This window comes from Stegostoma tigrinum, chromosome 13 (genome assembly GCF_030684315.1).
Source record: "Stegostoma tigrinum isolate sSteTig4 chromosome 13, sSteTig4.hap1, whole genome shotgun sequence".
Taxonomy (NCBI): domain Eukaryota; kingdom Metazoa; phylum Chordata; class Chondrichthyes; order Orectolobiformes; family Stegostomatidae; genus Stegostoma; species Stegostoma tigrinum.
In genome coordinates, this window is record NC_081366.1 from 36,808,803 (window position 1) to 37,071,917 (window position 263,115).

Here is a 263,115-nt window from a genome sequence, read left to right on the forward strand (position 1 = left end):
AAAACTGAATTTGCAAAAGCTTAAGTAAGTTATTTAGGAAAATGCAGATTAGCAAGCACCTTTGAGCAATGGAAGGCAATCAGAATAAATAAACTGGTGTTGGCTCGTCCGAACATAACCAAAAGTTATAACATGGCAATGGATGCTAGTGACTTGTGGGTAGGTGTACTCACTGCAGGCTAGAGAGTCTGGAATAGAAAAGCCAGTGAGGTATTTTCTTCAGAAATTAAATCAATAACAAAGTAAGTATTCAGCAGTCGAAAAGGAAACTTTGAGATTTCTAATGACTTTTTGATAGTCGGAAGTCTACACTTAGCAGGTGAAACATTAATCTGTATTGACTATAATCTGCTAGTGTTCACTGAGATTTTAAAAACCTAAAATGAGAGTTTGTTCAGATGGAATTGATTGAATCAACCATTCAAAGTAAAGGTATTCATATTATTGATAATGACAATGGATGGCAGACCCACTGTTTGGAATGTATAAATGATGGAATAAGTTACAGATTTAATAGAAAGATGACAAAAGATTGTATAAGACTTGTATAAGGAATGAATGGGATGAATGAATGTAAATCTCACTTCTTGTTGTCTATGTATCAAACACCTTATGATGAAACACATGTTTGAAATACCATTTCATCTCTCTTAAGGGTGGAGACATGTAAGGGCCCTTTTTGTTTGAATTTGTTTTGTGGATTAAAATTGGGAAAGGTACAGCTTTGAACCAAGGAAACTGTGGGAGAGAGTGTTGCAGTTTTAAGACACAGTTATTGGAGCTGTTTGAGAATTGATTCTACAATAAAGCAGTGGGAGAGGATGCTAGATATATTAACACATTGAGTAGGAGTTCAGGGCAGTTTTGTCCAGACACTATCTTTTGATTGCTTTTTCAATTGACCAGTTAGTTGGTGTGGATTCAGGAATACTCAACATAGTAACAACTTCCAGATTGGTTCCTGAGCAAATGGCTGTAGCTTTGTATGTGGACAATAGAGAAACATACAGACAGCAAAGAGAAAGGATATTAATCTCTCTCTCTCTCCCCTGCTTGTGTGGCGAAGTAACAGAAAATCTCCTGGTAGCTGTTTTCACAAATCATTTCCTGTAAACTGCTAGCTTTGCAAACCCTCTTGAAGGAACAAAAAAGGGCATAAGCCACCCTCAGAGAAACTGGAAAGGGGTAAATTCTCAGCCAGTGAATGAAAGACCACATTAGTACATAAATAACCTCATTTCATCAGCAAAGAACTAAGAGGAAATGAAGGATCTGAAAGAAAACAACTCAATGATGTGTGTAATTTGAACTGGTGCCAAGAGCTGTGCTGTTTTGAATCTTTTCTTCCCTTCCCCAACAATAATACTTGTGCCTTGTCTCTTAAATGTGTCGGAATTTTAATAAGGGATACAGCTTAGGTTGTAGAATTATAGGCTAGCCACGCATTTCTCTTTCTTGCCACTGGTCAAAAAAATTGATGCCAACAATTTGCTGCTTTCTTGTGAATAGAAAAGACCTGACATGCATATTCCTTTCACTTGAATTGGGCAATTCGATAAAATTGGGTCATTTGTTGGGTTCACCAGATTTTCATATTTATTTCGACTCTAGGAATAGTGGGGCATGGTTTGTAGTGCAGTACCTCCCTGGGAGCATCAGGTCATAAAACTGTAGCCCTCATCCCAGGAAGTCAAGTGAACCCACTCAACTGCTTCTAATGCAACTATGTCTTCTCTTAACTAAAACCAAAACTCAAACAAAATGCAGAACTCTGTTTCCTATGGGCTGTTTCCTGGGATGCACACTGAGACAAACATCAACTGCACCTCGAAGAAGACCATCAACTCAGTGAAAGATGTTCTTTGATCTGCTTGAAACTTAATAATTTTCCAGTGACCGGACATTGCAGACCGGCACATTCCAAAGACCAGGACTGCAAAGTACATGGGGAAAGACTGCTACATAAGGTTTTCTACCAAAGTACAACAAGGTTCTGTTTCATTTTCAGACCCTCTCGTTGCCTCAAAATTAATGTAAATGGCCTCCCGCATGAGTAGAAAATGCCTCTGTTTTGCAACTTCAGGGAGTTTCTGAGGAATGTCAAATTCCAAAATATTGCTTGTTTTCTGCACAGAACTGTTTTAGGACCTTTGTATGTACTAGATAACATTGTAATGAATAAAGTATATTTTTGCAATAAGAGAAACAAAACTGTACTAAGCCAAGCTCAAGATGCTCTTTTGATCGACAGCATAATTGATCAATGAGCGAAATGAGTGCCATTGTCCCTTGTTTCTATTGGATACATTTCAACAGATTTCATCAAAGTTCTGTGCTGCTGTCTCTGAAGTACAGTCAGTGAAAAAAATCAAGAGAGGCTAAGTTTGACATAGTAACCACTGTGACAGAGTTTAGAGAGGAAGAAGGCAATTGTAAAACTTCTGGTGGATCGTACACATTGCTGCCATTGTGCTTAAGAGGTGAATGTTTAAGATGGTGAATGGGTTGCCAATCAATTTGGCCACTTTGTTCTTGATGGGATTATGCTTTTTGAGTGTTGACATCCACCAAGTGGAAAATATTCCATCACACGCTTGATTTGTGACTTGTAGATAGTTGGAAGCCTCAGAGTCAGGAGTAATTTACTTTCTGGGGAAATCCCACTCTCTAACTTTGGTTTTACCTTCAATAATTGTAGATGTTATTTAATCAACTTGTTCAGACAAGACTAATCTCTAGAGCGAGTGGGATTTGAACCTAGGCCTTCTGGCCTGGAGGCAGGGGCACTATTATTGCACCACAAGATCCTAACAGTATTGATATAGTTGGCCCAGGTCAGTTTCTAGTCATTGCTGACTGTCTCTGGACTTTGCTGGTGGAAGATTTAAAAATGGTCACATCATTTAAGGTTGAGGTAGTCATTAGATGCTCTCTTGCTGGAGCTGATTATTAACTAGTATTTGCATGACACATATGTTACTTGCCATTTATTAGATCAATGCTATCTTTGTCTGACATCCTGAGAGCGTAGACTAATTCACTGATCAATGAAAATACATACCCATGTTGAGAAGAATGTTTTATATAGATTCAGGTGATAAAATACTTGCACATTTCTTTCCAGCAGGTATAATGGGCAGACTATAATAGGGAAGTGCTTGAAAATATGCCAAGCAATTTCCCTCTGTGACTCATTATAGGGGTTAGAGCACTAATCCTTCTTCTATCGCCAGGTCACTGAACCTTTTTCTTTGCAATTGTATCCTGGTGGTTAGAAATGATCCATGAATAGCTATTGCCCCAATTTTTCAATGTTGCTGTTGCCGCTGTTTTCAGTGTCTTTCTTCACAGCCTTAGTTTACCTAAAAGGCACGCCATCTTAATGTCTGTTAGATTAATGATTCTTTCTCTTCCTCCCACCTATTGTTTCCATTATCCCATCAGATGCCTCTTTTCAGGGACTCAGGATATTTGTGCCAGAGGACTCTAAAATATTTCCTACAAATTTTGTTCAAATTAGCTAATTCTGAAAGTTTTAACAAGACGCTCTTCATTTTCACAAATCATCCCTAAGATCTGCCCCAACCACCCGACCATTGCAATCCCAGCAGGTGAGTGCAAAGCTTGAAATTTCAGGACCATGGCTTGTGTTTGTTGCTATGGCAGCAAAACATTTCTGAAAATAAGTTATCCACATAGGATGGGATAACCATCCTTTAGTGAACGCTGCCAACCTGCTTGTTAAATGGTATTTTTATAGACCTTTGGAAACAAGAATGAAGTGAATAATAGAGAAGATGAAATTAAGTTTTTCAAACTGTGTCATGGTTATAACTGTTTGCATCATTTATTAGAAGAATTTAAAACATTCACAACAATGGGTACAAAAATTAGAAATTGACAACCAAACTGTTAGAACACAGTATAAATTACACATAATATATAAATCCTATGCACAGATAAATTAGCCAGAATATTATCAACAATATTTCCATTAATAATCTCATACAGTAGTATAAAAATTCAATTTTCAAATACCACAGCATTAATTTCAATTTTTTTTAACCAAATAAAGCGTACAACTAAAAAAAACCTTTAGAAGGAATCATGCTCTCTAGGCTTTTTACAAGAAGCGTTTGACCACAAAACAGATTTTCAAGAGTAAAATGTCAGAATGTGATTATATACCAGAGCAAAATGGAGAACTGTACACATTTTAAGCCTCAAAATACCTGTGAAGCAACACATCCAAGTACAGCCAGCAGCTTTGCCACCATTCAGGAACAGGTAGATATCTGCTCTAGAGTTATGTGTGATCACGGTTATCCTTGTTGGATTAAAGTAATTGAAGTGCAATTTATAACAACAAAAATTTGTCATTACTTAGGGCTCCATGTACTAAGTGAGGAACTAAGGGTCTTTGGGGCAATTGACTTGCTACCTCCACAGGTGAGGAATCCCTCCAGGTTAAACTCCAGATGATCACTGAAAAACTCACAGTGAGCATCTTGACAATAATGAACCTTGATACTGAAATCTCTTGAAGGCAGAAGCTGCCAGCCCCTGAATTGTCAGCAGCTTCTGGCTTTTAGAGATTGTCCTGGAGGTCTAAACTTCAGGCAATCAAACAATATGAAGGCAAGTGCTTTTCTATTGGATTCAAACACTTAGGGTATCAGAGGCAAAGGCAAGGGCATTCATCAGCCATCCTTTTGTCCTTACCTTTCCTTTGCCTCTAATTTGGGCAAAAAGAAAAGTTTCTTTAAACCAGCAGGCTCATTGCCCCGTTTATCCAGTTGGAAGCCAGCTACTTTATCTGTCTTTGATAAGGTAGGTAATGAAGCAGGTGGTGAATTGAGGCCCTTAAGTAGCTGTTAATTGACTAATTGAAATCTTAAATTGACTACTCGCCCATAAAATTTCTCACTAAGGACATAATGGCTGAGTTGGCAGAAGGTGGCAAGGATCTCTCAGGGGTTAATTATTTGATCTTCCTGCCTTGCCACCTCCAGTGCAGGGATAATCATTATCAAATATTTGCAAAACACGTGCTTGTAAATGGATGCAGGTCACAGGTGCCCAACATGATATGTATATATGACAACAGGTATATGATACTAGTTTCAGAGGCAGTAGGAACTGCAGATGCTGGAGAATCTGAGATGACAAGGTGTAGAGCTGGATGAACTGCCTTTCTGAAGAAGGGTCTAGGCCCGAAACGTCAGCCTTCCTGCGGCTCTGGTGCTGCTTGGCCTGCTGTGTTCATCCAGCTCTACACCTTGTTATCTCAGGTAAATGATATTAGTTTGGTTAATATGTAACACCATTTACAATATTATGTACTACAAAAATATCTCGTACTTAAGTAATAAGTAAATGCCATTATATATGTCTGTCACAACTACATGCATCTTCAATGGCTCTAAATTCCCAAATTTCAAATAACTGTGGGATCGTATACAGCTTTCATATAGACTTAGCTCTTCCTCATTTTCTTTACCACCACGACCACTCAGATTGAAGTCAACAAATTTTTTTACTATAAATTAAAATTAGTATAAGTAATTGAAATCATATTTACATAATAAAATTACCCAATTCAGAAGGAAATATCATGTATCTGCCAGATGTAAACCTCATGTAATAATATTTACAGGGATTTAACAGACAACTGTTAAATAACTTCACAGATAATATAACAACAACCTGTTAAGTATCCACCCGCTTTTATTACATTTGATCAGGTTTAAATTTGTTGTCTTAATTTGTGATTTAATATGAATGAGGCATACTGACAATTAGCATTTTATAGTTCAAAATCTTTTCCATATCACAAAATGCACATTATGTTTTGCTATATTGTTTAAATAATATTATTGATGAATTGTATCATCTAAGCTTGCTAAGTAAGCAAGTGAAAATGTCACAGTAATTCAAACTATAATGAGACATTTTAAATGCATGCAGATGATGAGATCAGGTACCCACTGAGTAAAATATTACAACACAAAATATGTGCTCTAGGAAATTACTAAATAATGTACACAACTGAATGTCAGTCTAGTAGGACCTTCCTGCAAATGGAAGTATTTCTTTCAGTTGAGATAAACAGCAGTTACTTTTACACAATGAATCCTGAATCCTGGCTTCTTGAGTTCAGTTCACATGTCCAAACCTATTTCAGGCAGAATTCAAAACGTGAACTATCTAGTCCCAGGATATGTTAAAAAATGGAAGTACTTACTTTGAAATCTTTTCATGTCTTGCAATCTAATTCATCTAAGTCAGTATCAGGACATGTACCGACTGAAAAGTATTTCAGTTTCTGAAATTTAGCATTATCCAGCTTCCTATTGATAAGCTCTGTATAATTTAAAAACTGCTTGTTTAGAGAGAGTTTCAAGCAGGGAATATTTTTTCTCTTCATACTTGTACGACTCTGACTGATGAATCCTGCTCATCAAAGTTCAGGAAAACCTAGGTCTCTGCTAGTTTCTGAAGTCAATAGTGCAAGCTGTGGTACTAGTAGATTTGTATTCTGAATGTACTCCAACATACTCAGGTCTTTCCCAAGAGTGTTGATCTGAAACAAAGGACAAACAAGAAATAAAACTGATATTCCATCAGATTTATGGAAGTATTTTATATCTTTTGAATTACTTAACACATTAAAACCATCTTGCAGAGAGATGTAGTATTTGAATATTTAATAGGTGAATGTACTAAAACAATATCTAAATTTAACAGATAAATCCGCTCATTCAGATCTTGGTAGACACAGAAATTTAGTAAGTTGCAACTTAATATTGTGAAATCTTGAAAATGCAACTCGCAAATTATCAAAGATCTCATCTACTGAATAGGACCCTTCAATTACATTCTTCACATAAATGACTTAGAATAAATCTGATTGTGAAATACTTGACAACATTTTTGATATAAACAATGACTTGCAGTATACAAAAAAATCCATTTTCATTCTATTGATATTGTGCCATAACATTTGTAGGAAACATACAGCCTAATGTTCATGAAAGGTTTTTAAATATGAAAACACCTTAAAATTGGATTTTACCTTAAAGTTTTCCATCTGTCTTTTTCAAGTTGGTTTTCTGGACTTTCACTTTCATATGACGCCAAATACAAACCTTAGTGTAGGGAAAGAATGCAAATTCTGTTAATGTATAGTATCAATGTTGCATTGATTAGTCTTATTTGTTATTCCTTTCAAGCACAAAATCTAACTCATGAATAGAGAACAATGAAAAATATGATTTTAGGAGTAGTTTAATTAAAATTAATTGGTATGTAAAAGTTTGCATATTGAATTCTAAAAGCAGGAACAGTTGTGAGAAAACATATTTAAAAATAATTTTTAACCACTATACAGCAAATCTAGGTCAACTGTAGTACTACAAAGAAACAAAGATGGTACAATATGTAAAATTGAAATTTAACTCCTATCGTTAAAGCAGACTTCAAAACATGGATGTGGTTACACAGTCCTTTCACTTATAAGTTCAAATCAAGTCCAGACGAATAGAAATTCTCATCTTCGTCAATTTCAAAGTCCTTTGCATAACAGGCTTAGATTCACAGTATATAATACACTAACAAGGGAGTGAAATGCAATTGGGGTTAGGCAGAAATGTGAAGTTGAGAGCACAGTCAGATCAGTCATGATATTTTTGAATGATGAAACTGTCTGAAGAAGTCAAAGGTCTACTCCTGCTCCTAATTTGATAAGAGAAAAAAAAAGGGATGTGGGCATTGCTAGCAAGGCCAATATTTGTCAACAATCAATAGTTTCCTTGAACTGAGGGCAGTTAATAGTCAATCACATTGTTGTGGGTTTGGAGTCAAGTGCAAGCCAGACCAGGTAAGGCCACAAGACCTTCTTCCGTAATGGATATGAGTGAACCAGAAGGGTTTACATAACAATCAATGATAATTCCATAGCCACAATCACTGAAGGCCCATTGAAACCAGTTTGCAATTTCAGGTTTATTCATTTATCTAAAATTCCATCAAATGGTGGATTAGAACCCATATCCCTAGAGCATTAGCCTGGGTCTCTAGATTACTAGTCCAGGGACATTAATAATACATCAACATCTCTCCCTTGCTTGTTCATAAAACAACATTTCACAACAAAACACAAATTTGAAGGATGAATTTTCTTTTTAGTGGCCAAATGTAAGGGAATAACATCTGACCATCATTCTGTGTTTCCCCTAAACCGAATCTATTTATGTGGGATCCAATAAAGATGCAAACAGATTCCTGATAAGACACCCATGGCCAAGAAGAAGCCTATTCCTGAAAGACTCTAACATCATTTTAGTGCTGCAGACATGCCAAGCACTTCAGCAGCGCATGTTTGAGCCAAAAGAGAGGAAGATAAGGATGTTACAAAGTCCTCAAGACACTCCATTTGGAGCTCCTCTCTGTGCGTCAGTTCTCTTTCTTTCTTTCTCCTTCCTTTTCTTTTCTCGTTCTTCTCTCTACCTCTGTAGTAATTCTATTAACCCCCCACCCCTTTTCACCACTTACCTAAGAAGTCAGGAATGAGCTGGGTTGCAGCCAGGAACCACGTGGCGGGACCTGAAGGTGCAAGTTGTGTCTTGCAGCGATAGCGGATCGGGTGTGGACCAGTGTGGCAGCCTGGAGTGGGATGCCTGTGCAGGAATGGTGAGGGCTGGGAATCCAGGAGCGGGACACTAGTAGAGGCATGGTGAGGGCTGGAAAGCCCAGAGCGGGACTGCAGCAGTAGAAAGGAAAGTTGGGCTCTCCTGAGTTATCCTTTTACATCTTATTCTAAGTTAATGTGCCTGGCACTATGTATGTATGGTGAAGTTACACACATTTCAGTGTATTTTTATATTAAATACATCCGACAATAAATGATTCCATTCATTAGGGATACTATGGGGATCCTACTCTTACCCAGAGACCACCTCAGTTTTTATGTTTTGCTGTTATGAATCAGTGTGATGCTAGGTCACCGCAGCACAATGATATCATAGCATGCAACTCCAGATTTCAACTTCCTGAGAAGTGGTAAGTGGTAGATAAGGAAGGGAAATTATCTATGCAGAAGTTAAAGGAGAAAGGTCAGATTTGGTTGGACGAGATTGTGTAATACTAACCATAACGCTTTTCCTGCTATACTCACCTACATCCTGCAAAATTGGGATGCAAAAGCAGAAGAATATTCAAGTCCAAACATCATTCAAAATTTGACTATCAACATTGGCTCTCTTTAGGCGAGTACTGTACCACCATTTTGAAATTCTAATTCAGTCACGTAACATAAATATGACTTTCCAAATGATTAATGAACCAAAAACTTACCATCTTCAGAGAAGACAGGGGCTGTATGAAGATAATGAATGATATTTTGATCATCTTCAAAAGGACACGTAACCTGTTTCCACATCATAAATTCTCCTACTTGTTTGGCCAATTCTAAAAATTTCTAGTTAGATAAGAAAAAGTTATTCTTCATGGCAAAATGTAAAATCTTACTTGCAATTTCTTACAATTTAAGTATTAACTAATTGTAGTAACAGTATTAGATAGTAAAATATGTCACCACCTGATTATTTGAAATTAGCTTAATTTACATTCTTTAATGTACACTAATATTTTACTTATTTTGGATATGAAAAAATAGAATTTGTAAACTTTTAAAAAACAGTCTTGTAGATGAATTAAAGTTCATTAAAACCTTTTTTGCTGCAGTATCATCTTATGATGAATTCTAATGAACTAAATGTTAGAATAAAGGTATTTAACATGTTCAACATTCTTTCTCTCATATTTCTTTGCCCAAACAAAAACTGGGGTCAAGAGCTTTAACAAATGAATTGCTCATAGATATTTGTGAGTATTACTCAGAGCTTACTGCTATAAATGCTTCAGAGTTCTCCTAGAACAAAGAACAAAGAAAATTACAGCACTGGAACTGGTCCTTCGGCCCTCTAAGCCTGTGCCGAACCAGATCTTCTAACTAAACCTGTTGCCTATTTTCCAAGGATCAGTATCCCTTTGCTCCCTGCCCATTCATGTATCTATCTAGATACATCTTAAATTTTGCTATCGTGCCTGCCTCTACTACCTCCGCTGGCAACGCGTTCCAGGCACCCACCACTCTCTGCATAAAGAACTTTCCACGCATGTCTCCCTTAAACATTTCCCTCTCCACTTGAAATTGTGACCCCTAGTAATTGAGACCCCCCACCCCCGACTCTGGGAAAAATCTTCTTGCTATCCACCTTGTCTATACCTCTCATGATTTTGTAGACCTCACTCAGGTTCCCCCTCAACCACCATCTTTCTAATGTAAATAATCCTAATCTACTCAACCTCACTTTGTAGCTAGCACCCTCCATACCAGGAAACATCCCGGTGAACCTCCTCTGCACCCTCTCCTGAGCATCCACATCCTTTTGGTAATGTGGCAACCAGAACGGTACGCAGTATTCCAAATGTGGTTGAACCAAAATCCTATATAATGGTAACGTGACCTGTCAACTCTTGTACTCAATGCCCCGTCCGATGAAGGAAAGCATGCCATGTGCCTTTTTGACCACCCTATCGACCTGCGTTGCCACCTTCAGGGTACAATGGACCTGAACACCCAGATCTCTTTGTGCATCAATTTTCCTGGCTGATTTCTATTGCCCCATAAGTTCTCCATCTCCTAATCAATAGTCAGTACATTCTCACATGAAGCAAATACACCTCCCATTCGGTGGTTATACATTGTGTTGAAGCTTCAATGTGTAAACATGTGCCTGGCAAACTAAGTGCACATAATGGAAAGAGCTGTGGGGTGTGCGGAGTAAAGTGTTACCTTTGCTCAAATAATAGCTACTGAACATAAGTTCAAGGAGCAAAAACAGAAATTGCTGGAAAAGCTCAACTGATCTGGTAGCATCGGCGAAGAGAAATCCGAGTTAACTTTTCGGGTCCGTTGACTCTTCCTCATTTAATTACAATGAATGATGGGGATATGGAATGCAGTGCTTTCAGGAATTTGAAAATTATTTAAATGATTAAAACATACAGGACTATGCCAGGGGATTGGGAATAGCTGAGCAAGTGTTAGAGAGAGCCAACACTGATATGACAGAGCTAAATAGTTCCTTCGTCAGGTAGGAACACATTATGGATGAATGATTTTGACATAAGCCCCTTCCCTCTGTTTCAAATGATCTTATTTTAACACACCTTGTGCAACTTGGAAATGCACAGCTGGAAGCAAGAGTCATGACATAAAACCTCCTGGAATACATCAGATTTGGCAACCTGCACTAACAATGCTGCATAGTGAACACTGAGAAAACCTCAGAGTTTGTACCTGATGAAATGAGATGCTTCTGTATAACTGTACGTTAATCTTTGTAAAAGTAAGCATCAAGTGAGAATCAGTCTTCAAAAGATTCCAATTATATTTTGATGCTTCATTGTTTACTTGACATTAGTTAGAACTATACAAGATCTGGTGACATTTGTCATACCTACCTCAAAATTCACATGACCATTAGGAAGACGATTTGCACATCCCTCATTTAGGAAGTAAATGTCTTTGATCAGCAGGCTGAAGAAAGGGATAACAATCTACAAGAGAACAAGATTTTTTTTCAATCCTAGTTTTTCATTTATGTTTCATTTCATAAGTAGGAAATCGAACTATTATTTGCTGTTAACTTCACTACTGTAACAAATGCGGAGAGTGTCGGCTCAGTTGACAAGAGACTAGTGTGCGGATCAGCTTAACACCAACAGCATATGAGTTTGATCCCATTTCTGGCTGAATTCGGCATGGGATCTGCCTCCTCAACCCACCCATAGGAAAAAAATTCATGACACTTTGCTGAGGTTCGGTGAATATTTGACAAGGACCCGCTTGTGGTTAGAGAACTCAGGAAGAAAAAGAATTGTAATAAGCATAGAAGTTCCAAGAGAACTAACATCTGAAGGATTCACTGCGTAATCCCAAAATTATGTGAAGCCAAGTCCCACCACAAATTATTACACCAGCTTGCAGAGACAGGATCAAAGTTCACATTATTCATACCACTTGCACTAAATAGACTAATCTAATAAAAAAGATCAAAGAGACACTAGGCAGCCTTCAGGATCCAACACTGAGTTCAACAATTTCAGACCAGAAATTCTACCTTCTATTTGTTTGCTTCCTCCCCTTATTCCCTCTCTGAGTTTCTCCAGCACTTTCTGTTTGTATATGCAACTAATCTACATTTGAGTAAATCAAATTATTTTAGATTTTGAATTTTACCTTTGTATTGAAAATTTTGCAATAAATTGTTAACACCCAGTCTATAAAGTGACAAAAGAATGAGTTAAAAAAACAGAAAGTGCTGGACAATTGCTGTAGGTCTAGCAGCATCTGTGGAGGGAGAAACATAGTCAATGACTAGAGGCTAATAAGACTCCTCTTTGGAATTGAAGGGGTTGGGGAATTATGATTTTATGCTGTTGACAAGGGGGGAGAAGGCCCAAGTAGAACAGATGGTGAGGGCACCCAGAGCAAAGGGCAAAGTGGTAAAGGGGGTAGAAATGAAGAAGGAGGTGTTGATGACATAAGAATGAAATTATTCCAAACAGCTCCTCAAACTTGTTTGGCTATTCAATGAGATGCTGAACTGTGCAATAACTCAATAGACCTATCTTTTCCCTAATCCCGTAATACCTATGGTTAACAAAAATCTATCAATCTCAATTTCAAAATTTACAACTGAGCCAGCCATAATTGCATTTGCAAGGAGAGTTCCAAACTCTGACTTTCTTTGAAGTGTTTTCCAATTTCACTCCTGAATAGTGCAACTCTAAGTTTAAAGGCTCTGTTTATGGACTCTCCAGTGTTACTGTCTACACTCTTTTCTTTACATTTTTCTATTTATTATGTTCTTTTGAGGCATGCACATCATTCTTTTTCTACAGAAATGATTGCGGTCTGTTCCCTTCTTATTCTGAATAGCAGTTAGTGAGCCATCGGCAGCAAGATTAGAAAAGAAAATAATAAACACTAAAACCACTAAGACTCTCAAATGTACTTGGCAATTATACTCCAGTGATGCAATGGTTAAATGTTAAAATGATTGTCCAGCAGGTGAAGGTACACTCCTGTTAAAATGTATTAACTGTCCCATTCTACTGCATTGGTAATCTTACTTTTTCTCGGTTACTGTGTGCAGTCAGTGACCGATGAGCTGCCCCACGGAGAGCTGTTCTGTAGTTGTAGAAGTTACCTGTAGGATCCATTTGATGCTGTAGATGAATTCAAAAAGGCTGTTATATTGAATTGCTGAACAAACATACATGCTGATTTTACATTAATGCAATTTTTCTGTCAGTATGATACTAACCTCAAGAATGTAAAATTTTGCTGTTTTAACCTTCCCCCATGTCTTCTTTAACCTAGAAACAGGGCTCATGTTCATACCAGCTGTTGAGAGAAAACAAAGTTGATCACTTTATTAATTCATGTAACTTATTTCCCCAGGGATACAAAAACATAACAGCGACACCTTACTTTCTAGAAAAAAGATTCTTGATGCGAATTGAGCAGGTTAAAGATTTTTTAAAAAGTAGTGACCAAAAATCCTGAGGTACTGGCTTTTGACTTTATAATTACATAGATTAAACTAAACTAATTATATCTATTGAGATGTTTGAATATGCTGATGTATCACCGAATAAAAGATTTCATGTCATCAGACTGAAGCACTCTTATGCACTCAGGGAAAAGAGCAACAGGGCGCACGGTGGCTCAGTGGTTAGCACGGCTGCCTCACTGGTTAGCACGGCTGCCTCACAGCGCCAGGGATTTGGGTTCAACTCCACCCTCAGGCGACTGTCTGTGTGGAGTTTGCACATTCTCCCTGTGTCTACGTGGGTTTCCTCCCACAGTCCAGAGATGTGCGGGCTAGGTGGATTGGCCATGCTAAATTTCCCATAGTGTTCAAGGATGTGCACCTTAGGTGGTTATAAGGGAATGGTTCTGGGTGGGATGCTCTAAGGGTCAGTGTGGACTTGTTGGAACAAACAGCCTGTTTCCACACTGTAGGGATTCTATGATAAATGTCTTAAATCACAAAACTAAGTATAAAGGAATAAAATATTCAACTGTATGTCTGTATTCATCTTGAATTATATCTTTCTTTTTAAAAAGGAGCTAAGTCATACTTACATATAATTGCCATCAAGGAATTGAAGTTACCAATATTAAAGCATTCTCGAGCAACATCAATAAAAAATTCTATCACTAGTGCTCTGTGTTTCTTCTTCGCAGGCTGCAATTAAACAAACATCAAACTAATTTCCAATTATAAAAAAGTGCAAAACCATACAGTAAATTGTGGAATTACTTTTTAAAAATTTGAACTGAGTATTATCAAACAACAAACGTGCAATACAGTATAAAAAGACACGTACCATACATATTTCAGTAGCTACTAAATAGCAGAGTCTGTTGAACCATTTGACATAGGCTTCAAGATTGTTTGTTTTCTTTTGGTCACTGAGGCAAGACTTTAGATAAAGAAGGAAAAATTTAAGCATTTATCATGAAATGATGCAGGGGTAATTATAAACTGATTGTCATCTGTAGTGAAGAAACAACAATTGCCATTCACTAAGCAGGCAGTTACACAAAGGTGTGATAGCCTACAGTGTAGGTTTGAAGCGATCAGGCATTTGATCCAATATGCTACTTCCGTGGAGATCTGCAGAATCTCTAAATAGGGCAGAGATCAGTCAGACTTTTCAACCAATCTGATAGAAAAACCAACTTTGAGACAAGTGGAGCTGATTGTCTGAAGAGCTGTGCTAGGATTGAAGGTGATGGATCCACAATTTCAATCACTGGCGTACCATTTGTAGACATAGTCACACCTTGGGACAAATTTTGAACAGCCTGTTTGGAGAGAGGGATTACTACCTCACATGTTTAACTTCACGTGCATACTCTGGAAATTGCTGCTAGTTCAGCGGAAGGGTCACCGGACCTGAAACGTTAACTCTGATTTCTCTCCACAGATGCTGCCAGGTCAGCTGACCTTTTCCAGCAACTTCGGTTTTTGGCTCTGGAAGTAGCTGTCTGCTTTAATCCAGAATAATGGTGAGCTCTGTTAGCCTCACAGTTGTTCTGAATGCAAAGCCTAGGCCAATGTCTTCTGAATAATGCACCATGAGAAATGATATACTGCTACACCAATCAATGAAAAATTTACATTTTTGACAATTAAATGCAATACTAAAACCGCTCACATGTCGAAGTCTTGCAGATTTTTGTGATCAATCCAATGCTGGTATAGCACATACAATAACAACAAGCTATATTTATCCAAGATATATGAATAAATTTTTCTCCTGATTCCTCAGCTAGTAGCTGTAAGATATGATCAAGTAGATCAATTTTAGAATGGCAATACATGAGCTGATCAAAACATTAAGTTGTCACCTTCAATTCTAATCAGCTTTCTGTCTTGTATGGTGCACAGCACATAAAATTTTTAATAAATAGTGCAGACATCAATGCCATACGTGTTTTGATTAATTTCTTTTTCTGGGACGTTTCAGTATGAAATAGAGCACTGCTGTATATTCGAGCAGCTCAAAAATAATTTAAGTTTTGGATGCTAATTTTGGTTGTCTATTGGGCACCTATTTACGATTATCCAACAGACAAGCAAACACCGATGATACTGTCAAAACAAAAATCTGAATTTGACTTTGAAAAGCAGAGATCCAAATCTGACTTGCAATCAAATTTGGATTCAACTATCTTTACTTAAGACTATCAATGTATTCAATGCTAATGTGTATCACGGCACCAGGGACCTGGGTTCAATTTCATTCTCAGCTGACTGTCTGTCTGGAGTTTGCACATTCTTCCTGTGTCTGCGTGGGTTTCCTCCCACAGTCCAAAGATGTGCAGGCTAGGTGAATTGGCCATGATAACTTGCCTGTAGTGTTCAGGGATGTGTAGATTAGGTGTGTTAGCCATGGGAAATGTAGGGTTACAGGGAAAAGGACAGGGGCGTGGGTCTGTGTGGGATGATCTTTGGACGGTCAGTGTGGCCTTGTTAGGCCGAAGGACCTGTTTCCACACTGTTGGGATTCTATCACTCCGACTTCCCAAATAGACCACTAGGTGGTATAATGCTAATACTTGCTTTCTAGTTTCTTTTTAAGTTTTTGTGCTGAAAAATTCTGGATATATTTTACAGGATAATATCATGAACAAGAAATACTGCTGTGACTGACCGTGCACATAAATCATATAGAATGAAATAACTGCTTGTCTTGTGAACTGAATAACATGAATACAATATTGAGAGAGAAAGTGCTTTGCGCACAAAATATCTGTGAAGTTGTACCTTTGGGTTTTCCAAAGAATCCTTGTGTACAAATGCTTGTACAAATTCTTCAGGGCCAATAAAACTCAACCGTTCCTAAGGACAAATAACAGGCATGAATATACTTAAAATTAAAAATGAACAAAACTACTTTATATTGTGTTTAAAAAATTATATGCATTTTTGCTATATTTTATCAATAATGCAACAAGTTCATTTGTATACGTATTTGTTCACATAATTCAGAAATCTACATTTGCACTAAAATTCATTCTGCTATATTTTTACTACGTTAGTCAATGTTTTATTCATATCTATGCTATATTATGTTTATTTATTTATGTGAAGGCAAATCCCATTAAAGTAGAGGCTTGTGACACAAATATCTTGTTGAAAGTGAGCAAATTATTGTTCTGGTCAGCACTCAAAGAGATTAATTGTCTGCTTTTGATTATTCTTGATAATAAATACTTATTGTAACAGCTAATAAATTTAAAATGGTTCTGGAAAAATACATTTCAGTGAGATTGCCCTGAATATTATAATAGTCAAAAGACTTGATCTAAGTACATAATTTCCCAAAATAAGTAAAAAACACAAAATAGATTTCTCACACTTGTCCATGTGATCAAAGAAGTAATTAGTATTATTTAATAGCTAGTAAACCTTGATAATATTTCACCTCCTTTAAACAATGACCATTTCTGTGTGTGTTGCTGGGACGTGCTGAAAATATAATAATTTCTATTAGTGTTGGAGGCTGAGGGGTGACCTTACAAACCTTTGTAAAATCATGAGGGACATGGATGGGGTGATTAGCCAAGGTCCTTTCCCCAGGGTTGGGGAGTCCAAAACTAGAGGGCATAGGTTGAAGGTGATAGCGGAAATATATAAAAGGAATCTGAGGGGCAACATTTTCATGCAGAGGGTGGTGCAAGTATAAATGAGCTGCCAGAGGAAGTGGTGGAGGCTGGTATAATTACAATATTTAAAAGGCATCTGGATGGGTACATGAATAGGAAGGGTTTAGAGGGATATGGGCCAAATGCTGGCAAATAGAACTAGATTAATTTAGGATATCTGGTCAGCATGGTGAGTTGGGCCGAAGGGTCTGTTTCTGCACTGTATAGCTCTGTGACTCTACGACTCTACTTTTGTGCTCATTATTCAGAACAACTTTGGGTTTGGGATTCTTTACTAGTATCACAACATCTGAGACAAGAATATTTGTAAATAAGTGTTAATTGGATATCAGCCAATAACTGTTAAGAGAGTCAATAGGCTCTGAAATTGAAATTGCAATCACCAGTTAAAAAATTAAAGGAGCAGGTTGTTGACTTGCTCGCCAAGCTGGCTTATTTTCATTCAGATGTTTCGCCACCATCCCGGGTAACGTCATCAGTGAGGCCTCCGATGAAGTGATGTTGTTCTGTTCCACTTGGGATTTATACTGTCTGATCCATTATGGTGAGTTGGGTCATTTCCAGTTTCGTTTTGCATGGGTTTGAAAATGGGGTCCAATTCTATATGTTTGTTGATTACATTATGGGTTGAGAATCATGCCTGGTTGAGAACTGTAACTGGTAACCATAATAGACCAAGCTAAACTTAGAAACACAAGGGATTCCTAGAGGCATGGTTCTCAACCCATAATGCAATCAACAAACATATAGAATTGGGCCCCCATACAAACCCATACAGAACAAAACCGGAAATGACACTACCCACCATAACAGACCACGCAGTATAAATTCCAAGCGGAGTTTAACATCATCGCTTCATCGGAGGCCTCACTGATGATATTATCTAACGAAATGTCTGAATAAAAACAAGCCAGCTCCGCAAGCAAGTCAACAACCTCACCCAAAACCCGAGCTACAAATCTTTGCTAAAACCTTAAAAAATTAGTGGGGCACCTAAAACCTGAGCTGGTGGGTAATGCACAGATCATCCATCATACGCTGGATTGGTGTTTCAATAGATGTCATTACTAAATTAAATGAGCGTCCTACGCTAATTGTGGGGCTCTTGCTTAAGCTCAACATTTCCAAATCATATTGAAGTACTTCCGCATCCTGGTCACAGTTCACTCTCCCACCCAGCATTCTGTCATCTACAAACTCAGAGATGTTGCATTTAGTTCCCCTGTCTCAATCATTTCTATGCATTGTCAATAGCTGGTGTCCAAGCACCAATCTCTAATGCCCAACTACATATTGGCTGCCACTCAGAAAAAGAGCCATTTATGCTGACTGTTTATTTCCTGTCTGCCAACTGGTTCTCAATTCATGTCAGTACACCACCTTAATCCCACGTGCTTTGATTTTACATGCTCATCCTGTTTGTGGAAGCTCATTAAAAGCCATCTAAAAATCCAAGTAAACACATCCCCTCGTTCTCCAGATGAACTCTACGAGTTACGTATTGTGATGGTATGAGGCCCCAGCTGGCTAAGATAAACTAGGAATCTTGCTTAAAAGGTATGACAGTGGGTAGTCAATGGCAAACATTTAAAGAGTGAATGGGATGAACTACAGTAATTGTTCATTCCTGTCTGGCATAAAAATAAAATGGGAAAAGCAGCCTGACCATGGCTAACAAAGGAAATTAGGGACAGTATTTGATCCAAGGAAGGGGCATACAAATTACGTACAAAGCACAGCATATTTCAGCAATTAGGATTTCAGCAAAGGAGTTCAAAGGGATTGATTAAGAGAGGGAAAGTAATGTATTGCAGGGGGCATACAAATTACTTTTAAAATTTCCTAGAGATATTTGAAGAGAAAAAGACTAGTGATAACAAGTGTGGGCCTCTTAAGAACAAAAGCAAGGCAAATTATGAAGGGGAACAAAGAAATAAGCAGACCAATTAAGTACATATTTCACTGTGTCTTCACAAAAGAGGACATGAATAACATACCAAAAATGATGTGGAACACAGGGCCTAGTTACAGGAAGGAACTGAAAGAAATCTGTATTAGGAAGAAAATTGTGTTGGGGAAATTGATGGGATTAGAATCCAATTGATCCCCAGGGTCCAATAATCCATTTTCTAAAATACTTAAGGAAGTTCCCGGAGAAATAATAGATGCATTGGTGGTCATCTTTCTAGATTTTATAGACAATGCAACAGTTTATATGGGACCGAGGGTAACTATAGCACCCCACTATTTAACAAAAACAGTAGAGGGAAGGCAGGGAATTATAGACTGGTTAGCCAGAGATCAGTAATGAGGAATTTGCCACAGTCCCTTATAAAAGATTTATTAACTGAGCACTTGGAAAACTGTAACAGGATCGGACAGAATCAGCATGGATTTCTGAAAGGGAAATCATGCTTAACAAATTTGTTGGAATTTTTTGAGGCAGCAACTATCAGATTTGATGAGGGGGGAGCCTGGGGATGTGGAAAAGTTGAAGGAGGAAGTTCAATTTCAGGCCATGGGTCCCAGGCAACTGAAGGAATGGCCCCCAACACTGGGGTGGTTGAAATACAAGATGCTCAAGAGCACAGAATTGGAGGAGTGCTGCTAACTTGGAGGGTTGGTGCTGGAGGACATTACAGGGAGAGGGTGGCTGTAGACCATGGCAGTATTTTTAAACAAGATAACAACTTTAAAATTTGGGGATTATTTCTCCGGGGGTCAGTGTGGGTGAGTGAACACAAAGTTGATCGATGAACAGGATTTCATGGTAGCCAGAATGTAGGCAGCAGAGCTTCAGAATGACCTGAGGTTTATGGTGGGTACAACATGGGAGGTTGACCAGGTATACACTGGGAAGGTCAAGTACAGTAGTAACAAAGGTCAGTTGAGGCAGATGCAGGTCAGGGTCAGTTGATTTTATTGATGTAGAAACAGGCAATCTTATAAAAGCCTGAAAATGTGGTTGAAAGAGGTTCTTGACACAGACTCCCAACAGTTCAGTTCAGCCTCTGACATTTGCTTGGGAGAGGGATGCAAAGTTTGTGGCCAATGGTTTCCAGCTTCCCAATATATAATTTCAGGAAACTTTGTCTGATCCTGTACTGGATGTCAGCGAAGCAGTTGGACAATTTAGAGACAGTGGAATGACTAAGCAAAGTGGTGATAAGGTAGACCCGGGTACCATCTGCACACAGGTGGAAACTGAAGTACTTTCAGATGATGTTGTCAATGTGCAGCCTGTAATTGGGAAAAAAAAAAAGAGGGAGTCATAGATAGGTCCTTGAGGCACAGTGTTTTGGTTGGAATTGAAAAAGAACTGGTGGTGATTCTCTGCATATAATTAAATGGATAAGAGTGGAATCAGTTAAGTCAGTCCAATTTAGTTCAACAACAGTTGAGGAGGGTGGTATCATTAAGCTTGTTAATGGTTGTATAGAGAAAGAAAAAGGGGAAATAGTTATTCACAGAGAATATCATTCGTGACTTCGATTAATGTCATTTCATGATAGTGGTCGGATGGAAATCTGATTGGAGGGATTCAGACATGGAGTTCCTGGGAAGATGGGAATGAATTTGGAAGTGATGCTCAGGAAGGCCGTGACTCAATTCCTACCTGCTACTCAAGGACCTTCACCCAGGAACGATGAACAATATAGCAGTGGAACAGGGCCTTTTGCCCTCCAAGCCTGTTTTAATACATTTTACCCTTCCATTCTAAAACTATCTTCACATACAGGATCTGTATCCCTTTATTCCCTTCCTATTCACGCACTTATCCAGGTTCTTCCTGAATGCTGCTATCCTGTCTGCTTCACCCACCTCCTCTGGTAGCACGTTCCAGGCACTCACCATCCTTTGTGTGGAAAACCTGCCTCGCACATTTCTTTTAAACATTTGAACCTGTGTCCCCCAGTAATTGACCCCTCAACCCTGGGAAAAGCTTCATACTTTCCACTCTATCCATGCCATTTACAATCTTATAAACTTCTATCAGGTCACCCCTCAACCTCCTGCATTCCAATGAAAACAAATCCAGTCTATCCAACCTTTCTTCCTAGCTAAAATACCCCATACCAGGCACCATCCCTGCAAATCTTTTCTGTACCCTCTCCAACACATCCACATCCTTCTGGTAGTGACCAGAACTGTAAGCAATATTCCAACTGTGGCTTAACTAAAGTTCTATCAAGCTGCAGCATGACTTGCCTATCCTTATACTCAAGCCCCTTCCAACAAAGGCAAGCATGCCATAGGCCCTTTTTGACTACTTTATCTACTTGTGCTGCCACCTCCAGTGAGTAAAGGAATTGTGGGTAGATTTCGTCACCTCTTGCTCCTTATACTGTGCTGTGCTACTTATGAGCAAATAGTGCATATGTTTAGAAAACACAGGTTTTGTCGCCTAGCTAGAGAGCTAGTGAAAACTCTACATTGCTTCTTTTGGGGATGCTGCTTTGCATTACGTGTGAATCTAACACTTTACTCAGGAGTGGGCCTTCCCCCGGATCCAGGACACAGAAGTGGATGTCCTGCTTGAATGTTCATAGACAAACAAGGCTGGGTAGCTCCTCAACCCTTGACAGTGCAACTGGGATTGTAGTGGTTGCTGTTGGTAATGCATCTACCCAGGATCACTGACGGACCCAGGCCATAGGTGCGTGATGGCAGAGAGAAGGCTACGGATCAAGGGAGCAGAAGGCTGACAATAAGGACAGTGTGCTGGCTCTCAGCACCAACTCCTTACAGCAACTCCTGGAAGTCTGGGAGATACCCAACAGGGCTTTTTGCATGGGAGACTCATGCCCACTCTGGGTTTGATGGAGATCTGAAAGGAATTAAGTTCCATTGAAAGTGTGGTTGATGGCCTATCCACACCCTTTCCTGCCCAAATTTAGTCAGGGCAGAGGCAGGAAGGTGGCAGGGCCCCCACCAGGATCCTACTGCTTAACTAAATGCCCCCTGTCAAAGTCACAACCTGTTGTATGAAAACTCTGAGATGTGGGAAAGTGCGGATCTGAAGAGAGGGGTACTGAATGTCTGTGTAGAAGGCAAGGAGATAGAGTGTAAAACAGTGCAAACAATTGTATGTGTGAGGGAAAGTTGAAGTGGAAATGTTGGATGTAATGGAACTAGTGGTGCAAGTATTAGCTGATATAGGACACTTACCTGGACAACATGTTGAACATCAGACAGTATCTTTCAGAATTACTGGAAGATACTGGGAACTAAGGCTCATGTATTCAGTTCTTCAGCCATCTTTTCTTGCCGTCTTCAGAGATTTTATCTGAAGGGTTTTGCACTGGGGGAATCGTTAAAATTTCCCTCCTTCTGTCGACTGTCTGCACATAAAGCAGCACCCAGAGAATACTGGGTATCACTTTCTGCAGCTGGTGTAGACAGGTCAGCCAGGTTGCAATGGTTTCTGCAGCCAAAGTGCGTGTCCCATTTAAGAGGTGGAAGCAGCCTTTAAGTAGCATCAATAGCAGTCTCTTACTCCAAATAAACAGTTAATAAGCAACATGTGTATCACTGTCTCCAGGCGTGATTTACTGTACCATAATTTCATGATGTTCCTAAGACCACATCAACACGCATATTCAGTCACTTCCCATCACCAGCTTATAGCCTCGGTCAAATTTTGATGCAAAAATCATACTTCTGTATTTACTGTATTTCCCCTTCATGGCTTTTCCTTTATTGTGGTCATTCAACTGCCTTATCAAAAATTTGGATTTATTGCATTACAACAGCCCAAGTATAAAATATATTAATCAAAATAAAATTGAATAAAGATTACATGCAAAATTCTTCTGTAAAATTTCAAACTAATATGTTAGGACAATTCGAGATAGCCAATAATTATGAAATCCAAATGATGTATCACTGAACTAATGTAAAGAGTTAAGTGGGGTGTATTTAGAAGCTGTAATGCAAGTTAAAATCCCAGATCAATTGTGCAGTCCATTGTTAATGGTGAAAATTGCCTTCGATTGCCATGTGAGCAATGAAGATCAAAATCAGGAACTGAGGAAAACACAAAAACTACACCTAACCTCATACTGGATATTTCACTTTAACTTGCAAGTTGTTGATAACTAACCTGTAGAATAGTCCGAGTAATTTTCATAATAAAATTGTTCATTGCAGTTGCCTTTGACAAATCTGAACCCTGTCTTCTTGCATTTATTATGTTGCTGGGCTCCAGTCCCAAAGAAATTGCTGATGAGTTTGAAAGAGCTCATGCGAGTTTAGGTGCAGAAGACATCTTTGATTGTGATGATATCTTGAGGATTTGGTCAGTATAAAACAGAAGCTTCAGGATGCAAACCTGAGGCTAGTGTTTTCCTAACAATCTCTGCAGTATGTACATCATTTTCATTTGATCTGTAAATACTTGCAGGAGTGCAATAAACTTTACCTTGTTTATGCAACAAGATACTTCCAGTTAGACCGGAAAGATGGCTATCTTCATCCATGCCAAATCACTTTGGACTTGAATAACTCATACACACAATACTTATTGTCCTTCTATGCCTCTTCCCTGCTCTATGAGCAATTAAAACAAAGAGGCTAAGAGATCAAGACAACAAAATGTGAGGCTGGATGAACACAGCAGGCCAAGCAGCATCTCAGGAGCACAAAAGCTGACGTTTCGGGCCTAGACCCTTCATCAGAGAGGGGGATGGGGTGAGGGTTCTGGAATAAATAGGGAGAGAGGGGGAGGTGGACCGAAGATGGAGAGAAAAGAAGATAGGTGGAGAGAGTATAGGTGGGGAGGTAGGGAGGGGATAGGTCAGTCCAGGGAAGACAGACAGGTCAAGGAGGTGGGATGAGGTTAGTAGGTAGATGGGGGTGCGGCTTGGGGTGGGAGGAAGGGATGGGTGAGAGGAAGAACAGGTTAGGGAGGCAGAGACAGGTTGGACTGGTTTTGGGATGCAGTGGGTGGAGGGGAAGAGCTGGGCTGGTTGTGTGGTGCAGTGGGGGGAGGGGACGAACTGGGCTGGTTTAGGGATGCAGTTGGGGAAGGGGAGATTTTGAAACTGGTGAAGTCCACATTGATACCATTAGGCTGCAGGGTTCCCAGGCGGGATATGAGTTGCTGTTCCTGCAACCTTCGGGTGGCATCATTGTGGCACTGCAGGAGGCCCATGATGGACATGTCATCTAAAGAATGGGAGGGGGAGTGGAAATGGTTTGCGACTGGGAGGTGCAGTAGTTTGTTGCGAACTGAGCGGAGGTGTTCTGCAAAGCGGTCTCCAAGCCTCCGCTTGGTTTCCCCAATGTAGAGGAGGCCACACCAGGTACAGTGGATGCAGTATACCACATTGGCAGATGTGCAGGTGAACCTCTGCTTAATGTGGAATGTCATCTTGGGGCCTGGGATAGGGGTGAGGGGGGAGGTGTGGGGGCAAGTGTAGCATTTCCTGCGGTTGCAGGGGAAGGTGCCGGGTGTGGTGGGGTTGTAGGGCAGTGTGGAGCGAACAAGGGAGTCACGGAGAGAGTGGTCTCTCCGGAAAGCCGACAGGGGTGGGGATGGAAAAATGTCTTGGGTGGTGGGGTCGGATTGTAGATGGCGGAAGTGTCGGAGGATGATGCGTTGTATCTGGAGGTTGGTGGGGTGGTGTGTGAGAACGAGGGGGATCCTCTTTGGGCGGTTGTGGCGGGGGCGGGGTGTGAGGGACGTGTTGCGCGAAATACGGGAGACGCGGTTGAGGGCGTTCTCGATCACTGTGGGGGGAAAGTTGCGGTCCTTGAAGAACTTGGACATCTGGGATGTGCGGGAGTGGAATGTCTTGTCGTGGGAGCAGATGCGGCGGAGGCGGAGGAATTGGGAATAGGGGATGGAATTTTTGCAGGAGGGTGGGTGGGAGGAGGTGTATTCTAGGTAGCTGTGGGAGTTGGTGGGCTTGAAATGGACATCAGTTACAAGCTGGTTGCCTGAGATGGAGACTGAGAGGTCCAGGAAGGTGAGGGATGTGCTGGAGAAGAGATCAGTTCATGTATAGTGGAGGTTGCACTATCCTGGCCTTCAGGACACTATAAACGTAATAAATGGCAAAGACAGACAATGGAATTGAACACTGGTGTTAAAATAATACATTGGATATTACATCTTATCCTAAAGTATCACTTTCCTTTGCCACCTTATAAGAGTCAACTTGTATTTTCAGAATTGATACTGGATTAAACAAAATCTCCTCAGGAATTAAACTCATGCCAGTATAGCCAGACTGGTGGCAGAATCATAACTTCACCCTTTTGATAGCAGATGTATTTTATCTTATTCTATAGTTTCTTCAATGCCATTTACTGTGCTTGTGCCAGATCTCGTTGAAATTCCTTATACCAAGAGATATGTACTGGATGCACTCAAAAACTAAGTTAAACGTTGGCGATAATAAAACCTGGTACAAATTAGTCATCCAACTTACCAATTCTATGTGAGTTAGCTGTTGTGCCAGGGTATATGGATCATTGCAAATACTCAGTATATCTCTTTGAATGGACGGAGGTTTGGCTTTGATGATAACCAGTTTATCGGACACACTAGCATTGAGCTTGACTGTGTTTTCTTCACCTTGATTTAGAGTCGCCAGTTTTTGGTTCAATGTTTGCAAAAGCTGATTCATTGTCTTCCAATAGCTCTGGGGGAGAATAAAAAGAATCTGGCAGGTCACCACAGAGGAACTCAGAAAATGATTACACATCCTTTATCTGTACTTACAGTACATAAGACAAGTCCACAGGTGTTATACAGATGCAAAATACAGGGAACTGTGGATTCCGAAAACCTGAAATGAAAATAAAATTGCTGGGAATGCGCAGGTCTGGCAGCATCTTTGGAAAGAGAAAACTTTTCAGGTTGATGACCTTTTCTGATGGAAGATTGATGTGCTAGATGCAATTTAATGGCCTCTCTTGAAGCATATTTCGAGACTAGACGGGCATTAATTAGTTGGGGTGACGGGGTAATTGAGGCTTACTGCCATCAGGATTGTTAGGGATTGGAATGCCTGGGATCAAACTTCCCAACCTGCCATCAATTGAAGCCCATCAATGGGCAACCACGAAGGTCCTCACTCCATTGCTGCTGGTATTAACTCGGTGGTGGAGGGCCTCTCCACATCTGGCATGTCTGACATGTAGGAGTGTGTGTCCTGATAGTTGTCTCTCAGGGATGTTCCTCATTCAAAGGCACAAAATGCCTTAATGAGGGATGTGACTCTTGGAGCAGGGTGGGGCCTGCTGAGAACCAGCATCATGCCCTTTCTGCTGGTGTCCCCTACCCTCTCTCTCCTAACCAGTACACCTCCCACCATTATTTACCTAAGGTCTGGGTCTGGTCAACTCATCAATCCTGGGTCTCTAGTAGCTGTTGTTTGTGAACTCTTGGTGTGGCCATTCAAGAGAATTGCAAACCTCTGCTTGGCCAACAGTTCTCAATTGACCAGGTGTCCAAGATTCTGGAGGTCCTTGATCCAGGAGAAGTCTGCCATTGGTTACATGAGTATCTGGATGGCATATAATACCATCTGGCCTTACTGGAATAGATACTGTGGTTTCTCTCACTGGCTTTATAGCCAGCAGGCAAGACACTAACACCTCCATAAAGTCAAATTCATTTACTCTTGTTTCTTTCTACGGATATATTCAATGCTATGCTTGTTCCATTTCCAAAATAAATTGAACATGCACTTAATTGCTCAATCTCTCCGTGAGACTGTAATTGAAAGTAGGAAAGCTAACTGATTTCCCACTTCTTAAAACTGGAAAAGTTTGAAATATAACTTTATATCATATTTGCATTGAAGTACCCTATAAACCTTTTACAGACTTTAGATTATGTAAATATTTGCGTATATAAATGCATTCTGTAGATGTTGTATATGGGTCAGAAATGTTAATACTAGATTGAGTGCAGTATGTATAACGGTGTCATGGAGAATTTGTTAAAGTGCAGAAAGAGCTTTTTGGGGACAGACCTGAGACTAGAGTGCTCCTAACAGTCATGGTGGTAATGCGGCTCATATTCTGTAATATATAAATGGTTGCAGTAATGTACTAAACTTCGTGTTGTTTATTCAACATGATACTTAAAGTTAAATGAGAAACGTAACCTCATCCAGACAAGAACATTTTGGCTTGAAGGAACAACCCACACAACATGGTGACAGCTGTGGAGCCTTGCCATAAATTAGTGAGCAGTGGCGACTAGCACTATTTCTAAAGCATGTCAACTAAGATAAATTAGAATGGAGACCCTTACAAAAAACTTAGGGGAGGAAAAGCATGCTGGTGAGCCAGGAGACCTCAAGAGCAACTGCTGATTGTTGACAATAGTGAAGCCCACAAACCTCCTGACAACACTCAACTCAGAAGAATATGTACGAGAATGACACAAGAAGTATTCCAGACCTGACAGAAAATGCACAACAGCAGAAGAAATCCTTCAAGTAGCTCCAAGGGGAGCAGGTGAGCCAGCCAGACATTGATAATTACAGAAGCTAAAATCAAAAACCTTATGTAGAAAGGGGAAACTTTGGGAGAAACTCAGGGTGAAAGGGCAGAAATTGTTTTAAAAGGCTTTTGTACTTATTAGGAGGAATGCTAACTTCATCTCTAGTAGTCTGCAAGACCCATGTTTCAGGTGTGAAAATAAGAAAACAATAAGTTAGCTGGATCTGGTAGACTGAAGACTGATTTAGACCATAATTATATTGCTGCTTTCAAATCAATGTAAAGGCATCATCCAACTTAAGAGAACAGTTTTGAAGAGGGATCCCAATTTGAATCTGGAATGTACTGAAACTAACAATACATGCCAAATGAAGGATATACGTCACCTTGATTTAGGACAGTGGAGTATAATTCCAGTGCGGTGTGCAAACAATTTTGGAAGGCTGGAATTCCTGTGTATGTTATTAACTTAATGCAGAGACTTTTTAATATTATCTTATAACATTAAAAATGTATTGGCAAAAAACAGTGCTTTCTGTATTTAAATTAGTCTGCATACTCAATGTACTTTCTTAGTGGACAGAATGAAAATTACAACTTGCAGTAAAAATACACACGATATCATCTGTGATTTGCACTGTGTAACACCCTATCGCAAACTCAAAGTACAGTATTAAAAATTCAATCTCGTCTTGACCGCTGCTTCATATTAAATAGGTGACTCCAGGATTGATATTCAGCACTGATAGAAAGGAAAATATTGATTTATGAATTCAATGCATATGGCAGCCGAATCGTAAACATCTAGCTTTGAAATATAACACAGCTGATCTATAGCACATTGCCAGGTAAGGGAGTAACGTTAGATTGGTTTGAACGTTCCATTAGTTTGAGCTACTTATTGCTTTTATTCTCTATCTTCATTAATCTTTAAATTAATATCTAATTATTTTCACATTGGAAATGCTTGATCTTGGTGCAATCATGATAACAGTTGCAGGAGAATGATTGAGTATTCTTTATATCTGGGACAATTATTTACAGTAATGTTGTTCTAATAACCATTAGTCAAATAATTTATGAAAATAAATAAAGTAATTAAGATGCGTTTATCCTTCATACATAATTAAAATATTGTCTGACGATCATTTTCCGTTTATATTATTATTTTATAGATATTGACAGTATTATTGCTAAGAGGAAAAGTTCAAAAATGATTTTAGTAATTTGTTGGAGATTTTCAATTATGTTTATAATGGACTTTATATCAAAGGGTTTTCTACATAATTAAAAGTTAAACAAAAACTAATAGGAGGTTAAACCAATGAACATCAAAATATAGGTATCACCGAATTTAGTACATACATAACAAGTATACATGCTGAAACTTTAATCTTGAGATTTCATTATTCATGAAACTCACCTCATCACAGGGCGCTATCCTGTGGATCATGTCCTTTAGATGTGCAATCATTCTGTCATCCCGAAAATCAGATGGGAAACTTTCTGTCCATTCTGCCATCAACTGCATTATCTTAGGTCCAAATTTTTTAATTCGTGCCTAAAGACCAGTAAAAATGATATAATTATAACCGAGATAAAACTGCTGCAACCACAGAGCTCAAACATCTAAATGTTTTTATTGCTAATGTAAGGCCCAGGATGACATGTTATAACAATGGCTAGACCAACATTACTTTGCTGTAAAGTGCTTTGAGATGGCCAGTAGTTATGAAAAGTACTTATCTGAGGAAACTTTTTTTTCCCCCCAGAGAGGGATGGAAATATGGAGCGTGCTGCCTGAGAAAATGGGAGAGGCAAGTACTCTTGTAATATTTAAGAAGCATCTGGATGAGTATTTAAAATGCCAGGACATAGTAAGCTATGGACCAATTGCAGATAAGTGGGATTAGTGCAGTTTGGTGTTTGTCAGTCAGCATAGATATGGTCGGCTGAAGGACTTGTTTCTATATTGAATGACTCTTTAATCCGTACGTGAGTCTTTCCTTTTTTTCTTTTGTCCTGTTACCTCCACTACTTAAATAAGCTTAGAATGTCAGCCTCACTTAAGTTTCTCCAAGGGGTTCCCAACAGCATTTCCACTTAGAATCATAGAATCATACAACACTGAAACAGACCCTTCAGTCTAATTCATCTGTGCCGACCAGACACCCCAGTCTAATCTCATCCCATTTGCCAGTATTTGGCCCATATTCCTCTAAACCCTTCCTATTCATTTACCCATCCAGGTGCCTTTTAAATGTTGTTACTGTATCCACTTCTACCACTTTTTGCGGCAGTTCATTCCACATACACATCATTCTCTGCTCGAAAAAGTTACCCCTCAGGTCCTTTTGAAATCTTTCCCGCCTCACCTTAAATCTATGTTCCCTAGTGTTGGACTCCCCCACCCTAGGAAAAGACCTTGACTATTCACCGTACCCATGCCCCTCATGATTTTATAAAGCTCTATAACTCAATCTCCAGAGATAAAAGCCCCGGCCTATTTAGCCTCAGCTTATAACTCAAACCCCCCAGTCCCAGCAGCATCCTTGTACGTCTTTTCTGCACCCTCTCATATTTAACGTCATATTTTCTATTGAACAGTGACCAGAATTGTATGCAATTTTCTAAAAGTGGCCTCATCGAAGTCCTATACAGACGCAACATGACATCGCAAACTCCTACACTCAATGTACTGACCAAGGACAGCAAGCAAGCCAAATACCTTCTTCACTATGCTGTCTACCTGCTGCTCCACTTTCAAGGAATTATCCACCTGCATCCCTAGGTCTCTTTGTTCAACAACACTCCCCAGGGCCCTACCATTAACTGTAAGAGTCCTGTTTTGGATTGCCCTATCGAAATGCCACATCTCAATGTATCCAAATTAAATTCCATCTGCCACTCCTTTGCCCATTGGTCCATCTGATCAAGTTCCTGTTGTTCTCGAGATAATTATCTTCACTGTCCATTACACAGCCTGAACTTTTGAAGTGAGAACCAGAGGGACAACCGAAGCAGATTGTACGGCTAGATGGTTTGGAGGAATTAGAAATATTTTTAGCTTCTAATAAAGTGATATACCAATGCAGAACAGCAAATCTATTTTACTTAATTTGATTTCCATTTCTCCTTTGAGAACTCTAATCATTTCTGGCTTAAAAATGAATACATAGTTGAACTACTATTTCAAAGAATATGAATGTTGGAAGAGATTCAAAGCGATGATTCCAAAGAATTGTACTTGAAGGGAATCTGTCACAATTATATTTGAGTATCTCTGAAAAGATACATTTTGTGAATTTAATTATATTCAGTATCTGCAACAGAAATTATCATGTTCTGAGAGAATGATTTTTGTGTTGGGGCAGGAAATCCAATGCCAATGGCATTTGGGCATTAGATCCTCACATTCTGTCAGTGCCAAATGCCCAATATTATTTCAGTAAGGTCTAGTGTTTAGTGAGGATGGGGGATTAGCTCCGAGTGCCAGAAGACTGATCGCAATCTACTCTTAGGCCAATGTCTGGCTGATGTATGTAAGAGAGACTAGGTGCCTCCATCCCCAGTGAAAATTTTTTTCCGAAGTCACGTTAATAAGACCACGGTTTCTAGGTCATCATTGTGAGGAGAAAACTCTCTGCTGAACAGCCAAAGGCTGTAGCTGTGATATAAATACTAGGTTAGGTCTGAGGGACATAAATAAATAATGGCTGGCCTCGCCTCCTGCACCCAAGTCTGCTGCTGAGAAACTGCTGCCAACCTTAAGCTTTGTCTCAGTCTCAGTGAGAGAAAATTCCACTTGGCCTCAGTAGGCCATTTAATTAGCCTGAAACACTATGGGCTGCTGTGGGTGAATTGTAATCAACACTATCTTACTGGGCTGAAAAAGGGCCAGAGGGAAGAACATGCTAGCGAGTCATCATGCTAAATCTCAATGTAAATTTTCGGTCTTTTCCACTTCCAATCCACCTCTGTTTGGAATTGAGTAGTTGGCCCATTTGTTAATTCTCCCATTTACTGGTACTTCTTTTTTTGAATCACATTCCTCTGGTATCAGAGCTGGCTACTTGTTAAGACGGCAAATACTAAGCAATGGAGTATCCTGTCTAAATAATAATGATAGAAAGTATTTTGTGACACAGCGATTTTAATATACTGCTAGTTGAACAAATGCTACAGGATCTCCAGTTACTGCTAATGGAGTATATGGCAGCAACAAAATGGATGGGGATTCACAGTAACATATTTACAGTCAACCTCCAACACTACCTGCCCCATTAAAGTTCAAAATAGCAAGTAAATCTAACCTCACAGACTGTAAGAGCCGATAGCCTCCTGCATTTGGAATTCTGGAATTAAATTTGATTGACGTTGCAAATCTTTAATTAACCTTCTTTATGGCACAAATGTTGGGTGGATACTCTTATCAGCAGGAGTGCCCTCAACAATGGTTTAGAGTGGGCTTCGACCCCACGGTGACTCATTTTTCTTGGTTCATCAATTGTGTACCAAAAATGTTCCTATCACTCATGGAGTGGCATGGTGGCTCTGTGGTTAGCACTGCTGCCTCACAGCTCCAGGGACCCGGGTTCAATTCTACCTTTGGGCGACTGTCCGTGTGGAGTTTGCACATCCTCTGCGTAGCAATCCTCTGGGTGCTCTGATCTCCTTCCACAGTCCAAAGATGTGCAGGTTAGGTGGATTGGCCGTGCTAAATTTCCTGTAGTGTTCAGGGATGTGTCGATTAGGTGGGTTATAGGGGGATGGGTCTGGGTGACATGCCTCAAGAGTTGGTGTGTACTTGCTGGGCCAATGGGCCTGCTTCCAGACTGTAGGGATTCTATGATCACTCCACTCCCTCCCGGTCTCCTATTTTGAAGATGACCTATTGTCATTTCAACATCAGCTGCATCCAATGGCTGTGGCTGCAATATGAATACTTGGTTAAGTGTGGGGTTATTAATGGGACAATGGCTTGTCTCAGTTCCCCCACCCATGTCTGCTGCCAACCAAAAGTCTTGTCCTCAACCTCAGTGAGGGAAACTTAGTTGATTTCTGCTGAGTTGCCTCAGTGAGCCATTTAATTAGCCTGGTAGGTTGATAAGGTAGATTGAAGCATTTCTTCAAGTCTTTGTAATCTCCAAACTCAATTACTCCAATGGTCATTTCTGCCTCCTGAGCACACTATATCAGATCACCATTCTAAGTCACAATATCTAAAATTCCAATGTCCCATCTCCATATTATTCAGTATTCACCAGACCTTCTTATCTCCACTAAACCAACGACATTGGTTGGGGTGTTTTTGGAATATTGTGTTCAGTTCTGGTCTTCCTTCTATGGGAAATATGTTGTTAAACTTGAAAGTGTGCAGTAAACAGGGATATGCTTGCAAATGGGACTAGATTAATTTAGGATATCTGGTCGGCGTGGATGAGTTAGACCAAAAAGTCTGCGTCCATGCTGTCTATCTGTGTGATTCTATAAGTGTTATGTGTGGGTTTGAAACTCAAAGTGTCGATTAGGATATCTACTGTTCTGCTTTAATTGGAAAGGTCTTATTGAATAAACAATGTGAAGTTTATTGCATTACTGCAACTATTTACTGATTACACAAATATGACCTACATTACCACAGAGACTGTTAGGAGCACACCAGTCTTACGGTGGTCACTCCTTTACTCTAACCATGTGGGTGGTGCTTACAGAACTCAATCAAGTGGTAACTCTTTCAGACCCATACACACCAGGAAGAACAATTAGAATCAACCCAAATGCATCTGATTGGAATTTTCATTTGTGTAAAAGTGGCATTGAACATTAACAAATCAGATCAATATTTTTAAGAGGCTGAAGTTGACATTAGATATTAGGGTAAATTTCACAAAACCACAGTGCTAGCAGGTGAAGCTGCATGGATCCACGCATCTGCAAAATTGACCTCACCATTTGTATACCGACAGAGTATTTTGTTTTTGTACTGATGGATGGCATGGTTTAGGCTCATGGAGCTTATATTAGAATTGGGTTGTAATTGATGATACCCTATTGCTTTGAGAAGAATGTCAATGAAGTTTAGTTGCATGGTTATCTGTTGTTGCTGCTCAGTGCCAAATTCTTTGTGTTAGTCAACAGAGGATGCATCACCGCGCTGAGAAACGGATTCTGTCAAATAATTTATGACAGGTTTGGAATGACCCCAGGACATATTAATTCATGTTGTACTCATTTAAGAGTGACAGACATAGCTGTGCAGGATACTTCTATAGCTCAGTTTCGATGAGATGATGAGTAACCACATTTCTGGTTAACTGCATGTCATGCGTGGAAGTCTGCTCTGAGGTCACATTCAGAAGTAAGTGTTTCCAAGGTGTTAGATGTGCCTAAATCAATGTCTGAAGCCAGAGACTGTCAATTTGTGCATGGTCTGTAATCTTTTAGCTCCCTAGCTTCTATATACATGTACTGCAATTTTATTGGCAAAAACCATATCATTTTAATTTCTGTACTTTTGCTTCTGAACTAAATTTGAAAATAGGACTATTTTAAAATGGAAAGATGGTGGAAGAAACTGCCGCACTTCTAAAAACAAGGTTGCTAAAACTCATTGTGTGCTGTGTTTATACTGCTACTTTGTTCAAGTGGTAGGGAAAGATCTTTAACCAGCATAGTCCCTGTATGGATTGAGAGGGTGGGTGTGCAGTGCAGTGAGATTTGGCCAGCAACAAGAAGTTGATTAGATTGTTCAACAGTAACCAGTTGTAGATACTGAGGAGCATCAGCCTTATTTTGGATTGGTTCCTGGATAACTGAAGGATGCAAGTGATTCTTTAACATATAATACCAGTTCCACATAAATGAGAAGGTTGACTAACATTGGTGATTCAATTGTTCCTAGTGCGAATAGTAGTGTGAGAAGCCTTTGGGCTGCAGGAGGAGAAGGTAGTGTGTCTGTCTCACTTTGCAGTAAAAAATAACTGGAGTTAAACCTGAAGGAAGCCAGTTTTATTTTACTCCTGCCAGTTTTTTAAGCTGTTGTCTTTGACCAGCAACTAAAAGACTTCATAGCTGGTTCACTAATTGTCCTGTACTTCCTGCAGAGAAATAAAATGAACCTGGCAAAAAGAGATGGACAAACAGAAGCAAACGGGTCAGCCCTGCGAATCCTGTGGATGGTGTTATTAAACTGCGGTTCCTAGTTTTTTTCCGCTTCACCGATAAAAACCATCTTTTTTTTTCCATTTTCTTGTCCTATCTGTGCATGTGTGTAGGGATTTTAAAAGGGATATAAAGTTTAACTAGTAGAGCCACGTGTTGATAGTTCATAGCTGTTTGCCTGTGACTAGAACTTAGATATCTGTAAAAAACAGTAGACAGGAATCTAGCCAATGGTTTCTGTTCACTTGATTTGAGCACTGGGAGTCGGAAGCTTGGAGAATCTGTGCACTTTCCCAAATGAGTTGTTATATTTTCCACATGTAATCCTTGGTTTATCTTGTTTTTTAAGGTAAGGACATCTCTCCAGGAACTACTTTGTGTATTTTATTAAATCAACCTATTCAGAAGTCTGGAGCAGGTTGGGTTTAAAATGAACCTCTGGCCTAGAAGAAAGGAGGCTACCACTGTGCCACAAGAGCATTACGCTAGGCCCAACCATCTTCAACTGCATTAATATCCTTCCCTCCATCATAAAGGTCACAAGTGGGGATTTTTGCTGATGATTACACAAAGTTCAACATCAACGATTCCTCAGATACTGAGGTTGTCTGCATCTGTAAAGCAGCAACATTTGAACAATGTTCAGATTTGAGCTGATAAGTGACTAATAACATTTATAGTGCCAGACAATGACCATATGCATAAAGAGAGAATCTGTCTTCATGTTTTGACATTTTATTTTATTAGCTTTACTGATTCTCCTATTATCAACATCCTTGTGGTTACCATTGATCAAAATCAGGACCAGAAATATAAATGCTGCAGCTCAAAGAGCAAATCAGAGTTTGGGAATACTGTGGTAGGTGACTCATCTTCAGTTTCCCCAAAGTCTATCTAGCATCCACAAGACAGAAGTCAGCAGTGTATGGAATACTCCCTACCTGGCTGAATTTGTATAGCTCCAACAACCCAAGAAGTTTGACACCAGGCAGGACAACATTTGCTTGATTGACACATTTTGAACATTCACTGTCCCCACTATTAAAACACAGTGACAGGAAGGTGCTTTGCAGTGACTTAATCTGTTAATTATCTTAATTAGGGCTAGTGGACTGTAATTTTAAGTAGTAGCTTCTTGAGTGATACTTTATGAAGTAGTTTCTTGAAAATGCAAAAATACAAGATCGTTTGACATTCTGTTATGACAGCATTTTTGAAACAGGTGACCTCTACCATCTAGAAGGATGCAGAGCAGCAATACATGGGAACACCTTCACCTGCAAGTTCCCTTCTAAGCCACACGCCATCCCTTGTTGGAGCTATATTGGTGTTCCTTTACTATTGCTGAATCAAAATCCTGGAACTTCCTCCCAACAGCATTGTGGGTATACCTACAAGATTCAAGGAGGCAGCTCACAACCAGCTTCTCAAGGACAATTAGGGAGGACAATAAATGGCGGCCTGGACTGCAACACACATGTGCCATGAACAAAGAAAATAATTGAAAATCCTATTATTTTTCTGTGAACAACCTGTAGACTTAGCAATACAAAAGCCCAACAATTATTTATCTTTGGCAACAGCCAACCAATTTAAAGTGCTTACAAATCTGACTCAATTTCTGAAATATTTCAGTCCACAGTGTTACGAGCGCATGTTGATCATGGATAGCCTCACATGCACAATTCTCATAACTGTCCATCCATTAAATTTAAGACAGGAATGTTGCACTTTTGTGATTTCCTAACATGTAGCGTCAGGGTTTCCTTCCACGAGCACACATTTGTAAAACACAACATTTTAACGTACTCCAAATATGGCCATAGATATCTCATTATTTCTTAAAAAGCTTTCATCCAAACACCACCATCTAAATGAACGTTTGAATTTGAAGTGGATTAGATTTACATCAAAATCAGTAAATAGTGCCAATTAACTCTTTTACAAAAGATCTGACAAATATCTGGCAGAGAATGTAATTTAAGGACAGTTGACACTGTTAACTGAACATTTTTGTGCCATGTTATAATTTATTTCTGACATGAAAATAAGTATATTCGGAATGTGTCTGTGTAGGCTTTACTCCTTGGTAACACTTTAAACTCTTAATTAAAAGGTTGAGAGTTCAAATCCTATTCTAGGTCTGTGTGCATAATTTAAATTGATATGTTAATGCAAATACTGATGGGGATCTGCATCATCAAACAAGATGTTCTTCAATTCAGCCTTTAAATTATTTGCGAACACTTATTATTGAAATAGACATTAAAGATCCTAAAACACTAACTGAAGAATAATTTTCCCTCAGGAACATGGCATGCATACCACCTTAAACAGCCACCGCTAAGAAGAATCATTTGTCTCAGTATGGGATCTCACGTACAAGATAGCTAGCTGCTAGATTTGCCTAATAACAGTCGCTGTACTCACTTTAAAATAATTCAGTGTGTGTGAAGTATTTGTAATGTCTTTAAGACACAAGAACATAAACTCAAATCTTTCAAAATGCAGGTCAAAATGTTTATTTGATATTTTAGGCTTTTCCTTGGTTAACTTTGGCAGACAAAGTGAAAGTTACTAAGATCTATCAGAGTACCTGTGATTGTTAACTTTCCTTGGAGGTCAAAATGGGATTGCATAATGTTTAGAAGGAGCAGACATAATGGCCCATAAGTGTTTTTCTCATTCCACAAGTCATTCTTCTTCTTAACAACTTACTGGAGTCAAATGTAAGGTAAGTCTGAGCTAGCGAGCTTCCAGGTCTTGGCGGGGGAGGGAAGGAGGATGAAGTCAGGGGTCAGATTGAACAGGGTCTGAAAAGGTGGCAAACGTAAAAGAGACTTCAGGAGCTTGGGGATGACCTCTGACTGAGACAGGAGCTTGTAAAGGCGGAACTAACTACTCTTCTTGAGTAATATTAGAAGGCATGATTCCAGACCTCAGCCAGCAACTCATGATATAGTGGTGGAGGCAGGAAGCACCCATAGAGTGGCTAATTAAGGGTCTCAACTGACACAAGGACTGGTGGACCGCCTGACACCTCCCTTAAGATTCAAAATTACTGTGGTCGCAGGGGTTGGTGGGTTGATGCCAGGAAAAGCATCAATGACTGTTTATAACACCCTCCCACCTTCAAACCCATCTGCCCGAGAACACAAAGGTCTGCTGCTAAGATATGTGAAATCCAGAATTATAATTGTCATGATCTTTGATGCACTTGGGTGCAGGGATTGATAGGCAGAACAAAAAAAAGAGCATTTAATGACATGCATTGACTGTAGTTACCAACATACAGGAATTGATAACGTATTGTTATTTTTCATAAACGAGATTCTCTGTATTTTTGTTTGGAATTTGCTCTTTTCTGAATGTTCTTTTATGTTGTAATCTGTTCAACTAAACTACCTGTAAATAGATACACAATCTAAATGCCTCAAAATACAGAGATGAACTATTGACACCAAATTGAAGTTCTAAAGCTCTAAGATTTTCTCAACAGGTTGAGATGAATTTTCATGTGGTAAACTGCGTTATTTTTAGATCATTACAATGTTTATGCCTGAAGAAGGTTTGGGGAAGATTTACATAAAAATTTCCTACATCATCATTTGCAAATCTATTAAAGGCGTGATTTGAGTAAATTCACTCCAAGGCAGATGCAATCTGTTAGAGTACATGAAAAGTAGGATGTAGCATTTTAAAAATAGTGTTCCAGCTGAACAGTCTTTGGGCAAACAGTTAAGTACAGAACAGTGCTTGGATAATACATTTGGCTATCAGCTAATTTCAGGTCTTAATTTATCTTAATCTGGCATCCTTATTTTACCCCAACAGGATATCAGTTACTGGAGCAGCTGGCACAAAAAGTTAAACAAAACTGCTAGGTGTATAATCCAAACAAAGATGATGATGTCATGATTTCAGACTCCAACCTGGAAAAGTCCTGGAGGAAAACTGCACCTGGAAACACGGTCTGCTGGATGTCTGCGGCAGTAAATCTGTCAGAAATGACTTGTGTCACTGGAGGCACAATTGACAAATCTTTCATTCTGAGGATTGCAGACCAAAAGTGAAAGAGGTTCAATAACTTTACCAGTACAGGCAACTTAACATAATCTGATGAAGGGTCTAGGCCCGAAACGTCAGCTTTTGTGCTCCTGAGATGCTGCTTGGCCTGCTGTGTTCATCCAGCCTCACATTTTATTATCTTAACATAATGGCTACTGTTTTTGGTTTACCCCAAGCACCAGGGTAGTCTTACTTCAATTAGGAACAGCTGTCTAACTAAACACTGAAACATATTGATTAAAAGGTGGTTATAACTTGGAAACTTGCATTATATTCCAAATGCAGTGAGCATACATGCACAACCCAAAACCCCTTCCTCTAATACACATACAGATGCCCTGACTCATTCTGCCCAAATCCCTCTAATTTGCTTCATCCAATGGTTTCACAATGTTTGGTTCACCAAGTGCCATAATGACAGCTATTTCATCCACTGCAAGGGCTGGTGCATTCAATGACTGTAATGGTTAGCTACAATCTCGAGCTGGACAATACACACCTACTGGCAAACTACAGCACTGACCTATAGTTGGTGGGCTGTGGAATTTATGTTAATTGTCTTCAAAAACACCTCATGTATCACCATGAAATTAGTAGCCATTAAACAGAGGGCCAGTTGCTGACCTGCTCTCTTGAAAGTAACTCATGCTTATACTTTTATTCCCTTCAGTTTGACTGGTGCATATCAGTACAGTCTTTATCAACCACGACAAAATGTGTTATCGGGTTTTCACAAAATCTCAGAAGTGTTAGGGTACAGAGCTGGCTATTTGCACCATTGTATTGCTACTAGCTTTCCAAATGAGCATGACAACTAAATGCCATTCTTCTTTCTTTCTTCCTATACCTCTGCGGGTATTTTTCTATTTAAATAATCATCCAATGCCCTCTCGAATGCCAAATTCAACCTGTCTCCACCATAGTTTCAGGCAGTCCATTCCAGAGCCAAACCACTCATTATATTTCTCTCAATACAGTTTTTCTTTTGTATTTCACTTTAAAACTAAGCCCTTTCGTTGCTGATCCTTTTACCATCAGGAGCCACTTCTCCCTATCTATTCTATCCAGTCCCCTCATGCTTGTGAAAACCTCTATCAGATCTCCTCCTTGCTTTCTTCCCTCCAAGGAGAACAGTCCCAAACTCTCCAATTTATCCTTATAGCTGAAGGCTCTCACCCCTGTAACCATGCTTGTGAATCTCATCTGCATTCTTTCCAATGTACTCAGATCCTTCCAACTGTGTGACACCCAGCACTGTACAAAGAACTCCAGTTGAGATCCAAAAGTGTATTATACAGGTTCCACACCACCTCCTTGCTCTCCTACTCGACACTATTAATAAAGCCAAGGATATTGTATGCTTTACTCACGACTCTCTTCATTTTACTTGTCACCTTCGATGTTAGAGAAGGACAGAAACACCAAAATTCCTTTGCTCCTGCACCCCCTTTAGAATTGTACCCTTTATTTTATATTGCCTGTCCATGTTCTTTCTATCAAAATGCTGCACCTCATACTTCTCTGCATAGCTCTTTATCTGCCACCTATCTATCCACCGGCTTGTGACATCCTTGTTGAGTTCTACACTGACATCCTCATGAGTAATAATAATTCCAAGTTTTGTATCAACAGCAAACTTTGAAATTATACCCTGCACACCAGGATCTGGGTCATGAGGGCATATCAGGAAAGGTAGGCCTCCCTGTTCTGAGGAAGGGTCACCGGACCCAAAATGTTAACTTGGTTTTCTCCTTCACAGATGCTGCCAGACCTGCTGAGCTTTTTCAGCAACTTTGTTTTTTCTCCCAATATCACTCCCTGGGGACTTGCATTACAAACCATCTTGCAGCCTGAAAAATATTCATTGACCATTATTCTGTTTCCTAACTCTTAGCCAATTTTGTATCAACATCTGAGACTTTTTCAGCCCTGATCCAGACTTCTTTTCATAAACAAAGGATTAATAAGTTATTCAACTTTCACTTCGCAAAATTTCTACTTGGAGGTTGTACTGAAGGAAATCTTTTTGCTTCATCTCACCTGTTAGCTTAGCATTCTATTTCTCTCCCTCTCACGTTTGCTTTTAATCTAGTTTCCCTTAAATGCATCTGTGCTATTTACCTGAAGAACTCCATTGGATTGCACATTCCGTATTCTAACAGCTCTGTCGGTGAAGGAGTTTCTCCTTAATTGCTTATTGGATTTATTAACGCCTATCTTTTATTTAGGGATCCTTGTATTAGAGTTTTGTGGGAAGCTATGTGCACAAATCTTCTTCCGTGTTTCTTATTATGACAGTGACAGCACTTCAAAATATGCTTAATTAGTTGGAAAACACATTGTCCTGTGATTGAAAATTTCTTGTGTTTTGTCTCTTTCTTCCTCAGTATTAACTATACCTTCAATTACTTGCCATCTGTAAACTTTGAAACTGAATTGCAGTTCCTGTGCCCAAATTGTTTCCCACTATTTGCATAAACAATGGTCCCAGCACTGATCTCTGTGGGCCATCACTTTTCAGGTTCCATGAATTTTGTAGCAAGTAATACTATTCATTCTGCTACTTGATCCCTAATTCCACATACTCTGACCTCACTATGCTACTACATGGTACCTATCAAAAGAATTTTAAAATATAAGTATCTACATATACCGCAGCAGCTATACTCACTCTCTGTGACTCCTTTAAAGAATTTAGAAAGGTTGACCAAACATTGAACTTCATTTTTGTATTATATGCTGACTATTGTTGTATGTTTGCTGTATGTTTAATTTCTACACGGTTCAAAAAATGTACTTTTGAATAACAATTGTTAGTTTTCCTACCACTGATTGGTCTACAGTTCCCTGGGCTCATTTTTCTTTCATTTTAAAAATTTTTAGATGTCCTCTGGTACTTCTAACGCTATTCACTATTTCAATAAACTCTATCATGTATTGACGCAATTTGTGTAGGTCAGAAGTTTGACCACATATTGAGGGGCCAGAATTACATACAGTGACATATTCTCTTCCTCGAGGCACATTTATGAATCGATTGGTTTACGATCTGGAATTGTAATGGAAAACACCAAACAGATCTAAAGAATTTCATAACTTGAATTGTTAGACCTTAACTCCTGTCCTTTGAGCTAATACATTCCCATACATACAACACCACTGTATAAGATTACTGAGTCCTGGGAAGCCCAGAAGACCTAAAACTGGAATTCTGGGAAAGCAAACAAAGTCTTGCAGAGAAGCTGAGATTTACACATGAATGTGTCCACATGAGTCCATTTAAAACCTGGAATCACAATATGCTAAATCAGACAAAATTAAAAAGCTACAACATTAATTGATGGGTCTAGAAAACTGCACAACTGCTGAGAAATTGTGATGTATTCAAATTACTTAAGAGCATAACATTTAATTAGCAACAATATCCCTAAGTAACTATGTTAATTCACAATGTAGATTTTATAATATTTATTACATTAGCTTAGATCTATCAAATAAAGTAATTGCTTTGTAATAAAACCAAAATACTGTGGATGCTGGAAACCTGAAATGAAAAACGAAAATGTTGGCGAAACTCAGCAGGTCTGGCAGCATCTACCAAAAAGGGTGAGATGAAGTAGGGTCATAACAGAGCCAAAACATTGACTCTGTCTCTGTTTCTCTCCATAGCTGCTGTCAAACCTGCTGAGTTTCTTCTGCAGTGTTTTGTTTTCATTTTTAGCTTTGCAACTCTGGTCAGAAATGAAATGAACTCATTCCAAACAGGAAAAGCTCAGCAGGTCTGGCAGCGTCTGTGAAAAGAAATCAGAGCTAACGTTTTGGTCACTCTTCTTCAGAACTGGTTCCCCAGACCTGCTGAACTTCTGTTTTTGGTTTCGATTTACAGCATTAGGAGGTGCACTGCTTTGAGTATTTTGTAAATCAATTCCCCTGTGTCTTCAGCAAAGAACTGAAATGACTTGGACATGAAGATCAGAGAACTGAAGGATCTGAAAGGAACAAAAGGGATATCTCATTGAATCCTGAGCATTGGTGCTATTGAACTGTGTTTCCAAAGATTTTACCCTGTACCCATAACATCCATTTGTGTTTGTTTATTTGTTTGAATATGTACAAAAGGGGTTTAAGAAGGAGTTAAGAATTTCAGCTAGTGGAGTTATATGTTGATAAAACACATCATTTGCCTGTGGTTAGAATTGAATTATTTGTAATAAATAATGGTTCATATTAAAGAAACCTGGTCAGTATTTTCTGTTAATCTAAGTCCATCATTCAGATACATTGAATACTTTTTGAGTAATTTAATTAAATCTCTAAACTGGAGTATGAGGCTCGAGTATTAGTGTACTTTCCCAAATGGTAGTGACAATTGATATCAAGAGGCAGCCACTTCATCTTTAAGAACTAAATAAAAGTGTTGTAAGAGATTTACTGAATGAACTAAGATGGGCAATATATTATACTGAGTGAACCCCTTTCTTTCCTTAGGCACACTATTTTTTGTCCTCTAATATTAAAAGCTGCAGAAATAAACCTTGACAGTACACTGTTTAGTGGAGAATCGCAGCCTTTGCCATTCTGACTGAAGGGGATATGAAAAATAAATGCTGAAACCCCTTCCTCTATTCCAATTGGATATTATCATCTCATCTCTTTCTTCAATTGCTGCCAGATACACAGCTTCACTAAATTTACTTAGGCAGGTTGCATAATTGAATGAAGTACAGGTCTCTGGAGCTATACTATTGCCAAGGGAGATAATGATGATGGAGAATCATGTCTGCAATAGACTAGAAATTATCCACTGAAGACCCTTAAAGACACAAACTTCCACCTTCACATTCACTCTCACAGGGTAATATGCATCCATTCTTAGTTTTCACCCTTCTTCCCTACAGATTCAATACTTGTATCTGTGACACATGTGGACAAAAAAAGATAAGGAGGAGAAGAAGGAAATCAATAAAAATAATAGAGTTTTTATGAATTATAATGATGGTTAGTTGCAATATGAGCAGATCTAGGCATTGTGATCTGTTGACTTCATTCTGCAATTTATTCACAATACAGCTGAAATTCTGCACCAAGACCTCTTTCCCATTCTAACTACAAATCTCTTAAGTTCCGTAATGCTTAAAAACCAGTCAGTTCTGAGTTTACTCATTGACTGATCATCAACAGCTCTCAGAGAAAGAATCGCACATTTTTGCATCCTCGGATAAGAATTTTCTTCTCATTTTAATCCTAAATGGCTGATCCATTACAATTAGACTATGATTTCGAGCTCTGACCACCACTTCGAGAGGAATAGCCTCTCAGCATCTACTTCGTCAAGTCCTTGTATAGCTTCATACTTAGGAATAGACCGTTCTATTCAATTTCTCAAAATGTCAAACCTCGCATCCTATGAAGCAATCTAATTAATCTTTGGTGCTAACCATCAAGGTAAGTCCATCTTCCCTTATGTATTGCAAAGAGGAGGCAGATGAAAACAGAAGAGTGAGGCCTTGATCATGAAAAAAAGAGGCAAAACATTTTCTGCTTTGAGGACATTAACACACATGGTCTCTGTAAATTGCAGCTATCACAGTGCTTCAAACACTACCTCGAGGTCTTGCCCCATTGCATAAAATATAATGTTACAACAAATTATTGTTAGCAGCAGTTGGTGTCAAATTCAAGTCAATTAGCAACAATGGAAAAATGAATTGGCACTGAGAATCATCTTTGTTATGAGCTATTTATTCCTCTTGGATGGTGCTATTAGCTTACTGTTAAAAGGAAATGCTTTAAGTGTAAGTAAATATAACTCTGACCTTGTCAAGCACTGGCTCGTCTAGACTTTGCTGCTCTATACACATGTGGCATACTTTTGATAACAGCTCATGGGGTTCGATGAATAATCTTGAACTCAGTAGAAATGTAAATATATATGCTTTCTGTAAGGAGAAATACACATTTGTAACAGTTATGACTTAATAGGAGACCAAAAATACATTTTTTGTAGAACAGGCAATTTCTATATTTATGTTATTGAGCAAGCATACAAACTTCTCTTTTATAGAGTACCTTTAACATTGTAAGCATTCAAGACACAAAATAGATAAGCAAAAGATTCACAGAAGTAATGTAAGAGTTTTGGGAGGTGGTTAAAAGTCAGAGTGAATAGATATGCCTGAAAGAAGCTTTTAAAAGCAAAGAGAAAAGTTGCAGAGTATGAAAAGGTGTAGGATGGGAGCTCATGGAATTGAATTGAGACAGATCAAGGTTCTGCCAACCCTGATGGATTGAAAGGAAAGTGGGAACCCAGAGACAGAGACATATTGAAGGTGGCCATGTGGAGACTTGAAAATAAGGATAGTTATTTTGAACGATTTTGGAGAATTATGAATATGTGGAGGTTGAGTACAGCAGATACAACGAGTAAGCAGTATTTATTACAATTCAAGATGAGGGTGATGGTATTCATTTAAATTTTCATTTTGTAAAATGAGAGATATGAGGCTTGGGATATCAAAATTGGAAAAATTAAATCTGGAGATAATAAAAACACCCATAGGGATGTATGTAGAATGGTGCAGAGGTTGAAAGTAGCTGCTGTAAATGTTGAAGCTGATCATGATAATATATAAAAACACAGGCCAATTTAGTTTATTATATGAATAATCTTCATACTTGATATAGTTGTACTGGAGGCAGTTCAGAGGAACATCACAAAATTGATCCTGGAGACTAAGGTTTTGTCTTATTGAGCAGTTTAAGCCCAAAATCCCTAGAATTTAGAAGAATCAGGGGAGATTTAATTGAGGTATGATAGATGCTAAAAGGTATGGACAAGGTAGATGGAGAGATGATGTTTCCTTGTGAGGTAATTTAGAACAAAACATCATTTAGAGTAAGGGTAGCAGATTTAATTCAGAAATGAGGAGAAATTACTTCTTTGAAAGGGTGGTGAATCTGTGGAATTCATTACCCCAGAGTGCTGTGAATGCTGGGACTATTGAGTAAATATAAGAAAGAGGTAGATAGATTTTAAATCAGCATTAAGTTGAAGACTAACATCCCAAAAGTTCAAGAGAGTTGGAGGGCAGAGGTGAGTATGGTGACCATCACCAAGGAGAAGGTGTTAGAAAAACTGAAAGGTCTGAAGGTGGATAAATCACCTGGACCGGATGGATTACACCCTGGAGCTCTGAAGGAGATAGCTGAAGAGATACTGGAGGCGTTAGTGGTGATCTTTCAGGAATCACTGGAGTCAGGGATGGTCCCAGAAGACTGGAAAATCACTAATGTAACCCCCGGTTTAAGAAGGGAGTAAGACAAATGATGGAAGCTTTCAGGCTGATTACCTCGGCTGTTGGTAAGATTTTGGAGTCCATTGTGAAGAATAAAATTTCTGAATACTCAGAAGTGCATGGTAAAGTAGGGCAAAGTCAGCCTGGTTTCATCAAGGGGAGGCCATGTCTGATAAATCTGTTAGAATTCTTTGAGGAAGTAACGGGCAGGTTAGACCAAGAGATGTTATCTACTTGGGCTTCCAGAAAACCTGTGACAAGGTGCTGCAAAGGAGGCTGCTGAGTAAGATAAGGGCCCATGTTGTTACAGGCAAGGTGCTAGCATGGATAGATGAGTGGCGGTCTGGCAAAAAGCAGAGAGCGGGGATGGAGGGGTCTTTCTCAGGATGGCAGCGAGTGATTAGTAGTGTTCCACAAGGTCAGTGTTGGGACCACAACTTTTCACTTTATACATTAATGATCTAATTGAAAGGAAGTGAGGGCATTCTGTCTAAGTTTGCAGATGATACCAAGATAGCTGGAGGGACAGGTAGTATGAAAAGCTTAACATCTGAGGAATGTTTGAGGACTTTGAGTCTATACTCGATGTAGTTTAGAAGGATGAGGCGGTATCTAGTTGAAACTTACAGAATACTGAATGGCCTGGATGGAGTGAGCATTGGGAAGATGTTTCCATGAGCAGGAGAGTCTAGGACCAGAGGGGACAGCCTTGGAGTAAAGGTAAGAATCTTGAGAATGGAGACGAGGAGAAAATTCTGCATTGTGAGGGGGGCGGGGGGGGGGAAGAAGAGAGATGGGGGGGGGGGGGAAGAAGAGAGATGGGGGGGGGGAAGGAAGAGAGATGGGGGGGGGAAGAAGAGAGATGGGGGGGGGGGAAGAAGAGAGATGGGGGGGGGGAAGAAGAGAGATGGGGGGGGGGGGAAGAAGAGAGATGGGGGGGGGGGAAGAAGAGAGATGGGGGGGGGGGGAAGAAGAGAGATGGGGGGGGGGGGGAAGAAGAGAGATGGGGGGGGGGGAAGAAGAGAGATGGGGGGGGGGGAAGAAGAGAGATGGGGGGGGGAAGAAGAGAGATGGGGGGGGAAGAAGAGAGATGGGGGGGGGAAGAAGAGAGATGGGGGGGGGGGAAGAAGAGAGATGGGGGGGGGGGAAGAAGAGAGATGGGGGGGGGGAAGAAGAGAGATGGGGGGGGGAAGAAGAGAGATGGGGGGGGGAAGAAGAGATGGGGGGGGGAAGAAGAGATGGGGGGGGGAAGAAGAGATGGGGGGGGGGGAAGAAGAGATGGGGGGGGGGGAAGAAGAGATGGGGGGGGGGAAGAAGAGAGATGGGGGGGAAGAAGAGAGATGGGGGGGGAAGAAGAGAGATGGGGGGGGAAGAAGAGAGATGGGGGGGGGGAGAGAAGAAGAGAGATGGGGGGGGGAGAGAAGAAGAGAGATGGGGGGGGGAGAGAAGAAGAGAGATGGGGGGGGAAGAAGAAGAGAGATGGGGGGGGAAGAAGAAGAGAGATGGGGGGGGGAAGAAGAAGAGAGATGGGGGGGGGGGAAGAAGAAGAGAGATGGGGGGGGGAAGAAGAAGAGAGATGGGGGGGGGGAAGAAGAAGAGAGATGGGGGGGGAAGAAGAAGAAGAGAGATGGGGGGGGGAAGAAGAGAGATGGGGGGGGAAGAAGAGAGATGGGGGGGGGAAAGAGAGATGGGGGGGGGAAAGAGAGATGGGGGGGGGAAGAGAGATGGGGGGGGGAAGAGAGATGGGGGGGGAAAGAGAGATGGGGGGGGAAAGAGAGATGGGGGGGGAAAGAGAGATGGGGGGGGAAAGAGAGATGGGGGGGGGAAAGAGAGATGGGGGGGGGAAAGAGAGATGGGGGGGGGAAAAGAGAGATGGGGGGGGGAAAAGAGAGATGGGGGGGGGAAAAGAGAGATGGGGGGGGAAAAGAGAGATGGGGGGGGAAAAAGAGAGATGGGGGGGGGAAAAGAGAGATGGGGGGGGGAAAAGAGAGATGGGGGGGGGAAAAGAGAGATGGGGGGGGGAAAAGAGAGATGGGGGGGGGAAAAGAGAGATGGGGGGGGGAAAAAGAGAGATGGGGGGGGAAAAAGAGAGATGGGGGGGGAAAAAGAGAGATGGGGGGGGGGGGAAAGAGAGGAATCTATGGAATTCATTGCCAGAGAAGGTTGTGAAGGCCAGGTCATTGAAGATATTTAAGACAAAAATAGATAGGTTCTTGATTGTCAATAGGATCAAATGTTACACAGAGAGAAAGCATGAGAATGGGGTTGAGAAACTTATCAGCCATGACAGAAAGGTGGAACAGACTTGATGGGCCAAATGGCCTAATTTCTGCTCCTGTGTCTTACGGTTATGGAGAACAGGCAGGAGAGTGAAGTTGAGGTCAAGTTGAATATTATTTAGGTCCTGTTGCACATGGACGTTGTAGTGGTTGGACCAGGTGGATCTTATTGATGATGAGATCCTTGACTGAGATTGTTAACTCAGGCCGATCAGGGAGCCCTGGCTGACAGATACAGACAGAAGTTTCAGAGCCTTCTTACTTCAGGAACTGTTCCCAAACTGGCCGCCACAGCTAGTGTACTGTGCACATGTAAATAAACAGTGTTGTGATGGGATACCATCCTTTGTGCAATTATTTCAGACATGGACTGCTTTAGTATCTAAGGTGAAGACAGTCTGAATTCGAAGTCATACAATTACAAAGTTTTTGTGGGGGGGCAGCGGCTAACACAGTGGGAGCTAAGGAATGAGATTGCTATACATTGTGTACGATGTCTCCTCCTGCAGAAGACTATAATTCCAACAATCATTTGTCTTGGTCTCAGAGCATATATATCATCATCGATATAACATGCAAATTCTGATGCAGGATAAACGAATGAGTCTTAAGATAACAAACATTACAAAAGCATAATGGCATTTACAAGTGTAGATACAATGTTTCAGTGAATTTCCTATAATATTTGAAACATTGCAATAGAGACAATTTAAATACAGTACTGTACTAGCAACAATGCATCACCTTTGTCAAAATAGAAGATTTGTTTGTTTATTAAGCAACAAGAGTGCTGACACTTACTTCAGGATAATAATCAACTGTAGGTATGAGGTGTTGGATCAAAGCCTCTAAAGATGCCGAGATAAGGTTACCATCCTGAAATATCAGGCTTTCATGTTCGTTTTCTTTGGTTGGTTGAAGTTCATGGCTAAAGCCACTGGTATTAAACATACTTGTAGAGGTCAATGTTTGTGGCATGCCTCCCTGTGTAGACAGACAGAAATGTTCGTGAGTCACAAGTGAAAACAGGATTTATTTGCATAACTGCATTCAGAGAAACCCCACAGAGAATGTATAATTTTTCTTTCAGAAAGATTCTTAACACAACTTTTGTCTAATACGAGTAAACATTCCCCAAGCTCAACTTTAAAAACTTTCACATGTTTGTGGGATAGGAGGTGGATGAGGCCTCAACTTTATGTTTTCAGTTAGCGTGTCACTTCTCTGACCCAGTGCCACCTCTGTCAAATTTGGAAGAGAGGGCAGGTTCTGTATATGGACAGCACAACCAAATGTGTCTGGTAACTAATTAAATCCTTGAAGATTTAATAAAGAACACTCTCACAATCCTGACTGTGTTTTCAATCTGATGTGCAAGGTACTATTCTCATCAGGAAACCATGATGGCATCCCAGAAAAAAGGGTGGGTAGACTCTGGAGCTGGAAACTCCAATCTATTTGGAAGGCTATATTATGAAAATCAGCCACACACTCAGAGTCCAATACTGAGAGTCACGGGCAGAATTTTACCCAGGTGTATGAATCCCACTGGCAGACCTGGAGGTTAACAGGATTCCCAAGAAAGAGGTTAGCCAATTCGGGATCGAGCTGTGTTCATCAAACGCCATACGTTGTCAATTCAGGAAGGTTACATGCAGGGCCTGTCCACTTGTATGATGGGGTCATGCCCTTTTGCTGCTCTAATAATGGTGCCTCTGATGTCTGGAGGCACCTTGCTTAGCATTGCTCCATCTCTGCTCATTTATCCACCAATACCTTGAATTTAATTTGTGATCATCATGGGCCTGGTTTTAGCCCTTTCATTGGATGCTGCTGCTGGATTTAAAGAACCTATGTATGCCCTTTCAATTGTATCATCTGGCCGTCACTCTCTGATCTAGGCCTATCAGTATGTACTATTAGTACCTCTCCCTCTATCTCTGTATACTCAGTGTGCAACTTTCTAGCCTCTTTCTCTCCTCCTGAGGAAGGCAGCTAGAAAATGGCTGACCTTCCAAGTTGGAGAGCTACTTCACATCAAGGCCCTCAACCTTCAATGTCCAGGGATGTGATGATGCATGATCCCCGCTTGCCACCTGCTTAATCCCAAAAGCTGCCATTGAATTGAATTCGACAACTTGCAAATATCTATAACTGCTTTCTTAATTGGCTTCCCACCTCGTTCACATGAAATCACTGCTCTGGCACTTTAATGCTGACTGCTTCATTCCTGTGATAATGGGAACTGCAGATGCTGGAGATTCCAAGATAATAAAATGTGAGGCTGGATGAACACAGCAGGCCAAGCAGCATCTCAGGAGCACAAAAGCTGACGTTTCGGGCCTAGACCCTTCATCAGAGAGAGGCTTCATTCCTGTGTCAGTTTCCATCTTCAGGCTCCTACTTGCCACCCCATTACCCCTCTCCACTACTGCTTCAACAGATTCCATTAAATTCCATTGCACAGATTAGGGTGAATTTTAGGTAAAATATAAGTTTTATCCTTCATCTATGGAAAGTATCAGCTGCAGTTGAGCAATCTAATGTGTAAATGATGTAACTCAGCTTTATTATAGTAGACTCCCTTTATTTATAGATCTGGAAAACTACCATTAAACTCTACTACTATCAGATAGAAAAAAGTGGCATATGAAAAGCTGTAGATGGGGGTAGAGAAATTGCATAGAATTTACTGGGTAGAAACAGACAATTTCATTCTACTCAGTTCACCAAATCAGCACAAATGCTTTGGAGAATTCCTGGAGTGCATGCGAGATGGGTTTCTGGAACCATATGTTGAGGAGCCAATTACAGATTGGTCTATTTTGGATGTGATGTTATGTAGCGAGAGGGGCAATTCAATGTCCGATTGAAAATAATGATCATAAAATAATGGAACTTTACATCAAGTTTGAAGGTGGCAGAGTTCATTCTAAAACTTTTGGCTTATGTCTCAGCAAAGAAAACTGTGCGTTTGGAGGGGCGAGCTGGCTAGGGTGGTTTGGGAAAGTACACAAAGATTTTACAGCAGATGGGTAATGGTTAGGATTTAAAACATGGTGCAAGGTCCTCTAAAGCACAAATAGGTCTCACACAGTTAGATGAATCACAGTTAATTTGGCAGAATTCTCCTCGTTGGGTACCACAAGTGTCAGTGATAAGCCTATAACTGTTCATAATCTACATAAATAATTTGGATGTGGAGACCAATCATAATTTGTCCAAATTGGCTGATGATGTCAAACTGGATGAGAACGTAAGTCGTGAGGTGGCTTCAAAAGGACTTGAACAGGCTTAGTTAATGGGCTAGAACATGGCAGGTGGAAATAATGTAAATAAGTACAAAGTTATTCACTTTGATAGAGCATTAGGGCATAATATTTTTTAAATGGAGAGAAGTTGTGAAGTGTAGGTGTCCACAAGGATCTGGTGTCTTTGTTCATGAAGCACTGAAAGCTGGCATGCAGGTGTAACAAGAAACTGGAAAGACATATAGTATGTTGGCATTATTCCAGGAGGATTTAAGTACAGGAGTAAAGGTATATTGCTATTGTTGTGTACAGCCTTGGTGAGACTGCACCTGGATTATTGTGTACAGATTTGGATTCTTTATTTAAGAGAGCATATATTTGCCATTTATTTAGTGCAATGAAGGTACACCAGATTATCCCCTGGGAGGCTGGATTGTTTTGTGAGGAGACATGAAGGAAACAGGCTCGATATTCTCTAGAATTTCAAAGAATGAGATAAGCATACTGAAGCTTAAAAATCTCACAGAGCTGAGAGGAAGCATATGGATAAGCTGGCTCCCCTTGTTGGCAACTCTGGCACCAGGGGCGTCATTTGATGATAAGGGGCAGGCCGTTTAAAACTGTGATGTGCAGGAATTTCTCCACCTTGGAGGGTGGTGAACCTTTAGAACGTTCTCCTCCAGAGAGTTGTAGAAGCTCAATCATTGAGCAGATTGAAGACAGAAATCAATAGGTTTCTGGGGACTAAAGATGTTAAGGGAGATAGAATTAGTGCAGGAAATTGACATTGAGGAGAAGATTGGCCAATACAGGGAAGATTAGATGGGCTGAATGGACAACTCCTGTTCCTACGTTCCCATCTAGTGCCCATCAGCTACTGTTGCTTTTCCCCTCACATGCTATATCCAGCTTCCCCTTAAAGACATCTCTGCAGCATGCCACGTGGTTTGCGAGTTCCCCATTGTCATTACTCCTTTGGGGGAAGTAGTTTCTTCTAAATTCTGTAAAAAGCTAAGTGGTGATGACCTAATATTTAGAGATCCTAGTTTTTATCTCTCGCAAATAATGATAAGAGGTTAGTTTAGTTGTACACAATGAAAACTGGTTGCAACAAACTGTAAGCAGCATTTGGCATGAACAGTGGGACCGTTCAGTGTCAAAGCATCTCTGTTGACCTAATAAATCTTGCACCTTATTTGACATAAAAGGGAGGTCCTGTGAAGAAACAAAGGGAGCACTTCCTTAATTCGGAAACCAGACTAAACTACTAGGGAAATACTTCTAATCTTGCATTATTTAAAAATGAGCTCATGATTATATCAAAAATAAAATTTAGTTTCAGTACTTCAGACAGGTTTTTTTGTCCAAGGCGGCAGCGGGAAAATCTGACAAAACATTGCCCAAAATGTTAGTTTCTCTACATCAGAGATTGATGAAAAAAAAACTGCAGATGCTGTAAATCAGGAACAAAAACAGAAGTTGCTGGAAAAGCTTAGCAGCTGGCAGCATCTATGAAGATAAAATCCGAGTTAACGTTTCTGAGGAAGGGTCACTGGACCCGAAACGTTAACTCTGATTTTTTTTCTTCACAGATGCTGCCAGACCCGCTGAACTTTTCCAGCAACTTCTGTTTTTGTGTCAGAGATGGAATTATGAGGTTAATCAATGTTAAAATGGAATGTATCTCCTTTTGAAATATCTTCTCATCCTAATTTGTTAACTTGCTTGAAGGATCAAGTTATTCCACCTTGCAAAGGTTTATAGGGGCTTCTTGATAAAGTGATTTGCTGACCTGTTAGAAGACAGGCAGGAGTACGTCTCTCACTACTCAAGCTACAGACAGCCATCACTGTAGAGTGTCCCCATTGGCAAGCTGTTGGGCTCGGATATTGTTAGAGTCGACACTGTCATTGGTTTTGTGAGTTGAAGCCACTTTTTCTGGTGGTGCTCACTACCTGCAAAGATAAGATCATTGTTTTGAAAAAAGGAGAATAAAGGCTTGCATTACATTCTAGAAATAGAGGTTACTCATATTCAGTCTGCCATTTCTGTGGTAGCTCTCTGCAACAGCAATTCTGCTAATCCTACTCACTTGCCTTTTCACCATAGCCCTGCATTTTGTTTCATATTCAGAGAATTGTACATTATTTCATACTGAAAACCATGGTTTAATTTGCCCTGTCACACTCTCAGTAAGTACATTCCTGATCCTAACTTCTCCTCACATTAAAAAAAGGCTTTTCTTCAAGTCACATCTGGTTCTTTTGCCAATCATCTTAAATTTGTGACCTCTGGCTCTGGACCCGTACTCCATAAAATCCCATTATGAATTTGAACATCTCCATCAAATCTTCTCTAAATCTTCTCTCTCCATAGAAACCAGTTCCACTTCCGTCAGTTATCCACTGAAATCTCTCATCCCTGCAACCATTCTTGTAAATCTTTACTGCACCGTACTAATTATTTCACATGCTTCCTAAAATGCAGTGTCCAGAACTGGATACAATACTCCAGCTGAAGCCAAGCCAGTCCATAGGTTTGCCATAACGTATTTGCTATTTTACTCCATACCACTTTATGTAAAACCCAAAACCCAAAACTCGTTATTAACTGCTTTCTCAACCTGCCTTACCATTTTCAACCATTTGTTCACACACAATACCCATCCCTCTGCCCTCAGCCTGTGTATCTCTTATTCTGTATTGTTTTCTCTTATTCTTCATACTAAAACACATCACTGCATTTGATTTCACTTGCTAGGTCACGTGCACTATTCCTGCCTGCCTATACCTCTTGAAGGTTCTCCCTATCCTCCTCAGAGTTCACAAGACTTTTCCAACCAAAAACTTTGAAATTTTGCACTGTCTCTCAATGTCTAGATCATTGACAAGCATCAACAAACATAATGGTCCTAATGCTAATCCCTGGAGAACCTCATCATCAGCTTTCATCAATTGTTCTCCACAGCTACAGAAGCAAGATATCATGCATGTTGGAAATCTGAAATAAAAACAGAAAATGATGAAAAAAAAACTCAGGAGGTCCATGGAGAGAGGAAAAAAAACTAAAATGTTTCAGGTTGTGATTTTTCTTCAGAATATCAGTATTTTCCCTTTTTAATATTTTGTTCACCACTACTGTTCATTCCCCATTACTTGGCCCTGTTTGTATCCCTGCTATATTATCTTCTCCTCATTGGACAGCTCCTTGGCACTTAAGATAGTTTGTTTCTTCTCCGATTTGATGGATTGTGAAGTAGCTGGTAATTATGTTCAATGTACAATCTGTGGATTGTCACATGCAGGTAGGTTCTTGAAGTGTTGGACAGAAGAATTGTTTGGAGATTTGTGTGCTCCTTCTAATACCTTTACTTCACCTCTGTACATTCTCAATAAAATCTCTCAATGAGTGTAGCGCATTCCTGAATAAAACTTATCCATTTTGGTTAGTGACTAGCCAGAATTTTCCACTAACCCGAAGGAATGTTTGAACTCTTCAGGAATGCTTCTGAGGACGTTCCTAAAACATTTCTTCTGCCCCCCTGACAGAACTTGGTCAAGCCAGGAGACAGACTACAGCAGTTGCTTCAGGAGCCTAGTATCAGGCATACCAACAACATGGCCCATCCAGTGCATGATGTGGAGGTGCCAGTGTTGGATTGGGGTAGACAAAGTCAGAGATCACTCATGTATCGGGGAATGAGACTGATTCAGAGGAGCAGTGCAAATCATTCTTGGACATGCACAACTCCATCAAGTACCTCACTCTACTGCAAGCCCTTGGACAACATCACAATGCTGCATTTCTCTAGCTTCCATCCCAAATAAATTAAAAGAAGCCATCGCCCCTGGGCAAGCCCTGTACATTCACAGGATCTGCTCAGATAAGGAGGAACGTGACAGACACCTGAAGGTTTTGAAGGATGTCCTTATAAGAACAGGATACGATGCTCAAGTCATTGATCAGCAGTTCCAATGTGCTACAGCAAAAAACCACAATGACCTCCTCAGGAGACAGACAGAGGATACAATCGATAGAGTACCTTTTGTCATCCGGTACTTCCCTGGGGTGGAGAAACTACGCATGTTCTTCACAGCCTTCAACATCTCATTGATGACGATGAGCATCTCGCTAAGATCTTCCCTACACCTTCATTTCTCACTTTCAAACAGCCACCAAACCTTAAAACCGACCATCATTCACAGCAAACTACCCAGCCTTCAGGATAACAATCAAACACAACTCTATAAAACCCTGTCATGGCGGTCCCTGCAAGATATGTCAGATGACATGGACACTACAATCACACGTGGGAACACAACTCACCACATACACGGCAGATACTTATGTGGCTTGCCCAACGTAGTCTCTCTCATACGCTGCAGGTAAGGATGCCCTGAGGAATGGTTATTGGCGAGACCATGCAGACGCTATAACAACAAATGAATGGACACCACGCAACAATCACCAGACAGGCATATTCCCTCTCAGTCGGGGGACACTTCAGCAGTCAAGGGCATTCAGCCTCTGATCTTGGGGTAAGTGCCCTCCAAGGCGGACTTCGAAATACACAACACAGTTTTGCCAAGGAGAGACTGATAACCATGTTCTGTGCCTATGAGGACAGCCTTACCCATGATCTTGGGTTCATGTTGCACTACATGTGATCCCACCACACTTCTGTACCTGTAAAATCTTTCTTACTGTCCTGTTTTGACAGTATCACCTTGGTGAATTGTTATGATCTCTCTACGTTAATTCGTTTGTACAGTTTAGGATTACTTATTACTTTGGTTAGACTGTCAGCATGTGATACTCATAGTTATCATGTTATTCCAGTCATTTAGTTTGTCTCCAGCACCAACTTAATGTTTCGTAATTATCTCTCTGCCTCGTTTAATTAGATTACTGGTCATCCCTTCGCTGACACTTTACTGACTGTCTAATACTCTTGGTCACCTGCAGAGACTTATTGCCTAATAGTTCACTCATACCGAGCTTTTGATCTTTCAGCCCTTGATCTCTCTGCCTATAAACTCTGTGCCTGTGCTCCTCTTTCTCACTGCACCTGTCGAAGGGGCTGCGTTCCGAAAGCTTGTGATTTCAAATAAGCCTGTTGGACTACAACTTGGTGTCATGTGACTTCTGACTTTGTCCATCCGGAGGAGTTGACTTTGAATGACAAGCTGTTGCATTGGGAGAAGAGGGTACTGTTGGCCCATGACTACACAGGCATCACTGGTGGGACTTCTCCAGTGCAGTGAGGTATGTGCTGTACGTTGTAGTTGTCCAAGTCTCTGAATTGTATCGGAGTGTGGAGATCATTGCTGCCTGATAAAGCATGACTTTACCTCGCAAAGAAGGGGAGAGGCTCAACAGACATGATCTTCATTTCTCAGCAAATTAAAAAACAGCACAAGGAACCACACCTAGTGCAAAATATGACCTTTCTCAACTTCATAAAAAGCTATTCTACCGCCGTTCTGTTTATTCTATTGACTTTAATTTTCCGGTCAAATATGTTAGTTAGTACTTAAATGAACCCCTTTGCAAAGCCAGGATCACCACATCAACTGTGTCTGTTGCCTCATCAGAAACCTAAACCTACACAAAAACTGTCCTGGCTCTGCAAAATTAATCAACACTTGCTCCAGCGACTAGTAATTTTATCCTGGATCATCATTTCCAACATTTTAAAAAGTTTCCAGGCCATTGAGATTAAATTGACTGTCCATTGTTGCTGTGGTGATTCTTACATCCTTTTGGAATAAGGGTGTAAAATCCATTGGCACCACTTTGGTTTCAAAGCTAGATTGGAGGATGATAGTCTCCGTAACATGCACCCTTACTCTTGTCAATTTCCTCTTGTGTAATCTGACGTTTCTTTAACTTTAGGTTCAGACAGTCATTCTAATTTTGGCTTTAACAGCTTTTAACTCAATTATATTTCCACTTTCACTACAGGCCGAATTTTACGGGGTCCCCTGGGTCACACTCTCCGGCTAAAAAGTTGGTGAGGAGCTAACTTACCCATACGCCTGTTGCTTGAAACAGCATTATTTGCTTTAAGTGGATCATTCCAGTCGTCTCTTAGAGGGGTGCCCCATGTTAGACAGCTGTCAGCTAATCAGGAGACTGACAGATCTGTGCCCCCATTCTGTGCCCAGGAGCTCAGTTATGTCAGAATCATGGCCATGGTGACTGGGTTGTAGGCATTAGGCTCAAGAGGCCACAGGGATGTGTTGGAGGGGGTATGATCTGGTGGGGGTTACTTACAAACAACACAGGCAACAATAGGATGTCCCCTACTCCTTGCTTGGCAGCAGCTGCACAGATAAAGTTGCTGAACATCCTAAATGGTGCTGGCATCCATCCTTGCTGTGGGTCAAATACCAAATGGTAGGACAAGTCCAATTAATAGCTACTTAAGAACTTTAAAGGCTCAAGTGTGGGGGTGGTTGAATTACACTTCCATCATCTCGTGTAAAATTCGAGTCAGGTAAGGGCAGGCAGGTGTCAGGCAAACAAGTCTGTTGGATTTTATGAGATCCTGCCCCACCTTCCCTTTATACCTATGGCTGGTAGAACACAATTCAATCACATGACTTTGCTAGCACCTTTCTTGGGTGAGACAGATGCCGGGTATTCATTTAGTAACGTTAACTCTTTCCCTCTTCACAGATGCTGCCAAACCTGTTGTGCTCCTCCAGCATTTTCTTTTTTTATACTTCACAGCCTTTGTCTGCCTCATCTTACTTTCTACCTTTTACATCATCCAGGCATTTCTGGAATTATCTATCCCACCCTTTCCCCCTTAGGAAATGAACATGAACTATACGGTGGTATGGGCTGAGGTTGCCGAGGAAGATTGTCGACTGAGTCAGTATGGGTAGAAGTTAGGAACAGCAAGGGAGCAGCCACCTCACTAGGGGTTTTCTACAGACCCCCAAATAGCAGTAGGGAGATCAACGAACTCATTGGCTGGCAGGTTGTTGAAAAGTGCAAGTGTAGCAGGGTTGTTGTTATGGGTGACTTCAACTTTCCCAATGTAGATTGGAACCTCCTTAGTGCAGATGGTTTGGATGGAGCCATTCTTGTCAGGAGGGTTTCCTTACTCAGTATGTGGACAGGCCGACGAGGGGGGAGGCCATTTTGGATTTGGTGCTCGGCAATGAGCCAGGACAGGTGTCAAATCTCGTGGTGGGAGAACGCTTTGGCGACAGTGACCACAGCAGCCTCACATTTACCACAGCCATGGAAAGGGAAAGGAGCAGTTACCAGGGGAAGATACTTAACTGGGGTAAAGGAAACTATGACGCTATCAGACAGGAATTGGGAAGTACAGATTGGGAGCAATTGTTCCACAGAAAGGGCACGGCAGACATGTGGAGGCTGTTTAAGGAGCAGTTGTTGCAAGTGATGCATAAATTTGTACCTCTAAGACAGGTAAGAAGGGGTAGGATTAAGGAGCCTTGGTTGACGGGAACAGAGGTGCTTCTTGTCAAAAAGAAAAAGGCAGCGTACGTAAGGTGGAGGAAGCAAGGAGCTAGCACAGCTTTAGAGGATTACAGGCTTGCTCGGAAGGAGCTCAAAAGTGGACCGAGGAGGGGGCATGGAAAAGGCTTGGCAGGAAGGATTAGGAGAGAACCCGAAGGCATTTTACTCATACGTGAGGAATAAGAGAATGATCAGGGAGAAGGTAGGGCAGATCAGGAATAGCGGAGGGAACTTGTGCGTGGAGTCTGAGCAGATAGGGGAAGCCCTAAATGAGTTTTTTGCTTCGGTTTTCACTAAGGAAAGGGACCTTGCTGTGAATGAGAACTTTGAGGAGCAGGAAAACAGGCTTGAACAGATCAAGATTGAGGAAGTTGATGTGCTGGAAATTTTGGCAAACATTAAGATTGATAAGTCCCCAGGGCCAGGCCAGATTTATCCTAGGTTGCTCTGGGAAGCGAGAAAGGAGGTTGCTAAGCTGCTGGTGAAGATCTTTGCTTCCTCACTCCATGGGAGTCGTACCGGAAGACTGGAGGGAGGCAAATGTTGTTCCTCTTTTCAAGAAAGGGAATAGGGAAATCCCTGGAAATTACAGACCAGTCAGTCTTACGTTTGTGGTCAGCAAGGTTTTGGAAAGAATTCTGAGGGATAAGATTTATGACTATTGGAAAAGCATAGCGTGAGGGGCAGGTCATGCCTTACAAATCTTATTGAGTTCTTTGAGGAAGTCACGAGACAGGTTGACGAGGCTCGAGCAGTGGATGTGGTGTACATGGACTTCAGCAAGGCATTTGAGAAGGTTCCCCATGACAGGCTCATTCATAAAGTCAGGAGATATGGGATACAGGGTGATTTGGCTGTCTGGATTCAGAATTGGTTGGCTGACAGGAGGCAGAGAGTGCTGTGGATGGTAAGTATTCTGCCTGGAGGTCAGTGCTGAGTGGTGTCCCGCAGGGCTCTGTTCTTGGGCCTCTGCTCTTTGCAGTTTTTATAAACGACTTGGATGAGGAGGTTGAGGGGTGGGTTAGTATGTTTACTGATGACACAAAGTTTGGAGGTGCCGTTGATAGTATCGAGGGCTATTGTAGGCTTCAGCAAGACATTGACAGAATGCAGAGCTGGGCTGAGAAATGGCAGATGGAGTTCAACCTGGATAAATGCGAAGTGATGCATTTTGGAAGGTCGAACTTAAATGCTGAATATAGGATTAAAGGCAGGATTCTCGGCAGTGTGGAGGAACAGCGGGATCTTGGTGTTCAAGTGCATAGTTCCCTCAAAGTTGCCACCCAAGTGGATAAGATTGTTAAGAAAGCATATGGTGTTTTGGCTTTCATTAACAGGGGGATCGAGTTTAAGAGCTGTGAGGTTACGCTGCAGCTCTACAAAACCCTGGTGAGGCCACACTTGGAATATTGTGTCCAGTTCTGGTCGCCTTATTATAGGAAAGGTATGGAGGCTTTGGAGAGGGTGCAAAGGAGGCTTACCAGGATGCTGCCTGGACTGGAGGGCTTGTCTTACGAGGGCAGGTTGATTGAGCTCGGACTTTTCTCTCTGGAGAGAAGGAGGAAGAGAGGTGATCTGATCGAGGTGTACAAGGTAATGAGAGGCATGGATAGAGTCGATAGCCAGAGACTTTTCTCCAGGGCAGGATTGACTGCCACGAGGGGTCATAGTTTTAAGGTGTTAGGAGGAAGGTATAGAGGAGACTTCAGAGGGAGGTTCTTCACCCAGAGAGTTGTGAGCGCATGGAATAGTTTGCCAGTGGTAGTTGTGGAAGCGGAGTCATTAGTGACATTTAAGCGACTGCTGGGCATGCACATGGACAGCAGTGAATTGAGGGGAATGTAGGTTAAGCTATTTTATTTTTGGATTAGGATTATTCCACGGCACAACATCGTGGGCCTAAGGGCCTGTACTGTGCTGCACTTTTCTATGTTCTATACCCTTTATAGTTTTGTTTGTTGATCTTTGATTTTAATTTATCCGGGCCAGCTCTGTCATCACTCTTTTGAAGTTGGGGCCCTCCTGCCATAGTTGTTTTTACTCTGTATTGCTCCATGTTGTTTTCAATGGCTGAACTAAACATAATGATACTATCACTGCTCCATACACATTGATGTTTGATCCAGTTGGCTGCCTCTTTGCTGGGAATCAGTAATGCTACCTTTCTCATTGAGTTGGAAACATACTAATCTGGAAATTTCTCCAGAACATACTTCAGTAACTCTTCTCCCTGTCTTTCTTTATGCCATTATTATTCCAGTCCATGTTTTAAATAAAGTGCCCCATTCTAATAACTCAACAACTCTTGCACTTCCCTGTAATCTCTTAGCAAATGAGTTTCTCTACATCTTCCCCACAAGTTCTTGAGTGAATGGCACCTCGATTATTCCATAGCTCAAAGCAAATAAATTCAATCCTTGATACTTCAGGTACATCTCTTCTCTCCAGCTCTGTAATGCATTCCTTAATCAATCCTGCCATTCCTACTCCTTTCTTCACTGATGACTTGTATCCAGGAATATTTGATCTCCTGGGATAGTCTGAACTGCAGATGCTGGAGAATCTGAGATAACAAGGTGTGGAGCTGGATGAACACAGCAGGCCAAGCAGCATCAGAGGAGCAGGAAAGCTGACGTTTTGGGTATGGGCCCTTCTTCAGAAAATCATTTGTTCAGAAATATTTGTTTAAGAAAGGGCAGGACAACAATGTTATACTATCATCATGACATCATATTCCTACAAGACTATCTGGCCCTGCAACTCACCAACCTTATCTATCATATGGTCACATACACACATGGTAAAACTTTAATAAATTTCCTCTTAAAAAAAAACTGATTATTTCTTACTTTAATGTTATTTTTCTTTCCCACTTCTTTGCCCACCTTGGTTTTTATTTTCTCTCCAGTGTTACTTTATGGTTGTCCCCTGTCAAGTTAGTTTAAACTCTCCCTGATAGAAATGGCAAACTACCACACAAAAACATTTGTCCTGGCTATGAAGGTGCAACATGTCTGGCTTGTTCAAGTGTCATCTTCCCCAGAACAGGCTTAAATGTCCCCAGAATCTAAAGGCCTCCTTCCTGCACTAACCAAACAGATGTCTTCTCATCCTCCCACTTCTATGCTCAATTGCATATTACCCTGGGGATCATCCAGCGATTGTTAGCTTTGACATCCAGCTTGGTGGAAATGTCAAGTCTGCTCTCTCTCCACAGATGCAGCCAGGACTGCTAACTTTTCCCAGCAATTTCTGTTTTTGTTTCTGATTCTCAGCATCTGAAGTTCTTTGCTTTGTTTTGTGCTTTTTCTTCTTTCCTAGTTTGTTAAAATCTACCTGGATCTGATACGCTAAACTCCCTCAATCTTTTCCGCATTGTCAATGCTGTTTCTCCAGCCTTGCATTATCTACTGTATTTCCTATTTCCACTCTCTATAGCACTTGGCACTAGGACTATCTGGCGGTTGCTATCTTTGAAGTCCTGTTGGTTAATTTCAAATCCAGCATCCTAAAAGCTGCTGAGATTTGCCAGGATAAACTCCACTTAGTCTCTTCCACATAGATTACTGAACAAGTCTGAACTTCAGCAAATTTGTTGAAACAGATTTTTAAAAATACTTTTAAAAATAGGGTACTAAGTTATAGTTTTGAAAAATGTGCTATCATGCATAACAATATTTCATTTTACATTATTTTAGCAATATATCTGGTCTATTTATCTAAAGAAAGCTGAACTGGAAATTATCAAAGAATGTTATGCTTCCAAAAGGACCCTTACAGAACAAAATACGATTGACAAAATTTATTACAACACTGCATATAATTTCTATCTTAATGTGATATGATGCGCTTTGAAACTAAATCTGGAAAATGCCATCAACAATTAATCCAGGGACCCAGGTAATATTGTGGGGACCTGGGTACAAATCCTGCCATAGCCTTTGGGAAGATCCCACCTTGCTTCCTACTTTATGGTAATAATGCCTTGCATTAGTGATATGATAATATACTCCAAAATGATATACTTCGCACAAATGCAATATTTGTTTAATTTAAAAACTGCACTACACAGTATTCCCCCTTCATATATTCTGCCTGCTCTTATTTAAATTCTAAAGGAAGGTTTACTAAGTGGTTTGATAAGGTATTGTGCCACTGGAGGCAGTGCTTTGTAATATGGTGATTATTTGAGTTGTGGCATTATGCCATTCTTTCTCCTGGCACTTATTTTTACTGTAATTTAAAATGAAAAACTCAACATGCAGATTGAAGGCACACTGCACTGCTATATAAACTGACCTTAGTTGTTAACATATCACGGTCACGTTAGGGTATTCATCATCTTGAATATTATATACCTCAGACATCTATTATATGGCACTAATGTCTCTTTATTGTTGCTGTACTTATAATGGTTAAAATGATGAGCATCAAAAATTTGATCAACATCAGCCATATGAATATTGTGGCTATTACAGGAAGTCAGAAACCTTGCAGTCTTCACAGAATGACTTGCCCCTTGACTCTCCAAATGATGTCCACTATCTACAAGGCAAAAGCCAGGAATGTGATGGAATATTCTCCAAGGGCCCTGATGAGTACAACTCCACTAAAACTCAAGAAGCTCAACACCATCCAGGACAAAGCAGATCATTTGATGGAATTCCATCCAAACTCCTTCAATATTTACTTCCTCCACCATCTGTGCACAGTGGCAGAAACATGCAGATTTGCAGTATGAACTGCTAAGGTTTCTTCAATAGTACCTTCCAAACTCCCAAATCACAACTACCCAGAAGGACAAGAGCTCCTGCAAGATCTCTGCCAATTCACATGTCACCCTGCCTTGGAAATATATCACTGTTCTTTTATGGAAGCTGGGTCAATGTTGTGGCCAGTGTCAACGTCTAGAAGTGTTATGAATTTTTACTGAAGGCTGAAACTTTGAAAGTGCCACCAGTATTAATGCAGAGACTCAGTTAATGTTCTGGGGACCTGGGTTCAAATCCCGCCATAGCAGCTGGCAGAACTTGAATTCAATAAACATCTGGAATTAAAGAGTCTAATGATGACCATTGATTGTTGCTTGTTGGAAAAGCCCATATTGTTCATGAACATCCTTTAGGGAAGGTAAATGATATCCTTGCCTGGGTTGGACTATATGTGACTCCAGGCTCACAGCAATGTGTTTGACTCTTAACTAACCTTTGGGCAGTTAGGGAGGGAGGGCAGGCAAAAAAATGCTGGCCCGGCCAATGATGTCCAAATGACATGAATGAATTTAAAAAATACCATGGATTGCTTGAAAGTTTAAGCTATCAAGTATTTGTTACTCATGGAATATTTATGAAAAACATACTATATCCATCAGCCTGGTCCCAAAATAACAGACGACAGAAGTAATATCACAAATCAAATTAGTTTTGGAGGGTGTCAAGAATCCGTTCCGGCTTGCCCTGCTCAGTCAGTCAGTACCTCACTGTCAACCTGTCATGCTCCTGCCACTAGGAGCCACAGTGAATCTACAGTTTACCAGAACAAAAATCTACAAAGACTTCTCTCAACAAAGAAACAATATGGCCTGTTCAATGAAAGAAGGCAAGAGATACAGTACCTAAACAAGAATTGTTACTAAGCTTTCATTGACTGGAAATGCCACTACTGGTCAAGTGAGCAATGACAGTACTACAAACAGTTGAAGACAGCGTTACTGAGTAAAATGCATGACAAAGAACAAAAAAAAGAGTAGAAAGTGTGTAGAAAGAGTACAGAAGATCCAACAATTCGAGGCTGCCAATAATACATATGGTTTCTTCAGCACAGTCAAAATGATCAAGGCCCAATCCCACAAGAGCCTGCCCCACTCAGGGACAAGCATAGAAAGGAGTTTAACAAGGACAGGGATGCAATCAGCAGCCACTGGAGTGAGCATTTTGAAGAGCTCCTCAATCAAGGCTGCCTTTGACTCAAAACATCATTAACACCATTTCTCAAAACTCAGTCTGGTTCGGTCTTGACATTCCTTTAATCTAGGGCAAAGTTGATAAAGTCATTTGACAGCTGAAAACCAGCAAAGCCTATGAAACACAGCAGAGTTATACTCATTGCTCAGCTGAATAACCTCCTATCCCTCATCTGGAAAGAACAGCACATGCTAAGGAGTCTTGGGGTCACTGTGATTGAGTGTTCAAGCTCAGGGATACCAGTCTGATTGCTGTACCTTTAGTGGAGTCACTCTGCTGTCTTCCACAGGGAAGATCATTTCAGAGATACTCCATTACCTTCTCCTTCCAGTAGGTGGTGGAATTACTGGAATAGGTGTAGTTGAGAGTTGCAGTATAGTTTTCGTCCAAATACTCATCCCCTCAAATGGCACCTGCCTTATTTGTGACAAAATCTGCTGAAGACACATATTTACTCATCAACCTTCTTAATCCCAATCAAATTGGAGCGGAAACCAGATATCCTCAATCCTTAAGGATGTCCTTAGAAGAATAAGAGATCACTTCAGGTATATTTGTGATAATAAATGCCAGTGTAGTGTTAAAAATTAATACAAAATGTGTTGATATAGTACAGTAACTTTGTTAGACAGAAGTTGAATATCCAATATCTTAATCAGACATGAAAAACTGGACAAATTATGTTTGAGAAAGGAATTTTTTTTCTCTCCGACTGTTGAATTAATGATTAGAATGCAAATCTATTTCATTCTAATTTAAAACCAACATTGTCAGAAATCATTGAATCATGAAGTTTAACGAAAACAATCAAGTATAAATGTTGTTCTTTTGTTCAAAGAACTCTGAGGGGATTAATTAACTACAAGCAGCTCCTTCACTGGTCAGTTTGCTTACTTGTTGTGATTGATATTATTGACATGGTACAATATTATATTTAATCAATAATCCAAATCAATACATTAAGGCAGTAGAGGAAAATGAATCCTTTGCATCTCTCCCAACTCTCTCCCCTACCCAATGGTTGCACATGACTGAGTGAATGGAGTGATAGCTTTTCACATTTGTTCCTTGTCTGATGTTTGATTTAAGAACAGAATAATTGAGAAATACTCAGCATGGCATTCAAAGCCTGACAGTCATCAACTTGAAAAGTTAAATTTGATTCTGTCTACTGTGTATTTCAAAACGTTTTTTGCTTTTACTTCAAACTTCCCACATCTGAAGCACTGTCTTTTTTCCAAAGTTTGATTGTTCGGTCACTGTTTCTTACTGTAACATTGCACCAACCCTTAATATATTTGTTCTTTTCTCTCAGTACATGAAATATGCTTGAGGGGATAATGAGTGGAGATAAAGAGTAGGATATGAGCTGTGTGGCCACGGTAAGATTTGTGGCAGAATCAAATAAATTGGCCAAATCAATCTCAACATCAAGAGCTTCACACTATCTTTTATGCTTCGAACAAATGGCATGGTGAGTTTCTCAAAAGGCAGCAACAAGTTGCTGATTAATGCAAATCATTGTTTGTTAAGTGCCTTGTTAATGACACAATTTGCTTCATTAATGTTTATCTTCCTACCTTCCCTATTGCGCAAAACCAGCTGGACAAAAAAACTGGACCTGGAAATCAGAGCAGATACCTGGTGAATTCAGTATGTTGCTTTGTACAAGGGACTTCCATAGTAAACGTCAGAGAGACATAGAACTCTACAGCACAGGAAAAGGCTCTTCAGCTCATCAAGCCTATACTCGTCAAAAACAACGATTTAACTATTCCAATCCCATTTTCCAGCACTGAGCTCCTAGTCTTTTATTACTTGGCAGTGCAAGTGTACATCTAAATAATTCTGCTTAAATGTTGTGGTTATGTGGGTTTTATGTCTCTACCACCCTTGTCGGCTAACAGTTCCAGATTCCCAAAACCTTAAGTGAATACATATTGCCTTGTGTTCTCTCTAAACCTCATATGCCTTACCCCAAATCTAAACCCCCAGGTCATTGATCCCTCCACCAAGGGGAAAGTTCCTTCCTTTCTACCCTGTCTCTGCCCTCGTTATTTTACGGATCTCAAATCATGATCCCCCTCAGTCTCCTCTGCTGCAAGGAAACCAAACCCAGTTTATCCATCTCTCTTCATAACAAAAACTCTCCAAACAACATCTCGGTAAATCTCCTCTGTGCCCTCTCCTTCCTATAATGTGGATTCATGAACTGCACACAATACTCTAGCCATGGCCTAAACAACCTTTTGTACTGTTCCAGCATAACCTCCCTGTCCATAATAAAGGCACATACACCAGGTGCTGCAATAAACCTTACGAGCTTTCAGCATATTGAGTCTGCTCCACCACTCAAAGAGATCATGGCTGATCAGATAATTCTCAGCTCATTTTCCTACCTTTTCCCTAAAACCATTAATTCACTTACTGATTAAAAATGCGTTCATATTAGCTGTGGAAATATTTAACAGTTCAGACTTGGCAGTCCTCTGCAGTAAAGAATTCCATAGATTTGCTACACTAAGAGAAAAAAAATTCTTCCTCATCTCCATCTTAAACGTGTAACCCCTTTTTCTCAGGTTAAGCTCTCTAGTGCTTAACTCTATCAAAAGGAGAAACAACATTTCCATATCTATCCTGTCGAGTCCCCTAAGAATTTTAAAGAACAAACAAAGAACTGTCGATGCTGAAAATCTGAAACAAAACCAGAAATCGCTGGAGAAACAGGTTTAGCAGCTGCTTTGTACAGAAAACACCTAATGTTCCGAGTCCAGAGACACTTATTCAGAAACCAAGCCTTCTCTGCCGGGGATGAGAGGCTCGTTACTTCTCTCTTGCCTTACTGGTTATCACCAACACAAACAAAGGAAGCTGGACATGATTGTCAATAAGTCTTAGTCAAGACTTTGGTCAGGGGTCTTGGCCCAGTAATTCAAGCACAGCTTCCGATACTGGTTTAGGAGCTTGGAAACGGTCAGTTAACCAGCTGGGGCAGTCAGAGTAATGATGCTATCCTTGAAGTGATGGGGGAGGCAAATATCAGGCAGCCCACTACCCGATTTGAGTCTTTCTGCCCTACTGGGGGCTATTTTCTTCCTGAAATGAGAGTGTTGCCGGGTTTAACGGAGATGGAACTGGGTGCCACAACAGGAACTGTGGTGCAGCTGAGGTGGTGTCCTAGGTGAACGAGTAGGCAGCACAGAGGACTTTTAATGTCTGACCGAAGATCTGTAGCTCGGGTTGCGGCTGGAATTGTTGGTTGGTTTGCTGGGTTGACTGGTTTTCATGTAAACGTTTTGTCTCACTTTTAGGTGACATCGTCAGTGCTGTGTAGCCTCTGTTGAAGTGCTGTTGTTCTGTCCCGCTCTGAATTTATATGGCGTGGTCTGTCATGGTGGGCAGTCTTACTTCTGGTTTTGTACTGTAGTGGTATGTAGATGGGGTCTAATTCAATTCCGCTGTTAATTGCGTCGGTGATTGAAAACCAGGCCTCCAGAAATTCTCGTGCTTGTCTTTGTCTCGCTTGTCCTAGTGCTGTAACATTGTCCCAGTTAAACTGATGTCCTTCTATGTCGGAGTGTATTGAAACAAGGAAGAGAGTTGGTTGTGCTGTTTTGCTGTGTTGGCGTTCATGTATCCCGGTGGTGAGTTTCCTGCCCGTCTGTCTTAAGTAGTGTTCCTTGCAGTTGCTGCATGGTATTTTGAATATCACATTCGTCCTGTTTATCGTGGGTGTGGGGTCTTTTGTCTTTGAGAGTAACTGGTGAAGTGTGGATGTTGTCTTTTGTACTATCCTTATACCAAGCAGCTGTAGGAGTCTTGTAGTCAGTTCTGATGTGTTCCTAATAGAGGGTAGGGAGGCCAGTGTATTGGGGCGTAGAGTGTTGTTTGTTTGCCAGGCATCAGTATTCACCAAGGAGAGGGACATGACAGATGTTGAGGTTAGGGATAGATGTTTGCTTACTCTAGGTCAAGTTGACATAAGGAAGGAGGATGTGTTGGGTATCCTAAAAGACATTAAGGTGGACAAGTCCCCAGGTCCAGATGGGATCTATCCCAGGGTACTGAGGGAAGGAGAGAGGAAATAGCAAGGGCTTTAACAGATATCTTTGCAGCATCCTTAGACATGGGCGAGGTCCCGGAGGACTGGAGGCTTGCTAATGTTGTCCCCTTGTTTAAGGAGGGCAGCAAGGATAATCCAGGTAATTATTGACCGGTGAGCCTGACGTCAGGGGTAGGGAAGCTACTGGAGAAGATACTGAGGGATAGGATCTATTCCCATTTGGAAGAAAATGGGCTTATCAGTAATAGGCAACATGGTTTTGTGCAGGGAAGGTCATGCCTTACCAACTTAACAGAATTCTTTGAGGATGTGACAAAGTTGATTGATGAGGGAAAGGCTGTAGATGTCATATACGTGGACTTCAGTAAGTGTTTGATAAGGTTCCCCATGGCAGGCTGATGGAGAAAGTGAAGTCACATGGGGTCCAGGGGGTGCTAGCTGGATGGATAAAAAACTGGCGAGGCAACAGGAGACAGAGTAGTCGTAGAATGGAGTTTCTCAAATTGGAGACCTGTGACCAGTGGTGTTCCACAGGGATCTGTGCTGGGACCACTGTTGTTTGTGATATATGTAAATGATCTGGAGGAAGGTGTAGGTGGTCTGATCAACAAGTTTGCTGATCACACTAAGATTGGTGGAGTAGCTGATAGTGAAGGGGACTATCAGAAATTACAGCAGAATATAGATAGACTGGAGAGTTGGGCAGATAAATGGCAGATGGAGTTCAATCCGGGCAAATGCGAGGTGATGCATTTTGGAAGATCAAATTCAAGGGCGAACTATAGAGTAAATGGAAAAGTCCTGGGGAAAATTGATGAACAGAGAGATCTGGGTGTTCAGGCCCATTGTTCCCTGAAGGTGACAATGCAGGTCAATAGAGTGGTCAAGAAGGCATATGGCATGCTTTCCTTCATTGGACGGGGTATTGAGTACAAGAGTTGGCAGGTCATGTTGCAGTTGTATAGGACTTTGGTTCAGCCACATTTGGAGTACTGTGTACAGTTCTGGTCACCACATTACAAAAAGGATGTGGATACTTTGGAGAGGGTGCAGAGAAGGTTCACCAGGATGTTGCCTGGTATGGAGGGTGCTAGCTATGAAGAGAGGTTGAGTAGATTAGAATTATTTTCATTAGAAAGACGGAGATTGAGGGGGAACCTGATTGAGGTCTACAAAATCATGAGGGGTGTAGACAGGGTGGATAGCAAAAAGCTTTTTCCCCCAGAGTGGGGGTCTCAATTACTAGGGGTCAGGAGTTCAAAGTGAGAGGAGGAAAGTTTAAGGGAGATATGCGTGGAAAGTTCTTTACACAGAAGGTGGTGGGTGCCTGGAACGCGTTGCCAGCAGCGGTGGTCGATGCGGACACGTTAGCGTCTTTTAAGATATATTTGGACAGGTACATGGATGGGCAGGGAGCAAATGGACACAGACCGTTAGAAAATAGATGACAGGTTAGACAGAGGATCTTGATTGGCGCAGGCTTGGAGGGCCGAAGGGCCTGTTCCTGTGCTGTAATTTTCTTTGTTCTTTGTTCATCGGTCAATGAATCTGTTAGGATAATAATTGTTTGCAAAGACTCTGTATAGATGTTCCCCTTTGTTTTTGCGCAGCTCCAGGATGTTGCAGTGAGTTATCGCTCATTTAAACAGAGTCTTAACACAACTCTGTTTGTGGATGCTGGGGTGGTTACTGCTGTAATTCAAGCTTTGGTCTGTGTGTAGTCTTTCTGTATATGCTGGTAAGGGATCCCCCGTTGTTTGTTCATTCCATCATTACATCTAGTAACGGGAGTGGATTGTTGTTCTCTTCTTCCCTGGTGAACATGCTGCTAATAAAAGGTGTGTGTTTCTTCTTACTTTGCTCATTTAATAAACACAAAGACATAGCCCACTTATCCAATGCATAGTTTCGGCTGGATCTGGGGAAGGGCTGTGTGTTCCAATCTTTGCATAACAGCTTCTGCTGTGAGCCCCGAGATGGATGAACCTTGTAGGTATTCCATTAATTTGTTCGTATACCTGGCTGTTGAAGATGAAATGTGTGGGGAGGCACAGGTCTAGTAAATTTGGCATGTTGTCTTTGCTGATGGTTTCACTGGAGGTTTGTGTTAGCGGATTGTCCAGTAATGTGGCCAGTGTCTCCTTTGCTAGTAAAGTTAGAAGAAACACACACCTTATTAACAGTATATTCACCGGGTTCAAGTTCAACAGGGAAGACGAGAACAACAACAAACCCCTGTTACTAAACATAGTGATGGAATGAACGAACAACGTGGAATTCCTCACCACCGTACACAGAAAGACTGCACACACAGATCAAATCCTGGATTACAACATTAACCACCCCAGCATTCACAAACAGAGCTGTGTCAAGACTCCGTTTAAATGAATGGTAACAAACCACAACACCTTGGCACTGCGCAAAAAAAGGGGGACGTCTGTTCAGAGTCTTTGCAAACAATGGTTATCCTAACAGCTTTGTTTGCCGATGTCTGGTGACCAAACAACACTCTATGCCCCAACACACTGGCCACCCTACCCTCTGTTAGAAACACATCAGAACTGACTACAAGACTCCTACGACTTCTTGGAATAAGCATAGCACAAAAGACAACATCCACACTTCGCCAGTTACTCTCAAAGATAAAAGATCCCATACCCGCAATGAGCAGGACAAATGTGATATATTAAATACCATGCAGCAACTGCGAGGAACACTACTTAGGACAGACGGGCAGGAAACTCGCCACCAGGATACATGAACACCAACTCGCAACAAAACGGCACGACAACTCTTCCTCATTTCAATACACTCCGACATAGAAGGACATCAGTTTAACTGGGACAAAGTCACAGCACTAGGACAAGCGAGACAAAGACAAGCACGAGAATTCCCGGAGGCCTGGTTATCAATCACTGATGCAATTAAACAGAGGAACTGAAATAGACCCCATCTACATACCACTACGGTACAAAACCGGAATCAAAGCTGCCCACCATGACAGACCAGACCATATACATTCAGAGCGGGACAGAACAACAGCACTTCAGCGGAGGCTACACAGCACTGACAATGTCACCTAGAAGGGAGTTTGCATAAAAGCCAGTCAGCTCAGCAAACCAACCAATGAATCCAAGCACAGAGGGCAGAGAGGGAAAGTGTTGTGGGGCTTGGGTGGATGATAGCGAGTGAGGGATTATGTTCAAGGCAATAGCGTGAATGGTACAGCAGGGGTCTTGGTTGGAGTTTGGTGCAGTAGTTGAGACAGAGTGAATCTGATATATCAAATGGCAGCACATACCCTGGCAGAGCAAAAACATTGACTTTCTTCATGCAGTGCTGAGCATTCCTTCAGACATCCGAGAGATTGGTTCAACCCAGGTGGAAAACCCAGAGTGAGTCGACATGGCCTGGTGTTGTGGCTTTCACTGCTGGTCCTGGGGGAAGAGGAAGTCCTGCTCAGCACCAGCCTTCCCTCTAATTATTTTTCTGGCTGTGGGGGCCTCTGAGGCCCATGCACATCAGAGGCCTCTGGAATCTAAAGTCAGTGTCATGATCACCATGTTGATCACCAGGCACGAAACATCAGAATAGCTGCACATGTGTGTAGACATGCAGCTTAGAGTTAATGTTACTCTGTACTGTCCCATCCTGGAGGGAAAGTGGGATGCCAACTTCTCCTTGTCCATCATATCTGGGGCAGTAGTTGAAAACTGTACGGGACAGAACCAGACTGATAGGGTGTATCCGGTGCAAATCAGGCTCTCATAGACAGCACTTTGCAAAGGGATATTTGTGATTTCTGGGCTCTCTGTTCACCAGCAAGTTGTAGCAGGAAAAGTATGCATTCAAATGGGGCTGGAATCAGATTTGACACATGCCATAAGTATATAATGGAAATTTAGTAAGACAGGGCAAAAAAGAAAACTCCTTAGGTCTCAGGTGGGGATCTTAAGACCAAAAGATATAGGAGTAGAATTAGGCCGTTCAGCCCATCGAGTCTTCATCACCATTTCTCAAGCCAATTCTGCTGCCTTCTTCCCGTAACCCATGATCCCCTTACTAATCAAGAACCTGTCTTAAATACACTTAATGATTTGGCCTCCAAAGACCCCTGCGGCAATGAATTTCTCTGATTCAACACCCTCCAGCTGAAGAAATTCCTCCTCATCTCAGTTCTAAAGGATGGTCCCTTCACTCTGAGGCTGTGCCCACAGGTCCTGGTCTCTCCTATGAGTGGAAACATCTTCTCCATATCTACTCTACCCAGGCTTCTGAGTATTCTGGATGTAAGTTTGCTTGCTGAGCTGGAAGGTTAGTTTTCAGACATTTCATCTTCACCATTCTAGGTAACATCATCAGTGAGCCTCCGACTCAGCGCTGGTGTTATGTCCTGCTTTTCTATTTATCTGGTTAGGTTTCCTTGGGTTGGTGAGGTCATTTCCTGCGTTGGTGATGTCATTTCCTGTTCTTTTTCTCTGGGGATGGTAGATGGGCTCCAAATCAATGTGTTTGTTGATGGAGCTCCGGTTGGAATGCCATGCTTCTAGAAATTCTCGTGCGTGTCTCTGGTTGGCTTGTCCGAGGATGGATGTGTTGTCCCAATCAAAGTGGTGTCCTTCCTCATCTGTATGTAAGGATATGAGTGATAGTGGGTCATGTCGTTTTGTGGCTAGTTGATGTTCATGTATCCTGGTGGCTAGTTTTCTGCCAGTTTGTCCAATGTAGTGTTTGTCACAGTTCTTGCAAGCTATTTTGTAGATGATGTTCCTTTTGCATGTTGTCTGTATAGGGTCTTTTAAGTTCATTTGCTGCTGTTTTAGTGTGTTGGTGGGTTTGTGGGCTACCCTGATGCCAAGAGGTCCGAGTAGTCTGGCAGTCATTTCCGAAATGTCTTTGATGTAGGGGAGAGTTGTTATGGTTTCTGAGCACGTTTTGTCTGTTTGTTTGGGTTTATTGCTGAGGAATCGGCAGACTGTGTTCATAGGGTACTCATTCTTTTTGAATATGCTGTATAGGTGATTTTCCTCTGCTCTGCGTAGTTCCTCTGTGCTGCAGTGTGGGGTGGCTGGTTGGAATAATGTTCTAATGCAGCTTTGTTTACTGAACTACAGGAGCAACCATCCCAACACCCACAAATGAAGCTGCATTAGAACATTATTCCAACCAGCCACCACACACTGCAGCACAGAGGAACATCACCTATACAGCATATTCAAAAAGAATGAGTACCCTATGAACACAGTCTGCCGATTCCTCAGCAATAAACCCAAACAAACAGACAAAACGTGCTCAGAAACCATAACAACTCTCCCCTACATCAAAGACATTTCGGAAATGACTGCCAGACTACTCGGACCTCTTGGCATCAGGGTAGCCCACAAACCCACCAACACACTAAAACAGCAGCAAATGAACTTAAAAGACCCTATACAGACAACATGCAAAAGGAACATCATCTACAAAATAGCTTGCAAGAACTGTGACAAACACTACATTGGACAAACTGGCAGAAAACTAGCCACCAGGATACATGAACATCAACTAGCCACAAAACGACATGACCCACTATCACTCATATCCTTACATACAGATGAGGAAGGACACCACTTTGATTGGGACAACACATCCATCCTAGGACAAGCCAACCAGAGACACGCACGAGAATTTCTAGAAGCATGGCATTCCAACCGGAGCTCCATCAACAAACACATTGATTTGGAGCCCATCTACCATCCTCTGAGAAAAAGAACAGGAAATGACATCACCAACGCAGGAAATGACCTCACCAACCCAAGGAAACCTAACCAGATAAATAGAAAAGCAGGACATAACACCAGCGCTGAGTCGGAGGCTCACTGTTGATGTTACCTAGAATGGTGACGAAACGTCTGAAAGCTAACCTTCCAGCACAGTGAGCAAACTCACATCCAGAACCTCAACCTGAGCTACAAATCTTCTCAAAACTTGCTAGCACTTCTGAGTATTCTGTAAGTTTCAATCAGATTCCCCATTAGCCTTCTAAAGTCCACTGAGTACAGACCTAGAGTTTTCAACTGTTCCCTTCATCCTTTCAGGGGCAAAAAAAATTAACCTAACTCAGATTCAGCCAATAAAATATAAGATTGAGCCCAGTGTTCTGTACAGCGCTGATATTCCTTTCTTTTGAGTAGGGTTCCTCGTAAATTGAATGAATTGAAAGACTAGTACTGAAAAACTACAATATGCCGAACTTTCAACTTGTCCAATAGATTTGCAACAGCTTCAAATCAGTGGTGCAAATTTGGAAAAATGTGGATGAATGGAAATGGTGGCTTCATGTATTAAAATAGGTTTCAATTGTTAGAATGTCAATCACACTTATTAACAGTGAATCAACAAACAATGATTAAGATCCTTAATTTGTAATCCAAATACTCATGGGACCAATTCTAGACCTCCAGTATTATTACAAGATCACTTATACATGATTCATTGCATGAAACATTACTTTCCTGTCGACTGCTGAATGCCCTTGCAGCACTGTAGTAGGCCACACACCTCGAGGGTAGCTTGACTGCAACTGGTAATCTGATTGTAGTGCATGAGGAGACATCTCTCACTGGCCCAAGGACACTTGCAGTAGGACAAAGTCTTCAGAGTGACCTGCTGGTACTGCCGTAAGAGAGATTATGTTTGTAGCCCACTTTCAACTGGGGAACAAGAGATGAATTCAGGGAATTCCAGTCATGATTTCACTTTCAGCTTCCTCCTAGGACTGAATGGCCTACTTCTTACTGAAAGGACTAAAACTAGATTCTGACCAGAACTGGTATAGTTGAAGTTCCCTTTCTCTATGAAAGTCCACAAATTTCCAGTTTTGACTTATTTTACATACGCAGAGTGATTTTTAAACTGAAAAATTGCACAATGTTCTTTCTTTCCCCTGTGTAGATAACTGACCAATCTGAATTCTCACCCAGCTGGTAAGGCGACTCAATTCAGGATAGAAACCAAACTGTGACTATAATTAATGCTGAGTTGTGGCAGAAAAAGCAACTTGAGAAAAAGATGAGAATGGAACAGAGAATAATCTGAACCATTCAATGTGTTCCTTTTCCAAATGAGAATTCTCAGAAGAAGTTTTTAAGGAGAAGTATTTACCCAAACTTAAATGAGGCAAAGCCATAAAGAAATCTGTAAATGAACAAACTGCCAATTGAGTACTTTCAAGCTGATTGTGGATTAGAAATATATTACGTTTTCATCAAGAAGATTTTTAATGCAATTTGCACATCTATTTTAAAGGTATTTTGGAAAGATATGATAAACTCAAAATCATTTTACAAGTAGCAATACAATTACGTGGTTAATTGTTCATGTCCTCTATCCTTCCAACTGTTTCCCTTCATGCATACCTGCGGAGAAAGTATGACTATTTTTTGTTTAACTAAATTACAATGAACTGCTTAGCACATTCATTGGATTTTAAATGTGGATTCTTTTTCATTTTTTCTTTCTTTTAATATTTTATCTATTCCAGACTTCTAAGGCAGCATCTCTTAAGACGACTGTACATCTTTACTCACTTAGCAGGCATCTTAATGGATTGAAGAGAGTAACTGAGAGCATGCAGCTAGTGGCAGTCCCTACATCAACAGACATGGCTTCAGCTGTTGCAGAGGCATCACAGAATCCTTTATCCAGAGAGTACAAATGGCAAACATTTCATGCTTCAGTTTGTAGAAGTCAACTGCTACTTGTCACCAGAGGTGCTCCTCTCATTTCGAAAGCTTTGGCTCAGTTACGAAGCCAGACAGACAATCAAACCAACATCAGCAAGGGCTGTTTGTGCGTAAGATTTATACAGTACTAATATCATAAATTTCACACAATAAACATTAATTATGTCACTTTTTCATTACATGATTAATATTTGTACAGCTGACCAGTGAGAAAGGCACTGATATAGGATTTAAACATTTTCACTTCTCTCATTACAGTCCCACAAAACTGAACTGTGTTGACACATTATTTCAAGAAGGAAATTTCAAGAAAAACTAGAGGGATCATTACTAATTCTACACTTAATTATCAGAATTTAGTTAGCTTGTAAGGGCTTCATTTAGATATTTTACTCCTAGAGTTAATCATATCCCAGAATATATATAGCTCCAGCACAATTTTCAGAAAAGGAATGCCTGCTACAGTGAAAAAAAATTCCTTCAGATAAGAGGGAGAAAAATTGTCAGAGTTGAAATTATCATCAACCTGCTCTATTCTGAATTAAAATCAAAATCTTAATGAAACTAGGAAATCATTGCACTTGCAAGTTCATATCAGAAAATGACTTGGGTCCAGTCAGCCATTTGAAAATTATAACTCATCCAATTTAACTACTCCTCACTATATACTTTAGATGTAAAACTAATTAGACCATGTGAATTATTTTCTACAGTATTGTTGAAATGATCATTCACATAATAACTCAAATAGTAAAAGATCTGTTGTAACTAACAATATTTGACTGAACCATGGAATTACTCCATTAGCACAACGTTATTGTATAATACTACAGTAATAGGCCAAATGATTAGATGGAATGAAAACAATTTTGTGGATGGAGTTATAATGGCAAAAGATAGCCCAGAGATTTGGAAATAAAATCAGAAGAAAATTGTGCTGAAATTATTCTGCAAATCCCAGTGAATATTATTGAGTGATGACAATGCAACATTGTTCAAATTCAGCTAAGTGTTGATTTAGTTTGACCAATAAAATCAATAGAACATCTCTCCTTGAAATACTCAAAATTTGGAGTGTCTGTATTTTAAGAGGCTGATGCTTGAGTAAATTCAGTAGCAAATTCCAGCAGCCTTTGACCTAAATCTCCATAGTGACCATTGACTGCTTTTCTTTATGTTAGCTTTCATCCTTGTTATCCCTGCACACATTTCTCCCTCAAGGATTTCAATGGTACATGTATTTTGACATTTTATTACGAGTTGATTTTCATTTTAAAAGATATTTATTTGTGTTCAGTGAAAAAGTATTAATGTCCTACAGCTGAACAGGTTCCCTCCTTGGTTTTGGCTCATGGTTGCAAATAATACGCTGTTCTGAATGAACCAAAAATGGGGAAGTTTTGTTTTAGTTCTGTTATTCTATTATACCAGCTTAACGTGATGAACATCTCAAAAATTTTCCATTCATGAGTTAAAGAGAAGATCCGTGTTAGTTGCTAGGAATTTACATTATTGGTCTAATCCTATACTTTTTTTTCAATATGATAAACTAAATCGATTGAAGCCGATTACAAACCAAAGCTCGGAAGGTCATTCACGTGGGCTGTGTAGTACGGACAATGTACAGGTTGAGACCTTCATATTTAAACTTTGTATCGGAAATTTACTGTTCTGACTTGTGCCAAAGGAATAACAGCAAAAAGCGGAACAAACAGTAAAACTCTAATCGTGTCCGCACAAGAAAAGGAAGAGGGCGCAAAAATTCAACAAGGCGGCAGAAAATGAAAAGAACCAAACAGAATTAAGTCACTGCATGAATTGACTGGCAACTTGCAGCAACCCAGTACATCGACATTCCGACTACCAACAATGGCATCCTACAATTCCAGTTCTTGTTGGAGCTCTGTCAAAATTTCTTCCTGTAACAACTTACGTTACTGACAGTCTCCCAATAGCGAGTTGTTACAGTCATAAACATTAAAACTGCTGCTTATCCATTTGCACAATGCTCCCTGTGAACTCTTATTATAGTTATGGCATTGACAAAAGTCAGGTAGTAAAGTCGACTTTAGCCATACCTGTATTAACAAATGCTCCGATTAGGTTTCCGTGAACACACTGATCCTGTTCTCAGTGCAGTTTCGCTCATTAAGGACGCCGACTGTTTAATGCTGAAGATTGTTTTCCAATAGTCTTTAGGTTCACATTCTTCAACTTGCCGTTGTACATTTAGCACTTTCTCATTCTCCCAATCTCTCAGCAATGTCTAAAATGGCTTACTAATACAATGGGAAGTAGAAGCAGCTCAAATTTGCGGAAGAAGGAATGAACAAACACACCTACAGGAGACAGCTGAGTTGTGTGAGCGGCAAGGCAGATCTCTGAAACAGGATACCAGGAAGGGAGGGCTAAGCCCGGAGCTGGTCTCCTTGCCTGTGCACACAGCCTTGAAGCAGAAATATTCACATGCGGGTGCTGGAGGGACAAGCGACCTTTAGGTATCTGACAAAGAGATCACGCCGCTGCATAGTCCAGAGCTTGGAGCTGCTGACTCTATTTTCGAAGGCAGGTGCAATTATTCCACACAACATCAGCTGGTAATCCACACAGACTTTCCTCAATGTCTGCTGTACTACTGAAGCATGCATTCAAATTAGCTCATGCCTTCAGGGCAAAGGTTGCTTCACAATGGCTGTCTCGCACACACATCTCAGTACAATTGCAGAGTGAAAGGCAGGCGAAAACAGATTATGGCACAGCACTACTTTCAATGGCCGGGACAGACTCCCAAATAACAGATCAAATCAGGAGCTGTCCACAAAATGATATCTGATCTCCTGGGCTAACAGCAGTTGTTATGAATAAATCAATATTTCAGTTTCTTTAACACCTTTGTATGCCAGACATTCAGCAAACTGCTATCGTAAAGTGAAAAAAAGTGTGAATTGCGAGAATTATACTGATTAATTTCGTGAAATCCAATGCATTTAATTATACTATTTCCTTGAAAAGCATTTGGGAATTTTACTCAAAGTAGACAAGAATACATCGGAGTGTTCACTCAGAGCAAATGACCTACATAAAGATCTGTAAGTAAATCTCATGTGCCTATTTGATTAAAGTTTAACACTGCCATTTCCTCCCCCGGCACACATCTGCACATGCTCAGATCTCAGCACGAGAAACAAGCAGATGAGTCATTCATTGAACTCTAAACCATTAAACAATTGCTTCAGATGATCAGTACCTTTGCAGGTCCATATAAAAAGAAGCTAGCTTTATGATTATGACAAGTCATAAAACTAATTAAATATTGATTAGTATTTTGCAAATTATATCGATAGAATATTAACTGCACTGGAAATTATAAGTAAACAAAAACACATTTCTCACATTCTAAAAAACGCATTCTCTCACTTTTTCCCGATCAATTTATGTTAATAGGGAAGAAAACTTGAGACTCACAATCCGCACCGACTTCAATCTCAAGCCACTTACAAAAATGAAATCCGAAAACAGCAATTTCCACATACCGACTCCACAGAGGAACTACCAATTTAAATAGTCGTTAGATTAATGTGTTATTGTGGACTGCAGGCATTTTCTTGCAGACCAAGGATAAATTGCATTTTGTGGTACAATATAACCTATATCTGATTGACAGGAGCTTTAATTAGAAATATCAATAACGAAAGGATATATTAAAGAAAACATAGGATTGTAGATACTGGAAAACTGAAACCAAACACAAAGTGTTCGAAAACAGCACATCAGTCAGATTGGTGGGACGAACGGGTAAATCAGAATAGAATACATAAACGAAACTTCAACTTCGCTGATCGCTCCCTAGAAACAATGTACATGTCGAAACTGCTCTCAATAGGAGTTTTATAATTTGCTCCATCGAGATTTTGAATGTTGTCTTTCGAACTGTGCTCAGGTTTCGCTTTCTCTGGCAAAATACAGTTCAGGGGAAATTACCTTTAATTATTCTTGAAGTTTTTTTTAACTATGTGCTATTGGAAACATAAGATTTGGGCAACGAAGATATGCTTAGAAGGGGACATGTACAATCTTTAAATTGTAAATTGAGCATGAAGCTCTCTATGAAAATGATCAATATTAATAGGATTAAGTTAGCAGTTCTCTTCCCAACTGGACACTTGAGATATTTTACAAGAGCAATTCAATAAGTGTTAACTATTGCACAATATGCTCAGTCATCAGCTTTCAATCGTCAGCTATAAGATGCTTGGATCTGTCAAGACCTATAGGTGTTTACTAGTTATAGTTACTATAATTCGATTTATCAAGTGACAAATGAAGTAGTAGCTTTTTTCATAATTGGTTCTAAAATATTGCAAGATTATTTTATATTTAGCACTGCAAAATCAATTTTATAAAGTATAATCCTTGATCTGAAATGTTATGCCATGCTGTAAAAGTTCATTGGCATGCATAACATTAAGTCTAAATGTTTTATACATATCTCGTATTGCTAATGCATGATATTAAGTACCTGACCTTTAATAACATGCTAACTAGCTTGAATAAAATGCCATGCTTCGACGTGTAGTTATGTCATCAGTGTTATTTGTCAAATTATTTACATGACATATTTCATATGTTAAGAATCAATATATTTAAGATGCTAATACTTAATGAATAGCATTAACTGTTATTTGTGTGCAGACTTTAGTGCAGTAATGTCATATTTTAAAATTAATATTTCAAAAGAGTATTACAATATCAATGTAGTGCCACTTTGTATTTTCAGTTCCATTCATTTCTACTGAGTGGAAATTGGAACGATCATGTTGCTTTTTCATTTCTGCCAGCACTTTGAAAAATCACATGTAACTGGTTTTTTTTATGTTTAATGGTATGATTGTTGTACAATTATGACCTGGACTCATGAATCCTACTACAATCATAACCTAGCCCATATTTATTCAAATTTACTGACCTGTTTGACTTCAGTAAGACATTCACAATGCTCCACATGGTCCACTGATTAGCAAGGTTAGATCACATGGAATACAGGGAGAACTAGCCATTGGGTACAGAACTAGCTCAAATGCAGAAGTGAGAGTGTGATGGTGGAGGGCTCCTTTTTGGATTGGAGGCCTGTGACCAGCAGTGTGCCACAAAGATCAGTGCTGGGCCCACTGATTTTCATCATTTGTGTAAATTATCTGGAGGTGAACGTTGGAGGTATGGTTAGTTTGCAGGTGAGAGCAAACATGGACGTGTAGTGGAGAGGGAGGAAGGTTACCTCAGAGTATGATGGGATGTTGATCAGATGGGCCAATGGGACAAGGAGTGGCAGATGGAGTTTAATTCAGATAAATGTGAGGTGCTGCATTTCGGAAAAGCAAATCAGGGCAGGACTTATACACTTAATGGTAAGGTCCAGTAAGTAAGTGTTGCTGAACAAAAAGACCTTGGAGTGCAGGTTCATAGTTCCTTGAAAGTGGAGTCGCAAGTAGATAGGATACTGAAAAAGGCGTTTGGTATGCTTGCCTGCATTGATCAGTGCATTGAGTACAGGAGTTGGGAGGTCACGTTGCAGCTGTAAAGGACATTGGTTAGGCCGCTTTAGGAATGCTAAGTGCAGTTCTGGTCTTCCTGCTATAGGAAAGGTGTTGTGATACTTGAAAGGGCTCAGAAAAAATTGACAAAGATGTTGCCAGGTTTGGAGGGCTTCAGCTACAGGGAGAGGTTGAATAGGCTGGGGCTATTTTCCCTGGCGCATTGGAGGCTGAGGGGTGACCTTATAGAGGCTTATGAAATCATGAAGGGCATGGAGGGGGTAAACAGACAAAGTCTCTTCCACGGGGTGGGGGAGTCAAAAACTAGAGAGCATAGGTTTAAGGTGAGAGGGAAAATATTTAAGAGGGATCTAAGGGGCAACTTTTTCACATGGAGAATCGTGCATGTAATGGAATGAGCTGCAAGAGGAAGTGGTGGAGGCTGGCACAATTACAACATTCAAAAGGCATCTGGACGGGTATATTGAATAGGAAGGGTTTAGAAGGATATGGGCCAAATACAGGCAAATGGGGCTATACTTATTTAGGATATCTGGTCGGCATGGATGAGTTGGACTGAAGAGTTTCTTTCTGTGTTGTACAGCTCCAGGATTCTATGTTTTAAAAAAGCGCTGAAAGGAAAACCTAAGATTTTGCTTGGACACATTTAGCCAGCAAGGAACTGAAAATCTATCCCCTAGATCAGATTAGTACAATTTGACTGTACGACATTTCTCTTTTTAAAGAACTCATCTGAATTCTTTCAATTATCTTTCCACAGAAAATAATCACAACTTAGCTACTAATTAAACTTACCAACAAAGCAACTGTTAGCTGTCCAAAGAGGTGAATGTATCAGCACTTAATGAAAAAAATGGGAGCGAGACATTGCTTAAAGGGGAAAATGGATAAATAACAAAACCATAGGAAACACGGCTAAGGAGTAAGCAGGATTGTGGAATTAATTTTGGGTTCTTAATTGCAAAGTGCTAGTACAGCCGTGATGGGCTTAATATTCCCCTTTTGTCCTATACTGTATTTGATATTGCTTTGTAACCAACTTAATCTCTATTTGCCACCATTTCCAAGGCGCAATAAAAATGTGAATAGATAATGTGTCTGTTAAGAATACATCTCCTATATTTCCAAACAAAATCATTGAACTGTTTCTACATAAATTCATCTTTCATTTTTTGAAGAAAGGGGTTACGGAACAGTTGGTGCTTTGTTGCTTGTTGGCATTTCTCCATAATGTTGGGGCTGAAGCAGACTTACTCTGCACTTCCCAGTCTAGGAGTTCCAATTTTTTAAAATCAACCATTTAGCTGCCAGCAGGAGTGACATATAACCAAACGTTTGCAAAATACTTTGAAACATAAAACATTCAGTTTAATTGAAAACTCAAGAACATAGTAGTAAAACATGAACCAAGTGAGTTAAACATTAAAACACAAGTAAACCTTGACTTATGGTGGGAGATATGTATGGAATACACACCTTATTGATGCAGAATTGATGAAAGCGTTTGACAGGAGCATGAATAGTCAGGAGGCAAAGTTATTCAGGGGTGTGAAAAAGGGATTAAAGGTAGAGCTGCTATGGCCAACAAAATGTGGATCCAAATAACTTTCTGTTATCTTTTCTGACATGCTCCTAAAGTATTTAATATTAGTACTCTTTGTGGTCAGTGTTAACCCCACCAACACACGAGAGACAGGACAGATGAGCTGCTAAAATCAAATGGGTCACATTTTCACTTTCTGTCTTTAATTTTGTAACATTTATTTCAACAAGACCATAAGACCATAAGACACAGGAATGGAAGTAAGGCCATTCGGCCCATCAAGTCCACTCTGCCATTTAAATCATGGCTGATGGGCATTTCAACTCCACTTCCCTGCACTCTCCCCGTAGCCCTTGATTCCTTCTGAGATCAAGAATTTGTCGATCTCTGCCTTGAAGGCATCCAACGTCCCGGCCTCCACTGCACTCCATGGTAATGAATTCCACAAGCCCACCACTCTCTGGCTGAAGAAATGTCATCTCATTTCAGTTTTAAATTTAACCCCTCTAATTTTAAGGCTGTGCCCATGGGTCCTAGTCTCCCCGTCTAACGGAAACAGCTTCCTAGCGTCCATCCCTTCGAAACCATACATTATCTTGTAAGTTTCTATTAGATCTCCCCTCAACCTTCTAAACTCTAATGAGTACAATCCCAGGATCCTTGATAATAAAGTGTGAAGCTGGATGAACACAGCAGGCCAAGCAGCATCTCAGGAGCACAAAAGCTGACGTTTCGGGCCTAGACCCTTCATCAGAGAGGGGGATGGGGTGAGGGTTCTGGAATAAATAGGGAGAGAGGGGGAGGCGGACCGAAGATGGAGAGAAAAGAAGATAGGTGGAGAGGAGAGTATAGGTGGGGAGGTGGGGAGGGGATAGGTCAGTCCAGGGAAGATGGACAGGTCAAGGATGTGGGATGAGGTTAGTAGGTAGGAGATGGAGGTGCAGCTTGGGGTGGGAGGAAGGGATGGGTGAGAGGAAGAACAGGTTAGGGAGACAGAGACAGGCTGGACTGGATGTGGGATGCAGTGTGTGGAGGGGAAGAGCTGGGCTGGTTGTGTGGTGCAGTGGGGGGAGGGGAAGAACTGGGCTGGTTTTGGGATGCGGTGGGGGAAGGGAAGATTTTGAAGCTGGTGAAGTCCACCTTGATACCATTGGGCTGCAGGGTTCCCAAGCGGAATATGAGTTGCTGTTCATGCAACCTTCGGGTGGCATCATTGCGGCACTGCAGGAGGCCCATGATGGACATGTCATCTAAAGAATGGGAGGGGGAGTGGAAATGGTTTGCGACTGGGAGGTGCAGTTGTTTATTGCGAACCGAGCGGAGGTGTTCTACAAAGTGGTCCCCAAGCCTCCGCTTTGTTTCCCCAATGTAGAGGAAGCCACACCGGGTACAATGGATGCAGTATACCACATTGGCAGATGTGCAGGTGAACCTCTGCTTAATATGGAAAGTCATCTTGGGGCCTGGGATAGGGGTGAGGGGGGAGGTGTGGGGGCAAGTGTAGCATTTCCTGCGGTTGCAGGGGAAGGTGCCGGGTGTGGTGGGGTTGGAGGGCAGTGTGGAGCGAACAAGGGAGTCACGGAGAGAGTGGTCTCTCCGGAAAGCAGACAGGGGTGGGGATGGAAAAATGTCATGGGAGGTGGGATCGGATTGTAGATGGCGGAAGTGTCGGAGGATGATGCGTTGTATCCGGAGGTTGGTGGGGCGGTGTGTGAGGGATGTGTTGCGGGAAATGCGGGAGACGCGGTCAAGGGCGTTCTCGACCACTGTGGGGGCAAAGTTGCGGTCCTTGAAGAACTTGGACATCTGGGATGTGCGGGAGTGGAATGCCTCATCTTGGGAGCAGATGCGGCGGAGTCGGAGGAATTGGGAATAGGGGATGGAATTTTTGCAGGAGGGTGGGTGGGAGGAGGTGTATTCTAGTTAGCTGTAGCAGTCGGTGGGCTTGAAATGGACATCAGTTACAAGCTGATTGCCTGAGATGGAGACTGAGAGGTCCAGAAAGATGAGGGATGTGCTGGAGATGGCCCAGGTGAATTGAAGGTCGGGGTGGAAGGTGTTGGTGAAGTGGATGAACTGTTCGAGCTCCTCTGGGGAGCAAGAGGCGGCGCTGATACAGTCATCAATGTAACGGAGGAAGAGGTGGGGTTTGGGGCCTGTGTAGGTGCGGAAGGGGGACTGTTCCACATAACCTACAAAGAGGCAGGCATAGCTGGGGCCCATGCGGGTGCCCACGGCCATCCCCTTTGTCTGTAGGAAGTTGGAGGAATCGAAAGAGAAGTTGTTGAGGGTGAGGACGAGTTCGGCTAGGCGGATGAGGGTGTCGGTGGAGGGGGACTGGTTGGGCCTGCGGGACAGGAAGAAGCGGAGGGCCTTGAGGCCATCTGCATGCGGAATGCAGGTGTACAGGGACTGGACGTCCATGGTGAAAATGAGGTGTTGGGGCCAGGGAATTGGAAGTCCTGGAGGAGGTGGAGGGCGTGGGTGGTGTCACGGACGTAGGATCCTTAGCCGTTCATCATACGTTAAGCCTACCATTCCAGGGATCATCCGTGTGAATCTCCGCTGGACTGGCTCCAGGGCTAGTATGTCCTTCCTGAGGTGTGGGGCCCAAAATTGGACACAGTCCAAGCAACAAGCAACAAAGACACCTGAAATTGTGCAGTATTTTTGCAGGCACGCATGTTGGATCTCATGACATAATTGGGATCTTCCACAATTTAACCTTGATGCAGGAAGGAATACTTCCCTTTCAATTGAAGTCAAGATTGATTATAGAACAAGCAAGAGAACAGACCATACCAGATAAAATGGTCGGTAATTGACAATCCAATGGCTAGAGAGCACATCGCAAATAGTGATCATTACACTAACTATGACATCAGGTGAGAGGAAAGTCACAAAACAATATTATAAATTTTACTAAATCAAATTTCAAAGCAATGAGAAATAAATTGATTAAAGCAAACTGGAACAAGAGAGGTGGTCATGTAATGGTAATGCTGCTGGACTAAATGTCTAGAAGCTCATATTAATGCTCTGAGGACAAGAGTTCAAATCCCACAATTCAAATTTGAATTCATTAAGAAATCAGTCATTAAAAACTCATGTGTTGGTGACCATCAAACTCTTTTTAATTGTTGTAAAAACCCATATCATTCTCTGATGCCCATGTAGGGAAGGAAATCTGCCATATTTATTAGGTTTGGAGCACAGCAGATCCACAGCAATGTAATTGGTTCATAAATACCCTCTGAAATGGCCTAGCAAGCCATTCAGCTCAAGGGCATGAGGGATAAGATACAAATGCTGACATCACCATTAACACCCAAATGCCAAGAATGGCTTTTCACACAGAGGGTGGTGTGTGTATGGAATGAGCTGCAAGAGGAAGTGGTGGAGGCTGGTACAATTAAAAATGAGGTGTGATCCTAAAAATGCTGTAAAACAGGGCTACTTGCATGTCAAACAGCAAAAGCAGTAGTAGAAGTTAAATCTAAGCAAACCCAAATCCAATAGAGATAGCAGGAACTGCCAATGCTGGAGAATCTGAGATAACATGGTGTGAAGCTGGATGAACATAGCAGGCCAAGCAGCATCAGAGGAGCAGGAAGGCTGACGTTTCGGGTCATTACTCCTCTGATGTTGCTTGGCCTGCTGTGTTCATCCTGCTTCACACTGTGTTATCCCAAATCCAATAGACCTGATCTTTGCTCTGCAATCCTGCCCCATCCCAATTGTGAGTGGTCATGGACAAAACAACTAGCAGAGATGGAAGATCCACAAAACTCCTTCAATGATGGAGAAGAACAGCAATAGTGAAGAAGGCGATTGATATATTTGTCTGTATGGATCAGAGCATTTAGTAGAGGAGTTGGGACGTCATGTTGCAGCTCTACAGGACATTGGTTAGGCTACTTTTGAAATACTGACTGCAATTCCGGTCTTCCTGCTGTGGGAAAGGTGTTGTGAAACTTGAAAGAGCTCAGAAAAAATTTACAAGGATGTTGCCAGGTTTGGAGGGCTTGAGCGATAGGGAGAGGTTGAATAGGCTAGGGCTATTTCCCCTGGCTCGTTGGAGGCTTAGGGGTGACCTTATAGAGGTTTATGAAATCATGAAGGGCATGGAGAGGGTAAATAAACAAAGTCTTTTCCCCAAGGTGGAAGAGTCGAAAACTGGACAGCATAGGTTTAAGGTGAGAGAGAAAGGATTTAAGAGGGATCTAAGGGGTAACCTTTTCACACATAGAGTGGTGCATGTAATGGAATGAGGTGCAAGAGGAAGTGTGGAGGCTGGTACGATTACAACAATTAAGAAGTTTCTAGGTGGCTATATGAATAGGAAGGATTTAGAGGGACATGGGCTAAATGCAGGCAAATGGGACTAGATTTATTCAGGACATATGGTCACATTGTCGAACTTATATAAGCTTATGTAGCACTTCAGGCAGACGTGACAAGTGGATGAACAAGCTTACCCTTTTCCTGAGGCTCTCTGCATCAGATATGCCAATTCAACCCACTCACCATGATACCAAGAATCAACTGATGGCACCCAGTACAATAGGTCCTGAGAATATTCAGGCAATTGTATGGATGACTCGTGCTTGAGCTATAATTGTAGTCAAGCTGTTCTAGTACAGTTCCAACAATGCTAACTACTTGGAAATGTGAATATTTAGCTAGGGATATCCTGTGCACAAAATGTATGAGAATTCTAACCTGGTCAATAATCACCTAATCAGTCTACTCTTCATCATCAGCAAAGTGATGGAAGGAATTGTTAACATGCTCTCAAATGGCACTTAGCTAGAACCTGCACATTGATGCTCAGTTTTGGTTCTTCCAGAGACACTCAGCTCTTGTTCTCATTATGGTCTTGTTCAAACATGGACAAAAGAGCTGAACCCCAGAGGTGAGACAAGAATTACTGCCTTGTCATTTACCAGCATTTACCTGAGATAGAGCATCAAGAAGCTGCAGTGAACCCAGAGTCAGTAGGAACCATTGAATAAATTCTCCACTGGTTGGAGTCAAACCCAGTACTAAAGAGGTTGCCTATGGTTGGTGCAGGTCAGTATTCTCAGTTCAAGTGCATATCTCCAAAAGTACCTGAGGGTAGTGTCTTAAACCCAGTCATCTTCTGCTGCTTTATTAATTGCCTTTCCTCTGTGGTGTGGTCGGAGATGGAAAGGTTTTCCATTGTCTACTTCAATTCATCAAAAATTGTACAGCTTGCATCTACTTCCATTTTACCTTTCACAGACATTTTACTAGTACAAATCCAGGCTCTAGTTCAATTGGAGAAATATGCAACTTTGGCACGGAAATTAAGTGCAGTCTGTGAACAATGGCTTTCCAGCCTGTGAACTTAAATCCTACAAAGCAGGTTAACTGCTCATTTATCTAATTGCTAAAGATGGAACCACACTCTACATAAATTGATGCCATAACTTTGGAAGTAATTCATTTGTCAGGAAGCACATTGTGGCAATGTGATGATGTGGTTGATGTTATATGAATTCAGGTTCTTTTTATCTTTTCAAATACTTAAAAACCTACAATGTTTTCCTCCACATTCACTTGTGCTGTGTTCAACAATGACATTTCCCACTGATGTGAGATGAATACTGAACTGGTTCAGCTCCTGCCAGAATGCTTAAACTTACAGACTAATGTTGTTGTTTAGTATTATTGTTGGGATGGAAGTTTGCTTAGTCATTGCAGTTGATGCAGACTCCTTCTTTATCCATGTCTGGTGCAAAAATATGCTTTCCATGAATGTGACATTAGTAAGCCCAAAGTTGGCTGATGAATTTTGGTACAATCTGTTACTTTCTCCACTTTTTGTAAACTTCTGAATGAGATCATCAGTACAAACAAGCTTTCCCACAAGAAATTGATGATCCTGTATGAACCACGTTTTTTGTACTTTAAAATCAAATTGCTAAATGTGTGCAGAAAGGAATTATCGTAATAGCAATGAACTGTAGGGAGAACTCAATAACCTAATGTAACTGAAGTTCACTTACTTTGACATAATGTATTACATAAGTAATAAAATGTGTAGTTTGGTGATTGTAGATAATGAATTGTGCAATAATACATGAATGTAACAGAGGTTTTCTGTGATTAATCTTCCAATCTTTTAAAAATTTTTCGCATTCATACATTTATTACAAGTTTTAAAACTGACAAGAATACTGGCAAAGTAGTTATAAAACTAGCAACTAGTCATTTCCCCCCATTTAATAATGTGCCAATATATAGATATCACACGTTAAGATGGATGGGAACTTTGGAGAGATGCAGAGGAGATATTATGTTGCCAGGGTTGAAACTAATGTGGACTGATTAGATATCTGTGTTTGTCTTTGAATGGGGAACGTTAAGGTTTACAGGAGGTGTTAAAAATTGAGTCATTGACAGAACAAATAAAGAGGAACTGTTTCCACCAGCAGAGGGATCAATTACAGAAAGTTGAGGGGTGACCTCATAGAGGTTTATACAATCACAATGGGCATAGATGCATTAAATAGCAAAAGTCTTTTGGCTAGGGTGGGGGAGTCCAAAATTAGGGGGCATATTTTTAAATTGAGAGGAGGAAGTTTTAAAGGGGAGCTGAGGGGCCGTCTTTTTCACGCAGGGGGTGGTTCACATGTGGAATGAACTGCTAGAGGAAGTGTTGGATGCAGGTACACTTACAACATGTAAAAAACATTTGGACAGATACATGAAATGGAAAGGTTTAGAAGGATATGGGCCAATTGCTGGTAAATGGGACCAATTCAGTTTGGAAAACTTGGTCAGCATGGATGAATTGGACTGAACTGTCTGTTTCCGTGATGTATGATTCTATGACGTTACAGAGGTCAGAGATTTAAGATGATGGTACATTTCTGTGTCCATCTCCTTTTATTGAGCCTAGGGCTGCTTTAACATAACATAGGAGAACAACCCCTGCTAAAACTTTGGTAGGCAGGGCCTAAGTATGTCTGTGCACAGCTTTTCCTGCCTGGGACTGTGTGATTATATTGAAGAGGAAGAGGTGCTGTAAGTACAGCTCCTTTCCGATCAAAACCCTGTCTTCCTTAATTTTGAGTATTAGCTGTCCAAAAGGCTCCAAAAATATAGCACAGTGCTTCTGCAGGCTCTGCCTAAGCAGATTTAGGTCAAAGAAACTTATTGCTTAGCTCTTTAAATAGGACTTTTTGGTGGAGTATGTGTTGGCTTGGGCTGCTCTGCAGCTGATCAACTAGGCTTTATCAGCACAGACATTGATTTGACATGCTCAAGCAATGATTCTCAAACTAACGACAAACCAGCTGAAGCAGAGCAGATTGCACAATGGAGCCCAAATCTGTATCTGATACCTTTAATACTGAGTTAGCACAATATTGCCTTTCATCAAAATAATGTCAAACTCTCTTCTAAGCTGCAGCAGGTGAACTTAGATCTGAGATCAAAATTGACTAATGACAGTGCTTGAAAGAACATGTCAGTTGGCTAGATAGCTAGCATAGTGATTAATAGAATAAATTGGGTTCAATTCCACTCCATCTGAAGCAAAGTCAGGGTCAAAATCCATCCCTATCCATAGTAAATTATCACAGAACCCTGGTTTGGTGAATCACAAGGAACCTGACTTCAGATGAAGAACTCAAGAAGTCTGGCTTAAAGTATAATATTCTGATTATCAAGATTTAGTTCTTGAAAATGGCTCTCAGTTCTTTTGGCTGTGATATTGTCTTTTAGCAATTGTGCTCTTCTTCCATATACATTCTGGGAAGGGAATTATTTTTACCAATATTGCAGATAATCATTTGACAACACAAGTAGTACTTGAGAGTTGCAGCATTTCATGTGCAGATGCTATGCGGCCAAAAATGCAAGACAAAACTATATGAATTGCAACATAGACAATGAGTTTGAATTAGAAAATTTATAGGACTTTGAAGCTTTGTTGTGCCTCCAAATTGAAATTTCCAATAATTTCAAACTGCTTGAAGTGGCTTATAAATTCACAGCTTATTTGGAAGCAGAAATGACCTGAACTGTATCAAATAAATACTGTTGTCTCATAAACTTTTTCTAAGATCTAGCTATGTTGAGCTGTTTCAGGGCATTACATGCTAGGTGCCATCAGTTCTGATAGCTCTAGTACAACAGAGGCACATATGCAATATGGCTGTGTTCAGCAGTCACAAACTATGGCCTATATAAATCAACATCTGCACTGCTGGTTTGCTGGTAGTACTCAGTTTTCAAGCTGGTCTTGGATACTTGAATGTTGCTAAAATCTTTCTTCACCCTAATTTCTGTTTCCTATCTTTGATTCCTTAAGATACACCTGAAGCATAGAGCGGAATTTTCTTGGTTAATCTGGAACATTTAGAAAGGCAGGAGGGGGAATTTAAATAGGTGAGGGCCAATATTTACTTTCCTGATATCGGGTTAAATTTTTTATATTAAACTCTCAGAACCTCTTTATTATTCATTAACATGCCATGAATACATATTAAGTTGATAACCTGCTGGACTAAAATTCATGGGCACAATATTTTTAGGCAAAAAAAGAGAAAAATGTATGTACATTTACCTGACTTTACTAGGAATAGACAATACATGCTGACCCAGCCAATAATACCCACAACCCATGAAGAAAAAAGAGTATATAAATGAGGAGTGTACCTGGTGGAACAAATTTCTTCTAGTGAGTGCACTGTTCCTCAGTAATATAGGTTCTGCATAACCAAGATGACCTGAAAAGAAAAGAGGTTCTGCACACTGGCACATTCCAAGGTCCAGGACTACTTGCTGAGGGATGTACTCAAGCTTGGGATAGCTACTGCCAAGGTGCAGTGGGGAAAACCCACTATCTGAGGTCTACCTGCTTAAGTTTAATTGGGGTCGGTTCAGTTGTTGGATCCTCCTGGTGCCTCAAATGCATGTAAGTATAATCTTGTTCCAGTAGGAGATGCTTTTGGTTTGTTTAGATAGAGTCAAACTACAATGTTTGTTTGTTTCCTTTATTTGCTACTGTGTGGAACTGAACTGTGTAAATATATATTAGGATATTTTTTATGACTAAAGTATATTTTGCAATAAAAATAAACCAGACAGCCAGCTCTTGAAAAGTGTCATAAGTAACTGATTTTGCAAAATACTATTACTGACAACTGTTGGCAGTATATGGGATGCAGAAAGTGCAGTTTTACCCAGCCTGCCTAAGTCAGGGAGCCACACTGGCTGAAGCCAGCAAACATGACCAGGGCAAACATGAGGGCTTTGGAATAAAAGGGACTCAAAACAAAAGTGGCACGCTACAAAGGACTCAACAGAAAAGTTACAGATAATGGCCAAAATGTTAAACTTAATGGGTATGGTTGACAAAGGCGCCAGAGGATCCTGGGGGGGTGAAGGCAGGAACTGTGAGTCAGACAGGAGATTCAGAATGAAGGGGGCAGGATGGATGAGGAAGGGTGGGAGTTGTGTAATGAGAACGTGTATTGAGAATAGGCAGTTAAGTGAATTGAACAAACCTTGTACCATCCCTTAGCAGGAGGAGCATTGGGAGCTGGTCATGGGAAATTGTGACTGGGGCCATCGTCAGACGGAGAGTTTGAAGCATGACCGAAGGGACAGCAGAAGAAAGGACATTACATGCTAGGTGGGCCACCAGTTCTGACAGCTCTGGTATGATGGTTTTGCCCTGATGGAAGGAGCAGTGTAGGCTTAGAGCGTGGATTCAAGGCGAAGGAATCAAAATAAAAATTCACATGCATAATTCTTCATTTTGGTCAAAACAGAGTCCTGTGCTGAGGACCTACCGTAGAAACAGGAAGGACTGAAGTCTGTTTGCTCAAGTTCTGACACAGCTCAAACACCAAAATGTGCTAAAGAAAACAGAAATAAAAAAAAACTGCCAAATCACTGATATCTCAACCAGGTCCCAGAATGCAAAGCACTCTGAGCTGAAGGACAACTCTCACTCGATGACAATAGCAAAGGGTATTTGGTCACTCTGACTGTGTGAAGGCGTGTAAGAGCCTCTGCTGGCCTGGGTATCTGAATGTTAAGGAGATAGGGATGGAGCCATTATACAGTGAAAGTTTGCTTCAGCATTACTGGTAAGAACACTGTGGGTTGGGATTTTGGGGTTCAGAATGAATGATATTTCTTTTTGTCAAAGAGGTAAAAGTAATGAAAGACAGTAAAGCATTCTGTGGTGTGTGTTTGTCTGAGAAAACTCTGAGATGTGCTGATTGAAGCCACCTCTTATCATTGAGCCATTACATGCAACCCTTGATGAAAAAACGCTGCAGAATCACAGAATTGTTACTGTGCAGAAGGAGGCCATTCAGCCGATCATGTCTGCACCCACTCATTAAATGAGCAATATTAACTCATGCCAGTCTCCTGCTTTTCCCCCATATCCTTATACATTATTTTATTCAAATAATCATCTACTGCCCTCTTGAATGCCTCAGATGTATCAGGTGTAATAGAGATAATGGGAACTGCAGATACTGGAGAATCCGAGATAGCAAAGTGTTGAGCTGGATGAACACAGCAGGCCAAGCAGCATCTTACAAGCACAAAAGCTTCATCAGGGTCTCGGCCCAAAACGTCAGCCAATGTATCAGATGTGTATGTGACCTGATAGTGCCTGAGCTGCAGAATGTTATTGCTCCGTTTATATTTTAAGCATGAATACTGGCAGATGTGTGGGAGCCTATACCAGTGGCGTTCTAAGTATTATTGGTAGCTTGAACTGAGACATATTCAGTGCACATGAAGTCTGTAGTGGAAAACCTACAATGTTATCGAACACATAGTGATGTGATGCATTAAGTAGACAATGACATATCCCCTGATGTTGAATAGCAAATCATTCATTGTCCTGATCCAGCTTCTCTTGAGACACTCGTGTGCTGAGCTCCATAAATATCTCAGACCAAGCTGCTTTTCTCAATTGGATGGTCTCTTGCTACCATGCCTCAGAAACAAGACACTCCTTCTCTCCCCTATGGCCTGCAGGAGAATAGTTTGTGATATATCTTGTGAACACCCACTGAAATGTGGAACCTCTTTATTGTCTGGTGTCTGACATGTCCAGGGATGTATCTGGGCAATCGACAGATTTTGAGTGGTACTTGAGGGTTGCAGAAAATGGAGTGCTGTCCGGGTCTCTTTTATACATGGTGCCCAGAAGTTGGAATCCACGAGGCTCTGATAGACTTCAGAAATTCCTGCCCATAAAATTTGGTATTTGATCCATGCATGTATTTGCAAAGACTTGAGAAGAATGTAAATGTGGGCAATGCTCCCACCCATCCTGGAGTTGAAATTTCTCTTGCTTTTAGGCCTGAAGCTACACCTGGTCTGAAAACATTTGAGATTCAACCCATCAATTAAAAGATATGGGCAAATGTGGAGCCATTCCAACTGAAATGCAATTTCATGTTGCTGCGACAATGGTGAAGTGTGGGAAGTTTGAGTGTCTGAATACATTCATGCAAAAAAAAACATGGGTAGATAAGGTATAAAACATTGCTTCTTTATGTAAAATGCAGTTAAAGAAAATAAAGTGTGGGGCTGGATAAACACAGCAGGCCAAGCAGCATCTTAGGAGCACAAAAGCTGACGTTTTGGGCCAAACCCTTCATCAGAAAAGGAGGATGGGGAGAGGGTTCTGAAAAAAAAATGGAGAGGTGGGGAGGCGGACTGAAGATGGATAGAGGAGAAGATAGGTGGAGAGGAGATACGCCCACAGCCTCCACAGCCAGCTACCCCAGAGAAGACAGCCACACTGAGGCCTGCTGAATCTTCACCATCCCCCCAAGACCTCCCACTGATGGAAGACGAAAGGTCAGTCCTCAGCAACGGGCTCACCTCTGCCCCTCTCCACCCAAACATCAACGAATACCAGTCACGTCTGGACATCAAGCAGTTTTTCTGCTGCCTCCGCCTCCACGCTTACTTCTCTAACCGTGAGCCTAACCCTCCCTCCACTGACCCCTTCGCCCGCCTCCAACACAAGTCCTCCTCCTGGACACCACCCCATGCCTCCTCCTCCCCTCCCTCGACCACTTCATCTCCAGCTGCTGTCGAGACATTAACAGCCTCAGCCTCTCCACCCCTCTCACCCACTCCAACCTCTCCCTCGCAGAATGGCAGCCCTCCATTCCAACCCCAACCTCACCATCAAACCCGCAGACAAGGGTGGCGCAGTGGTAGTATGGCGCACTGACCGTTACATTGCTGAGGCCAGACGTCAACTCTTCAACACCTCGTCCTACGGCCCCCTTGATCATGACCCCACCCCCGAGCACCAAGCCTTCATCTCTCAAGCCATCCATGACCTCATCACCTCAGGTGACCTCCCACCCACAGCCTCCAACCTCATTGTTCCCCAAACCCACACGACCCGCTTCTATCTCCTTCCTAAAATCCACAAACCCACCTGCCCTGGCCGAACTATTGTCTCTGCCTGCTTCTGCTCCACCGAACTCATCTCCAACTATCTGGACTCCATTTTCTCCCCCGTGGTCCAGGAACTCCCTACCTACGTTCGCGACACTACCCATGGGTGTCCCGAAAGCCCAACTATCACAATGGTTCAAGACGGTAGCTCACCACTGAATTCCCCAGGGAAATTAGGAAAGGGCAGTAAATGCTGGCCTAATCCATGACTCCCACATCTCATGGACAAATTTAAAAAGAAAAAAAATTGTTATAGCTGGTGTCAGGCCACAAATAGGAAATAGGGTGCCTCTGTGAGCAAAAGGTTTGTTATTCTATTTGATAGTATTTTTCAGTGTGTTGTCAGTCTGCCTGACTTGAGAAGAACAGTCTGCTGCTGTTTTTTTCTACTGAGGGGTAAAGAACAAAAGCCATCTGGCCCCTGCACACATTGCCTGGGTGAAGCAGCATTTCATTTCCAGAAGCTGTGTGGCTGCAGATACGTGACAAAAATTGACTACAACGAGATAAAAAGGCCCCTTCTGCCAGCAATTAAATGCAGTGTGAAATGTAATATGCATTGACAAAACTTACAGGGAGGTTTAGTGCAATGTGTGAATGTTGGCTTTTTGCAGTGTGTGCAACTGACAAATAAATATTGTGGATGCTCTAATTCACAATGTTAAAACTTCCGCACGTTGATAAAATCAGATTTTCATGCTTTTTCTCTATATAAAACAATGGTTTATTTAATTCAGGTTTTGGCATAAATTCTGAATTAAAATAGGAAAGGAAAAGCCTTTACGTCATATTTCACGAGTTTACCTGCAAGCTTCCATCACCTTTATTCTTGGGCTCTCTAGCCATTGCAATGCCGTTGCCTTGACAATTGGTCCCTGGGGCTGAATTTGGTGGCCAGCCTGAAGTCAAGAACACAAACAAGGATGTGGGAGGGGTTTAACTGGTAGGAGTGTAAAATACTCCTGGGCAGCCTGTCAATTTCATGCACTCATCTCAATCTCAGTAGTAATAAGCAGCCTGGGAACAAAGGTTTTGTTCTTTTCTTTCAATTTGAACTAGTTATTTAGCTTAATTTGAACTTGTTGAAGGCAAGGTTGGGAATATTTAAAGGGGTGTTTTAGGAGCTGTCAGTTTCAGAACAGCTGAGGAGGGGACATGGACAGGGAAGAGCCAATCAGGACATCACCCTGTCTCCCCAAAAGGGAAAGGCAAAGAGGACTGAACACTTAATATGTGTGCTGCACAAATGGCAGGGAGAGTGGACATTCAGTTCCTGGTCTTTGACGTCACAGCAGCAGTAGAGCAGGAGTGATTCTCTCACAAATAATTGGATGAACATTTGCCCAGAAGGAAAGTTCTAACTGGAAATTGGGGCTTTAATATCAGGTTTAGGGCTCTGTGGCTCTAAGGAGCATCATCCTTCACAAGAAGGGCAGAGGCCCTCTGCCAGTGGCTGTCAAGCTCACAATGGCCTTGAAATTCTTCACTTTGACCTTCCAAGGATTGTCTACAGGCATTAGTAAAATTTCAAATTTCAACACAGTATGGAACTGGAGGAATACACCAGGCCAGGCAGCATCACAGAAACAGGGAAGTTGGTATTTCTGGTCTGGGCCCTTCTTCAGAAAAGTGTCCCTCCAGTTCCACACTGTTGTCTCTGACTCCAGCAGCTGCAGTTCTTTATATCCCTGTATATCACTGAGTCTTGTAGTGCTTTCTTTACCATCATCAATTGTATTGATCACCACATTTTATAAAAGATATAGAGTGTTTCAGAAATGTTGCAGAGAAGATTTGGAAATATGATGCCAGTTCTGGATGTGAGTTTGCTTGCTGAGCTGGAAGGTTAGTTTTCAGACGTTTCGTCACCATTCTAGGTAACATTATCAGTGAGCCTCCGACGAAGCGCTGGTGTTATGTCCCGCTTTCTATTTATCTGGTTAGGTTTCCTTGGGTTGGTGATGTCATTTCCTGTTCTTTTTCTCACGGGATGATAGATTTGCTCCAATAGATGATGCCAGTAATATGTGGGAAAGGATTGACAGGCTGGAGTTATTTCGTAAAAGAGATGTAAGTTAATAGAGATCATTAAAATGATGAAAGGTTTAGTAGAATGGATAGAGGGCAGACGTTTCCACTCGTGGTGAAGAGCATAACTACTGGCCATTAATGTGAATGGTCACCAAGAAATCATACAGGAAATTCAGAAGAAACCCCTTCACCCAAAGAGTGCTAAGAATGTGGAACTCATTACCATGGGAAGTAGTTGAAGCAAGTATTACAGCTGCATTTAAGCGGAGACTAAATAAGCAATTGAGGGAAATAAAATAAAAGGTTACAATGATAGATTTAAATAAAGAAATATAGGAAGAGGGGCAAGTGGTGCAGTCAGCACTAGCAAGTTGGGTTAAAGGGCCTGGTCCTGTGTTGTAATTCTAAGCTATGTAATCATAAGGCCATAAGACACAGGAGCAGAAGTAGACCATTCAGGCCATTCAGTCTATTCTTCCATTCAATGAAGTCATGCCTGATCTGATAACCTTCAGCTCTATTTTCCTGCCATTTCCCCATAATTCTCTTGCTAATTAAAAATATGCCCATCCCAATCTTGAATATACTTAATGAACCTTCATCAACAACTCTCTGCAGTAAGGACTTCCACAGATTCACGACTCTCAGAGAGAAGAAATTCCTCCTTGTCTTAAATGTATAGCCACTTATTTTGAGATTATGGCCTTTGGTCATAGATTCTCCCACAAAGGATAACAATGCTTCCACATTTACTCAATCCAGCCCGGTAATAACCAATAAGGTCATCTCTCATTCTTTTAAATTCCAGTCCAGGCCCATTATACTCAACTTCTCCTCAAATGACAGACTCTCTGTACCTGATATCAGCCTAGAGAATCCTCTTTAGGCTGTCTTCAATGTTAGTATCTCCTTTCCTTAGATTAGGGGCCCATGGCTGTTCGTAGTATTCCAGTTGTGCTCTGATAAGTCCTTTATCTAGGTTTACTGAAACCTCGCTATTGTTGTGCTCCATTGCCTTTGAAATTAACTGAACGTTTCATTTTCCTTCCTTATTAGTTACTAAACTTGGATGGTACACAAAAACAGAAATTGCCAGAAAAGCTCAGCAGGTCTGGCAGCTCCTGTGGAGAGAAATAAGTGTTAACATTTTGGGTCCAGTGACCCTTCCTCAGAACTGGATGGTAGTTTTGGATGGTAGTATTTTTGTGATTTCATGGACAAGCACTCTCAAATCCCTCTGTTCTGTAGATTTAGAATGGATTTTTATGTCCTTGTCCATGAATCACAAAATGCTAGCAGGCAAATTCTGCAGATAATCCAATGTATGTTTTCATCTATATGAGCATCAAGGTACCCAGTGGCCCATCAGTGAGATCTATCCACTCTATCTATTCCCCTCCCTCAGCTTTCAACTTGTCTGCAAACATGGCAAGAGCCTCTACCATGCCCTTGTTTTCCTGACAGATACCACAGCTCCTTCATCGTCGGTCAACCCAGTGTGTCTCAGATCTTCATTCCAATGCCAAAAGTGTGTGGCTAGATACTATGGGATGGGAAATCTCTTACAGCGCTTTATGGCTACTCTGTGCCGGCCTTCACTGGACTGGACTGCACAGGAAACTCATCTCTGTATCAAACAAGGGCCATCCCTGTGAAAATTTAATTTTAATCAGTTTCCCATCAAAGACAGTTGTCTGCCCAAAAAAAAAGTTCCCGTTTACCACCCCCATGCTAAAAGTTTAGCCTGTGTGTCTACTGTTGATTCCACCACATCATTTAAAGTCTTTCTCTCATACAATTTACAGTGGGCCAATTCTCATCTTTGTTCAGTCATGAGAGACCATCGAAGTTAGGTATCTTTGAGTTGCGGCTAGTTTTATCATACTTTACTGAATCTGGCAGAAACACATTAAGAAAGCCTCAGTATTTTAAGCAAAAACTATCTACTGCACCTGAATTATTATGGAGGACAAAGGCAATACAGTCTCCTTTCTCCACACCCAATTATCTCATTTAACTCCACTCCAGCTTTGCCCAACTTCAAATACCAAGAATGGAGAGTCCATGAATTTATTTCTGTCTAAGATCTAGGTTACTAGCACAGCTTCCTCTATTGATATCTTCTCTTCAAGTTTCCTTGTTTCACAACTTTTTCATCTCTTTCACAAGGTGCTTTTCCTGGATTTTTTTTCATCATCACATCCAAAGTCCCGATCGCTCAATTACCTATCTGGCCTCTATGCTAAAGGGTTGTCTAGTGGCCATTCTGGCTGCACGTTCTTCTTGAATTCATGGGCCCTACTTGGACACCAAGAAAGTTTGGGTGCATTGAGGTTGGCATTGTGTTGATGATGTATCATGTAGTTCAAGCAAAAATTCAAAAGAAGTTTTACATCAACTCCCCCAAACGTCGAAAATGTTGATATTTGTTGACTTTGACCCATTCTAATTCCAATTGTGTTACCCATGCATTGTTCACAAAAACCTAGATCTTTTGCATGGCTGGTTCAGATGGGGAGGAAAGATGGGTTCAGGAGATCTTTGCAGTAGGATTCAGCAGATCAATCTCAGAAACAATGAAAATAATCAACGGGTTATTGAGCAACATTTCAAATAAGCATGCGGGAAATCCGTTCCAAATGAATTCCCTGGAATAAATGGTGCAATGCCACTCTTCCATCACAATTACATGTTGTGTTGCCTGGATCAATAACCCTACATTCTAAATCTGTACTCCTGGACACTTCTTGTATACTAGCCTCTGTCTTGTGACAGGATTCACATTGATGTGTCATTACGAAGTTCCTTGATCAAAAGGTAACTAATTGATTGATCTGTTGCAAACAAAGCAGATCTGACTGGAAAAGCTGACTTTCAGAGTTTGATTCAGCAATCTGTCAAAATCTGGAGATTTTGCAAAAGGACTTCTGAACTAGATAATTAATAGGCAAGCCAACTCTTTCAATATTGTATTATCCATTTACACTGGTTCCCGTATTCCCGTGACAAGAATACAAATATTGAAATGTGTACTTTTTATGCTTCAAGAATAGCCTTGGAAATTAATCATAAACTTTATTTTGCACACCAACAGAAATTCTATGAATTAACTGAACTTTGCAATTCTGAGGGAGTCAACAGGTGGGAGTAGAGCATTCAACTAATCCCATCCACTGACATCATAGAGAGGAAATCAGGTGGAGATTAGAAGTGGTACTGATATGCTACTGTTCATTCTGCACCTCCATCCAGGATAAATTTTATACCCTTATAGATGAAAAAACAGAGAGAGAGTATCAGAGGAACAGGATATATTTCATTTACTGAAAATGCAACAGCAATAATTTGTTTGTTGAGACAGATTTGATTTGTGCTTTACATTTTAAAAGTAAATGTGCACCAAGGTTGTGCCTCAAAAAAAATACGAATGTGAGAATTTTCTCACCCCCTTGTCTATAAGTAAAAAATGCCCAAGTGTACTGTTCCTGTTTAGAGAGAGGTGGATTTATTGTCCTTGGTTGTCCTATGGGAAAGTTGTCAGAGGGGGCAGGTTATTGAAATATAGTCTCAATATTCTCAGGCCTACAGCTGCATGTAGGCCAGAGCCTACTGGATGTTGGTGGAGATGAGACCTAAATGTCTTGGAAAGGGATTAATACTGTTGAAAAATCACTGAACTTTGAACTCTTTTGCTTGCCTTCCATAACCTATTGGACTCTCCAATGGCCAGGTTGTTTGTTAGTTCCCAGCCCGACATTTCCTTTGGCAACTTGACAGGTTAATGAAGTGAGACCTCATGAATGGCTCATTCTGCCATACCCTCACAGTATAGTCATATCTCAAGGCAAGGCTCAGAAATTCTAAACCAATCAAAAACAGGGCCAGAGCTTGGTGAAATGAATTTCTGCTCCTTTCATGATCTTGTGGCTGAAGAAATTGATGTTCCCAAGATCAATTGCTAGATAATGTATCATACAATTTATTGCCTGTTATATATAACCGTGAGCTTGTGGCACAACGATAGTGTAACTGACTCCTGATCAGAAAGTTGCATGTTCAAATCATACCAGGCTCACGGTGCTTGGTGCTAGTGTAATGCTTATAAATTAAGGGGTGGCATGGTTGCACAGTGGTGAGCAATACTGCCTCACAGTGCCAAGGGCCTGGGTTCAATTTCACCTTTGGGCAACTGTCTGTTTGGAGTTCACACATTCTTCCCACGTCTGTGTGGTTTTCTCCCACAGTCCAAAGATGTGCCACCTAGGTGGATTAGCCATGCTAAATTGCCTGTCGTGCTCAGGGATGTATAGAGTAGGGAAAGAGTAGGGGGATGGGTCTGGTTGGGATGATCTGAGGATCAGTGTGGACTTGTCAGGCCACAGGGCCTGTTTCCCAACCAGAGGGACTATATATATTGACCAGTGCAGTGACACAACAAAGTTTATTTTGGAAATGATGCAGAATCTGTATCAAAATGTCAAATTGAGATTTGTAGGGATTGTTAACAAGGTATGAACATGTAGAAAAATAGGTAAAAACCAATTTACAAGTTATTTTAATGAATCAACATCGACTGCAAAGTAAATGTCTAATTAATAACATATATAAACTGTTTATCGGCTTACTGCGTAAGCTGTCGTGTTTCTCCATAATTCCAAAAATAATTGGCTAACTATAATATTGTTTGGAATCCTCGTCACAAACATTTACTTATGATTCACAAAGAACAGTGGCAACCTTTGTGGAAAATATTCTCAAGAGTGCCATTTTCAGTGGAACTCAATTGGTCCATGTATGGCACACCATAAAACTTTCTCAGTGTATCCTTCAATGATCTCAACTTGTGTATGGTCCTGTCAAGTGATTTTGTCCTGTATTTTCCTTCTACAATTACATGAATGATTCATGCTGTTTAACCTCTGTTAACTGATAAAGAAGTCAGTTAGATTCTCTTTTCAGTTAGCAACCTGATCGAAAGGTTTGTCAGTGAGTGAGTTTGGAACACTGGGATACTGGAGGAGCACATATGTTCAATTAGTTGTGTGTCTGATACCTAACCCCTCGATTGGAGGATGCTGAGGACTGAGTTTTAAAAAGGGATGTGCAATAATTTGGGAGCTTGTGGTGGAACGTTGGGGGCTAAGAGAAAGCGCCTGCTGTCATGGCAACAGGGAATGCTGTAAAGGAACCTATGTTCTCCCCAAGGTGGATTTCACTACATTACACGTGGAGAAACCTAGCTGATGATAGCTAACTCTGCAAAGCGGGCTAAATCTTCAGCTTTCAGTGTCGTTGACACATTTATAACGCCCCCTGTGAGTGGGCTGATTAAAGGACCCCTGCCCCTCCTCCCACCCCACCAACCCAAATGATAGCCAGAAATCAGCAGGATCTCAGCACATGATTTTGAGAATTTGAAACCCATCCCCTGAAACAATTACACTCAGTCCATTCCTGTCTCTATGTTAAAATTCCTCTACTGTCTATTTCCAGTCTTTGTAGGGCCTTGTGATCTGTTGCCTCTTCTTCAACATGTGTGTTTGTCTGTAAATCTGGTTTCAATGCCTCAAACATGGGAGATAGTCACGAAGGTAAAGAATTGGACAAAAATACCGGGGCAATTAAAGAAGAGCAATAATGTAGATTAAAGAAAGGATAAAATTCCTTCAAATAAACCAAGGAATTATAAGACTACACAAGCTGAAAGGAGAGCAATTACTTATACAATTAAAAGCTATCATTTTATAGTTTCTTTTTAATCTGGAGAGAATTTATGAAAATATTTTTTAAAATATTAAATATGAAGTGAAAAAATTTAACCTAGAGCCTCCACTCTTTTTTCAAGTCAGGTTTAGTGCCAAAAAGCACGTTGAGATTGGAATGGAATGCGTATCGTTTGGGTCTCTGTCTTTGGATCAGCCATTGCATGTTTTCATGGAGGTGGGTGCACTTGAACTGGATTTCAACCCCTGATCTTTTGTAATTTTGAAAGGTGAAGACACAAAATAATTCACTTTTCCGTTATTCCTATCTTTCCTCCAACCAGGTTCAAAGTCAGGGGTAACTCCCAGGAGATTACAAATGAAAACAGAAATTGCTGCAAAACTTAAACCTGTGGGGAGAAAGCAGAGTTAATGTTTTGGTGACTGATCCAGTTCGGATGAAGACCTTAAGTCTGCTTTCTTCCCAAGTTGAGTTTCACCTGCAATTTCTGTCTCAGTTTCATTATTCCAGGATCTTTCTCTTCTTTTTAATCCATCCCTTTGACTCTTCCTTGACACCTGGTCAGGTATAAAATTTCATGGTGTCTCTCGCTCTCTCTCCTGAAAGCCAAAAGTCACACGACACCAGGTTATAGTCCGACTTTGCCCACCCAAGTCCAACACTGGCACTTCCACATCCAGAGAGCCACTGCATTTAATTCTACAGTCATTTGTTTGGCTTTAGCAGTCCTCTTTTAAAACACAAATAGATGATCCAGAGCTTTGATCTATGCTGTTGATACACGCTAATGAAAGGAAAATGGAAAAATGTTTATGTGAAAGGTATAATGAATGCTTGGATGAGGTACTGTATAACTTGGGTGAGGTCTACTGCAACATGTGATAAATAGGCTAGCTGATAACATCATGGCAAGTCACTTTATGTGACACCCTATGTGTGGAAAGACTCGCACCATTACAGTCATGTAGGGATCTCTTCTTGTTCTCAACAGAAACCCCTGCTGTCTACATAATGCTTTTAGTTCAATAAACATTCTGGTTAACAAGATTGTGCAATGCCCAACTCTTAGCATAGTTACAACATTGCAATGGGCTGAGTGGAAACTGATCTTAGTGTCAAATGTGATGCTAATCTGCAAAGAGGCTTCATCACAGATTGCTGCCAGGATGAGAGATGGCTTCAGCAGGCAAGTAATGAAAGCTGGTGCAAGGACTAAAATAATGGCTTCAGACTACCCGTACTTAAGACGATAAAACTTTTATTTATCTAGCACTGACTGTCAGATAAGCAGACTGGTAATTAACAAAGGTGGATAATTGAGAGAGAGGGAGTTGATTTACAGTTGGGTGTCATGTAAATGTTTAAATTATCTTTATGTTATTTAAAGATGTCACTGAACGTCAGCACATGTGGAGATGTTCCATATGGATAACCTTTCTTTGGGGTGAGGGGGATTACTTGCTGTAAGTATGAATGAGCAGCAAGAGAAACTATTCCAAGTGATGTTCTAGTTATTTTTAGAACAGAAAACATGGGACAGGTGGGAATACTGTCACACACAGCATTCACAAGGCACTTGCGGTGCAGTGGTAGTCTCCCTATCTTTGAGCCAGGAGGCTCAGGTTCAAGCCCCAGCTGCTCCAGAGGTGTGCCATAACATCCCTAGATTGATTGATTAGAAAGTACATCAAGGGTGTTGGACAGGGCTCATTGGTACATTACTATTGTATATACTTTTAAACTTGGAGGCTTGAGTTCAAGTACCACCAGCTTCAAAGCTGGACCATAACATCCTAAAACAGGGTGATTAAAAATACCTTAAGAGGCACTGGATGAGGGCAGTAAGGTCAATTGTATCAAACGCTGTGCAAGGAGGAGAGAAAACTGTGAATGAATTTGAGAAGCAACAACACGTGCAAGAAATTTTGAGAGGGAAGAGAGGTAAGATGTGGGACAGTAAGTTGCATGATCAGTGAGGTCATGGACTATTCTTTGTTTGAGAAGGTCTGCGATAAAAGCAGATTGAAAAGGAAAGGTGACAACACCTGAAGAGAGAGAGAAACATTTACAATAACAGCTAACAAGGGTACCAGGAATGAAAATTGGTTGACAATAGGATTGAAGGAGCATGAGGTAGGTCTCAGAAACAAAATGACCTCTGAGTGGGCATGAGGAGAGATGGAGAGAAAGTAGGGAAAGATGAAAGGCGGGCTATGGCAGGAGTAGCATTAAAGCAAGTTCAGTCACGTAGACTGTTGAAGGAGAGGCATGCCACTGAGCTCATCAGATGGTCTTGATATATGTGACAAAAAGCTCATGAGTTCCTTATTCTTATTGTTGGAAGATGACAGTGGAGCAAACAAGAGAGAGAGGCTTTAAGACAATGAGTCGCTATGGAGAAACAAGCTGGGGATTTCTTTGTGTTCCAAGATAATTCTGGAATATTTTGAAAAATGTGAGTTGGGCCCGATAATGTTTTAAACAGTTTGGATAGATCTGGCAGTGGGTGACTAAACCTGTTGTCCACCATTTCCTTGCAGCTCTGTAACCTATAGGCGTGGGTGGCCAGAAGTGAGGCCAGTAGAGAAGGAAAGGCCAATGGTGAGAGAGAATGATGAGCTTATTGTTGGCCAGGGCAACAAAGATAAAGATGAGGGTGCAGTGTGAAAATCAGGAGCTGCAGAAACATTATAGCCAATTGATGGCCTTTGGTTATATAGTTGTGAATTTCAAAATCCATTTGTAAATGAATTGGGGGATAATTTCTTTTCCAGCAGGGATACAGTGAGGATATGTTGGGAGCATGGAAGGGAGCTGTGGTGGTGAGTGATAAACAAAGCAATCAGAAATGGTCTTACATTAGACAGTCAGTTAGTTCAATGGGTTGGGTGGCTGGTTTATGATATAAAGTGATACCAACAATGTAGGTTCAATTCCTATATGGGCTGATGTTATAATGAAGGTCACACCTTCTCAATTCCACCCCTTTCCTGAGGCACAGTGACCCTCAGGTGAAACTCACCATCCGTCATCTCTCTTCAGGGGAAGAAAAGCCCTATGGTCCTCTGGGATTGTGGTGATTTCACTTTAATTGGTTATTAATACAATGGAAAAAACAAAGCTGTTTGAAATAGCAAAATTCGAGAAGGTGACCATGAAATGAATTGGAGAATTTACAAGAATGAGAGATTTCAGGAGGATAAAAAGGCATTTAGCTCAGACAAGAGAGAAAATGATGAGCTGATATGGTAGTTGAGATTACTGAGGATGAGAAGTCATTCAAGGCAACAGTTGAAGGAGGAGAAGGAATTAATAAGGTGAGATGTTCAAGAGGTGGTGAAATATCAGAGGAGTTGGAGGTCAGGTCGAGGAGTCACCTAGTGATAAGCACTGCATCACAATGATAAGGGAAAAAATGTCATCATCCTTCAGCCTTTGCTAAAGCCATCAAATTGATGCAATCAGCCATAAAAAATGTTAATACATGGCTGGGCCCTTCATCAGAAGTGAATGGACATACTGTGGAGAGATGTGTAGAGGGCCAGTGAAAGTTAATCAGTGGCAGCTCCAAAAGGTATATATTGGGAGTGGCAAGTTGTGCAGGAAGAAGATTGAGATGACTAGCCCACAGTGGGAGTATGGGTCAAGAAGGCCAACAACAGGGTGGGATAGGGTAGTTGGAGCTGCTGGTCATAATAAAGCAGCTGAATCTTTCAACGAGCCTAGTGAAAGACACTGACAGATGCTCAAAGGGAAGATGTAGGCTAGCCGCATGGTCAGGAGAGGTGGCAAGAGAGCAAGAGAGTGAAGCAGCATTGGAGGGGTAGGAAAGGGAATTGGAAGGTCAGAGTGCCAGAGAGAGAAGAATTGAAAAGAGACATGACAAGAGAGGTGTAGGGTCTAGGAAGATTAAGGAGAAACATGTTTTAAAAAAAGCAAAGCTGAAAATAGCAATGGGACCAAGGCCAAAGCGGATGCCAAAACATACACGTGAATGGACTCAGTCAGAGCTCAGGTTATATGGATCTGGTTATTTAAATTCTAGGTGTTTAAAAGTGTGTAGGGTGATAAACAGGAAATGAATAGCAAGTAAAAGAAAGAGTTTTAGTTAAAGCTGGAGGTTCTTTGTCGGTGTAAAAACGAGAACATTTGCTTTACAAACATCTAGCCAGCAACCCTGGTGGCAATAATTAGCTTCTGTTTCTGCCTGACCAAGGTCATCTCTTGATGAACTTACAGTAAAAGCGGACAGTTACCATGAAGAATCTGATTCAGTGACACCATTGATTCTGGCAGAACGGATTTTCTGATGAAGCTTCATGACACTATTAATTGCAAAGGGAAAACAGCTTATTAATTCTATCCACTGGAAATACAACATGTAGTACACAGACTCTTTTAGTTTCTGTCAGTTGTTGTAATTACTGAGCGATGAAAGAGCACTTTGTTCTGCAAAATGCACTTCAATGCTCAAGGCCATAGTTCAATAGGGAAGCTCTTGCTGCATGAGAGATTTACAGAAGTTGTGTGGTAAATGCGTGGGAGAGCACAATTCATATCCGGTAAGGACTCCATTTTATCTTTATGAGAATTGTTGCCTGTTTTTGTGTGATGAATCATGGGATAATTCTCTTCATGCTGCTGCTCAATTATCTTTTATCGAGTAATAAGGTCCTATCTTATCCTGTTGCCTATTTGAAGCATTTACTCAACATGTACAACTGCCTCGAAGAAGGAAAACTGCTCCGTAGTAATCTTTTTTTTGGGTCAATATCCCTCAACAGTAACAAAGCTAATGCACAACCAAAAGTTCAGTCTCAGCCAGTGTTTCAGGTTCACAAGATGATGTGTTGATACCCATACTCTGAAATTATGATACCATGTTGTGATATCCTTTGATTTCTTCAATGCCCAGAAGTTTTTAAAATAGATTAATGCCCTTCAATTACATTTACAACATTCAAAACCAATATCTGAATGAGGCTGAGATGAAGAAGGGTCACTGGAATCAAATCATTAACGCTACTTACTCTTTACAGATGCTGCAGCGCTCCAGCAATTTCTGTTCTTGTCTCAATGAGGCTGAATTTTGGTGTAGATTCAGGCAGTTTAAGAATATCTTTGCTATTTTCACATTTTTAAAAAATGTCCTCTTGGGATGTGGGCATCACTGGCAGGGCCAGTGTTTATTGCCTATCCTGAATTATCCAAAAGCATATGGAAGTGAACTGCCTTCTGGAACTGCTGTACTCATTTAGGGAAGGGAGCCCCAGGACTATGATCCAGCAACTTTGAAGGAATGGTGATACATTTCTAAGTCAGGTTGTTGTATAACTTGGAGAAGAACTTGCAGATTCCCATTTGGGATCTGGGGTAACTTGGCAATTTAGATCCAAAATTGGCTTAATGGAAGGAGACAGAGGGTGACAGTAGAAGGTTGTTTGAGTGGCTGGAGCACAGTGTGCAGTTGCATACCACAGGGATTGGTGCTGGGTCCTGCATTATTTGGGAAATAAATGCATAAGTGATGTAGATGAGAATTTGGGGGTGCTGATAAGTAAGTAATGATGACATGAAGATTTATGAGAATGTTCAAAGTGAGAAAAATGTCTTCATTTACAGAAGTTTATAAATGGGTCGGTCAGATGGGCAGATCAGTGGCAAATGGAATTTAACCCTGATAAGTACGAGGTGATGCACTTTTGGAAGACGTAACATGAGAAGGGATGGCAGGACACTAGAAAGCTTAGAGAAACAGAGGATCTTAGAGTGTTTGGCCACAAAACTATGATGGTGGCAGGACAGGTTAATAGGATAGTTAAGAAGGAACACAGGACACAGAAGTTATGTTGGAGCTGTGCAGAAGTTTGTTTCAGCCACACACCACAGGGTAGTGTTTGAAGTTCTGGTCATCATGTTATAGGAAGGATATGGTTGGGGTGCAGCTGAGATTCAGCAGGATGCTGGCTGGGATGGACAACTTCGGCTATGGATAGGAACTGAATAAGCTTGGATTGTATTCTCTGGAGCAAAGAATTGTTTCAAAAAGGGGTGACATAATAGAAGTATATAAAATTATGGACAAGAGGAACAAAAACTTGCTGTTCTCCTTAGTTGAAGAGTCAATGGCAAGGGGATACTATTAGGATGAAAAACAGTGATTTAGAGGAGATTTGAGGAAAAGTATTTTCACCCAGAGGTTGGTGGGAGTCTGGAATGCCCTGCTTGGGAGGGTTGTTTCAGTGGGTTACCACACAACATTTGAAGACATTTGGATAAGCATGTGAAATGTCAAAACCTTCAAGGCTATAGGCCTAGTGCTGTAAAGTGAGACTAGCGTAGGTCAGTGTAGCTTTGATGATATAGATGTGATGGGCTGAAGGGCCTCTTCAGTACTGTATGTTTCTATGATTCAGTTGCTTTTGACTTTCTAGGTAGACCTCGAGCTTGGTGGGATCTGTCAGAGATTTGATGAATTTTTGCAGTGCATCTTTTTAGATTATACATACTGCTGCCACTGTTGATTGGTGGTGGATTGGTTCCAGTCAAGTGGGTTGCTTTATCCTGGATGTTGTCAAGCTTCTTGAATGTTGTTGGAGCTGCACCCATCCAGATGGAGAGTAATCCATCACATTTCTGTCTTGTATCTTGTAGATGGTGGACACACATTGAGGTGACACTTTTTTCAGGTAATAAAACGCACATTGACCTTTTAAACATGCATCTCTTACATTAAATCAGAAAATTGAAATAGATCATAGGACAGTACTGATATTAGCAAACATAACCTTGGTGTTATTTTGTTCTCAGCAATTTTCATTATATTCTATTACTTCAAGACTTAGTTCTATGACAAACAAAACAATCTGAATTCTCATGGAATAAAAACTGAAAGAACTGCGGATGCTGTAAATCAGGAAAGAAAACAGAAGTTGCTGGAAAAGCACAGCAGGTCTGGCAGCATCTGTGAAGAAAATATCTGGGTTAACGTTCTGGGTCTGATAATCCTTCCTCAGAACTGACTATTTCATTCACAGATGCTGCCAGACTTGCTGAGCTTTTCCAGCAACTTCTGTTTTTGTTCCTGAATTCTCAAGAATCAGTTTTGTTGAAATAAATAAGAGGAGTAACAAAAGCAGGAGTACTTATGGTAAACCACTGGTACTGTCCTAAAATTTATTTTCATTTAGCAACGGAGACTTATATCTAATGGGTCATTATTTTATTTTGTTGAATGAACAGCAGATGAACCACCTTTACCCAGCATCATTAATCAATTGCTTAAGGCATACCTGAAAAAGGCCTCCTAATTAATTAACTCCCACTTAAGTCATCAATTAAATTAAGAGTTATGCAATAAAAATGTCTGGAGCAAAAGAACAAAAAAAGCTGGAGGATGGGACTTTTCTAGCACTGTCTCTTGCCAGCAGTAGCTAAGATGGAATATCCGCAGCAGTTCATATATTTACTTGTTCACATATAATGTTGAACAATTGAAAGTGCAGAATTAAACTGAAAAAGCCCATACATTTCCCTGCAAGTGTCTATGTAATTCTTCCTTGAAATTTATTATTGAAATAGCTTCCACGACATTTTTGTGCAGACCATTCTATAACAGAAAAGCTCCCCAGATAAAAGATATTCTCATATCAATTCTGGTTCCTTTGCCAGTTACATTATCGTTGCGTCCTCTGGTTACTGACTTGGAAATAATTTCTTTTCCTTTTTCATAATTTTGAATGCCTACATGAAATCCTTTAATCTTAACTACTTTAGGTGGGACAGTTTCTGGTTTCTGCACATCACTGGAGTTCCACGTCTCCAGTACCATTCTAGTAAATCTTTTCTGCACACTTGCTAAGGCCTTCACAGTCTTCCTAAAGCATGGTGACCAGAATTAGACATGGTACTCCAACCAGAGCATAGCCAGTGATTTATAGAAGTTTAGCATAAATACTTTATCTTTGTACTCTTTGCCTCTATAAATCCAATAATCCCATTTGCTCTTTTCACAGCTTTCTTAGATTATTATGCCTTCTTTTTAAAAAATGGCATGTACGATCTGTTTGTCTGCCCTACATTGATTTCAAAATTGTACAATTACAACAGCGTATAGTTTTATGCAGGGTAAAGCTTAGTCCCAGAAATTCTGATTATCTTTGAAATAGACTTGACCAATGGTAATTCTCATTTTGACTGGTTTTGTCAGCAATTTTTAAGTTCAGATTTCCTATTCTGGCCTGTCACAAAATGTGTCCATTGGAGGAAACTGGAATGCACCACTCAGAGCAGGAGCAATGTAGCAAACTCTATTTAATAGCAATTGCTGCTGTATTTCAGAAGTTAGTTTATTTAAAGGTCCTGAAATAAACTTGAGAATGACTGAGGAAAGGTAAGTGTGCATGTAGAATGACAGGTGGCTAAGTATATGGAGAGGGTACTGGGTGTAAGGTGAGGAGTGTGCTAGGTAACCAAATGAGTGTTTAGGGTAGGTCGTGGGGGGTTGATAGAGGGCAGGGTGTCTTAGCTGTGAAAGCTAAGAAAGCGATGATGTTGGGTTGGAACTGTCAGGCAGGACTCAGGAGTGTTAGAGAGAGGGTTCTCTCACTTTCGAGGTTGGGGTTGTGGGGTGTGTGGCGTGAGTGGGAGTGGGTCAAGCCACAGAGGAATGTCAGATTAGGTTAGCATGAGAGGGATCGGATCAGTCCAGATGTGGCTCCTGGTTCCAGCAGGGTGAGGTGGGACCCAGGTAGGAGGGTTGGAGGAGGTGGGGTGGGGAGGACAGGTTGAAGATTGTCAGTGATTGGATGGTGTGTATTTGAGGAGTTAGTGGTGAGTCATGGGTTCAGTTTAATAGTCATTCTGGAGTTAGAACAGTTTTCAATCCTTGAACATTTCCTCGGTAATATTATATTTAAGTAAGTTTGAACCACCAGAATCTCTGAATTTAAGGGGCTTTCTTGGAGAATTCTGGACACAGTGACATTGTCTATTAGAATTTTTAATTTCAATTTCTGCATAATCCCAATACACATCTCCGGTCTACAATGCAGAATCAACTATCAGGCCATTAGAATTTTTGAGCTATTATTATAAGTCATAAAAAGTAACATTCCAATTACAGGGCTGGTAGATCAACATGCTAACAATGCAAAAATAGCAGTACTTTATATACAGGATAATATAACATTCAAGTTAGTTTAAATACTTGTATCATTGGTGGCTACAAGCAAAGGGCCAGAAGACTGGAGGTTGGCTGATGTGGTGTTACTATTTAAGAAAGGTGGTAAGGAAAAGCCAGGGAACTATAGACCAGTGAGCCTGACCCCAGTGGTGGGAAAGTTCCTGGAGGGAATCCTGAGAGACAGGATTTGCATGTTTTGGAAAGGCAAGGACTGATTTGGGATAATCAACATGGCTTTGTGCATGGGAAATTGCGTTTGGCTAGCTTGATTGAGTTTTTTGAAGAAGTAACAAAACAGATTGATGAAGGCAGAGTGGTGGACGTGATCTATATGGGCTTCAGTGAGGCATTCAACAAGGTTCCTTCAAGGTATAGTGGTTAGCAAGGTTTGATTACATGGAATACAGGAAGAACTAGCCATTTGGATACAGAACTGGCTTGAAGGTAGAAGACAGTAGATAGTGGTGGAGGACTGATTTTCAGATTGGTGGCCTGTGATCAGCAGTGTCGCACATGGCTGAGTCCACTGCTTTTTGTCATTTATATAAATGATTCGGATGTGAATATAGGAGATATGGTTAGTAAGTTTGCAGATGAGACCAAAACTGGAGGTGTAGTGGACTGCAAAGAAGGTTATTTCAGAGTACAACAGGATTTTGATCAGATGGGCCAATTGGCCAAGCCGTGGCAGATGTAAATTAATTTAAATAAATGTGAGGTGCTGCATTTTGTAAAGGCAAATCAGGGTGGGACTTAATGGTGAGGTCCTGGGGAGTATTGCTGACCAGAGACCTTGGAGTGCAGGTTCATAGTTCCTTGAAAGTGGAATCACAGGTTGTGAAAAAGGCCATTGGTACACTTGCCTTTATTGATCCGTATAATGAGTACAGGAGTTAGGAAGTCATGTTGCACTGTACAGGGCATTGGTTAGCCACTACTGGAATACTGCATGCAGTTGTGGTTTCCCTGCTATAGGGAAATTGAAAGGGTTCAGAAAAGATTTGCATGGATATTGCCAGGGTTGGAGGGTTTGAGTTATAGGGAGAGGCTGAATGGACTGGAATTATTTTTCCTGGGGCTTTGGAGGCTGAGGGGTGACCTTATAGTCATTTATAATATCATCGGGGCATGGATAGGGTAAATAGACCAAAGTCATTCCCCTGGGGTTGGGGAGTCCAGAAATAGAGGGCATAGGTTTAAGGTGAGAGGTGACAGATTTAAGATGGACCTAAGGGGAAACGTTTTCATGCAGAGGATAGTGCACGTATAGAATGAGCTGCCAGAGGAAGTGGTGGAGGCTGGTACAATGGAGAGGCACCTGGATGGATATATGAATAGGAAGGGTTTGGATGGAAATGGGCCAAATACTAGCAAATAGGACTAGGTTTATTTTGGATATCTGTTGGCATTGGCAAGTTGGACCGAAGGGTCTGTTTCCATGCTGTATATCTGTATCACTACATAAAGTAAATATAATAGAATTAAGAAATTAGTATAAGTTGTTTGTAGATTTAATATATGATACAAAAATTTGCACTAAAACCAAAGTGACTTATTGAAAATTACATACAAAGGACCAAATTGAAGCGATGAGCCACCCCCCTTAAAGAGGTGTCATTCAGATCTGTACCAACAGCTGAAAAGGAAACAGTTCTGGATTTGGGCAACATTTACACTGTGATCTAAGTTTTCTGAGTTCACTTAGTAGCAGGAAGCTCACATCAAGCCTCCAGTTGTAGTGTAAGTACTTCCTTACTTATTCCACTTTCCTTCACAGAATATGTTTCAACAACCCAGGCAAGGTATCAATGGCTATGTTAGATACTTTTAATTTCAGTTGTTTGAAGCTCTGGAATTCTTCAATTTATTTTTAAACAGGAACGGATGAAGGCCATTTAGACCCTTGGCCCTGTTTCCCCATTCATGAAAATCATGGCTGATCTGTGACCTTATCTCCTTACAGGTTTGTGTCCCAATCCCTCATATCTTTGTCTAATAAAAATCTATCAATCTTACATTTAAAATCAATGATAGATACACCATGAATTGATATCTGTGGGAGAAAATTGCAAACATCTAACATTTTTTGCCATAAGGCTTTCTTAATTAAACTGCTGAAAAGCTTGTCTCAAGTTTTTAGACTGTACCTGCTAGTACTAGATTCCCAACCAGTGGAAATTATTTTTATTTCTCTATTCTATCTGTTCCCCTTAATATCCTAAAAACTTTGATTAAATCACCCCTAATGCCACTAAATCTAACCCTAGTTTGTGTAATCTCTCTTCGTAATTTAATCTGTGTAGGCAGATATTAATCTAAGCCACATTTACTGAAAATACAATGAATATTTCCTGCGTTGTGCACCCAGAACTCCATATAATGTTCCAGGTGTGATCTAAATCAGCTAGGTTTAATTGAAACATGATACCTATCTTTTGTAACCTATTTCTCCATCTATAAGCCAGCATTCCTTTTGCTGTTTTGATTACTTTTCAATATCTTTTCATGATGTTTAATTAAATATCTGAATACTGAAGTATCTTTGGACTATCACATTTTCTTGGATGTTTGCTATTTAGAAAATACTCTACCTTTACTTTAATGTTTAAAGCTCCCCATGAAGTGACTTGAAATTGAAAAAGAATATATTTTCAATAAATGATAAAATCATAAGGAGATCCGACTATATCCTTCTGTGGTTCAGGGCTAATTTGTGTCTGAGAACACTCCTGCGCTGTGCCCTAGTGGTCTGGGCACCAGTGCAGAATATTAACACTTAGGTGAGATCACTGTACAAGTTTCAAGGAGAATGCATCCCAAGAAAAATGCCAGACTTTGGGATTTCATCATTATTTTATAGTATGCATATATGGCTAAGTTTATTCAGAATCATCTTGGAGAAAATCCTTTGTGCAATTTTGTAAAACAACTATTTTGTGAAATAATACATAAAAATGTATTATACAACTCTCATTCACTCATTCTATTTTTCATTTTAATATTTTGTTTATTAAACCACTGACCTGAAGATCCTCAGAATTTGCCAACACATTACAATTTAAATCACATCAATTGTATGCTATAGATTGGGAGATTTTTTACCATTATTATCGAAAAAGTTGCTATCAAAGATGTTATCAAAGGTTTTTATACAGACTGATGTGACGTATCAAGTGCTGTTGCATGATCCACTGATGTCAGTTAGCTTAGCTCCATGGGAGAGCTAAGTATCTAGGTATTCCCAGTCAGTACCCAGCTTCTCCAGAACCAGAGATAGCAGGCATTTCTGAAGAAGGGTCTAGGCCTGAAACGTCAGCCGTCCTGCTCCTCTGATGCTGCTTGGCCTACTGTGTTCGTCTAGCTCTACACTTTGTTTTCTCAGATTCTCCAGCATCTGCAGTTCCTGCTATCCCTACTTCTGAAGAAGGGTCTAGGCCCAAAACGTCAACCTTCCTGCTCCTCTTATGCTGCTTGGCCTGCAGTATTCATCCAGCTCCACACCTTGTTATCTCCAGCACCAAGATCTTCTGCATTGCCCCTTTATGGTGACACACATCAGCTAGGTCTCCAGTCGCCCTTGACTAAACTGTTGGGGATTTTGGATTCAATACACATGCCAACCAGTATGTGGAAACATTCCGTCACCCATCAACCATGTACCAGTAATGGGTCAAATAGTACCCAGGCCTTTGTGGGTCTACTTTGGTGAGCCAAAGGCACAGGAGTGGAGTCCTATAGGCAGTATAATAGGTTTTACCAAACCCCTTCCTTCAACTCCTCCATCTGAGTGGGCTCCAGGGCCAAAGGCCTGCACCCTTCCTCTGTATTCATGTTAAAATCTTGGTAGTGATTTGCAGAGCTGGACAAATCCTGCTCGGGCTACACCGCCAAACAAAAAGACCACCAATACTTAGCAATTGCAGTTGTCCTGTCTGTGCTCTGGAACAAGAAATAAACAAAACAAATCTTAGCAGTAATTATAATCAAGATACCGGAGAGGCTTTCAATACACATGGAATATGCACCTCCAAATGCTGATGATTTTGTAGCATCATCAATGTTATGGTATTGCTTTAACAATAAAACACTTTGTTATTCTTCAGTGCCATTTTGTTAGAATCCATTTTCAATTTTGGAACAAAAGTAAAACTGCTGGCATCACATTGAGTTGAGCTTCAATGTTGCTGAGAGTTCTACAACAAATCAACTTCCTGGAAATCAGGTCCAAAGCTCAACGTTGGGCTTGTGCTATGCCCCACTGTTTACGAGACAGTCCACCTATCTAAAATTGAACCATTCACAAGTTTGATGCAACATCTAACAAAATTATTTAAGACTAGTATCTATCAAGAGACCAACATTTAGAAACAATTTCAAATTATGCCATTTCTGCATTGAAGAAATATGTAGTTGTTGGCTTAAACATTTTAAGTGGGAGACATATTCCTACATGATTTCGGTCATAATGAGTAGGATTGTGAAAGAATATCACAAACAGTTTGCCTGATAACTGTACTTTGACAGCTAAAACATAAAACCAAAGAACTGTGGTTGCTGGAAATCAGCGTCAACACTGCTTTCTCTCCACAGATGCTGCCAGACCTGCTAAGTTTTTCCAGCATTTTCTGTTTTTGTTACTTCTAAAGCTGTTAGTTTTGATCTAGCCTTGACTAATAATTGAATGGCAAGATTTACACCAGTTGGACCTTTTAAGTTATTTAAAGTCAGGCTATTGGGCTTGGACAGGTACGACTTGATTTGAGACAAATAAAAACTGCTGATGCAGGAAACCAAGGTCATCAAAGAGGAACTGCAGCTCCCCCTACCTGATGCTGCCTGGCCTGGTGTGTTCTTCGCCTCCTGCTTGTCGTCCTTGGTCGGGCTTGAGCCTGGACCTTCTGTCCTAGAAGTCAGGAAACTACCCCTACGCTGCAAGAGCCCTCAAATTGCACATTTTACACTGACACAGATGAGTCCAAATGTAATACGATCTGTTTGGGAGTTGCGCACTTTTACTTTGCTTCAAGAGGACAAAATTTAGCTTTTTGGGTTGTAGCCAATTTAATATTGGCACACACAATGAGAAATCACCTAACTCCAGTAAACACATGCCCTCAAATAAATGGCAGTAAGTAACAAGCCGTGGAAACAACTTTATGGGTACTGCACATTCAAATGGACATACCATGCTAACAAAAAGGACTCGGAAGGAACATTGGTTACATGCAATGCAGATAGCATCATTAAATTTTGCTTTCATATGAGCGATTGTAAAATTATAACAGGATCTACTATTCGGTGTTTAGCTGAACATTTGCCATGCTAAAGCTTTTTGTTACTTTTCTGCTATTTTATTAATTTCATCAAGAATTGTAAGCAATATGTTTTGACAAGGATGTCCTGATCTTAGTCTTCATAGCGTTGACTGTTTTAATGTTACTTTTGGAGCTGTCCTCAAAACCACTCAAGTGACAGATGCATTTGGCACAGTACAAGAGAACTGCATCAGCAAAGCCTTGAATAATGCTTCATTATTCATCTTTAGAGACATACCAACTGCTGCTCTGCATTTTAAATTCACTTTGGTTTAAATAAACTGGCTAAAATACTATAGCAGTGAGAAAAATTAAATAAAGCAGCCTTTATCCTATTATTGAAGAATATTCCTGAGGCAAACTTGTATTTAATCACAACTTTTGAGCACATTTGGATTTTTGAGCCCCTAAATAAATTTCAGAAGTAGCTCACTTTAATACATTTAGCAAAACTGGTAGGAAATCTGAGCAACATTGATACAGGAGTAGGTCATTTAGCTCCAGTCAGCCTATTTCACCATTCATTCAATGAAATCATGACCGATTTCTGACCTAACTCCATATGCCCACACTTCCTCCTTATCCCCTAATACTTTTGCTTAAGAAAAAGAACGATCTCAGATTAACAATTGTTCTCACATTAATTGTTGTTTGTGAAAGTGAGTTAAACACTTCTGCTCGCCCTTATGTGTTTCCTGATTTCACTCTGGCAAATGATGATAGCTGTAGATAGATTAGTTTGTTCTCTCTCTCGCTGATGTTTGAAATAAATCTGAATGAGGTACTTTCATAGCAGATGTTTACAGTGATACTGAAATACATTGGCAATGTGCCATCAGCCCATATGTTTTTATGGAGACTGAACAATCTAACAAGGAATGACCCAGCCACAATGTCATTACTTCTTTATACAGTGCAACTGGTTTTTCATCTGCTTTCCATGAATATTCAGGGAACATTCAAGTAACAGATGGCATTTTGGGAAATTTAATGTCCTCTGAAATCACTCACACAGGCAGACATCTCAACTGAAGGATGACAAGTCATCACAATGAAATATTTTTCTCTATGCCATTAAATTCTGCCCAGGACTCAAATCCACAACCTTCTAACCCCAAGGTTACTGTTCTATCAACTGATCTGGTAAGCTGGAAAGCACTCTATCCTTTTAGAAGTTAATCTTCTTTCATCAGAATGAAATAAAACACTGTAGGATCATTCCTTAGGTCAAGGTTACATAAGCACTTTTAAATATTTTTTCTATATTTATATGCTAGCTTTTCATAACTTGTCTACATTGGCCCTAAAATTCCTCTATTCCTCCGCAGCTTCCAGATTTATGTGATTAATTCATTAAATGGATAAGCCCACATTTCCCACACATTTTCAGGATTTCAGTAAGGTTTCATGGAGAGTTTCTCTCTACAAGCTCTCCTGTGCTATTACCCCGAACTCACCTTATAACTGTCACTATGGTGATGTCCTCTTCCACTGATTCCACCACTCACCATTCTCATTGCCATTGTTGTGGATAATCTGAGTTATTACCAGCTTTAAAAATCTAATGTGCACCTAGTGAAAATACCAGCATACCAGGTACGGCTGCATATGGTCTTAGAGACCGTGGCTGACAAAATATAATCGGTGCCACGACTTGCCCACTGCAGTCCTGGAGATGGGTGATTCAGCGGAGGTCTGTCCTCTACCCTTAGGACAGCCAGAGGAGGTAATGACAACAGACCATGCCACCCTGGTCTGAGGTTGCAGTCCAGGTCAGTCTCAGCTGTCGTATGAACTGCCCACCAGGGTAGGAAGATGATCAATAAATTGAAACATGGCACCATTTTCTTGTTGCTACCTCACACTCACTCTATCACTGCCACCTCATTAACCTCCCACCAAGGCCCATGCTTTACCATTCTCACTATTGCATGCAACATCCACCCTCACTCACTCTCACCACCCCAAACCTCCCATGCTACTAACTCTGCATGGCCGCTGTACTGCTTACTCAAGGACAAGAAAGAAATGCCCCAGGCTGCTGGCATTCGGGAAACTATTGGAGACCAGGAACCTAATCATCCTCAGGCAGGAAAGGACTCCATCATGTTAGCCATCAAGAACTTCATACACAAGCACAGGCAGATACAAGAACACCAAACAGACATATTTGATGGTGATTCCCATCATAGATTTGTTTTATTATTGTCACATATACCTAGGTACAGTAAAAAGTTACATTTTACATGCAGCGCAGGCAGATCATACCATAAAATATCATATCATCAAATATCATTGCATGGTAGTTGCAGGACTACAAATATTCTCAAGGAACCCTGCTATGTCAGGTATGGAATTGTTTGTTTGCCCCCGTGGTCAGATCGACAGATAAATGGAGACCCAAATTCAGCACCTCAGAGTCTGCCGGAGGTGCAAACACGCCTACTGTCCATCGTCCCAACCACTGGTCCTCAGCATCAACAGGAAGGCAACAGGAGCATGAAGTTAGGGTTATTTCAGTGTTCTTATCCTGAAAGTTTGAATGTGACTATCGTTTGCACAAATTACATTTAAATCAACTTCTATTGTTGCATAGAATGAGATAAAATTCAATGAAAGCCAAAACTACAGAACATGTCCTAACCCCTTTTCTGAGTACAGAACTTTATTCAGGTCTTGCAAAATAATATTCTGCTACAACAACATGAAGTATCACAGAACATGTGACAATGAAGTTAGAAAGACTCTATTTATAGAACTGTACAGTTGAAGAGAAAGTAAACTGTATTCCCGTGCTAATCACAGGGACAATGCAACAGTGCTGCTGTAGTATTTGCTGACTGAGTGGAAATTTTGTCTCATTGCTGGATGAACATTTTCCCTCAGGTGCAATACTGTTGGTGCATATAATGGTTTTATCACCATGGCACCATCTTTCTCAAATGTATCTGTATGTTGGATGCAACTAGAGTACAAACAAAGTTCATTTATTCCAGTAGGGTAAAATTGTTAATCAAATATTGGATTTGAATAATGTTCATAATTTAGTGCAACCAGCACAAAACATCAATGATGACTATGCTAAAGGACTGAACCAGTTTTGAGTAATTATTTAAATAAAAGAACGTGCAGGAGTGTGCAGCTGGCAGAAATCTTCCTACATGATCTGAAAGCAAATCTTAAAGGACGGTTCAGTAAACTGCTTAAACATCTCACAATCATTGGGTGGAATCTGGAGAGGTCTGAGTGATATGGGCGAGGGCAAGATTTGTGGCAGAATGGCTAGGGGGTAGGGAAGAGAGTTCAATGATGGTTTCAAGTGTGGGGGTGGACAGTGTACGATGCCATCTGGCCTGGGCACCTTGTATACTGGGGTTGGTTGGGAAAGGTAGGCAGGTGAAGACTCATGGAGACAGGTTGGGTGTGGACCTGAGGATATGGGAAGCCTCTGGGGTTCATGGAAAGGTTTACTGGAAGGGGTTCTGGATATTTGGGACACCAGTGACACCTAGAGGCGGAGGCAGGGAGCCTCTGGTCGAAGGGCACCCACTGTCGACTTTCTTCATGCTGGAAGTCAAATGTGTGAAATAGAAATTAAAATAGCAGCAATGATGTCCAGAATGGGCAGGGCAAGTCATACAGTCATACAGTCATACAGCACGGAATCAGAACCCTCGGTCCAACTTGTCTGCTCGAACCAGACATCCCAAATCTCACTTAGTCCCATTTGCCATCTTTTGGCCCATATCCCTCTAAAACGTTCCTATTTATTTTCCCACCCAAATACCTTTTAAATGTTGTAATTGTATCAGCCTCCACCACCTCCTTTGGCAGCTCATTCCATACACGCACTAACCTCTGTGTGAAAAATATACCCCCAGGTCCTTTTTAAATCTCCCCCCTCACCTTAAATCTAGTTTTGGTCTCCCCCACCCAAGGAAAAAGACTTTGGCTATTACCCTACGCATGGCCCTCATGATTTTATAAACATCTATAAGGTCACCTTCAGCCTCTGAGGCTCCAGGAAATAAAGCCCCAGCCTATTCAGCCTCTCCCTATAACTCCACTCCTGGCAACATCCTTGTAAATCTTTTCTGCATCCTCTCAAGTTTAACAACATTCTTCTGATAGAAGGGCTTCCTGAATTGTATGCAGTATACATAAATGGCCTCGCCAATGTCCTGCACAGCCACAACAAGACATCCCAACTCCCGTACTCAATGTTCTGACCAATGAAGACAAGTGTGCCAAATGCCTTCTTCACCTCCCTGTCTACCTGCAACTCCACTTTCAGGGAACTATGCACCTACACCCCTAAGCCTCTGTTTTTAGCATCACTCCCCAGGGCCTTTCCATTAAGTATATAAGTCCTGCCCTGATTTGCCTTACCAAAATACAATACCTCACATTTAGCTAAATTAAACTCCATCTGCCACTCCTCGGTCCATTGGCCCATCTTATCAATGTCCTGTGATTATCTGTGATAATCTTCTTCACTGTCCACTACACCATTTGAACTTTCGGTGTCATCTGCAAGCTTACTAACCATACCTCGTTGTATTCACATCCAAATCTTTTACATAAATGATGAAAAGCAGTGGACCCAGCACTGATCCTTCGACCATTGCTGGCCACAGACCTCCAGTCCAAAAAGCAATCCTCTACCTCCACCTACCGTCTCCTATCTTCAAGCCAACTTTGTATCCAATTGGCTAGTTCCCCCTGGATCCCATGTGATCTAACCTTACTAACCAATCTACCATGTGGAACCTTGTCAAATGCTTTGCTGAAGTCCACATAGACCATGTCGACCATTCTGCTTTCATCAGCCGTCTTTGTCAACTCTTCAAAAAAACTCAATCAAGTTATGAGACGTGATTTCCCATGCAAAAAGCCATGTTGTGCCTAATCAATCCTTGTCTTTCTAAATGCATGTAAATACTGTCTCTCAGAATCCCCTCCAACAACTTACCCACCACTGACATAAGTCTCACCAGTCTATAGTTCCCTGGATTTTCCTTACAGTCTTTCTTAACTTTAGCCAATCTCCAGGCTTCTGCCCCCTCGCCTGTGGCTGTTGACGATACTAATATCTCAGTGAAGGGCCCCAGCAATCACTTCCCTAGCTTCCCACAATGTTCCAGGAAATACCTGATCAGGCCTTGAGAATTGTCTATCTTTATACATTTTAAGATCTCTAGCACCTCTCTTTTCTGTAATATGAACTCCTTCCAAGACATCACTATTTATTTCTCCAACTATCCTGGCTTTTTTGTACCTGATCTTCTCCACAGTAAATATTGACGCAAAATATTAGTTTAGTATCTCACCTATCTCCTGTAGTCCCATGTTGATTTTTAAGGGGCCCTATTCTCTCCCTAGTTACTCTTTTGCTCTTAATGTACCTGTAGAATCTCTTTGGATTCTCCTTAACTCTATTGCCAAAGCTATCTCATGTCCCCTTTGTGCCCTCCTGATTTCCCTCTTAACTATACTCCCTGTCCTTACACTCTGCAAGAGATTCACTCAATCCTAGCTCTCTATACGTCTTTCTTTTCCTTGACCATAGCCTTGATTTCTCTCAGCATTCAACATTTCCTACACCTACCAACTCTGCCCCTCACACTAACAAGCATATACTGTCTCTGAGCTCTCATTATCTCATTTATAAAGGCCTCCCATTTCCCAACCATCCCTTAACCTGCGAATAAGCTCCTTCAATCAATTTTTGAAAGTTCCTAACTAATACCGTCAAAATCAGCCTTAGTCCAATTTAGAACTTTAAGGCATTGATCAGTTTTATCCTTTTCCATAGCTATTTTAAAACTAATAGAATTATGATCTCTTGTCCCAAAGTATTCTTCCACTAACACCTTAAGCACTTCCCCTGCCTTATTTCCCAACAGAAGATCATGTATTGCACGTTCTCCAGTAGGTATGTCCACATCTAGAAAAAAAAGGTTTTCTTATACTCACTTAACAAATTTCTACCCATCCAAGCCCTTAACATTATGACAGTCCCAGTCTATATTTGGAAAGTTAAAATCCCCAACTAGTATAACCCTATTTTTCTTACAGATATCCGAGATCTCCTTACATATTTGCTTTTCAATTTCTTGCTGACTATTGAGGGACCTATAATACAATCCCAAATGACTTGAAATGTGTGGAAGCCGGCTGGAGGATACACTAACATTAGGGAAGTAACATTACATACAGACCCATACAACATACAGGGCTCAGGCCTACAGAGCCCCTAATTCCTGGCCATCCTAATGCATCAATTCCCTGTTTACTGCACATCTTCCTTCCAAAGACACGGCTCACCATTTTGCTCACACCATCACTTTTCAATACACAGGCCAGAGAGAGAGTAGGATAATTGAAGGGCAAGGGACAAAGATGTCAGCAAGACCCTCTGTATGTTCCTCTTGCTTCCACATACTGCAGCTGGCTCCCAACATTGACAGCGACCCGTGGTACACGCTGGGTGGACATGAAGTTAAGCATCATGCTGGCACTGTGTGTATTTCCTCCTCTGGTTGGTTGGCCCCTGGCACTGCCCTGTCTCATTGCGAGGAAAGAGTACCGAAAGCACATGCCAACTTACCCACCCCCCCCCCCCCCCACCCCGACCCCCCCTTTGTCACCATGTGTTCGGTCCTGAGGACCAGTGACTGGGGTGGTCGAGGGTTGACATGTGTGTCTCTCCAGCAGATGTTGAGGGTGATTGGCCCACGGCAACCAACAACCTGTCTATGGAAGTAGCAAGATAGTCACATGACTCGCTGCTCTGCTGCAGTCTCTGGGCAATGATGGCCAATGCTTCCCACATCTCTGTCTGCTGTCCCTGCTCCTCCCTGTGTATATGGTTAAAATGTCTGATTGGTGACACCACAGGCTCTTATCCTTTCCGGGGCTGAGCTGGTGCCTGGTCCCTGGCAGTCCTCAGAGTGCCAGTGGCTGGGAAGGGGGTGGGGTGTTCTCCCTCAGCCAGCTGTGGAGACATGTAGTGAGGTGCTCATCAGAGTGTCCTCCTAAACTTTCTAATGATAACATTCCCATTGAGGTGTTAGTCTCTAAGCTGGTGCAGGGATGCAGGAGGTATACTTGTCAATGAGAACTCCGAGGCCTCCGCATTCTCATCGTTAGAGATCGAGGAGGTGGCTTCTGACAGAGTTAGCCATTGTGCTATGGCGGGCATGTTGGCGGTATCTACAAGTGAAAAGAGAGCTGTCACAGCGAGTGGTTAGAAGTGCTGTATAAGGAATGACACTGATAACAGGGTTACTGTTAGAGTTGCAATGAAATGAAGAGTAGTACTTGCTCAGTTGGCAGGGCCTGAATTTTTTGGTTTCCTCACAGGATGGCACTTTTCTTGCAAGCGTTACGAGGTGTGGGTACGGAATGTCAGGCACCCCTTCACCTGTCTGGGCCCTTTCCATCCTGTTATGGGCTGATTTCTCCTGGACTGACAGAAGGGGAGAAATTGAGGGTTTTTACAGTGGATGGTACAGTTGTTAGTGCTGGTGCAGGAGAGGATAAGGTTGTGAGGTGTCTGGGGCACGTGAGTAGGCAGTGCAGAGACCATGTGGTTTAGTATTGTGGGCAGTTGGAGATGGTGACAGCGAGTGAGAGAAGATCTTGCAGGCAAGGCCTTTTTGCGGGAGGGTCAGAGCATCAGCTTTGGTGGGAGCTGGGTGCTGGGAGATAGAGTGAGTGTGAGGTGGCCAACACATGCATGTGGCATCTACCCTAGTGGGCTTGAAAAGGTCATTGACCTTTTTATGGCACTGCTGGCTATTCGTCTGCAATGTGGATAAGGCATTGGCCTGGGTGGTGACCTCGGACTAGGCTTCCAGGGTCTGGTGGCACGGCCTCATCTGTCTCCCTCTGGTAAAAGTATCCCTCTCCTCTGCACTATCTCTCAACCAGAACCTCTAGGAGAATCACAGTGCCATCTTCCACCTTCTCCAACATTTCAAACTCCATCTGTGACTGAACAATACAGCTTTGGATTGTCAATGCTCAACCAGCCTTTTAAATTTGGTACGAGTGTGAGGGGTAGTAGTCTTGTGATGGATATTCAGCAGGTTGGAGTTCCGAGAACGACATGTGGAAGATGGACCACAATCAAATGTGGGAGACTCCAAAGGATTAGTGTGGATAGTTAATGAGGCCCAGTTTGGTAATTTACATTGAGATATCTCACTAAGCCTTGTGGTGAGAATCACTCCAAAAAACTTGATGTTATACATACTCGGGCAAAACAAAAATAAAGTGCAGCCCGCTGTCTTTCTAAAATCATTGCTTACGCCATTTGTTATCTAAAACCATTCAGCTGATATTGAATTGATGTTTTCATTTTCAAACAGAGTTAACCAATATAGGACAATACAGTCAGTGAGGACACTGTAAGATCTTTATGCAGTCCCTCGACTGTATTTTTGATAAGTAACTTCAAAAGGAAGCAAATTAATTGCCAGATTTGATCTGAAGTGCTGATGGCATACTCCCATGCTGAAGTGAAAGGCAGCAACATACCTCTGATTATGAAATTGTGTTACAGTGTAGCTGCAAAGGCACTAAAAAATGATCCACTTCAACCTCTCTCGTTCAAATTTGATTGGCGAATCTGCATGGCAGCGTGAAATTGTACAGCTCTTACTAGAGACATAAAAATCAAACTACATTACAAAAGCAAGTAGTTTTGAGCTCTCAGATGGCTGACTTTGCTGTAACTCGGAATGCTCCAAATAACTTAACCGCGACTAAAGTCAATCAGTTCTCTGGAGGCAATTTTGCTGAAATGCAATGACAAAATGCTCTATGATTTTATTGCTTTCTCACCAAGCAGAACAAATAAGAATCAAGTTATCATTAATGTTGCTCTAACAGTCTCAAAATGGGCTTGGTATATATACTGCTACATTAGCGTGGATGCTCCATCTGCTGCCATTTTGTGAAGGAGCCTACTGCTGAGTAATATATGTAGCTGCTTGTTTCACAGCTTAGACACTTATAATATGCAATACCAGTCTCCACATTGCTTTTTGTGACAGTTCTGATGAGTTTTACTTTTGGAAGACCCGCGCAAACTTCAAAAAAATTTTTAAAGCATTTTTCAGTGGTTAGAAGAAGCAAATGCACTCCCTTGTGGCCCACACAATTTATCTAGGATGCTGCTGAGCTAATTTTTAGAGTTTATTTTCAGATCACAGGGCAAGGTTTCTGCCACCTTCATACTCCTATCTTCTTTATCCTCAAAATAAGTTGTTCACGACTAGTTCAGTCCAAAGGCACAGCTGTGGTTGGATGTTTTGTGCTTTGCACAAGGTATTAGTGTTAGTTGAATAACTTTCAACACAAACCATCCTGGTAGGGTTTAACTAGTTGAGTTGGCCTGAGTGTGATATTGGGTTCAAAAGCAACCTACTGCTGGGGCTGAAAGTCTGAAATAAAAAGTTTACACAAAAGGAGTGGTCCAAGCGAAAAAGCCAAAGATGGTAATGCCTGAGAGCTCAAGTATGGCTGTGAGTAAATGTGAGGTTTTGCACTTTGGAAAAAAGAATACAGGCATGGACTATTTTTTAAATGGTGAGAAAATTCATAAAGCAGAAGTACAAAGGGATCTGGGAGTGTTGGTCCAGGATTCTCCAAAGGTTAACTTGCAGGTAGAGTCCGTGATTAAGAAAGCGAATGTAATGTTGTCGTTTATCTCAAAAGGGTTGGACTATAAAAGCAGTGATGTGCTTCTGAGGCTTTATAAAGCTCTAGTTAGGTCCCATTTAGAATACTGTGTCCAATTTTGGGCCCCACACCTCAGGAAGGACACACTAGCCCTGGAGCGTGTCCAGCGGAGATTCACACGGATGATTCCTGGAATGGTAGGTTTAATGTATGATGAACGGCTAAGGATCCCGGGATTGTACTCATTAGAGTTCAGAAGGTTGAGAGGAGATCTAATAGAAACTTACAAGATAATGTATGGTTTAGAAGGGGTGGACGCTAGGAAGTTGTTTCCGTTAGGCGGGGTGACTAGGACCCGTGGGCACAGCCTTAGAATTAGAGGGGGTAAATTTAAAATGGAAATGAGGAGACATTTCTTCAGCCAGAGTGTGGTGGGCTTGTGGAATTCATTGCCATGGAGTGCAGTGGAGGCCGGGACATTGGATACCTTCAAGGCAGAGATCGACAAATTCTTGATCTCAGAAGGAATCAAGTGCTATGGGGAGAGTGCAGGGAAGTGGCGTTGAAATGCCCATCAGCCGTGATTTAAATGGCGGAGTGGACTTGATGGGCTGAATGGCCTTACTTCCACTCCTATGTCTTATGGTCTTATGGCGGCAACAATTAGGTGAGAAGATTTTCTGATTTTTAAAAACTATTTTCTTCCTCTCTTTACTGGTACTGAACTGAGACATGGTCCAATAAACCCACAGTTCAACCAGTTAAACTCAGTTATATAACTGCAAAAAATTGTTGAGTAATATTTTTAAACTTGAAACCTAGTTCAATACAATGACCTGTGGACCCCCAGTCCAAGTCTCATAAGACAATAAGATGTAGAAATAGAAGTAGGCCATTCAGCCCATCAAGTCTGCTCCACCATTCAATGAGATCATGGCTGATCTGATAGTCCTTCACTCCACTTTCTTGCCTTTTCCCTATAATCCTTGATTCTTTAATGAATTAAAAATTTGTCTCAGTCTTCAATATATTTAAAGGCCCAGCCTCTGTGGTAAAGAATTCCACACATTTACCACGCTTTGTGAGAAGAAATTCTTCCTCGTCTTTGCCTTATTCTGAAGTTATTAGCTCTGATACTAGACTGAAAATGAAGGTTGTTTCAAGGTAAACAACATTTCTGCATCTATCCCCTCAATTTCCCTAAGAATCTTGTATATTTCAATAAAGTCTCCTATCATTCTTCGAAATTCTAATGAAGACAGGCTCAATCTACTCAACCTCTTCTAATAAGACAGTCTCTCTATACCTAGTGCCAACCTAATGAACCTTCTCTGGACTGCCTCCAATGTCAGTAATCCATTTTTAGATAAGGAGCCCAAACTGGCCATAGTATTCCAGCTGTGGTCTGATTACTGCCTTACTTTCATACTCCACTCCCTTTGACCAACATTCCATTTGCCTTCCCTTTTACCTGTTGAACTTGGAGCTTCTGAATTTTTTGTGATTTTTGTGTGAGGGCTCCCAAATCCTCCCACTCTAGCTTTCTGCAGTTTCTCCATTTAAATACTAATAAGTTTACATATTCTTCCAGCCACAGAGGATGACCTCACATATTTCTATATTATATTCCATCTAGCAAGTTTTTATCCATTTGCCTAACCTACATATTTCCATCAGAAGACTCCTGGTGTCATCCTAATCATTTGTTTTCCCACTTTTTTTGTCATTCACAATCTTAGCTAAAGTACATTAACTTTTCTCATCCAAGTCATTAATGTATATTGTTAATAAATTAGCTCCAGCGTTATCCCTGTGGCGCTTCATTTGTTTTAATTTGCCGTCCTGAAAATGCCCCCCTTTATTCCAACTCTCTTCCTTCTATTGCTAGCCAGCCCTCTAGCCATGCTAATACACTACTTTCAAATATTGGTGTCTTATCTTGTTTTGTAGCCTAATGTGTGCTACTTTATCAAAAGCTTTTTAAAAATCCACATAGGTCACATCCACTGCTTTCCCTTTATCTAATCTGCTTGTTACATCCTCAAAGAATTCTAGTAAGTTTGTCAGGCATGATTTCCCCTTCATGAAGCTGATTGCTTAAACATACTATGTATTTCTAAACACTCTGCTATTATGTCCTTTATAATAGTCTAACATTTTCCCAATAACAGTAATTAAGCTAACTGGCCTATAGTTATATTTTGTGTCTCCCTTACATTTTAAATAAAGGTATAATGTTGTCATTTTCCAATCCTTTAGGACTCTTCCAGAATCTAAAATTCCTGAAAGATTACTACCAATGCATCCACTATGTCTCCCTTTAATATCCTTGAAGGCATCCCATTTGGTTCAGCTGTTAGCCCCATTAATTCCCCAAGCACTCTTCTCTAGTGATCGTTATTGTAATTATTTCTTCCCCTCTTTTTGACCTTTGATTATTTAGTACTTTTGGGATGCACTAATGTCTTTCACAGTGAAGACTGGTACAAACAATTTTTTTTCTACTCCTTTGACATTTCTAGATACCCTACTGTTACTTTCCTAGCTTCATTCTCTAACAATCCTATGTTCACCATGGCATCTCTCTTCTTTTCTATATGTTTGAAGAATCACTTGCTGTCCATATTGAATCGTACTGTGGAAGATTATTAAAAAAAATGTCTGGTACACTAATTTCCTTTAAGGAAGGAGCCTGGAGAGATTTGAGCTTCTGAATCCAGGCAAGGGACCTTTGACAGGAGGTCTCATAAAGTATACAGTAGCAAATATCATAGAAAATGTGATCCAAACTCAAATTTGCAAGCATAGGGCAACTTGACATAGGTTTGACCTGGTGAAAGGGTGTTGGTATTTCACTTCAGGGAATTCTTCTTCATAAAGTGTGATCAGAACTTGGAATGAACTTCCAGAGAAATCCTGAAGGAAAAAACTTTGAAGAGTAGCAGCAGAATACCTTGATGTAACTATTCAGCACGGCACTGTGCTTTTGGATAGATAAACTAACACAGTCAGATTTGATCCCACACAAACACCATAATTTGCAAATGGTTGGTATTGCAAGGAAAGGTATTCCTCAGCTCTGAAACCCATCAGAATTTATATCCAAATCACTTATCTGACAAAAACTTAGTAGTTCCAGGCCCATGCCAAAACGTTGTCTCTACAAAGATACAATTACAGATATATGCACACTCCCAGCTCAGGAATTTGGGGCCTTTTATTATTAATGTCACAACAAGAAGCAACCTCCTACATGGCTGATTGCAACCAATAGATCAGCAATTTTTAATTGTTAGTTAGCATGTAGCTTTTACAACCACACCATGAAATTCCCGCTAACAAAGCATTTCTGGTACTCCGCTAGCTATGTGTAGGTTGTAAAGATCACTTCACCTGACAAAAGGAGCAGTGCTGACAAAGCTTGTGATTTCAAATAAACTCTGTTGGACTGTGACCTGGTGTCATGTGACTCCTCACTTTGTCCATCCCAATTCAACACCGGCATCTCCGCATCATGTAAAGATTAAAGCATTCTATTTTCTGTTTTGATTGTGGACTGATACGGGAAAAGGCCAGTTGTAAAATGCAGGATTGAGGAAGGAATTACTGAAATTCGTTGTGTGTGGTGCTTACACTGTTGCTGTGTTCAGGTAATGGGGGAAAGTGTTTGTGGATGGCCTGGCAACAGGGAGTCTTTGCAGAGTGAGATACAGCTTGCAACAAATTGCTGATTTGTTTGGGCACTTGTGACCAGTCCAGGATACCAAAGGTCATCAACTTCACAACAAGTCTCAAATTGGTTCCTGGATACTTGAACAGCTTGCAGATGTGAACAAAACAGTGCAAACCCTTTGGAGTGCGGGAAGGGCTGGTAGTGTGTCTCTCTATCTGAAGAAATGTTAGAAGAAAGGCTGTTATTCTCTTCCACGAATTGCTGTGAACTGTTACCTTTAACCTGTAATGAAATGTACCAATTCCCAAGTGCCTCTTGCAAAGAAGTGAAAAAATCTGGAGAAAAGAGGTTGAAGAACAGAAAATCCTGACAAGCCAAAAGGATCAACTCAGCAAACACTGTGTGCTATTGAAGTGTGTTTTCCAGTTTATTTTCCTTCCACATATTACACCTATAACAAATAGTCTGCAGGATATCAAGAAGGCAGCTCACCACTAACTTCTCAAGGGCAAATGCAATAGACAATAATTCTGATCTTACCAGAGAAGCCCATATCCACTCACTGAATAAAAATAACTTTGTTGTTCCTTACAGTTTCCTTTGATGATCGCCTTTTAAACAGACCCTTTAATAAACTCAGACACCAATACCTCAGCCATAATGCACTTGACTCAAACTACAAAGTATAAACAGAAAAAAACCTAACCTCTTATGAATCAACTAGACAAAATTAATTAGCTCCAAAAATTGAGGTTAATATTGAGATAAATTTAAAAATAATTACAATCCATCAAGTTTGAATCACCAGATTCTTGGCTTTAATTATTATTTATAAGAAAAGATTCAGTATGTGTTTTGAATATGATAGGATTTCTGAATACCCACATTGCAAATAAAAACTTCTATAAATTTTGAGAGTGTGTTATGACTCCATTACTAACTAAAATCTGTAATTTCCTAATTCCCCAATTCGTGTCAGGCTGATATATGAATATACTTCCACTTCAGAGAGTTTTGTGTTTTGGAGTAAACGGATAAACTACGCTGGGATAATTAAGATACAGATGTACTGTTATCATATCATTCATTGTTGTGGTTCAAATATTTATGTACTCCAAACTGTGCATAAATTAAATCACTAAGTCCTACTAATAATGAACAGGCACCAAGGGAACAATATTGATCCTGACTTTGCAGTTGGAATAGCACTGACTTAATGTGCACGCTGTTATTAATGTGTAAATAGTCCAGCGAATTAAAGAACAAAGCTCTTGAGTTGAAGGGTGCAGGAAAGGGCCAATGAACAGTGGATCCCAAGGGATGCAATCCTCCAATCAAATTGTGCAAAGTTTCAAAAGGTTGATGACTACTAAAATAGAGGAAAATACACTTCCATGTCACATATATTACTAGCTTCTTCTCATTTTAGGTGCAGAAATGGAAACTGGATGCAGGAACATTTAACAATGGCTAAAATATCACTCAAGTGTTCCTGCTGAATAGACATCTAGCCACAGATAATAAAGTGTGAGGCTGGATGAACAGAGCAGGCCAAGCAGCATCTCAGGAGCACAAAAGCTGACGTTTCGGGCCTAGACCCTTCATCAGAGAGGGGGATGGGGTGAGGGTTCTGGAATAAATAGGGAGAGAGGGGGAGGTGGACTGAAGATGGAGAGAAAAGAAGATAGGTGGAGAGGAGAGTATAGGTGGGGAGGTAGGGAGGGGATAGGTCAGTCCAGGGAAGACGGACAGGTCAGGAAGGTGGGATGAGGTTAGTAGGTAGGTAGTTAGTAGGTTGCAGGAACAGCAACTCATATTCCGCCTAACCCTGCAGCCCAATGGTATCAATGTGGACTTTACCAGCTTCAAAATCTCCCCTTCCCCACCACATCCCAAAACCAGCCCAATTCGTCCCCTCCCCCCACTGCGTCCCAAAACCAGCCCAGCCTGTCTCTGCCTCCCTAGCCTGTTCTTCCTCTCACCCATCCCTTCCTCCCACCCCAAGCCGCACCTCCATCTCCTACCTACTAACCTCATCCCACCTCCTTGACCTGTCCGTCTTCCCTGGACTGACCTATCCCCTCCCTACCTCCCCACCTATACTCTCTTCTCCACTTATCTTCTTTTCTCTCCATCTTCGGTCCGCCTCCCCCTCTCTCCCTATTTATTCCAGAACCCTCACCCCATCCCCCTCTCTGATGAAAGGTCTAGGCCCGAAACGTCAGCTTTTGTGCTCCTGAGATGCTGCTTGGCCTGCTGTGTTCATCCAGCTTCACACTTTATTATCTTGGATTCTCCAGCATCTGCAGTTCCCATTATCACTGAGACATCTAGCCACATGTGTGTTAATAACCGCAAGGATCAAAATTAATACAATAAATGACAATTTTTACGTTCTAAAGCCTCTGACATATTGCAGAAGTGACAGATCAGATACATTTTAATGAATAAGGTCAACATCTGTTTTTCAGAGTCTGCAGGCATTGAGACAAAATATAGCCCCTAAAATAATTACCTAGGATAAGGAGAGTTCTTAAATCAATTAAACATTTGACTGGCAAGTAATAACTCAATAAATTTGGATGAAATCACACAGATTCTGAAGGATATTATTTTAGTCATTGCAAATTTATGTTTTAGTTTGTGTGCTGTGTCTACGGGTTCAAATTAAATTGTTAATTTTCAGATGGTAACACAATTTGCATTTTAAAGAAATTAATCATAGACTTCTGATTCTTCAATTTTGTTCCATAAATAACTAAAGTTCAATGGTTGTTATATTGTTAATTGAATTATCTGGTATTAAAATTGTCAGTGTCCTTTCAAGTACAACTCACAATCTCAGTAACTGAACAGTATTGCTTTTATGTTAGTCCAGACTTTTAATACAATTCCCTATTTTTTCCATAGTGAATGTAGAATACGAATGCCATGCCACAACATACAATTGAGAGCATAGACTGTATTAACCTCATTCAGTCCGAATGTGGCATTAGATTTCATAAAAGTTCTCTTTCATGTTATAGCAGTGTCAGAAAACTGAATAAGACACATGCAGAGAACAGACAGTCCATCATGTACAACATGAGGCAACATGGTTTTCATTACAACTGTAGCACCTGTTGGCAGTGTAAGGATGATCTGTATGACCTGTAGCCAACAAAAATTGAAAACACAATTAAACAACCTGAAAAACTTCTCAGTGCATTGTGTCAAATAATACAGATATTTTGGAATTGCTCTATCTCTTCTTGGGTTCCAGCTAAAGGCCATGAATGGCAATCAATGTCTTTGGAAAGTGTTAATGAGATGACTATGTACATTGTCCTAGTACTTGCTAATTTTTATTTGTTTTCTTACAGCCACAAAGGCTAACCTGTACACTTTTTTTTGCATAAGAGATATGTAAGGAACTCAAAGTTCTACTGTTAAACAGGTATTACAGGTAATTTTACTAAAGCACTATTACTTTTACAAAATTAAAAACAACAGTTTTGATTGATGGATTCTGTTGGCATTTATCGTTTATTCCTAGTTGTCCTTCTCTTATAGCTGAGTAGTTTACCGGGCCTCATCAAGAGTAGTTAAGCATGGACTATTTTGACATGTAACTGGAGGCACACATAGGACAGACAACCTTCCTCTCCTTAAGGATATTAATTAGATTTTATCAAGAGAGTGTCGTGGATGCCTTTACTGCTGTCAGTGAATGTGATTTACTTGTTTTAAGTGGTTGCTGTTGTAATTTGGCAGAATTAACAAAATTAAACATCATTTAGTTTTTCATTAATTGAACTCAAGCCATTGCTGAGCTATATTTGCATTTTACAGTTTTAAAAACTGCCAGCACAAGGACAAATAAAATTAAATTTACTATGTTTCAAAAAATGCATAGCTTACTTACTTAATTACTCCGAAAAGATCAAAACCTTGAAGGAATTATTCCAAAATGTTTTGCAGTTACTTTGCCACGTGACAACAGAAACACTAATGGGGAGGTAAAGCTACACTGTTGGCTCAATGACTTTCCAATTAGCCCACAGAGATGGCCCATCAGCACCTGAAATGCCTGTCTTTGTGGCACGACTGAAAGTGGAGCTGTTTGAACTGGTATTGAACTTTGGGATTCTTGACATGTTGCTGTTTGATCTCCAGAGGGAGCGCAGGACTTCAGGCTGAGTTGACAACCTGTGATGAATTCTCAATCTCTGTCTCCAAGTTGCTGGATGGAAAGAGGCTGACATTTAGCCTGCAACAAAGGAAAACAACTGATCCAGGCTCACTGAGAAAATTATTACTAGTCGTTGACCTCCAGGAAGCTATAACTCACGTGAACTGATTTTTCAATACTCTGGATTTATCAAAACTCCTAACTTGCAACCTTTCACTTCTGCTCTCATCATTAATTCCCTGTGTGGTGATAACAGTGAAAATAAAAATCCTCCATCCCCCTCTCTGATGAAGGGTCTAGGCCCGAAACGTCAGCTTTAGTGCTCCTGAGATGCTGCTTGGCCTGCTGTGTTCATCCAGCTTCACACTTTGTTATCTTGGATTCTCCAGCATCTGCAGTTCTCATTATCTCTGAAAATAAAAATCCTCCCTCTTTTTAACATTTTGTGAATGGACCCTGCCTCTGACTTCAGCTAATAGAATTTTGCTACGGGTTTATTTCAAATATTGAAACCTGAAAAACAGATCTTGGTCTGTCTCAGTAAGGGACAGCTGTATAAAGGGAAAGGAGTTAATCAAATAGTACTTCTCTGACTTGAACTCAAGAAGAGAACAGCAATCATATTTAAATTCATTCTGTACCCTCAACATCTGGGACACACTGTGAGGGTAGGCAGGAACGCAATTGGATCAGCCATATTATTCAAAGGGCCAAATGGCCTACACCTGTTACTTTTTCTTCTGTTCTTATGTTTAGCTCGTTTTGAAGGTTCAATTTCCACCATGTTGGCTGGTGGTGTCAGATTTGGATCATGCTTTGAAAATGGTCTTCATGTTTTCATTTCAACTGCACTTAAAGTATAATAAAATCAATTCAGGAAGAGGAGGAAGATCATCTACAAATTGAATTCTTTCAATCTTCTGCATATAAATATACAAAATCTCTTACAAGGTACTTGATAATAGTAGTCACATTCTAATAATACATTGTATATTCCATATTTATCACTGAAACGACAAGCTACTGTAAAATGTGATGCATATGTTGGTAAATGATGTTTTCATGAAGCAGGAAATTATATGTATCTGTTTCTTATAATAAGATTGCATCAGCATTTCTATAATACCTATCTGCAGCATACGCATCATTTACAGATAGCTGGTAGAGCCATTGTTATTGTAATAAACAAGGTGAATATGTTTTGGCCTGAGCTAACTTGGTGAATTATTTCAAACTGCTCTAAGTTTACTTAAAAAAACATTATTTCACAAATTATATCATTAAAAACAATGTTCAATAAATAGGAAAACTGTAATGTATAAATCATAGCTTGAATCACATTTATTGAGATCCCCAATCTCATAAGTAAACTAATTAAGATGAAGCAACAGGATGTAAAATCCCTTCAGCATAATCTAAAATAACTAAATAGTTAATCAATAGCCAGGTTCAAAACTTGCTAAGAACAACAATATATTCACAAACTTGTGAGTGAGAAAGTAGCAGAATAATTCAATAGATATATGTACAAATAGGAAAATGATTCCAAAGGGATTGTGGATGCAAAATATTTAGGATAACACATTATGTATCTTAGAATAGTGAAAAAGGTTATTGAGCAAGCAGTTATGAACATAAACATGACTTTTTTTAAAAATTCTTATACCCTTAAACTTTGTAAAGGGATTGGAAGAAACTTCAAGTAATGTGGTTAATTGCTGCCACAAACTAAAGTGAAAGCAAGTTACAGCAGAGGTAGAGCTTCCACAACCACGGCAAGCTAACTATTAAACTATGTATAATTGCATATCTCTAAACATACACCTTCATATTAAAAAATAAAATTGCATGCATTTCCACTTGCAGTTACAAGTTACTCAAGTTATCCAACGTGTATGGCCAAAGAGAATGATCATTCATTAACAAGACTGTGTAATAATTATCGTCTGGTTCATCTTCATCAGTCTTTGCAATTGCATTTCACACTTTAATCTGGATGGTAAACTCGGATCTGCCTGGCATGATCTTGTGTCATGGCCTGCACTGCTGGTCCCGGGGAAGTGAATAGGCCACGCATGCACCAGCCTGTTCAGCAGGAGCCCCAGGACTATGCCAGTTTACCCCTTACCTGTCAAACCTGGGGCAAATAACAGGAACCATGTAGGATAGTCATGGACTGACGGTACTCGTACAAGGGGCTTTTAAAGCTGGTGTGGCTGGAAGGGGTGCCAGTGAATTTTGTGATATCTGCTGAATGTTGTGACATTCTTCGAATGGTTTGTGATAAAATAGGGCAGAAATCAGATGTGAGAAATACCACAGAAATGTAATTATTGAGGTGGGTTTAGTAAGATTGAGAGAAAAAATTCACTAGGCCTCACAGTGCCACACCCTCCAAAAAAACTCAATTCAATTTAACATTGACTAAAAAAAATATAATTCAGTCCATTTGCTGCGTTTCCTGCTTCTCTTTATGCATAGATGCAGCATAAAGTGATATTAAACATTGAAAAACTTACAAAATTGTGAGTCCTTATAGATTGTGTCTGGTGTGCATAAATGATCATGGGATATGTGGAAACTTACATATAAGGTATGGAAAAGGGTCTAGAGACAGAGAAAAAAAAAGGACTATCTAAAGTGAGTCACTGAGATAGAGATGAAACTTCAGCATAAGCAAGAACATCTAAACTGCCTCTTCTAATGATAAAATGTCAGTTTCTGTAAAGTGGTAACTGAACCTCAGCACATTCATAGTCTGCCAGATGAGATATTTGCAAGCTGATATTCTTATTGCTATAAGAATATTTTCATCATTTGTTCAATTCACAACTAATAAATGTAAAATGCCCAGTAGTAGCTCCTTGTTTGCATTGCATATGGAATCATAGAATCCCTACGGTGTGGAAGCAGGCCATTCGGCCTGTCGTGTCCACACCAACCATCTGAAGAACAAGCCACTCAGACCCACTGCCCTATCGTGTATCTCCCCTGGCTAATCCACCAAGATACTATGGGGCAATTTAGCATGGCCAATCCACCTAGCCTGCGCATCTTTGGACTGTGGGAGGAAACCGGAGCACCCGGCAGAAATCCATGCAGACATGGGGAGAATGTGCAAACTCCACACAGACAGTCGTCCGAGGGTGGAATCAAACCCGGGTACCTGGACCTGTGAGCCATAGTGCCACCATATTTCTGCCTAGTAATAAGAATTATTAAAAGGATCAATTTTCCGAGACTACTTAAGCAAGCCGCAACTTACTGTAAAGCCACTACTTCACTGCCTGGACACTTACATAAGCTTCACATTCATGTCAACATTTGAATGGGATTACCATTAAAATAAATTAAAGTAGTGACACCTACATTGAGGTGGCTGTTTCTAAGCAGCTCCATTTACACAGATTTTATCTTTCTGCTATATTTAAGTTTCTTTCATTTATGTGGAAGTATCTTCTCTTTCTTATGCACAGACCTAAATCACATCTCTTTCTCATTACTTTGTCACATGCTAGCACATATCGAATTGTGCACATATGAGCTTTTCCTGTGAATATGGAAAAGCTCCCATCAAGATCAAGGAAAATGTCTTTGCTACTAGAAGATGTGTAATAAACTTCATAACAACATTCTACAGCATTTCTGATTCCTTGCAAAATTGTAAGGAAGTCTATTTTTCATTTTAACAGGGATTAAAAAACAAGCAACTACTGTGGTACTGACAAGGTCAAACAAACAGTTAGTGCTGGTGTTACGTAGTTATGGTTTGACAAGTTACTGATTGTCACCTCTTACTGATGGGACAGAACAGGAAGGAAGCCAGACAGATGGTAGGAAGGTCTGCAACTAAGGATGCTGACTTTTTAATCACTCAAATTTAAAAACAAGTTCTAAGGAGCTTTTTTGACAGTGAATATCTTGACCAAATCTTTTTGTAAAACCACTCTTCTAAGAATTTGTTTACATTAAGGAAATTTTATAAAATGCCAAATTCAATAAAGGCACACACTTCACGAAAAGTGATTTGGAAAATTTTGTTTTGGATATGGTAGAGTTCAGCATCATTATCAGCAGAAGAACATTGTACAAAAATGTAGGCTAATACACTCGAATTTTATACTGTTGAGCCTTGGCATTCTAATCACTGTTAAAGTGAATGTACCAATTTTATGATAAGGTATCATAAGAAAAGAAAATTCTCTATCCTGTTGAGTAAGAAAAGAAAGTCCTTTATTCTATGGAGTCAATTGTTTTCAGAGAATGTAACATTTTGTGCACCATGAAAATTATTGAATTCCCTCAGGAGACAGCCAATTAAAAGCAAATTGTCTATACTATGATTTTTCTGTCCAGCCTTAACAAAGCAATGGAGAAAAATTCATACTTCTGAAAGCATACTGATTAAGTAATGTAAACAACAGTTCTATCTTGTGAAGAATATAAAGAGCACATGGTCAGCCAGGTAAGTTACTACCCCTCTCCTTCTTTATATGAACTAGGAACTAGAGAAGGCTACTCACTTCAAGCCTGCTCTGCCATTCAACAAGACCATGAGTGATCTGATTTTAACCTCAACTTTACATTTCTGCATTTCCTCAATAATCTTTTATCTCCTTGGCAATCAAGAATCTATCAACCTCAGCCTCAAAAACATTTCAAGATTCTGCATTGACTGGCTTTTGAGAAAGGGAATTCCAAGACCTCACAACACTCTGTGACAAAAAATGTTTTGACATCTCCATTTTAAATGCGTGACCCCCTAGTTTTAAACCATGACCCCCAGCTCTAGATCTCCCACAAGAGGAAACATGCTCTTAACATCCACCCAGTCAAGTTGCCTCAGGATTTCAAATGTTTCAATTAAATCACTCTTCTAAACTCCCAGGATACAAGCCTCGTCTGTCTCACCTTTCCTCATAAGGCAATCCGTTCATTCCAGGTACTTGCACAAAATCTGCTACATTGTCAGCATTTTCCATTTCTAAGAAAAACCTGGAATATTAACCCTTTTTCTCTCTGCACAGATGCTGCCTGACCCATTGAGTGTTTTCACCATGTTCTGTTTTTATTTCAGATTTGCAGCTCCTGTAGCACTTTGTTTCAGTACTGACCATCCTGATCAATTCTTATCTTTATCACTTCGTGAAACTTCCCTCTCCCTCTGCAGTTGAGAATAATGACAAGCATGATGACTGAAAAGGACAAGGATTCAAAAATCAGATTCTTGATGTAGAATTAAGCTGCCACAGTTAAGTCCTCTTCCCTTAGATCAGGAGATCCATTTCACACCACCAAGTGGAAGGAAGCCTATGTCCATCTATGTGCATCTCATTAATTATACTCTTTACTGAAATTAACTTCCCTTTCCCAATTAACCCCAGTCCATTTCAAATACTCCACATGTCAGCAACTGCAGGAAGCATGTGGGTAAGTGTTGAGTTTTGATCCTCTACCCTCAGTCTCAATGAGTACATAGATACTGCTGGCACATTTCTTTTAATGAACTGACACAAATATGTGGCTTAGCACTTTATGTTCACTAAGCCTTGATGACTCCGTAGACAACCTCTCCATCCAACTGGGCACCAGCCATGCATTAGGGTCAGACTCTCAGGTGGCACTTTAGGGGCAAACTCAGGAGCAGCTCTCTCTTTAGTGCAGAATGAAAGTCTGTAGGAGATAGTGAAGACTAAGTGTGAGGGTAGGGGGAATGGTGGCGCATAGTGCAGTGCTGTGTCAACGTCAGAGGCAATGCATGTGACTGCAGTGAATGTGACAGGCACACTGCATGTGCATGAGGAGCATGGTGTGTGTTAACAGGTAAAAGGGGAGGCATGTTTCATGGATGGGCTCCACTCAGAGTGTACCACAGTCAGCACAGTGGCCAAGCCATTTACTGTGAGTAGGATGGAGTTATTCTTCAATAATCAATTGTTTTGACTCAACTAAGCCAGTCACTTAAGTTATCCAATTAAGTCAAAAGTCACATGACCCCAGGTGATCATCCAATAGGCTTATTTGAAATCACAAGCTTTCGTCACAAGTGACGATGGCACTTTAATTGATGAAGGAACAATTCTCTGAAAGTTTGTGATTTCAAATGAACGTGTTGGACTATAACCTGGTGTCATGTGATTTCTGGCCTTGTCCACTCCAGTCTAACACCGGCACCTCCACATCATGATTACACAATTAAGGTTAAAGTCAACCTCAAAGTGGTGTGAACATAACCAGTCAGATGGTTGGTCCAACACAGATTCAGGAAGTCACGTTGTTGCTGCCCAAGGTTTGGGCAACAGTCAGCCCTGGGAGTCGTGCAAAAGCTGTTGGCATCTTCCTATATGCTCAGTAGGGCTGTGTTACCAATTCAGTCCTGGGCTTGGGCTCTCTTTCAAGCTCTGTCTGGGGTGGGGGTAGTATCATTGGATCAGTCCCTGACATTATTGAGGCTTCCGGCAGCTCAAGTTTGGAGATAAATCTGATTGTATTCACTAGCCGAGGAAATGGTCACAGACACAAGGAGCAACTGTAGATGGTAGGCTGGGAATTGGTGAATTGTGTTAGGGGACTGCGCGGTCTTGTAGGAATTTAAGACAAGACATGGTCCGTCTGGTCCCGATATGGGAGAGTACAGGGCTGACAAGGGCAACACCGCATTGATAGTCAGGGCCTTTGGGGTAAATCAGAGACTGTAAATGTCATAGAAAAGGGCAAAACAGAAAGGAGAGCATGAAGGATCATTGGGTACACAGGGATTACAACACAACAGAGAACATAAAGAATGATGGATAATTCATGGTTCACATGTGGAGCTTGCAAGTCATTGCCAAGAACACAAAGAGAAAATCTCACTATACTAATTCAAAAATCAACTATGAAATAAGGTTTCAATAACCAACAATCAAAATTGAAGAAGGAAGTAACTGTATTATTTAAACAGGGCAGAGTCAGGGCTAGAATCTGAAGCCTCCTGAAAGGCTGCTTCTGTAGTCAGGACTGGGAGATGGGGAATTGTTTGGGGGTGTGGGTGCAAAGTGGTCTTCCTGGCAGTTACTTCATGCCAAGGTCACATAGACACTTTCACCAGCAATTGTACATGAAGATGACTGATGTCCACAGAAAGGCTATTATAAGGCTATTACAATTAATGGGTCCAAATTCCTCTGAGTTGTCCTCTCAACGCACACAGCAATGAAGAATCGATCGGAGCACATCCTGTTGGGGCTTCGACCAATGTGACACTATCCTCTGCAGGGGTATAACCTGGAGCTTCACAGAAAATTAACTGTGTTGCTTTTCTGCCCTGATTGCATAGGTCTGATGGGATGACTCCCTGGAATCTTCTCCCAAGAACAGGATGTCTCTTTTGTCAGAGACCTAGTCCAGCAGTGTCTGCAGAACAGTTTCAGTAAACCATGCGGCTGTCAGAAGAAAAGGTGTCAAAACAGAGGGATGCACCAGTGGCAAAAACCCTCTGGGTTGCTTACCAGGTATGCAGTCACATGCCGTTGAAAGCATTTTGCAGCCAAAACATTGTGTGTTTTCAAGAAGTTAGATATATTTCTTGGGGCTAAAGGAATCAGAGGTTATGGGAAGAAAGTGTGAACAGGATACTGCGTTGGATGCTCAGCTATAATCACATTAGTAGGCAGAGCAGGGGTAAATGATGTACTCTTGCTCCTATCTTCTTTGTTTCATTTTTTTTTATTGACCTTTGAATAACTAACTCAACATCACACTTTTCAGCTTAGATAATAACCTGAAAAACATGTAATTGTGTGAAATAATTCAGCCCAGGCAACAGCAGATATGATGACAGCCAATACGTTCCACGCCATGCTTTAACTTCAAAATGGAAAGTTCTGCCCTTTAATTTTGTCATTAACTCCATGATTAACTAGGTCATCATGTTTAAAAAAGTGAATTGAGAACAATGACTACTTTTCCAGTGAATTTGTTCCATAGTTCCAAGGCTTTTTCAACTTAGCAGCATCCAGTTACGCATGAGGCAAACAAAGCACATGCTTTTGTTTACTTTCGTAACTGGTTTTCCCTGAAGCAGGTCATTAGGTTGTTATCTGAAGCAGTCAGTTGTAGGGTGCTACTTTGCTTCAGTCATGGCTGATCAGGAGAAACTTCCACTCTAACCCTCTGCCCTAAGCATCTTGGATTGTTATCTTATTAATCAATCAATTTGGTCACATCGTGAATGAACCTTCTGGGGTCATCAAGTCTCAGAGTTAAACTTGAACTTGAGCTTCTCGCTCAAAGGAAGGATACTACCCACCATACCACAAAGGCTTCCCGCTCTCCATACTTCGAGGAAGCTTTAATTCACTAGTGAACTCTAATTTTCACCTGTAAGTTAGTGAGTTGTCTATACTGACTTTGCATATTTTTGGAATAAAGACCTGCCGCACCTCCTTTTGTTCATTAAAACCATTTCCAAAATTTGATAGAATGAGGCAGTAGCACTCCCAGTCTAATGGTGTTGGCAGATACAAATGTTGGTGCTAACTTCGTTACCCCTTGTACTAGTAAATCAAGTTTTGAAATATGTGTTCTGCTCCAGTTGATTTGCTTTGTTCCAAGGGATTAAATCAAAAGATTGTTGCGGCTTCTCTGCTTACTGGTTCTATTATCCACTGATCTTAATTTTTATTTTCACCTTTGCTTCAGGAATGCATTGCACGGAAAGATCTTATCAGAAAAAAGAAAAATAAAGGCTTTTCAACATTGATTCTTTTTGCAGACACACCTCTCCAGTGAAGTAATATTCCTGTCCTTCCTTTATAATTTCTTATTCAACTGACAAGATCGTAAGCACAAACTTTTCAATAAATTTCTACACATTTACCAGGTATAATTCTGTCCATTTCTGTCTCTCTCAGAACGCACGGGCATGAGTTAATGACTTCACTGAATTCTAATAAAGGACTCAAGGCTTTTTCTAGTTACATTGACTACAGACAGTTCCTGGGTTGTGAATGGGTTCTGTTCTGGAGTCTGTTCTCAAGTCAATTTGTATGGAAGTCAGAACATAATGCAGCACGATGTAAAGGATCTACTCATAAGCACAAAAAGTGTTAGTATGGTGGGTCTTTAAAATTATACCCAAATATGAGCATTCATAAGTGGGACATTCATAAATGGGGGACCCCTGTGTTCTGAGGTTATTAAATAGCACATCTACTGTTATAAGACTGTAAGATGTAAGGGCCATTCAGCTCATCAAGTCTGCTCTCCCATTCAGTGCAATCATGGCTGATCTGATCATTCTCAACTCTAATTTCCTGCCTTTTCCATAAACCTTGATTCCCTTACTGATTTAAAAAAAACCTGCTTATTCCAGCCTTGAATACACTTAACAGGTCACCCTTTCAGCCCTCTGTGGTAAAAAAAATCCATAAAATCATTACCTTGGAAAGAAGAAATTTCCTCTCATCTCTGTTGTATGTGGGTGATCCTTTGCTTTGAGATTATGCTAGGTCCTTCTTCTCCTGGGTCCTACCATAAAGGGAAACAACATCTCTGTTCCTACTCTGTTAAATTTGCTAAGTATGGATAATTTCTTCTGAAATGAATCTGCTTCTGACCTTTCTTTCATAGTTCCCAATAACTCAACTTAGTAAATACATCAGCAAGATCTACCAGGCAGCTTGTCTAATCATTCAGTTAGTCACGTGATTTCTTGGAACCACTGTTTTGAAACACTGCTAAAAGAAATGGGTTTCCAGCTCTTATAAATAAGCAAGTCACCATCACAGAATTAAAAACTGAAGAAAATCTGTACCTGGTCGCTGTGTTGTGTTCAAGCCGAACATTGACTGAATGAATAATTTTTCAATTAGGCATTTTACAGCCTTTTGAACTCAACATTGAGTTCAACAACTTCAGACCACAAACCCTGTCCTCCATTTGGTTTATATATCCACCTAAACATCTCATTTGCATGGCTTTGCCATCACAGACTCACAGAGTTGTTACAGTGCAGAAGAAGGCCATTTCACCAAATAAGCATTACAAATTAGTGCTATTCTCCTGCCCTTTCCCCATAGCCTGGAATATAAATTTTAATTAAATAATCAGCCAATACTGTCTTGGATGCCTCATTGAACTTACCTGTACCACATTTCCTGGCAGTGCATTCCAGGCCAAATCATTTGTTGGGTGAAAAATCTTTTTCTCACATTGCATTTATACTTTTACAAATCTCATTAAATCTCATTATTGAGCCCTTTAAAATGGGAACATTCCTCCTTATCTATTCTGCCTGGATCTTTCATGGTTTTGAAACTTTCAATCAAATCTCCCCTTCGTCTTCTGCTCTCCAGGAAAAACTGTCCCAATTTCTCCAATATTTCTCAATGAAGGAAATGTCTCATCCCTTTCCACATCTCTCCAACGCATTCACATCCCTCCTCAAACTCTACATGGTACTATAGTTGATCTAACTAGTCTTTTACACTAGTTCAGCATAACATCCTTGCATGTGTACTCTTGACCACTACTAATAAGGCCTATGCTCTATTAACTACTTAACCACTTCATCTGACACTTCTAATAACTCATGTTTTCAGCTCTGCTGCTATTAACACATACTCTGGAGCTATCTAATTTTTCTACAATAATTTCTGCTTTCTTTGCCTTTATTCCGTCACACCTTTTCCTCGCCTTCCCTCCTGTGCCACATGGCCCTCTCTAGCCGTTTTTTTACGGCATAAAGCCCACAACATTTCCATTCCCTTTCAATTATGAAGAAGATTCATATTGGATTCCAAATGTTAACTCTGTTTTTCTCTCAGCAGATTCTTCCAGACTGGTTGGGTTTCTGCAAAATTCTGTTTCTTTTATGCTGGGTGGGCTGCAGCAGTTCAAGATGGTGGCTGTTATCAATTCTCAAACACAACTGAGGATAGACAGTGTTAGCCTTGCCAATGATGATTACATCCCAAGAACAAATGATACTTCCTGTACTTTGACAGGAAACTATTTCACTGTTATCAGTACTGATACCAGATTACATCACTGTTCCTGTCTCTGTATTACTTCATGCAACTTTTGGCTCCAGCTGCATTTTGACCATGCATTCATGAAGGAAGAAAGCTTAAATCAGCTGAATCACGGTGTGATCCAAATTTTCTTTACATGTTATGCCAAATAGGTGACATATACTACTGCATATAGAACTTGCTTCAATTAATAAAAATAGACTTCCTTACTAATGCATTTTGGATTGTTCACTCAATTAGGATATGAGTAGAACAGCTATACTGCGAAACTAAATTGTGTAAGATCAGCATTTCATGTACTTGACTAAAGTAATTAATTAAGTGCTTAAAATATTACAGTCCCACCCAACAATTATTCCTGGTCGATTAGCACAGCAAGTAAATTATTATTATACTTATAAGACAAAGTGTTAGAAGATTTCAAAATTTTACTTTAAAATCAATTGTAATATTTTGGTCAAAGTAGCTCTTCCATGGATGAAAGTAAAATTAAATTTAAAATTGAATTTAATAAATATTTTCATTAAAAATAACTCCTGCCAGAATAGGAGACAGTTGATGAAAACTTGAAAGCTATAACAGCAAGATTTTACAGGCAAGGTCTGGGTTGATTTTAACATTGACAACCTTGCTGGGGTCAGCACAATGAAATCTGCTGACAGGGACATTGGAGGTGAATGCACAAAACGTTGTCTGCTTTCTCATGTTTCAGAGTCGCACAGTTGCCAATAGTGGTGCATTTCTGGCAGGTTTTTTTGCTTTTGTCTCAGATTTGGTTGATGCTGTCATGGATAGGACAGCGAGGAGTTATATGCCAGAAGATCTGTGCTGGAACTCTACCAATATGATCTGCTTAAACAAAATTGTCAATCCAATCCCCAACAAAATAGTTGCAATTAATTAAGAACAGGGGTAATGAGAATAAAAATAACTGAGGCTGCACTGTATTGAATTATTCTGCTGCACCCTCGTTTATGTGTGCAGATGTCTGATTAAATTAATGTTGCTTCAGAACTATATACTATCACAGTCCAAAACTTAACAGGCAGAGGAGTCCATTTTAAACTCACCTGCCAGTGACTCTGAAGGTAGGGAGCGTATGTAATGTCGAGCATGAGTGGTCCCCTCTGCCTATCCACTGGACCCACGATGTTCTGAAATATTACGGGGGATGGGGGTATGTTGGGCAGCCTGACGCCTATCCTATTGAAGCCTCTTTGCGGATCATTAGTCAGCTCTGAAGTGCCTCTCATCCCCAATGCCAATTCCCCCATATACGGCAGCACATGTTTCATGAGGGAAGCCTGATAGCTTTAGTGGGTGAGTGTAAGGCTTGTGAACATAGCAAAGCAGCTCTTATGTGTTCCTCTCGTCCATTGGATACTCTTCTCAACTCAAGCCAATGTCCCCTTAACCTTCCCCTGGACTCTTGAGCCTGAACTGTTAAGCACATTGCTCTATCTTTTTGCTGAGAACTTTACCTTACATGTAGTGTGGCTGCCAGCGGTGGCCACCATTCCTAGGTAGTGAAGCTGAGGCTTAAGAGCCTGCAGCCTTCTGGGGGTTGCCTGGCATATTTCAAAAGTGCAACTTCCTTCCAGGAAATAAGCAGAAATCTCACCTTAAAGCAATTAATCCTATTCCTGCATTAACTTGCTGCTGGGCCATCATTAATATCATGGGAGCACTGTTTCCTGACATCTTAACTGCAGGTCACGATTCCCCGTAAAACCCAGTGCTTTCTTTAGAAAAACAAGGTGGAAATTGCTGGAGAAACTCAACACCTGTGGAGAGAGAAATTCAGTTCATGGTTCAGGCTGGTGATCCTTTAAGAAAATAGAAATCTCATTGAAGAGAGGAGCAGAACTTCTTCAAAGTGGGCATATGTGAAAGACATGTCACAGTGAGTTAAACATTAGAAAAAAACCAAAGAACTGTGGATGCTGGAAATGTGAAACAGAACAGAAATTGCTGGAGAAACTCAGCAGGTCTGGAGCATCTGCGGATAAAGCATCACTGGATCTGAAGCATATCTCTCTGCAGATGTTGCCAGATGTGTTGAGTTCCTCTCGCTATTTCTGCTTTTCTTTCAGATTTCCAGAATCTACAATTCTTTGTTTCTTTCCTCATTTTGTCAAAATGTTTTTCTCTGATTGCTAATCATTTTCTCTATATCAGACTACTTATAATGTATTTAGGCCATATTTTCCCAGCATTTGAATATCCATTATTTTCTCTAGCATTCAGCGTAGGAAGTCAAAGCATTATGCAGTATTCTTCACAGTCACTTGAAGTGGGATTCACACAAAGTGGCAATTCTGTGAGTGAAATTCTCTGCGACATTCTATTTACCTGCATGTTGTTCTGTCTGTAGACACCTTTCTGAAGATCAGGTTATTTATTGGCCCATCTGTCAGAGACTAATCAGTTTAACCACAGTGATGGGGAAACTTCTAAAAAAATCAATTTTTCAGATAAAATCTACAGTTATGCACGCAAATCAAATTGTTTCAGAAAAGTCGGTACAGGCTTGTTAAGGGAAATTTATACCTAACCAACATGCTGAAGTTTCTTTGAAATGTTAACAAAGAGGGTTGATGAGGGAAGAATGTTGATGTGGTTTATGTAGACATCCAAAAGCATTTCATAAAGTGCTGCACGACAGATGAAAATTCCCTCCGAGGAAAGTTATAGTTCATGGAACAAAAGGGACTGTAGCAACATGGATACAAAACTGGCTGAGTGTTAGAAAACAGAATTATAGTCAATGATTATTTTTCAGGCTGGATGAAAACTCCAGGGGTCAGCATCAGGACCCTTTCTTTTCCTGACTTATGTTAATGACCGAGAGCAGCGTGCGCACAGCAAAATTCCAAAGTTTGCAGATGACACATATCTTGGAAGAATTATAAACTCAGATGAAATTCAATGTGAAGTGTGATATGAAGCAGTTTGGTATAAAGAACGCATGAAATAAAGGGAACCCTTTACAATGCAACAGCCAAGAGACCTGGATGTATATCTGGAGGTGATGGATAGGGTGAATAGTTAAGGTCCTTTCCTCATGTTAGGGGAGTTCAAAACGAGAGGGCATATCTTTAAGGTTTGAGGGAAAGAGGAAAAAGGAACTCTAGTGGCAACCTTTCCACACAGAGGATAGCACATGTATGGAATGAGCTGCCAGAGGAAGTATTGGAGGCTGGTACAGCTACCATATTTAAAAGGCATCTGGATGGGTATATGAATAGGAAAGGTTTGGAGGAATACTAGCAAAATGCTGGTAAATGGGACTAAATTAATTTAGGATATCTGGCTGGCATGGATAAGTTGGACCTAGGTTCTGTCTATTAGATTCCCTACAGTGCAGAAACAGGCCCTTCAGCCCAACAAGTCCACACCACCCTTTGGACCATCCCACCCAGACTCATTCCCCCATAACCCACACACCCCTGAATACTACAGGCAATTTAGCATGGCTGATCCAGCTAGCTTGCACATCTTTGGACTGTGGGTGGAAACCAGAGCACACCCATGCAGACACAGGGAGAATATGCAAACTCTGCACAGACAGTTACCTGAGGCTGGAATTGAACCTGGGTCCCGGGCACGGTGAGGCTGCAGTGCTAACAACTGAACCACCATGCCGCCCATGCTATAGCTCTCTATACATGTCATTAAAGGAGGTAGAACAGATAGAGAATACTATTTTAAAAATATACAGTATTTTAGACTTTATTAATAGGAACATAGAGCACAAGGGCAAGGATGCTATGATGAACTTGTACAGCACACTGGTTAGATCTCATCTGGAGTACAATATACAGTACTAGGTGCCACACTATAGAAAAGATGCAAATGCATTGGAAAGCATGTAGAAGAGGTTTACAACAATGGCTCCAGGATGAGAACCTTCAGTTGTGTGTGTCGATTGGAGAAGTTGAATAATTTTCCTTGGACAGCAAAAGCTGAGGGGAAATTTGAAATAAGTCTTCAAAATCAGGAGGTGATCTGTGTAGAGTAGATAGGGAGAAAGTATTCCTGCTAGTAAAATGATTGAGAATTTGCGAGCAAAGGTTTAAGAAATTAGCAATACAAAATCAATGTGGAGTGAGAAAAACTCTTTTTCACATGGTGACTGAGTAGGGTCTGGGATACACAGCTTGGAATGTGAGCCATTTGAGAGGGCATTGAATATGTATTTGAACAGAAACAATATATAGATTTACAGGGAAAAGGCAAGTGATTGGCATTAACTTAAATGCTCAGAGACCCAGAGCACACAGAATGAACAGAATGGCTTCCTTCTACACCATAACAGTTTTGTTATTTTCTGTTTTTCTTTATTCCACTAAGTCCAACATAACCCCAGAATTCTTCTAATGCTGGACTTAATACAGTGTATTGATTGATTTTTTTTCTTGGATCTTCCTTCCTTTCCTCTTGGCTGAATCTCAACCTCTGTATGATTTCACTTCATGAAGCAGATATCAAGAACTCACCCATGTGGTGATTCACTGTGGTGAATGCATTTGCATTCCTTTATTCTAAAGCTGCATGGCCCAGAGTAGTGGAAATGAAACCAGCTGAGAGATTGTGCCATTTGTTTATTTCATTAAGTTAAATTCCTTAGTTTAAATTCAAATGTTTCTTTCAATAATTTAAATTCATTTTGTGCTTTCCTACAAATATAGGTGCGCTTATTTCTAATTTTCCTTTTCTCAAATCCATTTACAGTGTTGCCTTTCAGATACCCATCATGAGCAATTCCAAACTTAACTGAACTGTGAGATGTACAAGTATTGCTAGAGTAATAAAATATCCACACCAGTGAAAATGCATATCGCCATGTGAATTGAATGTGCAATTAACAACTAATGGGAATGCATTGGATAGGTGATTTATAGAAATATTGTTTGCAACTAATAGTGTATTAATTTATTTGGACAAGCAGAAGATTTGAATTTAAAATACCTATTCTGCAATTTCCTGGGATCCTCCCAATGCAATACCAGAGAAAGATGGCACTAATTGACGAGAAATGTTATAAATGGCAGTTTGCGTCACTTCTGAAAGGATCCATCAGTGATGAGGTGGGAGATTGGGAGAAGCCATATAGTAATTCTAAGGTGTGACTAAATTGTTTACACCAGAGCTTTAGATCTTGAATTCAATGCAATAAGAGAAACAGACATGAAATAATTTCCAAAAATACTAGAAATACTTAGCAGATCAGGCAGCATCTTTATAGGAAAAGAAAAAAATGCCATTTTAGGCCAATGACCTTTCCTCAGCAAATATAGAAACAGGCAAGGGAATGGGACAGCAGGAAAGATGAAGATTGAAAAGGAAGAATCTGCATGGCAAATGCAAAGCAGGACTTAGCAAAAAAGGGGGATGGGAATGAGACAAGGGAAGACACAAATGAGCAATGGGGCATTAAACCCAAACTGTGCTCCTGAGATGCTGCTTGGCCTGCTGTGTTCATCCAGCCTCACATTTTATTATCTTGGAATTCTCCAGCATCTGCAGTTCCCATTATCTCAAACAGCAGAACTGTTGTTTGAAAAATAGGAGCAATGATTATGGTCTGAAATTGTCAAATCTGTCAATTTGGAAATTGTTTACATTGATAAGATGCTGTTCCTCAAGCTTCTGTTAAGCTTTGTTGGAACAATGTACACACTCTGGATAGAGATCAGATTGCGAACACTTGCTGTCTTTTTGTACCAGAAATATTTTGATGTTGTAACAGAAAGCTTTATCTGTGTTTCACACTGTTATTAAGTGTGTTTTTCATTCAACAATTTAATCTGTCTCACAGTAAAATCTTGACTGCTGCAATATATAATCAAACGCTATAAAAATACCTTCACAGACAGTTAATTTCCAACCACTCAATACGTTTAGCAACCCTGTTATTAACAATAGTGTGCAAGAAACAGTAAAATCTTTGATGACACATCTAAAAATGAGTATGCATTATACAAAACCTTCTTCACAGATCTGTGGTCAGATATGCTCATATCACTGAGAATCATATTCATCCAGTCATACAGCACGGAAACTGACCCTTTGGCTCAACCAGTCCATGCCGACCGCACATCCCACACTAAACTAGTCCCACCTGCCTGCGCTTGGCCCATTTCCCTCCAAACATTTCTTATTCATATACTTACCTAAATGTCTTTTAAACGCTGTAAATATACCTGCATCCATCACTTCCTACAGAGATTTATTCCACACACGAACCACTTCCTGCGTAAAAAAAATGTCCCTTGTGTTTTGAAATCTTCTCTCACCTTAAAAATATGTCCCCTTGCCTTGAAATATACCCCAACTAGGGAAGGCACCTGCCATTCATCTTATCTATACCCCTTATGATTTTGTAAACCTCTAAAACATCGCCTCTCAACTTCTAACCGTCCAGCGAAAAAAGTCTCAGCCTATCTAGCCTCCCCCCATAACGAAACCCTCTATTCTTGGCAACATCCTGGTAAATCTCTTCTGAATCTTTTTCAGCTTAATAATAACCTTCCTACAACAGAGCAACCAGAACTGGACATAGTACTCCAGAAGAGGCCTCACTAACATCCTGCACAATCACAACATAACAAACCAATTCTTAAAGGTTTGAGCACTGAAGGAAAGCATGCTAAGTGCCTTCTTAACCAGCTTATCTATATTTGATGCAAACTTCAAAGACTTATCTACTTGGATACATAGGTCTCTCTATATTACAACATTACCCAAGGCTCTACTTTTAATTGTATAAGTCCTGCCCTGATTTGTTTTACCAAAATGCTGCACTTCACATTTGTCCAAATTAAACTCCATCTGCCAGTTTTCAGCCCATTGACATTTCAAGAAGATAAAGTGAATTTTCCTGCTATGAATTATTGCTAGACTAGATGTCAGAGATAAAGTAAAATATTCAGATCAATGCTTAACATTGTTGAAAAAAATTACAGTAAATGTTAACCTCATTATTGACATACTTCCATAAATGTTTCTTGTACTAAATTATTGTTTATTTAATGTCTGAATTCCTCCATGAGAATTTTGCCAGGGTGCTGACAGGCTTTTAAGTATCGTTGGAGCTGCACTCATCCAGTCTACTGTGGAGTACTACATCACATTTCTAACTTGTACCTCGTAGATGGTGGACAGGTTTTGGGGAGTCAGGACATGAGTTACTCCCTGCAGGATTCCTACTCTTTAATATGTTCTTGTAGCCACTGTGTTTAAATGGGTGGTCCAGTTAAATTTCGGGTCAATGATAAGTACCATGGATGAGGGTGACTTGGATCATCCACCCAGCTCTTCTGGCTGAACCTGACTGTGAATGCCTCAAGCTTGTTTTTTGCATTCATCATGTTTCAGATTGGGACAGTCATGAAGCTTCCTCCTTTAATTAAATGATTAATTGTCCACCAAAATTCATGACTGGATGTGACAGCATTGCAGGGCCGCAGTTGGTCGTTGTTTGATCAATAATCTGCTGCTTCCTCTACTTAGCATGTTTATAGGCTCATGTGGAAATATCATTAAGTTATTAATAACTAACTTATTAAGTTACTATGTTATTAAATATCACTAACACATTATCATTGATTCCTGGTGTTGCTCCTGGTATACTCTCCCAAAATCCCCATTGAACCAGGATTGGTTCCCTATCTTTGTAATAATGGTCAAGTGAGGCATCTGATGTGTCACCAGGTGTAATTCAAATCAGGCTACACCTGATGGCCTCACAGGGCCGCTCTATGGAGTTTCGCCCTGTTAGATCCATTCCCAAATGATCCCACTTACCATATTGTTAGCGTCACAGAACACAACCAAGGCCTGTTTAGCATGAAGCTTGGACTCAACTTCCACAGAAATGGCATAGTGATCACTTCTACCTATTGCTTCTTAGACGTAGGTGTCTGTGAGGGGCAGCTGGATGACTTCAATGTTAATAAGGCTTTTGTAATAAAACAAAGAACTGCACACGCAGGAAATCTGAAACAAAAACAGAAATTGCTGGAGAAACACAGCAGGTATGGCAGCATTTGTGGAGAGAAAGCAGAGTTAGCTTTTCAGGGACGCAAATAGAAATTGCTGGAGAAGCTCAGCAAGTCTGGCATCATCTGTGGAGAGGAATCACAGTTAATGTTTTGGGTCGAGTGACACATCCTTAGAAAAGTTCAGAGGGTGGGTCACTCAAACCGAAATATTAACTCTAACTTTTCTCTGTAGATGCTGCCAGACCTGCTGAGCTTTTCCAGCAATTTCTATTTTAGCATTTCCGGTCCAACTTAGGAATGGGCTAGTTCCGATGAAGGCTCATTGAATCCAAAACAATAACTCTGTTTCTGTCTCCACAGATGCTGCTGGAACTGCTGAGTTTCTCCTGCAATTTCTGTTTTAGTTAGGCCTTTAACTCCCTTTGGTTCCCTCACCATCTGTTAGAAACCTACACTGGCTGTTATAGCCTTCAGGGCTCAGCCATTGCAAACAATTGTGGCATTAGTGAGCCAATCTTGGTAATAGACTAGGCAAATAATTATGTTCAATAGATGTTGGAGATCTAGGCTTATCTTTACCCAGCTGTATAAGTGGAGAACTAGGACAGATGCTTTGTGATTCATCATACAGAGAATATTGAACTTTTAGTGCCTCTTGCCAGCTTGGTACCAAGTCATGATCACATATCATAACCCTGAATAACCCATGTACATATCAAACTTTGAATTCCAACATGTGTTTTTAAGAAGAGAATTGCTACTGCTCAACAAATGACGACAGATGTAAAGTCATTGGCTGTCTGGAGAGCAACAATACATTACAACTAGAACTATCCTCCCTGTACGTGAATGATAAAAAAAAGTGATAGTCTGACTGAGAGTCAAATTTTATGTCTTCCCCTTTCATGCATACACCAGAACAGGGGTTCAAGACAGTTCAATGCTGGTCTGTGTGTCCTAATGGAAGAATGTGTGCTAGTGAGATGAGGTTTTCATGTGTACTAGCCTAGTTTTGAGCACTGGTGTGCTATGAAGGCCATAGTTAAAGAATTACCAAATAGTCACTCCTGTATTAAAGATAAAGCCTCTCTCTTACTTTGTGTGCTTATAGCCGGTTTGACAACAGGCCAGTCAATAATTCTTTGAAGTTTGTGTCACATATAGACAGGGTGGTTAAAAAGGCATTTGGCATGCTTGCCTTCATTGTCGGGAAGTCATGTTTAGTTTGCACATACATTAATGAGGCCCCTTCTGGAATACTGTGTCCAGTTCTGGCCACCCAGTTATAGGAAGAATATTTTTAAGCTGGATAGGGTTCATAGAACATAGAACATTACAGCACAGTACAGGCCCTTCGGCCCTCGATGTTGTGCCGACCTGTCATACCGATCTCAAGCCCATCTAACTTACACTATTCCATGTACATCCATATGCTTATCCAATGACGACTTAAATGTACCTAAAGTTGGCGAATCTACTACCGTTGCAGGCAAAGCGTTCCATTCCCTTACTACTCTCTGAGTAAAGAAACTACCTCTGACATCTGTCCTATATCTTCCACCCCTCAATTTAAAGCTATGCCCCCTCGTGCTCGCCGTCACCATCCTAGGAAAAAGGCTCTCCCTATCCACTCTATCTAACCCTCTGATTATTTTATATGTTTCAATTAAGTCACCTCTCAACCTCCTTCTCTCTAATGAAAACAGCCTCAAGTCCCTCAGCCTTTCCTCGTAAGACCTTCCCTCCATACCAGGCAACATCCTAGTAAATCTCCTCTGCACCCTTTCCAAAGCTTCCACATCCTTCTTATAATGCGGTGACCAGAGCTCTACACAATACTCCAAGTGCTGCCGCACCAGAGTTTTGTACAGCTTCACCATAACCTCTTGGTTCCGGAACTCGATCCCTCTATTAATAAAAGCTAAAACACTGTATGCCTTCTTAACAGCTCTGTCAACCTGGGTGGCAACTTTCAAGGATCTGTGTACATGGACACTGAGATCTCTCTGCTCATCTACACTACTAAGAATCTTACCATTAGCCCTGTACTTTGCCTTCTGGTTACTGCTACCAAAGTGCATCACCTCACACTTGTCTGCATTAAACTCCATTTGCCACCTCTCCGCCCAGCTCTGCAGCTTATCTATGTCTCCCTGCAACCTACAGCATCCTTCATCACTATCCACAACTCCACCAACCTTAGTGTCGTCTGCAAATTTACTAACTCATCCTTCTATGCCCTCATCCAGGTCATTTATAAAAATGACAAACAGCAGTGGACCCAACACCGACCCTTATGGTACACCACTAGTAACTGGTCTCAAAGATGAACATTTCCCATCAACTACCACCCTCTGTCTTCTTTCAGCAAGCCAATTTCTGATCCAAACTGCTATATCTCCCACAATCCCATTCCTCCACATTTTGTACAATAGCCTATTGTGGAGAACCTTATTGAACGACTTGCTGAAATCCATATACACCACATCAACCGGTTTACTCTCATCTACCTGTTTGGTCACCTTCTCAAAGAACTCAATAAGGTTTGTGAGGCACAACCTTCCCTTCACAAAACCGTGCTGACTATCCCTAATCAATTTATTCTTTTCTAGATGATTATAAATCCTATCCCTTATAACCTTTTCCAACACTTTACCAACAACTGAGGTAAGGCTCACTGGTCTATAATTAACAGGGTTGTCTCTACTCCCCTTCTTGAACAGGGGAACCACATGCGCTATCCTCCAGTCATCTGGCACTATTCCTGTAGACAATGACGAGTTAAAGATCAATGCCAAAGGCTCGGCAATCTCCTCCCTTCCCAGAGGATCCTAGGATAAATCCCATCCGGCCCAGGGGACTTATCTATCTTCACCCTCTGAAGGATTTCTAATACCTCTTCCTTGTGAACCTCAATCCCACCTAGTCTAGTAGCCTGTATCTCAGTATTCTCCTCGACAACATTGTCGTTTTCTAGAGTGAATACTGTTGAAAAATATTCATTTAGTGCTTCCCCTATCTCATCTGACTCCACACACAACTTACCACTACTATCCTTGATTGGGCCTAATCTTACTTTCGTCATTCTTTTATTCCTTAAATATCTATAGAAAGCCTTAGGGTTTAGCCTGATCCTATCCGCCAACAACTTCTTATGTCTCCTCCTGGCTCTTCTGAGCTCTCTCTTTAGGTCTTTCCTGGCTAACTCGTAGCCCTCAAGTGCCCTAACTGAGCCTTCACATCTCATCCTAACATAAGCCTTCTTCTTCCTCTTGACCAGAGATTCCACCTCCTTCGTAAACCACGGCTCCCGCAATCTACAGCTTCCTCCCTGCCTGAAGGTACATATTTATCTAGGACACACAGGAGCTTTTCCTTGAATAGGCTCCACATTTCTAATGTGCCCATCCCCTGCAGTTTCCTTCCCCATCCTATGCTCCCTAAATCTTGCCTAATCTCATCGTAATTGCCTTTCCCCCAGCTATGACTCTTGCCCAGTGGTATACACCTATCCCTTTCCATCACTAAAGTAAACATAACAGAATTGTGATGACTATCACCAAAGTGCTCACCTACTTCCAAATCTAACACCTGGCCGGGCTCATTACCCAGTAACAAATCTAATGTGTCTTCGCCCATTGTTGGCCTATCTACATACTGTGTCAGGAAGCCCTCCTGCACACACTGGACAAAAACTGACCCATCTATAGTACTCGAACTGTAGTGTTCCCAGTTAATATTTGGAAAGTTGAAGTCCCCCATGACAACTACCCTGTCTCTCTCACTCCTATCGAGAATCACCTTTGCTATCCTTTCCTCTACATCTCTGGAACTATTCTGAGGCCTATAGAAAACTCCCAACAGGGTGACCTCTCCTTTCCTGCTTCTAACCTCAGCCCATACTACCTCAGTTGACGAGTCCCCAAACATCCTTTCTGCAACTGTAATACTGTCCTTGACCAACAATGCCACACCTCCCCCTCTTTTACCATCTTCTCTGTTCTTACTGAAACATCTAAACCCCGGAACCTGCAACAACCATTCCTGTCCCTGCTCTATCCATGTCTCCGAAATGGCCACAACATCGAAGTCCCAGGTACTAACCCATGCTGCAAGTTCACCCACCTTATTCCGGATGCTCCTGGCATTGAAGTAGACACACTTCAAACCAACTTCTTGCTTGCCGGTGCCACCTTGCGTCCCTGAAACTTTATTTCGGACCACCCTACTCTCAACCTTTTCTATAGTCGTACTACAATTTTGGTGCCCATCCCCCTGCTGAATTAGTTTAAACCCACCAGAATAGCCTTAGCAAATCTCCCCCCCCACCCCAGGATATCGGTACCCCTCTGGTTCGGGTGAAGACCATCTTCCTTGTAGAGGTCCCACCTACCCCAGAAAGAGCCCCAATTATCCAAGAATCCAAAACTCTCCCTCCTGCACCATCCCTGTAGCCATGTGTTCAACTCCTCTCTCTCCCTATTCCTCACCTCACTAGCACGTAGCATGGGCAACAAACCAGAGACAACAACTCTGTTTGTCCTAGCTCTCAGCTTCCATCCTAGCTCCCTGAATTTCTGCCTTAAATCCCCATCTCTCTTCCTACCTATGTCGTTGGTGCCAATGTGGACCACGGCTTGGGGCTGCTCCCCCTCCCCCTTAAGGATCCCAAAAACACATCAGCGACATCACGAACCCTGGCACCTCGGAGGCAACACACCAACCATGAGTCTCTCTCGTCCCCACAGAACCTCCCATCTGTCCCCCTAACTATGAAGTCCCCAATGACTAAGTTCAGTAGAGGTTTACCAGGACATTGCAGGCTTGGAAGAGTTGAGTTATAAAGAAAGGCTGGATGGGCTGGGACTTTTTTCACTGGAGCATAGGAGGTTGAGAAGCGACTTAATAGAAGCTTATAAGATAATAAGACGTATAAATAAGAGATATAGACAGAGTTACTGGTAGTTGCCTTTTCCTTAGGATGTACAATTTCAAGACTAGAAGGCCCATTTTTAAGGTGAGAGGAGCGAGCTTTCAAAAAGAAATGAGGGGCAAATATCTTACTCAGTATATGGTTCACTTGTGGAATGAACTTTATGAGGCAGAGGTGGATGTGGGTACAATTACATTGTTTAAAAGATATTTGGATAAGTACACGAATAGGAATGGTTAGGAGGGATATAAGCCAGGAGCAGGCAGATGGGACTAGTTTAGTTTGGCATTATGGTCAACATGGGCTGGTGAGACTGAAGAGTCTGTTTCCATGCTGTATGACTGTAAAGAGATACAAGGCAATAAAATTTCAATTGACTTGCCAAGGGAAGAATCTTGAAATTGCCTGCTCATCTGTCTGCATTCCAATACAGAGGCTGAATGTATATCTCTCAACTTTTCTTTTGGACTCAGTTCTCATTTTGTGTGTGTGTGTGTGTGTGTGTGTTGCATTACCATTTCTTCCTGCGTTTAGTGACTAATAACCTTTCTAATTTATTAACTCAAGAAAGCCTGGTTAAAATTGTTCCTTTTAAGGCATAAATTCATTTGGACTGGGAGAAATGTAACCATGAGGAAAGGGATTTTTTGTTGTGGCCAACTGAGGTGGCGGATAAATACATGAACGGGGCCAGTCCATCCATCCTCACCCAAAAGCTTGATGATTGTGTCTATAATAACTTGGGTAACCTTGCCTGGAGCTGAATGTAACACTATCTCTTCAAGAATTGCTGGGCCAGTTTCTAGCTGGGGCAGAGATAATCTTAAACAAGAGGTAGCTAACATATAAATCAAGTGTATTGTGATCTCATTCCTTCCGGGACCTGTAAGTAATTCCACAGATCCTTTATCTACTTAATTGATCTTGTTTTTTAAAGTTTCTTTCTTGCCTCTCCCAGGATGATGAATAGCTCCAAGTCGCTAGGCAGTGTATCCTTTGTGATCCATGAGACATGACAACCATATGGGATATGTATGATGAATCAGTATTTTCCACTTTTATGTCATTTTTGTGGGTCCATTTTATAGTGATTGAAAGGCAATGTGCAAAACCACTGACAAGAATAATAGTTCTCAGTGTACATCATTCTACCCATACTTAAATATATGATGGTTAAAAATGCCTTTTACAGTTCACACCTGAATCTCTGACGGAAATCCTTCATACGAAGTTTATTATACAGCCATGAGAGAAAATCCAATACACCTTTGTTGTTAATCTCTCAGATCTACAAGAAATAAATTTGAGGTAACTGATAAAAGATGATTTTATTTAATCTGTGAAAAGATCAACTACAAAGACAAGCCAACTTGCTTTACCAGGAGGTAAAGACTGGCTGCAATGAGCATTGTTGCTTATAACAGAGAACAGGCCTTTTGATTGCTTGTTTTCTATTGATATTTTATTTGCATTCAGTAGGCTGGTGTCCTTGAACCAGGTCCTGATGTTTGTTCCATTAAATTTATTTCCCGTAGACAGGTGCAGGCAAGTGAACCAGAACAACAAGGCTGAAATTGTAAGCAAGACCACGAATAGAATAAAATATTAATACCTTTTTAAAAAAGCCATTTTTTAACAAGGTGAAGGAAGTAGATTTTCTGACTGCTATGGTAAAAGATGCATTTATGATTTTTGTGTTTGGCAGAGACAATGAGAAATCATGAAGAGATAATTTGGCCCTTCATGCCTGTGTATGTAATATCTTTATGTTTATTCGAATACTCTCTTGATCCATATCACACTTGAGTTTATCAAAGGGGTAAGAAAAATTGCAAACTGCTCAACCGTTACAGGAAAAGCTTAGAAACAAGTGATCTCTGGATAATGAGCACAAATAGTGACAATTTGTTTTTCAATTTTTAACAAGATGCTAATTTTAAAGGTGCATACATCTGCCTTTAGAAAGTGTACTCTGGGCACAATAATGGTTTGCAAAAGCCTCTGACTGAGAAAGTTTAATTTGTGCATTCCACAAGCTGTGATATAAGTATTGTTGGTTTCCATGTTAATTTAGAAAGCCTACTATCAAGGGAGGGTAATGTGCTGCTGTACTATGGCTGACCTGACAAAGTACCTTAAGGTCTTTGACAATCCTACAGGGAGCTAATAACTGTAAAACACCCCCAAGCAGTAGATGAAAGAAGAAGAGAAGCAAGTGGAGGTATGAAGCTTGTTGAAAAGGGATTAGCAGAATTGTGCTACAATTGATTGTTGAGGCTTCTTGCCTCATTCAGGATGACATGGAGCAGTCAGGGGTGGATGGAGGGACAAATTTCTAATGATTTTTCTCATCAATGCTAACCAAGGTGATCTATTGGCAATAGCACATAATTTTCATCCATCCCAGCTACAGAGGTATTTTTGAAATGCTGAATGAAAGAAAAGATAAATTGAATTCCCTGGAATTTTGTATCAAATTGTTGGGTAGTTTATTGTTGGAATTCTCCATTTTCTGTAACTACAGTGGAGAAAGATAAATGAATATCGTTGATTATCTGCTAAACGACTAAATCAGGGAATTTTTTGATTAGATCAAAATAGACCTCATCTTCATTTCATCAGAGAATCATATAGTACAAGAAAGGCGCTTCAGCCCATCAGGTTTGCAGGGATTGGAGGAACTGAGTTATAGGGAGAGGCTGAATAGGCTGGGGCAATTTTTCCTGGAGCATTGGAGGCTGAGGTGTGACCTTATAGAAGTTCATAAAATTATGAGGGGCATGGTTAGGGTGAATAGCCAAGGTCTTTTTTTTCCCCCAGGTTATGGGAGTCCAAAACTAGAGGTGTAAGGTGAGAAGAGAAAGATTTAAAAGGAACCTGACAGGTAACATTTTCATGCAGTGGGTGATGCACCTCTGGAACAAGCTGCCAGAGGAAGTGGTGAAAGCTGGTAAATCAAAATATTTAAAAAGAATCTGGACGGGTATATGAATAGGAAAGGTTTAGATGGATGTGGGCAAATAGGACTGGGTCAGATTGGGATGTCTGGTTGACACAGACGAGTTAGACTGAAGGGTCTATTTCCATGTTGTATAACTCTATGATCTAAGTCTGCACTAAATCTACACCATGATCTAAATCTACACTAGCCCACTGTCCAGCACTTGGCCCATTTGCATGAATGTTTTGACTTTTCAAGTGCTTAATCCTAGTACTATTGAAAAGATTATAAGGCCTTCCTCCTCAACTGCTCTCCCAAGCAGCTCATTCCAGATTCCCACTGGCCCCTCATGGTAAAAAAGGCTCCTTAAATCGCCTTTAAATCTCCGCCTTTCACCTTAAAATTATGCCTCTTATTATTGACCTTTTGACTAAGAGGAAGAGCTGCTTTCTATTTACCTGGTCTGTGCCCCTCACAACCTTATATACCTCAATCAGGTGCTCTCTCACCTTCTCTGCTCTAAAGAAAATAACCCAATCTTATCCAGCCCCTCTTTATAGATGAAATACTCCATCTCAGGTCATATCCAGGTGAAACTCCTCTGTACCTTCTATAGATCCTTCCTATAGTGTGGTGACAGAACTGCACACAGTACTCCAGCTATGGTCTAACCAAAGTCCCGTACAGCTCCAACATAACTTTCCTGTTCTTATAGCTATGCCAAGACTGATAAAGGCAAGTGTACTGTCTACCTCCTTAACTACTCTATTAATTTGTCCTGTCACCTTGATGGATCTGTGGGCACATACCCCAAGATCCCATTGTGGCCCCCATATATTCTTTTCTATATCGTTTGTATAGAGCACAAGCAATCAGGTATCTAGCACTGATCCCTGTGATATGCCACTGGACAGCAGCTTTCAGTCACAGAAGAGAGTCTTGTACCACCAGCCTGTCAATATTATCCTCTCAAACACACCACTAAGCCAATTTTGTATTCAACTTGCCAAGTCACCCTGGATCCCATGTATTTTTACCTTCTTTATCAGTCTCCCATGTGAAACCTTTTCAAAGGCTTTTCTGAAATCTATACCAACTACATCAATTGCCCTACCTTCACCAAACTACCTCCTTGAAAAATTCAACCAAGTTTACTAGGCATGACCTCACTGACAAATCCATGCTGCCTATCCCTGATTTAACCTTGCATCTCTAAGAGGAGGTTAATTTGTTCCTTCAGAATTGCCTCCTAAAAGTTTCCACACCGCTGATTTGCGACTCACTTGTCAGTACTTCCCTTGCCAATCTCTACTACCCTTCTTGAAAAACCATATTAGCTGCCCTCCAGTCCTCTGGCACTTACCCTGAGGCCAGAGAGGATTTAAAAATTTGGGTCACAGCCCCCTGTAATTTCATTTATCCTCTCCCAGAACCCATCTGGGCCTGGGGACTTGCGCACTTTTAAGGCTGCCAAAATATCCAATACTCCCTTACTCCCTATGTCAATCTGTTAAAGAGCCTCACAGTTCCTCATGTCGAAGAGTATACTTGCATCCTCCTTCTCCCACGTATAGACAGATGTAAAGTATTCATTTAGCACCCTATCAAAGTCCCCTGGCTCCAAGCACAGATTGCCCCCTTGGTCCCTAATGGGCTCTACTCTTTCCCTGGTTACCCTTTTCCTCTTGATATATTTATAGAATTCAGTGGGATTCTCTTGAACCTTACCCACCTCTATTTGTTTTAATGTCCCTCTTTGCTCCACAGACTGCTGTCTTAAGCATCACCCCCCCAACCCTGCTGCACTTTCCAGATTCCACTGGGTCTCTGTTAATTTGCTCCATTTGTATCTATTAAAAGTCTCTCTTTTCCTTCTTATCCAATCCTCTATATTCCTGGACGTCTAGTATTCTCTGGGCTTGTTGTTACTACATTTCACTCTAAAGGAAAAATGTTGGGTCTGTACTCTCCCCAGTTCACTTTGAACCCCTCCTTTCACTGCCCCCCACAACCACCCTACCACCATTACCACCTCCATACTGTTCTACCATAGATTTACCCACAAGTAGCTGTTCCCAGTCTACTTTGGCCAGATCCTGCCTTATTTTAATAAAATCTGCCAAGCCCCCATTCAAAGCCCTTCATGGGAGATCAGCTTGTTTCTTTTCCATAATAAACTAACAACGTATGGTGTTTTGGTCGCCATCACTAAAATGCTCTCTCATTGCTACAGAGCCACCTGCCAGGCTATGTTCCCCAGAATTAGGTCCAGTGCTGCACCATCCCATTTTATATCCATCCTGAAATGATTTTACAAAATGTTTAAATGACTTAAGTTTTCAATTTAGCATTACTAGCAAAAGAGCTATTTCATTGAGAGGAAACATAGGTTTGCATCTCAAAGATTGGTTTCTATCGTAGAAATTTAACAGCTTTCCAACAATGTAATGTAAATTGCAAAGCTTAGATCATCCAGCAATAATTCATATTGTCCTGTAAAGAATAACTAATGAAGCTCTTTAGGTCAAATGTCATGGACAAGGTCATATCAAAACATGGCATTTTGTCAGTATAAAATATTCTCTGAAGAAAGACTGAGTTTCCATACCAGCAGGCATGCTGATATATGTACACCCTGCTCAGAGTTTCCTCTCCCACACATGACCCCTTTTATCCCTAAGCTCCTGCCTTAAAGAATAATCACTCCCTATAGTTCAAAAAGCAGACACAGCATCTCATTTCCAAATATCATTGCTTATGCTGCTTTGATTGATTGGTGCATGCTGTGACTGTGGTATTGATTTCAACACAACAAGCTAAAGAACACCAGAATTTGTGAAATGATTGTGCTGTTTATTATGCAATAGAGTCAGAAAAGGAAACATCACAATACGAAGTCTCAAAGGTTTGCATTTGCATTTACCAGCCAGAAGGCATTTTATTGCACATTTTAAAATGTCACATTCATTCTTAAAATTGACTACAAGCATTATTAAATAATAATTACATTCTTAAAAATGGAAATGACTACATTCACCTTTTTATATATTTAGGCACGACAAACAATAGTGCATGCAAGTTTGAAGCTTTAGAAATTGCTGCAAAATTAAGTTACAATGGAAGCCATTCAGACTGTCTGGAATGGCTGCACCTGTATTGGATAATCCTCAGAACATTTACCTCTAAGCGTGGTTGTTATTTTAACTAGTGATAACCTCGATCCAAATTATTTTTAGTCCTTAAAAATTATCTGGTAATAATTTAAATTGTGTCAAATAATATTGCATGGCAGATGCTTCAGTGGATATGAAGAGGTAACCATGAAAACCATTGGCCATGATTTTGCTTTCAGTAGTGAAGCAAAGGCACTTGCAACTGATCTCAATCAATTCTCTCTGAGAATTAGTGACCTCCGTGCTGAAAACTTCACTTCTCTCATTATGTAATTGATTGTGGCATACTTTCATAGAGATTACCAGGATTGAACTACACTGATGTTGTCAAACTGTTGAAGCAGGTAATCAGGATGAAGAATTCTCTTAGAAGCCAAGCAGAAAATGATAAGCATTAAAATTAAAATAGCTTTCAATATTTTACAGAACATAAAAAGCTTGGGAAATACACATGCAATTAAAGTAACCTTTAAGGAATCTGATCATTAATTCTAATGGAAGCAATTAACAAAATTTCACAAATTTCCAGGACCAGATTGGTTTTTCAGCAGTGGTTATACCTTGGAACAAATTCCCGGTGGTTTCTCCCATTTTATCTCCCCAGTCTCATCCTTTCAGCAAGCTTCTACATCTTATTTTTCATGCATTTATTTAATGTCCTATAAAACATCTCAAAAGATCTTCCTCAACCATATCCAGTAGTAGTGAGTTCCACATTCCAAATACCTGAATAAGGAAACTTCTATTTTTCCCTGTTATCAACAATCCTGTCTTTAAAATTTTGAAGAAGGGTCGCTGGACCCGAAACATTAACTCTGCTTTCTCACCACAGATGTTGCCAGATCTACTAAGCTTTATCAATGTTTTCTGCTTTTGTTTCTGATTTTCAGCATCCGCAATTTTTTTTTTTGCTTTTATAGTCCTTAGTTTTGGAATTCTCTCACAAGTGGAAAAATGTCTGAGACACCAGCTCTGACTAATAGATTCTTATCTTAAAAGAATTCTGAGATTACCTTGTATTTTTTCTCAGTAGAGCTACATCTATAAATTTTAATATCGAGTTACTTATTCTTACTGAATCATTCATGTACATTACGAATGACATCAGTTCCAGCACATTTTCCTCAGGACAGCTTTTTACCTTCCCCCAATCATAGAATCTACTGTCTACCCTAACTCTTTGTTTTATTTTTATTAAAGACAATTTGCTATTCATTCAACTATTTCTCCTAATTTCACGTCTCAACTCTAACAGCGTTTTCGTAAAAGCTTTTTGAAATTCCAAGTAGCTGACAGCTGTTAAAATACAACTGTCTTCTGTTTCTGCTACCTCTTCAAAAATTCTATCAGATTTGTTCAGTGTGGTCAAACTTCTCAGGATTTCCGCGGAAAATTTTCATCACAGTAACTGTCTCTGTACGCTCTATCATTTCTTTTAGTATAGGTTACAGTGTCTTTTCATATGCCTGGTTTTAAGCTGACAGGTCTAGAGCTCCCTGTTTTTGTTTTATCTTGCTTTTAGTACAGAGGAACAAAATTAGTTGTCTGTACGCCTCTTGAACTTGGCACATGGTCTTCTTTAAACTTTGCTGGTTCATTCATTGTACTCTCTGTCGTAAACTATATTGAAATTTTTAAGCCACCCTCCAGTGAAGTTGAGATAACAAGGTGTAGAGCTGGATGAACACAGCAGGCCAAGTAGCATCAGAGGAGCAGGAAAGCTGACGTTTTGGGCCTATACCCTTCTTCAGAAATGGGGGAGGGCAAGGGGGTTCTGAAATAAACAGGAAGAGAGGGGGAGGCGGATAGAACTTGGATAAAGGAGAAGATAGGTGGAAAGGAGACAGACAGGTCAAAGAGGCGGGGATGGAGCCAGTAAAGGTGAGTGTAGGTGGGGAGTTGGGGAGGGGATAGGTCATCCCAGGGAGGATGGACAGGTCAAGGGGGCGGGATGTGGTTAGGAGGTAGGAAATGGGGGTGAGGCTTGGGGTGGGAGGAGGGGATAGGTGGGAGGAAGGACATGTTAGGGAGGTGGGGACAAGCTGGCCTGATTTTGGGATACGGTAGGGGGAGGGGAGATTTTGAAGCTTGTGAAGTCCACATTGATACCATTGGGCTGCAGTGTTCCCAAGCAGAATATGAGGTCGGCACAACATCGAGGGCTGAATGGCCTGTACTGTGCTGTAATGTTCTATGTTCTATGCTGTTCCTGCAACTTTCGGGTGGCATCATTGTGGCACTGCAGGAGGCCCACGATGGACATATATTCTGAGGAATGGGAGTGGGAGTTGAAATGGTTCGTGACCGGGAGGTGCAGTTGTTTAGTGCGGACCGAGTGTAGGTGCCCTGCAAAGTGGTCCCCAAGCCTCCACTTGGTTTCCCCGATGTAGAGGAGGCCACAACAGGAACAGCGGATGCAGTATACCACATTAGCAGATGTGCAGGTGAACATCTGCTTGATGTGGAAAGTCTTCTTGGGGCCTGGGATGGGGGCGAGGGAGATGTTTGGGATTGGAATGCCTCATCCTGGGAGCAGATGTGGAGGAGGTGAAGGAATTGGGAATAGGAGATGGCATTTTTGCAGGAAGGTGGGTGGAAGGAAGTGTATTCTAGGTAGCTGTGGGAGTCGTTGGTCTTGAAATGGATATCGGTTTCTGGGTGGTTGCCAGGGATAGAAACAGAGAGGTCCAGGAAGGTGAGGAAAGTGCTAGAGATGGTCCAGGTGAACTTAAGGTTGGGGTGGAAGGTATTGGGGATGTGGATCAACTGTTCGAGCCCCTCGTGGGAGCACGAGGTGGCGCCGACACAGTCATCAATGTAACGGAGGAAGAGTTGGTGTTTAGGGCCAGTGTAGGTGCGGAAGAGGGATTGTTCCATGTAATTTACAAAGAGGCAAGCATAGCTTGGGCCCATGCGGGTGCCTTTGTCTATAGGAAATGGGAGGAATCGAAAGAGAAGTTGTTGAGGGTGTGAACGAGTTCAACTAAGTAGATGAGGGTGTCGGTGAAGGCGGCTGGTCGGGCCTGCGGGACAGGAAGAAACAGAGGGCCTTTAGGCCATCTGCATGGGGAATGCAGGTGTATAGGGAATGGACATCCATAGTAAAGATGAGGTGTTGGGGACCAGGGAATTGGAAGTTTTGCAGGAGGTGGAGGGTGTGGGTGGTGTCATGGATTAGGTAGGGAGTTCCTGGACCAAGGGGGAGAAAGTGGAGTTGAGATAGGTGGAGATGAGTTCGGTGGGGCAGGAGCAGGTGGAGACAATGGGCCAACCAGGGAAAAGGGGTTTGTGGATTTTGGGAAGGAGATAGAAATGGGTGGTGTGGGGCTGGAGAACAATGAGGTTGGAGGCTGTGGGTGGGAGTCAGCTGAGGTGATGATTTTGTAGATGGTCTGGAAGATGATGGTTTCGTGGTTGGAGGTAAAGTCATGGTCAAAGGGGCAGTAGGGGGAGGTGTCAAAGAGTTAGCGCCTGGCCTCGATGATGTAGAGGTCAGTGTGTCATACTACAACTGTGCCTCCCTTGTCCGCAGGTTTTATGGTGAGGTTGGGGTCAGAGCTAAGGGAGCAGAGGTCTTCATGTTCTAAAGCGAAGGCTGAGTAATTATTTAATAATACAGCACTTTTTCTCAGTTATTGCAATGAATTTAACTTACTCATTCTACTGTTTTTTAGTTATCTGTGTTTGGAGTTCCTTGGGTGGAATGTGTTGAGTGACATTCATGGCACCTGGTCTTCCACAGCTCACTGTGACTTACCTCATGCAATCTTCAGCTCTGCATCCCGTTAATGATACAACAGGACTCTTTAGCGTGTTTTTAATGCATCAAATGTGAGGAAAGGTGTAAGTGCTTGCCACTGACAGTGTGTTGTGGCATTCACGTCTCTGGCCCCAAATTTAAAGCTCATCTGCATAACACTTCAGATGCTGCAAAACAGGAACTGACAATCTCAATGTGCTCCTGCACCATTATCATGGCCCAGAAAGGCAAGTTAACCGCATGTTTTGTGAACAAGGACCTGGGGCACTGGTAGACAGGTAGGGAAAGAGGAGGACAATCTTTTTTTCCTGCAGACCACTACAGGAGGCTACACTACCAGATGGATGTCCAAATGGACACAGATAATGGCTCAGGACAGCTCTGTACCACTGGTGAAATGAAGCAGCAGCATCAAATGAATGTAAATAATCATCTGCACTCCACAAGTGTAAGTGGTATCATCTTGTGCTACCTCACTCTCACAAGGCCACCACTCTCTCTAACTGGGCCTGTGCACACTCATCTCAATTGCAACAAACAGGCCAAGAGGGCCAGATTTTGTTCTTGGCAGACTTCTGGCTCCTTACTGTTTTTGAGGAGAACATAGTGGATTTGGCCAGAGAAGAGCACAACTGGTCTCGGAGGGATGGGAGATCTGAAGGACAAACCAAACCAGAAAGCTTTATTGTGCTGTACTGCTCTTCTGTTACCACTGTTGTTAACCCATTCTTAACCTGGACAAGCATTTGTCTCTCTTACACAGGGAATTCCTTCTATTCTCTATGCAGGCACCAAGAACAGCTGGCAAGGCTACATTAATCAGAGGACCCCACTGCAGACCCTGGAGTAACACTGTCATTCGAGGCTGGGAGATGTGCAATGAGCAGTTCACATGTCTGCTCTCCATTACAGCACAAAGCCCTGTCTCTCACAGTTTCCATGTTGTCCGATGGGATGCTCAAGCTTTCAGGGCAACTGATCACTATGCATATGCTCTAATGATGGAAGGAACAATTGGAAATTCCTCTCAACCTGAGGGGTTTCAGTGTACAACACCCGGATAGGCCTTAAGAATTCCCTAATCTTTGCGCCATCGAAAGTTATGGCACTATCACACTGACTGCTGCTTTTTCCCCTAATGGTCAGTAAACCATATAATGTGAAAATATTTGAAAGTGAGGTCACCTGAAGATATCACATATACAATCAAATGGATAATGGATAATAATCAGCAATGGAAAATGTCAAAGACTGCAACAATATCAAAAATAACATGTCCTTTGCACTAAGGGCTGCTTGTCACATCGCTAACAGAATGTTAAACAGATAAAAGAAGTGCAAATTCAGCTCATTCATCCTGCAAAAGGATGACATTGCCTCTGGTTTCTTGTACTCAGCGATGCATTGCTCTGTCATGGCATCTTGAATGGCCCTCCTGATCCTCATTATCATCCTCAGAAGATTATTATCGATTCCCCAACTTTTTTACATCCAGAATACCTCCCCCGACTTTGTTGGCTCCAGTTGTGAAAAGCACAGATTACTATGATAATGGGGACACAGTTTCTAACTGCAAGGCTCTGATGGAGTGGTTCAAGCTTTGAAACCTCATCTTAATGAGGATCATGGTCTGTTTTGCCATGATCTTGGTTGAAGTGTGAGCAGCACAGTATCTTCATCCTGCCTCAGTCTGACAGTTTCATAAAAATATCACCCACTACATTTGGAAGGAGTAGCCCTAGTCTCCCAGTAGTCATCTCTTTATGGCCTCAGGAGCTTGGAAGGACAGAGAACCTTATGAGATCTACAGTGTATAGGAGTCAGGGTAGCTCCCATGCCTTCTTGATGCCATGATATCTTGATACCTTCAAAATCTGGTTCCATGTAATTTGACTGTTGATGGAGAGGGATCTTTCTCTGTTCATGGACTCTGCAGGTGACTGTAGGCTGCTCTGAAAGCAACATGGATGCAGTCAGCAGTATCCTGTCCCTGGGGGAAGCCAGTGATGGTGGCCAAAAGTATTGTCTGAGTGTCTTGATTCTCCTTCTCATGGACCAAGGTTATGAAGATGTGATCTGGAGAACATGACATCAGTTACATCCCAGCTGCATTGTTTTCAAGGATTTGGAGATGACACATAGGTCCCCAATTCCTCCTTGAAATGAGCTAGTGGTATCAAAATTCAGGGCAGCTGTGACAGGATGGGATTATCATCCTGACAATTTGAGCTCAATTCTTGCTACAGCAAGATGACACAGTTTCTTCGTGATAGTCTGGGAAACCCTTAATCTGTTCCAGCACTGTCTTTCAGAGGGTTGAAGAAAATGACAGCAAGATGTGTAGATGCAGGGACTTATCTTTTGCATTCGCCTCCTCTTTCTGCTGTATCCTCCTCTGGAGGCAATGTGACAACTACAGGATGTGGCTGTTCTTGCTGATGACATTTGTATTTGCTGTCTCCCTTCATAATGTCTTTTCATTTAAACTAAAGTCACAAGGTCACCAAACTCTACAATGTCCATGTCAGATGTGTGAGCAAATAATCTGTATGGAAGGTCAGAAAGAGAGTGCCATTTTATTGAGGGAACCCCTGAGTCCTCATCTCAACCATAACAATACCTCATGCTACGCTGTCACACAGCATGGCTTGCAGGCTTCTCATGGAGGTCAATACTATGCCTCCAAAAAGGCTCTCACCTATCCCCTCCTCCCACCTCAAGCCGCACCTCCGTTTCCTACCTACTAACGTCATCCGACCTCCTTGACCTGTCCATCTTCCCTGGACTGACCTATCCCCTCCCTACCTCCCAACCTATACTCTACTCTCCACCTATCTTCTTTTCTCTCCATCTTCGGTCCACCTCCCCTCTCTCCCTATTTATTCCAGAACCCTCACCCATCCCCCTCTCTGATGAAGGGTCTAGGCCCGAAATGTCAGCTTTTGTGCTCCTGAGATGCTGCTTGGCCTGCTGTGTTCATCCAGCTCCACACTTTGTTACCTCTCCTCCAAAAAGGCTGTCTGAAGCATATACATGACACAACCAAGATTGTGAGAGTAGAACTATCGCAAAAGTAACAACTGCAAAAGTATTTTCCTCCAGGCCAAGCCGTGGAATGTATTTCTGAGACAAAACGTGTCAGTACATTTTAAATATATCTGTTGATTATATTTGTACAGCTGTCATGGCAAGGGGGTAATTAGTTTGCATGAAATAATGCTCGTGTTTACTCATGAATTCGTAATGTTACTTTCTTGGCCCATGAATGACCCACTGATGAAAGGCAGATTGAAGCGAATGGGTGGCATGACTCAATGACTGCATTCATGATTATTGTAATTACCCCAGCAGGGTCCCAAAGCCCAAACATTTTACTCTACCCCTCTGAGAAATAAGAGTAAAGAGCAGAGATGATGACGTTGTTTGCCATTGCAGGGATGAAGGATCGAAGATGCTGGCAACTGTGCAGAAGACAGAGGCAATTGTGATAAAGAATGTATTAGTTAGCTGCTGGGATAAGCAATTGGCATGATGCAGATACTCTCTCTGACTAAAATGAACTCTTTTGAATGCTATTGATTACTCCTTTAAAAATTTCCCACTTTATCTTGTCTCTTTCCTTTTCAAAATATTTTACCAGTTCACGTTTTTCAGTTATTTTCCACCCTACTACATTTTTCCTCTCTCTCCACCCCCATCTTGAACTTTATTATGTTGTGATCACTGTTACTAAGATGCTGTTGTTTCTGTTACGGTTAGTTACCCATTCCAAGATCCAGTGGTGATTTTTATTGGATGTGGAATATTTTACATACTAACTGAGAAAGGAATATGATAGATACTTTTTGTAACTTCTTCCTGATCATTTGTTGTGTTGGGGAGGTGTTGAAATTTCCAATGGTAATTATTCCATGCCTCTGAGCTGATTTCATAGGTTTTCCAACATTCATGACCACTATCTATTTTGATGTGCAGCATTTTCCCATGTTGGGGTGTCTGATCCCTTTTTATCTTTTAACACAATGCACATGGATTCTATAACTGTCCTATTGCTGGTTACTACGGACTGAATTTTTCTATTTTCACTCAAAGTGTATTGTCAAGTGAGATTCAAGCATCCCCCATCTGCCATGGCTTGGTGTGAATTTTCTCAATCAACATCTGCACTTCTGCTTAGCCCTATCAGGACCTTGTGGTGTTCAAATTGTGGGTGCTAAAATTCAGCCACACACCACTTCGGATGCTGCTAGCCAGGAAACACTCCTGACACAGTGCTGCTTGTTTACTTCTCAGTATGGCCCAGGGAACAAAAACACCCAGGTGACAGGTGTCTTGGAAGGCAGGCAATGTGATTTAATGCAGGGGCCATGCCATCTGACATAGCCAATCTGGACCTGAATAGCAGACCAGGTCAGGGCTGCATCCATTTGCTCTCACTTTACCTCTGCGAACACTCTCACTAAGGCTCACGGACTACAACCCTCACCATTCCATGCATCATATCCACTGGACAACTCTCATCCTCCCAAACCACTGACGTTTCCCTCCATGCTAAAAAGCAATGCAAGCCGCAGGTGCTGGCAGCCTGCAACAAAGCACTGAAAATCCTGTGCTTTAAGAAAACAACACAAGTCAGACAGAGACTGGTAGAACATAGAGCTGAAGTCAGTGAATGTGCACTAAGAAAGCAATATGAAGCATGCAGAGGCTGGCAGTGTGCAAGTAAATGCAAAGTGAGTGGTGTTATGACAATGAATGGAAGAATGCATAGTTAACGAAGCCCCACTATTCCGAGAGACAGACTATTCATACAAATGCTTTGATTGAATCATGAAAAGATCAATTGTTTCCCTTTTCTGCTGCTATACCAGCCCCTGTCCCACTTGCACAAACAAAAATACAACAAAGGCTCTGCAGAAATTGTATCTAAGAAAGGACAAGAATAAAACTAACTGGTCAATGGATTGAAGACCAAAAGATAGAATTTGATGAGTTTCCACAGGTTACTGGGTTTCTAGCTCAACCTATCCCCTCACCTGAGGTGTGATGACCCTTAGGTTGAACAACAAACAATCGTCTCTCTATCTAAAAAGTGAGCAACCCAAGTGAGCAAGCCTGGTGAGACTATGGTGACTTCACTTTGACATTTACTGGGTTTCTGGTTGATGAGAATGTATTGAACTATAGACAGATGGAACATCTTTTAGAATGATGATTAGGAAAGATGTGTAGCTCGGGTTGTGGGTGAGATTGTTGACTTGCTCATTGAGCTGGCTTGTTCTTGTCCAGATGTTTCATCACCATGCCAGGTGACATCATCAGTGGACCCTCCAATGAAGCGATGATGTTCTACTCCACTTGGAACTTACACTGTCCGGTCTGTTATGGTGAGTAGCGTCATTTCCGGTATGGGTTTGTACATGGGGTCCAATTTTATATGATTGTTGATTGCATTATGGGTGGAGAATCATGCCTCTAGGAATTCCCTTCCATGTCTATATTTGGCTTGGGCTACTATGATCGGGGGCTCCACTGATGATGCACATTCTCCCAGTGTCTGTATGAGATTCCTCTGGGTGCTCCAGTTTCCTCCCACAGCCCAAAGATGTGCAAGTTATTGCTGATAGTGATCAGGGATGTGTAGATTAAGTGGGTTATGGGGGATGGGTCTGGGTGGGATTCTTTGAAGGTTGGTGTGAACTTGTTGGGCTAAAGGGCCTGTTTCCACACTGTAGGGAATCTAGTCTAATCTAATCTAATGTAGCATGGCGACGAAACATCTGAACAAGAACAAACCAGTTTAGCAATCAATTCAGCAACCTCATATTGCATACAATTCTGGTTGCCCTTCTATAGGCAGTATGTTGTTAAACTAGAAAATTTACAAGGACATTGCCAGGATTGGAGGGTTTGGAGAGGCTGGATAGACTGAGACTATTTTTCCCTGCAGTTTTGAATGTTAAGGGGTGACCTTATAGAGGTTTATAAATTCATGAAGGACATGGATAAGGTGAACAGCCAAGGAAATTTCTTTAGGGTAGGGGAGTCCAAAACTAGAGGGCATAGCTTTAAGGTGAGATGGGAAAGATTTAAAATGGACCTGATTTAAAAAAAGAGATTTAGAAGTCAACTTTTTCACACAGAGGGTGGCGCATGTATTGAGCAAACTGCCAGAGAAACTGGTAGAGGCAGGTAAAATTACAACGCTTAAAAGACATGTGGGTAAGTACATGAATAGGAAAGATTTAGAGTGATATGGGTCAAATCCTGGTAAATTGGACTAGTTCAGTTTAGGATACCTGGTTAGCATGGATGAGTTGGGCTGAAGAGTTTGTTTCTGCGCTGTATGACTTATGGCATTTTGGATGAAGAATCTGCCCATAAAACCCTGGTGGTTTATCTGCTGCTGCGTATCAGGCTAAATGCTCGAAGAAGAGTAACTGAAATACTCCTTAAGGAAGATCGAGCTGTGAGGGAGTTTGTGACAGAGGTTGATGACTTAGGTGCTTAGTGGACTACTGAGCCAATTTTTTATCATGTATTTTAGTTGAATTTGTCAATGACAATAATGTCAAACTGTATGACTTCTGATCAACCACAATTTTCCTGTTTTTTCATGTATGACCTATATTGATTCTGGATTTTAGAGTGTAGGTGTTTACCCAAGATAGCGTTTATATACCCAAGATACCCAACTTAGTGTTTGATTTGTTTGACTCTTGTAAAGGGAAAATTATTTTGTTAAACTGTGCAATCATATGGTTTCATTTTTTCAGTTATCCATAAAAATAGTTATTACTCTTGACCAACATTGTAATAGTAAGGATCAAATAGTCATGCGCCTTTTTTTTTGGTTTGCTGATTTAAGCTATGCATCAATATATTGTGAGATTTTGATTTTATTTAGTTTTAGTGTTAATTAGAATTAATTTAATTCTTTTAGTGCTTTACAAATTTTCTTCTTTTTAGAGCAAAATTGCAGTTTAGTCAATATCACTGAAATCATGAAATGAAATGCTAGATTGGATGGGTTACAAGACGATTTGTATGATTCTTAATTTAGAAAAAAATCAATGGGTAATTATTCTAAAACAGAAACACAAATTACTGGCAAAATGCAGCAGTGACTCATGAGTTCTAATGAAGAGTCACTGGACTTGAAACATGAACTCTGATTTCTTCCCACAGATTTTACAGTAATTTCTGTTATTGTTTCCAATCTACAGCATCCATACTGCTTTGTTTGGTTTTGGTACTTCTAAGTTATCTGATTGATTAATTGATTGTCTGGATCATAAAATGGATCAGAATCTATGAACAGTTCTTACATTTGCTGGATGGTTCACTACTTTGCTTCAGAAGAAATAAAATGAATTGTCACAGAAACTATAGTTTCTCTCTTATATTTTACCAATAAATGTTGCTAAAATTAATGACTGTACTTTACGATTTCAAAGCCATACTGCTCTTAGTTACACAGATTTGTCTATTTCAGCTACTTCAAGAAGTTTCTGAATTTTTTTTACAGACAAGTATAAAAACAGAGGAGATCCAGGGCTTAAAAGCCGTATAAGTAGGGATCCATAGTTATAATCTTGAAATACATCAGACTTAATCAAAGCTATATTTAGATCTAAAGCTACCCAGGATTACCCTAGGAAGTTAAGGTCAAAATTTGTGCAACATGTTATGGACCAGACCAAACCCCTTTCAACTATATTAAGGAAAACAGCCTCGTCCTAACCTTTCTTACTTAAAGCAAAATGTAAGGTTTTGTGTTCCAGATGTAATTTGATTGGTTACACTGCTTGGCTTTAAGCAAAACACTTTATTCTTACTCTACAGTGAAAATGCAAACAAAAAAAGGTCTAATTTTAACTATATTGGAAAAATTAACAGATTAATGGATTATTTAACTACTAAACAGCAACTGTTTCAATATAGTACAGTTCCAGCATAATATCCCATGAACATACCCTTGGAAAATGCAAAGTCAGTAAGGTTGATTGTCTCACATGCAACGTGTCTCCAGTCCAGTAGGAAAGGACATCAAGAGAAAATTCTGGCTGAGGGAGACAGAGTTCATGTGTTTTTCTGTAGCAGGGAGAGATACATGGCAGCTTCAAAGCTTCAACAAATGCAAACCTAAACTAAAATCATGGTTCTGTTGGAACCTAACTCCACCCATTCAGGATAATAAAGTGTGGAGCTGGATGAACACAGCAGGCCAAGCAGCATTTCAGGAGCACAAAAGCTGACGTTTCGGGCCTAGACCCTTCATCAGAGAGGGGGATGGGGTGAGGGTTCTGGAATAAATAGGGAGAGAGGGGGAGGCGGACCGAAGATGGAGAGAAAAGAAGATAGGTGGGGAGGAGAGTATAGGTTGGGAGGGGACAGGTCAAGGAGGTGGGATGAGGTTAGTAGGTAGGAAATGGAGGTGCGACTTGTGGTGGGAGGAAGGGATGGGTGAGAGGAAGAACAGGTTAGGGAGGCAGAGACAGGCTGGCCTGGTTTTGGGATGCAGTGGGGGGAGGGGAAGAGCTGGGCTGGTTGTGTGGTTCAGTGGGGGGAGGGGACGAACTGGGCTGGTTTTGGGATGCGGTGGGGGAAGGGGAGATTTTGAAGCTTGTGAGGTCCACATTGATACCATTGGGCTGCAGGGTTCCCAAGCGGAATATGAGTTGCTGTTCCTGCAATCTTTGGGTGGCATCATTGTGAAACTGCAGGAGGCCCATGATGGACATGTCATCTAAAGAATGGGAGGGGGAGTTGAAACGGTTCATGACTGGGAGGTGCAGTTGTTTATTACGAACCGAGAGGCAGTGTTCTGCAAAACGGTCCCCAAGACTCCGCTTGGTTTCCCCAATGTAGAGGAAGCCACACCGGGTGCAATGGATACAGTATACCACATTGGCAGATGTGCAGGTGAGCTTCTGCTTAATATGGAAAGTCATCTTGGGGCCTGGGATAGGGGTGAGGGAGGAGGTGTGGGGGCAAGTGTAGCATTTCCTGCAGTTGCAGGGGAAGGTGCCGGGTGTGGTGGGGTTGGAGGGCAGTGTGGAGCCAACAAGGGAGCCACAGAGAGAGTGGTCTCTCCGGAAAGCAGACAGGGGTGGGGATGGAAAAATGTCTTGGGTGGTGGGGTCGGATTGTAGATGGCGGAAGTGTCGGAGGATGATGCTTTGTATCCGGAGGTTGGTGGGGTGGTGTGTGAGAATGAGGGGGATCCTCTTTGGGCGGTTGTGGCGGGGGCGGGGTGTGAGGGATGTGTTGCGGGAAATGCAGGAAATGAGGGAGATGCGGTCAAGGGTGTTCTCGATCACTGTGGAGGCAAAGTTGCGGTCCTTGAAGAACTTGGACATCTGGGATGTGCGGGAGTGGAATGCCTCATCGTGGGAGCAGATGCAGCGGAGGCGGAGGAATTGGGAATAGGGGATGGAATTTTTGCAGGAGGGTGGGTGGGAGGAGGTGTATTCTAGGTAGCTGTGGGTGTCGGTGGGCTTGAAATGGACATCAGTTACAAGCTGATTGCCTGAGATGGAGACTGAGAGGTCCAGGAAGGTGAGGAATGTGTTGGAGATGGCCCAGGTGAACTGAAGGTTGGGTGAAAGGTGTTGGTGAAGTGGATGAACTGTTCGAGCTCCTCTGGGGAGCAAGAGGCGGCGCCGATACAGTCATCAATGTAACGGAGGAAGAGGTGGGGTTTGGGGCCTGTGTAGGTGCGGAAGAGGGACTGCTCCACGTAACCTACAAAGAAGCAGGCATAGCTGGGGCCATGCAGGTGCCCATGGCCACCCCTTTAGTCTGTAGGAAGTGGGAGGAATCGAAAGAGAAGTTGTTAAGGGTGAAGACGAGTTCGGCTAGGCGGATGAGCGTGTTGGTGGAGGGGGACTGGTCGGGCCTGCGGGACAGGAAGAAGTGGAGGGCCTTGAGGCCATCGGCATGCGGAATACAGGTGTATAGGGACTGGACGTCCATGGTGAAAATGAGGTGTTGGGGGCCAGGAAATTGGAAGTCCTGGAGGAGGTGGAGGGTGTAGATGGTGTCACGGACGTAGGTAGGGAGTTTCTGGATCAAAGGGGAGAAAATGGAGTCCAGATAGGTGGAGATGAGTTCGGTGGGGCAGGAACAGGCTGAGACGATGGGTCGACCAGGGCAGGCAGGTTTGTGGATTTTGGGAAGGAGATAGAAACGTGCGGGGTTGGGGAATAATAAGGTTGGAGCCTGTGGGTGGGAGGTCCCCTGAGGTGATGAGGTCATGGATGGTGTTGGAGATGATGGTTTGGTGCTCGGGGGTGGGGTCATGATCAAGGGGGCGGTAGGAGGTGGTGTCGGAGAGTTGGCGTCTGGCCTCGGCGATGTAGAGGTCAGTGCGCCATACTACCACTGTGCCACCCTTGGCTGTGGGTTTAATGGTGAGGTTGGGGTTGGAGCGGAGGGAGCAGAGGGCTGCCCGTTCTGCAGGGGAGAGGTTGGAGTTGGTGAGAGGGGTGGAGAGGTTGAGGCAGTTAATGTCTCGATGACAGGTGGAGATAAAGAGGTTGAGGGAGGTTAGGAGGCCTGGGGGTGGTGTCCAGGAGGAGGACTTGTGTTGGAAGCAGGTGAAGGGGTCAGTGGAGGGAGGGTTAGGTTCCTGGTTGAAGAAGTAAGCGTGGAGGCAAAGGTGGCGTAAAAACTGCTCGATGTCCAAACGTGACTGGTATTCGTTGATGTGTGGTTGTAGGGGGACAAAGGTGAGCCCCTTGCTTAGGACTGACCATTCGTCCTCAGTCAGTGGAAGGTCTGGGGGGATGGTGATGATTCGTCGGGGCTCAGTGTGGCTGTCTCCTCTGGGGTTGCTGGCTGTGGATGTTGTGGGCGGAGCGATGAGGTTGTCGGCCGTGGGCGGGGCTCCGTTGGCGTCGGCCGTGGGTGGGGTTCCGTCGGCGTCGGCCGTGGGTGGGATTCCATCGGCGGTGGGAGGAGCGGGGTGGGCGGCAGCAGCTGAGTGAGGGTGGTGTGTGTGGTGTTGTAACTGGAAGTGGAGGCGGTGACTGCAGCAGCGGTCCCGGAAATAGTGTGCCCGGCAGTGGCGAATGTGACGTCATCGGTGGGGTCTCCGGCCGTGTCCTCATGGTCAATGGCGCCGGGTGCATGGTGGGGGAGGGGCAGGAATCCTCTTGTGGGTGGCAGGACCCTTTCAGGCTGCTTCATTTGTTACAACCTTTTTAAACAAAAAACAAGGCCTCACAAGCTGTTTACATTACTGGCTTAGAATAGACCACTCACCACCTCTGTCTGAACCTCTATTCTTAAAGAAAAGGGGCAAAATCCACCTGGGAAAGCTATATTATCAGCATATATAGGTGAAAACAGCTGTTTTACATTGCTACCATCTCAATATCCTTGCAAATCTTTTCTGCTCCATCTGAAATTTAACAACATCATTTTAAATGTTGTAATTGCACCCAACTCCACCACTTTGCTGCTACTGCTGGTTTTGATAGATCCACCAATATTTCCTCAAGAAACATGAGCAGGTACGACAGCTGCGTATTTGCCTATTCTTAGCTTTTGGATGTAGCTTTTGACTTCTTCTGCTTGCCTGTACTGTGCCACTGGTAAGATCATCAGCTCTGTGTCCTTTTACATTGATTGAACTAGGCCCAGCCTCCCTAGAAGTTTTCATTTTTGATCTAAGTTTCAGTCTTAATTTCCTTAGAAAATGGAAGTTTGCCTTTAAGATCAGGTCTGTCTTAAATGATGGAAGCTTTGAAACAATGGATTCCATCTCACTTAAATATTAGGCTGGTGGTCTCAGGTTGACATGAACATGAAGTAACACACTAGTTGAGAGCAAAGCCTGTAATATACCTTATGTACTAAACCTGGTGACAAGCCATTTCTTAAAAGAGTTCACTTTGGTTTGAGTTTACGTTGAATACATTACATCTGTTGATCGGTACAAAACCAAATGGTAAAGAAGCATTGATGTCGTAGATTGGGCTACGTGGAATATTGAAAAGGTGTGTTCTTTTTAACATTAGGAGAACAGGGAAATTCCTACTTGCTGATCTCTAACACTCAAAATTAGCCATCAGGGAAACGGAATTCTGTGTATGTGCTGGAATCTGTATGCACCCAGTTCCCATATCAGTTTGACCAACTATCACACAGTGCATTCCAGAGATGCCAGCCTGGGAAAAGTTATTGCAATATAACTGCAATTTAAGGTATAATAATAAATATGTTGCAATTATTGAATTAATTTTACATGGTATTGTAATAAACAAGTGAAAATAAGAGTGAAGGTTTCCCTTTGAGGCACATTCATGGCATTAGTCCAGAATGGATCAGCATGCTTCTTCCCACACAGTCTTCCACTTCCACTTCATTGATTATGCACCCGGTCTCTCTGCTACCCTTCCTGTAACATCATACAGACAGAGAGGCAGAAGTGCTCACCTGTGCTGGGGCCAATTGACACTCACAATTCACAGTGACACACTTTGAGCCCACCACTTTAGCTGCTGCAAGCTAAGACCTGCCAATCGTGCTTAACCATCATGGCACAGAAAGGAAACTTGCTCTCCGCTTCACAAACTGGGACCTTCAGGTGCTGATGGACCTGGCAGTGGAGTGGAAGGCTGTCCTTCTTCCATTTGAACCGTCACAGGAGAAAACAGTGCAAGATGCAATCAGTCTAGACCCAGATCACAACATTGCTCAGTGGTGTGTCCTGGATGAAGCAAGATGCCTCAGTCTTGGCAAGGTTGAAAGAGAAGGTCAAAGGGCAGGGGAATTTGAAGTTTATTGAGTTCCCACCTCCCGTTCAGACTTTGCAAGCTCTTAGAAAGTGTGAGTGCTTGATTTACAGCTGTGAATGAAGCGACTTACCTCATTATGAGACATTTGCAAGCATAGTTACCATCAGCTTACGGCTAAGGCAAATTCTTTCCTTCTACTTTAAATGATAACACTCTCCTGCCTGTTATGGGAGTTAACATTGAGATCGTTTTGTAAAGGATATATCCCATAATATACATCTCAGATTTTTATGTTTAATCTAATACTCATGAATTAGCTGATACCACAGCCTCTAATAATCCACGTCATAAATTCACCACTTTTAGTTTGAAGTAGTTTGGTCTAAATTGCGTTAACATTCTCCAGCTTCTAAGTTTGAGCCTATGCTAGAATCTGTGACAATGTGAAACATATTTTGCCTTGTTCATATTCTTCAGAATTTTAAATACTTAAAATGAGATCAACTTTGAGTCTTTTTCTCTTCAGTGTGAACATTTCCAGCCTCTCCTCAGTCATTTCTCTTTTCTCGGGCTATTATCAATTTTTCTCACATGCCTGGATGTATTATCTTTGATGTAGTGATAATAACAGTTCACAGAACCCTTGGTGAGAGTGAACTGGGTTATTGTATAAACTTAGAATCATTTGCTAAAATTTATATTCTATCCCTCTGTCTATGTAGCCACAATCTTATTTATTCCCTTCACTGCTGCTGCAGATTGTGCTGACAACATAAATCATCTATCCATATTACTTTCAAATGCTTCCTCTACGTTATGTGCTGTGAATGAGACAATTCAGTTTGTTATCTTAATCTTCAGTAATACTTTCCAAATCTCACAACTGCTTTCACTCATTAGTCCAACGCCATCATTTATACAGGTCCCTCTGTACTTCATTAGTGTTGTCCATTTAAATGTCCTGTGTAGCAAATTTTGGAAACTTTCCTGCTCCTTCTCTCAGATTAGTTTTCTGCACTGTAAATAGTGATGATCTTCAGTATTGTTCCCATTGACACCTCCTGCCATGCTGGCCTAGCTCTCTGTCGTACCAGCATTTGAGAATCACACTCCCCTGTACTTGGCCTTGAAATTCTATAAACAATTCCCTCATATGGTACTGTATCAAAAGTCTGACTGAAATTCAAGCAAATAATATCTATTAACAGTACATAGTTAATTTTTTATTGCCTCATTTTCCTTTAAACTTTGAACAAGAGATTTGAACATGTTGATCCTTCCCTTAATATATCACGATTCTTCTCTTAAAAATCACTTTTAAACTTGAATGTTTTCTTTTTACCCCAAACAAAATGGAACTGGAGCCCACAAACGGAACTGAATACAGGTCTTGCTGCATCTGTGGACAGAAAGCAGAGTTAATGTTTAGTTATTCTGAGGAAGAGTCACTCAACCTGAAATGTTAACTCTGATTTATCTCCACAGATGCTGTCAGACCCGCTGTGCTTTTCCAGCAATTTCTGTTTTTGTTTCTGATTTACAGAATCTACAGTTCTTTCAGTTTTTATTGAATACCGGTGTTTTGTTTCACTATGATAACTTCACAGCAATGCAATCATTGCAATATGAGTCTAGAGTTAGAGTCTAATCAAACTTTCATGAGGAACAGAACAAATGTGATCCTCAGACAGGTCTTCTCACGTCACTTTCATGAAGATGTGTTTATATCAAGTATTGATTTTTTAATTCATCAGCTGGAAACAAAAAATTAAAATTTGACAAAGGCAGACTTTGTTCAAACTGAGACTTCAACTCAAAGCTTAAGACGGCCAATCCCGATTTATTACATAGACCTCATTCCAATCTCATTGCAATGAGACAGCAAGTCTGTAAAGCCCATGAAAGATCATGACCCCTCCAGGAATTGCACTCAACCTTCCACCTTGCCCTAATAGCAAGATATTTGTAGAAAATCACCTGGAAAATTGGACTGTTGAAGGTGAAACAGTGCAGATTAATTGTTCAGACAACAGGAGTCCTGATGAAAAGCCAGGAGTGCCCGATCCTGATATAGTCAAGTTACAGCTGGAATTTCAAAATATATTTGAATTTCTAGCACATCGAGTGACTTCACATGATTGCACCAAAGCCCTTTGTCTGATTTCAAGCACGTGCTTGTCTAGCAGAGGGGCCAAGAAGTGAGAAGATAAGTGGGGTCCTTTCAAACGCCCCCTCCCTCTCTTTCCACACAGCTTGCACGTTGGACCTTGTCTACTACTTTCTGACATCCCCCCCTACTTAGTGGGCAATGAGCTTCAAGAAAGAGCTCCACTCCGTAGCCATATTATTGGGAGAACAATCAATTCTGCTGCCTACATTTTAAAATTGGAAGCATCAAGCCCCTTGAATTCAGCCTGAAGCCAATAATGAACTATATACTCTTTTGAGATTCTTTTTGGATTCTGACGTGGTTTATCTGTCCTCTTCTATTCTGTAATTTGTATTTGTGTGTGTGAAGTTCAAATGTGTGCGTCGGACAGCTGGATTGTATTTTATTGGATAGATTGGCTGAAGTGTAAGAAAACAAAGTTTCTTAGCTAAACTCAAGAAAGTTTGTCCAATAGGTTCATTTAAGACCATAGCAAATAAACAATTAATTACAGAATAAGCAAGTAAAACCTTTTTGAAACAAATACAAAACCCGCTGTGGTCAAACAGGAAAAAGAAAAAATGGGGAGCCATTTAACCCCTCCTCACATGAAATTGTAACACCACCTTGATTTGTACTGGCTGGAACATAATTCCAGAGCAACACTGGACTTCCCAGTCACCCAGTCTATTTAAAGGTCAGTCAGAGCAGATGTCTCAGCCTGTTTTCTCCATTATATTTAAATTCCAAAGGCTGGGAGCAGAACTTCTGAATTGTAGCTAGCCAGGATTAAAGCAGGACCCATGTGAATGGATATTAAACCTAATAATTTAGATAATTTCTATATTGTAATAAGGCACTATCTGGAAAATACTTAATGGTTTTTGAGCTTTCTGAATCTGTGAAAGACAGAATTTTAATAATTATGTTACATTCACATTTATTTAAATTTATTTGCCATGCCTCAGCCCATTGGCCCATTTGATCAAGATCCTATTGTATTCTGAATTAATGTTCTTTGCTGTCCACTACACTTCCAATTTTGGTGTCATCTGCAAACTTACTAACCATACCTCCTATGTTCACATCCTAACCAATTATATAAATGATGAAAAGCAGTGGACCCATCACTGATCCTTGTGGCACAGCGCTAGTCATAGGCCTCCAGTCTGAAAAGTAACTCTCCATCACCACCCTCTGTCTCCTACCTTTGAGCCAGTTCTGTATCTAAGTGGCTAGTTCTCCTTCTATTAATAGGCGTCTAACCTTGCCCATCAGTCTACCATGAGGAACCTTGTTGAATGCCTCACTGAAGTACACATAGACAATGTCCACTGGTCTGCCCTCATCAATCGCCTTAGTTACTTCTTCAAAAAACTCAATCAAGGTGCACTTTGGAAAGGCAAATCAGTGTAGGACCTAATGGTAAGGTTCTGGGGAGCGTTGCTGAACAAAGCGATCTTGGACTGCATGTTCTTAGCTCCTTGAAAGTAGAATCGCAGGAAGGTAGGATAGTGAAGAAGGCGTTTGGCATTCTTGTCTTTATTGGTCAATGCGTTGAGTATAGGAGTTGGGAGGTCATGTTGCAGCTGTACAGGACATTGGTTAGGCCACTTTTGGAATACTGTGTGCAGTTATGTTCTCCCTGCTATAGGAAAGGATGTTGTGAAACTTGAAAAGGTTCAGAAAAGATTTACAAGGATGTTGCCAGGGTTGGACGGTTTATAGTGCAGGGAGAGGTTGAATAGGCTGGGGCTATTTTCCCTGGAACATCAGAGGCTGAGGGGTGACCTTACGGAAGCTTATAAAATCGTGAGTAGCATGGATAGGGTGAATAGCCAAGGTCTTTTCCCCAAGGAAGGGAAGTCCAAAACCAGAGATCAGAGGTTTAAGATGAGAGTGGAAAAATTTAAAAGGGACCAAAGGGGCAATTTTTTCACACAGAAGGTGGTGCGTGCCTGGAACAAACTGCCAGAGGATGTGGTGGAGGCTGGTACGATTACAATATTGGACAGGTGTATGGATAGGAAGTGTTTAGAGGGATTTGGGCTACATGCTGGCAACTGGGGCTAGGTTTATTTAGATTTATCTGGTCGGCATGGATCAGTTGGACCAAAGGATCTGTCTCTGTGCTGACTCTATGACGTTAGGTTCTTTTGTGTACAATGCAGCTCTCTGACAGCTTGTAAAAGCAGCATTGGTGTCACCAATTCCTCAATCACAGATAGTGATCTCCAACCTGATTGGGTAACAGTGTGACTCACTGAGACTGGCAATGTAAAAGATTCACTACAAATAGGTCATCCTGTCAGCAGCTATTAGCAAGTCCAAGCAGTTTTACTGTACAGTGATTTACAGGACAGTGACCTTCAGGAGCAGCTGGCAATTGCAGCTTGACCATTTTCAAAAATCATTGTAACAAATAAATCTCCGCTCGGTTCGCAATAAACAACTGCACCTCCCAGTTGCGAACCATTTTAACTACCCCTCCCATTCCTTAGACGACATGTCCATCATGGGCCTCCTGCAGTGCCACAATGATGCCACCCGAAGGTTGCAGGAACAGCAACTCATATTCCACTTGGGAACTCTGAAGCCCAATGGTATCAATGTGGGCTTCACAAGCTTCAAAATCTCTCCTTCCCCACCACATCCCAAAACCAGCCCAGCTCGTCCCCTCCCCCCACTGCATCACAAAACCAGCCCAGCTTGTCCCCGCCTCCCTAACCTGTTCTTCCTCTCGCTATCCCCTCCTCCCACCTCAAGCCGTACCTCCAATTCCCACCTACTAACCTCATCCCGTCCCCTTGACCTATCCGTCCTCCCTGGACTGACCTGTCCCCTCCCTACCTACCCACCTATACTCTCCTCTCCACCTACCTTCTTTTCTCTCCATCTTCGGTCCACTTCCCCCTCTCTCCCTATTTATTTCAGAACTCTCTCCCCATCCCCCTCTCTGATGAAGGGTCTAGGCCCGAAACATCAGCCTTTGTGCTCCTGAGATGCTGCTTGGCCTGCTGTGTTCGTCCAGCTCCACGTTTGGTTATCTTGGATTCTCCAGCATCTGCAGTTCCCATTATCTCTGGTAACAAATAATATCATTTAGCTGTGAACACTTACACTTACATTTTCTTTTGAAATCAAAGGTTGAACCTTTTTGTGAGTTGTGCCCAGATTTTTAGTGGTTTTTCTCTGGGAGACTTAAACACAATTTCTCACAGCATCTTGCCAAAGTTGCCTCATTTACTTACCCTAGCCCTATAGAATTTGCTATGTTCAATTCCAACCTCATCCTACCACGCACCATTCCTGAAACAACTCACCATCGCTAGAATTGACCAGCATCTATTACACACATGATATATTTAGAAGCTTGTTGTGCATCCAGGAGTCACTTGCAGGCAAGACCAGGCAGATTTCCATTCCTAAAAGACATAAGTGAACCAGATGGGTTCTTTCGACAATTGATAGTGGTTTCATGATTACTATTAAGCTTTTCATTCCAGATTTTTATTGAATTCAAATTTCACCATCTTCATGGTGAGATTCAAACTCAGGTCCCAGAGCATTAGCTTGAGTTCTGGAACGCAAGACCATTGACGTCACCACAACACTATTTGCTCCCCTATTATAAATGTTTTTCTCTTATTGCAGGAAGAAACCAGCCCACAATAGGATTGAAAATGTCAACGTGGATGGTGATCTGCCCATAAATTAGCTCCTCATCCTTATGAGGACAGGGTCCAACTCTGAGCACTCCAAGTGACTGATTGGTCATTTCCAAGCCCCTGGACTGGTATTGGACGCTGCCCTTGACTTACTGTGCTGGGAGCCCCTCTCTCTCCCTTGACTTGACTGAGGTCTGCTCACAACCAGGATAGAGTTGCTAGCTTCTTGCCTAGTGCTAAACGGTAAGGCGATGCAGAAGGACTCTGAACCTGTTTTCTTTGCCTGAGGGGAAAAGGATCAGGAAGGAATGGCAAGATAAGGATGCTGTGAGCATCCAGATGGGATCAAAGAGAGTGAGTACTATGATAGCAAGTGAAGATGGAGATGCAGCCTGGTCCACTCCATGAGCTGGGTGTGTGTGTCCCTGAATGCACAGTGTTCTTGCTGCAGTATTACAACAAGAGTTGCCAGCGCAGCCCAAGGTACAGCACTAAAGTGTGGAAGCGTCGTATAAGTGGATCACTGAAGTACTGAGAGAATTCTTAGAGGTGGGCACACATTAGATGCCAATGTTGGTAGATATAGGGTGTGTGCAGCCAATGCTCTTGGAGTGTTCTCAGAGATATTGACGTCCAGTGACTAACACGGCGGTTGTTCTGAGTAAGTAGCAAGTTGAAATCGCCAAGTACCTGGTCTGGTTTCCATGTTAAGATTCATTGACATTTAGTTTGTTTGACAAGTTTAGCAGGATAGAAAGCTGAATGTTAAGGAGATGTGTTGGGGGATTGAAAAGGCTTTTAACAGACAAAAACCACTCTTAAGTGGTAACTTGTTATTGCCTGGGGAGAAGAACACTTGTTGAATGCATAAAAGATATAATGTGGTGCTTCTGATGTTGAGATTGGTCTTGCTGGACTTCTTATTTGATTCTGAGATATATTGTCACTCAGAACCATGTCACTCAGAATCCCTCTACAGTTCCATCCCAAGAACACACAAATATAATTGATGCACACGTAAAATGGAAACAGCCAATCAAGGTCTGAGGGTGAATGCTATTACATTGCGCTAAGTTAACATCGCGATATATCAGTCATATACTACAATAGCTTCTCAATAAAATTTTTCCAAGAATGATCAATCTGAAGTTTAGAAGAAGGCAACCTCTTTGCTATCAAGTTCTTTGAATGGATATGGCTTGTTTAAAATAAATTAAAAATTTCAAAATTATATTTAATAACGTTCTCCACAGTTCATTCAAAACATGCAGCAATTGTTTCAGGATGTGGCAATTGTAAGGTTTCAAATTGTTGATCTCACTCCACAAGCTCAATCAAGTGAAACAATAAGAGCTGTGATGCATAAATATGTAAATCTCGCAAATAAAAATTACATGAATAATTATTACACACGTATTGTGTGGAGACCAACTGCAAACGTTTACTAATCAGAACAAGACATAATTTGCATATACTAGAAAATTGAGTATCAACAGCATTCCACTGCACCTGCTGAGACACAAACAGAAGTCTAATTTTGGATTGGATCCAAGATCAAGACAGTGAAGCAGAGTATTGTGTTAAAAATATCTTCTTTTCTTCCATACCATCTGCCACTATTAGCACACAGATAATGAAATTGTAACAATTTTACATGGTTAACATGTTTTAAAGTATGCACAATAAACCTCAACTCATTAATATTACGGAGAACATAGATTTATTTGGCAATTTCTCACTTATAATTGATATAATATGGTATCTTTTCCATAGCAATTTGCAGCCACCTCCCCCACATAATACATAGAAGTTGGTTTGGGGTAATGACTGCAATAAAAGCCACAATGGAATGGTTTACTTATACTCTTAAAATGCCGCGAATTTCATGTTAACATATCAGTCCGAGAAAGGAATTTTTAGGTAATCCTTGTGCAGGGTTTAAACCATGATCCAGTTAGATAAGACATAGTTGTTCGTAAATAGGATAGTGGAAAATCAATCCGTGGAGAGGGTATTTTGGTAATGGCAATTAAAGCATATGCATTATTTTTGTGGACTACTTGATAAATTAACCTGATGCTTAGTTTTTAGGGGAATGTTTACAAAACTCCCAAAATGAAAAGCTGCAATAAACCCACTCCCATTAAGAAACAAAGAACAAAGAAGAATACAGTAAAGGAACAGGCCTTTTAGCCCTCCAAGCCTGCACTGATACATTTTGCCCATATATACTAAAACTGTTTTCATTTATAGGATCTGTATCCCTCAATTCCATTCCTATTCATGCATTTGTCCAGGTGCTTCTTGAATGCTGCTATTGTGTCCTCCTCTGGCCTTATGTTCCAGGCACTCACCACCCTTTGTGTGAAAAATGTGCGTCGTATATTTTTTTAAAATATTCCCCCCTGCCCCATACCTTGAACCTTTGTCTCCTAATAATTGACCCCTCCGCCCTGGGAGAAAGCCTCATACTTTCCATTTTATATAGCACTGCTTAGTTTTCATTTATGCTTCAGTCTGAGTGTGATGAGTCAGACTGCATTTCCTTCAAATATGGGAAAGGGGAGTTTTGCTAAACTCATTGGCATCTCTATTTGCAGCCCTTGGATGGAGGGGGTCGTAAGGAACCATAGTTTTCTTCTTGTAAGCATAATTTGAGGTATTGAGGTGATTTTGGTATGAGTACTTGGTGATTTTGTCTGCTTCCAGATCATATTTTTGGAGTTCATTGTGTCAGGCTTGTTTAAATTAGGACTTGGAAAGCTGTTTCTGCTTCTGTTGGAAACCTGGCTTTGTAATTATAGCAGGGGTAAAGTATTTGGCAGTTAGTTGAGTTTAACCTGTATTGTAGAGTTTTAGATCTCATTGCAGAAAGGATTGTGGAAATAATGGAAATAACTCCTATTTCTTAAGATAAAAGAAAAATATTAGATATGCTGGAAATCTGAACAGAAAAAGCTTAGAAAAACTGAACTGGTCAGTTCTGATGGGAGATCATTAACCTGAAATATTAGCTCTCTGTATGCCCACAGATGCAGCCTGATCTGCCGAGTTTTTACAAGCTCTTTGTACTTATTCCACTTGTTAATGTCTGGATATTAGAGTGAGCATTTGTGCATTCTATTTTGTAATGAGCCACATAACATGATTCTCAAAAATACCACTTGTGTACAATTCCTTTAGAACCAGTTTTCAAGTAAAATATGCACATCAGCTATTCTAAACATGAAAAACATGATTATGACTTCTTAAAAAAATTGTGGATTGGCTCAATTTTCATTTACGTTATAGCTATTCAATTGTCATTTGCCAACATTTGCAGTTTACAAAGGGAACACTTGCACAAAACACATGAGCCCGTCACCTCTGCCTCAGTAGTGCTTTGAGTCTATTACTTGAAGAAACATTGTGTTGAACATGATACTTCAGTATTTGTTAAAATTCTATGAATCCATTCTTAGATGTAGTCATCTAGCTGAACTTATTTTGTAGTAGAATAAAATACTGTAAACCTATTTACTTAAAAGTTAACATAATTTGATAGGTATCTTTCATTTTTTTATTTTTTTTCACTGTTGCCTCATTTTCTTAAAAAAAATCCTCTTTTAGTTATCTAGTTTCCCCTCCTCCTCCTCCTCCTCCTGGTCTCGAAGGAAATTTGGATTGTTTAACATTATAACTTTATCTTTAGCTACATATCCATATTGTTGTCAGCTATGTCTCCTTTTGCCATGATTCTAATCATACTCGATCTTCTAGGTTATGGAAGGGATTCACATTTGTTCTGACTGCACCTGCAATTTTCTTTACTTATGCTATGTAAGCACATCTGCTGCATGATTCTTATTCTACAGATTGAGTACATTATATTTTGTGCCCTCTTGCTGTTAACTGGATGTACAAGGATAGAAAGTCCTGGATCAGTTTGAATAGATAGCACATGTGTATGCTAGTGTATGTACTACAGTTTAAGTAGATTAGTCCTTTCTGTTCTTCCTTTCTGGATAACTCATTGGTTCATTTTAAATTTTGAATTCAATTCCAAAATTAAGTTTTGTGTAACATTGAAACTTAATCTTTTTTTCAGAGGTAGTTATCGGCTGCTCAATTTTGTTACATCATTAGATGCAACTAGAAATGTGTAAGCTTAAGTGATAATAGGTTCAAAGTTCTATGGAACCATAAAGATTTAAATCTAATACATGCTCCTATCATATGATCCTATGCTAGAAGCACAAATTCATTCAATGTATCCAAATACATGTAATTGGAAGTTAGGACTAGCAAAATTAAAAGTTGAAAGCCATTCTAAACACAAAACCATGCTGTACTTTAACAGGCATTGGGTCATACATACATTTGCATCACAGACTAAATTGTCCGTAAAAACTTATTAGCCCATGTTTATTTTTTCACCTGCTTTAGATAGTTTACACAGTACACTCGAATGAATCCAAGGTGGTTTAAGCAATAGATTTTAAGTAAAGTCGCTTTGAATTTTTGATCATTTTGTTCCATTGACCATGCACCACCGCTTATATTTGTTTTGTGTAGATACTGCCAGCGGTTTGGTAGTTGGGCTGCAAGTCATTTCCTAATTACAAAAATGCTGAGTACACAAAGTGGGGGGATGGGGGTAGAGACAATAAATACAACAGCTATCATAACAGGAAGAAGTACTAGGGAGATAAAGGGGCTAAAGACTGATTTGTTCCCTGAACCTGATGGGTTACATCTTAGGCTACTAGTATTCTTTCAAGAATCCTTAGATACTGGAAAAGTCTCAGACGATCGGGGTATTCAATAAGGGAAGATGGAAAAATCAGGTGGCGATAGGCCACTTAGCTTAATATTACCATTGAGAAAATGTTAAGAGTCTATTATTAAGGGTGGAATACAGAGGATTTAAAAATACATAATATAATTAACCAGTCAGAAGCTTCCAGATATTTTACAATTCTTTTGAGGTAACAATCAGGATAAATACAAGGGAAGCAGGAGATGTAATTTTTTTGGAGCTCAAAAAGGCACTGCATTTTAGATGCTTAAAACCATAAGACCACGGTATTGGTTGTAGTATATTTGCTGGATTATTGATAGAAGTCTGAGAATTGGGATAAGGGGGCCTCTTTCAAGGTGGCAACTGTAAATAGTGGGATATCACAAAGTTCACTGTGGGGACTACAGTTATTTACTGCCTATATTAGTTTTGATCAGAGAAGTGAATGTACTATCACCAATTTTGCAGATGACGCAAGCATACATGGGAAAGTAAGCAATGACTCTGAGCAAAGAGACAACAGGGATAGAGACAGTTTAAATGTATGGGGAAACACTTGGGAGATGGAATATAATTTAGGGAAATCTGATGTTATACTCTTTGGCAGGAGGAATAGAAAGGTTGGTCGTTATTTAATTTGAGAAAGATGCAGCACAGAAGTATTTAGGGCATCCTCCTACATAAAGCCCAAAGCTAGGATAACAATTCAGCTACAGAAGGCAAATGGAATTTTGGCTCTCATTTTAGAGGAAATGGAAAATTATAACAGGGATCAAACACTGGAGAAACTCACCAGGTCTGGCAATGCCTATGGAAGGAGAAGCAGTTCAGTATTTGAGTCTAGGATAATTTCTTCAGAACTGGAGGTATGGAAGTCTTGCTAAAACTATTTATGGTTTAAGTTAAACCACACCCAGAATACTTTGGGCAGTTTTGGTCTCCTAATCTAAGGAAAGATTGTGAAGTTGCCATTGTTTTACCAGATCAAAGGGCTGCTATCTCATGAGATAGAAATAGCTGATGATGGTTTAACCTGAGGATTGCCATGCCTCAGATGAGGGAAGAGGTCGAGAAGGAGACTTCTTCATGGTAAGATATACGGACCTGGGAGGCAGTCCAGAGAAGATTCACTAGGTTGATCCCAGCTGTGTAGGGACTTACTTACAGGAAGAAGTTAAGCACTTTGGGTTTAACTCATTGGAGTTCAGAAGAAGAAGAAGATTCCTAAGAAACCTGGCAGTATAGATACTGAGAGGTTGATTCTACTTGCAGAAGATTTTAAGACCAGAGGGCATCATCTCAAAGGGTTGCCCAGTTAAGCAGAGATGAGGGGAACAACTTTGCTGAGGGTAACAAATTTGTGGAATTCTTTAGGGCAGCATGGTGGCTCAATAGTTAGCACTGCTACCTCACCGCGCCAGAGATCTGGGTTTGATTCCACCGTCCGATGACTGTCTGTGTGGAGTTTGCATGTTCTCGCCATGTCTGCGTGGGTTTCCTCCCACAGTCTGAAGATGTGCAGGGTAGGTGGATTGGCCATGCTAAATTGCCCATAGTGTTCAGGGATGTTTAGGTTAGGTGGGTTAGATATGCGATATAAAGGGAAATGAGTGGGTGGGATGCTCTTCAGAGTGGCGGTGTATCTTGTTGGGCCAAATGGCCTGTTTCCATACTGTGGGGGTTCTATGGTTCTATGATTTCCATTCCATCCATATCATTCACAATCTTATAAACTTCTGTCAGCTGAACACTCAACCTCCTGTGTTCCAGTGAAAACAAACTCAGTCTATCCAATCTTTCTTCATAATTAAAATCTTCCTTACCAGGCAACATCCTGGTAAGCATTTGCTGTACTCTGTCCATAGCATCCACATCCTTTTGGCAGTGTGGTGACCAGAACTGTATGCAGTATTCTAAGTGTGGCCTAACTAAAGTTCTATAAAGCTGCAGCATTACTTGTCTATCCTATACTCAATGACCCTTCTAATGAAGGCAAGCATGCCATAGGCCTTTTTCCCTACCTTATCTACCTGTGCTGTCACCTTCAGTGATCTGTGAACCTGCACACCCAGACCTCATTGCATGTTAATGTTCTGAAGGGTTCTTCCATTCACTGCATTATTTCCAACTGTACTTGAGCTCCCAAAATGCATCACCTTTTGTTTGTCTGGATTAAACTTCATCTGCTATTTTTTTGCCCATGCCTCTAACTGATCTATATCCTGCTGTATCTTCTGATAATCGTCCTCACTATCCACAACTCCACCAATCTTTGTATCGTCCGGATACTTACTAATTAGACTACCTACATTTTCATCTAAATCATCGAGGTAATCCACAAACTGCAGAGGTCCCTGCACTCATCTCTGCGGAATACCGCTAGTCACAACCCTTCATTTGGCAAATCATCCTTCCACCGCTACCATTCGTCTCCTATGATGAGTTCTGTATCCATCTTGCAGCTCACCCTTGATACCATGTGACTTCACCTTTTGTACTAATGTCCCATGAGGGACCTTGTTAAAGGCTTTACTCAAGATCGTGTAGACAACTTCAACTGCTTTTTCCTCATCAATCGTCTTCTTCATCTCCTCAAAAAACTCAATCAAGTTAGTGAGGCACTGCCTCCCCCGTACAAAACCATGTTGTTTCTCACTGATGAGTCCATTTGCTTCTAAATGCATCTGGATCTTGTTCCAGAGAATCTTTTCTAATAATTTCCCTGACAGGAGACTCACAGATCTGTAATTTCCTGGATTATTCCTGCTACCCTTCTTAAACAATGGCACAACATTGGTTATTTTCCAGTCCTCTGTGACCTCACCTATTGCCAAAGAGGATGGAAAGATGTCTGTCAATGCTCCAGCAATTTATTCTGTTGCCTCCCTCAGTATTCTGGGATAGATCCCATCAGGAGCTGGGGACTTACCTAACTTATCACTTTTTAAGACGCACAATACTGCTTCCTTTTTAATAGCAACTTAGCTTAGAAACTTGACACTCCCTTCCCTGAGATCATTCTCCACCAATTCCTTCTCTTTGGTCAATACCGATACAAAATATTTGTTGAGGATCTCACTTCTTCTGGCTCCTTTGTCCGTAAGTGGGCAAAACCTTTCCCTGGCTATCCTCTTGCTTTTTATATATGTGTGTAAAAGGCCTTGGGGTTTTGCTTAATCCTGTTTGCGAACGACTTTTCATGACCCTCTTTAGCCCTTCTAATTCCTTGTTTAAATTCAATCCTACTTACCTTATACGCTTCAAGGGCTGTATCAGTTCTCATCCTCCTTATGTTTCTTCATTTTGATCAAGGTCATAACATCCCTGCTCATCCAAGGTTCACGTAACATGCCATGGTTATCCTTCATTCTCACAGGAACGTGTCCCTCCTGATATTTTATCAACTGCCATTTGATGTACTCCCACATTTCCAATGTGGATTTACCCTCAAACAGCCACCTCCAATCAAAATCATCTAGCTCCTGCCTAATATTGTTGTAGTTCACCTTTCCCTAATTTGACATGTTCATCCGAGGACTGCTGTTATCTCTATGCATGAGTATCTCAAAACTCGGTCACTCCTACCAAAATGCACTCTCACTGAAAGTTCATTCACCTGGCTGGGATCATTTCCCAAAACCAGGCCCAGTATAACCCTTTTCCTGGTTGGACTGTTTACCTAATGTGTCAAGAAGCCCTCCTGAATGGTCCTTACAAATTCTGCACCATCCAAGACCCTAGAACAAAGTAAGTCTCAGTCAGTATAAAGGAAGTTAAAATCACCCTCTACAATAACCCTGTTAATTTTACATCTTTAACTGATGAGGAAAAATGGCTCGGGAAAAACTTAGCAATTGAACAGTTTCTGACCAGTCAAAGGATAGCTCAATGAAATATACAATTCATGTAGGTTGGAAATATTTAAAAGGGATTGTAACTATTTACAAGCCAAGTTTTGGACAGAAAATCCTTTATGAGAAGAGTGATGGAAAAGAGTTTGCGAGATACGGTAACAAACAGTAAATATGGTCAGCTTGGCTAAGGAATAGCAAATGTCAAGATGGCACCTATAATTATACTAAGCTTTAAGAGAGTCATAGAGAGGCTCTTGTAATGCAATGGTAGTGTCCTAACTCTGAGCCAGGAAGCCTGAGTTCAAGTCCAACCTGCCACACACAGGTGTGTCATAATGTCTCTGAGCAGGTTGATTATAAAATTAATAAAATAATCAGAAAATAAAACAGAACGATGAACAAAGGCATTTTTTTCAGAACAGGAGAGAAATGTCCAAATATAAACAAAAGTACTTGGAAAATGTACGTCTGTTGTCAGCGAAGTGCAGTTTGTAGACTGTATGTCTAATAAACTATCAAAAAAGGTATAAAAAGAATATTACTAGGCAATCTCCATTACATATGTTTAAAGGGATTCACAGAGTACCTACACAGTTTTATTGAGTAACTTGCTTTGGGTGTTTTATACATTAGGGTTTTCTTTCATCACTCAGCTAGCTCTTTAGTGGCCTAACAGTCTATTCCATCAGTAACCATAGCCACGAATAACCAAATTATGCTCTGTGTTTAAATTATGATGGACAATCCAAGAGACACAAAGTGCTTATCTGGAAACGTGTCTACTAGAAATGTGTAACATTAAAAAGTTATTAGTATATTAATGGCATAAATCAAATGGCACACAGCACTATTCCATTTTTTCAGCCAGCACAGCAAATTCAATCAGCTATGTTACAGCATCAAGGAATAACAAGTAATTCATGCTTTTCACGAGAGAGAAAGAAGTCCCTGGTATAGAAATTAGCAAAGCTGATTTTAACTCAAAGACAAGTTAATCCAATCTTAAATGCTTACATTATTTCTTCCAAACATTTCTTTCTTGCCTGTGAAAACAGTAAAGCAAATTTTCTATTTAGAATCATAGAGTTATAGAGATGTACAGCATGGAAACAAATCCTTTGGTCCAACTTCTCCATGCTAACGAGATGTTCTAAATAAATCTAGTCCCATCTGCTAGTATAATCATTTTTGTTACTTCTTCAAAAAATTCAATTTAGTGAGACACGATTTCCCACGGACAAAGCCATGTTGATTCTCTTACTCAGTCCTTGCCTTTCCAAATACATGTAAATCCAGACCCTCAAGATTCCCTCCATCAACTTGCCCACCACCGATGTCAGGATCACTGGTCTATAGTTCTTTGGCTTTTCCTTAACAACTTTCTTTATTGGGGCACCATGTTAGCCAGGGCCCAGTTTGCTGGAACCTCACCTGTGGCTATCGATGATACAAATATCTGAGCTAGGGGCTCAGCAATCACTTCCCTTGCTTCCCATAGGGTTCTAGGGCACACCCGATCAGTTTCTGTGGATTTATCCATCTTTATGCATTTTAAGCCATCCACAGCAATTACTGCTCTGTAAATGGACATGTTTCAAGCATATCCTTCTCCATAGTAAACACTGATGCAAAAAAAAATGCATTCAGTATCTCTCCCATTTCTTGCAGCTCCACACATATGTGGCCTTGCTGATATCTAAGGGGCCCTATTCTCTCCTTAGTTACTCTTTGTCCTTAATGTATTTGTAGAATGCCTTTGGATTCTCCTTAACTCTATTTGCCAAAACTGTCTGAGGTCCCCTTTTTACTTTCCTGATTTTCCTCTTAAGTATACTCCTACTGCCTTTATATTCTTCTAGGGATTCAGTCGATCTCTGCTGTCTGTATGTAACATATGTTTCCTTCTTATTCTTGACCAAAACCTCAATTTGTCTAGTCATCCAGCAATTCCCTACACCTACCAGTCTTGCCCTTCAACCTAACAGGAACATACTATCTCTGAATTCCTGCCTCATTTTTGAAGGCTTCCCATTTTCCAGTCATCCCTTTACCTGCAAACACCCACCCCTTTTGAAAGTTCTTGCCTAATACTGTAAAAATTGGCTTTTCTCCCACTTAGTACTTTAACTTTCAGATCCAGTCTATTCTTTTCCATCACTATTCCGAAACTGATAGAATTAAGGTCACTGGCCCCAAAGAGTTCCCTCACTGACATCTCAGTCACCTACCCTGCCTTATTTCCCAAGAGTAAGTCAGGTTTTGCACCTTCTCTAGTAAGTATGCCCACATTCTGATACAGAAAATTTTCTATTCGTGGTGGTGGGAGGGCGGGAGGGGGCGAGTGAGGGGTCTGTAGTATAGTCCCAGTAAGGTGATCATCCCTTTCTTATTTCTCAGTACTACTCAAATAACTTCCCTGAACATATTCCCAGGAATATCCTCCCCAAGCACAGCTGTAATGTTAGCCTAATTAAAACACCACTCTCCCTCCTCTCTTGCTCACCCTTCTATCCTACCTATAATATCTATACCCTGGAACATTAAGCTGCCAGTCCTGTCCATCCCTGAGCCATATCTCTGTAATCGCTCTGATATCCCAGTCCCACATTCCCAACCATGCTCTGAGTTCATCTGCTTTACCTGCTAGGCCTTTTGCATTGAAATAAATGCAATTTAATTTATCAGTCCTATCTTGATCACTGCTACTTCAGAAGAGATTCCAATGATCCAAAAATGTGACTCCTTCTCCCCTGCATCAGCCCTTCAGTCACACATTCATCTGCTCTATCCTCCTTTTCCTAAACTCACTTGTTCATGGCACCAGGGATAATCTAGAAATTACTCCCTTGAGGACCACCTTTTTAAATTCCTGCCTAACTTCCTAAATTCTCTCCTCAGAATCTCATCCTTCCCCCTTCCTATGTCATTAATGTGTATAATGACCTCCTGCTGGACCCTCTCCCCTTTGAAAATATTTTGTACTGTCCCTGAGATATCCTTGATCCTGGTCCAGGAAGACAACATATCATTCTGCTGTCTCGCTTTCAGCTGCAGAAACATCTTTCTGTGCCTCTGACTAGAGAGTCCCCTATCACAATCGATCACTTGGAACCCAATGTGCCCCTCATTACATCAGAAACCTGGCAGTCAGCCCTACATTCCCCTGAGAGTCCTTCACCCCCTACATTTTCCAAAACAGCATAGTTGTTTGAGATGGGAATAGCCACAGGATACTCCTGCATGACCTCCTACCTAAACCATCTACCCAACAGTTTCGTCAGTTTTTTCTCTCTTCCTGCAACTGCCATCCATCACACACCCCAGCTCCTGTAAATTCCTCATTGCCTCTTACTGCTGCTCCAACGGATCCATGCAATAAAATAGAATTCGTAAACAAACGCACTTCTTGCAGACATAATAATCAGTAACATGGAAACTCTTCCTAATCTCCCACATCTGACAGGAAGAGCACAACACTCTACTAACGGCCATCTTTGCACCTTAACAATCTACAGACCCAGTAAACAGCACAGTCTTACTGCTAGTCTAAAAACACTGTTCCAGGCTAACTTAGTACCTATGTTTAATATTTTTAAAGTATAATCAAGAGACAGACCTCAATAAAACGTATAATCAAAAAGGAATCCACTCTATTTACTGTTTTAGATTCGTAAGATAAACAGTAAGGTTATACTTTAAAAAGCCACTTAGCTGCTCCCCAGCTGTAAGCTCTCCCACACAGGTTTCTCCAAGGTCAGCTGTGAGTTTCGTTGTTTGTTCATTTTCCTTAGGCAATGCCAATGTCCAGCGGTACTTGAAATCAACTGTGCAGATTCACTGCTAGTGAGACAGCAGTGTAGGTTTATTTCTCTATTTGATTTACTTCCCATATTGGCCACTACCTTTGTCTGTCTTCCTCCTTCGTAAAGCGCCATTGTTTTTGTCATTTTCTTCCCCAAAGTTCCAAAACAACGTTACAGCATATAAAATCGCAATTACTGTTCCTAGAATGCAAGGAAATCAGCTCCAATGTTGAAAATACCTCAAAAAAGTAGTAGCTCTTACAGCCACAATTTTTTCCCATCCCCCATCTAGGATTGTCCAGGATCCTTAGCTAAGCCCACCAATCTGGTCAAACCATTCTGGAAATGTGTTCAATCCATCATGCTTAATATTCTAACCTCTCACTAGAGCTTGAGTCTTGAAATTTTCTACTCAGTACTGTTCCCTGGGTTAGCTCACTCCCTCATTTTCTGAGTTGTACAGTAGCCAAATATCAACTCTGTAAAACTGAAAGGCTACAAACAATTGGTGGCAGGCTGAAATAAGAGATAATTGACAAATTCATGTGCTTAGTAGAATGTGTGTAGCTGCAAGGATTAATTTTATTGGCTTATTTCCTGGCCTTCTTCCAGTACCAATTTTTGACTCTAAATAAAAACTGAAAGAACTGCAGATGCTATACATCAGGAACAAAAGTAGAAGTTGCTGGAAAAGCTCAGCAGATCTGGCAACATCTGTAATGAAAAAATCAGAGTTAATGTTTTGGGTCCAGTGACACTTCCTCACATTGGAATTTTCAATTTTTACTTCACAGATGCTGCCAGACCTGCTGAGCTTTTCCAGCAACTTCTGTTTTTGTTCCCAATTTTAGACTCAATTACTTTACAGAGAGAGGAGCTGTAAATCTCACACATCATAATTCTTTCTGTTTATAATTAACAAGAAGAATTTAGTTGGCAACTTGTAAAACTATAAAGCACAGAGAATTAACAATTTGCAATTAGGTGGTGCCTTTGGAACATGTGGAATACAGAACAACATTCCCAGGTGGTTTAGGATAGTTAGTAGTAGAGAAGGTCAGGCCAGGGGTTATCTTTGCTCTTTGAGAAAATCCTCATATATTAGACACCATGGGAAGAGGAAAACACTGGTCATTATGATGGTGTGGTCTGGCCAGATCGACTGATGAATGGTGAAACCACTTGTGCACCAGTTAAGCTCGTGTCTGCACCCTGCAGAGTTCAGGAAGCATATATGGGGTAAACAAAAGGGTTAGAATGGCTGAGAATAAAGATTTTACAAGGAACAAGGCATGGGCGGACGGAGTTGTTGAGAGCAGCTGCTTGTTGTACTGTGGCATTTTATGGACTTGCTATTGTTAATGATATGATTAGAAATAATTAAGTACATATAAAGGAAGAATCTGGGACAGTCAGTGTTGGTCAGGAAGGAGGCACACATATTATGATTTTTTGTAAAGTGAAAAGATTGGTATCTTGTCTCCTTCTTCACCACCTGGATCCAGTCTGAACCTCCCGCATTTCCCGCAACACATCCCTCACACCCCGCCCCCGCCACAACCGCTCAAAGAGGATCCCCCTCGTCCTCACATACCACGCCACTAACCTCCGGATACAACGCATCATCCTCCGACACTTCCGCCATCTACAATCCGACCCCACCACCCAAGACATTTTTCCATCCCCACCCCTGTCTGCTTTCCGGAGAGACCACTCTCTCCATGACTCCCTTGTTCGCTCCACACTGCCCTCCAACTCCACCACACCCGGCACCTTCCCCTGCAACTGCAGGAAATGCTACACTTGTCCCCACACCTCCTCCCTCACCCTGATCCCAGGCCCCAAGATGACTTTCCATATTAAGCAGAGGTTCACCTGCACATCTGCCAATGTGGTATACTGTATCCATTGTACCCAGTGTGGCTTCCTCTACATTGGGGAAACCAAGCGGAGGCTTGGGGACCGCTTTGCAGAACACCTCTGCTTGGTTCGCAATAAACAACTGCACCTCCCACTTGCAAACCATTTCAGCTCCCCCTCCCATTCTTTAGATGGCATGTCCATCATGGGCCTCCTGCAGTGCCACAATGATGCCACCCGAAGGTTGCAGGAACAGCAACTCATATTCCGCTTGGGAACCCTGCAGCCCAATGGTATCATTGTGGACTTCACCAGCTTCAAAATCTCCCCTTCCCCCACTGCATCACACAACCAGCCCAGCCTGTCTCTGCCTCCCTAACCTGTTCTTCCTCTCACCCATCCCTTCCTCCCACCCCAAGCCGCACCTCCATTTCCTACCTACTAACCTCATCCCACCTCCTTGACCTGTCCGTCTTCCCTGGACTGACATATCCCCTCCCTACCTACGCACCTATACTCTACTCTCTACCTACCTTCTTTTATCTTCATCTTCGGTCCGCCTCGCCCTCTCTCCCTATTTATTCCAGAGCCCTCACCCCATCCCCCTCTCTGATGAAGGGTCTAGGCCCGAAACGTCAGCTCTTGTGCTCCTGAGATGCTGCTTGACCTGCTGTGTTCATCCAGCTTCACACTTTATTATCTTGGATTCTCGAACATCTGCAGTTCCCGTTATCTCTGAACTAATAACAAGTTGCTCACTACCTAATAACACAACATACACTTTGCAAGATGATCATCTCCAAAATTACCTGCAAACTAAAATTAACAAAATATATACAAAAGTATTTTTAATCTGCTGTCTAGGTGAAGATAATGTTGAAGCTACATGATCAATTCTGGTAACAAATTACAGATTTAGTCGCATGTGTGTCTGTTCTTCAAACTGTCAACATATCTCGCCCAATTAAGATTAATTGAAAGGGTCAGTCAGCAGTTGTCAAGAGTACAGATAAAATGTCACTAAAACTGTAGAAATTGTAGATGAATAGCAATTTAACAAAGTGGAAGGTAAAAGAAAACATTCTAGGAAGCAGAATTGCATTGATAAAACACAAACAGTTAAATGAACAATGTGACGTTAACATGAGACAACAGGAAGAAGGACAACAGTGCTAATTAGATAAATTTAAGAATGAGACAAACATGTGATTAGTAATGTCAGGCAATTGGAACAAAAGCTTTAACTGAAAAAGAATCATCTGTCCATCTTTTCTCCTTGTCCTCATTTCTGAGGATTCGGATATAGATTTCTATTGGATTGATCCACACTTCTTGGTAGAGTTCTGCAGTGGTTTGCCAGATTGGAAAGATTTAAAGACTGCCAATCAAAGATTTGCCATGAAACAAAATGCACCTTTCATGGCTACCAGATCCTGGCATAGACCCCAAAGCCCGAACGTCACATTGTTCATTTAACTGTTTGTGTTTTATCAATGCTGGAGCTTCTGTCCCAGAGGTAGAGGCACTGCCACTGTACCATAAGATTTGTATTAAATAATTACCACAAAGTATAAGCAAGATGTACGACATTTTTCTAAAGGGTATTTAGTAAATGATCTTTATATGCTTGGCTGAAAAAGGAGCATAAATATTACCAGTCTTGCACTCTACAACAATCTGTACTAATGGTCCCATCGTTACAACAGCTCAGGCCCTTGCACATGATGAGATGCGAAGATAACATTTAAAGTGCAGCAGCATTTTTGGTGTGTGCCATTATATTATTGGTGCTATGGTGTTTAAACCGATGACAGCACAAAACTGACGTGAAAACATGTTCTGTGTTTCAGACGAAAATTGTATAGCGTCAAAAGTCCTCATGAGATGTAGACTGACAAAATTGCTCAAAGTTCTAGATATAGCCAACATATTTGATTTTCTTTAAACTCTGTCAGATAACTAGATTCTACCTTGCCTTCCAGCAGCATATATTTAAAAATTGCTAATCTCTAGTGACGGAACAGAAAGTAGGGCAAAAAAGTGCTCCGTGCCTTATCTAATACATCAACTGTTTGTCACTGAGAAATACATTAGCAGAGAATTCTAAAGCCTAACCCTGTTAACTTATTGTGCTTCATTTTTAAATCCATCTATCTGCAAAGAAGGGTGACACTCAGGGCAGGTCACCTTTCATAGAATTGACAGAGGTTAATAATGTTTGTAAATTCTCTCTCATGATCCTTGGGTTACACATATTGCAGGATGGCCTATATTTGTTGAAGTGCTGCTCTGCTGTGAACCTGCACTATAAGGCTGCAGGTATTGTGCTTTTTGAGATTGAGGCATCAAGTTTTGGATTAGTTCTTTTGTGGGGAATTTACTTATGTTTATAGTCTATTAGTTCTAACAAATCAGTTTTCAAGTGACAGTGTTTGCTTTTGTGCAGACTAAAATTTTCGACAAGATTTGTAGCTCGGGTTATGGATGATGTTGTAGACTTGCTCTCTGAGCCGATGGGTTTGGTTGCAAACATTTTGTCACCCTGCTAGGTAAGAAGGTCAGTGCGCCTCCGGTGAAGCATCAGTGTTCTGTCCCACTTGTTAGTTATATGCCTTGGTTTGCTGGGATGGTCAGTTTTGTTTCTCAGTGGTTCATACACAGGGTCTAATTCAATGTGTTTATTGATGGCGTTCCGGTCAGAATGCCAGGCCTTCAGGAATTCCCTGGTGTGTCTCTGTTTGGTTTGTGTGATTATGGATGTGTTGTCCCAGTCGAATTCGTGCCACTCATTGTCTGTGTGTAGTGAGACCAGTGAGAATTGGCCAGGTCTCATGACAGCTAATTGGTGCGCATGTTCCGTATAGTCAATTTTCTTCTGGTTTGGCCTAAGTGGTGTTTCTCACAGTCCTCGCATGGTATTTTGTACATAACCCCAGTTATGTTGGTTTTGGGTGTGGGACAGCTAATGATGAACATAAAGGATTCCATATTCCAGGATCACCAATGTAGCTGCCTTGCTATGAAGGTACAGAGAAATGTAGGAGAAACAGATGTCAAGCAAGGCCAGGACCAGTAGTAACTCCAGCAGCTGCCAAACGTCTCCACTTGAAGAAGTCAGAGCTGAAGAGCCCCTCGGGATGTGGAGAAAGCACAGGAGCCCCAGAGTATATCATCAATGCCATCTCCTTTAGCAATGTGAGCTATAATGCCACACAGACTGAGGATAACCTGGGATACTGAGCCAGTTATCGGACCAGGATTTGTGACCTGAAGGAGTGTTTAGCAATTCTAGTAACCATCAAGGTGATAACTGCCCTAAACGTTTGTATACTGATTGCTTCTAAGAGCCCACCGTGGACCTGTGTGAGAGGGCGGCCTCACAATCACCAGCCTACAAATGTATTAAGGCAGTTAATGATGTAACTTGTGCTGGATCTACATCAAGTTGCTTCTGTGTGCTGATATCGGTTGCAACCTGAGCAGCAGGCTTTGTTAACATAGCTGATTCAGCCAGCTGCAGGGCTGTATAGGGTTTATATGAACATCATAGTGAAAGCGCCATAACATAATGCAGCAGACTTCATCAACAGAAATGGGTTCATTCCAACAATGTACAATCATCTTTGATCATCAGTACTGCTTGTTAGAAGTCTGCACCAGGTACCCTGGGGGCTGCCTATTACCTTGAGAATGCCCAGGCTCCTGACTAAGTCCATTCATAGATATAGTGGAGCTCATTCTTTCACTAGGGCAGTCATGGAGTAGTTGTTAGATCTCCTCAAAGTGGGCTTCCAATACCTGAATGGTCTTGGAGCATTACAATGCACTCCAGACATGGTGTACCACATAATTCTAGCATGGCAACGCTCTGCACACTGAAACAGGTAAAGAGGAGATGTGATGGCTGCCGAAGAGTTTGGACAGCAGCAGGGATCTTCTGAGAAGGAAGATGAGGATATAGAAGAGGAGAAACATCACTTTAACCATCATAGAGCAGTGCAGCTTTGTGTGTAACAAACCAATCAGGAATTAATTGACACCCAGATCCAATAACAGAGATCTGGATACACTGGCAATTCATCAGCTGTAAGTTTGTTTTTGCTTGAAAGGCAAGTGGCCATGGTATGTTTATGGAAACAAACACAGTTTTTGTTTTAGAGATAGTAGGAACTGCTGATGCTGGAGAATCTGAGATAACACGGTGTGAAGCTGGATGAACACAGCAGGCCAAGCAGCAGCAGAGGAGCAGGAAAGTTTGATGTTTCAGGTCGAGACCCTTCTTCAGAAAAATGAAGAAGGGTCTCGACCCAAACGTCAAACTTTCCTGCTCCTCTGATGCTGCTTGGCTTGCTGTGTTCATTCCGCTTCACACCGTGTTATCACAGATTTTGTTTTGCTTGCTTATTTGTTTGCTTTAGCTATTGCTGAATAAAAATGATCATTTTCAACCACTTGAAAACTTTCTGACATGTGATAAATAATGAGAAGAAGTTATGCTGCCACGGGTGTTGGGGAAAGGCTAGCATTCCCTTAGATACTGTTCTCAGATGGTGTGGTGCTAAGGATAGGTCAAACTGTGGAGCTTGATTCTTCTAGCAGCAGTTACAATGACAGTTACTCAAGCAAATGATAATGTAATGCATTTACAAATGTGAACTTGCATTTGCAATGAAATGTCAATCATACCACCAATGTACCCTCATCAGCATTTCTTTATTCCCCTCCTGCTATGTGCACTGTGAGGGGGCAATTCCTGGCCAGCAACACTTGACTTGGTGCATGGCTGGGTTTAAATATGGTGCTGGCAGCAGGAATGCTGGGAAGTCCTGGCACTGGCAGATACCTCAGCCATTGCTCCCTGCACTGTAGTGTGAGTGGCAGAATGCAGTGCATTCATGAAGAAGCAAGTTGCAGAGAATTGCAAGGGATAACTCACTACAGTTCACAGAAAGATGTTCTCCATAAAATTCCCCAAAACTGACACTTAGCCGATTTTTGATAACATTTAGTCCACTGTTCCTATGGCCAATATTTGCAGTTAAATTGGTTAAGAGATAAGTAAGTTATGCTGTTAACATAATGATATTGCATCAACATTGCAATTACCAAACAAGCAATATGAGCATTCTTGTTTCCAATTCATTGGCAATATTTGGTTCATTATAAAAATACATTGTTTAATAATATTCACGTATTATGAGCAGGACAAATACACATCTTTCTGAACTTCTAGTGTCTCAATATAGATACTGAAAATATGAAGCAAAGTTCTAAACCTTTACATTTTCTATTTAATCTTTTGAATTTAAGGGAATAATTTTATTTGATTGACAGTGATTTGTCCTGCAAGTTCCAACTACAGAACTGCTGCCAGTCAGACAGCTGAAGCTGAGCTTGAGCTAGTTAACCAGCCTTGAACAAGAGGCTTTTGTTGCATATTTCAGAAAGTAAATACCCAGCCAGGCAATTATTATAAGCCAATGTATCAAATAGCTTATTCTACATCAAATACAAAAGAACAGAAAGAAAATTACACCCAGCTTGTATTAAAAATCTGCAATTTCAGTAGAAAAAGAAAATATAAACACATTATTAAATAGGAAACAATGGAACTTTAAAATAAATGTTAAAAATGGATTTCTTTTAGGCAATGGGTAAATGTACGGAGAATTAAATAAACCAATTTCTGATCAAATGAAAACTAAAAGATAAGCAGAGCGATGCCACAACAATTCGTTTGTACTGTTTTGATAGATGAGCCAAAATAGACCAATGTCGCACTTTGCTTTTCAAATCAAGTTGAAAATAACAGTATTTCATCAATTATTCAGTGAATATCCTATAATTTGAAAATGAGACACGGTTGTTAAGATGCTTTGAAGAAACTGCAGCAGCAAGCATTAATTACAACCCCAGCAGTAAATAATCTGCTTAGTCTTCACACTGTGTAGGTTCAAAAAACAATTATTCATTTTAGATGCAGTAAAATTTTGACATTGAAGCTAAAATTGAAATCTAAAATGAACATTTGTTTGAATGGCCATAAAACCTCAAACACAACATGCTGTTATGATAAATGATTATCACATTTTACTTGGAAAAAAAATTACCAGGACAAATTCAAATGAATTTAACCATTGGTAGGGGGCAGTTTCAAACAAATATTGCTTTTGAAAATGGATCTCATGTTTATTTATGCTTTGTAGGATTTGGTATATATTGTGACTTAAACCTTTTCCTGAATTCTTAAAAAAACTTGAAGGAAAAGTGAATATGATTTTATAATTACAGTCATCCATTGTCTTAATGTACAGAAATCCCACTGAGGCTACTTAATTAAATTGTGTGTTAGATAGATAGATATATAGTGTGTAGTACATTTCTGACTATTGTAAAATATGGTTCTTAACAAATAGATCTGTATTTTCTCGAAAAAATGAAAAAGCCAGTAATGCATAATTTATTAATTGAAATCAAGAGCTTGAAATTTAACCATTCAACAGATTTCTTTTTCTCCTTTCAGATTTCCAACAACCATGTTTTATCCTTCACCAGCATTTGTTGTTAAACTATTATTTGATGGCTAACTGTCCTTTGGGCATATCTTCTCAACTTCTAATTTAGTAAAAGTTTAAACTAATTTTAGCAGAGGAATGGCCATTGGAATGAAATATTGAAGAGATGTACAGGGAGAGGTAAAGGGCAATATAGCAAAGAATAATACAGAAACGGGAAGGATCAGATAGCAGTCAACTATGAAGATCAATTTAGGCACATGAATGAAAACACAAAGTGTGGTAAATAAAATTTTGAGTCATCACATTAGGCTAAAACATTGGAATGTCAACAAAGATATGTTTCAAAGAGGAAGAGGTTTGGGAACGGGAAGGAACTAGATAAGAATGCAGAAATCTTTATCAAATAAACCATTATGGAGAGGGATGATGTATTGAGGGGCTAAAACCAGAATCTATTTGGATAGAATCAACAGGAGAAGAGCTATATTAAGACTGGGCACAAGCCATAAATTACTGGGAAATCGATAAAAGAGCAAACCTGCGAGCAAGTTATATGATGTTAGAAGAATTATACAATCAATGATAATAATGTAAACTGAAAATAATAATTTGATTAAAACCGTAGAAATTCCTGTAATTATTTTTGATTATTCCAAATCTTATCAGGAAAGAGGCAGGGTTGGAGCAGGCTCCAATGGGAGAATATTTGTGAAGAGTGATCATAATATCTGTTTAGAATAGGTATGGAAAAGGAGTAGGTGCAGTCAAATACTAAATATTTGATTGGTGGATGACTACTAGGATAATGGGGTTGCCAGTCATTGAGGGCTAGAAGCCCCTCATCAGCCCTCCAGTTGGAAGTCACCCACACTCCTGGATTGGCTAGAAGATTGGCATGCCAGAACAGCACAATGTGGATTCAGAACCTGGAACTAACCCTTACATCCGGTTCCCAACACGCAATGCAAAATTCAGACTCAAATCTCTAAATCATTAGTCGGGGTTATGGGTTCCCTATTTAGTAACGTAAATATCAAGTTATCTCTCCTGTTTTTTTGCTGGACTGTGGAAATGTTAATTAATAAAAGCCTGATTAAAAAGTCACCATGGTTACAAAGGATTATGTTAAGAGTGAATAGTAATAGTGAAATGATAATTAGAGAGCACAGATGTACAACAAAGAGAGTGCTAAAATAATTAAAAGGGAGGGTTAAAAAGATGTTTTTTTAAAAAATGGTTAAACGTTGTTTACCATAAAGCACTGTTTGAAGCAGAGTTTATACATTCTTTTTTTTAATAAGACTTTGCCCGGAATATTAAATACTGTGGGGCTAAATTAGAGAGTTGGGTTCAATAAAAGGCTTGTTGAGAAACTGGCAGCACAAGCCTGATGTGACTGATGACTCGTTCTTGGGAAGACTTTAATTGAATGCATTGTGAACATGCTGGAGTCCACCTATGCAGCCTTCTGCTTTCCTCGTTTCACTGTGATGTGTAGCAGCAATGTAAAGCAGTGCTCAGTTCACATCACTGCCCGAGTGTTGCCATACTGCATTAGTTGACACAGCAAATGGTAGCAGCTGTACCCGTAATGGCTGCTGAAGCTCTGGATTCTGCTCAATTTGCAGAGGGGATGAGATTTCAGAGCTGGAGCATCACTCAGTTTTACCTCTGGCTTTACAAGCAATAATCAACTTGCCTATTCACAGCAGAAACAGAAGCCAGTGTTTAATAGGTGCCATTGGTGGTGATGAGAAAAACAAAATCAACTGCACACTGCCAGAGGCAATGCCTTATTTACTTCACATCTGTTAGTAAGGACAGGATGACACACAGAGCATTAATAAATGTAAACTTTTCCATGTCTAAAGTGGAATGAACTCTTCTGTAATTAATTAATTTGAGTTCATTAAAACAGTTTCTACAGAATACTTAAACTGACTGGAAAAACCTCTGTCTGGCTTTCTGAAGTACATTTACCTCTTCAAGTGTCTAAGACTGTTGACAATCCTTACCTATTTTTCAACAAGGTAAATGTTATGGTGCCCAGCTTTATAATGTTGGATGGATGAGTAACAGGGATATCATGTAAATTATACTCATCAGGTGCCACTTACATCATTTACTTGTACGTGCCACTTTTCCCAAAAACAAGAGTTATGGTTCCTCCTTTACTAAACATTGTATGTTTATTATATTGAAGGAAAACAAATGTTTATGTGGAATATTAATAAATAGTAATTTATACATGTCAGTCAGATTAACAATCTAAGCTTGCCTCTGCAAATCTAGTATATTAATAATGTACAAACAATATTATCATTTTATCCCCTCTATTTTTAATTCTTTCAAACATTTCCATCCTCCTGAACAATGTGGGCAATGACAAGACAGTTCACAAAATATGAGGCTGAGAATGAAGAAATGAAAGTTTTGATGTTAAGGGCAAAAGTCTGATTTTGTCAGAATGTTTCAATGGCTGGATGAGAGTCTTGCTCATGAGGGGCCAGTGTGTGAACATTAATGTCTCATTATGGCCTAAACTCACCTCATTTACATGCAAGTTGCTGTTTTCCCGAGGCAATGGAGAGAAAGTGGAAGGCAGCAATTCCCAACATGAAAGTCAGAATGGATATCTGGCATCTGTAATTCCCCAGCATCTTCATTGGGCATTGGTCGTAACCAGCATTATCCAACAGCTTTGCATTTGTCCATGGGTATTGACTGCTTGCATCCTCCAGCCACAGAAGTTGGCATCAGCCCAGTACCAGCCTTTTCGCATCATCACGGCATAGCACAGATTTATTTATAACACAGATTGCCACCTTATTACCGTACTTTAGAGCTCACAGATACCTTACATTGAAATATTCCTGGCTTTGCCAGCAATGCCCTCATCTCGTAAGTGATTAAAATAAATAAAAATCCTATCAAGCTGCTTTGCGCACTGTGACAGGCCCCACCAAGCGTCAGACCAAATTTGCATCTAGCTGGGTGCTCACACCATCTCTCTCTTGTGTATTGTCACCTCATTCAGAAAGTGAAGGCTCACAGTATTTCAGTCTTGCCATGTCTTTTAACACAGGCACAAAGCCAAGCAGCTTGTGTTGCCAACAATGATGAACGAAGAGGGTAGACATGTTGCTGTTTGGCATAGTGCTACATTAACATTGTACATTAGAATCATACCTGCAGCATGTACCAACAGCTTGCGTGGAAAACACACTGTATGGGCTACACCTAAGTGGCCATATGACATACTCTTCGTGGAGTAGTATTTAGTCAAATCAAGGGGACACTGTCATTAATCAGGAGGTCCCACCTCAGTCAGTTAAAGGCATCATCTAATCTCAGTTCACAGACTTGGACATGGTCAGTCAGCCACTTGGGGTGTTCAGAGTTAGGGATTTGCTACAACTAAAGTTCAGGGACAGGGTCATGGACAGTCCTGCGGGCCCAGTGCAAGCAATCGGGAAATTAACAGTCAGTCAGATTGGAGAGTTTGTCAGAGATCAGTCACGGCTATCCTTCCAAGTCACACAAGGGGTAGGCCATGGTCAATCCTGGTGGTCTGTTCACTGATTGTGAAGGAGTGTAGAGGGCAAGGTGGGAAGGTGCGTTGGCAGTGCAGTGGGACAATATTTGCTAAGGGAGGTAAACAACCAAGTGCCAGGTGCCAATCATGTGCCAGGCAATGACCACCTCAAACAAGACAGAATCTAACCATTGTGCCTTGACATTCAATGGCATCACCATCACTGAATCCGCCCTTCAACATCCTGGCTAGACACTCAACTGGACTAGCTGTACTAATACAGTGACTACAACAGCAGTTCAAAGACTAGAAACCCTGCTGTCACTTAGTGAACTTGTTGAGTTTGGTTGGCTTGCTGAGCTGGTTTGTTGTTTTGCAGACGTTTTGTTACCGTGCTGGGTAACATCCTCAGTGCAGCCTCTGATAAAGCGCCAGTGTGTTTTCCCGCCTGGTTTTTAAACTCTGCCAAGCCTGTCCCAGGATCTTGGTGTTGTCATGGTCAAAGTCGTGGTTCTCCTTGTCCGTGTGAATTGAGGTGAGTGAGACACGACCCTGGGACAGGCTAGGCAGAGACAGGCACGGGAATTCCTGGAAGCATGGCACTCCACGAAGCAGGCTATAAATAAACACATTGTACGCGACCCCATATACATTCCACTACAGAGGAAACCCGGAAGTGAGGCAATCCATCGCAACGGACCCCAGAGTTTAAAAACCAGGCGGGAAAACACACCGATGCTTCATCAGAGACTGCACTGAGGATATTACCCAGCACAGTAATGAAACATCTGCGGAACAACAAACCAGCTCAGCAAGACAACCAACCTCACACCCACAACCTGAGCTACAGATCTACTCCAAAACCTTAATCAGTCAATCTCTGACTCCCCAAAGCCTATCGACCATCTACAAGGCACAAGTAAGGAATGTGGTGGTATACTTGTCTCGATGGGTGCAGCTCTAACAACGCTTAAGAAGCTTGGCACTCTCCAGGACAAATCAGCCACTTGATTGGCACCACATCCACTCCCTGCACCACTGATGGTGATGAAGGAATAGCACTCTGAAAGCTTTTATTTCAAATAAACCTGTTGGGCTATAACCTAGTTTCGTGTGACTTCTGACTTTGTCCACCCCAGTCCAACACTAGCACCTCCACATCGATGCTCAGTTGCAGCAGTGTATGCCCTCTACAAGATGCACAGCAAAAATTCATAAAAGGTCCTCATGCAGCACACTCTGAGGCCACAACCACTCCATTTAGAAGGATAGGGGCAGCAGATACGTGGGAACACCCTTACCTGCAAGTTCCCCTCCAAGCCACTCACCACACTGACTTGGATATAGATCACTGTTCCTCCACTGCTGCTGGGTCAAAATCCTAGAACCTCCTCCCTCATGTAATGGTGGGTCTATCCATGATCTGGAGCAGTTCAAGAAAGCAGATCAAAACTGGGAGTTGAGCAATTAATAGAAGCAGCTGGGTGAGAATATGGAGAGCGTCAGCTGTGATGGAATAGACGGGTAGGGCAAGGAGCAGAAGGGTTTGGGAGGGGTCACCTCGATCAGTCTGAAACTGTAACTCGGTCTGCAATGCACAACTGGTGATACTTTCCATTCCTATTTAAATTGTAATTGGGAACTGGAGATGAAAGATGGTTCTTAGAGTGGGCGAAGTAAATGTGCCCTTCTTGTGTACCTTCAGAGGGAGTTGCATTAATTGGACACTTACTAATTACAGGCTAAAAACATCAGTAATTACAGAATTCTGCATGTGATCAGTGTGCAGCAACCAATTATAATGAACAAATATTCTGGCCAAAAAGCAATTGTAACCTGATCACTGGTCATCACAAATTAATTATAATAATTAACCATAGGCAACCTTTAATGTGTCACCTGGTTCTACAATTCACAAAGGCAATTCAATGTTTCATAGACTGCTCCAGGGCATGGAGCTGCTTTCCTCTCACCTTGATCTAAGAGTATTTAACTATAGACTCTTATAGCGATGCTACCTTTCTTGGGTGAGGGGGGAAAGGGGAGGGTAGAAGATTTCAGTAATCCCGTTGCACTTACAGTCTCTTACTGTATTTGGACATCATAGCTTGTGCTGCACATATCTGAACATGGTTGATTATGTCAAAGGTCCAGGTTCATGCATCCCATGGTCTTCCTTGTCAGTGTCCTTTATCTCCTACTGTATCGAGGACTGCGTTGATCTCCCACTTGTGTGCACTTGTGACTGCAGGCTGCTCACATTATTAAAGAGCTGGTTTGTTTCTGATATTCCTCAAACAAGGTCATTGAAACTGCCCCCACTGGATCCAGCCACAGTTGGTTTATCATTATTACGTCTGCTGCATACGAAGGCATACAGAAACTGAGGAGGAACAAATCTATCCTCAAGTCCAGGAACAGCAACAACCTCAAGCAGCTCGGTCAAGAATCCTTCACTAAAGATATCACCACAGGATGTGGAAGTGATGCAGCAGGCCCAGACTGCATTATCCTCAATGTCATGTCTACCAGCTGATGGAGTCACACTGTCATTGTTGAATAACGACGTGTTGGGGCACTGCGTCTCATGGTCCCTGTCATCTGCTGGAGTAGGTCCTGTGATCTGAAGGGACAGCTGTGCTAAATGTTTATGAGATTGGCTGCTTTCAAGGACTCACTGGTAACCTGTATGGGATCTGTCAGCCTTCAAACCACAAATGTATCAAGGCTATTACTGATGCAATTAGTACCAGGTCACACTGCTTCACGTCATTTTCCCTTGGCGGGGTCATTTCTGTAGCCAGAGCAGTAGGCTTAGTCAACATAGTCAGCTTCTCCTAAGTGCAGGGTGCTCTAGAGTGTAGCCATATTGTGCTGAGAGAGTCATTTCATAAAGTTTTGATTGGAAAGAGTTCCATTCAGTTCAATACAAAGGTCATCTGTGATCACCAGTACTACATGTAGAATTTTGAGCCAAGTACCCTCAAAATTGTCATGATGCCTATATCCTTGATAGCTCTCAAGATCCTCCTTTAGTTCAAGGACATGATGCATTACAAGGATTGTTGCTAGGAGACAAGGGCCACTCTTGACCGCTACAGCTGGTGACTGCATTAGGCAAACTGCCTAACTGAGGCCAAGTGTAAACAGGGTACACTTGGGCCACCAAAAAGCAGACAACAGGTCTCCTGAAAGTAATGTTCCAGTGCTTGGATCAGTCTGGAAGGATCTTGTACAACACTCTGTACAGTGTACGTTGCATCGTCATGACACACACGCTATGCCCAAAGAAAGGCTATGAGAGATGCTGAAAAGCAGGGAGATGGGAGCAGTCTTCTGAGAAAGGGGTGATGACTTTGAGGAGGAGGAACATCACTTTCACAATGAGTGCAGGGCAACAAGCCAGGCAGCATTTAACTGATAGCCACTTCCCACCGATTGGAGTTGGGCAAGGTAATCATTCAGAGACTGTAAACTGGTTGCTGCTCAAAAGGCAAGCATGCCCTGGTTAGCCCCAAAAGCAGATGCAGCTTTTTCATTTGTTTTTCTCTCTGTATTTCCTGCAATTAAAGTTATCTTTAAAAGCATTTGAAGGTTTTACAACATCTTCCACTTGCTTCCACATTCAACAGTGACAAGCTATTATGCTACAATGCACATTAAGGAAGGAAAGGCATTCCTTCAGACAAAGTCCTAACACGGTATGGTATGAAGAAAGGGTGGCCTCTCCAGCTTCATTCTTTTAGCTGCAGTCACAATCGGTCATAATTTAAAGTGGTGATAATTTAAAGTGCCCACATCTTTATAAATGTGATAACCTAAGTACAATGAAATGTCACCTATGCTGCTTATGTGAAGGCACTTTTGTTTCTTGTCCTCCAACTATTTCTGACTGCAGTGCAGGCGTTCGCAGCTGGGGTGTAGGGAACATGCCCCATACTGAAGTCTATTGGGTTTGGTTAACAGGGCAGATGAGTTCTGGTCCAACTGAGATTAAAGGGACCAGACATGCTGAGAACATTCTGGCCAAATGTAAGCTCACTCCCCTCAGCCTGATCTTCTGTAGTTTTGAAGCTTGCAAAGTAAACTGGATCAAAGTCCATCAAAACAATCTGCACTTTTCTCTCTCTGGCATGTGTGTGTTTGGCCATCTCTATGGGCAGGTTACCAGCTGCCATGGAGAGGCAGGTCTAGCAGAATGCTCAGTGTCTGCTAGGTATTGGCACAGACTTGCATGTTATTACTCCAATCGCTGGTATTTAGAACCAAAGATAAGGTGACAGGCGATGAGGGATGTTGACCACAATTCAGGGGCCCCTTCCTCATAAAGAGGCAAGTTAAGGCCCCAGCCTCAGGAGGATCCACATACAGGCCTCCCAGAAGACATTTCACAGGATACACTAAAGGACCATGTTACAAAAACGTTCACGGTCGTTGCAATGAAAGAGCAGCACAATACATTGCTACAAATCTTACTTGGTGGCTGGTACATGGATGTCCTGGTATCACCCATGAACAGTTACAATCCTCTCCTGCTAAGGCAAGGATTCTCTCCTTCTCCCAGGTGAACCCATGAATGTTGGAGACTTCACTAGCTGTCTTGGCACTCTCTGCTCTATTTTGAGCTTCCGGATAATGACAAAGAGAAGGATTGGGTAAGATTGAAGTAGTTGGCAAAGTGATTAATGTTGGTGCAAGTGGAGGAAAGATAACAAGGTATCTCGTGTGAGCAAGTAGGAAGCACAGAGATCATGCAGAGTCAGTATTTTGGGGGAATGAGGTAGCTGAGTAAATTGAGTGAAGGCATTGAATGCAATCATGATTGACCATGAGCCTTGGGGGTTGGGGGGAAGTTTGTGCAGTGGCAGGAGTCGTAGTGACTGTGAGGGAGCAAGGAGAAGATGATGGCACTTACCTTCCAGATTGTAGACACTGCATTGACCCATGTGGAACCTTTAGACAGGATGGCTTGTTGCTTTGGTCTTTTCTGGTGGGACTGAGGGAAGTAGATGGTCGTCTCTGAGCTACCCTATCACCTGGTCCCTGTCAGCAAAGCAGAGTGTCCCCTTGGCTCTATCAGACATCTCCAATTTTTCACACACTGCAACCAAGAACAGTAATTCTTGGCTTAGTTGTTTAGTGTACTGCTGGAATTTAAATATGATGCCAGTGGTGGGAAAGCCAGAGCTCCTGGCAGCAGTGAACGTTTCTACCACTGGTGAGTGCCAAGCCAGGGGAATGTTTAATGAGGTGAACAGCAGCGAATTGCATGAGAAAACTCACTGAAACTCACAGAGAGAAATTAGCCAAAAAACTTCCTAAAATTAATACTTGGCTAAATTTTGGGAAAATTCAGTGCCGTGTTTTGTTCTTTCCTAAGCAGACAACTGATTGATTCAGATCATGACAACCTGCACTTTGTAGGTTTCTCTTCATTTATATGAAAAGTCACTTCATTGTGGAGTAGTCACAGCAGTTGGTTAATTTCACTTTTTTGTGATTACAAACACTTCAACAAATATCACATTTCAATTTACTTCCACAATGAGATGAAAACGAACCTGCTATTTCCATGATAAGCCTAATTCTCAAATTATTCACATGTAATTTTGTGACTACTTCTGTGGAAGCACATTTCCTATTTGGAGAAAATATTGGCTTCAGCAGATTTATATGGCTATTTATTCGTGTCATGCTTTATTTATTCTGAGTGCAATTTTTCTTTCTAACAACACAAACTGGGTCTGGCTCAAAAGCATTTTATGATTGTGGCAATGAACAGTTCTCTCATTCTAGGTCTTCCTTAATTGGGTATTGAATGCCAATTCATAATAATTATGGGCAGAATCTTAAAGGGAACTGAACGACGTGCAGCATGGTGAGAAATCTCAGAGAATCGCATGAGAGGTTAGGCAAGTTTACCTTGTTATCATTTGAATTGAAATTTCGAACACAGTTCTTGGCTTCCATATGAGATGTCCATTAGGGAGTGGTGAGATGACAATTAAATGACAATTATTGTTTGTTATTGGCCTCATTAACTGTGCACCTCACCGAACCAAATGCAGCTTCCTCGCCTAATAACTACAATGCAGAAACAAAATGCCAACAATCCTAGATATGAAATTCAGAACAAGAACTTGGTGATTTTAGATTTTCATACTTGCTCCTCTGGATTACCATCTTGGAGATCCAGCACCAACCTCTCAGGGCATGCTCCATGGGTAGCAGCCAAACACTCTCCATATGGCATCCGACATGTACCAGACTCTTCACCTCATAAGAACATAAGAGCAAAGAGCAGGGGTAGGCAATTCCGCCCCTCGAGCCTGCTTCGCTATTTAATAAGGTCATGGCTGATCTCATCTCGGTCTCAACTCTAGTCTCCTGACTGGTCTCCATAATCCTTCAACCCATTATTAATTAAAAATTCTAGATCATCATCTTCACACATCTCCGATCCAGTTACAAGTCACTTCAGCACAGCCGTGCTGTACCTTGGCATACACCAGCAATGCAGCCGCTTGCTTCCTCTGTTAGCATTCAGTCACTTGGAGCCTATCTGGATGCTCGCAACATCCCTGTGTTGCCTTGCCTTGGTTTTTTGCAGCAGGACATCTCAGCCAGAGCTCACCATACTTCTGAAGAAGGGTCCCAACCCGAAATGTCAGCTTTTCTGCTCCTCTGATCCTGCCTGGCCTGCTGTGTTTATCCAGCTCTACAGTGTGTTATCTCTGACTCCAGCATCGGCAGTTCTTATTATCTCCATCTTATTATCACCAAGCTTCTTCCTACACTGCTGGGCATGCCTCCAGACGGCTGAGGCCTGGGTAATAACCTCATACCTCAGCCCGGTATCGTGGCCTCCTCTGATTTTCCTGAGGGGAGAGACCCTCATCTGCACCATCCACTCCAACAAGATGTCCACATACCCATCCAAAAAGTGGGGCATCAATTTACCCTTGCGCATGTCTGGGGCAAATGTCACAAACCGTGTAGGGCAGCTTTGGTCTGACAGAGCTTGTCCGGTGTACAATGGCATTTTAAGTATGGCACCACTGTGTGGGATGCCAATCCATTCTGGGATATCCAGGCAGTAGAAAATTCCTCTGGCTATAGCCAATGGTAGAATAATGCCAGCGTGAAGTACCATGGTTTGGGGTGGAGGGGAGGAGGAGGGGTAATTGATATTTAATGAGATGAGATAACTTGTGAAAAACTTTTCATGAAATTTGGCAAAATGAAACTTAGCCAAAAATGCATAAGCTTCAGCCCTACCTGTTCCTCTTGCTATTTGGAGAAGTATTGAAGTTGCAGTTTTACTTCAGAACTGGGTCACAACTTGACTCCAGAGTTATCACATCCCTTGGCTCTCAGTTCTCTTGTGAAATCATTTCATGTCTCAGTTTTTTCACAACATATAATATAGCTTTGGTGCAGTTTCACACCTGGACTAAATGTTGCAGGTGTCAAACCAGGTCACATATGTGTCTATTTGTATGTGATTTTCCTTAGTTCAACAGGGAAACTGGAGCATTTCTGAGATGCTCAAGAACTTTCAAGGGGAAACTCACCAATGTAAATTAAATGTACAGGCAGGCAATGGCCTAGTGGCATTATCGCTGGACTGTTAATCCACAGACCCAGGTAATGTTCTGAGGACCTGGGTTTGAATCTCACCACAGCAGATGGTGGAATTTGAATTCAATAAATATCTGGGATGACCATGAATCCATTGCTGATTGTCAGGAAAAACCCACCCAGTTCACTAATGTCCTTTATGTAAGGAAATCTGCCATCCTTACCTGGTCTGGCCTATATGTGACTCCAGACCCACAGCAATGTGGATGACTCTTAACTGCCTTCTAGCAATTAGGGATGGGCAATAAATGCTGGCCTAGCCAGCGACGCCCTCATCCCTGAATGAATAAAGAAAGAAAAAATTTTACCCTGTGCTTAATAATTTGGAGCATTTCCAAACAGAATAAAACCTGTCCTTGCTCAGAAGCAGGTAGGACCACAATTGTCAAGCAGGATTCTAATCAGAGTAAAACTTGAGTTGGATTAATACGAAATATTATATCAATAAACCCGTTGCAAAGGAAAATAAAAGTTAGAATATGGTATTAAATCCCATGAAGAGTGATAAATTTGTCAAAATCAAAGATCAAATTTTTCAGCTTCCTTCTAACTGCAGCTCAGGATATAACAAATATTCAGCAGTACAAATTTTCATCAAACACCAAGCAACAACTTTGAAATCTAGTAATATGACCCATATATAAATAAACCTGAAGAAACAGCATGGAGCATATGAAAGTCTCATCTTCAGAATTGAATGTTACATAACATGGCCCTGGTGGGCACATGTTACTAAATATTACCAAAGAGCAGTAAGTGGTAATTGATTGAACTGTCAAGTGCCAACAAGTACATTACTACGTAATTCCCAACAGATCTAATTGTGCAAAGCAAAATTGCCTTTACTACTTATAGTTGAAGTGTAGGCTTTTAATGTATCATAATGCATTTCACAAATATAAGTTTAATGGAACAGGAAAAATATTTTGAAATTAATTCGAAAATAATATAGATGAAGCAGAAACGTGAAGTAGCATTATTTAAAATAACACAGATTGTAAATGGCATTGCAATGTGCAACAACTGCATAGATTTTTCAATTATGTAAACACATCCAGACAAGCCATACCTTTTATTGCACTTGGAATCACTTTTATGTTAGAATTCTTTTGGCCTTTTGTCATCCAAAATGCTGTGTGAAAATTATGTTTTATTTTGCAGGCTGAACCAACATACTGGATAACTATGTTTAGCTTATCAAACTACTAACCTCAAATGGTGGCGTGCAAGTCTTCATCAAAGGCAGGGAGCTGATCTCTTCTCTGAAACGAACCTATTCATGTAATTGCAGCTTTCTTCTTCAAAAGGAAACTGCTGCACTGCAGGCTCTCCTACTCCACACAGAGGTCAAGTTACAATTTTCCAACTGCAATAATAACCTCAGAAATACTCCTTAAGAATTCTCAAACCTCCTCAAAATGCCTTCACCAATCCACTCAGTAACAGAGAATTATTGAACCATTTTCCCACCTGCTACATATGTCACTGGATATCAAAACAAGGAAACCCACAAATACAAATATTCAATATGTCAACAGTTCAAGTCCCTGTTGATTGTTTGTGTTAACACAGCGATGTCAGGGGACGAGAATGGGAGAACCTGATAAAATAGCTACTCGAAAATAGGCTTAGGGCCGTGCATATTGAATTTTATTTGCATTTTTACATGATTAGTCTGAAACCTAATTTTACTCAAAGCACTGATTCCTTGCTACGGCATTGAAATTACTTTATATTATCGCTGATGTACAGTGTGACAAAATCTACCACTAACGCATGCATCTTTTGAAAAAGAGCCTAATTGAAAAGTAAACTGAAAAGGTAATCAAGAAACTGACCGTCCCAGTTGTAAAAGAATCTGCGATGCTCCTGAGACTGGAAATTAGAACTTCAGGTTGAAATGATATAAAAGGAGAAAGAATCATCAAAGCTCATGGGAGACAAAGAGATTAGTGGGGCAATAGAGGTGTGCTGAGGAAAACAGAGGCTAGACCAAAAATTTAAAGAAGAGAAAGATACATTTGCTACAAAGCTTGTGTTATTTGATGAAACATTGGTGGATCTCCACCATCCAGCCTACCATTAGCAGAGATGAGGAGATTCTGCAGACGTGTACCATTTCTGGTGAGGACCAAGTTTGTGCAACTCTGGTTGATCGTGTGGTGCAATCTGCTAAGGATCAACTTAAATCAAAGAAGATCAAGATCATAAATCCCTTGTGAAGAAGACAGAGCTTTGAAGGATTTTATGACATAAATCAACTTAATAATGTTAAAGCAAATCAACTTTAAATTGGGTAACTTTAAACAAGGACTTGAGTAGCTTTCCAAGTTATCTCATAAAGGTTATATAACATAAGAGGGGTAGGAGCAGGAGTAGGCCATTCAGCCCTTCCAGCCTGTTGGGCCTGAACTCCTCTTTCTTGCCAGCTGCTCATGACTCTTACCTCTTCAACATTTCAAAGATCTGTCTACTTCCTCTTTAAACACTTTCAGTAATCTATCATTCATCACTCTTTTGGATAGACAATATTAGACATTAACTACCCTATGGGAGAAGAAATCCCTCTGCATCTTAGTTTTTTCTGACTGTCTCATTGTTCTGTAATTGTCCCTCAGTTAGAGATTCCCCCGCGAGTGAAAATGTTTTCTCAACATCTACCCTGTGAAGGCCTATCAGTTTCTTGTGTGTTTCAATAAGATAACCCCTCATTCTTCTAAATTCTAGTGAATGAAGGCCTAATTTGTTTAACTTTGTGATAAGTCAACTTAGTGAATCTCTTTTGAACTGTATCCAATGCCAGTGCAACAATTTTTTAAATATGGGGACCATAACTGTACTTGGAACTCCAGGTGCAACCTTACCAAAACCCTGAATAGTTGGAGTGAAATTTCCTCTTTTTTCAAAAGTTTAAACCCCAAATTAATAAAGGGCAAAATTCCATTTGTGTTTTAAGTTTTCAGCTGTACCTACTTTTGTGCTTGATGCACTGGAATACCCATATCTCTCTGAGCTGCTCCTTTTTGGAATCTCCATCCATTTAAATAAGAGACTTCCATTTGATTTCTTTTACCACCGTGAATAACCTCACACAACTGTAATTAAATTCCGTCTGCCCAGCATTTTTTCCCACTCACTCAACTTATCTATTTCTCCTTGCAAATTTCTTATGTGCTCTCCATGACATTCCCTTCCACCATTTTAAGTATTGGCAATAAATTCAGATACATTACACACTTCCCTAGGAATAAGTCAACTGTGGAGAAATTAGATGCATAATGTAATCCCCTCCCCCACCTCCTGTTCACATCTTACCTTCATTCTGAAGGCAGCCCATCTCCTTCAGTGACGTTCAGAGAGAACATTATTAACCTATGTTAAAATCCATCTCAATAACATCCCAGCAACACAATCTGACTCCTTCTCTGATCTGGCACTCCAGGCCTTTCTAATGAACTATCCAGATAAAGTTTTCTTTACTTTATTCTAGATTTACACATTGCAATATCCAAACCAAAAGTATCTGTAATATTTCACTTGTGAGTAAGTGGGGTTTCTGACAAAGTTACTTGGTAAAGCAAAGGCAGCCATAAAGTACTTCATCTTCGTTGTTACCTATAATTCCTCAGGATTTGAAAGGAAATTTACAAGTTTACGTACCATCTTTCTGCAAATAAATTTTCCCTTATTCCTGTTCTGGGATTTTAAAGAAAAATATCCAAATAGATGAATAGAAACAAATTCCATTTTTTTGTTGCCTTTGACATGCGATAATATCTCAAGATGTTTCATGACAGGACATCAGGGAAATAAAAATAGTTTCAACAAATGGGAACAGAATGGGGGTTTTCATGGTCAGCTGACTGATAAATGTGCAGTCAAATTACGAGCAGATGAAAGGTGATGGTGACAAACAGCTCCCTTTATAAGAATGATTGGTACAGGTATGGAAAAATCTTGTTGAGCTATTCTTAAATCAGACAATTCTATCACACAACAGAAATTATTCAGCTTCTTCTGCCATAATTAAAAGTGATGTACCAGTTTCTGACTGAAAAGTTAAATTTTCTTCAGCAGTCTAATTTTAATGCCAGTTAAGATTTACCTATGCTTGCATTTCACCACATTTCTGGACCTCACATGGCATGACGAGTTTCAACAAATAATTTCAATGTTAATCCACATGAAGGCATCGAGCTCATCAGTGAAAATTCACAGTTGAAGTGCATTCACTTAAATTATCTTTCATTTTACGTTTCATATTTATGAATTTTCACATCAGTCCCATTTATTAATATTTCTTCAATATGATTCACAATACCTCCCTGAGCAAGCAATTTCTAAACAAGCTACCATTTTGTATACAATAAAATAAACCAGTAAACACATCTTACATAACATGTTCATTATTTTGATCTGAAAGAAATAAAAGTTTTATCTTAATTCTGTTTCTTTTTTCTGCTTTATTAAGTGTGAGGTAGTATTCATCAGCTATTGCAATCGGTCATCACGGTTATGCATTGTGACAGGCTAGCCCTGAGGTGTAGAAATTTCATTTTATTTACATACTATAGAGATCATTACACAAGGCAACAAATAGACAATGGCCTCAATAATAGTATAGTGGCGCTATTAGTGTGTGTTATTTTATCACAATAATCTTAACGGTGTATTTTTGATAACATGCAAATCACAAAAAAAAGTCTTATACAAATTAACATTTTTGGGATCACTTTCACTTCGCTGTTTGCAGTAAAATGAGTATTTCTTTCTTTGGTCAAAAATATGTCAAAGTTAGCTCTTGGAATTTGGGAGGCTACAACATTTTCAAATAAAACTTAATTGTTGGGAATACAGATTGATACTCAAGGACTATAAGGAACCGGAATAGGGAACTCTTTAGACACTCTGCAATAATAGGAATTTGCCAGGATTTGAAGGGACAGGTGATTTCTTTGACTGGTTCTGCAGTAACTGGAGCTGTGATACACTTGGTAATTAGTGAAAAGTCAAATCAATTTGCAAAGGAGAGAAGTAAAAAAATTTAAAAGAGACACGAGATGCCAAACTTGGCTTGGAACAAACAAAAACAGAAATTGCTGGAAAAACACAGCAGGTCCGTGGAGAGAAAAGAGAATTAATGTTTCAAGTCCAGAGACCTTTCTTCTGAACTTCTGGAGATGGTTCCTGCTTTTCCAAGACATCTGCATGTGTCAATAGTAGAACGAAGACATCCAAGGTGTGCAGCAGGCAAGTCTCTCTCTCCTGAAAAAGTAAGAGGAAATTTTACAATTAGACCAGCTGCACAGGTTTCTTCCTCAACAAAGTATTTCTGGGAACCGGAGAAAGTTTCAGATATCAGTCTTTCTGACTACATTATAAACCCAGAAGGCTAAACTGGTATTTGTATTTAAAGATATAAGTTGAGCTGGAATTCCATCTTCACTGAAAGTTGGTCTGAAGATTTTCCGTCAATGTACAGCACTCAGATAATGACCTTATTGAAATTCAGGGAACTGTGAGAAGTCACCCTATTTTATCCTTTGATTTCAGAATCTTGGCCCAGAGAGTGCTTATGTTTCTCCTTTGCCTTTGGGAGAAGAAAATAAACTCATATCATCACTGTATAGATGAATTGTCTTGTAATGTGAATGTGTTTGCTTAGGATTAAAAGGATATAGTTCAATTTTAGAATACAGCTTCGTTGTTTTTCCACTTGATTAGATTTCATTTACAATGAACTGGTTATTTTCATAGTAAGCTGGTGAAAGTCTACTTTATTACTGGACAACAGTAATGTAGTGAACGAATTTAGTCATTTTGGCGATTGAAGTAAAACATTTCAACTAATGGTGTAGCTTGTAGAGTCTTGGGCTCTGTTATCGTCTTAAAGTTACAGTCAACAGGAACCTTCCAAAGTGATGAATTTCAACATATGGAAAAGATATAAATATACTTCCAGTGTGCATTTTTGAATTCAAAGGTGTAGTTTACCACAAATTGATTGGTACACAAAGTTTGAAAAATACCATTTATCAACAAAATTACCTCAGGCGCACTGCAACTGAAGCTCTGTGAGTTTGTCAAATGTAGGCTTTAGACGTGGTGGTCTCCTCGTTATATATGTCCAATTTGTCTAAACTGTCCCAGTCCACATGAGATCCAATAACTACATTGCACATATAAAAAGAGCAGAGCACATGTTGGTAACAGTTTAAAGAGAGACACACAGAATGGAGGCAGTATAAAGGGTGAGAATACAAACCAGATGGCAGTGTAAAGAGTGGGAATGCAGAGAGATGACAATGTAAAGAGCAGCAACACAAAGCAGATGGCGTTGTAAAAAGTGGGAACACAGAGCAATGACAGTATGAAGAGAAGGAATACAGTGAGCTGGCAGTGTAAAGAGCAGGAATACAGACAGCTGGCAGTGTAAAGAGCAGGAATACAGAGAGATGGCAGGGTAAAGATCGGGAATACAGAATGATGGCAGTGCAAACAGCTGGGACACAGAGCTGGGGTGGCATAAATAGTGGGAGGACATAGCGAAGACAGTGTAAAGAGAAGGAATAGAGAGCAGAGGCAGTGTGAAGAGTGGGAATGCAGAAAGATGACAGTGCAAAGAATGGGAATCCAGAGCAATGTCAGCGTAAGGAATAGGAATGCAGAGGGATATCAGTGTAAAGAGCAGGAAAGCAGAGAGATGACAGTGTAAAAGTGGGAAAACAGACAGATGTCCGTGTGAAAAGCAGGAATGCAAAATGATGACAGTGTAAAGAGCTGGAATACACAGCAGGGCCAGTGTAAAGAGTAGGAATATAGAGAGGCGTCAGTGCAAAGTGCAGGAATACACAGCAGATGACAGTGTAAAAAGCAAGAATACAGAGCGCAGGCAGTGTATAAGTAGGAATACAGAGCAATGATGGTGTAAACAGCAGGATTTCACAGTGGTGACAGTATAAAGAGTGGGAATACAAAGTGACGGCAGTGTAAACAGTGGGAATACAGAGAAATGACAGTGTAAAGAGCATGAACACAGACATGATGCATCATTGGGAATAACTGTGATGAAGGTAGTTGTGTATGTAGCAGGGTCAAAGAGTGTCAAATGCTCAAGAACATGCTACTTTAATTGATGCTCTTGAAGTAGCAGTGTCAGTGTTCAATCGGAAAACAAAAGTTGGCTTCAGGACTTAAAACAGTAAGTTGTTGCGAATGGTTATTTTTCAGACTGGATTTTCATAGGCAGTGGTGTTTCCCAAGTGTCAGGGCTGGAGCCACACTTATTTAGCTATACATCAACAATTTGTGTATTTGAATACAGAGTAAAATTTCAATACTCAAGCTTGGTACCAAAGTTCAAGGTGTGTCAAATAATTAGACTGATACAAATCATCTCTACCAGGAGACGGCTGGACTAGGAGAAAAAGCAGACATGTGGCAAATAAAATTAAGACAGAGTGGGTTAAGGTGATGCATTTTGGCAGAAGACATAGGTAGAAGCAATACTGATTTAGTGACATAGATCGAAAGAGCATGTTGGAAGCAAGGGTCCTGGGGCTATAGGTGCATCAATCTTTGAAACTGATAGGACATGTTGAGAGAATGCTTACAAAGCATCTGGCATCCTGGGCTATGTAAGTAGAAACATGGAGTACAAAAGAAGCGATGCTTTGCTGAACTTTCATAAGGTTCTGGTTAAGCCCCAAGTGGAGTACTGCAACCAATTCTGGTCACAACACTTTAAGCACGATATGCAAATTCTTAAAAGGTGAGGGCGGCATGGTGGCACAGTGGTTAGCACTGCTGCCTCACATCACCAGGGACCTGGGTTCAATTCCACCCTTGGGTGGCTGTCTGTGTGGAGTTTGCACATTCCTCCGGGTGCTCAGGGTTCCTTCCATGGAACAAAGATGTGCAGGCTAGGTAGGTGGATTGGCCATGCTAAATTGCCTGTAGTGTTGAGGGATGTTTACATGGGATGGATCTGGGTGGGATGCTTTGAGGGTTCGTGTGGACTTGTTGACTGAAGGGCCTGTTTCCACACTGTAGGGCTTCTATGATCAGATTTAGCAGATGCCTTCATGCATGGAGGATTCTATTTACATGATTAGATTTGAGAGAGAAAATTGAAGAGAGATTGGATAGAAGCATACCAAATAATGATAGGTTTGGATAAGGTAAATAAGGAAAACCTGTTCAATAACTTATGGGCTGGGGACACATTTAAGGTTTTGGTCAAGAATTGCAGTGGAATGTGAGGGGTAACCTTTTAGCACAGTGAGTGGCAATGATCTGGAACTCACTGCCCATGTTGGAGGTGGAAACAATCAACAATTTCAAAAGGATATTGTGTGGGCACACAACAGAAAAAAACCTGCAGGACAATGGGGAAAGACTGGATGTTCCCATAGAGAGCTTGTACCGTCTCAATGGCCTGACTCGCTTACTTCTATAGTTTGAATGATGTTTGACTCAGTTGTTATCCGATCTTCTCTGACCTACACTGGCTTTCTGAAAACTGCTTCCAAAATCCTTACTCCATTTACAATTTGTAGCTTCCATCTGCAATGAAATCCAGCCGCTGCAGAAACTCAAACATAACACTGGCCTGATACAGCCCACTCTACATCATCAGTCCTTCTCCTTCTCCATTAAGCATGGTTGAGGCTCAAACTATCAAATCACAGCAGGTTGGAATTTTCATCTTAAACTCTGAATTTACTAAATCTTTTCAAAGTTCAGAAAGACTTCTGAAAACCTATTTCTTCAATCCTGGCTTCTTGTTATCCACTAACTGGCCTATTTTTTGTTTCAAAAACAGAAATTGATGGGAACCCTTGGCAGGTTTGGCAGCAAATATGGGGAGAAAGCAGGGTTAACGCTTTGAAGCTGGTGACTCTTCATCAGAAATGATTCTTAATTGATCTCCTTCTGCGCCCTCTTTCCAAAGTAACATTGTTCAGGATGTTTTGCTATCTTTAAGGTAATAACGAGTGCAGGTTATTCTTAGCTGGAAAATTCACAGTAGAAAATATATTTTAGGAAATTGTTTGTTTGCCTGCAATTGAAAGACAACATAATAGTAGGTGCTCTTAAAATAGTAAAAAAGGACATAGTCTGGACAGTTTAGTTCCCAGAAGAGTTGGTCTTGACAGTGCTTGGGACAAGATTGGTTTGAAAAAAATGTGTAATCTGTTTTGTTAAGAACAATGCAAATAATATCAAAGAAAGGGAGGGAACGTATTGGATAAGCAAGCAAACTGAAAATGTGCCATTATTTACTTTTAAAAAATCTACTCTAGCTAGATTCTAAACCAGTAACAAATTAGCACAAAATGATGTTCAGTGAATATTAAATTATTATATTTGTAAGAATCACAAATTCAATGCACATTGAACATTAGTAGAATGTTCAGATTGCAACACGGTGCACTCAAATAGCAACCCAAATTCATCAAATCTGTGAATGGACTCAAGAAGACTGTATGGTGTAAATGTTCATGAAGACAGTTAGATACTGTTGTTTTCTGACTCAAGTTTTCTCCTTTTGATCAATTTAAAAGATTGTATTCATACTTACACCGTGGCTGATTGTTCCCAAGTATGACAGAAATATTTTTAAATGTTTGTTTGTTATGTTGATTGTGAATGTACTAGATTTGTACTGAGGTTGCGTCATAAACTTTTTTGCACATAGAAGGATTCTACTGTTATCTGTACTGCTTCAAAACATCGGGAATCACCCGATGTGCTTATGGCAGAGGAATGCCTAATGACAGAAAAAGAGAAAGAAAGACATTACATTTGTATGGTGTCTTATCACTTTTCAAGATGTCTCTGAGCTCTCATCATCCAATGAATTATTTTTCCCTCCATAGTCTTCTTTGTGGAGGGAAGAAGCAGCCACATTCAAGGACAAAGTGGACATGGAAAGGATGCTTCCTCTTGTTGGTCAGTCTGGCACAAGGGGCACCTTGTTTTTAAATTATAGCCTTTGTGTAGAGAAGAGGGAATTTCCGTGTCTCTCTGGAAGTTCTATGACTTTGGAACTCCCTACCTCAAAAGGTCATGGAAGCACGGTCATTGAATGTTGCTAAGGGAGATGTAGATAGATTGTTATTCCGCAGAAGAATTAAGGGTTATCAGAGTAGATGGCAATATGGCATTTAAGACATAAACAGTTCAGCCATGATCGTATTGAATGGCAGAGTAGGTTTGAGGGGCTGAATGGCCTACTTCTTCTCCTATTTCCTATTTTGGATGTTCACGTTTTGATCCATTAAAGGAAGTAGCATATTAGACATTACTGAGTCAAGTTTAACTCTAATCTAGTCTCAGTACATCAATACAACTACAATTACAAATTCCACCAAATCACTAGCTTTACCATGTTTAAAAATAGATTCTTCAAAGCTATGGAATAGTTCTGCAGGCTTCATTTTCCCTTCATCATGTCATGCTAATGGTGCCCTGATGTTGATGCTGTGTAATATTGGGAGCCAGTCTATCCAATCATTGTGTAACCAAAGCTAATCCTGAACGAGTTTTCAAATAATATCCACCTCTAAAGTTCAAGAGAAGCCATAAGCAATGTCAACCCAGGCTGATTTGTCCTTTAATTACCTCTATGTTTGCTTAATTGTATGTCAATTACTGCCTAACTGTCATTCAATTAACACGACAGATTGCTTTCCTGGTCACACATCTTTGGTTCTTATTAACTTGCTGAGCCTTTAAGGAAGTTTAGAAGTGCTGAGGGCAGCAAGAATTAATAGTTTGGGAGGGTGAGGTGGGTGGGAGTCATTGAGTGAACATGATGTATGTTGTCATCTATCAGCTATGGCGAGATGTATGTGCAGGAGCAGAGTTAGAGTGAGTGCTGAGCGCGATGAATTTGAGGTAGCAGAAAGATAATGGTCACATTTCCCTTTGAGGAATATAGAAGATCATTCACCTTCCTGTGACACTGTTGTGTGGGCCTTTTCACTTCAGATGTAGTAATGACGTGCTGCGAATGAGTCTGTTAGCATGGTCTCCTTTGATGGTCAGCAGGAAAAGGGACTGCTCACTTCTTCAGCAACTCCAGACTGTCTGTCGTGGAAGCAGGGAGCTAGCTTGCCTTTCTTCTGAATCATTTTCAGGGTCAAGCATCGCAGTTTGATAAATAGTTGCTGGCAATGCAGCAGTTGAAGTTAAGTGCAAAGGGCTCTCAAAACGATATCACCACCAGGGAAACTCGAAGGGCTGAGCAGCAGTGAGCATTTCCATCTTGTCTGAGAAACATAACCAACAGCTCAGGTGCATAATTGATGAGGTGAAAGCCAGAAGATTGCATGAAAAGATTCATCCTGGACCATGGCAATTGGTCAATGTGAGCCTTATTCACGGCCACACATTTCCTGAAATAGGAAAACTCAGCCATTGGTTATGAACCTTCTGTAATTAATAAAGTAAATAACTCTGCTGATTTCACTAAAAGTACCAGCTAAGCATTATAAATTCAACTTTCCCAGATTTAAAATAAAAATAACATAGCTTTGCAAAATCTGCAAATGTATAAATACTGCGTTAATACTCCAGGCATCTCACTCACTATGGAAAACATCTGAGGTAATGCTGAGCCATAATTCTACAATTTTGTTGACTTTGTAATTGAGGCAGGATACTTAACTGATGGATGATTTGTTTCAATAGCGCTGAGAAACTATATTTATCATCTTTGTAGAGAATTTCTCTTACACTTCAGCAGTGATGAAATACATATGGTTTCCGTGTGCCTTCAATTTTAAGTGAATAGCATTGTAGCCAATATAAAATTACATTGTACATACAGGGACAGTACCACACCACAGAGTTAAAACATTTTTACAAAAGGAGGGGGTTAAAAGGTTGGCAAATTTTGATAGTTCTCATGGGGAGAGAAGTGATTCAGAGGAGCTTAGGGTTTGTCCTCAGTTGCCAATACAAAAAGAAAGGTTTTCTTACTGTTGTGATCAGGTTATGCTCTATTCTACCCTTCAACTGGTTGCACAGCTGGTTTGTGATGCAGTGATGCCAATAGTGTGTGTTCAAGTCTTGCATCAGCTGAGGTTACTGTGAAGGACTCTGCCTCTCAACCTTTCCCCTTAAACCACCACTAGTCATCTCTCTCTAATGAGAGTGCAGCCCTGTCGTCTGGTAATACTATGGTGACTTTACCTTAACTTTCATCAATTCAACCCTCAGTTCTTCAAAGAAAGAAAAGTTATGCACTTTTGCTTCAAAGGAATATAGCCCACAATTTCATGGAAAGGCAAGATCAGCAACATAGACAGTACATCTTTTAAGGGTCTGAGCTCTGAACAGCCTCCATATTGGAAAATGGGCACCAAGATTTCAAGACTGCTCCATGGGTACCAGCCACATGCATGTCCATGGACATTGGCACCCAATATGCGTCAGCCTCCTGAAGCCTTGTGGCATATTTCTGATCCTTTTCCAGTAGGGTTCTACATTTCAATACTGCACCTTGGGCTGCACTGGCAACTATGCAGCAAGAACACTGCACTCAGACACACACCCAGCTCATAGACTGGACTACATCTCCAGGTAATAGCTATTGTCACAGCACATAGACTCACCCTGAACCTACATGGATCATCCTTGCCTTGCATTGCCTTTTTGTGTTTTGTGTACAGCCAGGCACCCTAGGGTCACATTGCTCCTGTCTTGCCTTACCATCTAACACAGACAGAAGGCCAGGGAAGCTTTATCCTGGTTGTTATTAGGTCTCAGTCAAGTGAAGAAGGACAGCTTTTACCCAAGGAGTACTGGCACAATAAGTTAAGGGCAGCTCTTGGATACCAGTGCAGGGCCTGCTCATGGAGATCAGAGGCAGGTTCCTGTCACAGGAGTTGAGGATCTGAATGTTGGACAGCCCTGCAGTGGTCTTGGCTCTTGCTACCCTCCTGTGGGCTGTTTTTCTCCGGGAATGAACGAGATGACAGATATTACAGCAGATGAAAGGTCTCACAGCTGGCTATTGTCGGTGCCAGTAGGGTGGTGTCGTGGCCAAGTGAATAGGCAACAAAGATGATGGACAGGGTTAGTGTTGTGAGGGGTTGAGGTGACTGACAGTGAGTGCAGGAAGACGTTACAGGCAATAGTTAGAATGGCAAAGCTTGAGCCTGGGTGGGAGGCAGGTACAGAAACAGTCAAGTGAGTGGGGGATATCAAAGAGAAAATGGTGGAACAGAACCTGAGACCTGGAGAAGGACATTGACCTGCTGTCTATACTGCTGGATATTCCTCCAAACTGTGGAAACCACATTAGCTCAGGTAGCTAACTCAGACCAGGCTACCACTGTATTCACTGTAGCCTTCACTGCCAGTTCTAGGGGTGGGTTAAGTACCAAATTAGCATCACCCTGTCTGCACTTTGCACACAAAGCAAGACACTGATCTCCCTTTTTCTGCCATGCCTGGGGCAAATGTAAGCAACCGTGCGGGGAAGCTCCAGACTGATGGCGCTTATCCAGGTGCACCAGGGCTTTTAAAGATGGCGTTGGCACCGTTGGTGTTTTGGTGGATCTGCTGGGTAGCACGTTTTTGTGGGAATGGTGCGTGGTAAGGATGTGTTTGGATATTAGAAGTGAGAAACACTATGGGGCATTGTAGACAATTAATGAAGCAAAGTTGGTAGATACAGCAAGAGAACACATTAGGCCTCATGGCAATAAACCTCCACATGCTCAACACAACTTGGTCTCAGCCAAAAAAAGGTAAAATTCAGCATTACATTTTGGTACCACCTCACCAATGAGAAGTACATTAATACTTCTTGGATTTCCACTTAGAGCATGCCACAGAAAATGTAACAGTGAATCAGATTTGATACAGGCAACGGACATATTGTCATACAGCACAGAAACAGACCCTTCGGTCCAACCAGTCCATGCTGACCATAATCCCAAACCAGACTAGTCCCACCTGCCCGCTCCTAGTCCAAACCTTTCCTATTCATGTGCTTATCAAAATGTTTTTTAAATGTTATAACTGTACTCACATCCATTACTTCATCAGGAAGTTCATTCCACACATGAATCACCCTCTTGTGTAAAAGATTTTGCCTTTATATCTTTTTTAAATCTCTTTCCGCTCACATTAAAAATGTGCCCACTAGTCTTAAAATCCCCCTTCCTAGGGAAAAGACACCTACCATTAAACTTATCTATATCCCTCATGATTTTATAAATTCTATAAGGTCACCTCTCAACCTCCTACGCTCCAATTGAAGAAGTCCCAGCCTTCCTTTATAACTCAAGCTTCCACACCCGGCAATATCCTGGTAAGTTGTAAGCAATTGGAAAAACGTTTATTTTTCCACTGCTATGTTCATATCCTTGATATGCTCCTCACATGTATAACACTGGCATTCCCAGTTTTGAATCTATTGTAAAATCAGGAGCACTAAAGAAATAAAAATAAAGTTTCGGAGAAGCTCAGCAGGCCTGGCAGCATCTGTGAGGGAGGAAGCAGAGCTAATGCTCAATAATTCTATTTTCTCCTTCACAGATGCCACCAGACCTGCTGAGCTTCTCCAGAAACTTTGATTTTGTTCCTCATTTACAGCATCAACAGTTCTTTCAGTTTTTATTTAGCACTAAAAAAGTAGGTGCATTGAGTCCTGGTAAATGACTTCTGAAACCTCTCCAGCTTAATAATATCCTTCCTATAACTGGGTGACCAGAACTGGACACCATATTCCAGAAGAGGCCTCATTAACGTCCTATACAGCCTCAACATGATTCCCCAGCTCCTACACTCAAAGGACTGAGGAATGAAGGCAAGCGTGCCAAACACCTTTTAACCACTCTGTCGATATGCGACGCAAACTTCAAAGAATTATGTACCTGAACCCTTAGGTCCCTCTGTTGTTACAACACTGCCCAAGGTCCTACCATTAATTGTATAAATCTTACCCTTGTTTGTTATACCAAAATGTAACACCTCACATTTATTCAGATTGAATTCCATCTGCTATTTCGCAGCCGAATGGCCAATGATCAAGATCCCTTTGTAATCTTGGGAAACCTTCTTCATTGTCTACTGTGCCATTAAATTTGGTGTTATCCACAAACTCACTAGCCATGCCTTCTATATTCTCATCCAAATCATTTACACAAATGACAAACAAAAGATGACCATGTATAAAAATTTCGGCGCTTAACTGCAAGACTCACAATCAGCCATCAGGAAGAATTCTTTCTGATGGATGAATTGCTAAAACAAATGCTCGTTTTCAATATGTATGTACTGCGATCAGGCTCTCCCGCCACTCACAATAACATTTCATAACTAAATTACTCACGGGTATTTGTTATCTATGGCCTTTTCTTCACTCTGGTCTCAGCCTCTCATTGTTATAGTAATAGAATCATACAGCACAGAAGACCCAATGAGTCTATACGAACCTAGCTACACTCATCCTGCTTCCTGGTACTTAGCCTGTAGTCTTGAATGTTATGACATTATCTTTCCCAGCACGGTAATCAGTAGCTTACTGTTAGACTAATGCCAGTAAGAAGGACTAGTGGTGGTAACACACCTCTGTAGGGACACCCAAAGTAGCCTACAAGGCAAGTAGTGAAGTTTCAACTGTGTGAAGTAAGCAATTGGAAGAACATTTATTTTTCCGCTGCTATGTTCATATATTTGACATGTTCCTCACATGTAGAGCACTTGTTTTCCCAGTTTTGATTCTATAGTAAAATCAGGAGCACTAAAGAAATAGGTGCACTGAGTTTCAATAAAAGATAAAGATGAATTAGTTACAAAAATATTAAAAGAGACAATATATTTTAATTGATACCAATTTGAAGACACAGTAATGTAACTCGTGATTAGGATAAATAGCCAAGGAATGTGTTTTGCAACTTGCTTCATATTGCAGTCTAAGAAAATTGGCATTGATTGACCTCCATGTGGTGGGTTTTCCCTTGAAAATTTTTCTTTCCCGCCTGCTAGGGCAGTTACAGCCTTCTCCAAACAGTTTATTTGCAAGTGCAAACCTGCCACTCCTCTGCATTCATTCAACCTTTCCAACATGTTCAAGGGCTGTGTCTGAGAATCTGATACAGAACAGGCGTCAAACACAAACACAGCCACAGCCATGTTTCCTTTCTCACATAACAAAGTGTGGAGCTGGATGAACACAGCAGGCCAAGCAGCTTCTCAGGAGCACAAAAGCTGATGTTTCAGGCCTAGACCCTTCCTTTCTCAGAGTCAGCCTTTGATTTAGACATAGCTCACATGAATTTCAGTTCAAATCTCACCCTTCACATTTTCAATCTGCCCAAGATAACAAGTATCTCCAGGACATACAACGTTCCTCTGACTGCTGTTCCCACTGAATCCTGCAATCCATGATCAATGCCATGCACCATCATATGTGCACACTTTCAACCCAGACTGCACCAACATCGACTCATCCTCTCTCTAAGCTGTACCATTCCCCAGTTTCACTTCACCCTACTCATCTCATCCGTCACCTCAACAAAAGACATTTTCTCTTTCGTTCACGCATGAAGGTGCACAAGCTCCAGCAACTTAAGGACTCTAGCATCCATCCTGCGCCACCCTCTCCTTTCTATCTCTCAGACCCCACCCTTCCCAAAACTCTGAGCCCACTCCTTCCCGGCCCTCGGATGCCATCACTTTCTGTCCCCCTGAGGTCAATCCCCCCAATCCCAGCCCTTGTTGTTTTTTTTTAACCATACCTCCTGACCTTCCCCTCTCTGAGGCTGAATGTGCTGAACTCAGCAAAGGGCTCAGCTAGCTCCCATTACACTCCCACCTTCAGGCTCACCATGATGTTGAACTGTTTTCCCATGGCATTCATCTCCATGCTCACTTCTTCAGGCAGAAATCTTCTCCCCCTCATTCCACTGATCCGTTCATCCAGTATTCACCCTCCACTTGGACCTCTTCCTCTGGTCTCTTACCTACTCTGATCTCTTCATTGAAAACTGCCAGCATGAAATTGGCCGGGTCAATTTCTCTGCTCATCTCACCCATGCTAACCTGCCCCCCCACTGAAATTGCCACATTTTGCTCTCTCAAGTCCAACTCTAACGTTGTTATCAAACCCGCTGACCAAGGCAGTGCTGTTGTAGTCTAATGCACTGATCTTTACCTTGCGGAGGCTCAATCCTACTCTCGAACACTTCCTCCTACCACCCCCTCGGATCATGACCCCACATCCGAACATCAAGCCATTGTTACTATAATTACCTCTGGAGATCTTTCCCCCACTGCCTCCAACCTTATAGTGTACCAACCATGGACAGCCTCCTTCTACCTCCTTCCCAAAATCCACAAACCAGACTGCCTGCGAGCTCTCGGCTTCTGAATCACCACCACGCTCCTCCTCCTGGCTGAACTTGTTCTCTCATTGAATAATTTCTCCTTTAATTCATCTCACCCCTGCCACATCAAAGGAGTGGTAATGGGCACCCACATGGCTCCCAGTTATGATTGCCTCTTTATGGGGTATGTGGAACAATCCTTGTTCCAGTCCTACACTAGCCCATCCCACAACCCTTTTCTCGGTAAATCAATCACTGTTTCAATGCCACTTCATGTTCCCGCCTGGACCTTGAAAAATTTGTTCATTTTGCCTCCAGTTTCCACTCTTCTCTAAATTTTGCATCATTGATTTTAGACACTTCCCTTCCTTTCCCTGACCTCTCTGTCTCCATTTCAGGGAATAAACTGTCCACTGTCACCCACTACAAAGCCACTGACTCCCATAGCTACCTGCACTACTGCTCTTCACACTCGGTAAGGATTCCATCTCATTCTCCCAGTTACTTTGCCTACATTGTATCTGTTTGGATGATGCCATGTTCAAAAACAGCACAGCTGACGTGGCGTCCTCTTCCACAGCTATGGTTTCCTGCCCACTGTGGAGGTTGACATGATCCCCAACTACATCCGACCTACCACCTGTGCTTCCGGCCTTGCCCCTTCCCATCGCTCTCAGCAGCATGATCGGGTGCTCCTTGTCCTCATTTTTCATCCCACCAGCCTTCACATTCAAAGGATCATTCTCTGCCATTTCAGACAATTCCAGCAGAATGCCGCCTCCAAACACATCTTCCTGTCACTCCCCTTGTGTGCACTTTGCAAGGATCATTTCCTCTGGGACACCATGGATCACCAAAACCACATTCCCTTCCCATGTAACCACAAATGTTGCAGCCTCCTCCCTGCTCACCATTGAAAGGCCTAAACAGTGTTTCCAGGTGAAGCAGCATTTCACCTGTACCTCCTCCAATCTTGTGTATTGTATTCATTGCACCCAACATGGCCTACTCTACATTGGAGAAACCAAACACCGGCTGGGTGGCTGCTTTGCAGAACACCTCCATGCACAAGTATAACCCTGACGTTCCCATAGCCGGTCATTTTAACACAGCGTCCCGCTCGCGTGCCCACTTGTCTGTCTTCAGCGTGCTGCAATGCTCTGGTGAATCACAGCACGAACTGGAGGAACTACATCTCACCTTCAGACTAGGCACTTTACAACCTTCTGGATTTAAAATATTGAGGCGGACACCTTCAACTTGTGAACCAACTCTCATTCCTTCCCTTCCCTTTTTACCTGTTACATTTTCTATCGCCATGTCTTCTGTCCTGTGCCCCCACCCCAGTGTAGCTGTCCTTTCAAGATACACCATTATTCTGCCATTCTGACCACTAAATCTGATCAACATTTCTCTCCCCGCACTCTGCACTCCAAAGGCACACCCACCCACCCCCAGCTGTAACACAAATGCGGTCCCCTCCACACCACGTCAGCTGTGGTGAAGAATCAGCTAGACTTGAAACATTAGCTTTCTGTCTCTCCATGGAAGCTGCCTGGCCTGCTGTGATCTCCGGCATTTGTTGTTTTCAATTCAAATTCCAGCATCTGCAGTAATTTGTTCCTACACAATAAACCAAACCTGGAAAGACAGAATCTGTTATCAGAGGAGTAGCAGCAGCTCGTTCAATCACAATTCTGCCTTTAGTCATTCCCACTCTCAGCAACTGTCAGAAACTGACAGAGCGGGAAATGCTGCTTTCGACCTGCGGACAGTTTTGTAGGTTTCCAGCCGACAATCACTTCTGTTAGTGATAATGGGAACTGCAGATGCTGGAGAATCCAAGATAATAAAATGAGGCTGGATGAACACAGCAGGCCCAGCAGCATCTCAGGAGCCTCTCTGATGAAGGGTCTAGGCCCGAAATGTCAGCTTTTGTGCTCCTGAGATGCTGCTGGGCCTGCTGTGTTCATCCAGCCTCACATTTTATCATCACTTCTGTTACTTCTTTTTTGAAAGCCGGCATTTTCCCCTCTCTGCTCCTGCCTGTACTTACCGAGCCAGGCGAGTGAGACTGCAGTGGGAATTTAACTTCATTTCTCATCCTTTCATGTGAAACCGTTAAATTGTTTAAATGTTAACACTGATGCATACTTTTTAATACTGCTGTGCCGCATTTCTCCCACTTTATGATCTGCTTACATATATTTTATAAAACTTCTGCACATTATATATCATCGTGCAGCTTAGGAAGTATTATTCACTGAAAAGTTTGCAGTCGGTAGGCTTCATAGAATCCCCACAATGAGGAAAGAGGCCATTCAGCCCATCGAGTCTTCATTATTCCTCCGAAGAGCATGCCACCCAGGCCTATAGCCTAAGCCCGCATTTCCCCTGGCTAATCCACCTAATTTACACATCCCTGGCACTGCAGGCAGCTTCCATGGTAGATCTGCCTAACCCACATATCTTTGGCCTGGGGGAGGAAACCACAGCCCCCGTGGGAAACTGACGCAGACTGGGGGAGAACGTGTAGCTGGTTCACTGAGGGTCACCCGGAGCTGGAATCGAACCCGAAATCCTGACGCTGTGAGGGCAGCAGTGTTAAGCACTGAGAGCCTACGATGGAACAATTCGGGTTCTTGATTTGGAAATAAACTTGAGGAGCTTTGATTACTTGGAATAATTGTTAACATTTGGAAAACCACGTAAAATCGGTTTAGATTCTTGTGATTATATTATGTGTGAATAAATCCCACGGCCCATCATTCCTTTCATTCCTACATACATATTTCGACTTGCCTGCGACATGCGCATTTTTGCTGCATTACCACCAGATATATGGGAAATTCGATGCTTCACTAGTGAAATATTTATGGCTTAACATTAGTTTTGCATACCTTCTCACTCAGCGTTCTGAATAAGGGCAGCGTGATTTCAAACAATGTAAATCAAAGTGAACAGCGTATGTAAAGTGGCCGCTGGCCATTTATTAATGTGCAGTATTATAGATAACGATGCGCGTCAGCTCAAGGCTATAAATCAACACTTAACAACAGACTGACTCAACAGAGCCCCCAATCTGCTTCATTAGGCAAAAGGAAGCGCATATGAAGGGAATAGGTTTAAAATGACTTCGTTATTCAGACAACTAACGTTCTGAGGAAGGGTCACTGGACCTGAAACATTAACTCTTTTTTCCCTTCACAGATGTGCCAAACATGCTGAGCTTTTCCAGCAACTCTGTTTTTGTTCCTGATTTATAGCATCCGCAGCTCCTTCGATTTTTAACTGACGATAATCTTGATTAATCAAAATAAATTTGGCTAAGTTTTTGTACGCTTTGAAATGTTATAACCACTCGCAATGAATTTTAAATGCATTCTTTAAAACGTAACACGTTTACTAAATGGTAATAACTTTGCCAAGGTAATGGAAGGAAGTTCCTTTAATCTTGCAGGTAGCCACCGAAGTTTCCAGCAGGTTTATCTGAAAGCATTGATTTGAAGACAGATGGATCCTGTAAATCAATGATTGTCACCTCTACTAGGTCATCAAAGACCCTGCATCACCATTGTTGTCATTCAAGTTGATCACTTGATAAAACTTCTATTCTTTATTATTTGAGGTATGTGGGGCATATTGGCTGGGCCAGCACTTAATGCCTAACCTTAATTGCTCAGGTAATCCTTAGTCAACCACATTGCTATGAGTTTGGAGTCACGTGTAGTCAAACTTCCCTCACCAAAGGATATTAGTGAACCAGATAGACAACTGTCACTAATTTTAATATGAACGTAGTTAACTTGTAGAGTCTTAGAGCCATGCAGCACAGAAACAGACCCTTCGGTCCGACCAGTCCATGAAGAAGGGTCTAAGCCCAAAACATCCGCTTTCCTGCTCCTCTGACGCTGCTTGGCCTGCTATGTTCATCCAGCTCTACACCTTGTTATCTCATAATCCCAAACTAAACTGGTCCCACCTGCCTGCCCTTGCCCCATATCCATCTAAATGTCTTTTAAACATTGTAATTGTACCCACATCCACCATTTCCTCAGGAAGTTCATTCCAGATTGAGAACCACCCTCTGTGTAAAAAAACTGCCCCCATGTCTTTTTTTAAATCTCCCGCCTCACACCTGAAAAATGTGCTCCCTAGTTTTTGAGAGATAGTAAGAACTGCCGATGCTGGAGTCAGAGATAACACAGGAAGGGGAAAGAGGGCTTGGTGACATAGTGCAATCATAACAATTTCTCTATCAATGCTGGCAAAGCTAAAGTATTAATCATTGACTTCAGAAAGAAAAGAGGAGAACATGCCCCCATCCACATCAACAGAGTGGTGCTTGAGAGGTGTTAACAGCGTCAAGTTCCTAGGAGCAATGATAACTGACAACCTGTCCTAGGTTTGCCACATAGATGTGACGGTCAAGAAGGAACAACAACAACTCTTTTTCCTCTGGTGGTTCAGGAAATGTGGCCTGTCCATAAGGTCCCTCACCAACTTTTACAGATGCACCATAGAAAGCATGCTGTCTGGGTGCATAATGGCTGGTGTGGCAACTGCTCTGCCCAGGACTGTAAGAAACTACAGAAAGCAGTGTGCACAGCCCAGACCATCATAGAAGCCAGCCTCCAATCCATGGACACCATTTACATTTCTTGATGCTATGGAAAGTCTGCCAACATCATCAAAGACCCATCCCACCCCAGTAATGCTCTCCTTCTATGAGGTAAAAGATACAGAAACTTCAACAAACACACCAACATGTTCAAGAAAAGCTTCTTTCCTACCGTTATTAGACTGATGAATGGATGCTCTAATTCAAATAATGCTGATCTTGTTAATGTTGATTTTGCCTAGTATGGTTTAATCTGTATGCCTTATTCTGTTCAAGTATTTTTGTTTCATCCTATATCTGTATGCCGTGCTTACTATGATCTGCCTGTATTGCTCGCAAATGAGGCTTTTCAATGTACTGAGGTACATCTGACAATAAATCATACCAAAGAATCAACCTCTTGTTATTTTATAAACTTCTATCGTGTTGCCTGTCAACTTTCCATGCTTCAGTGAAAAGATCCCAGCCTCTCCAGCCTTTCTCTTTTTAACTCAAACCTTCCATTCCCATCAACATCCTATTAAATACCTTCTTAACATCACCAGCTTAATAATATCCTTCATATAACTGGGTGACCAGAACTGGACACAGTATTCCAGAAGAGGCCTCACCAATGCCCTGTACAGCCTCAACATGAATACCCAACTCCTATACTCAAAGGACTGAGGAATGACGGTGAGCATGCCAAACACCTTTTTAACCACCCTGTCTATGTCTGACACAAAATTCAAAGAATTACGCTCCTGAACCCCTAGGTCCCTCTGCTGTACAATACTGCCAAGGCCCTGACATTAACTGTATAAACCCTACCCTTGTTTGTTGTACCAAAATGCAATACATTTTATTTATCCAGATTGAACTCAATCTGCCGTTTTTCAACCCATTGACTCATCAAAATCCCTTTGTAATCTTAGAATACTTCTTTCACTGTCTGCTTAATGAATTCTCCACCACTTCAGCAAGGTAACAGCAATCCAAAATCTCCAGGAAGTTATGACTTTGTTTAAATAATTGTGCAAGTCACATAACACAATAATTTCCTCTTTTGATGTATCATGAAATTGGAACCACGATATAGATGTGGCATTACAAGTCTCTAAGAAATTGAAATAACCATCAGAAGTAGTTTTTCTTCCACAATTATTTGCCATTATACTTTGCTCAGCCTACAAAATAAATTGCAGTCAAAGTCACCTTCTTCGTAATATATTTAAATCATTGCCAAGATATTTTTGGTGTGTTTCACATATGCTCAAAGGATAATGGACTAAAGCATGTTAGACAGCCTAGGGAGAAGTCAAGGATCAACAGACCTATTGAGTTTATCCAGCAATTTTTGCTTTTGCTTTATCTCACTGAAGCATATTTTTCAGTTTAGACCACATTTTGAAAATACCTGGACATTATACGGGATGGAAAGATCATTGCCGAGAAATGACATGATTTGACTATAATTCAGCATTGGAGGAAAATAGGATTAATCCTTTCTGCTCCTGGGCCTAAAAGAGACTACCAAACACATTTTAGAGTTAATTTTTTTGAACTGTCTCTGATGGTCCATTCAAGAATTGAAGGTTGTGGAGGTCTACATCCAGTACAAATGAGTAGAGTGAGAGTGAACATGGCTCCACCCATGTGTACATGAACATTATAAATGGAATATTACAAATGATCCCCAAAAGCCTGATTTTTACACTTAATTATCCTCTGCTGAAAACTGTTTTGTGTGTTGCTCATTCATTTTCAGGGCTGCAAGAAATTACATCAATTGGTTCTTTGTTGTCATGGGGTCGGCATAGTGCCTTGGAATTTCTGATCTCATCCTTAGCCACCTTTCAGGCAAGAAATAGATGATCAATTGCTTAAAAATTGCTGTTTGTGTGCTTAATTTAGTCAATTCCTCCATAATAAATTTAATGTTTGGTGGTACCTTGCAAGTGTGCAATGCATTGCACTAAAACACTTGTAAATCCAACAGTATAACAAAAACCTATTAAATTTTATTCAACTTTTAAATTTAGGCTTTCTGTTCATAGGGAATTAGAGATTTCAAGTCTTTTGGGCTCTACCACTTATGGCTAATTCTTCTGTACTGGAGAATGAAAAAAAAGACCAAATTAACTTCAGTGCCCATGACATGAAGTATAACACAGAAAAATTTCAGTAGAAAATGGAACTAGGCTCAATTTAGTAAAAAGCCTTTTTCATCAGGTGAATGTTTAGGCATTTGAAATTAAATGGATTTAGAAGTAACATAGAAGCAAATTTGTTAAAAGAATATCCATCACACAGATTTCTCGTAGACCTTTGCCTGTACTGCATCACTAGCAGCTATGTATCCCCAAAGGAACAGCTGTCAGCCACTGTAGCATAAATCTCCTGCAGCCAGATGTTTCCATACAACTTCACTTTTAAATATAACCTCCACATGACCAATGCAGAAGGAGAAAGTAAATCCGTGTTTTCCTGTGAGGTAAATTATTCTGCTTGAAACTGGGGTACATTTAACTGTATGAAAGCTGCAATTTCACAATATTCTGGCTAGTCTAATTGTAATGTATTATAAAATTGTCCCCAAGATAATATGTAAAAACATAACTATGATTTTTGACACCTGATGAATTCTTTTGCAACGTTTATTCTGAGGCAAAATTAACCACCCCTCTCCTACAACAGTATCTCACTGATGATTTGTTAATCCATTTTACCTTGGAGTAGATATTTCAATTGTAACTGAGTGGTTTTGGCCTGGATTAAAGTAAATTGTTGCAAAATAAATTTCAAGCTATATTTAGGATGTGTGGAACATTTATATGGCCATAGTAAACAACTAGCAAAATTATAAAATAAATTATTTAAACCAAATTGGATAATTATAGTTACTGTATTGTAAATTGTCATGCCCACAAGGCATGAAGACTGATCAGAAAATATTTTAAAAGCTACAATTTCTTGTTTACATTTGTAAATTGAAGTTGCTATTCTTAAACATATTCCGTGCTAATTTCATGTTGCAAATTGACCACCATTGCTGGAAGTATTCCAATAAATAACCATCAAAATGTAACTCAGACATCACTTCATGGAACTCCATGTCCATACATTGTGTGGACATTTCTGTTAAACCAAAACAAAGGAACAGTAGACAGAGATAATAAAATGTGAGGCTGGATGAACACAGCAGGCCCAGCAGCATCTCAGGAGCACAAAAGCTGACGTTTCGGGCCTAGACCCTTCATCAGAGAGGGGGATGGGGTGAGGATTCTGGAATAAATAGGGAGAGAGGGGGAGCCGGACCGAAGATGGAGAGAAAAGAAGATAGGTGGGGAGGAGAGTATAGGTGGGGAGGTAGGGAGGGGATAGGTCAGTCCAGGGAAGACGGACAGGTCAAGGAGGTGGGATGAGGTTAGTAGGTAGGAGATGGAGGTGCAGCTTGGGGTGGGAGGAAGGGATGGGTGAGAGGAAGAACAGGTTAGGGAGGCAGAGACAGGCTGGACTGGTTTTGGGATGCAGTGGGGGGGAGGGGAAGAGCTGGGCTGGTTGTGTGGTGCAGTGGGGGGAGGGGACGAACTGGGCTGGTTTTGGGATGCAGTGGGGGAAGGGGAGATTTTGAAGCTGGTGAAGTCCACATTGATACCATTGGGCTGCAGGGTTCCCAAGTGGAATATGAGTTGCTGTTCCTGCAACCTTCGGGTGGCATCATTGTGGCACTGCAGGAGGCCCATGATGGACATGTCATCTAAAGAATGGGAGGGAGAGTGGAAATGGTTTGCGACTGGGAGGTGCAGGTGCACTGTCTTGTAATCTCTCCCATTGCAACAGTAGACACTGAGTCTCCCGAGCAGACATTGAGAACAAAGGGAAAAGATATTCATTCAAGTTTGAAATGGCTCTAATGGCCCAACAGTTATTACATACAACCCTGCATCAACCAGCTGGTGGAGCTATTTGTTAACATGTTCAACCCCTCCTTGCCACAAGCCGAAGTCCCTACCTGCTTCAAGAAGACCACCATTATCCCAGTACCAACGTGCCTTTATAACTATCACCCAGTGGCTCTGACCACATAATCATGAAGTGCTTTGAGAGGTTGGTCATGGCTCCCATCAACTCTAGCCTGTCAGCCTGCCTAGATCCCCTGCAATTTGCCTATTGGCAAAATAGGTCCACAGCAGATGCCATTTCCCAGCCTCACTCTCTTTACTGGAACATCTGGATAACAACGACACCCACGTCAGGCTCCTACTCATTGACTACAGCTCTGCCTTCAACACTATAATCCCAACCAAACTGATTTCCAAACTCTAAGACCTTGGTCTCAGGTCTGCCCTCTGCAACTGGATCCTCAACTTCCTGACCCACAGACCGTAATCAGTGAAGATAGACGACTGCACCTCCCCGACCATAGACCTCAACACCTCAAGGTATCCCGCAAGAATGCATAGTCAGCCCCCTACTGTACTTCTTGTACACTATGGCTGTTGTTGACAAATTACGAATGAACACCATCTACAAGTTTGCTGATGACACCATCGTGCTTGGACAGATATCAAAAACGATGAGTTAGAATACAGGAAGGAGATAGAGTGCTTGGTGTCATGGTGCAATGACAACAACCTCTCTCTCAATGTCAGCAAAACTAAAGAACTGATCGTTGACTTCAGAAAGAAGGAAGGAGAACATGCCCTCATCTACATCAATGGATTGGAGGTTGAGAGGGTTGGGAGCCAAGTTCCTAGGAGTGACGATAACTGACAATCTATCCTGGATTTCCCATGTGGATGTGATGGTTAAGAATGCACGACAACGCCTCTTCTTCCTCAGGAGGTTTAGAAAATGTGGCATGTCCATAGGTCCCTCACCATCTTATACAGATCCACCACAGAAAGCACATTATCTAGGTGCTCAACAGCCTGGTGTGGCAACTGCTCTGCCCAGGACTGTAAGAAATTACGGAAGGTGGTATGCACAGCCCAGACCATCATGGAAGCCAACCTCCAATCCATGCACTCCATTTACATTTCTTGGTGCTGCGGAAAGGCTGTCAACACCATCAAAGACCCTTCCCGCCGCAGTAATGCTCTCTTCCAACCTCTTTTATCAGGCAGGAGCTACAGAAGCTTGAACACACACACCAACATGCTCAAACACAGCTTCTCCCCTGTTGTTATTAGACTGCTGAATGAACCTCTCTAATTCCAACAATTGTTGATCTTGCTCATGTTGCTCTTACTTCACATAGCCCCTGGGCAGCCATAACCTTGTTTATGCCTCAGCCGTTGATCTGTATGTCCTCATTTACTATGATCTGCCTGTACTGCTCACGAAGCAAAGCTTTTCACTGTACTTAGATATAAGGGGCTACAATAAATCCAATCACATCAATGGCTTTATCCAGAAACGTGGAATCTACCTTGTTGAGAGAAACTGATTCATCCAGGAACTCTGTCATGTGTCTAAAACTCTTGGTCTTCGGTCAAAAATGTTTGAATGAACTGATGCATTTCAAACAGGTAAAATGCTTACCTAAGATCATTACATCCAAGCTGAGCTGATGCCTGCCTCAAGTCTCAATATGTTTGAAGTCTGGTTTCACTGGATAACAACTTCATCTCCTTATCCTTTCTTCAACTTCAAAAACAAATTCTGCAACCTCTCTCAAATTTGGAAAAGAACATTCAGAGAAATAGACATACTAAGCTCAGTCAAAAAACTCCTATGAATTAGTGGCCATTATTGACACCAAATAATCTAATTAGTTTGCAGACCTTGTTTCCACATCTTGGCAACTTTCAATATTATTCTTTCAATGCATTCCTCATGTTTTACAACCACGAGAGGCTCCAGACAGTCTTACAGTCACAAACATTTCTCAACCTCATGGACCATATAGGACATAGTCCCCTAGACCATAGGCCATTGTAGGTTTGGTTTAGCTCAGTTGGCCAGACAGTTGGCTTGCAAAGCAGTGTGATGGTGACAGTGTAGGCTCAATTGTTGCACTGTTTGAGGTTATCATGAAGGACTTTCCTTCTCAGCCTCTTCCCTTGCCTGAGGTGTAATGGCTCTTAGATCAAACCACCACTGGTCATCTTTCTCTCTGTAATGAGAGAGAAGCCCTGTGGTCTGGTAAGATTATCGCAGCTTGACTTAAGGGCATATTCTCAAAGGAAGGGGTGTCAGCTAAGATTGAGATGAGGAGGAGTTTCTTCTCTCAGAGGATTGTGTCTTTGGAACTTCTTGCCACAGAGAGCTCTAGAGTCAAAGTCTTTTTTTGTATTTAAGGCTGAGTTAAATAGTTTGTTGATGAGCTAGTGTTGAGGAAAATGCAGGAAGTGGATATTAGGAATGTCTGATCCTGTTGAATGGTGGTGCAGCGTAAGTGGGCAATGACCTACTCCTGTTCCTAATTTTTATGGCCTTATATGCAAAATTCATCAACATTCTGGTTTCAAGCGTGATCTTGTTCCAAGGAATTGAGCTCTCCAAGGTCATTATTTTAGTTTTCTTTAAAGCAAGTGTGAAAAGCCCAAACTACAAAAATGGTATGGTTTTTAAAACTCTGTATCATTTCAAAACTGCTTGTAATTTTCTGCATTTTGCAGTGAAGATCAAGCTTTTCTACTTCTTCCCAGGAACAAAAGAACATTTTCCTACTTTTCATGGATGTAACACAAGGAACTTTCTGCCCAACTTTTTAAATAAAGTTCTCTGCATACAACCTTTATACCTTTGCTCAATAAAACACAGTTTAATTACTGAGTCCTGGTCCATTTAAATCTTCAATTCTCTTGGTTTATCCTCTTCTGCTTGACTCTTTCACAAGATTTCTTTAAATTTGCTCCTTTCCAGTTTTAATCAATGCTGAGGCTTTCCCAGTTCTGCAGTATCAGTGTAAATTACTTTGCTGGGTCTTTCATCATCTTTTGCAGTTATAGCTCATAGTGCTAAATCTTCATTGTGACGCTGTTCATTGTGTGAGGTGAGAACTCTCTTTATCACTCCCTTGCTTTCCTTTTCTGGTCTTTGCAAGGTTTTCATAGAATTTTCTCCTTTTTCCATACGGATATGTAACTTTACTTCCACAACCTTCGTTTGCTACTAACGCAAACTCTTTTCCCAGAGGGAAAGCTGGTAAAACTGTTAAATGAAACATATTGGTCTGCTTCATTGCATGTACTTTAAAGAGTGGACAATATAACCAAACATTCATTTCCGAATATAGCTGTTTTTTAAAACTCTTTTTTATCTCCTTGTGGTTGCTACACTTTCTGTCTTTTACTGAATGTGGCTTGCCTTCCTTTATCCTTCCATAATTCCATTTTCCCAGCACCTCTTACCAGCCTCCTGGTGAAGGTTTTGCCTCTGTAGTGCTTAGCTTGGCCTACAGCTGTTTCTCCAGAAGCTGCCTTTACCCCCTGCCAGAAATCACATTTCATTTACTGTTTAACTGCGTGTGTCTTCTTAAAACAGTAACATCCATGCAGCAATAAATACACTTCTCTTCAAAAAAAAATTTCTTCTGTTGTTTCTGATCTTTTCTACCTGTGTTGAATGTCTTTGCAAGGGATTCAAATCTGCACCACTGCTCACCTTAGTTGCCACTGCTGGCACCTCATGACATCCACCACCTCTGCCGTATACAGCACAGGCCAAGGGGTGTTTTACCCACCAACCATTTGTCTAACCTATGCCCAGAGCCTATCCATTATCAGTGGTAAATGATACATTACTGTAGAGTCTTCACTGAAGAAACACTTCTCTTAGTAAACAGGGCTTTTTTAAAGATAGAATAAATACAACTACATTACTAATCAAGCATATTTGTGAGGAATTTTAGAAGCTGGACTGGGCATATTTACTCCTTACAAAACCTAGTGTAGAATTCAACAGATGCCATCTAAAAACCATGTGACATCATCACATAGTTTGGAGCAACTTCAACATTCACCCATACAATAAACATGCTTAATGTTGAGCTACTGTTGAAAACCTTAGATCATTCAATGATCATGTACCTGAATGAAGTTCTTTGAATTATATCAGGAATCTCTGTTAAATTGTTCCCATGTGTTTGGAATAAGAGTATATAATTGAAGAAAGGATTGCCTATAGTGCCTCTAGTGGTATAGTGGTAATGTCCCTACCCCCTAGACCAAGCGACCTGGGTTCAAGTCCCACCTGTTCTAGAGGTGCGTAATAACATCTCTCAACAGGTTGATTAGGGAAAAAATATCTGATGAAAGGATTAAATCTGTCTCCATTTAATAGTAAAAGCTATTGCTACAGCTAGATAGTTTGTGACTTAGAGTCATACAACAAAGTTGCAGGCCCTTTGGCCCAACCCATCCATGCTGACTAGGTTTCCTTTACTGAACCAGTCCCATTTGCCTGGGTTTAGCCTGTGTCCCTCTAAACCTTTCCTATCCATGTGCCTATCCAGATATCTTTTAAATTTGATTTTGAACTGTCAAATTTTCATCTTGGTGAGAATATCCCACAAGGATAGAGGGTGGGATGCTCTTCGGATGGTTGATGTGGACTTGATGGGTTAAATGTCCTGCTCCCACACTGGAGGGATGATGTGATTTAATGATATGAAATCTTGCCCTTAAGGACATGCCCCATTTCCCCACCAAACTTTGCCAAATCAAAAAAAATTCCAGCTATTGTTTCCAGAAATGTTATGTTATTATCTTATTCAAGTATATATGCAGAACTTTATATTGTATATATTTTTACAGAGTGGTACATGTAATTTTCCTTGTTGATGTCTGGGCCTCCAAGATCTGTGCATAGCTGCAGCTTCTGGCTGTGGAAGCTGTGTATTGGTACAGCAGACACGGATGGAGTTTCCCAGTGCTACACAGCTGAGAGTGAATATTGGAAGACAGTGGCCAGCGAGATACCACAAGGATCAGTGCATGGGCCCCAGCTTAAGTAATAATGTGGATAAATACGAAGTTGTCCACTTTAGTACGAATTGCAGAGTATTAATCAAATGACAATAGATTGGGAAATGTTGATGAACGAAAGGGTGTCATTGTACTCTGGTCACTAAAAGGAAACATGCAGGCACATTGCAAGTGGGTTTGTGTACAGGAGCAAGGAAGCCTTACTGTAGCTGTATAGGGTCTTCGCAAGATGGCACATGGGGTATGTGTGCAGCTTTGGTCACCTTATGTAAAAAAAAAATTCCATAGAGGGAATGCAGCAAAGACTTTCCAAACTGATTCCTAAGATGACAACGTTGGTGTATGAGGAGAGCTTGGGTCAACTAGCATGTATTTGCTGGAATTTAGATGACTTGGGGGAGATCTTATTGAAATGTATAAAATTCTGAGGGGGCTGGATGAAGTGGATGTTGTTTCCTCTGGCTGAATGACCCTTGGTTTCAGGATATGCAGTAGGCCATTTAGGACTGACATAAGGAGAAATTACTTCACCCAGAGAATAGGAAACCTGTGAAATTCTCTACCATGGAAGGAGGTGAAGGCCAAGTCACTGGGCACATTTAAGAAGGAAAGAAACAGGCTTCTAGAAGTTAAAGGTGTCAAGTGGTATCAAGAAAATGCAAAATAACGGCATTGAGACAGAAACCCAAATATGATCAATTTCAGTGGCAGGGTGGATTTATGGTATAGTCATATGTCCATTTTCTACGTTTAAAGCTCTCTATGCTTTTCAATAGAGCCCCATTTTCATTTCAGACCCTTTTCGGGGGCCCACCCGACCAGGCACATGCTTCATAGAAAGAGTTAGGTTCGCGAGCACATGTGTTTCCCATGAAATGCTAATGAATGCATTTGTGAAGTCTGACCATCATGAAAAGTTCTGGGAACTTAATAGAGGCATTAAAACCACTGTCAGGATCTGAACTTCTTCCTTGTGCTCAATTAACTTCCCCTGGACACCCTTCTAAGATCTCAGGGCATACCTTGAAGGATCCTGTAATTAGTGGATCATAGTTACTAGGTTCATCCTTATACCATTCAGAATGGTGGAATGGACTTGATGGTCTAGTCTTGTTTCTATTTTCCTGTTTTGTGTATTCTATGCTTTTGAGAACAGACCCATTTTCATTTCAGACTCTTTCTCAGGATTAGTTCATTCAATGTCTCAAATCGCCTTTTCTTTCACTATAAGTTGGTAGTGTCTTCTTCCTTATAAAGTACACATTTAGTTAGTATCTCAGCCATGCCTAAATCTGTCTCCATGTCTAAATGCCCTAATAGGTGCCACTAATTTTTGCTATCAACTTTTTTTACAATTAATATGCCCACAGAAAACTGTTTGTTTCACTTTTCTTCAAATCAGTAAGACTCCTTGAGTTCCTCTTCATGTTAGCTGTCTAGCTGTTTTAATTTCTCTTTGCTTCTATTATTTTCTTTCACTTCCTTGCTGTATCTGGTTCTTATTGTTATCATTGATGGCTTTTATGATTGGAATCTGCTGGATAACAGCCAAACGTTCTTAAAGTCAGTGCTCAAACAGAAAAAGACAACTTCTTTTTTAGTGTTCATTCAAAGCCTGGACTGTGGCAAATGGCCTCAAACCTTTCGCATAAAACTAAAGTGTATGCAACCAAAAAGACTTCTGCACATTTAGCAATGAATTGTTTTGTGGGGCTTCAATGCAGACTAATCTATCACAGCATCTACATATTGGTACTACAAGCAATTTAATGCAATACTTAAAAGCATCATCAATTAAAGGCTAATTCCGAGTGCATCCTTTGGAGAATTTAATTTTTGGTAGTACTAGTGAGTGACACAAGCTGTTGCTAATACATCCTTAGTTCTATTCCACACCCAGTGTACAACTTGCAATATTATGCAATCTGCAATCCAAATGGATATACATTATCGATCACTGATTACAAATTATACTGCTTCTTAACATACTCTTTATACATTCAGATATTCAGTCACATTTGCTATTAGAAATAAAGAGCAAAGCTACCAAAGGCAGAACAAATTCTGCAAAAAGTGTTCCTAAAACTTGTGATTAGAATTAAAACAAAAAGTAAGGGAGCACCTAAGTAGCACCTGTCACGACACAAGACAGCCTTATGTGCCTTATAAGACATGTGAAAGATCTTTGAAGTGTTAGTACTCTTGCAAGGCAAGAAATTTAACAGCCAATTAGTGCCAAGCAAAATTCCACGAATGAGTTATGAAATAATGACCAATGCATTTTTTTATATATACTGTTTGAAGAATAAATGGCCAGAAGGTCAAGAAAACTCTCCCGCACTTTGAAAAGTGCCATTGGATTTTTCAACTGTACTTGATTGGTGCGTGGTTTAACATCTCATTAAATAGCTGGCACTTCTGACACTGCAGAACTCCTTCAGTATTGTGCAGAAGTGCTGGTCTAGATTATGTGCTTAATTCCCTGAAGTGGATCTTGAACACACAATCTTCACACTAAATTCTAGAGTGCAACCACTGAACTACAGCTGGCAGTGATTTTCTGTCATCTTCATGTCATCATTAACTGAATTACAATAATGACAATTTGAAAATCGAGGCTACTGTTTCTTTGCACAGAAGTTAATTTTTGTGGGCTGTAGCGAAAGTGCCTTGCGGTATCTAAAATAAGAAATGGACTAATTTTTTAAATCTTCTTCCACTCTGCTGCTTGACAGCAAAATGCCACTGTTCCATAGCTAACTTGTTGAATCTGGCTTTACTTTTAGTCCCAGGTTGATTTGCATATTGGAAATGCTTTCTGTAACCCACACCAGGGTGTCACTCCCTATATCAAAGTGAAGAGGGAAAGGCGTGGCAGTTTCAAGAGTCTAAGTGGTTTATCCCTGCTCCAAGTTCATGTGATCATTATATACATTGTGCTGCTGAAGGACCATAAGAAGGATCTGCCTAAACCCCATCCCATTGTGGCTGTGCCATCCTAAGATTACGGATCAGGATGAACCAAATGATAAACATAGCAACAAAGAAACTTAGGAAGACAGTCCTCGATAACTACCTTCAACAGTACATATTACCATTTCCCAAGCTTACGAAGAATAGTGTAACCTCCACAACGCCAAATTTGTAAAGTCAAAGACCTGCGGGGAGATGGGGTCGTGATACGGATAATTGTATAAACAAATATAGAATAATAGTAGTTATCAGAAAAGAAAAAGCTTGAGAGAGGAGAAGACATTTGCTATGGGTTTGGAAGCAAAGTAACTTTTTAAAAGTTCACTTGAGGGGGTGTGGGTGTTGCTGGTTGAGCATTTGTTGCAAGTGCTTGGTTGCCCTTGAGAAGGTGATGGTGAGCTGCCTTACAACTATGGTCCATGTGTTGTAGATAGACCTGCAATGCCCTTATGGGTGGAGTTCCAGGATTTTGACCCAGTGACAGTAAAGAAACGATGACATATCTCCAAGTTAGAGTAGTCAAGTATGTGATTTATTGTAATAAACCATACTCTCTGCGATGATGCAATAAAGACATGATGCTAGTGTATAGTAGGATCTTATGGGTGACAGAACTGAGGTTAGGTCCTTCCAATAGTCTTTGTAGAAATGCAGAGACTATCCTTATAATGTGTAAACAGTTGTAGAGGTGCAGCAAACTACATTTTGTTTACCCTAAAAACGGCTTCTCATTGGATCAGAAGGTGGCTTAACTTGTACACAACAAATTACATAAACCCCACACTTAAAAGATATGAATAACAGTGTACACAATACACATGGGGATCTTTCCCATGTCTTCGACTAAACAACGTTCATTTTTCCTTTCTAAGCAGTTTGCAAGATTTTTTACATCTAAGGTACAATTTAAATGCAAATTATCTTGGCCAAATTTGTCTCCGAGAATTGTTACAAATGCATGATCTCATCTGCAAATATTTCATCAATTTCTGGCTTTAAAAATAGCAAAGAACCAATCTTTCCCTATCTCCCGCCCTCCACCCAAACATCCCGTATTTTGGTAGCAAACATCTATTTAAGAACAATATTTGCAGCATGCTTTTCCTCTGCCTATTAGACACAAGAGGATAATTTCATTACCATGTTGAAATGGATTTGTACAGCAACCAATCCTCGTCTTGTTAACTCAGTATCAGAAGTATTCCTGCTAAACACAGCCAGTTCATTGAAGACATTAATCACACATGAACCTTTAGCTAATGTTTCATTACTAATCCCATCATACATCGTAATGATTATGTGTAGCTTTTATGTTGTTCATGGACTGACATAAAGAAATACAGTTACTTCTCAACGAAATGGTGATTTACAACAAATCATCTAGATGTAATATAAAAAAACAAAAAGGTATTGAAATTACTCAATAGATCAGGTAGCATTTTACATAGGACACAAACATACACAGGCATCAACATGAGGAGTTGGCCAATCACCCCTCAAACCTGCTCTGCCATTCAAAATGTTCATCGCAGATCTGACTGTAACCTCATATCCATGTTCCTGGTTACCCCGATAATCTTTAAACTCCCCAATTAACAAGAATCTATCTCTCTGTGAAAAGACTAAAATCCCTGGCTCCCATGTTGAGCACTGGCATTCAGGCACTGCCAAAAAAGGAAGCCATGACACCAAACCCTGGCAGCGTGATTCTAGTTTGGGTCTATGCTGTCTCGACAGGGCACAGGAATAGCCAGCAGGAATGGTAAATGCCACACATCATCTCTTTGCAATTTCATGTTCACTCCAGCTCTGCTACTGCACCCATCTCCCACCAAGATCCAGTTCTGTCACACTTGTAATTGTCTTCAACATCTTCCATCTCTCCCTATCTTTTATCCTGTGCCTCCCACGTCACAAATTCTGCATGGACTCTGTCTTGGCTACTAAATCACACGGAACACCTCGCCATCAGGGAAGGAGATGAGGAACGATTGATTCTTTGCTATTTTTTAGAGCCAGAAATATTTGCAGCATTAACTGTGCCAACCACTTCCATCTCATGCAATTAGTCTCTATCTCTCACAATGGAACTCAACAGTGAGTGCCCTCTGGTCTCTGGCTTCCAGCCTCCCCTTGGTTGTGTCAGTGTCGCTCCCAACCATTCAGATTCCCTTCTTGATAGCCCTTCACCCAAACCTCATAAGTTTCATATCTCCCCTGGTTTCCACCCAACTCATCTACGTGAAGCTTCACCTGACCGTCTGTTGCTTCTGCAACCCCTAATATATGAGGTGCCCATTCCCTCTCTAATGCGCTCCTGACCATAAATGAACCCTCCATCCTGCTTTACCTCATTCCCATCCACTCTTTAACATGTACCCCCCTTATGTAGTTGCTTCCTCTTCACTACTGTTATCCCCTCTATCATGGAGCTTGCAGCACCCCCATTCTAATGAATAGGATTTCTGGTCTCCTTCCAGCAGCAGCTGCCCTCTCTTGTCCTCCCCACCCCTTTTCCCCGTAGTTTCTGTGGACGGGCCTGATCACGGCCCACTCCCTCAAGAAACCCAACTGTGGATAGAGCCTGAGTGGGAAGTGCCCACGCCCCTGACTGTAAGTCTCCCTGATGGCATTACCCCGATCCCCAGGACTGGCTACTGTGGAGCCAAAGGTCTGACTGCAATCAACTTCACAGAGGCTCAGACTCCCTGACCAAGAAAACACTGACCAATCGCTCAACTGTGGCCAATCCCCTGGACTGGTTTTGGAGGCTGCCCTTCACACTCTGCTAAGACGTCCTGTTTGACAGGTGCCTCCAGGGACTTCAGACAAGACTAAACTCCCATGACTTGGTGATATCACTGCTTGTTTGCCACACGTGCAGTGTTTTGGCCACATGGGATTTATGGAACACGATGAATGCATAGGATTGATGTAGCACACTGCAATACAGCACAGTGTCTGCCCCTTGACTGAGGACTGTTGACCAGCAAGGCAAACTGCCTGGTCATGTGACCACAGTAATTGGCACAGTTGCGAGGTAAGGCAGCAATTCTCTGAGCAGGCAGAGAGGCACTAAGTGAGCAAGTGCTGTTAGAGCAGATGGGCAGCCTCGGCTGCAGCCTGTGAATGGGATGCATGTCCCTGGGAGTAAAGCTCCCTGCTGCAGCCTTTTGATACTCATTGCTGGTGGGCTCTGCGATGCAGGTCTGTGCCTCACAGGTATCCTGCAAAGGGGAACACAGAGGAGTCGTGAGGATCAAGGGAGGTTGGCACCTGTTGGATGCCAATGTTGGTGGTCATGGGGCACATGCGGCTGGTGCCCACCCATGATGCCTTGAAATATTGTTGCGTGGTGAGCAACGTGGAAGCTCTTTGTAGCCAGTGACAAGCTGAAATTTCCAGGTACCCAGGAGAATCCACAAAATGTGGACTGATAGGATGAGAACCTGCATATTAATGAGGTAAGAAGCAGAGTCAATCAGGTTGTTAATAAGTAATACTCCATCTTAGTAAGTGAGTCACCATTCCCCAGCAGGAATCTTACCTCAATGCTCGGAACTTGCTTAAAAGATGCAGCAGATTGTTGCAGACGTTGAGCGAGATCTCACCAGGTCTCTCACATGATTCAAGTACATTTCTCCCCATAGCGCACTTCATTGAGGCTGCTGTAAGATTCTGCCCCTGAGCCTTTTACATTCACAGCATGTAAACAGTAGAACCTATTCATCTCTCACTACTGCCCTGACATCACTCACTGAATTGATAAGCATTTCCTTTTAAAGAATTAGTTACGGTCAGACAAGGAATGGAAAAAGAGAGTCGTCCCTCCTCCTTCTCCTCAATTGATCATAATACTAGGGAAAGCTTTTAACAAAACAAGGGGCTAGTGTGGCAGCAGCAGCACCAAATCATTGATATATTTGTTATGTATAACATAAGAACATAAGAACTAGGAGCAGGAGTAGGCCATCCAGCCCCTCAAGCCTGCCCCACCATTTAATAAGATTATGGCCGAACTTTTTGAGACTCAGCTGCACTTACTCGCCCACTCACCATAACCCTTAATTCCTTTACTGTTCAAAAATTTATCTAGCCTTGCCTTAAAAACATTCAGTGAGGTAGCTTCAACCACTTCACTGGGCAGGGAATTCCACAGATTCACAACCCTTTGGGTGAAGAAGTTCCTCCTGACCTCAGTCCCACATCTGCCTCCCTTTATTTTGAGATGCCCTCTAGTCCTAGTTTCACCTGCTAGCGGAAACAACCTCCCTGCCTCCACCTCATCTAATCCCTTCATAATCTTTTATGTTTCTATAAGATCTCCCATCATTCTTCTGAATTCCAATGAGTATAATCTCAGTTTACTCAGTCTCTCCTCATAATCCAACCCTCTCAACTCTGGAATCAACCGAGTGAATCTCTTCTGCACCCCCTCCAGTGCTAGTATATTTATTCTCTAATAAGGAGACCAAAACTGCATACAATAGTCCAGGTGTGGCCTCAGCAGGACCCTATACAGCTGCAGCATGGCCTCCCTGTTTTTAAACTCCATCCCTCTAGCAAAGACAGAAATAATTCCATTTGCCTTTTTAATCACCTGCTGCACATGCAATCCCACCTTCAGCGATTCATGCACAAGGACACCCAAATCCCTCTGCACAGCAGTGTGCTGCAATTTTTTACCATTTCAAACATAGTCCATTTTGCTGTTATTTCTACTAAAATGGATGCTCCTACACTTATTAACATTGTACTCCATCTGCCAGATCTTTGCCCACTCACTTAGACTGCCTATATCCCTCTGCAGACTTTCAGTGTCTTCTGCACTCTTTGCTCTGCCAATCACCTTAGTGTCATCTGCAAATTTTGACACACCACACTTAGTCCCCAACGCCAAATCAACCAGGTAAATTGTAAACAATTGAAGTCCCAACACTGATCCCTGAGGCGCATCACTAGCCACTGACCACCAACCAGAAAAACACCCATTTACCCCTATTCTTTGCTTTCTACTGGTCAACCAATCCTCTATCCATGCCAATACATTACCTGTAATACCGTGCAACTTTATCTTATGTAGCAGCCTTTGGTGTGGCAACTTGTCAAATGCCTTCTGAAATCCAGATACACCACATCCACAGGTTCCCCATTGTCCACCATACAAGTAATATCTTCAAAGAATTCCACCAAATTAGTTAAACGTGAAATACCCTTCTTGAACACCCATGTTAATTGCTGTGCCATTTTTACATGCATTAGCTGTTTCTATGTTTATTGCCCGCCCATGACCATGATGTCATTATTTGGTGGCCTATAGACCACACGTATAAGTGACTTCTTCTCCCTGCTATTCCAGTTTCCACCCAAATGGATTCAACCTTTTGTTCAGTAGAACCTATTCATCGCTCACTACCGCCCTGATATCATCCTTAAAAATCAGAGCTACACCACCGCCCTTATCTTCCTGTCTGCCCTTCCAAACAGTTTGATACCCCTGGATATTTAACTCCTAGTCATGACCATCCTGTAACCATGTCTCTGTAATGGCCACTAAATCATACCTATTTGCCATGATTTGCGCCGTCAACTCATCCACCTTGTTTCGAATGCTCCGAGCATTCAGGTAAAGTGCCCTTATGCCAGTTTTTGCACCTTCTTTTTGGGTCCTATTACCTCCGTTACTAACAGCTCTTGAGTTCTACTTCCCTTTAACTCTTTTCCTAATTTTCAGTGGAGTTAAAGCTTCCTCATCACCTGCTAACCTGCTGCTGTGCCTTACATCAATTGTTATTCTCCCTCTGTGCTCACTTCTCCCTTAACCCCCTACTTACTAGTTTAGAAGTCCTACTGATCACCCTTTTCGCCAGAACACTGGACTGGCCCTGTTCATGTGGAGTCCATCCCAGCGGTATGGGTCCCTCCTGTCCCAGAACCGATGCCAGTGCCCCATGAAAAGGAAACCCTCTTTGCCACACCACTCTTTTAGCCACATGTTTACTTCCCTGATGCTTGCCTCCCTGTGCCAATTTGCACGTGGTGCGGGCAGCAATCCAGAGGTTATGGCCCTTGAAGACCTGTTTTTTTAATTTTGTTCCCAGTTTTTCATAATCCTGAAACAGGTCTTTCTTTCTAGTCCTGCCAATGTTGTAGGTACCTACAATAACCACAACAGGTGGATCGTCCCCCTCCCTCTCTGCTATCCTCTCAAGTCGGTCAGTGATCTCTTGCACCCTGGCACCGGGCAGGCAACACACCAAGCGGGATTCTCTATCCTGCTCACAAAGGATACTGTCTGTCCCCCCGATGATGGAATCCCCTACAACCACAATCTGTCTTTTAGCTCCCCCCTCTTGAATGGCCTCCTGGACTCATCCTTCCTGCAGCCCTGTTCCTCATCCACGCAGGGAGCAAGTGCCTCATACCTGTGGGACATTGTCAAGGGCTGCGGCTCCTGTGTTCCTGTCTGCAGGGTCCCTCTACTGCCTCACTCGCAGCCACACATTGCTGTCCCTGCCCACCGATTGAATTAACATTAGCTAATCTACCAGGTGTGACAGCCTCCTGGAACACAGCATCCAGGTATCTCTCCCCCTCCCGGATGTCCCGCAGTGTTTGGAGTTCAGATTCCAGCTCATCAATTTTGACCCGGAGCTCCTCAAGCAGCCAACACTCGCTGCAGATGTGGTCACTGCTGTTCTCAATGGGATCAGCAAGCTCCCACATCATACAGCTACAGCACATCATCTGGCCTGCCATCTCTACTTAGATAATTATTTAAAATTAATTCGTTTTTTTCAGTTTTGCTGTGTTCGCTGCACCAATAAATTTACTCCATTCTATACTCAAACAGACTCCAGCTTTGCCATCCACTCCCACAGGATTTGGCGTCTGGGTGACCATCCCGAAGGATAACAAAGAGATGAGGAAAAAAATAACCATTAGTATTTGGAGAAGCTAATTGGGAACATTAATTAATTGTAATTAATTTATTGGGAACATTAATTCATTGTAACTATAGTTTGGAAAAAAGCATAAGCTGAAATATATCCACAACAACATTTGTGCTGTTGCTGTCGATAACTTTTAATTTCATACAAAAGGTGCTATTTTAGACAAATTTGTTGATCAGAACTACCTTCAGAGCTGCTTGGGAGAAACATTATTAGTCGTGAAAATCAAGCAATTTCAGTTTTAATCATAGAAATGTACAGTGCAGAAGGGGGCCTTTGGCTCATTGAGTTTGCACTGAAAACGCTGCTCTACAGTCCTCCCATTCTCCAGAATTTGTCTCATAGCCTTGAATATTTTGATATTTCAAGTGTGCATCCAAGTTTTAAAGGTTATGAGGTTTCTCAGCTCAACTATTCTCCCAGGCAGTGCATTCCCACCACCCTCTGGGTAAAACATGTTTTTTTTCCTCAAATCCCCTCTAAACCTTTTCCCTTTCACTTTAAAATTATGCCTCCTCTTTACTGACCCTTCAACTAAGTGGAACTACTGCTTTCTGTCCACCCTCCCATGCCCCTCATAATCTCATACACCTCTGTCAAGTTCCCCACAGCCTTCTCCGCTCCAAAGAAAACAACCTGAGCTCATCCAACCTCTCTTCATAGCTGTGATAGTTGTGTCCTGCCATTCATTGAATACTCCCTTGTCTTGTTATTTCCTGTAAAGAACACTACCTCGCACTTTTCAGGGTTAAACTTAATCTGCCACAAATCTGCCCATCTGGCCTATCCATCTATGCTCTCCTGTAGTTCAAGGCCTTCTCCCTTACACTCAACCACTTGGCCAATCTTCGTGTCACCCATAAACTTATCAGACTCCTATATTCCCATCTGTATTTTTTATATATACTACAAACAATAAGAGACGCAGCACTGATCTCTGTGGTACACTACAGGGCATCAGCCTCCTGTCACACCAACAGCTTTCTGCCACCACCCTCTGTCTCCTTTCACTTAGGCCATTTTAGGTCCAACTTGCCGAGTTACCCTGAATCCATTATGCTTTACCTGCTTGAAAAGTCTCCCATGTTGGACCTTGTCATAGGCTTTGTTGAAATCCATATAAACCATACCAACTTGGCTAACTTCAGCTAAGAATCTGGTCACCTCCTGGAAAAATTAAATCAAATTTGTTATGCATGACCTCATTCTGACAAAGCCATGCTGACTATCTCTGATCAAACCATGCCTCACCAAGTGGAGATTAATTTTCACCTTCAGAACTTTCTCCAGTAGTTACCTTAACACCGATGAGTGACTCACTCATCTGTAATTCCCTGGCTTATCTCTACCACATTTTGTGAAAAGTGGAAACACAATAGTTGGCCTACATCTCCCCGCGATCACAGTGGAATTATCAGCCATGATTTAAATGGTGGAGTGGACTTGATGGGCCGAATAGCCTTACTTCCACTCCT

The 263,115-nt window shown here is 41.1% G+C and overlaps 1 protein-coding gene across 3 annotated transcripts; it reads right to left on the bottom strand.

Moving 5' to 3' along the window:
- Positions 1-3,922: 3,922 nt before the first annotated feature.
- On the bottom strand, positions 3,923-222,112 carry LOC125458479 (ras-GEF domain-containing family member 1C-like). Of its 3 annotated transcripts, none has more exons than XM_048543760.2 (15): positions 222,041-222,112; positions 53,625-53,787; positions 49,383-49,565; positions 44,824-44,946; positions 29,199-29,336; positions 25,750-25,962; positions 16,413-16,487; positions 14,467-14,562; positions 14,222-14,324; positions 13,398-13,477; positions 13,204-13,299; positions 11,530-11,625; positions 9,355-9,478; positions 7,076-7,148; positions 3,923-6,583 (listed from the first exon to the last, which is right to left on the bottom strand). In XM_048543760.2, the coding sequence occupies exons 3-15, from the start codon at positions 49,557-49,559 to the stop codon at positions 6,559-6,561; spliced, it is 1,419 nt and encodes a 472-aa protein (XP_048399717.1). In that variant the 5' UTR covers positions 49,560-49,565; positions 53,625-53,787; positions 222,041-222,112; the 3' UTR covers positions 3,923-6,558. The 3 variants fall into 3 exon arrangements, with proteins under 3 accessions (XP_048399717.1, XP_059506665.1, XP_048399716.1); XM_059650682.1 differs by lacking the exon at positions 222,041-222,112 and adding an exon at positions 212,203-212,305; XM_048543759.2 differs by lacking the exon at positions 222,041-222,112 and adding an exon at positions 79,158-79,823.
- Between the last annotated feature and the right edge of the window lie 41,003 nt (positions 222,113-263,115).

What these genes read in the sequence shown, in the direction of transcription:
- LOC125458479 (XM_048543760.2), bottom strand. Translation starts at nt 49,559, where the DNA reads ATGCCACAAACATTGACCTCTACAAGTATGTTTAATACCAGTGGCTTT. An exon ending in GGATAGCGCCCTGTGATGAG is followed by an intron (nt 25,963 to 29,198) that starts GTGAGTTTCATG and finishes ATTCTCCCCCAG; the next exon opens with AGCTATTGGAAGACAATGAA. An exon ending in AGCTAACTCACATAGAATTG is followed by an intron (nt 16,488 to 25,749) that starts GTAAGTTGGATG and finishes ATTTGTCCTTAG; the next exon opens with GAACGGTTGAGTTTTATTGG.